Genomic DNA, 274398 nt, shown 5'->3' with positions numbered 1-274398 from the left:
TCTGAAGTCATAAGAACTCGCTGTAACTTCTAAGGGTGCTCTAGCTTCCTCCTTCACATGCAAATCTTCAAGAAGTTGATTATCATACATGGAGTTGCCACAAGATTCATTATTCCCCTGTAGATAACCACTGGTTACTGTCCATCTGTTAATGTATCCATAATTTCTACCACTGTGAGCAATGCCTGCTGCATTTTCTTGGTAAAATATGATGCTATTTGTACCTTATAACATGGAAGCATTTTTATCCCTGAAATGAGCTCCAGTCCTTGCTAGGTATGTAATAAACTGGGAATTATACTGTCCAATATTCCATTTATGACTTATTCCTCATTCAAAACTGAGTTTTCCAATTCATTATTATAACAGTCATGGTTTCATGGACACATATATGTATCAAAACTTATATCTAGATTTTCTTGTATTTCAGTTATTAATAAACCTAAAAAGTTAGCTTGATTCCAACCTTTCTATTTCATGTACTGTAAAACTCAAACTTAATAAAAACAATTGTCGAGCTTTCTAGTTTTTCCACATATAAGAGTTTAGTAATACAATAATTATGTGCCTCTTAGAGGTTAAGTAGAACCCACTTGTAAATCTGAACCTGGGAGGCTATTATATTTCATTACACACAGACTGGGTAGAGGGGAAAGCACACACATAGGCACAAAAACAGTAGAGCCATGCAGTGAGACACAGACAGCCCGACACTCCTGCCTGGACACAAGAACTCCTGCATTAGGACAGATGGAACCTCAGACACACGAATGTGGCTCGGCAGGCATATGCAGAATCATCCAGACTCCATCACTGGGAAATACGGATGGACACACCCAAGCACACACCACCAGCACCATCTCAGAGATAATGGTCCCAGAGGAGTAACCGACTCTCCCAGCGGCACACATAGCTCAGGTCCTCAGCACACCCCTACCCCAGCTTTGAGTTTTCTTCTTAGGAATCACCACTACCCACACAATGCATATTTCGCTTACATCCTTTCCATTTTGTGTGTCCTGGAATGTCAGCTTCAAGGGAATTGTGATATTTTGTTTATTCTGTTCACTACAGAACCTAGAATATGATGTTACACAGAAACGATCAAGAAATACTCATTGAATGTCCAGGCTCAGTGACACGAAACCAGGGTTTGTGCACAACCGTCATCGTAGAGCTGCATCCCCTGGAACTTCAGTAAATGTACTGTTTTCACCCCTGACCCACGCGGCAGAAGCCCCCACACCCAAACGTGGGTCCTGCAGCCGTCCTGGTGCAGCGGGGTGCTCCTGAGCCATCACTGGCCACCTAAGAACTAAAGAATGGGGATTCCGAGCCCCCGAGAGTCAGTGGTCGGACACGACTGCAGCAAGGATGTCAGGCTCCTCACAGACGCTGCGAGTCTTCCAGAAACAGGCCCTTGGCTTCCAGACACAGGCGGCTCCGTCAGGGCATCCCTGGTGTCGTTCCCCTCGTTCAGCCACCATGTTCTCCACTGTTGTCGCCGCCGAAGCCATCACCTCCGCTGCAGGCTCCTCGTGGGACCATCAGGGGCCTTCCCCGGCGGTCAGTGCTGCCTGAGCACTGGAGGGTATGAGAGGATGGAGGCCTCCGGAGCTAGGGCCACCAGGCCAACCGCCACCAACTCCCGACATCCCAGCTCACAGATGGGGTTGGGGAAGAAGGGTCGGGACCCCCACCACCTCGGTCACCGCTCCCGCCTCAAACGCGTTTGGCTGTCTCCACCTCTGAGCGGGTGCACCTGCGCACTTCAGCGAAGACGGACTCCCAGGGGTCTCCAGGCCCGTGCTGCATGCTGGGAAATGTCTGAGTGGCCGGACTCCCTGCATCTGAAGGGGCTTCTTTTCGGAACTACATTTCCCACAGGCCAGTGGGCCGGGTTCTGTGCAGGGAGGGGTACTACACACAGAAAGAAGTGCGCATGCGCCGTGGCTGAGGGGGCCACAAAGTCTGGCCCTGGATGCCGCAGATAAGGAAGGGAGGCACGCAGGTGGGTGGTCGGTGTCTTGGAGGCTCAGAGTGTCAGACGTGAGCTAGCAGACAAGTTGCGTCGGTGACTGGGACAATGGGTGTGAGTGCCCGTAGGCGTCTTTTTGACGTGACAAGAGATTTTGACACCCTGAGAAGTGTGATTATGCTTGTGGGTCATGAGCAGGTATGTATGTGGCAGCAGGAGTTGCGATGGCTGAGAGCCGTGTGTCCTCACTACGTGTGTTCTGTTTCTACTCTCTCACCTCACAGCCACATGGGGCTGCCACATTGTTCCCAAGGGGTGTCGGAATCAGTAATGGCGTTTCCCAGCAAGGAGGGATGGGACTGGCTTGATGGCAAGTTTCGAGCTGGAACGTCACGATGCTGGTGCCCAAGGGTTAGGACTCCCCAAGGCAGGGTCCCCATTGAGGAACAACTGAGAGGTCTATTAGGTTTCACAACCAGAATGTTGCTAAAGTTTTGACCCAAAGAACCTGTTGTAAAATCAAAGATTCCAGAGGAGGTCTTAACTTCCCTCCAGGTATGTGTGTGAGGTGAGGGCCCTAGGGTTTTTTTTTTTCTAACTACTAACTAGCTCCCAATAAGGTCCTGATAAGACACATCTCCTTCCCAAGTTCTGTAATTCTTCCCAAGAGTGATCCCAACGCGATGGAAACAAGTGTTGTTGCATACTTATATATCCAGGTTGTGGAGAGTTTTAAATTTCCTCTTACCATATGAGAGCAGGGGGGTGTTTTGGTGGTCGTTCATTTTTTAGTAATTCAGTTTCAATATATGTACATCAAAATTCATAATTTTAAGTGTAGTTCTATCAATTTTTGAAAATGCACAATTGAACTACAACAGTCAAGATACAGAACACTTAATCACCACCCCAAAAATTCATGGTACCCATTTGTAGTCAGCAACCCCACCCTAATTCCCTAATCTGTTCTAAATCTCTATACTTTTGCCCTTTTCCAAAGAATGTCATATAAATCGAACACTGTTGCCTTTTCAGTCCTATGTGTAAGTTTTGATGTCGCATTTGTAAAATCATACATGCATACTTTACAGAATATTCTGAGTTTTAAATTTTTGGACAATACCCAGAATGGTGGTGGCCTATATTAACATTCAAAGTGACAGACTTTATTATTATTAGGAGCCATGTGAGATCAGAAAAGACTTTGTGCTCCCTTGCTTAACTTTCTTCGTCTGTATGATGACAGAGATGATGTGGGCTGCTGAGGGGTCGAAGGAGATACTAAAGATTATCAAATCACATTAATTTCTGCAGCACTATGAAACCATAAATTAACATGGAGAAATGGACAGATTAGACTTTAATTGTTCTTTAATTAAGCAAAATGCTGTGCACTTTTCCCTCTTCCCTAATGTGCTGGAAGTATATCCATATGGAAGTTACAGCTGTGAAAATTAGAATGGGGCACATCTCCAAAGGCAAGAGAAACAAAAGCAAAAATAAACTATTGGGACTTCACGATAAAAAGTTTTTGCACAGCAAAGGAAACAGTCCATAAAACTAAAAGGCAACCTATGGAATGGGAGAAGATATTTGCAAATGTCTTATCAGATAAAGGGCTAGTATCCAAAATCTATAAAGAATTTATCAATCTCAGGGCGCCTGGGTGGCACAGCGGTTAAGCGTCTGCCTTCGGCTCAGGGCGTGATCCCGGCGTTCTGGGATCGAGCCCCACGTCAGGCTCCTCCGCTATGAGCCTGCTTCTTCCTCTCCCACTCTCCCTGCTTGTGTTCCCTCTCTCACTGGCTGTCTCTATCTCTGTCAAATAAATAAATAAAATCTTAAAAAAAGAATTTATCAATCTCAAAACTAAAAAAAATAAGTAATCCAGTCAAGAAAAGGGCAGAAGATATGAACAGGCATTTCTCCAAAGAAGACATACAAATGGCTAACAGACACATGAAAAAATGCTCCACAGCACTCGGCATCAGGGAAATACAAATCAAAACCACAATAAGATACCACCTCACATCAGTCAGGATGGCTAAAATGAACAACTCAGGAAACAACAGATGTTGGCGAGGATGTGGAGAAAGGGGAACCCTCTTATACTATTGGTGGGAATGCAAACTGGTGCAGCTACTCTGTAAAACAGTATGGCGGTTCCTCAAAAAGTTAAAAATAGAGCTACCCTATGACCCAGCAATTGCACTACTAGATATTTACCCAAAGAATACAAACATAGTGATTCAAAGGGGCACAAGCACCCCAATGTTTACAGCGGCAATGTCCACAATAGCCAAACTATGGAAAGAGCCCATATGTCCATTGATAGATGAATGGATAAAGATGTGGTATATATATACAATGGAATATTACTCAGCCATTAAAAAGAATGAAATCTTGCCATTTGCAATGACCAGTATGTGGATGGAACTAGAGGGTATTATGATAAGCAAAGTAAATCATTCAGAGAATGACAAATACCTTATGATTTCACTCATATGTGGAATTTAAGAAACAAAACATATGAACATAGTGGAAGGGAAGGAAGAATAAAATAAGATGAAAATTGAGAGGGAGGCTGAAGTATATAAAAATAAAATTTATCTGAAAGAAGAGTGCCTAAACATTTATGCGCTGGGTAATATTGACTAAAAATTTATAATGCTTAATTGACAAAATTAGAAAAATCTTCAAAACAAAAATGTTAGTAAACTAAATCCAGCACCGCCTTTAAAAGATGATATACCATTACCAAGTGGGATTTACCCCAGGAATGCAGGATTGGCTTAACATTGAAAATTAATGTAATACACCATATCATCACAAAGGTTAAAAACCACATGATAATCTCAACAGACATGGAAGAACTCCTTTGATGAAATCTAATACCCCTTTATGATAAAAGCACTCAGTAAATTAAGTAAACTCAGTAACATAAGACTAGAAGGGAACTTCCTCAACCTGATTTAAAAAAATCCCAAACTAACATCATATCTAATACTGAAAGACTGAATTATTTCCCCCCAGCATCAGAAACAATACAAATATGTCTGCTCTTGCCTTGTCTTCACTATTGTAATTAAGGTTCTAGCCAGAGAAGAAAGGCAAGAAAAAAAACGGCATCCAGATTAGAGAGGAAGAATTAAAACTATGTCTATTTGCAGATAGCATGATCTTGTGCACAGAAAATATTGTGCACTAAAATAATTAGAACTGATAAACAACTTCAGCAAGATTGCGGGATACAAGATCAAAAGGCAAAAATTAATTGTACTTCTATACCTTCATAAATCAGGTAAATCAATGAAAAAGAATACAGGGTCTGGAAATCAATGCACGTATTTAAAGCTAACTGATTTTTTACAGAAGTGTCAAACTAATTCAATTAAGTGTAGTCTTTTCAACAAATGGTGTTGGATCAGATATCCATACAAAAAAAACAAAACAAAAAACTCTTATTCCCTTGCCTCACACTGTTTACAAAAAAATTAACTCAAAATTTATAATAGATCTAAATGCACGATAGAAACAATAAAACTTCTGGATGAAACAAAAGGAAGAATTTCTTTGTGACCTTGGTCAGGCACAGATTTTTTAACAGATGACACCAAAAGCAAGATTGAACAAAATTAATAAGTCGCAATTTATTCAAATTAAAACTACTTTCCCAAAGACCCCATTAAGAATAGTAAAAAGACAAGCCACGGACACCAAGAAAATATTCTCAAATCATGCAGCTGATAAAACACTTGCGTCCAGAATACATGAAGAATTTTGGCAAAGCAATGAGAAACACCCCCCAAAAAGTGTGAACTTATTTAGAAATGGGGTCTTTACAGATGTAATTGAGTTAAGAAGAAGTCATTAGAGTGGATACTAATTCAACATCGATTGCGTCCTTTTACAGTGAGAGGAAGATCATATGAAGAAAAAGACATCGGGGAGACTGCCACGTGGTGGAGGCAGAGCTCGGAGTGATGCAGGTCAAGGCAGGAAATGCTTAGGACTGAGGTTTCCACCAGAGGTTAGGAAGGGACAAGGAACAATTCTACAGAGAGTCTCAGAAGAACCACGGCCCTGCTGACACGATGATTTCAGGCATCTAACCTCCAAAACTGTGAGAATACATTTAAGGCAGCTAGCTCGATGGTCTGCCCTACATTCTGGAAATACATGCCTTCTTTTTCAAGTAACCCTTCACAAGAGTTTTAAATGATCCAGGTAATGGTCATCAAGGCTGGCTTACATCACAAAAGAATAAATCACTTCCTCTTTGAGATTCTGGGGCTGATCCAGGCAAAGCGCGTGAGCACAGAAAGCAGCAGCACACATGTGCTTTACTCACGCAATACTGTCAGGGTTGCCTCCAGGGAGAGTCCCTCATAGCATGAGGCCATCCAGAGCCAATGGCAACGGAGCCACTACCCGGAAGGGGAGGCGCGCAAGAAAACTCCCAGGGAAGAGAGGAATCAGGAGACTTATGTTTGGGTGACGTTGCTCTGTAGCCCAGATGGAAGTCTTTGGATCAGAGAGATCCAAAGGGCGGCAGCAGCCTGGAACTTTTATAGCTACAGGGATTACCCTATTTATGGCCAGCAGCTGTTGGGCACAGTTTTGTGGGGCATGAAAAGTAAGTAGGTTCTAAATAGCTAAAAACCAGCTTATCTGAGCTATGTTTAAAACAATCGGATGTGTAAACATTTGAGTTTGGCGCAGTGGGCTTTTGAGCCATTGGTTTGCAATGAAGAAATAAACCACATGGGGCCAATATACAGTGATCATCTTTGTCTCATGTATACAACACCTCCGGGTTCTATGTGCCTCCTGTTGGAAATACTCAAATAATATCTAAATTATTCTCAAAATATCAGACCTGAATATGGTCACACCTATCGATCTAACTTGTAATTATCTGCAAATACAAGGAACAGAAGACGTTAAAGATCAGCACGGAGATGCAATTAGGAGATCCATTGTATGAAAATTTGTACATGATTTATTATATTCAAAAATTACATTACAAAGAAAAATATATGCTACGAGAACTGTAGATTAGATATAAAGGAGACAGTAAATTGAAAGGTATGGGTCTTACTGGATCCCAACGCAAGCAATCCAACAGCAAAAGTTTAAAAATTATGTAGACATTAGAGAAATTGACCACCGCCTATTTATTTGAATATATTAATAGATAATTGTTCATGCAAAAATATTTAAGGATGAAATGATACACTGAGAACTGCTTCAAAATTATCCAGAGGAAACTGGGTGTTGTAAAGAAAACTAATGGAAAATTACTGAAGTCAGGTAACAGGTATATCAGATTTTCTTAAACTATTCTCTCTACTTTTACAGTTTGGATTTAACAAAATGAACTATTAAAAATAAATAATGGAGGTGTCTGGTGGCACAGTTGGTTAAGCATCCAACTCTTGGTTTCGGGTCAGATCATGATCTCAGGGTGGTAAGATCAAGCCCTGGGTCGGGCTCCACGCTCAGCACAGAGTCTGCTTGAGAGCCTCTCTCCCTTGCCCCTCCTGCTCATGCTCTCTCTCAATAAAATAATATTTAAAAAAAATAAATGATGAAAAACTACTTACAAAAGGAAGTTTTGGTATAATCTCTGTAATTACACTGTCTAATGCAATCTCTTTCCTAAAAGGATATTCGGATGGTGCGGTAGATTTTTCACTCGCCTGTGAAACAAGCTAGCCGTGTCCTCACGGTAGCAAAACTTAATTTTTCCTCTTTCATTTTGAACCATATCACTTGCTTAAGTCAATAGCATGATCAACAAATGTTATGGGAGAAACCCTGAAATATGTTTGTGCATTGGGCTTTCCTCTAGTCCTCTAGTAACTCATCATGAAGAACCATCCCTGAGCTGGTTGCTATCCACTCAGTTTCAGCCCCGGAATCGACATACATGGATCAGAGCCAGTTCAGCTTCCTGAAAACCCACCATTTGTCACAACCCACCCAAGCCAGACCTATGCACGTGAAAACAAGTGCTTATTGCAGCATGTAATAAGCAAAATCTGACTAGTACTTATTTACACGGTTACAATAAATTACAAAATTTGCACAATTAACAAGACGTTGGACAACATATGCCATTTATTAAATAGAAAGGATGTACTCTGGAAGGTCAGAGAAGGAAAAGAATTTCTACAACTGACGAAGGATCAAGAAAGTCTTCGGGGTCCCTGGGTGGCTCAGTTGGTTAAGCATCTGCCTTGCAAGTAACAAGATGGCATTGTGTCAACCTCATTACCTTATATGTCCTTGGAGATCCATTTCAGTGTCACCTTTTCATTTACTTTGACACAATTATCACCATCTAAAATATTTCATCATATGACAATTATCATTCATTCAAGGGTTTATCTGAACCACTGTTGGTGTTAGAATCTTGGAGTAAAAATCAATAGATTTGGAAGGAAACAGGTGTGAGAAATTCTAGAGAGGTCCAAGTAACTGCCAGCAGTCGCTACACTGTTAATGTAGGATCAAGCACTATACAGAATGTTGGAATTCATGAAAACCTACAAAAAATAATTGTGAAACTTTCTCTTTTTAAATATCTCATTAGAGTTTATTATTACAGTAAATATTTGCCTCTTAAAAGTTAAATACTTGTAAACATCTGTGCTGTGTATTTTGGTTTCCGTAAACATAACTGTGGGAAAACCCAGAGAAACACTACAGCCAAGCAGTAATACACACGGACAATAACAGACACTCCTGCCAGGACACGGGAACAACCGTTCAGACACCTGAACTCTCCCAGATATACGCACATGCTGCAGTGACCTACAAAATCACAAAAACTGTCACTGGGACATAATGTGGACACACCCAGGCAGATACACTCAAGACACCCGGGAAAGATGATGTCTCCAGAGAAACTAATTCACTCCCAGGGATACACAGCCAGGCCTTCAGCAATCCACCCACCCAACAGCTCTCTTTATCTACTTACGACTAATCAACATCATCTACATTATACATTTTACTTATATCTCTTCTCCTGGACCGCGGACTTCACACTTCCTGAACCTGGGAGTAGCAAAAAACCTCCTCCACAAGAACCACAAAACAGGAGGAGTGCCTGCAGGACTAAGTCAGTTAAGCGGCTGCCTCCCGCTCAGGTCATGATCCCAGCTTCCGGAGATCCGTGCCGCATCCGGCTCCCTGCTCAGTGGGGAGCCTACCTCTCCTTTTGCCCCTCCAGGTCCACATGCTCTCAAATAAATAAATCTTAAAATAAAACATCAAAAAAAAAAAAAAAACTATAAGACAGGAGCCTGAGAAAGAAGTGTCAGGAGCCTAATATGGCTGAGATTATGATGTTCCAGCTGCGCCCCCCCCCCCCCCACTTTAGGTTTCTTTGAGAAACACACTCATCACTCCTTTGGCCTTCCGTCACTGCTTTCCAAATGGAAGCTCAGTGAGGGCAGCAATGGTGTGGATCTTGCAGACGGCAGCCACCCTGTCCCGCACTGCGGTCCTCCCAGCAGCCCTCCCCTCTGCTGGTCTCACGTGTCCCCACACCCTGTTCCATCCACACTGGGTGGTCCCAGCAACCTCCCAAAGACTCTGACAGTGGACGCGTTGGGGTCTCGGGAGCTCAGGAGCTCATCCCACACGTCTCGCAGCTATAGAGGCACCCCTGCAGAACCGAGGCGGGTACCACACTCCCACGCCTGAGCGGTGAGGACTCCACTTTCCCCTTCCCACGTGCAGCTTTTTCTGCGTGTCCGCCCCACCCACATGCGCCTGCGTACTTCTGTACTTCCGCGTAGACGGCAATCCCAGGTATCTCTGAGGCGCATTTTTCAACGGGGCACTGCATGCTGGGAGGGGTTTGAAGGGTGGGGCTCTGGGCATCTGTGGAGTCTCTTCCTGAGATCTCCATTTCCCACAGGCAATGGGGACCGAGACCACGCAGAGCGCAGGCGCAGGCATTGGTAGAAATGCGCATGTGCTTTGGGGAGGTAGTGCTGGGGTCCCAGATGGCGGGCGGGGAGGCGGGAGCTGAAAAGTTTTGAGAACACTGGGTGGTGAGGGAGGGACGGCAGGTGTGGGTGAGCAGGCACCTACCTGGGGGCCCTGACAAAACGTCCATTCATGACTTCACTGAAAGTAAACTCAACTGAGTTGGGGAGCGCTGAGCAGATGCTCCCTCAGGAGTGGGGGCTGTTGTGGCCGTGGGACACGTGTCCTTGTGACATGGGTTCTGCTGGTCTCTCAGCCCGGGGGCTGCCATGATGTCCCAACAGTAGTGCAGTGGCCCGATGACATCCACCTGCAAGAAGACACAGGCTGGGGCTTAATGCACCCTTAGGGCTGGATGGCCTGCAGACAGGCCCTCCAGAGACACGATGATGATGGCAAGGACAAAGATGTCCCCAGGCAGGAATTCTTGGGAGACACCCTTATGTTGCAGAAAAGTGTTCTCAAACATCTGACTGGAGGAACCTGGTATAAACAGATTCCAGGAGCACTTGCCCTTCTCTCCAGTTCTGAGTGTGAAATGAGGGCAGCTGGGACCATTGTGGGTGTTTCCTAACTTCAGTTTGAGTTCCAAAAAAGGTATCTTGGCCCAGGTCCTTACCCAGTCCTTCACTTCTTAAGAATGATTCCAAAATAGTATTGGAGAGGGGGGGAGGTGTGCAGATCAAGGCCCAGCAGCTTAAATTTTCCCTTAGCAAATGAAAGTTTTTGCTGTTTTTTGATTATTTTTACTATACATGCAATAAAACTATTTTAAGTGTAGTTCTGAGTTCTCATAAATGCAGTTATACCAACAGTCAAAATAAAGAATATGCCATCACTCTCAAAACATAGGGGTCCACTTATTCTCAAATCCCCCATTCCTAGCCAGTGATCTTAGCTCCCTATAGCTGTCTTTTCCATGTCTCATAAAAGGAATGCCTGGATAGCGTTAGGAGTCTTTTTTGTAAAATTTGATGCCATATTTCTAAAACTCAGCAATTACACCTGCCTTCCAATGTTCTAAATTTGTGACAATTCCCAGCAAAGATGAAGCACAGATAACCTTTAAACCTGGCTTTCCATTTTTAAGACCTAGTTGACTTTGGGCACCTCTGTGCTCCCTGCGTTTAACTCTCTTCATCTGTGTGAGAGGAGGGACTGATGGGGTGAGAGGGTAAAATGAGATACCAACATTTACCAGATCACATTAAACTACTAAATATTTAGAAGTGGAGTGCTATGAAAGATGAGATACTGTTTGCTCTTTAATAAAATAAGGTGTTACTTTTCTTCCTCTTCCCTGGCAAGTGCTGGAAGTCTGCACGATGGAAATAATACTTGTAAAAGTAAACGGAGCTGTCGGAGCTGTGTGGATCATTAAAACAAAAGCTTCCCTCCTCTCTTCCTACAAATGTTAAAAATTTTCCTATTTGAAGATGTGAAATATATCTGCTTTCCTATTACATGTCACTCATATTGATACTTCGTTCTGAAGCTCAACTCCAAACCACAAAAATGATTACACATTCCTCTCTTTTCAAAGTAAGACTTCCACTATTTGCAGATGACATGATACTATATATAGAAAACCCAGAAGACTCCACCAAAAAACTACTGGAACTGATAAATTCAGTATAGTTCCAGGGCCCAAAATCGATGTACAGAAATCGGTTGCATTTCTATACACCATTAATGAAGCAGCAGAAAGAGAAATTAAGAAAACAATGCCATTTACAATTGCACCAAAAATAGCAAGATCCTTAGGAATAAACCTAATCAAAGAGGTGAAAGACCTGTACTCTGAAAACTATAAAACACCAATGAAAGAAATTGAAGATGACAAAGAAATGGAAAGACACTCCATGTTCATGGACTGGAATAATTGTTAAATGTCTATACTACCCAAAGTAATCTGCACATTTAATGCAATCCTTATCAAAATGCCATCAACATTTTACACAGAACTAGAACAATCCTAAAATTTGTATGGAACTGCAAAAGACCCTGAAAAGCCACAGCAATCTTGAAAAAGAGAAGCAAAGCTGGAGGCATCACAATTCCAGATTTTAAGATATATTACAAAGCTGTAGTAATCAAAACAGTATGGTACTGACACAAAAATAGACACATAGATCAATGGAACAAAATAGAAACCCCAGAAATGGATTCTCAGCTATATGGTCAACTAATATTCAGAAAAGCAGGAAAAAATATCCAATGAGAAAAAGATGGTCTCTTCAACAAATGGTATTGGGAAAGCTGGACAGCAACATGTAAAAGAAAGAAACCGGATCATGTTCTTACACTGTATACAAAAATAAATTCAAATTGGATTAAAGACCTAAATGTGAGACTGGAAGCCATAAAAACCCTAGAAGAACACAGGCAGTAACCTCTTTGACATTGGCCCTAGCAACATTTTTCTAGATAGTATTGGAGAGGGGGGCAAGGGAAACAAAAGCAAAAATGAACTACTGGGGCTGCATCAAAATTAAAGCCTTCTGCACAGCAAAGAAAACAATCAACAAAACTAAGAGGCAACCTACGGAATGACAGAAAATATTCGTAAATGACATATCCGATAAAGGATTAATATCTAAAATATATAAAGAACATGTAAAACTCAATAGTCAAAAAACACGTAACCCAATTTAAAAATGGGCAGAACACATGAACAGACATTTCTCCAAAGAAGACATACAGATGGCCAACTGATATGAAAAGATGCTTATCACTTGCAGGGAAATGCAAATCAAAACCACAATGAGATATCACCTCACACCCGTCAGAATGGCTAAAATCAACAACACACAAAGCAAGTATTGGTGAGGTTGTGGAGAAAAGGAACACTCCTGCACAGTTGGTGGGAATGCAAACTGGTGCAGCTGCTGTGGAAAACAGTATGGAGAGTCCTCAAAAAGTGAAAAACAGAACTACTTTGTAAACCAGCAATCGCATTACTGGATATTTACTCAAGGAATAGAAAAATACCAATTCAAAGGGATACAGCACCCTTATGTTTATAGCAGCATTATTTACAAGAGCCAAGATATGGAAGTAGCCCCAGTGTCTACTGATTGATGAATGGAAAAGGAAGATATGAGATAGACACGCACACGCACACACGCACACACACAGACACACACACACAGGTTATTCAGCCATAAAGAAGAATGAAATCTTGCCATTTGCAACAAGGATGGAGCTAGAGAGTATTATGCTAAGTGAAATAAGTCAGTCAAAGACAAATACTGTATGGTTTCACTCATAGGTGGAATTTAGGAAACAAAACCAGCTAAGGGTGGGGGGGAGAGCGAAATCAAGACACAGACTCTTCATTATGGAAAACTGCTGGTTGCCAGAGGGGAGGGGATGGGGGGATGAGTTAAATAGGTGACGGGGATAAAGAAGTGCACTTGTCCTGATGAGCACAGGGTGATGTATGGACGTGCTGAATCACTACACTGTACACCCGAAACTAACAAAACACTGTATGTGGAATTAAAACAAGAACTTTTCAAATAATTCCCCTCTTTGTGGGGGTGGAGGTGGGGTATTGGGTGATGGGCATTAAGGAGGGCACTTGATGTAATGAGTACTGGGTGTTATATTCAACTGATGAATCACTAAATTCTATGCCTGAAACTAACAATACAGTACATGTTAACTAAATTGAATTTAAATGAAAAAATTTTTAAAAATTCCCCTCTTCTCGGGGCACCTGGGTGGCTCAGTCACTTGAATGTCCAACTCTTGGTTTTCGTTTCAGGTCATGATCTCAGGGGTCGTGGAATCAAGCCCTTGCAGCAGGCTCTGCACTCAGCACCCAGTCTGCTTGTCCCTCTCCCCCTACCCCAACTTGTAATCTCTCTCAGATAGATCTATTTAAAAATCCCCTCTTCTCGAGGCACCTGCGTGGCTCAGTCACTGAAGCGTCTGCCTGGGCTCAGGTCATGATCCCAGGGTCCTGGGACCAAGCCCCATGTCAGGCTCCCAGCTCAGTGGGGAGCCTGCTTCTCCCCGTCCCTCTGCTGCTCCCCTTGCTTGTGCTCTCTCAAATAAATAAATAAAATCTTTTTTAAAAAATCCCCTCTTCTCAATAATTACTGCTGCTTTACTGATCTGTTTTAGTTAGCTAAATCCAATTATTTCTGCCTTCCACAATCACCAAACACAAGCCCAAATCTGAGAATATATCTTTTCAAACACCTGACTGATCTATCCCACTGTCCTTCATGGGTTCACTCAAATTGTTTGAATTCAAGGCCCCCAATTTCCATTGACTACAAGTGCATTCCCAGCGGTCTGGGTTAGAAACTTTTGACAAAACAATTATTTAAGGTTTTATTAACAGTGAATTAGAAACCAGTTTAATAACAAATGTTTATGTAACAATAACAATAAAATTTACATGACAAAATACCTTAAGTTGTATGCACCTGGAATACTGACTTGGAATGTATAATGCTTAACAAAATCACAGTCGATTTGGAATCCAGAACTGCAATGGAATAGTTTAATCTATTCTCTCAGTACATGACAAAGGGAGTAATATTTGGTAGTGTTATGCGTTGAACCGTCCACCAAAATCTGTATGTTGAGGTCCCAGCTCCAGTACCTTAGAATGTGACCTTATTTAGAAATAGTGTTGTCACAGATATAATTAGAGGTGGGGATACTGGAATAGGGTGAGCCCTAACTTGCTACGTGTTGTCCTTATAAAAAAAATGCCACACGAAGAGACAAACACGCATGCACGCAGAATGCAGTGGGAAGATTAGTTACATTGCCACTAGCCAATGAACTACCAGAAGCTAGGAGAGGACTGGAACAGACCCTTCTCTAGCACCTGCAGAGGAAGCAGGGTCTGGCCAATACTTTGATTTTGGACTTCTACCGTCAGAATTGTCAGACCAAAATTTCTGTTGCCCTTAGTCACTCAGTCGTGGTCCTTTGTTACCACAGCCCTTAGGAAAATAATACAGTAAATATACAAGTGATGTGAACATGCAGTAAATAGTGTATTTCTAAGAAATATCTACAAAAGATTTTCCTTGAAGATAAAATACATACTGTTTTCATGACACATAATCAAAAGTAATAGTTGAGCCCATATTAAGGAACAACATTCACCTCTCCCAAAATCTAATACATGAAGGTCGATGAGCAACTTCAAAATGCAATAGGTTAACAAAGTCCCACGTGTTGTTCGGCTTTGTAGCAGCCTTGTAGCTTTTGTGGCAGAATCAGGATCACAGAGTCACTAGAAGTATTGGAAATACGGTGTTCGCGAGACAAATTAGACCTTCTACACAAATGTGAACATCTAGAGAAGAGGAGAATCATGGCATCAGAGAAGATCACGAAATGTGAGTCAGAACGAGTGCTCTAGAGAATACACCCGAGTTGGTAGGACTATCCAAACTGTGAGTGCAAGACCACACAAGTGGATCCTTGATACAGAGCTCACGGAGACATTCGTGGAAGCCTAGAACTCGGAAAAATGGGAATTAAGCACGTGGCATTTTTTTTTCCCATGATACTCTTGATTTGCAGGGCCATGATGAGGAAAATGGGCTGGTGTCCAAAAGCCCCTTTGCGTCTCTCACACTTAAACGTGGCTCCAGACACAGAAATGGCTTCTCCACTTCTGCCTTCCAAATCTCATGCCAAGTTAGGCTACTGGTAAATCTGACCACATAATCATAAAGGGAAGGGAAATGTAGGTCCCACCGTTGCCCACACTGACAACACAATCCAGAGGAACCACCAAACTCTGTATCTAACAGCTCATGGTCACAAAGTAGCTCTTCAGTAAAGGCCTACTGTCCAAATTCCAGTCACAAGCAACAAAAAAAAAGAGCAAAGCAAAAGAGTTGAAAATGACAATTCACATGAGACTGTGCTTTTGAAGAACTCTGCATAATCACAAATTTCTGCAAACTATTTGTAAAGAAAATGCAGTAAGGTCCCTCTGGCTAAAATAAACAGATTCTCAGTAAGGTAGTAAATACATAATGGTGATATCCAGGACCCGCCACACTAAGCTAGTAAGAAAATCCCAATAAATACCAAAATGCCATTGTTCCAAAAACCCCTTCAAGAATTTAAAGAACTAATGGGGCGCCTGGGTGGCACAGCAGTTCGTCTGCCTTCGGCTCAGGGCGTGATCCCGGCGTTCCGGGATCGAGCCCCACGTCAGGCTCCTCCGCTGTGAGCCTGCTTCTTCCTCTCCCACTCCCCCTGCTTGTGTTCCCTCTCTCGCTGGCTGTCTCTCTCTCTGTCAAATAAATAAATAAAATCTTAAAAAAAAAAAAAAGAATTTAAAGAACTAAGAAATTAAAACTACTTCCATATTAAAAATACACTTCAAATCACCACGAGTCCGACAAACCGTAAGGATAGAAGGTTTATTTATGGAAATGTAGGGGAAAAAACACCACCTCCAAAATTCCGAATGACAGCTCGAAGAGGACTTGGAGAGCTATTTTTCACCTAACTGTTTATCTGTAAGAGAACTGGCGATACACGCCCCACAGGTCTACTTTGATAAGGTTCTCACAAAGGCAGTACCGTATTTACAGCTTTGATAAGCTTTCTCTCCTGCTGGGGATTTCCTGAAGCATCAGGCATGAATTCATTTGCAGGAGAATTTCCCACGTCCCTGAAGTAAATGTCTCTCTGTGCTGTGTATTCGTACGTGTCTTCTTAAGGACGAGGAACAACTGAAGGCTTTCCCACACTCCTTACATTCGTAAGGTTTCTCTCCTGTGTGCACTCGCATATGTATTGGCAAAGACGATGGCCATTTGAAGACTTTCCCACATTCCTTACACTCATAGGGTTTCTCAGCAGTGTGTGTCCTGACGTGCTGCTGCAGAAGTTCAGGCCAACTGAAAGTTTTGCCACATTGCTTGCATTTGTAGAGCTTCTCTGCGGTGTGCCTTCTCATATGTTTTTGTAAGGCTATGTGGCAATAGAATGCTTTCCCACATAGCTTGCATTGATATGATCTGTTTCCAGAATGCATTCTCACATGTTCCCGAAAGCAAGCGGACAAATTGAAGGCTTTCCCACATTGTTTGCATTCATAGGGTTTCTCTCTCGTGTGTGTCCTCATATGTCTTCTCAAGGATATGGGCCAGTTGAAAGTTTTTCCACACTGACTGCATTCGTAAGGTTTCTCTCCAGTGTGCACTCTCATGTGTCCTCGAAAGGATGAGGGATGGCTGAATGCTTTCCCACACTGGCTACATTCGTAGGGTTTCTCTCCACCATGAGTCCTCTCATGTCTTCGGAAGGACTGGGGATAAATGAAGGTTTTCCCACATTGTTTGCATTCATAGGGTTTCTCTCCAGTGTGAATCCTTTCGTGTCTCCGAAAGGACTGCAGGTAAATAAAGGTTTTCCCACACTGTTTACATTCATAAGGCTTCTCTCCAGTGTGTGTTATCATGTGCCTTCGAAAAGCTGAGGAGTAACTGAATGCTTCTCCACATTCCTTACACTTATGTGGCGTCTCCCCAGTGTGTGAGATCATGTGTCTTCGAAAAGTTGAGGAATAGCTGAAGGCTTCCCCACATTCGTCACATTTATAGGGCTTCTCTCCAGTGTGTGTTATCATGTGCCTTCGAAAAGTTGAGGAATAGCTGAAGGCTTTCCCACACTCCTTACATTTATAGGGCTTCTCTCCAGTGTGAGTTCTCACATGACCAGTAAGACTTGAAAAATCTATGAAGGCTTTCCCACACTGCTGGCATTCGTAAGTCTTCTCGGCAGTATGAATCCTTATATGCCGGTTGAGGGATGAAGTACGAGGAAAGGTTTTTCCACATAATTTACACACATAGGTTCTCTCTCCGTTGTGGGTCCTCACATGCATTCGTAGGTGTGAACGACAACTACAGGCCCGCCCGCACTCCTGACACTGATACGGTTTGTGCCCAGGGTGTGCAGTGATGTGACTCTTGAGGGAGGAATGATGCGCAAAGATTTTTCCATATGAGCTACATTCATACTCTTTTACTCCAGTGTGAGTTTTCTGGTACAGATTATGATTTCGAATCTGACTGGAGCCTTCACCACACGGATCATTACTTTCAGAGAGTTTCTCCACCACATGATTTCTGTGAAGAATGAGAAGCATGTTATCATCAGAAGTCTGATTAGTGATTTCTCACTATTCACTAATAAGTATTAGGATTCCATTCTCATCACTTTCAGTGAATGTGTAGGCTTTCTACCCTGATAAAGCAGAATAAACTGAACATCATGGAAGGGGATTCAACCATAGGAATTATGAAAACATTGCTTCTTCAATGTGGCTTTTCCTCCTAATTGTTTTCAACTGAATTATGTTTTTAACATTCAACATCAACAACATATTTAAAGGAAATCCTTCTGTAAAAATTCTCGATGAATAAACAAATTTGATCTAGGCTTTCAATTTCATCACATGCCGCGATTCTCCCCTGGAACAGTGCTTTCTCTTGTGAGTGCAACTCACCTCAGGTGTCTCCCCTGCTTTGTGCGCTGATCTTCAGTGCTAAGTTCTTCCCAAATTTTCCCTAAAACAGAGGCCCAGGAATCATTTCTGATGAACTTTGCCATTTTATGTTCCTTGGATATTTTTTTCCCATAAATATCCTGTTGAGAAACTGACCCACTGGCTTTAAATTGAATCTCGTCATCTGAAAGCAAAAAGGGAACAAGTTTTAAAGACAGAAGGTACCTGCTGGTCGAAATGAAACTGAGGAGTTTAGCTGCATCAGGGCTTCACCAATAACAAGTACAAGGGGCCAAAGTGGTAAGCAATTTAATAAACACAGAATTCTAACAGGATTACAGAAATGTCACTGGGCTCCTCAATGACCCAGGAAATCTATTTTCACTGATGACACACAGGGAGCCCTACAGACAGAAAAAATAAATTTAATGCAGATTCTCCTTCTCATGCAGATACCACTAGATTCTAGCTCTATGGTGGTTGTGACCCTCTCTGTCTTACTAATTAATGTATTCCCTTTCCACAATCCAAATCTTGAAACACGCTTGATGTGCAAGAAATGCTTGTTCTCTAAATGACTAAGTGAAGGAATGAGGTCATTCTTACCCACGGAGGCCAGGTTTTTCAAGTTTTCCAGCATCACCTCTCTGTAGAGCTTCCTCTGAGCAGAATCCAGCAAAGCCCACTCCTCCAGGGTGAAGTCCACAGCCACATCCTCAAAGACCACCAAGTCCTACAACACCCAACATATGTGCAGAAGGAAAGTTGAGACTCACAGAGCAACTGGATTCGACTCACAGGAAATTCAGACAAGACTCTGTCGTCACCTAACATCTACTCTAGGACTCGATCACCAGATCTCTTACTCTGTCCACGGTAATTTAACAATTTAAATTTAACCACCACACACTGAACCTATCTTTACACTTTTATTGCAACCAAATCAAGCCTCATTCTTCTTTATCCAAAGGGTTCAGACCACACTGGAAAATTCACAGAAATGCTCTACAATGAAGCAAGTATTTGCATTGTAAGACCCACTGATCCCTTGTGAGACAAACTACTTTGGCTCCTTCCCTATTTTACGCCACATCACTAAGCACCACGTCAAACCTGGGTGCGCTTTTATGAAATAAGCACACATTGAAGGACTGGGAACTCTTCCTTCCATTCCCCTCACCAGACCCAAGAGGCTTATCGGAAGCCCCCTGCAGCAGGCGCCAGCTAACCATATCATCTGAAAGAACTCCAGGCCGTAAGCAGACCGTTTCTGCTGGCCAAATGATAACATTCCTTTGGAGAAGTCTTGTTAATGTATCGTGTAATACAGGAATGGGATAGGAAGTTATTGAGAAGTCAGAGCTCAGGAAAAAGGACACAGACGTGAGAACTCGGTGCATCTGCCCCCCCCCCACGGCAAATGTAATATGACGACAAAATAGCTCTTTCCACCAGAACCACGGAGGAGTATTCTTGCTGACCTTGAGGATAAGGTTAAAATCCCCACCCTGCAAAGGAGTTAACTGAAGTCAAAAGTATCTGACAGTGAGTTTGCCCGAGACTATAAAATACATAAAGACCTAGGCAGCGCCTTCCTACAAAGGAAACCCTCCCTCATATCAAGTTCCAGGTAGGGGCGCCTGGGTGGCACAGCGGTTAAGCGCCTGCCTTCGGCTCAGGGCGTGGTCCCGGCGTTATGGGATCGAGCCCCACATCAGGCTCCTCTGCTGGGAGCCTGCTTCTTCCTCTCCCACTCCCCCTGCTTGTGTTCCCTCTCTCGCTGGCTGTCTCTGTCTCTGTCGAATAAATAAATAAAATCTTAAAAAAAAAAAAAAAGTTCCAGGTAGACGCGGTACCTCATACATCATCCTCAGGCCGTACCCTCAGTTTTTCTCCTTTGCGTGTCCCTCCCCTGTTAGGCACATGAGCGTGTCAGCCCCCTCCCCAAGAGCATAGGAACCGCTGAGCTGCAGGCTTCCCTTAAACCCTGGTTTTGTTGTTGTTGTTGTTGTTTATGTTCCTCAACCCACTGCCATCCATGAGCAGGAGACAATACTCTCATTCAACGACTCTGATGCCAGAATTTACCTATTCAACAGAGAAGCAGATGAACAGGAAAACCCCTAGGACTGGCACAGGGACCAACGGGAGGTTCCGGAGTCCGCGGAACTTTCTTCGTTACCTGTAGTGTTTCCTCCAGCGAATCCTCACACCTAGTATGCAGAGAGCCTGACATTTCAGCTTTATCCTTAGACACGATTCCTGGCAAGGCTGGTGTCTGGGAGCCTGGGTTTTAGGCTTCACACCACCCTGACTGATATTTCCCACTGTGACTAAACTGCTGTGCACACGAGATCGTTAACAGCAAACACCTGCCTTCCTTCTGGAAGTCTGGAGCAGAAATCCCAGGCACCGAGTCTCTACTGAGCCCCCCGGTAGACAATATTCCTCGTGTTGCCATGACTCATTGCTGGGTGCATTCTGGGTGACTCCGTCAGGAAAGAACTCTTAAAAACGGGCACTTGGTTTCCCTCGGACTTCTCCCCATACCTGTTCCGTCTGCTAATCTTGCCGTGTGTCCTTCTGTTGTGACAGGTCACAGTCATGAGTAAAATTATACGCTAAGTCGCAGGGGTTCGACTAGCAGGACACAAGGTGGTCTTGGAGACACCAGTCACAGTTGGCATCAGAGGTGGAATTTGCTAAAACACCCCTGACTCGCTGAAATATAGCAAAAGCAGTCTGGGAAGAGGAAGGGGGCCAGGGAGGACATGGCGGGGCTTTGGTGCCCAGGTGGCTAGGAGTCGTCTGTGGTGTGGACGATCAGCTGAGCTGCTGTCTGCTGTGAAGAGCTGACAAGAGGTAAAAATGACGGGTCCAGCCCCAGGACGCCTGGCATGCTGGATATACTGGCTCCTTTCGGCCACGCTCTCTGAGCGAGGGAAGAAAAACAAAGCTGTGCTTTGGTGATGTCTTTGATTTCTGTTCACTCCTCCAGGCAGGAGGAGAAAGCGCCCCCCAAGTTACCAAGGTAAACTATGGACGCGCCAAAAAATATGAAAAGTTTGCACTGCATTGGGAGACAAAATTAGTTAAATCACTTTCTAGAATGGGGGCAAAACTTGAGCTAACCCAAGGGCCTAGCAGGCAGGGATCCCCACCCTTTCTTCTTACCTAGCTGCTGCTGGGCCATGACAGCCACCTGACCTGCCCACGCACCCGAGCCAGGATCTTCCCTGGCAGCTGTAATGCTACCCCTGTAAACGCTGACTGACTACCAGGGCCTCACTGTGGCTTAAACCATGTCTTCCCAAAAAGGTATGTTGAAATCCTAACCCTTGGTACCTATGAGTGTGACCGTACTTGGAAACTGGATCTTTGCAAGTGTAACCAAGTTTAGACGAGGCCGTTAGGATAGGCCCCAATCCAAGCTGACCGGTGGCCTTCTAAGAGGGAAACGTCACATGAAGCCAGATGCATGGGGAAGGCGGCCACATCAAGATGGGGACAAGCAGAGCGCCAGCGCTGCCAGAAGCTGCCAGACGCGAGGCTCAGGCACACAATCCTCCCACCACATTGATTATGGACTTCTCGCCTCCCGAAATCAGAGAGAAGCAGTTCTTAAGCACCCAGTTTATGGCAATTTGTTATGGCAATGCTACAAAACTAATACAGGCTTTGAACAAATCCGTGATGAGGGCGCCTGGGGGGCTCTGTCCGCGAAGCATCTGGCTTCGGCTCAGGTCATGATCCCGGGGTCCTGGGATCGAGCCCCAAGTAGGGCTCCCTGCTCAGCGGGGAGTCCGCTTCTCCCTCTCCCGCTCCCCCTGCTTGTGCGCACTCTCTTTCTCTCAAATAAATATAATCTTTCTTAAAATATCTGTGATTAAAAGAAAAGGGGAAGGGGATTTTGTACTTAAAACAGTCCTGCTTTGTGGCTGTTGCCCCCGCGTGTAAGATAAAAGCCGTGCAGGCAGACGTGCGTGTAACCTCGTAAGTGCCAGAGGGACCCTCCCCACCAGTAGAGAAAATAGTGCCGACGGGACACGACCTCCTTGCTCGTTGCCACTGGTACGGGGAGTGGAATTTAACCTCTAGGCCTTAGGAACAAGTTTAGTTCTCTGTAACATGATTTTTCACTGAGCTTTTACCTAGTGGAGGTCCGAAACAAGAGGGAAACAATGAAGAGACAGGCAATCTCCACCTGGAGATACACTTCGGGAATTTGAAGTACAAGTCTCCAGCTCGTCGAACAGCAATCATGAAACCCTATTTCTGACGAGCGTCAGGAACTGACCCCTGCCCAGCAGCAGCTTGTGTAGACCCAGCCTTGCTCCTGGCAACACAACTTTCTGACCCTGCAGTGTTTCAGCTTCGCTGCTGCTAAGAACGGCCCTAGTGATCTGGGGAACGCTGAATTCTGAACTGCCTGAACGTGACCGTAAGCTCACACCCACGGTGTCCACAACGGGCTGCTTCAGCCTCAGCGCACACCGTACTGATCCGGGGGCAGGTATAAGCTCCGCGAACAGGACTCTGACTCTGGGAACACTGCAGATTGAGGACACTTCCGTGAGGCCCTAAGCTATGAAAACTCGGGGCGGTCCATCTGGTCACTTACACTTGCCAGTGAGGGAGGCCTCGTGCTCCGATGAGACCATCTAAAATCAAGCCTTTCACTTCCGTTTCCTTCCACGCCCCTGATGCTGCCCACACTGGTAAGGTGGACAAACTGGTGATGCAGGCAACACAACCGTCTGAAACTAACCACCACAGGCAGTCCCTCCGAACAAGGACCAGACCGAATTACTCAAGATCAGTCACAGTGGGGGCCTGCTGACCGGGCTGCCTCATGCACGTCCCATCAGGAGACCATCTCACCCCTGGGGACACTCAGGTCAGCTGCAACTTCCTGGCCAGAGTTGTGCCCTACGGGAACCAACACCCGAGCCCAGGTGGAAAAGAATACAGAAAAATAAAATACAGAAATTTTGATGATGAAGCCCCCTAATATTTTAAGACCTTTACCTTTATAGTTACTGGGATCTCCTTGACCTGGGCAAGTCCAGGACCCCCTAAAGGGCATAACCAAAATCAATACTGCAGATTGGTCTCCCTCAGCTGCAAAGGGTACTACTGAGATAATGTGCTGTAGGGAGGTCTTGTCCAAGGACCAAAGGAACAGGGTGTTCAGAAGTGCAACTGAACAGGTCAGAGGGTCCTTATCCTTAGAAAGTCCTGCTTCCAAGGTTGGTCCTTGGCTGGTTCATAGGAACTTGGATTTGGCGGGGGCTTCCCACCACCCTGCTCGGAGAGACTCCTTGTGTCTTTTTATGCAAATAATGTCTTGTGCTGAAGCCCAGCTCTCCTTCTGGGAGTCTGGAATCCTGGTCCGTGCTAGACAGACGGTGTCTCCATGACCAGCCCCCATTAAAAGACCTGCTGAGTCTCTCATTAGCTTTCCCAGTACAACATTCCGCATGTGCCATCACGCCCGGCTGCCGGGAGCACTCGCGCAGCCTGCGTGAAGCCCGTGGAGGGGACCCTTGGAACTGCAGCTGGTCTCCTCGGGACGGTTCCCCTCTGCGGGCCATGCTCTACATTCTTGCGCTGTAATAAATTAGGGCCGTGAACACAACTCCACGCTGGGTCCTGAGAATCCTAACGAATCTCTGAACTGAGGGTGGCCTTGGGGACCACTACAGACTGAATGTTGTGCCCCCCAAAATTCATGTTAAATCCTAACTTCAATGTGACGGTACTGGGAGGTGGGGGCTCTGGGAGGGGATCAGGTCATGAGGGAGCAGCCCTCAGGAATGGGATGAGTGCCCTTATGAGAGTCTCCAGAGAGCACCCTCGCCCCAGGAAGCAGGTCCTCACCAGACACCAAATCTGCCAGGGCCGTGACCTTTGACTTCCCAGCCTCCAGAACCGTGAGAGACAAACGCACATCGTTTCTAAGCGCCCAGTCTACGGCCCTGCTGCTACAGCAGCCTCAAGAGACGGAGGCAGGGACGCCCCACACACCCAGCTTGAAACCATCAAATACTGTAACATGACATTAATTTTTAAAATGTGCATTGAGGAGGCACCTGGGGGGCTCCGTCAGTGAAGCGTCTGCCTTCAGCTCAGGTCGTGATCCCGGGGTCCTGGGATCGAGCCCCACGTCAGGCTCCCTGCTCAGTGAGGAGTCTGCTCTCCCTCTCCCTCTGCCTGCTGCTCTGCCTGCTTGTGCTTGCTCTCTGTCAAATAAATAAATAAAATCTCTATAAAACAATGTGCACTGAGAACCCAAAATATGCAAAAGACTTTGCAAAAAGCTTTCTGCATGTCAGCTCCTGTGTCCCTAGGAGCCCCGCAGGGCAGGTATCGTGCACACCGGTTCACGGCAGAGGGGACGCAGGACAGCGCCCTCCAACACCCACACTTGTTGCACCCACACCTTACGGGGGTTCTGCTATTGTGCCTAGTGTCTCCCGAGGTGGGAAGAAGATACGCCGATGTCTGCAGGGCACCATGGAGAGTCTCGTTCCACTCTCACCCCCTCGGGCTCGAGGTCGCGGCAAAGCCGTGTGTCTCCTGCGGGACTGCTCTGTCTGAGGGTCTGACTTCTCGCTCTTTCGTGGACTAAAATGCATTCAGGTTGCCGTTACACAGGTCCTCGTACTGGCAGGCACCAGGGCGGCAGCACTGAACGAAACAACAATTCTGGACCTTGTGGATTTCAAATTCTCTTGGAGGAAAATAATAAATAAGCCAACGTAAGTACTATGGAAAATGTGGCACAGCAATCAGGAGGGGTATGTACGTACTGACGTGTGTGCTGTACGCACATTTATATCCGCGTTGCTAGACAGACACATGTGGATGACTGGTTGCAGGGCAGAGTAAAGGAAAGCCAAAAAGTAGGCACTTGAGATTATGCTGGATACCTAAACTGCTGAAAATACATATAAATCCACACGTGTGACACGATGCACGCATGCACACAGCTATATATGCAGAACTACAAACATACATGTAAGTCTGTCTATAATTCCACATTAGTTATATCTGGAGAGTGAGGGGACCTGACCCTGGGGTTCACTCCAAGTGGGGTTTCTGGTGTGAAAGTTCTACATTTAGGGATGAATTTCAAAATTTCACAGAGGATTATTTCCTAAGGTATCTGTCAACTGTAACTGGGTCGTGTGCACCTTCCTGCACTGATGCTATACGTTACACAACTCTGAAATCAATTCCTATGACTTACTTGTAATCATCTTAAGAGCTGCCAAAACCATTTTATAATATCCGACGATCATACATAAAATTCTTACCATCGGGAAATGATGGTAACTAACATGCATAACCTGATAAAGGAAAACCAATGAAAGACTGTTCAAAACTAAACAAGGAATATATAAATGGTGTGAAGCTCACTGTTTTCTCAAAAACAATTAGGTAGGAATCAGGTACGCCCGGCACCTCACTTGGTCCACATTATACTAGAGATCTGGTCAGTACCACCAGGAAATAAACAAGGCACCAAACTAGCAAAGAAACACTTGCCTTTGTGTCTCATCTAAGAACTGTATATGCAGGACGCCCGTGGAACAAAAATGATAGTCACAGAGCAACATTTCTAATAAGAATCCAGGGTAAAACTGCAGTATAAACCCAATTTCATTACCTAATTTTTTAAAAATATGTCTTATTTACATATTTGACAGAGAGAGCACAGCATGTAGAGCAGGAAAGGCAGAGGGAGAAGCAGACGATGTGCCAAGAAGGGAGCCCAAGGCAGGACTCAACCCCAGGACCCTGGGATCATAACCTGAGCCAAAGGCAGACGCTTCACCGGCTGAGCCCCCCCTCCCCGCGTCCCTTCACTACCTAATTAATAGCAACAGCAAGTTGGAAAATTCTTTTTAAAAGGTAACACGTACTATGGTAAAAGCCAATTTCATCAGTATTAAATAAGGAAAGTGAAGGCTATGAAAGAACCAAAAGGAAAAATTTGAAAACATTGAGGGGAATACCCGAAACGAGACAAATGAAAGGAGGAACACATTCTTGGGGGGGGGGGGCGCTCATTGTTACTGATACCAACCCTCCCAAGCCAGACCTACGGTCTTCAAAAACTTGCATTACATCCATAACCCGGGCGCGGTTTGGGGATGGGGGAGACGAGACAAGCACCAATTTCGGAACCCTGAGAGGAGAACAAACGTCCAAACGCAGCCCCACGTTGTCGAGAACCAGGCCGGGCCTGCGCATCGCCTGAACGACCGCAAGCAGGTCCGGGTCTGCGGGGCACCTGAAGGGCAGCAGATGCCCCTGAGAGCGGCGATGGCGACCCACTGACGTCTCACTACGAAAGCGCCTCTTTATCGGCGGACACTGCTGCGGCGGAGGGTACTACGAACCCGGGACACCTGGCGGCCGCCGAGGAAAAGCACACACTGTGCGTCTACGTCCTTCACAGCTGGCCTCCGCACGTGGCGCACCGGGTCGTGCCCCGGCAGCCGCCCGCGAGGCCGAGATCCTCCGCTTCTGGGACATTCTTTCCCCCACAAGGGCTCTCACGGGTGGGCCCCGGGATCCCGCCGGTCACCCCTCAGAGGAACTGCCCCGAGAAACTTACTCCACGCTGGAGGCATCTAAAGAGAACGTTTAACAGGTGGAATGCAAGGCATTTCCTTATTTTCCTGAAATTCACTCCGGTGAAAACAGGTCATCTTCGCCTTCACGCTCCGTTAATTAAACGTACTGGACATTTGCTAGAACACCGAGGCTCCGCTAAGGGAATGCAGCTTTTCAAGCGGACGCACCCAGGCGTGGGACTCCAGGGTCTCGTGCGGCCGGCCGACAGCGCGGGGCCCCCGCCCGCAGGGCCCCCGAGGTGCCCCCCCGAACAAAGGGCGCCCGGGCCCCCCGCGCGATGTGTGCGGGAGGCCGCACCAGCCCCCTGGATGGAGAACCCGGCGGCAGGAGCCGTTTCTCCTCTCCCTGCAACACCAGCATCCGCTCGGACTCGGGTTCCGGCAGTGAGAACCGGGTCGGGGTCACCTGGGGCCGAGGACCCGCCAGGGGTCCCCGAGCCCAGGGTGCCCTGCAGGTCCCCACACTCCTCGCCCGCCCCCCACCCCCCGAGGCTGTCCTCGGCGAGGAGCCGGCCCAGGACTGCGAGTCCCCGAGCCCCCGGTCGAGGGCGGAGACTCGGATCGGGTCCCCCCCCCCCCCACCCCGGGCCCGCTGCCGCAGGAAGCCGGTTCCGGGCGGTTGGAACCAGCCCCTCCCGGTCTCAGCCCGGGCCGCGCGCACTCACCATCTCGCAACCCTGCTCCAAACTCCCGGGCGTCCTCCCTGAGGGCCCAGCAGATGACAGCGGCGCGCACCGGACCCCTGGGGCCGCACGGGGCAGGTGCGCTGGAGCGCCCGGGCCGGCCCAGAGCCACGTCCACGCGACCGCGAGCGCGCCCGCCCCCGCGCCTGATTGGACGGTGCTCGGGGACCTCCCTCTCCCAGGGCCTCTGATTGGACAGATTTCCGAGACCCGCCTCTGATACCCCTGATTGGATAGCGCTCAGGGCCCATGTCCTTGACTGGCTAGCTCCCCGGGCACCACCCAGAAGTCCCTGATTGTTCTCCGAGAACCGCCCCTGTCGTTCTGATTGGACGGTTCTCCATGACCACGCCTCTGCACCTGAGTGACAGGCCGTCCGGACACACGTGGCTGACCCGCCCGCGCCGGACGCTCGCTCCGAGCGAAACCCCCTCCCGGCGCATCGGGTCCTGCGTCTCCGCGCCGGTGGGCGCTCCGCTCGCGTCCTTCTCCTGGGCGGGGAAGTCCTGACTCAGCGTCCCCGCGGAGCGCCCCTTGTTGGAGCCGGGACAGGAGCAGAAGGACCGGAAGGCCTGGGGTCGAGGTCGCCGTGGACCTGTGCTCTTTGTTTAAGAACAAAGACCCTCCACAGTGACGTCACCTCGTGGGAGGCCCAGGGAGCTCGGGTTTCACGGGTGACCTTTGACACCGGGGGCCCGCCCGTGCCCTCCCACCCCACTCTCGAGGTCAACAAACCGGGTCCCTGGGTCCCTGTCCCGGAAGGGTTGGGACCTCGCAGCCCTAGCTCGAGCGCGGGCAGCCCTTAAAATCCGCAGGGCGCCTTCTACGCGGCTAGGAAATGTATTTCCAGTCAGGGTTTTGATGTGTCCCCAGGGCATTTTGCAATATAAAATGCCGTGATGTCCCTAAGGCAACTGAATTCCTATGTTAACTGAAAACAACAAACAGTCTGTGTAAGGCTTTGGGATGGACCCGAAAACCCTTAATACCCTTAATAGATGGGGACTAAACAGCCAAGGCATCTCAGACGCCCGCTGGTGTCAGACAACACTCTCTAGGTTGAGACTAACTGGACGTCCAAACTCCGATATCACTTGTTCGATTTACAAACAATTTTTTTAAAAAATTAATTTATTGGGGCATCTGGGTGGCTCGGTATGTTGGGCGTGTGCCTGCGGCTGGGGTCATGATCCCAGGGTCCGCATTAGGCTTCTTGCTCTGCGGGGCGCCTGCTTCTCCCTCTCCCTCTGCCTGCTGCTCCCCCTGCTTGTGCTCTCTCTCTCTGTCAAATAAATAAAATCTTTAAAAAAAAATTATTTATTTGAGGGGGGAGGGACAGAGGGAGTGAATATCCAAGTAGACTCCCACTGAGGGCAGAGCGGGTCACAGGGCTCCATCTCCCAACCTTGAGATCGTGACCTGAGCCAAAATGGAGAGTCTGACACTTAACCCGCTGAGGCACCCAGGCGCCCCTGGATTCATAAACTATTAAAAATAAAGTATGATTATATACATTTTTGCTTAATATGGATTAATAATGAATACCAAGTTTCAATAGGTCAGCCTGAGATTTAGAAGTCTGCCTTAGTGGGGCGCCTGGGTGGCACAGTGGTTGGGCGTCTGCCTTTGGCTCAGGGCGTGATCCCGGCGTTATGGGATCGAGCCCCACATCGGGCTCCTCCGCTATGAGCCTGCTTCTTCCTCTCCCACTCCCCCTGCTTGTGTTCCCTCTCTCGCTGGCTGTCTGTAACACTGTCGGATAAATAAATAAAATCTTTAAAAAAAAAAAAAAAAAGTCTGCCTTAGTACCGACTGGGTCGGGGCTTGGACCTCCAGCACCCGGGTCTGCCTGCCAGGTGTTCAAATAAATATCCCGCAAGCATCACTCATAAAGGAATGCGGGCACCTGGGGGGCTCAGTAGGTGAAGCGCCTGCCTTTGGCTCAGGTCATGGTCCCAAGGGCCTGGGATGGAGCCCGGCGTCCGGCTCCCTGCTTGGCCGGGAGCCTGCTCCCCCTGCCTGTGTGTGCTCTCTCCTTCTCTCTGTCAAATAAATAAATAAATAAATAAATAAATAAATAAATAAAATCTCTTAAGAAATAAAAAAGGACATGTCATTCCATTTATTAAGGTGAAAAATGAGGCTGGTCTCTGAATTCTCCACAAAACATTCACTGCAACCAGAGAAAAAGGTAAAACTATAGTAACCCGGGGGGGAAAGAAGTGTGAGTGAAGGTATTCGGATGTGATTGCCATATGGAGGTTACAAAGACAGTCTCAAAGGTGCAGACAGTGACACAGACAGGAAGGAACAAGACCCCTCCTCCCTCCTGCAGCCTCCATCCTCCCTGCGACCTCTTCAGTTAGCAGGTCCTCGTGCTGGGGGAGTCTACACCGCAGACGTGGTTTGCAGCACTCCCACCCTACTTCAACCCCACATCATAAAGCAAAGTAGGAAACCCTAACGGTGCACACGCCCTAATCACTGGAACTGGAATATGTCACCTCATGTGGCAAAAGGGACTTTGCAGAGGTGGTTAAGGCCTCAGAGGTTCCCAGTGGGACCCTGGGTTCCCGGGGGGCCTGGCGTCCTCACAAGGTCCTCAGGAGAGGGAGACAGAGGGTGGAAGTCCCAAAGACGGGCAGACCCTGCGCTGCAGGCGGTGAGGGTAGTGGGGGGGCGGGGGGGGGGGCTGCGGGAGAAGGAATCTGGGTGGCTTCTAGAAACCAGAAAAGGTGAGGGAACAGATCCTCTCAGGGTCTCCAGAAAGAACACGGCCTCGCCAACACTCTGATCTCAGACCTCTGACCTCAGGACCGCTCTAGGTCACTGAATGTCGGCGATCTCCTACAGCAGTGACAGCAAGCTCCCGCCCTGGGTCGGAAGTGGGGGAACCGGCTCCGGTCGTGGCACAAAGGACGCTCTTCCCAGTCTCATTTCTCCCGAGACAATTCTGACCTTTGCACGCGCTCCTTCCACGTGATTCTGCTCCTACAACCGTCCACCTTGGCGGGTCTGACAGCTTTGCCGAGAACAACGTCTTCGGGTTTGAAATGTAGCACTTTTTAGATAGATGATATTCTGACAAAAATTTTATCCACACCGTAAGCATCCTTTTGTGACCCGTTAGGAGGGCAGGGCTTTGCATCCCTCAAAAGAGCGTGTATGAATGAGAACCACAGCACAGGGAGAAGGGGAGCACTTTAAAACTTGCGCAACATTTCAACCACACAGAACACGCGGTGACTAACTTTCTGGACCCGCGTGTATCTCCCGCTAAGCCCTATTAAATCCTATAGCTTACCGCACTCCGTCAGATTTCTGGAAAGAAAACACTACAGATAGAGTTGAAATCCCTTTGCATCACCCCCAGGATCCCCAAACCCCTTCTACCTCCTCCCAGAGGAAACCACAGTCACGAATGTGGTGTTTATTATTGCCATGACATACATTTGAATCCATACACTAGGTAACATGATTTTCCCTACTTCCAAATTTTTCTAAAGTGCATTATATACTATACACACTCTGCAACTTGGCCTTTTCATCCTACAAAAGCTGCTTAATACTCGTAAGTCACAATATAGGTTTCATTATAATGTTTACTGTGATACAGTAAAATGCTAAAAGACACTGAAGCAGGAAATACACCTTCCGAATTACCAGAAAAGAAATACATCCCACCAATACCACCAATAGAGTAGAAGACAGAAAATAAAAGAAGCTTCAAAAATAAGAAAAATGACATAAAGTACGTTAGAATTAAAGCCAACATTTATCACCGCAAAAAATTGGCATAAATGCATCCATTAAAAACAAATAGGTTTTCTGCTTTGAATCCTAAAACAAAAACCAACTGTGTACTGAAAATGAGAGACATAGGAATTTAAAAAGTTGAACTTCAAAGGAGGTGAAAAATTATACCAAAAATAAAGAGATTCGTTTTGTTGAAAAGGCAGAGGTGGTGTGATTAATTAAAGCAGACAAATGGGGCGCCTGGGTGGCGCAGTCGTTAAGCATCTGCCTTCGGCTCAGGGCGTGATCCCGGCGTTATGGGATCGAGTCCCACATCGGGCTCCTCTGCTGTGAGCCTGCTTCTTCCTCTCCCACTCCCCCTGCTTGTGTTCCCTCTCTCGCTGGCTGTCTCTGTCTGTCAAATAAATAAATAAAATCTTAAAAAAAAAAATAATCAGATAACTCTGACAAATAAACTCTGTTCATTCCCCCACATCTCTGTCTGGACTTTGTCCATTTATGTACATATTTTGACTTCACTGGATAGAATCACACAAACCATTTTGCATTCTTTATTTTCCACTTTGCACCCAAAGCTCTTTCTGTGTTAGCATACATTCTGCATTGCCATAGCAGGGCACAAAACAAGTTAGGACCTAGCTAAGTGACCAATAGGGGCAGAGGGACTATGCAAAATATTGAAACAGATTACTGAAACAAAAATACTAAATTTTCAAACAAAAGGTTGAAACAGAATACCTTTTTTTCAACAACTAAATTAATGTGACAATTCTTAGCAAAATCCCACTGCATGTTAGTGCTCACATTTATCAATCTTTTCCAAAAGTGGGGCGCCTGGGTGGCGCAGTCGTTAAGCGTCTGCCTTCGGCTCAGGGCGTGATCCCGGCGTTCTGGGATCGAGCCCCACATCAGGCTCTTCCACTAGGGGCCTGCTTCTTCCTCTCCCACTCCCCCTGCTTGGGTTCCCTCTCTCGCTGGCTGTCTCTGTCAAATGAATAAATAAAATCTTAAAAAAAAAAATCTTTTCCAAAAGGACAGGCATTGGGCATAGCTCAACAGCAATTTTCCCCGTTAAAAGGTCCCTTCTCAGATCTAGACCTCAGTGGTTTTCTTCAAGAATGTGGCACACGTCTATTTCTTTTCAAATAGTACATCAGAAGAGCAAAACCTACCACACTTACGTAGTAGAGGGCTAAAAGTTACTTTACAGAGCAGCAAGCAATCTCTAAAATCCAATAAGGTGGCTGCTCTGACAGAAAGCTTTCGCACAATCGATTATTTTATAGGTTTTCTGACCAGTGTGAGTTTTCTGATGGGTGACAAGGGATGAGCTCTGGCTGAACGCTTTCCCACACTCATTACAGACATACGGCTTCTCTCCAGTGTGAGTTCTCTCGTGCCTAACGAGGGAAGACCTCTGGCTGAAGGCTCTTCCACACTGATTACATTCATAGGGGTTCTCACCAGTGTGAGTTCGCTCATGTTGGTTAAGTGAGGAGCGATCACTGAAGGCCTTTCCACATTCATTACATTCGTAGGGCTTCTCGCCAGTATGCGTTCTCTTGTGCAAGATCAGGTAAGAACTCTGGCAGAAAGATTTTCCACAGTCTTTGCATTTATAGGGCTTTTCCCCTGTGTGAATCCTCTGATGCTGGGTAAGAGACGAAATCCTGTTGAAGGCTTTCCCACAGTCACTGCATGCATAGGGCTTCTCTCCAGTATGAGTTCTCAAGTGTCGTGTGAGGGTTGAGCTGTGCGTAAAGGCTCTCCCACATTCCTGACATTCATATGGTCTCTCTCCTGTATGTATTCTCTGATGTTCACTCAGGGAATGCCTCCGATTAAACATTTTCCCACAATGGTAACATTCATAGGGTTTCCCCACCGTATTAACCGTGTTGTGTGTTGTAAGAGCCGTACCGTGATTAAATGACTCCCCGCTTGCTGCATACGTACAAGTTCCAGTTCTTCCGTGTTGAATAAGGGGACTGTTTTGGCTGATGTCTTTTCCATATTCATTCCCTCCACAGGGCTTCTGGTCTGAATATCCCATCTGATGATGCTTTAAGAATGGATCAGCTACCAAACTCTCAACACCAAGATCATAGTCATGGAAATGTTTTCCAGTGAAACCTCCTTGTGATAAAGCCAGGTCTGAGCTCATACTACAGGTCTCCCCAAACTCATGCCAGGCAGTGGCCTCCCCTGGAGCAAATGCCTCTACTTGGGTGTGTGCCGCTTGCCTCAAAAGCCCGTGAAAGTCTTTACGGTTCTCCTCAAGTTGACCACAACCCCAGTCTTCTTTGGGGAGCTTTATGATATTCATACCACTGGGTGGTTCTTCCTCTAAAACCACTTTCTTATAAATTGACTCTTGGCTTTTCAGACTAGTCTCCAAATCTGAAATAAATTGAGGGGGGAAGAAAAAAGAAATGTCTAACTTAATAATAGCGGGACAGAAGTACTTCCAACAAGGCACATGTGAATTCATGTTCAAATACAGCACTCAACACAGGGGGAAACAGGAAAAGATCCTAAGGACAAGAAGTGGTCTAAGAGGCTGGATGATGATGAAAAGTGGTGTGGGACGGGAGGCAGGAAGCAAAGGCAGAAGGAGTGGCTCTACAAAGGAGGGAGAAGGAGCATGACAGAGAGAAAGAATCACCAAGAAAGCAGGGAGGGAAGAGAGGTAACAAGAAACAGAGGTAGAATAATTTCAAGAAAGAAATGGGATATCTCTTCTCTGCACCCACAGCGGGTGGTAGAAGCTAGTGTGCAGGGCAAGGCTGCCGGAGATGAACTGACGGTGCCTGAGAAAGGCCAACCAAAGACCTCAACCTTCTCCTTACAGAGCTTGGGCCTCTGTGGAGAGATCTCTACCTGCAGTCCCCGGAATGCCACCCCCACTCAATGGCTCGTATCTGCCTGGCTCTCACCTGAACAGGAGGTTTGGGGAGTTCTTTGTGCCCCCGTCCACATGGCTTCTCCTGGCTCCAAGTGGAAAGGCACCACTGGTAGAAAGAGTGGACACCCAGCCCATGGGGAAGGACTGGTGGCCCGAGAGGCTTGTGTTGGGGAAAGTGTGCCATCATCAATGCCTCTATCAGAACTCTGGTTCTTCAAGGCTCCTGCGAGAGACAAGAGCACACTGGAGTGGTGGCACGCTGACCAAGCTGGAGATTTTATTTTCCTAATTAAAAACCTGCGGATCTTACATTTCCCCGAGAAAGATCTACAAATGGCCAAGAAGCACAGGAAAAGATGTTCAACATCATTAGCCATTAGGGAAATGCAAATCGAAACCACAGTGAGATACCACTTCATACCTGGTAGGATGGGTATGATTTTTTTTTTTTTAAAGATTTTATTTATTTATTCGACAGAGATAGAGACAGCCAGCGAGAGAGGGAACACAAGCAGGGGGAGTAGGAGAGGAAGAGCAGGCTCATAGCGGAGGAGCCCGATGTGGGGCTCGATCCCAGAACTCCAGGATCACGCCCTGAGCCGAAGGCAGACGCTTAACCGCTGTGCCACCCAGGCGCCCCTGATTTTTTTTTTTTTTTTTAAGCAAAAGCAGAAAATAAGTCTTCGAGAGGATGTGGAGAAACCAGAATCCTTGTGCATGGCTGGGAAAATGGCGCTGTGAAAAACAGCTTGGGGGTTCCTTGAAAAGGTAAACACAGAATCACCATCTGACCTAGCAATTCCACTCCTGGGTACGGACCCAAGGGAGCTGAAAGCAGGGAATCGAAGTGCTATTTGCACACCCATGTTCACGGCGCCCAGAGGGTCGAAATAACCCAAGTGTCCATCTATGGATAAATGGATAAATAAAATGTGGTCCATACAAACAATGGAATATTATTTAGCCATAAAACGTAATGAAATTCCAGTACATGCTATGATACATTTGGACCCCGAGGACACCAGGCTCAGCGAGAGCAGCCAGTCCCAGGACATATCCTGCAGGACCCCACCCCCAGGAGGTCCCCAGAGGAGTCCCGTCCCCACAGAGAGGAGCTGGGGGAGCCAGGGCTGGGGCAGGGGCTGGGGAGTCCGTGCTTGGTGAGTATGGGGTTTCTCTCTGAGGCGATGAAAAGGTTTTGGAAAAGCTCTGATGGTTGTACAATATTCTGAATGTAATTACTGTCACTGAATTTTATACCCAAAAATTGATTAAGAAGGCAAATTTTAGGGGCGCCTGGGTGGCACAGTGGTTAAGCGTCTGCCTTCGGCTCAGGGCGTGATCCCGGTGTTATGGGATCGAGCCCCACATCAGGCTCTTCCACTATGAGCCTGCTTCTTCCTCTCCCACTCCCCCTGCTTGTGTTCCTTCTCTCGCTGGCTGTCTCTATCTCTGTCGAATAAATAAATAAAATCTTTAAAAAAAAAAAAAGAAGAAGGCAAATTTTATATTAGATGTATCTTACCACAAAAAGTTTTTAAATTATGGCTCTGGAGCCCAGAGGACTCAGGGGCGTTCTCTCTAAGCGGCGCCCTCACGTCTCAACACCAGCTCGGGTAATCACATACCGGGGAAATCAGGCCATTCTCTGCGTTGAAGACACCAGCGCACCACTAGCCCCACAGGGGCAGGAACCACGGCTGCCGGATCACCCACAACCCCCCCTTGGTAACACGGCTCCTGACGCAGCGAAGACGCTAAGCGCGTGTGAACGCGCGCTGCTGGGCTTACCCAGGGCGGCCAGGTTCGCGCAGGTGTCCCACATCACCTCTCGGTACAGCCGCCTCTGCGCAGAATCGAGCATCTCCCACTCGTCCCGGGAGAAGTCCACCGCCACGTCCTCGAAGGTCACTAAGTCCTAAAATACCACACCGGTTCTGCTCAAGAACGGCCCCTCACCCGCGTTCACAGGCAGGAGCTCAGGGGGCGGTGGTCCACGTGCAGCCGGTGCGCAGCCCAGAGGTCAGACTCCACCAGCGCGCAGCGCACGGGCACATTTGGCCCCTTGTTCTGTTGCTTTTCAGATTATCTATCTAGCTATCTATCTGGGGGGGGGGGGGACGCAGGGGAGGGAGAGAGGGAGCTCGCGCACAAGCAGCGGGAGCAGCAGATGGAGAGGGAGAAGCAGACTATGTGCCAAGTAGGGAGCCCCATGCGGGACTCGATCCCAGAACCCTGGGATCACGACCTGAGCCAAAGGCAGACGCTTCACCCACCCAGCCTCCCAGGCGCCCCAATATTAAAAGTTTCTGTGTTTCTCCCACCCAGAAGAAAGAAGTTAGTACCCAGGGCTGCCACAGAATTGTAGATAAAGCGGGGGCACCTGGGTGGCTCAGTCGGTCAAGTGTCCAGTTCTTGATTCTGGCTCAGGTCCTGATCTCAGGGTCATGGGATCAAGGATCGAGTGCCGATTTGGGCTCCCCGCTCTGCGTAGAGCCTGCTGGAGACTGTCTCCCTCTCCCTCTGCTCCTCCCCCGCTCCTGCTCTCCCTCTCTCTCTAATAAATAAAATCTTTTAAAAAGATTTTTGATGAAGTAGAAAAAACAGGTTTTTTCCAGGCCAGCAGCGGCTGCTGCCACCTCCCCCAGGCCCCTCACATTCCGCCACCTTCCCAGGCGGCTCTAGGGTTAACCCTACAGTTGCTGAACTCACTGCAAGGGTTTGAGGCTTTGAGTAAATCTGCCATTAAATAAAAAGGAAAACAATTTTAATGGCTTCAAACCTTGTGGCTGTTACATATGGATGTACAATTAAAAATAAGTGTGAAATATCACGTCATATTTATTAACTAGAATACATTCATATTTAATTATAGTAAAATAATAAATATTATTTATTTTTAAAAATTATAATAAATATATGACTATATTATCATTCCAAAATGGATCATCTCAATCGGGAAGACTGGGGAAAAGTCTCCATGGGACACAAGTTCTTTGCTTTTTGCTGCCTGGTGAGCAGGTTAAAATGTAAACTCTTTAAATACTAAAAACAAGTCTTCATGACTCATGATTATTATGACCTGTATCTATCGGAGAACAACGTGAAGACAGAGGCAATCCCCAGATGCAGAAAGACCGTTGGGGTTTTAAAGACGCAGGTCTGAGCCGCTAAGGGGCTCGTGATCCCACGTGGCCCGGAGAGACGAGGGCCCTCCAGCTTGACCGCCCGGGTCTGAGTGGCTCCACTGACGTGCACACGAAGACGAGACAGGAAGGACCACGGCCCGGCCCTGTGGCATCTCAGCTTTGCCGCTGCCGAGGGGCAAGCCACTGGCTTTGTTTGGGACCCTGACCTCCCAGGTTCTGGGGCCGGCACGGGCTCCAAGCTGAAACCCCACAGCGTCCCCAGGGGCTGTGTCGGCTTCAGGGGGCACCGGGCAGGCCTCAAAGCAGGTGTGCCTGGGATGACCAGGACTTCAATGCGGGGACCAGAGCAGATCAAAGACCCCTCTCCAGGAGGGCCCAACTAGGACAATGTCAGATACTGACTGGATATGTGGGTCACTCACAAATACCCCCAGGACAGGGCTTGTTATCCTAGGGACCGCCTGAACCCGAGCTGTCGGTCAGCTCTGTATTTCTGATGCAGACACTGATCACATTCCCAAAGCTGCAAGTTAGGGGACAGGCACCCTGCCTACCACTCCCCGCAGATCTGCTGTCCCCGCCGATGGCGGCCTCTGCTCCCCACCTCTCTCCTGACATTCGTGCCCGAGAAAGCGGCTTCCCATCAAATGCAGCTGTCCGCAGCCTTTAAAAGGCTGATCCAGCCTTAGAATGGCAGGACCCTGACACCGACCACGACGTGACCCTGACACCAGCCACGATGTGGAGGGACCCCAAGGACACCGAGCTCAGCGAGAGCAGCCAGACCCAGAAGGACACATCCTGCAGGACCCCACTCCCAGGAGGTCCCCAGAGGAGTCCCGTCCACACAGACAGAGAGTGGATGGTGGGAGCCAGGGCGGGGGCAGGGGGTAGGGAGTCCGTGCTTCCTGGGACAGAGTCTCTGTGTGGGGAGACGGAACGTTCTGGAGACGGAGGGTGGGGGTGGCTGCAGGACGGGGTGAGTGAGCTTCACGCTGCTGAGCTGTGCGCCTGGAGACGGTTACGATGGTGAATTTCATGTTATGTGCATTTTACTACAGTTTTTAAAATTATTTTTAAGTAAGGGGGATGGTGCCGATCTTCCCGCCCCGGGGGGAAGTGCGGGATCTTCAGGCCACAAAGTGGCACTCCCAGCCAAGGAAGGAAGCATAGCTCTCGTGGGGAGAGGTGTGCTGAGTCCGGTGTATGCCTGTCCTTACCCTTCCAGGAAGCAGGGGTACTGGACCCAGTTGCTCATGGGCAGTGCTCCCTCGCTTCCCACATTAGTCTGGGAGGAGGGCTTCCCCTGGACACGCTGCACATCTCCAGGGCAGGAGGAAGTCCTCACTCACCTGGGGCCAGGGGGGCAGGTACCCAGAAGCCATCCTCTTCTCTTGGGAAAACAGCTTCCAGGGCAGGCAGAGCTGCGGGAGGAGAAGGGACCATGAAGCCCAGGCCCAGGCCTGTCCCCAGTCCCCAAATCCTGGACCCAGAGACCTCTGCAACCAATCCAGGTGTCCCCCCAACACCGAGTGTGGTCGACGGAAGCCAGGACAGAGGCCATGGGCCTCCAACGGCTCCATAACCCAGGCATGGATGGAGAGACTGAGGGTCTTGGAAGCGTATGAAATGCACCCATCCCATTGCAAAGCCATCTGGTGCGAGTGTCCTGGGACCACTGAAACAGATGAACATGCTGGGAGGCTTCAGAACACGGAGACTCATTCTCTCACACTGAAGCTGGATCAAGGTCTCAGGGCCGTGCCCCCTCCAGCGGCTCCAGCAGAAGATCCTTCCTGACTCTCCCAGGTTCTGGGCATTCCCGCTGCCCCTGGGCTTGTGGCCACGTCCCTCCAGTCTCTGCCTCCACGGTCACGTGGCTGTCTTCCGATTCTGAGTCTCTCTTCTTAGAAGGACACCCAGTCGTGGGATTAGGCCCACCCACGCCAGTATGACCTCACCTTCACTAACGACATCCGCAAGCGTCTGATTTCCAAACAGGCTCACGTTCTAAGGTTCCGGGTGGACAGGAACTTTGTGGCGAACACCGTTCAACCTAGTAGGACCACCCAGGCTCGAACTCTGGAAGGCTCAGCTCAGATGCCCACAGGTGCCCCCACCCCGGGCCTCAGATTCATGTCTGCCTTCTCACAGCCCGCCCGGCTCCCTGGGCTCACTCCCTGACTCAACTTTAGTTGGGCCACTCTGAGCCCTCCTTGCAACCAGGCCTTGACCTCTGGGCTTCTGAGTTCAGTTCTGCATCACCCAGTTTTAGCAAGAGCCCCTGCCCTATGTCTGACCCCCCAGGAGAGCTGGCCGGTCTCCCCATCCCCCAGCCCAGTGGTGTGGGGAACCCCCCGCCCGCCTGCAGCAGTAATAGCATCAGCTCTGTTTATCAGAGGCCCCCGGGATGTGTCCTCTAGGCAGTGGCCATCCGCGGACCCCCTCCTGCTCCCTTGCCACAAACCCCCGCTTGTCCTTACTGCATCAGGGATGGAGCCCGGCTCCACCCGGGGTCCCTCCCCACTGCCACAGGGCGTGAACAGACTGTTTTCAGCGCGCTAACGAGTGTCCGCCTCTGGCCCTTAGTGCCGGCAGCCTGAAGCCGTCCTGCTTTGTCCCCACTCACCACCAGGGAGCTACCTGCCCGCTCTGGGTGATGTCACAGATGTGAGGTCTCTTGTAAATGGCAAATTCTCACGCAGACTCATGAGGAATGAATGGGGGCCATTTACTGGACACTTGTGATGGGCTCGATCTGGATTCCTGGATGAAAACTTCAAAAAATCACCCCTCCCATTTATAGAAAATCACCACGGGGACGCCCCAGTAACCATCCGCGCAGACAAGACCTGCTGATGGACACGCTTCGTTACCAGGGAGACGTCAAGGAGGGGGGGACACTGGCTCAGCGAAAGGTCCTGCGTCCAAAGTATTTGTTAATTACCATCCTGGTTTCAACAGTCTGGAAATCCTTCAAGCTTCTCCTCCAGGAGGTGGAGCCTCGCCTCCCCCGACCCCGCTTTCCATGTGGGCTGACTCAGTGACGTGCTTCCAGCAAAGGCTGCAGGTCAAGGGACACGTGGTACCCTTACTACCGGAGACACCTGTCAGACCCCACCCGGGCCAGGGGATCAAGGCCGGAGTCACCGGCGATGCAGAGCGGACATCAGGCATCCCCCTGACGTGACGTGACACTGCTGGGGTGCCTTCCCCCCAAACCATAACCGCAGTGTGATCGTGAGAAAGCATCAGACGCACTCAACCCACAGGACCTTCTACAAACACCGGACAGTGCTCTTCAAAAGCGTCAAGGTCATGAAAGGCAAGGAAAGGGCAGGAAACGGGCACAGACTGGAGGAGCCCAAGAAGACAAGGCGAGGTGACAAAAGGTCCTGTGGGACCCGGATGGGGTTCCGGGGCCAGAAGGAAGATGGTAGTGGGAAATCTGGGGAAATCTGAATAAAGTCTGCCGTCTAGTTAACAGAACAGAACCAGCGTTAATCTCTTGGTTGGCTGAACACTGCACATGGGATTTACCCTCGGGACACGCTTTAGGTGTCCACGCTACTGCCGACTCATCTTGCTGAACCGAGACCTGACACCGCCCGCCCCTCCCGTCCGCGCTGCGGGTTGCGACCTGGTTGGGACCAACGCTCCACAGTGAGCTGTCGATGACGAGGGAAGCATTCCCGGGAAGGGGTACGGCGGTGTTAACCCTGGGGTACTGCAAATCGGTTCTTGAGGTGGGGAGGGGAGGTAAGAAAAAGAGTTCTTTTTCTGCACAAAGCACAGACACATCGTCAGCACAGGGGCGGACACACGCGCATCTCCTCTTACGGCGCTTCACACGTTCGCGCTGTTTGGTATCGAAGGTCTGTGACAGCCCCGCGTCCAGCAAGTCTCCGGGCCGTTCACCCCACGGCACGTGCTCTCCTCGTGTCTCTGTGCCACGGGCACGATCTCATGAACTCGTTATTACTGTAGGTGTTTTGGCGATCTGCGATCAGTGACTATGACTTGCAGAAAGCTCAGATGATGGTCAGCATTTACTAGCAATAAGGTATTTTTAAATTAAGACACGTACTAGATTTTTAGATATCACACTATTGCACACCTAATGGACTCCAGGATGGTGTAAATATAACTTTTATACGCACTGGGAAAGCAAACAACGCACGCGACCCCCTTTATTGTGGGCGGTCCGGAACCGAACCTGCAATGTCCCCAACGTAAGTCTGCATACGCACATCTTGTTACGGGCTAAACGGTGTCCCCTCCAAATTCATGCCTTCAAGTCCCAACCCCGGGACCTCAGAAGGTGACTGTTTTTCAAGATAGGGGCTTTAAAGAAGTAATTAAGTCAAAATGAGGTCATTAGGAATGGGCCCTGATCCCATAAAACCGGTGTCTTATAAGAAGAGAGGATTGGGGTGCACCTGGGTGGCTCAGTCGGTGAAGCATCTGCCTTCAGCTCAGGTCATGATCGCAGGGTCCTGGGATGAGTCCCGCATCAGGCTCCCTGCTCAGCAGGGTGTCTGTTTCTCCCTCTCCCTCTGCCCCTCCCCCTGCTTGTGCTCTCTCTCCCTCTCAAAATGAATAAATAAAATCTTAAAAAAAAAAAAGATGAAGAGAGGATTGGGACACAGACAGCCACAGAGAAGACCACACGAGGGTGTGGGGAGAAGACGGCTGTCTAACGCCAAAGAGAGAGGTTTCAGGATGACATCAGCCCTGTCGACACCTTGCTCACAGGCCTCCAGCCCCAGGACTGGGAGAGAACCGAGCTCTGTGGTGTGAGCCGCCCAGCCCACGGACCTTTGCTATGGCAGCCTCCGCACACTAATGCACTTGTGGTATTAAATCTTCACGGGGGGCTGGTCAGTACCAATGTGCTGGCTCTGATCACTGCTGTGAGAGATGTCACTGGAGGAAGCTGGGTGATGGGTACAGGGGGCTGCACCCTGCTTCTGCAACATCTTATGAGACTATAATTAATTCACAACTAAACATTTAAAAAAAATAGTAGCCTCCCCACAGAAAGAATTTCATAGGGAAGGGCGACTGGGAGACAAGAATCCTCACAAGGTTCCTTGGGGCGAGGGCGAACGAAGCAGCCGGGCTGAGAACGTGCACATGGGGGAGCTGGGGGAAGGCAGGGGGGGGCCCTGTGTGCCATCTGCTTGCCTCTGTAGACCACAGATCCCTTCAAAATAAAGAGCTCGCTCACGAACGGACACCTCTCCCAAGGTGATACTCAGAGGACCCAGCAGCACATGGAAAGACGCTCAAGGTCACGAGTCATTGGGGAAATACAGATCAAACCCACAGTGAGGTGGCATCAGAGAGGCAGGAACTGGGATTGGGGAGGACGGGGAGAAATGGAACCCCGTGGGCCCCCCTGGTGGGCACGGACAATGGGGCCGCTGCCGTGGAAGACAGTCTGGCGGTTCCTCGAACGGTTAAACACAGCTAACATGGCACCCAGCGACTCCACTCTTGCTCTCTGCCCAAGAGAAACGAAAACACACGTCCACACAAACACCTGCTCACAAACGTTCACGGCAGCGTGACTCACTCACCCAAGGGCGGAAGCACCCAAAGGTCCGTCAACGGATGAATGGGTAAGCACGATGCATGTGCAACATGGACAGACCCTGAGGCCACGACGCTCAGGGAGGGAACCAGACACAGAAGGCCCCACGACTGTGAGTCCACGTGTGTGACATGTCCAGAACAGGCTCCTCCACGGACGGGAAGTAGATTCGTTCTGGCCAGGGGCCAGAGAGTAGGGCTGGGAGGTAATGGCTCACAGGGACAGGGTTTCTTGGGGGATGATGAAGTGTCCCAGAATCAGACAGACATGGTGACTGCCCAACTCTGTGCATAGACTGTAAATCACTGGACTGCATACCCTAAATGAACGAACTGTATGGTATGTGGATTATATCTAAAGAACATTGTTACCAAAAAAAAAAAAAAATACTAACAAATCTGAAAAAAAAAAACCTGTCAACAGATAAACATATATAACTGTGTGTATATAACACACACACGGAATATATGGCAAGATGGCCAAAAGCTGGCAAGGATATACAGCAAACGGTATCGTGGCTAACTCCAGGAAGGACCAGTAACTGTTTAAATTATCAAGGAAGGGGCTCCTGGGTGGCTCAGTAGTTGAGCGTCTGCCTTCGGTTCAGGGCGTGATCCCGGCGTTCTGGGATCGAGCCCCACGTTAGGCTCCTCTGCCGAGAGCCTGCTTCTTCCTCTCCCATTCCCCCTGCTTGTGTTCCCTCTCTCGCTGGCTGTCTCTCTGTCACATAAATAAATAAAATCTTAAAAAAAAATAAATTATCAAGGAAGACAGGATCTGTGATGCCCACTTCTTTTACAAACCATTCATGAAGTAAACTGAGATAAACTAGAACAAAAGCTTGAAAAGCGAAGCGGGGAGCCAGAGAGGATGTGCTGCAGAATTCGCCGCGAGCTGGCTCCGACCCACTGGGCATGCGTGGTCTCAGCTATGCAGGGCAGAGGGCTAGGGCATCAGCTGTGTCTCTAGAAGGACGCAGGTGCTCCTCCCTGAGCAAGCACCTGCTGGTGAGAACACGGCCCGGGCTACGTCAGGTCCTCCACAAGATACGTTCAAGGCCCCACCCTCTGGTACCCGTGACGTGACCTTCCTTGCAAACAGGAAATGTGCAGACGTGACTAAGTCATCCTGGAGGCGAGTGGGCCCTGATGCACGATGACAGATGGTGTCCTTAAATGAGACACAGACATGCAGAGAGAAGGCCATGTGGCAGTGGACGCAGAGACGAGTGACACAGCTTCGAGCCAAGGAACACCAAGTGTTGAGAGGACCGTCAGAAGCTGGAAGAGGCAGGGAGCATCCTGTCCTGGAGCCTTCAGAGCGAGCTGCTGACCCTTGACTTCGGACTTGCGGCCTCCAGCATGTGAGAGAGGACGTTTCTGTCGTGCTAGCTGCGCCGGCTGTGGTGCTTTGCTCCCGCCGCCCCAGGACACTCACAAACACCAGAGGCAGACAGTGAGGCAGGGCTCCTGGTCCTCGCCTTGGCCTTGTTGCCCCGGAGCTTCATGCGGGGGACAGAACACATCTACCACCCCATCCCCCACACAGCGTGCGGTTCTGTCTTTGCTCTTGGGACTTGAATTACAGCGCATGGCAATGGGCCCAGGTCCCCCAGCCCCTTCCCAGCTCTTCCAGACCAATTCTCTGCCACCCTCTCGCTATTCGGAGACCCTCTTACCTCGTGGTGCATGTCAGTGGTCCTTTTTGCCCCCTCCTTCACCCAGGCTTGTGGCACATGGCTCAGGATTTTCCCTCTCAATGTTCGAACCACAGAAACTCATCCCTTCTCCACAGGAAAGGCCGGATGAGGCCCAATGAGGACTTCCTTGCAAGGACAATGAAATGCACTCCGAGGAAGGGGAGAGACTGGAGGGCTTGGTGCTGGGACACTGGCAGAACGCTCCACTGCTTCCCCCTCCCCTGGTGGGTGTGTCTTGGCTTAAATGGAGTGGACCCTTGATACCACTAGATTCACAATGCTACAGGGTAAGTCAGGGTCTCCCCCCCAGCACTGAGAACGCTCGGGCAGGTCCTCCTCTGGGGGGCTGCTCTGGGCACTCTGAGGAGCTGAACAGCATCCGTGGCCTCGCCTACTGCATGCCACGAACTCTCCCAGTGTGACAAATGTTCCCAGATATCACCCAGGGTCCCCTAGGGACAGTCACGCCCAAATGAGAGCCCCCTGGTTTCAGGGATTCCACCGCCCGAAGAGACTCCGTGTGCCATGATGACCTGCCCTCCTGAAGCCCTAGGATGGTGCACACAATTACATACACAGCCTGAGGGGCATGGGGCTGGGGAGGTGGGGACAAGATGCTGGGGGCGGGTCTCTGGTTCGTACTGTCTGACCCTTCGGGAGTTTATTCTGCTATCTAGTGAGCAGGGATCTGACTCAAGTGTTTTTCCGAATAATTAACAGGGTCTCTCCCCGCTGGGCGCTGTGGATACAAGGGCGGGATCATTCTCTGGGGCGGGGCCGTCCGGGCGCTGTGGGGGTCTGAGCAGCATCCCCGGTCCCACCCCCTGGGTGCCAGGAGCTCCCTTCCCCCGGCACGACAACCACCAATGTCCCCAGACACTGCCCAGGGGGACGGGGACAGGCAGAATCGCCCCGGGGGAGATCGCTGGCTGGCCCAAGGAAGTCCGGGCGTTCCAACCCCCTCTGCCTTCAAGAACAAACAGGTTGGTTCCAGTTCCCTTCCAAGTCTTGCCTAGGGGAGCTGCCGTCCCCTCCGAGCAGCGCGCGCCTCCGGGGGTCTCACACGGGGACTCCGTGCAAGGATGGGTCGGACTCTGCCGTTCCGAGAGCTGGGCTGCCTTTCCGACTGTCCCGTGCCGCCTCCACGGGAACGCCGCAGCCCCGTCCCCGCCGGGACCCCCGCCCGGACCCCGCACACCTGGCGTCGGACGCGGCCCGCCAAGAAGGCGCGACGCACAGTACCGCCTGCGGCTGCACGGCCCCAGGACGGGCGCAGGTGCCACCGGCAGCTCAGCGCTCGGGCGCCACCTACTCCCACCCCGGCCCGCCCAGCGGACGCGGTCCCCGCGCCGGTCCCGGACCCCTCCTCCCTCCGGTCCGCCTCCCGCCCCCGCCCGGTTAACTCACGCTGCGCCGCCGCCTCCGCCGCCCCCGCACGCGCGCCCAGGACGGACTCGCCAGTGCGCGTGCGCACCACGCGGCCGCGAACTACAAGTCCCAGGAGCCGCGGGCGTGGCGCTGGGTTTCCCGTCTCTCTGGGGGCAGAGAGTCGAGTCACTGCGCCCTCTGCGGGCGGGCGGTGTCTCCGCAGGACTGAGAAGCTTCCTGTGCTTGGCCTGTCCCTAATACCTGAGACTTAAAGATTTGCCTATGTATTTTTTTTAATTTTTTTTTTAAGATTTTATTTATTTATTTGACAGAGATAGAGACAGCCAGCGAGAGAGGGAACACAAGCAGGGGGAGTGGGAGAGGAAGAAGCAGGCTCATAGCAGAGGAGCCTGATGTGGGGCTTGATCCCATAACGCCGGGATCACGCCCTGAGCCGAAGGCAGTCACTTAACCGCTGTGCCACCCAGGCGCCCCTAGATTTGCCTATTTATTAACAAGTTATGTAAATAGGTAATCCATTTTTTACTTGGTAAAACTGTTCTAATAATATTTATTAGTAATATTGATAGGTTTGTTTGTGCTATTAATATGTTGAATAAAACTACCATAATTAACATTACTGTATCATAGATTCATAATATATATTGTTATAATTAACTATGATATTCTGCATAATACAGCAAAATGTAACCATCTAATGATAAAATAATATCAATAAATCACATAAATATGTGATAAATTACACATTTTAAAAATTATGATGATTATTGGCTCAAACCATGATATGTATTATATGTCTTTCTGTATACTATTGTTTTTATTTTTCAAATTTTTGTTTAAATTCTGGTTAGTTGATGCATAGTGTAATATTGTTTTCCGGAGTAGAATTCAGTGATTCACCGCTTAGTACACACATCATGCTCATCTCTGCAAGCCCCCTCCTTAATGCCCATCACCCACCTCCCTCCACCAACCCTCAGTTTGTTCTCTATGGTTAAGAGTCTCTTATAGTTTGCTTCCCTCTCTCTCTCTTTTTCTAACTTCCCATATGTTCATCTGTGCTGTTTCTTAAATTCCACATGTGAGTGAAGTCATACGGTACTTGTCTTTCTCTGACTGGCTTATTTCACTTAGCATAATACACTTTAGCTCAATCCATGTCATTGCAAATGGCAAGATTTCATTCTTTTTGGTGGCTAATATTCCACTCTGTGTGTGTGTGTGTGTGTGTGTGTGTGTGTGTGTGTGTGTGTATTCATCAGTTGATGAACATTTGGGCTCTTTCCATAATTTGGCTATTGTTGATAACGCTGCTATAAACATTGGGGTGCATGTACCCCTTTGAATTAGCGTTTTTATATTTTTTGGGTAAATACTAGTAGTGCAATTGCTGGATGGTAGCGTAGTTCTATTTTTAACTTTTTGAGGAACCTCCACAGAGTTTTCCAGAGTGGCTGCACCAGTTTGCATTCCCACCAACAGTGCAAGAAGGTTCCTATTTATTTCTATTTCTCATTCTTTTTCTCTCTATGCAATGGCCAAACCCTGTGCTGCATGTTTTTTCTTCGTAAAAGAAATGGGGTCCCCTGAAGTGGAGAGAAGTTGACAATACTTCCTGATCAACAGGCACTCAAGGCAAAATGGATTAGGGTCTTTTCTCCAGAGCTGCATCTTACTTGTTTCTTCTTCAAGTGGCTTTGGTTTAAGTAGAAGAAACATCAGGTAGAAGGTCCCAATGGTTGAATGAATTTGTGCAACATGTGGCCCAAGCCAACTCAATAATAAACATAATGTGTGTTATGATTGAATGTTTGTGTTTCTCCCCAAATTCACAAGTTAATACCTAATCCCCAATGTGATGACATTAGGAGGTGGGGCCTTTGAGAGGTGATCATTAGGGGGAGCCGTCACTGATGGGATTAGTGCCCTTATAAAAGAGACCCAAAAGGGGCGCCTGGGTGGCACAGCGGTTAAGCGTCTGCGTTCGGCTCAGGGCGTGATCCCAGCGTTATGGGATCGAGCCCTACATCAGGCTCCTCCACTAGGAGCCTGCTTCTTCCTCTCCCACTCCCCCTGCTTGTGTTCCCTCTCTCGCTGGCTGTCTCTATCTCTGTCGAATAAATAAATAAAATCTTTAAAAAAAAAAAAAAGAGACCCAAAAGGGCTCCCTCGCCCCTCCCGCCATGTGAGGACATGGAAGGGAGAAGTCCGTTATCTGCGACCTGGAAGGGCGTTCTCACCTGCCGGTGTGGGCACCCTGGGCTTGAACTTCAGCCTCCAGAACTGTGAGAAACAAATGGTTATGTAAGCTACCCAGTCCATGGCCATTTGTTACCAATGTGGTGAATAATTTTTCAACCCCCTTTTCCAGTCTGGTTTTTCCAGCCTTAGCTGGTGGCATGGAAGGTGTGCTGCCCAGAACGCTTCTTTAGGAGAGGAGGACCTATTCCTCCTTGTAGTCCTCAGTGCTGCTGCTGAATGTCCTAAGCTTTCAGTCATGCTTACTAAAAAATAAGAGCAGTGTGTTGAGTGGTTTATAATAGACGTAAAAGTAAAAGGCATGACAATAGTAGAAAGGCTGGAAAAGGAGAAATTGAAGTGTGTATTGCAAGGCTCTTACACGCGAAGCCCTGTAACATCACGTGAAGGCAAATTGTAACAGATTAGACGTGTACTAGAAACCCTAACGTGGCTAACAAACTAAATACCAAAACAGAGGGATAGCTAATAAATCAACAAGAAAATAGAATAGAATCATAAAAAATACTCAGTTACTCCAAAGGAAGGCAGAAGAAGAGGGTAAAGGGTAAACTAAAGTGACTAGCATATAAACAGCAAGGCGACAGACTCAAAGTTAACCATGCTTTAAACCCCATTAACTGTAACTGGTTTAAATACCTGAATTAAAAAGTCAGAGATTGTCGGGTAAGAAAGTAAGACCCAAAACTATTCTGGCTACAAGAAACACACTTTAAATATAAAGACCAAATAGGTTAAAAAGAACAGGAAATTGAGAGACACAGCATGCTAATACTAGTCAACAGAAGGTAAAAGTAGCTGTATTTCCATCAAAGCTGATGTCAGAGCAAAGAATATTACCATGGATAAAAAAGGTCATTTTGTAATCATAAAGGTGTCAAATAAATCAAAAGGACATAACAATCTAATATATTATGCAACTATTAACAGAGCTTCAAAAAACACAAAGCAAAAATGGGTACAACTGTAAGGAGAAACAGGTAAGTGCGCAATTATAGTTGGAGATTATTTTAGTATTCCTTGTATTAGTCAGCGTTTCCAGAGATACAGAGAGTGATTAATTTTTAGGAATCGTGTTGTGATTTGGGGGCTGGCAGGTCCAAAATCTGCAGGGAAGGCTGGAGACCCAGGGAGAAGTGGATGTTGCAGCTCAAGACCAAAGGCTGTCTAGAGGCAGGACTCCTTCCTCCTTAGAGCTCAGTCTTTCCTCCTTAAGGCTTTCAACTGATTGAATGAGGCCCCCACATTATGGAGGGAAATCTGCTTCAGTCAAAGTGGAATGATTTAAATGTTAATCACACCTAAATATTACCTCCACTGTGGGGCGCCTGCGTGGCTCAGTTGGTTAAGTGTCCGATTCTTGATTTCAGCTCAGGTCATGGTCTCAGGGTTATGAGTTCGAGCCCTGTTTCGGGCTCTGCGCCCAGCAGGGAGTCTGCTGGTCCCTCTCCCTCTTCCTCTGCCCCTCCCCCTGCTCATTTGTGCTCACTTTCTCTCTTTCAAATAAATAATCTTTAAAATAAATAAAATAAAAATTACCTTCACAGCACCATGTAGACTGATGTTTGACCAAACGATGGGTATCATAACTTAGCCAAGAGGACAGAGAGGACGTCTCTCTCTCAGTGATTGGTAGAACAAGTAGGCAGAACATCAGGTTTAAACGACCCTATCGATAAACGACTGGACTGCTATTTATGAGACTCTCTGCCCAACACATTCTTCCCAAATGTGCATAGAACAGGTACGAAGATAGACTATATTCTGGGCCATAAAATTTTTTTTAGAAAGGAAGAGAGTAGGGGGAGGGGCAGAGGGAGAGAGGGAGAGAGAATCCCAACTCGGGGCTCCATCTCACAACCCTGAGATCAAGACCTGAACTGAAATCAAGAGTCAGATGCTTAAATGACTGAGTCACCCAGGAGCCCCTAAAATTTTTTTTGATACATTCAAAAGGATTCAAGTCACAAAATACGTGTGATTGGTTAATGATGTATACTGCACAGTGTTTTCCCTCATGTTGGTTCCGTTGAGTAAAAAAACGGACCCCACTTCTCTCCTCCCCTTCAGATCATTTATGGGTCTTTTGATCTGCCCTTGAGTGACAAAGGTCAGTATCCATCTCGCTATCAGATGGCCTCCAGGGTTGCTGCTCTGGCCCTGGGCACGATGGTGTTGTTGCTGCGTGTTGGCTGGACCTGGGTGGGGCTGTTTGTCTCAGGTGATGTGAAAGGGGAGTGGTTCGTCTGGGATCTGAAAGAGGAAAGCTTGACGCTTTCCAAGGGACCCTTGCCTGTTCACAGCAGAGCTACGAAGTCCCTGGCTTCTCACGTTTTATACAGACAGTTAAATGTTGTAAATACTTAAGATGTTGTCCTTAGTCAACTCCGGGGGTCTTATTTCAAGTGCTCTCCCCCAGGATCCACCTGTGAGGTTTTGAAGAGATGCCCACACCATGCGTCCTTGGAGGATACACACCTGTACTCCTTTGACAGCAGCCTGTCTGGCTCCAGCTACCATGCCTCCCATGAGACGCTCCTCACTCAACCAGAAATGGGGTCTGTGGGGAACTCGAAGAGGCTGATGTTGTCCCAACCACAACAACCACTCCTCTGCCTTTGGAGCCTCAGAACCTGCAGTCCCTCGAGAGTACCTGCGGTGACTATGTCCCCAGAAGGACAAAGGGAGCTTGGTGTTTGCGGACTGGTATCTCTCAGGAGTTGTAGGCGTGTCTGAGGTTGTATTTTCTAGGTGGGGACAACGAGTGCTTGATGCAGACGTGGCCGTGAAGTAGATGGTGCCTCTGGGTGCAGATTTCATAAAGCAGAACTCAGTGTGTATCCTTTGCTGCCCAGAGTCTTTACAACCGGCCAAATCTCCCTCGGCCGGTAGGATGCGTTTCCCAGCCATGGTGTCTCTGCTATGGTCTGAAATGATGCGAGTCCTGCTTTGTGCAACTACTGTAAGAAGAGCTTCTGTGCTTTCTCATTTACATCTGGGAGCACTGTCAGGGCCAGTTATTGCTCTTTTAACGAATGAAGACATTGGTTCTTTTTTCTTTTTTTTTTTAAAGATTTTATTTGACAGAGAGAGAGAGCACAAGCAGGGAGCAGCTGAGAAGCAGGCTTCACCGCTGAGCAGGGAGCTGGACGCGGGGCTGGATCCCAGCACCCGTGATCATGCCCTGAGCCGAAGGCAGATGCTGCACTGACTGAGCCCCCCAGGCGCCCCATGATACGATATTCTTAACCATGGAAACTTCCCACTGGGACTGGGACTTGAGATGCAACGAGGCAGTTGGCCCCCCGGCGCCAGGCGGTCAAAGCTCCACGTCCAGGCAGACGTGACTGAGTGGGCGTGAGGCTTCCCGAGGTTGGACGCCCTGCAGTGCTGGATTTATGCTTCGTGTGCACGTTGGAGGAGAGCGTTCTCATCACAGCAAGCCGACTCCATGTCTCATTTCAAGGTCCATATTTATGAAAAAAAATCTGTTTATATAATTATGGACTTCCTTACTCATTGTCCAGCAGCTACAGAAATATCACACGCAAACATACAGATACATTTTTCTCTGATTTTTATGAAGGTAGCATTGTGCGGGGAAGCTTATGATTTCCTATAGATTAAATAGACTGATTTCTTAAACTAAACCGTGTGAATGTGCAGATACACAGGGCTCAACCATGTACTACATTCAATGAACATCCCCCTATAGTTAAGTTACATATTTTGTTCCAATTTATTTCTTTATTGGTGGGCATTTGTCTTAAATTTCCCATTATTATAAATAATGCTGCAATGAACGTTTTACATACAACATAACCAAATGTGCGTGTACTTCTATCAGATCCCTAGACCTGGAATTTGGGGGTGGAGTGTATTTACATCTTACATTTTGATAGATAATACCAAATTGCTCTCCACTGAGACTTTGTCAGTTCATTCGTTATCCCAATCCTGATATTACACTTTTTTTAAAGGCTTCCAATATGATGGGTGTCTTACCGTGTGATCTAATTACGGATTTTCATGCTACCTGCATCCCCTGTGCTTTGGAAGTGCGATTTTAATTGTCATTTGGCCCATATGGCTTCCACTCAGCCGTGGGATATGGTTTGGTATACATTTTTGGCCCCTAAGTATGGACCCATTTTCACTTCTCCTTTATGAGCCTGATCATAGGTATGGTGACTGTCAGGTCCACCACACAGTAATTTTTGTCCACGTAAAAACACTATCATTATCTTCGTGAGCCCTTGGTACATCACCTGCTGCTGCTAAGACACGTTTATTGGCAGAACTTCTCATCTTCGGGCTCCCCACTCTGTGAGCAGCCAGGGCTGTGTTCCTGGGTTTATGAAAAACCCTCAGGAGGGGACACCTGCCTACTGCTGGGATCACACCCCCATCCACACAGGGAGACTTCCAATCAGACAGGTAGGCACCTGCACAAATATTTTCTCTGAACACGCCAACCCTCCCTTCTCAGTCCAGTGGACCTGCGGTGTCGTGAGCCTTTATCTTATACCGTGAGCTCCTTCATCCTCCTGGGAAATGCGTTGTCAGCCCATCTAATCATTGTTAGGCCCTCCCACTCGTTCGGAATGCCCTCACCACTGCCTAGCTAATTCTGCCTCATGGCTAGTCAGGACTCCCTACTCTTGAAATGTCATAGAACCCAAACGCCATTCAGCAACGTGACTTAAGAAGCCAAAACTCCCGTTTCGGAGAAAGCAGCACGGCAAGCGGAGGAAGGGGAGCTATCTAGGTGCCGAGCAAGACGCGGCGTGAGACGGGCACCGCAAAGAATCGTTTCACACGACGATAAACCACAACTGGGCTTCCAGCGGACGCAGCAGAGCTCAGAAAGTTAGCAGATCTAAGTCACATTGCAGGGTAGACACGAAAAGGAAAGTGCTGCCATCACTGCTACCTCGACAAAATTCTAGAGGGAGTTGCTGCCCTCACCACCTACGCCAGGAAAGGAGCCACGCGATGCCTGACTCCCCCAGCTACGCAGTTCTGAAGAGAAGCTTTCGGGTCAGTACGCTGGTCCAGGGGACCTAGGTCACAGGCCGGCACGCTACAGAGAAGCACTCAAATGGGAGTTCAAGTCCTGCTTTGAAGGTAGAGTATTCGTGAGATGTCACTTCCCCACACATAGGAAGGTTACCCCCGAGGAATGCCCAGCCGCCCAGAGGACGCGTCCAGCATGCTGGCACGCGCTGGGTCTCTTCTATCATGAAGGTCTTCGGAGCAGACTTTTGCTTCCAAGCCCCACAACGCGACGGAGTATTTTCATGACCACGATTTTACTAAAAGAACAGAAGACACATTGAGGAGTAAAGGCTTCGAAAGCCGCAGAGCCGGGATCGAATTCAGACTTGCCTCCTGGTTCGACGATATCACACTGGGGTTTCATGGTCTGACGACTGACGGATGGAAACCGACAGAGTCCTTCGCCACGTTGTGAAGGGCTGTAGGAGACGCTTGCAGGGAGCTAGACGAGGACACAGGAAATGAACAGGACAACCTGGGAGGATCTGGGAAGGATTCCCAGAGGAGACGACGCTTGAGCTGTTCCCGCCCCACCCTCTGCACTGGGAAACTGACTTTCATGGATTTTACCAACAGAGCTCTGCCTTCTGGCTCCTACTTGGGTTTGACCAGGTTGGAGCAGCAGCACAAGATCAGCAGGTGAGGGAGATGATCGGGATGCTGGGTCATGGTTTGTCCGTCGCCCATTGCCGAGAGAGAGCTGCAGCTCCTCTCATGCTGCCCTCGTGCTGGGTTGTGGGGTTGGTTCTTCCTCTGTTCCCTTCAGGTCAAAGGTGCTAACAATTCAGTCTTGCAGAACGCTGCAGGGTCTCTGTTGGCTCTCTTCAAACACACCCACACGTTGAGAGACCGTCCTCTCGTTGACCTTTCTTCCGACCTTTCCATAACACCCTTACCCACAGAGAGTGATACTCAGGTCAGGGAAGGATACGCTCAAGTCCGCGGGGAAGCCAGAGTTTGGAGCATCTGTGGGATCTCACACAGGTGAAAGTGCATTTCCTGCGAGGCTACAGAGTTTGGACGTGATCAAATTTAAACAGTCTCGTGATCAGATTTGCAAGCTTAACCCGTCACTTCGTTAGCGGTGCTCTTGTAGGAGGGGATCCGAAGTGAAGGTGGGACACCACCTGGAACTCCACTGCAAGCAGAGGGGAGAGACACCGTGAATATCCTTGCGTGTACTTGTGCACTCGGGCTAGAGTTTCTGTAGAAGCTGGGAAGTGTGACGCTGGTCCCCTGCATATGCGCATACCTGTCCCCTTAAGGACCTTCGGCACATCTCACCACATGGCTCTTTCAATTTTTTTTTTTTAAGATTTTATTTATTTATTTGACAGTGATAGAGACAGCCAGCGAGAGAGGGAACACAGCAGGGGGAGTGGGAGAGGAAGAAGCAGGCTCCCAGCGGAGGGAGCCTGATGTGGGGCTCGATCCCAGAACGCCGGGATCACGCCCTGAGCCGAAGGCAGACGCTTAATGACTGAGCCACCCAGGCGCCCCATCTCTTTCAAATTCTTGTACCTATTTACTGAGAACCTCATCCCTTTAAAACTAGATTTTATAACCGTAAACAATTTTTGCTAATCTGACTGGTGAAAAACGGCATGCCATCGTTACATTGCATATCCCTGGATTCTTCTCAAGGTTGGCGATCTTTTCACCTCTCCTAGATGGGGTAGCTATTTCTAGTCCCCAAACTGCCTCTTCACAGCCTGTTTTCATTAGAGTGCTGTCACATTCTTACTGATCTTAATAACTCTTGATAAATATTACTCCTCTAACCAGGTTAGTAACTCTCAACACTTTTCCGTACGTACTTTATTTTTCTATCTCTGATGTGTTTTAAAGTAGATGATAGACCAGGCACCTGGGAGGCTCAGTCTGTTAAGCATCTGACTCTTGGCTCAGGTCACGATCTCAGGGTCATGAGATCGAACCCTGCACTGGGCTCTGTGCTGGCTGTAGAGCCTGGTCAAGATTCCCTCTCCCCCTCCCCCTCCCCCACTGCACACACATTCTCTTAAAAAAAAAGATTACAGACCTAACAATATCTCGCCCTTTTATGCTTCAGCATGTAACTCTGAAAAGAGGTTTTAATGATATCATCATCATTACATGGCAATGCTATTAATATCATGATTGCCTTTAAAAATGAACAATTTCCTAATATCTTTTAAATTATTTTTTGTAAAGATTTTATTTGAGAGACAGAGAGAGAGCACGAGAGTGGGGTGAGGGTCAGAGGGAGAAGCAGACTCCCCGCTGAGCAGGGAGCCTGATGTGGGGCTCAATCCCGGGACTCCAGGATCATGACCTGAGCCGAAGGCAGACGCTTAACCGACTGAGCCACTGAGGCACCCTATCTTATAAATTATTATGTGTCCTTTTTTTCCCCAGGCTTACTGAAATATAATTGACACATAACACTGTGTAAATTTAAGGTGTACAACAAGGGCGCCTGGGTGGCTCAGTCAGTTAAGTGTCCAACTTCGGCTCAGGTCATGATCCTAGAGTCCTGGGATCAAGTCCCGGGTCGGGCTCCCCACTCAGCAGGGAGCCTGCTTCCCCCTCTCCCTTTGCCCCTGCCCCCTGCCCATGCTCTCTAATAAATAAAATCTTTTAAAAAACGTAAGGTGTACAATGTAGTAATTTTATAGTGACATGTATACATACATACGTCACCATATATCACTACGCATGTATTATATAATACATATCACTAAGTGTATGATACGTACAGTGGCCTATGTATACCATATATATATACAGTGATATATACGCACGTTTATAAACGAATGATCGCCACAGTGATACCGGTTAACACATTCACCACCCCACATGGTTACAATTTTTTTCTGGTTATAAGAACTTTCTTTTTCCAGTTTTAAAAAACTTTTTAAAAAGATTTTATTTGAGAGAGCGATTTTATTTCTCACCCCTGCGCACCGCCTCCACCCCCCACCCCTGCCAGCCTATGGTAACCACAAATGTGGTCTCTGAATTTAGTTCGTTTTTTTAGGGTGTGTTCTTATGGAAAAAAGATACTCTTTGTCAGGTTAGGCTGTATCTATGGCACGTGACCTAGAGAAGTAATAGCTAAGGTCTAAGAGTATCATAATTTCAAAATTATTTCAAAATGAGAGACAATGAAAGGAGAGGCCACTGTCCACGTGGACGGCGAAAGGAGAGGAAATATTTTGTCCACGACCCAGGTGTGAGTGCACAACGTAGACGTCACACAGCCTCACTGGGCAGACGGGTCTGTTTTCATCCTGGGAATCAGAACAAAATGCCGCGTGGACGGGTGGCTTCTGCTTCTTTCTTCGGACGCAGAGAAACGTGTGCGGCGCCCAGGCCCCCCGGGACCCCAACAGCGAGCAGGGTTGCTGTGTCCACAAGGGGGTGAGCTTCCCAGCCCAGAGACCAATGGGGAGGCTCTGGCTCAGGGCTGTGGTCCTGGGGTCCCCATGAAGCACCGAGGCCCTCTCACGGTCAAGGCCAACAACCGGACCCTCAGCTACGTCCCGCTCACCTCCCTCACCTTCTGTTTTCCCTGCTCCTTACTCCTCATCGCGGTCAAACTGCATTCAGAGTGGTATCGACCACGGCTGGTTCCACTGTTCTGGCCCAAAGCCTCACTGTGGTCTTGGCCTTCAAGGCCGCCGCTCCAGGGAGGACAGCTACAGGGGCGCCGGACTCCGTCATTCCTGTCTGCTCCCTGTGGGTCCTGGCTGGGAACCTCGCCCCCTTCACTGACACGTACCCGAGCCTGGGTACGTCCTCCTCGCGTGTAGCCAGGGTTCGGGCACTGCCTTCTGCCACGTCCTGGGATGCCCAGGCTCCCCAGCCTCGAGTCCCTGAGGTCCTGCGTGGGGGCGTCCTGCGGCATCTGGGCCTCCCTCCTCCCCGCCCCCGCCGCAGCACCGAGAGTGAGGTCGTGGCGGCCAGGGACACCGTCTCCATCCCGCGTCCAGCACAGGTCGTGGTGACCGGGGACACCGTCTCCATCCCGTGTCCAGCATGGGTCGTGGCGGCCGGGGACACCGTCTCCATCCCGTGTCCAGCCCGGGGCTGCGAGGCTGCGTCTTTGCCCCCAGGCTACGTCATCACGCTGAGGCCCTGCTGGAACACCCTGCGAGGGGTATGGAATAAGGTTCTAAGGGCAATAAGCATCTCAGATAAAAGAATGACATTTAACCAACAAATCATACTTTTCCGCAAAGTCTTGCTGAGAAAAAGATGAACCGTATTGAGCCAGGTAAAAAGGGACTGCCTGCACGTTAGGGGAAACCACTGAAGTCAGACTGCAGTTTCCGGGACGTGATTTCCCCTCCCCTTAAACCTACTCGCGAATCCTGGCTCGTCACCCCTGGTCCTGTGCGCCATGGCTCATTTTTCTCATCTTCTCTCCGTGTTTCCAACCACCCCTCTAGCCTGGGAACCAAACGATGCATGCAAACTGCTAAGCCGGGCTTATATATTTTCCTTTTAACAAGAACAAAGAGGGCGGTCTGAGCCCGGAGAGCCTGGGGGAGACAGGCCCCGGCCACCCCTCCTCCCGCCATGCACAGCCTGGGTAGCTCCCACACACGGGCCAGCCTGTGCAGCCAGCAGGGCGGCAGGGAAGGACGGAGCGGGACGTCCGGCCCAGGTCACAGACGCGGAGGCTGTGCCTTGCTCTCTGTGGGGCCACGTGCCCTGCAGAAGCCGGCCACCTTGTCGCACATGGATACTCACACGGCCCTGCGAAGCCTCCCACGGGCAGCCGTGCGAGACAACCGCCAGCAGATCCTTCAACCCGACTGGTGTTCAAACGGCGGTAACCTCATGACAGGTCTCCAGCCAGAAGCTCCCATTACGCGGCTTCTAAGTTCCCGATCCAAAGAAACTGTAAAAGCCTATATACTGTTGTCTCAAGTCTGGGGATAATGTGATGTGTCAACAGCTTAGTAAAACAACAGGCCCGAGGTGTTTCACCAACGACCTGGGAAGCCGGCATTCCAGGCGGCCCTGCAGGGCGACGGTGTGCGCGCGGCACTCACTCGTGTGAATCCCTCAGGCCAGAGTGGACTCCGGCTCAGAAGGCTCTTTGTCCACGGACGCTGCTGCGGTCTTGCCGGTACGGACACGTGGAAGGAATGCATGTTGTTAGACGGGGCGAGGTCTGTCCTTGTCAGCACAATCCTCACTTCTCCTTTTGCCCGTTTCATTGAACCACTGAATTTCTTCACTTGGACAGAATAAACACTGAAATCTTATCATCTCAACACTTCCTGAGCTACTTGGGATATTTTAAGTAAAGACTGGATTTCCCTGGTCTCCATCAATCCTAAATCAGCTTCAAAGGATGAGCCAAAACATCACGCCACGGCCCCCGGGGTGGACCAAGGACGGAGGTCCATGGCCTTCCCGTCCCGTGCCTCCTCTTGCCATTCCTATCGTCACTCCCACCAGCTCGAGATGGGCCCCTCGCGGAGATGGAAGGATGGGGGACAGGGCAGGATACGAGGGGAGAAGTGGTGCTTCTCCAGCCTTCGAGGGAGCACAATCCCATCTGTTGGCCCAGCTCTTGGATCGTTGGTCTTTATCCTACAGAGAATGATCAAGATGGACTAGTACGGTGAGACTCCAGGACACGTAGAGTTATTCTCCTCGGAGACAGTCTACCCCACAGTCCGCATGTGCTTATAGCCAGAGATTTAGTCCTTCCCCCCAGACTTCTGGGGACCATGCGGTTTTTGCCTAATGCCGCCTGAGCCATGATGCTTTCCAAAGCACAAACTCTTCTCTGGGGCCAAAACATTCCAGGGCCATTCCACTCCCAATGACATGGGAGCCCTGCCCTGTAGTCTCGCGGGCTCCAAGGCACTACTCAGCCGGCCGCCTTCTGGTTCCGATCCTAGCCACGATGGATACGGGAACCGTGTCCCACTCCACTTTGACCGGATGAGGGAAGCTGAGGCTGGTACCCACTCATTCTCTCACGTATTTCTCTGGACCACCCAACTCAAGTTTACCTGCCGTTCACGTGGGATGCGCGCCCTATCCCAGGCTTCAAAGTCTTCGCAGAAATGTTTGCTGCCACCACCCGCAGCTGCCCCGCCAGGCTGCGTCCTAGGCTCGGGTGTCCATTGTGCTTGTCATCATTTGTGAGCTCCTGGGTGGACCACCAAGACAGGCAGGCAGACCCCAACTTTGGCTGACGAAGAGGTCTGAGTCCCAGGCGGCTGACATGAGCTAACTTTGCCTTCACTAGGCCAGGTGGTCTTTCTGTTAAGTCCCTGACTCTGCTCTTGCTCACTCAGGTTGATGGGCAGCTGAGACAGGAACCAGCCTCTAGTCCAACAACAGTGTCGCAGAAACTATCCCCAGCCCTGCCACACCCTTGCATGAAATACTCTGGGGTGCACAGTCATGCCCGGTGCCCCACGTTTCTGCCTCCCCTGCTCAGGGAACCTGTCTGGTCCTGGGACTCTAGAATACCACCCCTGGGAGCTGAAACTCTCAAGCAGAGGGACCCTGACCTCCTTCCCCGGTCTGGCTCTCTCAGACATTACAGATAAGGTTGAGATGCATAGTTTGCCTAAGCTTTCACTGTTGGCGAGCGCTTACACACTTACATTTGTTATTTGCGACAAAGCTTACTGCGTTGTTGTTAAAAACCGTAACTAAAGATGCTTTCATGTGGGAAATTTGAGTGACAGACGTTGTAGCCAAACAGAATTTCCTGGAGCTGTTACAAGCTACACGGTTGTCTTCCTTCTTCTCTACTGCCCCCCATAACCCTGGCCCCTCCCCACAATCTGCTGATATGCAAGGTCAAAAGCAGGGCTCCTCAGTCTGTGGCTGGAAGCTGTGCGGGTCTGCAACAGTGCAGCCCTTAGACCACAGCCGGCTGGGGCCTACTTAGGACACTGGTCTCAGAGCGCTGAAATACTGCTGTCAAGAGTGTTTATTCGACCATCGGTTATACTTAGGGACCCCGGTCTCTTCTGACCTTCTGTCTGCATCATTCCGGGGCCATTTCTTTAGGTCATTTCAGTCTGTAGCTACAAGTAACAGAATACCGCACTCAAACTCCCCTTCTATGGAGAGAACGTGTTATCACAGGAGAAGGAAGAAGTCGTAGTCCCGGGGTTAGTCATACCAAGCTCTCATCCACATCACCTGTGACGCAAGCTCACCGTGGGCTCCGTCTCAGTGACCTGCTGAGGCGGGGGTGACCCTACGCGGAAGGGGCCCTGTCCGGCGCCCCGGGTTGGAGGCATAGGCGTCCGGAGCAGACGCACGCTCCCATGGAAGCAGGGGCACGGAGGGGCCTCCACAGGAGCCACAGCCTTCCTGCCCGAGGTGCGGCTTGCTGGCTTCCGGGGCGGTCACAGGCTGTCCCATCCGGCAGGCGTCAGCCCAGTGTGGCCGCCGAGCCTGGAAATGTGGCTAGTCCGTGCTGCGATGCGCTACGGCAGCAAACAGCTACTGGATTCTGAAGGCTTTGTTAAAAAAAAAAAAAAAAAGGATGTACGATGTCTCGTTAATGGCTTTTTCTATTGGTAACACATTGAAATGATATTTTGGATATGCTGGGTTAAGTAAAATACATCATTAACGTTAACTTCCTCTGTTCCTGGGGCGCCTGGGTGGCTGTCGGGGAAGCGTCTGCCTTCGGCTCAGGTCATGATCCAGGGTCCTGGGATCGAGTCCCGCATCGGGCTCTCTGCTCAGTGGGGATCTGCTTTTCCCTCTCCCTCTGCTGCTCCCCCTGCCCATGCTTCCTCTTGCTTGTTCTCTCTCCAATAATTAAACAAAATCTTTAAAAAAAAACCCACGACTTCATCTGCTCCATTTTCTCGGCCAGTTGATCTAAATACTGCATTTCTGTTAGGCTTGTCTAGGCGATCGAGACCCCTGTGCAACATCTCGTGAAGGACTTCCATCCAGGGACCTTCAGGCGCTCCGAGGTGTGAGCGTGGAACGGCCCCTGTGGCGAGGCCCTGCCACCTGCCGCCCTGTGGACGTATCCGGTACTGCAGTCTGCCTGCGGGCTTCATTAACTCCGCAGACACCCGCCAGCTCCCACGGGGACGCAGCATGGGCCTCGGGAAGGCCATCCACGGGCTGGGAGGATATATCGGAGATATTCGCTGGCCTTTCACGTTTAGATTGAGGATCCAGTTTAAGTTCATTTTTGTGTGGCGTGTAAGCTGGAGGATCAAGGCTCAGTCTCACTACACGCGGGCCGGCCTGCCAGAAAGGGACTCCTTCGGCGCCGACCTGCCCGATGCCTCGGGTGCAAATGCGGGCGTCCCCTAGGTGTGGGTCTGCTTCCGGACTGCGGTTTCTTCCGCTCCACCAGTGATTCTGTCCACCCTCGTGCCCAAGCCACACTGGCTTCCCGACAGGCTTTCCAACAGTCTGGGTAACGAACCGTGAGCGTCCTCCAGATTTCTGTTCAGGGCCTCCTCGGCCATTTTGGCTCCTTTGCAACAGATTTTAGAATCATCAGTTAGTTTCCACAAAAAAAGAAAAGGAAAAGAAAAAGTCTGCCGTTATTTTAATTGGGATTGCGCTGCGTCCGTAGACCCACTGTGGGGGAGAACAGGTGTCTCCCGAGCCTCTCCGCTCCGTGAACGAGGTACCGCCCTCCTCTCCTTTGCCTCCCTCGACAGGAGTCTGCGTTCTCAGGGTAGAGCAGCCGTACGTCTCTTGTCCAACTTATCCCCACATGTTTAACGTTTGATGCTATTCCAAATAGCAATCGTTTAAACACGTAAATGTCTCCTGTTCCAAATACTTCTGCCAACAGAGACACGGGTAGGACGTTCGGACCCTTCCCTGAGGACACACGGGTGGCAAGCAAGCATGTCAAGAGCGGCTCAAAATCATTTGCATGAGGGAGAAGCAAAGTCAGTGAGAGGCCGCTTCATGCCCATCAGAGTAGCTGAAATCACTTCTAGAAAGTCGAAAGGCCACGTCCACACAAAGGCTGCTTAGTTTTACTTGTAATAGCCCCACACTGGAACCAGCCTCAAAGCGGGCCAGGTGAAGAAACAAACACCCAAATAATGCAATGAATAGTATGCACCAAGAATAAGGGGCCTGCATGGACGCCTCTGGAAATAATGAGCCTCTGCACAAGGCAGACAAATCTGGCAACAGGACATCCCATATGGCTCAGCTCACATAAACCCTAAGAAAATGGACCATATCTGCAGTGACAGAAGCAGGTGAATGGCAGCGTGGGGAGCAGCCGGGAGGGGTGGGCAGGGCTGCAGAGCCACCAGGAAACTCTGGGCTTCACGAGCGTGTTGTCCTGGGGTGATGCTTTCATGAGGACAAATGAGCGTCAAAACTCGTCAACTCATGGACTTTAAATGTGATTTTCATGGAAATTTTATCTCCACGAAACTGTTAACCATGAACACACACAGCGCCTTGCAGACGGGGCTGCTGTCCTGAGACGCGCGGACAAAAGCCTGCAGGAGGCCTGGAGCCCGACTGGCTGCAGGCTGGGGCGGTGAGGCCCGCTAAGTCCCTCCCAGACCAGAACCAACACAACCCTCCCCAGGCCCCCGGCTGCTCCGATGACCTCAACACCGCCAGTCGGAGGGGGGCCCTGGACAGTCCTCGGAGGCTGAGAGGCCCGTCTGTTCTGGCGAGCCCAGCTCCAGCTGTCACGGATCTCAGTGGGGTCGGCAGGGACAGGGTCAAGACAGAACGCTGCGGGTTGCAGGGGACAAAGGGCTGCTCAAAGTGGCTGAAGCAGAAAAGGGAGCTCACGGTTCGTCGGTGCAAAGCTCGGGGCCAGCACGCGGATGGCGCGGCGGAGAGCCTCCCTCATGGCTCTGGCCCCCCCAGGGTCGTCAAGCCTCACTCTTTGCGCGCTCCATGTATCCCACAGCTTATATTCCCCGTTTCGAGTCTGGGGGGAGAGGTGGGGGACAGAACTTCTATTCCCGGTTTCAACACAAGTCACGGGCCTGACAGCACCAGACCAATGAGGCTACTTGTCATGGTGAACCGCACTCTGGCTGGACAGATGGCCCGCAGTGCCTGTCCTAACCTGGGATCGTTAGCCCCTCTGGGACTGAGCAGCCCCCCACCTCCCGCGCTGCAGGGCTGGCTGGACAGCCCAGGGGAGGTCTGGGGTGTGTGAGCACGAGTACCGCACTGGCCCGTGCCCTGCACGCGGCCAAGATTAGCTCGGTTTCCTGGGTCATGTGGGCTCCCGCCTGGCCTAACCTGGGCTGGAAGTGCCCCCCAGCCTGGGGCCCACTCACCCCACAAGCCAAGCCTGAGACTTGAACCCAGGGTCCACGTGGGGGTTCCCAGAACGAGAAAGCAGAGCTCACCACCGAGGCTGCACCAGGCCAGGTCCTGCCAGGCCGCTGGCTCCGGCTGATACTGCTGGATGAGGATGCCCAGGAAGGAGTGGACCCTGGCCCGGTCCCGAGTTGCCCCGGCTGCAACGGCCCCGACGGGAGGAGTCACACGACGGCCCCTCGGCTCCTTCAGGGAGAAAGGGGCTGAATGAGGCCACCAGCCAGAAAGACCCAGCAGCTCTCCCTGTCGTCCTGAACCAAACTGGAGAGCAGGTGTGCGGCCTACGGCACAGGTCAGACCCATGAGGCCCACAGCCCTCAGGAAGGTGGCTGCAGGGGGCGCTGAACAGGCCATGCACGGCAACCCCCATTCTCCCAAGCCCACCTGCCCGCTCAGGGACACAGGAGGCCCGTGGCTCCCTCCCCATCCCTGGCCCCAGCTGCCCAGCACACAGCTGGGGGTGCCAGCACAAGGACCAGGTTGTGGCCATCAGGGGGCTCTGCACTGGGAAAGGCAAGAAGAGCCCCAGCCCCCCGACAGGACTGCTGCTGGACAGAGGGCCCTGATGGAAGCCGGATGTGGTCTGTCGGTTGTCTTTGCTCCTTCTTGGGCCCCAGACGAGCCTAGAACTGGTGAGAACGGGCAGGCAAGGGGGCAGAGCTTCCCCCGAGGTGCCAGCCTGACGGGCATGGCCGCCTGCCTCAGGAAGAAGGGTCAGGGAGCTGCGGGGCTCTTCACTCCGTGGATCACGGGTTGGTTCCCATTGTGGGGGTGAGAGGGATGACACAGGACTGGTGGGGACAATTCCAGGGCAGGTGGCAGGGCTCCCAAAGAGCTCCAAGTCCAGGGAAGAGAGAACACATGGGATGGCCCAGACCAAAGGAAGGGGAGAGACCTACCCACCCTGCTCAAGAAGCCCTTCCGATTTCCCACCAGAAAGTACTACCTGAGGCATTCCGAAGAGTTACCAGCAGTCCAGGAAGGCCGTCTGTCCCCATGGCCCAGACTTGGCTGCGCTGGTACAGCCAGAGGTAGCTGAGCCAAGAGGACCACGTGTGCCTTAGTCTTCAAAGTCACACGGGCCTTCAAGGTCACAGCCTGCATCCAGCAGCTGCGCCCATTAATCAGAAACCGTCAAGTCACAAATCCCTAGGTCTGGCCAAGGGGCCGGGACACGAGCTGTGCCCAGTGGGCAGGCTCCAGGGCCCCAGGGCGGGCCACTGCTTACTGCCGGCTCCAGCTATCCCAGCTGCCAGGGCCCAGGCAGGCGGCCGCGGCCTCCCAGCTTCTTGGAAGAGCTGAGCCTGGTCCAACACTGGCCGGGGCCGCATAGGGAGGGGAGAGGTCGGCAGGAAACAGACGCCTCCTGGTGAGCGGTACCAGCACGCCTGTTCCACGGTTCTCACCGGCACCCCCATCCCTGCTCGCAGTCTGACGGCTCAGCTGGCTCCCAGACACCCCAACCTGTACAATCCAGCAGCCTTCGCCTGCCCCGCGTCCCCAGCCTGAGGGCTGATCGCCAGGCAATCGGGGTGTAACGAGCGCACCCACGCGTCATCCCCGTGACAACCAACAGTCGGCTGTTCTACGGTAGAAGGGACAAGAGTCAGAGACCAGGCCAACAGTCTCTTTTTTTCTTTTTTTAATGGCTGCATTTCAAAGAACCACCGTCTTTTCACTCAGAAAATTTCCCAAAAAGGGGATGGATTAGTGCAACGAGTTGGCAGGCTTGACTGGACACAGAGTTTTCCAGACATCTCGAGGACAAGACCCCAGCAGCCCAGGCTGGCCACCGAGGGGGGCCTGTGGAGACCCGACAGGAGGAATGAACAGGGAGGATGCACAGCCCCTCTCCTCACCCTGCCCCCACCCCCTCACCCTGAGCGGCAGGCCACCCCATTCCCTGACTGGGCGCTGAGGCAACAGGCAGCAGGGGCTGGGGTGGGGCTGAGCCCGGGGCCGGGTCCACAGGGCCCTGGTGCGTCAGCAGGCCGGTGGCTCGCTGCTGTCCACCTGCAGCCCTTTGCTTAGGAGGAAGGCATCCTGCTTGGGGTCTCGGCCCAGGAAGAGCTTCAGCATGACACTGGCATCCTGGGAGCCGCCGGGCCTCAGGATGCAGCTTCTGTAGTCCATGCCGACCTGCTGGGAATAGGGGTAGGGCTGATCAGTCCTCGAGCACCAGTCCTCGAGCAGCCCCTCTCCCGGCCACACGTGGGCGTCTGGGCGCCTGCATCAGCATCAGAGAGAGCACGCGTGCGCAAGCACACGAGTGTATTCACAAGCATGTGCACGGTATGTGCACGAGCATGTGTGTGCAGGAACCCCGTCCATTTGCAACTCCTCGAGGCCCTTCACGTCACAGAGGCTGAGGCCCCGGCCGAGCCCACCACACGGGTGGCGGAGCTTCTGCGGTGACAGAACACAGGTCTGGAAAGCCGGCTGAGGCCCTGGCCCCAGGAGGGTCTAGGGTGGCCCATCTTCAGCAGCCGGCGAAGACCAGCGGGTGCCTCCGCTCCCCTGCCCTGGTCCCGGGCGGCAGGGAGCAGCGCTGAAAGGTCACGCGCTCCCTCCGCAGGCAGGTGCCCCCCCCCCCCCGAGCGGCCAGCCCACCCTCACCTTGCCGTTGAGGACGCCCTCCTGCTTGAAGCGCGCGTGGAACATGTCCATGGAGTATACCTCGCTCCACAGGTAACCGTAGTACTGGGCGTCATAGCCGCCCGCCAGGTGGCCGAAGGTCGCGGGCATGTTGGTTCCTGGGACAGACGTGGTACGGCTCTCACTGCGCCCCCAGTCTATCCCCCAGCCCCCTCAGGGCCCTTGCCAGGAGAAGGGGGCCTCAAATCAGCCCCATCAGAGATGACCTGCACACACCCAGGAGAGGGCCTGGCCTGACACGCCTAGAAAGCAGGAGCTGGACAACATGGCCAAGGGAAATACACGTGGCCCACTATCTGCTGATACTTACGAGTTCGCACAAAAGGATAAATCAAGGCACGCCCATACAGCGGAGATCGTGCATGGTTAAGCTTTTCGATGGAATTTTTAAAGTTCTTGTAGAACAAAGCAATTCCCCGCCACCTACACCGAAATCCCAATTATTTCCAGGTGTGTTAATCCGAGCACTTGCGATAACGCACAAGGACAAGCATCACAACCTCATCCGCTCTTTCGCAGGGTATGAAATCCCTGGTCCTTGCGGCACCTCCCACCTGTTCCAGAGCACGGCGTGGGAGGGCACCGCTGGGGGAGCTCAGCGGCTGGCGGGGAGGGAAGCAGCACACAACCTGAGCAGTAGGAGGGACGGCAAGGAAGGATGGAGCTGCTCACGCCCACCGGCCGCCAGCCACCTGCTGGAGCCGGGAGGCCCAGGGACACAAAGCAGCAAGAAGCCCAGAGGCCATCTGCTTCCTCCCGGGCCTCAGCTGCCAACTATAAACTGGCCTGACTCCCTTCACACGTCACTAGATCCTTCTGACTCCGGGAACGGCGGAGACCCTGACCCCCCAGGTGGGCCCACCTCGCGAGCAGCTACCTGGCGTGGCAGGGACCCCAAGGATCTCCTGGCACAGGCGGGCGTACTCCTCCGCTGGGTCTGCAGCCGTCTGGGTGTGCAGGGCCTGGTCCACCTTGGCCAGTACGATCTGGCGCAGGTTGAAGAGACCTGACGGGCAGAAGGAGACAGGGAGGCTGGCTCTGTACTCCCACACAAGCAGCAGAGAACCCCGTCAAGGCATGCACCTGGCCTCCCCCTCCCCAGCCTCGGGGCGAAGGCCTCCCAGAGGCCCCTGGGCAGGAGGGCGGCTCCCAGCGGGCACCTGTGTTGGCCTGCCGAGACTTGATGAGCTTCTCGAGCAGCTCCTGGGGGATGGCGCTGCCGGTCTTGTAGTGCTGGGACATCCTGAGGAGCGGCTCCTTCTCCCACACCCAGTTCTCCAGCATCTGAGAAGGCGCCTCCACGAAGTCCCGCTCCACGTGCGTCCCGCTAAACATGGCGAACTCCGCCTGTGGGGTGGGCAGAGCTGCAGGAAGGTCTGGACAAGGCCTGGCCAGCTCCTAGCCGCTGGCCTCACCTGCACACGCGGTATGCTCTGCTCTCCTGACAGGCACAGCAAGGCGAGCGGACAGCAGGCTGTGCGCGGCCCCCACACCTGGGGACGGGGCACAGTTGAGGCTCCCGGGGGGCTGCTAACAGACATCCCGGCCCAGGACACACAGAGGCAGGGAGCATGCCCATCCCTGGCTGGCCGCCAGGCTCCCTTCCTCCACCCACAAAGCCAATGCTCTCAAAAAGCCCTGTACCCCAAAAGGCACGGGCCTGGAAACCACGGGATCTGGAGGCGCTTTGTGTTTTCTCCGCTTTTATGTCAGAAATTTTCCTGAAGAGCAGCACCTGGCTGAGTCGTGCTAGAAGCAGCTCTGGTAGCCACTCGGCCAAAGGAGCGGCATGCCCTTGGGCAAGTCCCTTCCAGGCCCAGAGGGAGGCAGGACCGGGGAACTGGGAGAGGACGTGTGTTGGGCCTCGTTTCGCTTGGATCCTATTTGTGACTTTGCCTACTTGCTAAAATTTCTAACCCCAAAACCAGCACCTGTAGCACTTTGCGGTCATTCAACCCTCTGCCTCTGAACTTTAGCTCTGGGACGAGGGTCCTTTTTGTGCTCTGTTCAGAGCTTTTTTTTTCCACCCTCATTTCTGTGTTCTTTTGTAGGCAGTTGGGCTGTTTACATGGATCCCAACAGGGGCGCCTGGAGGGCTCAGTCGGTGAAGCGTCTGCCTTCAGCTCAGATCATGATCCCGGGGTCCCCCATCGAGTCTCCCATCAGGCTCCCTGCTCCGCAGGGGAGCCGGCTTCTCCCTCTCCCTCTGCTCATGAGCTCTCTCTGCCTCTCAAATAAATAGAACCTTCAAAAATCAATAAATAAAACGGATCCCAACCGCCACGCTGAAGTGCAATGCGGCTTTCCCAAGGGCACGAGGCCGTGACGTGCAGAGAGAGCACAGGTCGGTCAGAGGCGCTCCCTGCAGCATGAGCTACGGCGCCACCGGCTGCGAGTTCGGTGTGAACCGACAGTACGCGTTAGAGGCATCTTTCAACAGGAACACGCACGACACAAGGTTCCATATGGATCGTCACTCACAGGGACGTAACCCTGTGTTCGTGCGGGAGCCCTGATTTGGTATTCACGAACTCTGTGCTCGCGGTGACTTTACAGAACTGTGAGTAGTGAGAATGCCAATCTACAAAGACCTGAAGGAAATGAGGGAGCCACGAGAGTAGCTGACAAAAGAATGTTCCAGATACGGGACATACCCCGTGAGCATGCGGCGCGAAGGCAGGAAGAGGTGAGGGGCATGTGAGCAAGACGGGCGAGGCGTCCAGGGCACACAGGGCCCCAGTGCTGCACAGACGCTGCCCTGCCCTGAGGGGCCGCTGGCCGCTGAGGGCCGTCACCCCACGGACAACACAACGCACAGTGGACGACAGACCAACACAGAGCTGAAGCCAAAACTTCCAGAAGAGCGAAATTAGGAGAAAATGATCTTTTCAACAAGACACAAGAAGTGCAAACCGTGAAAGAAAAAAGGCAGTACACAAAACCCTCTGCTCAAAACACACTTCTCAGTGAATCCCATGCGTGGGCACGTCCCTCGGCCACCAGCAGGAGCGAGGCGCCCACACGCTGCCCCGGGGACAGACCCGAGCCCACGACGCTCAGGGGGAACCAGACACAGAAGGCCCCATGGCGTGTGAGTCCACGTGTGTGACACGTCCAGAACAGGCTTCTCCACAGATAGGAAGGGGGTCGGGGGCTGGGGAGGTAACTAAGAGACACGAAGGCTCTTTCTGGTGATGGAAATGTTGCAAAATGTTTGCACAGCAATGACACCTCCATAACTTGGTAAACTAATGATCACTAAAATATTCAACTTAAAATGAGGTCCCCGGGGTGGCCCTAACCCAACAACTGGCATCCTTATGAGAGACACGCACAGAGGAACGACCACATGAGGACGTGAGGAGACAGCCAGCTGCACGCCGAGGAGAGCTGCCTTAGAAGGAACCGGTGCTCTTGACACACTGACCACAGACCCTCAGCCCCACAGGGACACACTTCCATCCAGCCAGCCGTCTGTAGGGCTCCGCGATGGCAACCGGCATCGCTGTGGCCGTGGTGACCCGGGGAGTGTTCACTGTCCAGGAGGAGGCAGCCTTCGGACGCACCGACCCCCAGCCCCGCCCCGCCCCGCCCCGCCCCGCGGCACCGCACGCACCTGAGAGCAGAGCTGGTGCATCACGTGCCCGAACTCGTGGAAGTAGGTCTCCACCTCGTCGTGCTGCAGCAGGGAGGGGGTGTCTGGGGTAGGCTTGGTGAAGTTGGCCACCATGGCCGCGATGGCGATCTGGCGGCTCCCGTCGTGCCGCAGGCAGCCTGGCTGCAAGCCGAAGCAGGCCGCGTGCCCGTACTTCCCTTCCCTGGGGACGGAGGCAGGGTCAGGGGCAGCCAGGGATCTGCTCCACACACCGACTGGCCCAGAGGGCTCCTGACCCCACAGGAGGCCCTGATTCCGCCACCCTGACTCCGCATCCCCTAATCACCCATCTGCCAGCCCAGGGACCTGGACAGGCTGAGCAGCTCAGACTTGCTTCTCAGGAGCAAGTGCCCAGGAGCCGGGGGCCTGCCCCACACTCATCCCGCGCCGCAGGCAGAACGTGTCGGGCACCCTCCTCCCTGGACAGTGAACACTCCTGTCCCCGCACCTGGCCCTGCACCGTGGCGCCCCCCCCCAACCCGTGTCACGGATGGGAACGCCGAGGCTCAGAGAAGCGTCGCCCGGCTCATAGGCACCTTGGGTGGAGGTCCAGGTAGAACTTCCCGATGACCTTCCCCGAGGCCGAGTCCCTCACGGAGTACAGCTTCACGTCTTCGTGCCACACGGTGGCGCCCTCCTCCAGGTCGAAGGTCAGCCCCAGCAGCTCCTGGTAGATGCTGAGCAAGCCCTTGGTGACCACGTGCATGGGGAAGTACTCCTTGAGCAGGTTCTGGTCCACGCTGTACCGCGTCTCCTCCACCTGGTTCATGTAGTAGCGCATGTCCCAGGCGTGGATGCGCCCGTCGAAGTCCAGGCCTCGCTGCTCGCACTCGGCCTTCTTCAGCTCCAGGATCACGGCCCGCTCCTGCTCCCCGAGGGGCTTTAGCTTCTGGGCCAGCTCATCTGGGGAGGGCAGAGGGGAAGCTAGGCTACCTCCCTGCGGCCACTCCCCCACCAGACCCGGTCCACAGCACGATGGCCCCAGTACCCTCCTGGAAGGCCGGACTGCCGGCACAAGCCAGACGGGCAATGCATCGCCCTGCAGCAGGTGGGGGCGGGGCGGACGACCCCTCAGTCTCCCTCCACAAGCAGGGAAGGATGGCTGGAGTGGGGACACTTGCCCAGAGCTCACGCCGGGAGGCAGCAGAGCCAGGGCAGACGCAGGCTCACTCCAGAGCCCTACGCTCGGCCATCAGGTTAGAGCGCCTTGAGGGTGTTAGGATTCCCACTCTAGGGTGGACAGAATGTGGCTCTCAGAGGCCCAAACCCCACTCCTGGAACCCACGGCGGGAGGCTGGGGGCGGCAAGGGGTTACCTAGGAAAGTAGCCACCACCTGGCTGCTCTTAGCCATGTTCATCTCCAGGACATAGTCAGCATGCGTGCTGAATCCCAGCAGGCTGGACTTCTGTGCCCGGAGGGTCACCAGCTCTCTGAGGATCGCACAATTCTCCTGGAACCAACCAACGACCAGCTCTGTGGGTGCCGGGCCCGCCACCTCCCACTTGGGCCCCGTGGCCAGCACAGTTCCGGAATGCCAGGAACCCAGCTGCGTCTCATTTCCCTCCCTCCTTCCCATTGCCTAGGTTTCTATGTCTGTGCTGTGGTCCTGCCATAACACATGCATCTCTATAAACCCTCAGGTGCCTTTCGGACCCAGAAAGGGTGTAACCATGAGGGGTTCAAAGGTCACGAGTGGAGAGCAATGTGGGGCCAGGACTATGCAGGTGAGCCTCAGGAGGCACTGTGCACGGGGAGCTCAGCCCCGTCTGCTGGAGACACTGAACAGCAGCGAGGCCACACAGCGGCGTGGACGCAAACACAAACACAAGCGTCTGCATGGGAATGGAGGTCTGTGCGTTGAAGACACGCCCCAGGCCGCAGTCAGAGGCCCAGGCCGCCACACAAGACACAGAAAAGGGAGGGCGTGTCTGCAGACCCCAGCTCAAGCCCCAGCACCACTGGCGAGAGAGAAGGGATGACCAAAGCTAAGGCACGGGAGCAGCAGATGGTCACTCAGACACGGGACTGGCTTGGGGGAGGGGTCAGACCCTGAGCTGTGGCCCGGGCCCAGAGCCAGACCCGGCATGGAAGTCTGCTAGGGGCCGGCTGAGCTCTCCCGGGGCTTGCCGACTGCCGAGCCTGGCCCAGCAGGCGCCAGGCAGACAGGACAGGCCCCGCGACTTCCAGGCATCACCCTCCCACCTGCTTGCAGCGACAGTTGAAGGCCTCCTCCACCTTCCTCCTGGTCTCAGGCACGTGACATTTCTTCAGAAGGGGAAAATAATGCGGGTACTTGAGGGTGACTTTCAGCTTGTCATCCCCAGCCTTCTCCAGCGAGTTCAAAAAGTCATCTGGGAGGCCGCCTGCAGGAACAAAACCAGGGCTGCCACATGCCCGAGAAGCTACCAGGCCCGTGCAGCTGAGGTGGGAAGGCGGGCTTCGCTTCCATGAGACAGGCTAGGACCGGGAGCCTGCAGGGAACAGGGTGCCTGCAAGGAGCAGGGCACCAGGCCCAGCCTCCCCACCCTGCCCTGAGCCCCTCTGGGAAGATGGAGAGCTGCTGCCCTTCCCACCAGGGCTCCCCGGGAGGAAAAGCTCCTCTCGGCTCAACCCCTGACAGAGGGGGCTTCCGGGAACTGCAGTCTCTTCCCTTGTCCCTCCCCTAACAGCGGCACCAGGGATGGACAGATGCCGCCCGGCTGCCCTCGCGATGGGCCACACTTTTGCAAGAACCTCCCACCCAGCTCCCCGCCCGGAACCATCTCCTAAGACAGAGATCTGGGCGCATCACCTCCGACTGAAAACCTCCAGGGGTCACCACCTCACAGCCCCAGCTCCATCCTGGCCCACGGCTCCTTCCAAGGCCAGCTCGCCCGGGGCCCTCACCTCAGTACAGGTGAGAAGGGATGCTGTGCGGCAGGGTGGGCAGTGCCGGGAGGGCCCCGCCTCCAGGCTCGGTGCGCGCGTGCGTGCACGTACATGTGCAGACACCCATTTCCTAACTCAGCGACGGGGCCTGGGAACAACAGTCCCACAGCAGCAATGGGCACGCCTGGCACCCACATCTTGGTCTCTAAGTAGCAGCCCAGGCCAGGGCAAGGACAAAGTGAGCCCGGGACACAAGTCCCAAAGACAGTGCTCACAGAGGAACAGGGACGCTTCAAGCCGCAGAGGCTCTTGAGGTGGAACTGGGACAACCTGGGCATCAAAACAGGCGTAGCAGCAAACCACAGTCCCCAGATCAATGGGGCCGCCATCCACACCGACGCTGCACATGAACCCACTACTAAGGGGGACGGGAAGTTCTGACTTGAGAGGCCAGCGCACAAACGCACGAGGAATGATGGGGTCAGAAGACCGACCGTGGGAGCTTCAGCCAGCGGCTCAACGTGAGGAGTGGCAGCCCAGGGCACCCCCGGAGTTGCTGCTGACAGGGAGAGTGGCCCCACCTCCAAGGAGGCACGGGCAGAGAAGCACCTTCCCCGAGTGCCTGAAACGTGGGGGGAGGGGGCGGGGGACAGAGAGACACGCTGTCCGAGACTCTGTAAACAGACACCAACTTTCCCCTTGGCAAGCAGAAGAAAATGAACACGCGCCACACCCTCGCTCAGCAGGACCCGCGGGCCAGGCCTCCTGGCCACGGTCACCGCCCCGCCGTCTGGGGCTGGCTCTGCTCCACGGCCGGGGCGCCCAGCTGCCCCACGGGAGGCCCGGCTGCCAGGGCAAGGCCCCTTGGGCTGGACAAAGGGGCAGAAAAGCCGGCCCACGCGAGGCTGTGGGTGAGCAAACTCACAAACTCGTCTGCCGGATTCCAGCCCCGGGATCCCCCTCTGGCCAGGAAACAGTGGGCGCCTGTCCTCACACGGGCAGCTGTGGGGGGAGGGGGACTTGCCGCCTGAGGCACTACGGCCAGGACTGAACGAGAACAAAGGGCGGCGGAGGGCGGCGCTGATGGACCCGCAAATCCCTGTTCAGGAAGACCTGCCACTGCGGGCCCCTTTGCAAGAGAGCTGCCCTCAGGCGCCTCTGGGTGTGTGTGGGGGGAGCTCTGGCAGCAGGGCGGCACGGCCACCCCCCAGGCAGCCGCTGCAAGGTCACTGCCACGACGCTCCAGCGCCTTAAACGGGACTGGCAGGGCTCGCAGGCAGGAGCGAAACCGCTGGCCTAGGCTTTTCAAAAGCGTCCACGTCAGGAGAGGTGACAACACTTTTGTGAATGGCTGAGGGGCGGTTCATTAGGAAAGGAGCCTAAAGAGACAGGAAAACTCCATGTGACAGGGGCTCCGTGAGCGGACCCGACAGGGGAGAGGACTACCAGGAGTGCCATCAGGGCAGCAGAGCAGGGGGCACGGGCTGTGCTCCCCGCGACGCAGCCATTCCGTGCTCTGCCTCTGCCCAAGGAAGAAGCGGAGACTCACAGGCCCACAGACGACTCTCTCACAGCACGAAGAACATACGTGTGGCAGTGTCCACGGAAAGGACAGAAAGTGCACCGTCAGTTAGGAGCTAGGAGACGCCAAGGACACAGGGCTTCCCGCGGTACAGTCCTTACAACTTTCCCACAGCGTGAAGTTTTTCGAAATGAAACAGTTGGGGAAAGAGAAGCAAAGAAAAGAGTAAAAATTTAGGGGCGCCTGGGTGGCACAGCGGTTAAGCGTCTGCCTTTGGCTCGGGGCGTGATCCCGGCGTTATGGGATCGAGGCCCGCATCAGGCTCCTCCGCTATGAGCCTGCTTCTTCCTCTCCCACTCCCCCTGCTTGTGTTCCCTCTCTTGCTGGCTCTCTCTCTGTCAAATAAATAAATAAATAAATAAATAAATAAATAAAATCTTAAAAAAAAAAAAAAGAAAAGAATAAAAATTTAAAAAGACCCCTTGGCCACAACCCTTCAAAATCCCCACCTACAGCCAGGTTTGGGGACAAGAATCAGCCAAGATGCGTCTACCCGATCCTCTTATAAAACCGAAACAAGAAGAGCAGGGGCGCTGAGGGGGCTCAGTCAGTGAAGCGTCTGCCTTCAGCTCAGGTCATGATCCCGAGGTCCTGGCATCGAGCCCCAAATCGGGCTCCCTGCTCAGCGGGAAGCCTGATTCTCCCTCTGCCTCTGCCTGCTGCTCCCCCTGCCTGTGCTCTGGCAAATAAATAAAATCTTAAAAAAAAGAAAAGAAAAAAGAAACAAGAGCAACAGGCGGGGGCGTGGGTCTCAAAGGGGAAATCCTGGCGAATTCAGCCGCCTGACCCAGAGCTCCTGGCACTGCTAGAGGAAGGATCTAGAAACACAGATTCCAAAGCGCTGACTAGTCCAAGTGAAGAAGCCCCCTCACCCAGGGCAGTGGACACAAATGTCCCCGCACTTTGGAAGCCTGCGGGTGGTGGCCATGGCCTGTGAGGGTCCTGAGACCGCGAGGCAGCCCCACCCCAGCCCACGCCCCCACCAGTACCCAGCTCCTCTCGTGTGAGTGGCAGGAAGGTCGTGTCCTCGTTCAGGTTCTTGTTGAAGTCGATGCACAGAAGACTCAGCTTCTTCTTAATGCTCTTGATTTTCTGGAGGGAGGAGCACAGCTGTGAGTGGAGCTCTGCCACCAGGGCTGGGGGCTCCCTCCCTACAGGGAGAAGAGACAGGCGAGGCGGGAAGAGGGGATGGAAAAGACACAGACATCAGGTTCTAACACCGGTTTACGCGGCGCCAACAGAACACAGACACCGGCTTCCACACTGAGCGGCCTTGGTGACCCTGGGGACCTCGGGCTACCGTCCCCATCTGTTAGGCGACCCCAGTAAAGAGAGTTCTGGACCCTACTATCTTCAGAGTCCGCAGCCTAGGCTTTCGGACATTTTGACAGAGCAGCAGGGCTAAGCCTCAATGTGGAAACTTTTGATGGGGGGTGAGGTGCAGCACGGGAGGGGGTGCTATGGGGCCACTACGTCGGCCCACCGCCACCCCCGGGGGCCCTAGGGCCAAGCCCAGCCCTGGGCATGACGACTGCTGCTCTGTGCCAGCAGAGGACAGGAGGGGGCAGGGCAGGGCAAATGTGCCTGACAGCTTTGCGGGGATCGCGGGGCTCCTTGGGTGAGACCCTGGCTCAGAAGCAGCCGGCACAGGCGCGCTGAGCCTCGCCGGCCACGACCCTGCGCTGGGCACTGACACACACTCCCTTATCTCACTGAAGCCGTGCCAGTTAAGGCTCTGAGACGCAGGAGGAAAACAGAACGTGCCCTAGCAGAACGAGACAACGCTTCGGGGTCCCCACCCAGCCCACCGCCCCGGCTCAACGCCTTCCACGAGGCTCCCTCCTCCACGTGGCGCTCCCCGCGTCCCTTCCGGCAAGGCGGCTCTCAAGTCAACGTCTGTGCAGCCCCCGGTACACAGATGCCTGGCTTTCAACAGCCAACGGAGCTTTAAGAACTGCAGGGCACCTGGCCAGCTCAGTCAGGGGGCACGTGACTCGTGCTCTTGGGGTCGCGGTTTCAAGCCCCACGTTAGGTGCGGAGACTATAAAAACTGAAAATAGCTGTCGCTCGACTGAGCGTAGTGTGCACCCACCAAAGGGGAGACGCCACACCGGATTCTGGATCCCACGGCCCAGGATGGAATCCGACTCCGACCCCACTGGCACTGAGTTTCTTGTTTTTGTTTTTAAGATTCTTATTTTTATCGGGGCACCTGGGTGGCTCAGTCGGTTGAGAGTCCAACTCTGGCTTCAGCTCAGGTCATGATCCCAGGGTCCCGGGATCGAGCCCCGCATCAGGCTCCGTGCTCAGCGGGGAGTCTGCCTGAGATTCTCTCTCTCGCCCCTCCCAGGCTCACGCGCATGCAAAGTCTCTCTCTCAGATACATATATCAATTAAAAAAAAAAACCTATATCAAAAAAGGATTGTTATTTTTATGTAATCTCTGCACCTAACATGGGGCTCGAACTCACGACCCTGAGGATCAAGAGTCGCTCGCTCCACCGACTGAGCCAGCCAGGCACCCCTCACCGGCATTGGTTTTAACGACGGATCGGTTTTAGCCTCATCTCTCGGAGTCCTGGCTTCTTCAGCCATAAGGCAGAGGTGCTGGCCTAACCAGAACAGTGTCCGTTCTAAGTGACCAGAGGGACAGTTGCTGAGCTCTGGGTGTGATCTAATGTCTGCATTAACTGTGTCTTTCATTTCCTGTGTCCTGGTGCTTTCCCGTCTGGGGGTCTCACTGATGCTGAAGAGCTGGCCTCTCCTAGGTGTGACCAGTTCCTGGGGACGGTAAACAGCTCACCCATAAGGGCACCTCTTGTGTGCAAACCAGCCCGGCCACTGCCCACAGCCCGGCCACCTCCATTATGCAGCTGCCTGGCACTCAGAGAAAATGGGGAGTGAATGAGGCGAACAAAGATCCTCAGAGATTAACCACAGGATGGGGGGCAGGGGCAGCCCGGCTCGCTCACTGATCCAGGCCAGAGCACAGGAGATGCCATCTGTGAGGCTGGGACTTACAATAGGTAACGTGTATTTGGTCTTCGTCCCCATTCCCGGCACACAGCTCCTAAAACCCTTGGAATTTCTTCCGTGATAACAAGAAACTGCAACAGCCCAAGTGACACAGGAGTGGGGATCATCGTGTTCCCTTTCAACCACATCTGAGTGCATATTAATGAGCTGACTTTGGAAAGCCCCTGAGGATGGGGGCTGGTGGCCAGGGAACCAACCACCCACAGCGCAGTATGGCACTTCCTTGCTGCTCTGGGAGGGGAGACGGGCTGGAGGTTGCAGGTTCAATCAATCATCAGTGGTAATCAGTCATACCTACGCAATGAGGCCCCCACAGAATTCCTAAGGACAGGGTTCAGAGAGCTACCAGGATGGCGCACACAGGGAGGGCAGAGCTCCGTGCCTCCCCCCAGACCTTGCCATTCCGGGTTATACCCTTTACGACAAGTCAGTAATGACACGTAAGCTTTTCCTGAGCTCTGCAAGCTGCTCTAGAAAATGACCTGAACCTAAGAAAGGGGGACCTCTGAGCCGTACAGCTGGTCACTCAGAAGCAGAGATAACAGCCTGGGTCTGGGATTGCTGTCTCACGTCCGTGCAGTCTCAAGGGGCCAAGCCCTGGAGCTGTGGGACCTGACACTACCTCCGGGTAGGTGGTGCTAGACACCCGGCTGGCGTCACTGAGAACCGCGTGGTGCGGGAACCCCGCACGTCTGTACCAGAGGGAAGCAGTGCTGTTGCAGCCGAGTACAGAGAACAGGAGGCCCCAGCCGGGGGGAGCTCTTCCTTAATGCCATTGCACCAAAGTCACGGAGAGGACCAGTGGGTGCGCCCCCTGCACCGGGCCCTTTCTCCGTAGCTGAGGGAGTGCCATGCTCTTGGGAAAGCCACACCGTAACTCTGGAGAACCCAGGGCAGGGTGGGTGCAAAGGCAGAGCTATTCCAGACAGACCCCCCTTCCCAGAACTGAGGCAGCAGAGGTGGGCACGCAGCCAGAGCCCCCCCCCCCAAGCTGGCACTTACTTGCTGAGTGTCCTCAGGCAGGTGCAGCCCGTTTCTCCGGCCCAGCTTGATCAGTCGCTCCAGGTACCGCATGGCCTCTGGCCTCAGCGAGTCCTTCTGAACTTTCTCCTAGAGTAAGACAACCACAGGTGTATATGCGATGGAAAGCTGAGGCACTGCCAGGTGCTGGGGAGGCAGTGGGAGACCGAGGCACTGGCGCAAACATCACTGCAGGGAACGTGAGATCGTGCAGCCACCAGGGACAGCAGCTACGACCACCCCCCGACTCAGCAAGGGCGCTCCTGGGCGTCCATGCCAGAGACATGGAGACTTACGTTCACATAAAACCCGCTTCCTGGGAACAGCTCAAACTAAAACCGGCCCAGAGCGCCTCCCACAGGTGAATGGTTAAATGGGAATGAGAACGGTGAGTGGCCTCCAGGTCATCATCCTGGCTGTGACAGTGACGGGCTTTACAAAATATTATGCTGGGGGAAACCGGGCGAAGGATAGACTGTCTGAATCCGTTCTCACGACCGCAGGTACACCTAACGAAGGTCTCCAAGCCACGACTACAAAAGCCTGCTCGTGCTTCCACGGGCCGCGTGCCCTGCCTGCCCCACAGCACGCTGGTGCGCTCTCCTGACCCAGGGGACGCAGGCGCTAAGGGAACGGATGGGAGCACCACTGCCCACCTCCACGGCTCACTCTGACACCAGCGGCCAAGGCCGGGAGGCAGGACACCAGCCCTACGGAGCACCCGGCGAGGTCAGGAAAATGAAACCATGTGGTGGGTGCAGGGAAGGCTTATAAAAGTCCTAGGCATCTTAGGCTCTTATTTGTGTCCTCTGCATTTGTCTGTCACCCTTTCGTGTTTCTTTACTGCGGTAAAAGAGAACACGAAACTTACCACCTCAGCCATTCTTAAACGCACGGTTCAGTGGCCGTTAGTGCGCTTGCACTGTCACACTGCCCCCCCCCCCCCCCCCGCCCTCGCCGGCCGCCCCCAGAGCCTCTCAGCTCTCCACCTTCTAAGTCTGAGGAACAGAACGATCACGTCTACAGAGGATCAACCCAGCAGTGCCCATCTGGACGCCGGGCTGACCCCCGGGTGTCTACCTCCAGCATGCCCGGTGCCTCGCGGCGTCCTCACCTGCAGCCAGACGATCCTCTGGTACACGTCCTGCCTCATGCTCATCTCCACATCAAACTCGGACAGCCTTTTGTCCGCCTCTGTGCTGGCTGTCCGAATGTCCTTAGATGGAGAAACATGCTGGGGGAAGTCGAGGATATTCCTCTGAACTGAAACGGGGAGAGAACAGGACAGGTGTGAAAAGAGGCCCCAGGGAGAAACTGGCAAGTGCCGACCTCACCCCCACCAGGCCCGCAGCTCATCCGTGTCTGCCGATCTGTTCCGTGCACGCTCTCCACCCTGGGCCCTGGGCCGGGTGCCGGAAGAAAGAAAGGGCGTGGTCATCTACATCCTTGGGGATCTCACAATCCGATGGAAACAGAGTCAACTTTCAACACTCCAAGGAAAGAAGGACCATAACAGAGAAGTATGACAAGACCTAGAGAGGCTAAAATAACTTGATTCCAGAAAAAGAGCCACGGCTACTGATGGCAGCATTTTAAATTCATAAGTGATTCCCTAACTTACACAGAGCGTTTCGTTAAATAGAGGAAGTGTAAGTGGCTGTGAGAGTGTAAGCTTTTAACAGTCACCGCCTGACCCGGCAACACACCAGGAGGTGCCTACATGCAATCACACAAAAATCACGTAAAAATCACAGGTTCACAGCAGCTGGACCGGGAATAACCCAAGAGGACATAACTCAAATGCCCACTGACAGGTGGGCGGACACACACAGTGTGTCCATCACACGCGGCACGCCACTCAGCCAGGAACAGGAAGGTGCCCACACGCGCTGCCCGGGGACGGACCCTGAGCCCACGACGCTCAGGGAGGGAACCAGACACAGAAGGCCCCACGGCGTGTGAGTCCACGTGTGTGACACGTCCAGAACAGGCTCCTCCACGGATGGGAAGGGGGCTCGCGGGGGCTGGGAAGGGGGTGGAGAGTGACTGCTGATGGGGACAGGATTTCCCTTTGGGGTGATGGAATGTTCTAGAATTAGAACATAGTGATGGTTGGACAACTCTGAATATAAAAACCACTGAAATGTATGCTTTGAGCAAATTCTATGATATATAAATCAGATCTCAACAGAGCATTTAGTTTCAAAAAACAAATATTCTCAGTTGGAAAGACCTGTATTCAAATCATAGCTTGGTCGTTCCTGTGGCCCCAGGGCAGACCTGCCGCCGGCTGCCTGAGAGAGAACAGTGAAAAGGACAGAAACAGCATACGTCCGACTGGGATTTACAGGCTCACAAGCGCCTGTGACTGCATCAAGTGTGACAACAAAGTGGTACAGAGTGTGGGATCGATGCAAACTGCCGCTGTGAGCAGAGGGGGCCCACGAAGGGGCTCCTCAGGGGAGTTAATGCATGATCACAGAGGAGCCCAACATCCAGAAAAGCAGGAGCTGTGTGAAGCCCCGAAACGGGAGAGTGTGAGCGAGTTTAAGCGGCCACACGGCCGGACACACACAAACCCTACTAGGAGCGTCAGAGAGGGGCAAACCGCACCAAAAGCAACATCGAGGACTCTGGCCTTTGTCCAGAGGGCAGTGGAAAGACACTGAGGGGCTGGCTGAGGGGAATGCTGTGATTCAATTTTAGTTTCCTTAAAATTCCTGGGGGGGGGGGGGCTCAGTCAGTTAAGCGTCTGCCTTCAGCTCAGGTCACGATCCCGAGGTCCTGGGACCGAGCCCCGCATTGGGCTCCCTACTCAGTGGGGAGTCAGCTTCTCCCTCCCACATCATGCACGTATGCATACGTGTGCGCACGCTGGTGTGCACACACTCTCTCTCTCCCCCTCAAATAAATAAGTAAAATATTTAAAAATAAAGTAAAATAAAATAAAATTCCTTTGGCTACCGTGGGGAGATGGAAAAAAAGGCTGTAGGAGTGAAGTTGGTGTCTGGCAGGGCTCTGCCCAACAGGCAAGAACTGGCATCATGCAACTGCCAAGAGCCTCTCTGAAAAGAGATGAGGGGGGAGATTGAGGCGCACCCACTTGCAGGCAGCACAGAAACCCGGGACATCTGGCAAACACGGCAGCAGGAGGCTTCGAAAAAACCCCCCAGCAGAGATTCTCCAAGGTTCCCAGAGAAAGGACTTTGGCTAGCGATCCAGGGGCGGGGTTTCCTCAGCTCAGAGTTCTCTGCTGCAAGCCCCGCCTCGGTCTTTTGTCCCCACACCGTCAACCTCTACAGAGGGGCTCGGGGAAGCAGGGCCACATCTGTCTGACTGAGCACCTCATCCCTCACGAAGGGAGCAAACAGACCCCCAGGAGGAGAGAAGGAGCCAGCTGCGTGGTGATGAGGACACCTGATGGCATCAGATTACCCAAAGCGCAGGGGGGAGAAGAAAAGCAAAGGGGGCCGAGTTCAGTGGCTCAGAGAAAAAACAAGTATCTCCTGGGACACAGAAAGGAGCATGAAGTGGCTCCAGTTCCAAGGCTGGCACCTGAGCTGGCTTCTGGAGAGGAGTGCTGTTAGACATGCTGTCCTGCTCTGGACTCTCAGACGTCGTAGCCCATGAGGACTCGGCATGCCAGGCTGTGCAGTAGGGCACGCAGGGGAACAAGCGGCCCTCCAGGCTGCCTCTTGCCGAGCAGATGCCTTTACCCCCAGTCAGCTCCTTTATCCATCACCACCCCCCTGGGGAGTAAGAGGCCTCAGCCATGGCCAGGGTCCAGGAGCTCCAAGGCCATAGTTGCTCTGCCTCCCTGCCTGGATCCTGACCCAGATTTACCTGTGTAGGCCACTTCCACATCAGCCAGCGCCTTGAGGGTACTTTCATACGACACGTCTTCAAACTTCTGGGAGCCCACCTGGTCATACACACGCTTAGTTTGCTCAATGAGCTCCACAGTGAGCTCCCCTATTTGCTGGGCACTCAGGTCCCATCTTAGGTAGTTCACCACAGAGCACGGGGCCGCTGTGTCCAGGGCGTCTCCTGCACAGGCTGGACAGAGAAGACAGAGCCCCACACTGAAATTGTGTGCTTCAAGGACAGAGTTAGGGTTAGACTAACGAGGGGCTGGAGGGCAAGGGCAGGAACACAGTTTCCCCGTGCAGGTAGGCAAGGCCCAAGGGCTTTGCAGGGGTGCACAGGGTGACCAATCCTTTAAACAGAAGAAAATTCTGTACCCGGGAAGACACTGGGTGATCTCTGAGGGTGTTTGTGCTTGTTGCAACTGGAGAGCGATGCTACTGCATCGAGTGTGGGGGGTGGACGGGGATATTGCTGGACACCGCCTAGGGCCCTGGACACCCCAATGACCCAGCCCCCAAATCGGCAGTGCTGGGTGGATATTTGGTCTACACCTCCATCTGAGTTAACCTGTTTGACTACAAGGTGCTACCCCCGACATCCCTTGATGTAATGTGACATTCATACTGTATTACTTTCCAAAAATAGGAGAAATTCCATATTACTGAAACATCCCTAGCCCCAAGAGTTTTTGGATAAGAGACTGTGGTCTATAAAAACAGCAGTCGCTTAAACTGCTGTGCAGTGCTCAGGGTAAAGATGTTTTACTTTCATTCCCTCGTTGATTCACAGTTGTGAACTCTGGGTCCTATGTGGCCCCCATTGTACAGACGGAGGTCCTGAGATTTGGAGAATTCAAGTGTCATGCCATGATCCCATGCCAGCAAGTGGCAGAGGTGGGATTCAAACCCATGAAGTCTGACCTTGGCTCCAACCCTGTGAACCAGTGTATCATATGCACCCCACCCCGCTTCATAAATCTCTGGTTGTCAGATCTTCCTGCCCCCTTTCCAGGGCGCCATCCCACTTCAACCCTTACTGGAAGTCTGTACCGGGGTCAGCAAACAACAATCTGTTTTTGTACAGCCGGCAGGGTCAAAATGATGTTGCACGAGACTGAGTATGCGACTCACCAAGCCTAAACGAGCGAGCCCTTTACCGACCAGTTTGCCAATCCCTGGTCTACACCATCTAGACTCTATTGGGTCTTGCACAGCAGGTCTGGCCAGCTGGCCTGGCCCAGCCACACCTGTTTTCTTCAAGGTATCTCCCAGGCCTTCCCACAGGCTGCTCCCTCTGCCCTGAGCCCAACCCTGCCAATCTTCCATCCCATGTTTCTTTCTTAGATGTCCCAATGGCATCCCTGCAGCACCTGTATGTCTCAAATGGCTATACCTGCCCCGAGTTACTTGAATTAATGAACACAGGCTCATGTGATCCCCCAGCAGGGAATGGAATGCAGAATCAGTAGAAGCTCCTCCAGGAAATACCCACTTGTGCCCCATTTTCCCCTCTGGCATGGCAGGGAGTTGAGCAGGGCCACAGTGGTCCTGGACTACCGCCTTTTTGTGTATGCCGAAGAGGGACGGGATCTTTGCAGGGTACTGCCATCTGGGACCCGTGTTTGGCGTCTCTAGGGCAGGTTTTTTAACAACGTTATCAACATCTGTGGCTGGGTCGCTCTCTGGGGTGGGAATCCACCCTGGGCCCTGTAGGGTATGGAACAGCACCCCTGGTGCCCACCCACTCAATGCCAGGAGCATCCCCAGTCGTGACAATCACAGATGTCCCCAGACACTGCCAGTGTCCCCTGGCATGGCACAATCCCCCCCCCCCCTCAGCTGAGGACCACTGACATACACCAAGTGGGAAAAAGAAAGGCTCTTGAGCCAGGACAAGTTGATATTCTGACCAACTGCAGCGAGCTTGGGGAAAATCCTTCCACTCGCAGAGCGCTGTGGACTTCAGAACTGCAGAAGAAAGATGTGGGTCTGTGTTACATTTGGCGGTAAAAAAGGACTCCAGAAGCTCGGACAAGGTAAGAGATGTGTGTAAGCTGAGAACTGTTAGCAAAATCTCCTGGAGGAGCTAGGACTTGAAAATCTGGAGCAGATGCATTCATTCTGTAGTATTTCAGCTTGCTACCTACCTGCTGGGTCCCAGGCTAACAATTCTGCTGCAAACAAGGCAGACAACATTCTTGCCCTCCTGAGGCCCCAATAACCCTAATTATGATTACCATTAATGCAATTATCATCACAGTCGGCTGGAGAAAGAACTGGGGGGAAGAGAGACCGGCAGGTCAGGAGACACCACAAAGCAGCTTGGGCAATTTTTAAATACAGGACGCACATTCCATCGCTCCCATAACGAAAACCTTTTCACGACGCCCCCCTGCCCTTAAAATAAAAGGGAGTCCCAGCTGTGTTCTCCCCGAAATGACCTGTTGCTACCCAAACGCGCTCCGCGTGCACCTGCCTCCCCGCCTTTGCCCTCGCAGTTCCCGCCACCTGGGGAGGCCTTCCCGCAGGTCCTAGCAGCATAGCTGCTTCTCCCCGCTGGGTCCGGGTTGATAGGCCACCTCCTCGGAGAAGCCACTCAGGGACCGCCCTCTCCAGAGAAGCGCCGTCAGCCCCACCACCGATCACTCTCTAAAGCCCTGCCTTGCTTCTCCGCTGGTTGAACGCCTGTCTCTGGCTCTGAAACTCCGCCTAGAACTCCCGGTCTCCCGCGGGGTCCGCCCCCAGGACCCGACCCGTGCTCAGCTGAAGCCACACACACGGAGTTGGCTGAATGAATGAAGCGCTGGAAAAGCTGGTTCGTTCATTCGGCCGCCCAGGGGGCAGGGTCCCGGGTTCGCCGACCCATTCCCCCCAGGCTCCAGCCCCTAGAGGGTCACTAGGCTCGGCTCCTAGGCCCGAGTCGCGACCCCGAGAGGCGCGAGGGTGGAGGGGACGCCCGGGTCCGGTGAGCGGGGCCGCTCCGAGGGGCAGCCGGTACCTGCAGGTGGCTTCATGGCTGGCGGGTGTGCACCGGCGGCCCCTCCCTCCACCTGGTCCACGTCGCGCTGCCTCAGCTGCCGCGGCAGGCCGCCTCTGTCCACCCAGGGTCCGCAGCAGCCGGGAGTGAGGTGCCAGCCGCCCGCGCGCCCGCTGAATGCTGGGAGGGCGCGTGCGCCGAAGGACAGGGCGCAGGCGCGGCCCAGCTCCGCCCACACCCCCGGGGCGGTGCTTTGGAAGGCTGGCGCACTCCACGCACGCGCTGGAACCCTTCCTGCCCATCATTGGTTCTAGCGGCGAGAGGGCGGAACCTTCGGGGAGGCCCGGGAGGGACGTTTCTACGGAAACCACACACAGCTGGCTCCCGGAAGCCTGTGTGCTTGAGGTTCTTTTCTGCCGGGACTTTTCTGCCTGGGCTTCTAGCTCCCGTTTTCACTTGTGCTTGCCCCCTTTCTACTTTCATAACCGTGTATTCGGCTAGTTTTGCAGGTTTTCTCCCTCACCTGAGGGCGTCACGTTAGTGACCGCTTACCATCCAGATCTGAGGCGCTCTTTGTAGATTATGCCAACGAGCATCCTGCCCAACTTCTAGCATCTAACGAATAGAGGCGGGACACATACATCAGCAGAATCCGGTGAATCAATTAATTAAATTAAAGGCAGTTTTTTAAAAAATCGAGAAAGCTTCAGTAAATGAATCCAGGACTTCAAACAACAGGTGTTTCGAAACGGTGCAGTACCCTAACCTGTAACTATTGTAGCCCATTAAAACAAACAACAAAACCTTGAACTAAGGCCCCCAGGTAGAAAAATTTGCTAGAACTAAAATGGTCAAAAAACCTACTCCCCTAATTTCTGCAAAAGAACTTAAAGAACTCCGGGCTTTAACCATGCATGCGTTTTAAATGGGATAAAAGTGAGTTAGGAGAACACTTCTTGCAACTTCATCACTAACGGTGATCAGTTGTGAGACATCCTAGGGAACTTCCTCATCACACCCTCTATTAAGCACACCAAGCTTTAGCCTACTTAATCTTCATTTTCGCTGTTTTCCGTACCTGGAGTTTTTTCCTCATCCTCCAAGTCCACATCTACAAGGTAGATCTTCCCTAACCGTCCCGGCCCACTTGCCTCCCCAGTCATAACCGCGGCGCGCCCTTTTTTCTTTATAGCGCTTGCCATCAAGGGCAAAGGGTTAACTTACGTCCTCGTTTCCTAGTTTGCGGTTCGTCAACCACAGTACAAGGCAACGCGAGCACACACTTTCCTGGTTTTTACAGTTGGTTTGCGGTAAATATTTGTGGGCTATTAGGCACCTGCTGTAAACAAGTATTTCCTGTATTCCTTTACGTCTTAGGGGTTGAATGAATGAAAGAATGCGTCTGTGGGTGGATGGGTGGGTGAATAAGTGTAAAAGCTTGTGGGTCACAGTCGCTGCCATTCACAGAGCGCCCGTGCCGCTCCAGGCGCCAGATACCCAAACACGGCAACACCACGTGGCCGGCTCGGTGCCACGTGACCGGCTCTGCCGAACGCGCCGGAGTCTGCCACTGTCCCACCATGCACCGCTCCATTCCCGCTCGAGAGGGGAAATCCGTCCTGATTTCCGGCCTCCATTCGGTCGCAGAGGTCAGTTGCCCTAACGACCAGCTCGCCCCCACCTCTAAGTTACGTCACTTCTCCCCGCGCCAGCCTCGATAATTAACGCGCCTGCGCAGAATAAAACCCAACCGGAGCCGCCTCCTTCCGCGCAGGCGTCGCGGCCGGGGGCGGGGCCGGGCAGCGCCGCGGTGCGCAGGCGCAGCCGTCGGTGGGTCGGCGTTCGGCCGCCTGAGAGGTGAGTCGTGGGGTGGCCGGCGCAGAGCCGGGTGGGCCTGGGGTCCGCGGTTCAGAGCTCCCGGGGCTCCAGGGCCCGTAAGGAGAGGTTGGTCTGGGGCTTGGGTCGCCGCGATCTGCTGGCTGCTGTGAGTGGGAGGCGCGAAGGGGAAACTGAGGCAGGGTGGCGTCGGGCAGGCCCTCGCCGGCCCTGCTGTACCTGCCCCGCACCCTAGGCCCGGGAAGTGCTGGTTCGCAGGCCCGTGGGTGGACAGCAGGAGGTGAAAGTGGCTCGCAGGCAGTGAGGGTGTCTTTTGCTGTCCGGAAACACAGTCCCGTTCGTGGGGCACAGGTCGGGGTCCTGTCCCAGCGCCGCCGCTCTCCACCTGGCCGGCCTCTTGGCTTCTCGAAGCCTCAGTTTCCCCCGCTGTAAAACGGGCGTCGTTACGGTTCCTGCCTGACTGGGTGGGGTGGGGGTCTTGGGAAGATTAAAGCCACAGGGCCTAGCGCAAAGTGAGAGCTTAATGGGGTCAGCGGTTGTTAGGTCTTTCACAGCTAGGGTCTGCTGTCGGTTGTGCTAGAGATGGGAAGGAGCTGGGACTGAGGACCAGCTCCACCTCCTCACTGGCTGTGTGAGCTTGGGCAGATCGCTTCCGTTTCTGAGCAGCGCTTTTTTTCTAAAACAGGGACCGTGGAAGACGTACTTCCTTGGCTCACTGTGAAGTTAAATAAGTAGAACGTTCTCTGCTCAGGTTCCTGCTGCTTGTTAAGAGTTTACTAGAGAGTGGCTAGTTTATTAGGTGTCAGAAAACGTGTGCAGTCTGCATCCCTTAGGCTGGAGGATGTCCCCATTTCCTTTGGTTTTCTATCTCTGATTGGTCTGTCTGCTTTTCTATCCCCAGACCAGTGGTTTTGTTGCCGTGGGGGACACAGGGCAATGTCTGGGGGTCATTTGTTGTTGCCACGACTGGGTGTGCTCCTGGCATCAAGTGGGTGGGGGCCAGGGATGCTGCCTGACACCCGACGGTGCCCAGGACTTCCTCACGGAGGACCGTCCACAGTGTCCACAGCGGGGAAGTTAAACCTTCCTCTAGGCCAGTGCTTCTTCACCAGCATGAACTGCGTGTGCACAAGGGCGTGGGTATGAACTCAAGAAATCACGTGCAGGTTTTGTGGGGAGAGGAAAGGGCACTTCGGAGTTTAGGCTCTGGAGTCCGACTGCGGGGCTCGAAATTCCTGGTTTGCATCTTCTAAGCTGGGTGACCTCGGGTAGCACCCCATCTTTCTGAGACTCAGTTTTTCCTTCTGTACAATGGGGATTGGCATAAACAACCCAGGGGCTCAGCTGACTGTGAGTAGGGGGCCAAATCCAGCTGCAGCCTGTTTCTGTAAATGAAGTTTTGTGGGAGCACTCCATCACGAAACCTATGACGGCTTTTGCACAAGAACAAAGTTGAGTGGTTTCCACAGAAGCCCCGTGGCCCTTTTCAGAAAATGATCACTGACCCCCCTCCATAAGCCATTGCATGGAGTGCACTGAGCTCGGGGCCTGGAAAGCACTTCGCACACCAGCAATTTCACCTGAGGTGTATTCTAGTTGAGTCTTTCAGGAAGAGTGAGCCACTGTAAATGGGGTTAAGCTCTGCCCCAGATTGCGACCTGTGGTCTGACTTTGATCCTACGTGTGTTTTGCCAAAGACCCAACACTAGCCCCTGTGGGAAATGCTCAGCAGGGGGGTTGAAGGAATAAAGGAAATTGTTGGTAGGTAGGACCCAAGGTTTGTTGTCTCTTCTGGTCTTCCAGAGAACTTGGTCAGGTGGCTCTGAATTTGACAGGGATCTAACATTTTCCCAAGACCATGTGGATCAGACACAGCTGAGTTGCTAGGGTTGAAAGGGAAGATGTCTGTCCAGTGCTTAGAGTCTGGGTGAGGGCGGGGGATGGATGACAGACAGTTTTAAAGCCTTCTGGGCTGGTGATAAGGCTGGTACTTGGACTTTGCCAGAAAAAAAGGGCATCTAGCTCTGTCTGAGATAACTTTGCAGCTCGGTGTTGAAGGGAATTAAGAGTTTCCAGATGGGTTGGAGGAAAGGCGAGCAGTGTGTTTGAGTGGAGCCAGTGAGGGTTTGGTGAAGGGCATCACATGCGCACTCACGAAGTTCCAAGGAGCTTTTGATGGTTTTGAAGCATGCAGAGCATTCTGGCAGCATTTTAGAAGAAAACAGGCTGCGGTGAGGGTTGTGGACTCAAGCCTTGGGACGGTCCTTGCTCGGACACTGGGGGTGTGCTAGGATGAGAGAGAGGATGAGGGCACTGGCCTGGCACACTGCTGTTTGTGAGCAGAGCTCCGGGCTCGGGATGGAGGCAGGCAGTCCTCAGCAGCGGGCGCTCCACCGCCCGGGTGGCGGGGGTAGTCAGGGGTCATTCGAGGGAGGCATGCCATTTTTTCCCTTTGACCAGTTCTGGGCAGGGAAATAAAAGAAGTAGAGGCTGTTTCTGTTTTTAAGTGAGGAAACGAAAAGGTGGACTGAGAGCCGGGAGAGAGTGTGAAGACCACCAGAGGAGCTGGCCCCAGGACCCCCACTCCACCCTCGCCAGGCTCGCCGGGCACCCTGTGTGGCCGGCACCTCGGTGCTGCTTTCTGAGAGCTCATAAAGCACTCACTGTTCAGAGAGTAGGCCTTCTCTGAGAATTCTGTCCGGCAGCCAAAACCCTACAAGTTGTGATTGTTCTGAAGGGTCCGGGTGCCTGGTAGGAGTCGAGGAAAAGTGCTGTCCTCGTGTTTTGCTGGGCCCAGCTTCGTGGAGAGCAGAAGGTGGTTCATCTCAAAAGCCGTGCGCGGAAGTAAGATTCGCAGACTGTCTCTCAAAGAAACAAGTTTCTGAGGCCCACCTGTGTCAGATGCCTTGCCGGCTCCTTCGGGACAGAGTCCTCTGCTGCAGGCTGAAACCCAGAATGTGCAAACAGGTTTCCAGAAAGCTGGCGGCGAGGTTCTTTGGCCAGAAAAGTCACTCGTGCTCATTTAGAGCCTTTACTTCTCCCACTTAGAGTCCAGGGGTTTTCTGCTGGGTAGTTCGGCCGTGTCTGAGGACATCTGTGGTGGTTACCACTGTGGAGGGTTCCTGGCATTGAAGGGGTGTGGCCAGGGATGCTGCGGAACCCCCACAGTGCTCAGGACGCCCCCATGGACAGTGACCTGCCCCTAATGTTAGGGCCAAGCAGGAGAGACCCTGCGCTGATTATTTGGAAAAATGTTGAGTCCCGTCCCTGCTCATGCTGGACCCCAGAGGAAATCCCCCGGGGTCAGAGGGTGCAAATCAGGGTGACTGCAGCGTCTGTGAGTCACCCCCTCTCTCCTTCCCACTCAGTGTGTATTTCAATGTGTGCAGCAAACCAGGACCTCAGGAGTCAGATGGTTCCAGAACACAGATACTCCTGGGGATCACTGGAACCCCCTGATCCAAGGGCTGTCACCCAGGGGAGATTGTGCCCCTTGCCTCAGGGCATACGGGACAGAGACCAGGGGTGGTGTTAACACTGCTCGGCACAGGACGGCTCCCGCCCCCCCACCAGCAACGAATGATCCAGCCCCTGATGTCAGTGGTGCCAAGGTAGAGAAACTCTGCGTCAAGTCATGAATTCTTGGAACAGCTGATAAGGACACCTCTGTTAACCCATTTTATAGAAGAGGACAGTGAGGGTATTGGCTGGGACTCTCAAATGGGACAGAGAGCATTCCTTAGCTTAGGGTGGGGAAGGTGATATGGAACACGCCTCAGGCAGAAATGGCTGGGCCTAAGACATGAGTCCAGGCCCGTGTCCTCCCAGGCAATCAGGCCTCCATGGCCTGTCACCCATATGCCAGACCCAGGGCAGGCTCCAGAGGCTCTGACTTCTTGACGGTGAATCGCCTTCGAGGGGCCGGCATTTGAGAAGACCAAGCGACAGACCAGGAGAAGCCCAGGAGGCAGGCAGTGAGAGCTGATGCCAGGGAGATCAGGCCAGAGTGCTTCAAGTCCACTGGGGGCAGGGGATCCTTGCATGCAGAAGCCCTGAGGCTCCAAGGGCTGGGGGCATGGGAAGGGCTGAAAGTATGCGAGAAAGGAGCAGGACTTGGTCTTTAGTTTTTTGAACCCTTGCCTCCATGAACCTCAGTAGTCTCATATACTGCTCCCCCACCCATCTTCACCACTCAGACCAGGAGAGCAGGAAACGTCTGCTGAAGACCAGATTTCCCTTCTCAGTCCAGTCTTAAGCGAGCGCCCATCAGCATCAGGACCAGCATTCGTTCCCTGGGAGGGAAGACCGAGCCCTGTCCTCCCGTACACACGTATGTGTGCACAAAGCCCGGTGTGAGTGACCCATGGGAGGGGAGGGGAACCGTGCTCAGAAGTGGTGCCTGGAACACATAGGTGGGGTGCAGGCACTTAAGGGACTTAAGAATGCAAGGTTCGTTCTCCACAGGCCGCTGCCCAAACGTGATCCTCTAGGCCTGACTTGGAACACAACATGCAAAGTGTCCTGGGATCGTACGTCTGAAGGGGAGGACCTCAGACTTTGAAAACAAAACAAAACATTTTCTAATTATAGTAAGAGACACAAAACAAAGTTTACCATCGTAACCATCTCTAAGTGCACAGCTCCGTGGCATGAAGCACACTAAACCCCGTCCTGCAGCCCCCCCCATCTCCAGAACGTTCCATCTCCCCACACAGAGACTCTGTCCCCAGGAAGCACGGACTCCCCAGCCCTGGCTCCCCCAGCTCCTCTCTGTCTGTGTGGATGGGACTTATCCGGGATCTCCTGGGAGTGGGGTCCTGCGGGATGTGTCCTTCTGGGTCTGGCTACTCTCGCTGAGCCCGGTGTCAGAGTCCCTTCCTGTGGCTGGATCATGTTCCAGTGTGTGGATGGACCGCACTGTTCACTCATTCGTCCGCGGACGGACGCTGGGGTCGTGTCTGCCTGTCTGCTGTCGTGAACAGTACTGCTGCCAGAACAAATGCCTAAAATGAGGACAGTTCGACACTCGGTCCGTTCTCCTTAGGTTCGGAGGTCAGCAGGCCGACTGGTTCGCTCTCTAGATCCTTGGGGAGCAGGACTCACCTTTTGGGGCTTTGCTTCCCTCAAAATGAGTGGGTTGTGGTGGTTGATCTCTGTGGGCCCCTCTTTCGCCCCTAAGGTCCTCTGGTCTGGGACTGGCCACTCGCCCCCAGGTGCGGGCCCATCCTGACCTCACACCTTCCAGTTCTAGGGAGGCTCTCCAGCCAGAGGCTCTTGCTGGCTAAGGGGTCGTTGTGTCCAGAGATGGGGAGCTCATTACCATCCTCAAGAGCTTTAGTTCCTTCACCAGCTTTATGGAACACGGGTGTTTTTGGTTTCTCCCTTATTTAAGATCGAGGTATAATTCACATACCTTAGAATTCAGTGCATTTTGGTATATTCACACTGCTGTGTAACTGCCCCTTTCTGTAAGTCCAGAACATTCCATCACCCCAAAAAGAAACTCTATGCCCATCGGCTGTCGTTCCCCACCCCTCCCCCAGCCCCCACGAACCCCCTTCCTGTCCATGGAGGAGCCAGTTCGGGACGTGTCACACACGTGGACTCACGCCGTGTGGCCTTCTGTGTCTCGTTCCCTCCCTTTGAGAAGCAGCTGTTGATGGACATAGATTCCCGTGAACCAGAGACCGCGCTCTCTGCACACGGCCAGCACCGAGTGTCTTGACTGCCCTTGCCCAGCGCCCCCCCCCCCCCGCTACTGGCACCATCTCTGTGGAGAGCCTGGGGCTGCATGATGGATGCTTCCATCGTGGCTGGTAACAGGTTCATGAGAATGTGGTCAAGAGGCCCACTCCTTGTTTTCTGTGGGGCACAGGCTGTTGCCCCACTGGAGGCGTTTTGGGGAGACCAAGGTGTTTTCTGCTGTGGGTTCTGGCTGCGCGGGTGGACTTGAGCAGCCTCGGGCCGGCCGCTCCTCACAGACCCCCATCCCCAGCCTGTTGCCTCTGTCAGCAGGAGCAGCCGTGGAGGTGTGGTGCAGAGGGGGTGCGACGGTGTTGTGCCCTGCCTGACCCATCATAGACCTTCAGGTAGCAGACCCTTCACGCCCAGAGTGTTCCCGACCAGGCCTCTCCCCTGGGCACTGCAGACGCTGGAGCCGGATCGTTCTGTGCTGTGTGGGCATGCTGGGAGCTGGGGGCTGAGCAGCAGGTCCTCACCGCCGATGCCGGGAGCACGATAGATGTGCCCAGACGTGGTCCACAGCCCCCGAGGCGTGATCGCTCCTGGCCTGGGAGTCCAGCACATAGCAGAGGGACCAAGAGAAGGCCCTTGGACAGCCTGGGAAGGGCTCCGTGCCTCTGGGGCCTTTTGGTCTACTCTGGGCCCCTCCCCTCCTGCCCCCACTCCATCTCCTGCTCCCCACCCCCACAATACTTGTCCAACCCCTTCATGTCCCTCGGGGGACTGAGAACCTGGAGAACCATCAGTTTGTTTTCTCAGTCTGAATGGAGAAGCGGATGGGACTGGGGTCTGGCTTGTGCTTAGCTAAAACTCGGGGTTCGTAGACCTGCAGGACTAGCACTTGCGGGGCGGCCCTCCACATCCCTGGGAGCCCCCATGTGCCATTGAGGCTGTGAAAGGGTGGTGACGGCCAAGGCCACGTGGCCTTCTTTAGAATAAGCAGGCAGGATGGCTGGGAGCATTCTTCCATCTGCCCACGGGAGCCTCAGTGTCTCATCTGTGAAACGGGGTCATAACTGTTTCTGCCTCACTTGTGCTTCAGGTAGAATTGGCTAGGGTGCTTAAAGTGGCTTCCCTGGGGCCAGGGCTGGTGCAGGCCTGGTGAGCCGGGGCCTAGTGGTCCGGGGGGGCCTGGAGAAGCAGGTGCCACGGGCACTGTCTCAGCAGCACCCGTGCCCCCCATCTGTGCTCCTCACGCCCTCGACTTGGGTCTGCAGATCCTAAAAACCCCGGGGCGTGGTCTCTTCCTGTCTCAAGATGGATAACAAGAAGCGCCTGGCCTACGCCATCATCCGGTTCCTGCACGACCAGCTCCGGCATGGGGGGCTCTCATCCGACGCCCAGGAGAGCTTGGAAGGTGCGTGTGGGTCCGCTGAGCTCCCTCCTTCCCATCACATGTAGCCAGCCCCCGTCACCGCAGGCCCAGCCTCCTGCGGGTGTTCTGGTACTGTCCCCAGTTTTCGTCGAGGGACATTTCCAGAACATTCTCCTCCACCACGCCATGGGTGCAACTCCACTGATCAGAGAAGAAAGGCTTTCTCTGAAAAGAAGGTGGAGCAGCCATGGCCCCCCTGGAAGCCACATGGGGCCAGGGGGGCAAGGAGCCCAGGCCGGACTGGCACTCAAGCGGCCCTCTGCCCAGACCCCACCACCAGCCCCTTGGTGTCCAGCTGGCTCAGCCTGCGGTGACACGGTGGGACGTGGTGTTTTGGCACCTGCCACGTGCCAGGCCTTTGACCTGGGTTTCTCGGGGGCAGGACTCCCTCTGAGCCCCAGAGTCCTAAAGTCTGGGCTGCGTTCAGAAGAAAATGCCTTTGTCCCCCCCACAGTTGCAATCCAGTGCCTGGAGACTGCTTTTGGGGTGACTGTGGAAGACCGCGACCTCGCTCTCCCTCAGACTCTTCCGGAAATATTTGAAGCGGCTGCTGTGGGCAAGGTGAGCCTCTGGGCTTCCCAGAGCAGAGGTAACAGCAAGAGCAGCCAGGGGCTCTGGGGCACCCGTGCACGACCCGCGTTCTCTCCCAGGCTTCCCACTGCGGAGCCGCGGTGCCCGGCTTGTGGACGGGGAAGTGGGGGGCTCGGCACCAGCCCCCCTGTCTGAGGGGCTCTCCCTCGGAGCTCAGCTGCCCTCGCGGGTGGTCCCTGAGCAGGAGGGAGGCGGCAGGCTTGCCCGCCGCCCCTTAAACAGCTCGTCTTTGCCTTGGGGCCAGGAGGCGCCGCAGGACCTAAGGAGCCCCGAGCAGGCTCCGCCTTCAGAGGAGGACTCGGCTGAGGCGGAGCGCCTCAAAACTGAAGGTGAGACAGGGCCGTCTGCACCCCCACCAGACACCGCCCCCACCTGGACTGCGGGCTGGCGGGCGGGCCCCCAGCGGTGCAGGGCGGTACTGCGAGGCTGCACACGGCACACGGCCTCGGGAGACAGGGCCGCTAAACACAGGTGTGCATGGCCCGTGGGAATGTGGGCAGGCCTGGCCGTGGAAGGCATTCTGACAGCCACACGTGGTCGCGTGGTGGGCACATGGCCCAGCCGCTCCCCTCCCAGGTGTGGGCCCAGGAGAAATGCAGGCGTGTGTCCACAGCAGCCAAAAGATAGAACAGCCCAAATGTCCATAAACTGGTAAATGTGACCTGTCCATGCTCTAGGATGTCCTCGGCTACAAACGGGCAAGGCGCTGACACACGCTGCCCTGGGGACAGACCCTGAGCCCCCAGTGCTCAGGGAGGGAACCAGACACAGAAGGCCCCATGGCATGTGCGTCCACATGTGTGCCACGTCCAGAGTAGGCTCCTCCACGGACACAGAAATGAGTTAGTGTGTGTCAGAGACTGGAGAGGGGATGGGGGATGACTGCTGAGAGGGTCAGCGCGGCTTTTTGGGGAAATATAGAATGTTCTGGAATTAGATCATGGTGGTGTGAATATTTAAAAACTGCTAAGTTGTAGAGTTTAAAAATGTGAGTTTTAGGTTATTTGAATTACATTTCACGAAACTTAGTTACTTCCAAAGGAAGGAGCAAAATTGACAGTGTTAGAGACATATGTCTCTAGATGTCACAACCAAAGCAGTGACAGTCATCACAGAGCACCGGCTCAGGCCAGAACCCACAGGATGCCAGATGCAAACCACATCCTCCACACCCCGCCCCCCCAAGCCCACATCTGAGTGTTGCAGCCTGCCCCCCAAAGTCGTCTCACCTTCAGAGAAAACCCCAGGAAAGCCGGGCCTAACGACTCAGAGCCCTCGGGCCCGACGGGAACAGCAGGGCGTATACTGTTTTTTCTTTCTCTTTAGGAAACGAGCAGATGAAAGTAGAGAACTTTGAAGCTGCCGTGCACTTCTATGGGAAAGCCATCGAGCTGAACCCGGCCAACGCGGTCTATTTCTGTAACAGGTACTGGCCGGGCGCGCACGGGAGAGGTGCTTGTCCTGTCGCTTAGGGGTTCAGCCAGAGCCCCAGATCAGCGGCCAGCGGCCAGCGTGCAGTCGAGCACAGCTGAGCGTGGCATTAAGATTAAAATCAGGGCAGGGGCGCCTGGGTGGCGCAGCGGTTGAGCGTCTGCCTTTGGCTCAGGGCGTGATCCCGGCGTTATGGGATCGAGCCCCACATCGGGCTCTTCTGCTATGAGCCTGCTTCTTCCTCTCCCACTCCCCCTGCTTGTATTCCCTCTCTCGCTGGCTGTCTCTATCTCTGTCAAATAAATAAAATCTTTAAAAAAAAAAAATTAAAATCAGGGCAGCATGCTGCACGGACGCGCAGCAGGGAAATAAGCCAGACCACGGGTGACGCTCTGGGCCCGCGTTCACGGCGGCGCCGCTGCTGGCCGTGAGGATCCCCACCTGCCCCGTCCTTCGGAAGGGGAAGCTGCCTCCGCTCTCCCGTGGCCTCCCAGGACGGACTGTTGTGCTAACGAGAGGGACTGAGCGGGACGTGGGATGCAGGGTTGCGCTTCAGGGCACAAGCCCCCAGAGCCGATGGTGGGTAGCCGAGGCCGGAGGAGGGGCCGCACGTCAGCCGCACTCCCACTGGGGTAGAACCGCTTGTCGTCTTCGTTGCTTTCTTTTGACTCTTCGGGGCAATAACACAAGCAGATTGGCAGCAGAGTTGCACGCGTAGTCCCGGGAATCCCACACGGCCTCCAGCTGCCCAGCCGCTCAGTGTTTCCTATCTGATGCCTTTCTGTGCCTCAAAACCTGGGAGAACTGCCAAGTGCAGTACTACAACCTGAAGCAGCCCGAGAAACCATCTCGCGTGAGAGGAGCCCCCTGAGAGCTTGCACAGGGGGCTCACAGTGGATCAGTTACCATCTAACGTCAGATGCTCCCTAACGTAGAATGGGCGCCGGCTCCCGACGGTGGGCAGAGCCCAGGTGCTGCGCCCGTGCACTCGGGGTTCAGATCCTGGTCCTGTCACAGCCAGGCGCTCTGCAGCATCGTTGCGCCAAGCTGCGCTGCCTCCTGCCTCAGTTTCCCCAGGAGGCTGTCTCCTGTCGCAGCCCCCAGCACAGGTGCTCCGCAGACAGAAGCCCTTGGCAACCCTGTGTCCCATCCCCTTCCCCCGCCTGACCGATGGGGACGCTGAGGCTCCTCCTTGGCAGCGAGCAAGCCCCCCAGCTCTGCCTGCCCTGCTTTGTTTCCCCAGAGCCGCGGCCTACAGCAAACTCGGGAACTACACTGGGGCTGTGCAGGACTGTGAGCGAGCCATCTGCATAGACCCGTCCTACAGCAAAGCCTATGGCAGGATGGGGTGAGTGCCCTGGGGGCCGGGAGGGGCCACGGCAGCTCTGCCTTCCTGGACCGCCCCACCACCTGCCAGACGTCTGGCTGTTTGCTTTCGTCCTGATCCTAGTCTAAACGGGAGTCAGGGCTCGGCCCCACTCACATGTCCTAAATCTGGGCCTCCCCTCCTTCCAACCCAGCTGCTGTAAATCAGGGCTCCCAGCGCTCGCTCTCCTGTGCTCCAGCGGTTTGCTGGAGGTACACTTGTGCGCACCAGTTCACCGCAGAGGACGCAGATGAAGAGCTCCGCAGGGCGGGGTCCAGGAGGGTCCCCGGGCGGGAGCTCTGTCTCCCTAGAGTGGGACGTGATGCCTTCAGCAATGGGGACTTTCTCCACATCTCGTTCAGTTTTGCAGCCTGCTGTCCAGCCTTCTCTCCTCCCAGAGGTTTGGGGTCACGAGGTTCCCCCTCACATGCCAGATTTGTTCTTCCTGGCCACCAGCCCCATCCTGAGTCACCTCATGGGCGTAAACTCGGGTGCGATCAAAGGGGCTCATTAGGAATACCAGGAGATGCCTGTGACTTGGGGAGTTTGGCGTTTTAGGAATTCTGGGTCAAGAACAGGCAGCCACATCTGACCACCCTGCCCTCTGCCTCTGTGGCCCTCCTCTGGGCCTTCAAGCCCGTTGTGTGGATCCCTCTGGGGCGGCAGCCCGTGTGCCTTTGAATTCTTTTCATACACCCACCCTCTCAGCCCCCACGGCCCTGCATGCCGTCCCCACCATCCCCACCAGACGCTAGGCCACGGCGACCACCGGAGTGGTTTTGGAGTGGCGGGCAGCCTCCCAGGCCCTCTCCCCACACGCCGGTGTCTCTCCCCCAGCCTCGCGCTCTCCAGTTTGAACAAGCACACTGAAGCCGTGGCCTACTACAAAAAGGCCTTGGAGCTGGATCCTGATAACGAGACCTATAAGTCGAACCTCAAGATAGCCGAGCTGAAGTTGAGAGAGACGCCGAGTCCCGTGAGTGGCCCCGGGGAAGGGAGCAGGAGGGAACGGGAATGTGGGCCAGTTTCTTTACCAGGGTTTCCATGGGAAGGAACGGGTAAGGCAGGGGGTGCAGGCCTAGGACAGGCTAGGTGAGTGCTCTCAGCAGAGTCTGGGCTGGGGGCCGACTCTAGCTGTCGGAGACCTGGCTCTGGGGCGGTCAGGGCAGGGGGTGGTGGCCCGGAGTGTGAGAGCCTGATGGAGGAGGGCTGGGGGTGTGGGCGGTGGACTGGTGGACATTGGTCACCTCTGAGGGCCCTGCAGGCTCCGCGGGGGCCCAAGATGTCAGAGCGTTACACGGTACTTTCCTAAGTGATCGATACTGTGACGCGTGCCTTTGACAAAGCAGCGTGTGGCCGCGAGGCCTGGATGCTGGCTTGAGAGGGTGTCGGAGCCCTATGCCTGTTAGGGTTTCCGCTGCCTCCCTGTGGGATCTTCTGCGTCTGTGCCAGGGGCCAGTGTCATGGTCCTGCGATCACTCACCAGGGTTCTTCTCACCCCCACAGACAGGAGGTGTCGGCAGCTTTGACATCGCCGGCCTGCTCAACAACCCCAGCTTCATGAGCATGGTAACCTGCGCTCCCATCTCCCACGGGGTCCAGGCCCACCACCCAGGCCTGCGTCCGCCTGCCACGGGCCTGGGCTGCCCGGCCTGGGCCCTGCCGACACTGGGCTGGCCGTTCTCTGAGGGCGGGACCGGGGCGCCGTGTGGGCCGAGGAGCATCCCCAGCCCCACCGCCTCGACGCCAGGAGCTCCTCCTGTGTGACAGCCACAGATGTCCCCAGGCACTGCCCCAAGTGAGACCCCTCCATACTGAGCACAAAGGACCCACGATTCTGCCTCCTGCTTCCCAGAGAGGCGGCACCCCCTCCCCAGCTCACTCTCCTCCTCGCGCTGTGGCAGCACAGCGCACCTGCTGCCCGAGGTTCGGGTGGATGCCCCCGAGGCGGCAGTGCCACCTTCCGATGCCAGAGGCTTAATGCCGGAAGTGCTAGTCTGTGCCGGGCTGGCCCCGCACACGAGTGTCCACTGACCGCAGGCTACACGGCTGGCTCACGGGGCCTCAGGCCAGGGTCTTCACGTGTTGGGAAGAGAGAAATCCCCAACCCTCTGGCAGAAATGCCTTTAGGGCAACAAGGAGCGTCTTGCCTCCTGAGTCGGCACACAGGGGAGTCGGCACACAGGGCGGCTGGCCGGGCTCCGCCCCGGGGCTGGGGGCACAAGCCCTCGGAGGACGGGAGGGTTCAGCCCGGCAGTGGTCACACCTCGACCTCCTGCACGTGGGGGCGGCTGGATTTTGTAATCTTGTTAGCGGACAGCCACGCTGCGTCGATGGCAATGCGGGGTGGTGGTCAGGGCAGAGACTGGCCTGTGGAGCCGAGAACCTGACCTCCGGTGTCTCACAGAGGTTAGCCGGGCCCCCGTGAGCCACGCCGGGTGGGCCCTCTTCAGCGCCCCGCTTGGCCGCTTCCTAAAATGGGTCCTGAGGAGGGACAAGACCCAAACAGGATGATCAAAGTGGTAAACCGTGTCGGGGAAGGGCGTCGACCTGGCCTGGTGCGCGTGCCGGGAGAGCTGAGGGCGCTCACGGTGGAGTGTTGCGGTCTGAAGATGGGTGTGGGCGCTTGCGGTGTCTGATGACGTGTTCTTTTCTTCAGGCATCAAACCTAATGAACAATCCCCAAGTTCAGCAGCTGTAAGTGACACCATCTTTCTTTGGGACTTGGGGTTAGATTTCTTTTTTTATCGTGACAAGATGCATATAATGTAAAATTTGCCCATTTTAACCATTTTAGGGTTTACAGTGCAGTGGCATTAGGTATATTTACCTGCACAGCCATCACCACCATCTAACTCCAGAACATTCCATCACCCCAAAAAGAGTCCCTGTGCCCATTAGAGACACTTTCCAGTCCCCAGCCCCCACAAGCCCCCTCCCCGTCCACGGAAGAGCCTGTTCTGGACATGTCACACACGTGGACTCACACCACATGGCCTTCTGTGTCAGGTTCCCTCCCTGAGCGTCATGGGCTCAGTTCTGGGTCCACACCCAGGAGCGGAATTGCTGGGTCACATGGTGATTCTCTGTAACTTGGTGAAGACTGTGGTCAGATCTTAAAGCAGAGTTTCTCATCGACAGCACTGCTGACCGGGGTGGCGACACTGTGGGGGCCGGCCAGCATCCCCAGGCATGGCCGTGTGTCCCCTGGTTGAGGACTTCTGTCTTTAAGCCAAGAACAGGCTGTTCCCGAGTGAGCTGCTGGAGCTCAGAGCAGTTGCCATCAGAGAGAGGGGTGGGCTGGGCCAGGGCAGCCCTGGGCCCCAGAGGGGCTGCCGGACAGTAACACAGGGCAGCCCGTGTGGGTGAAACAGCAGAGCCTGGTGGGAATGGGCAGGCTGGGCTGGCTGTCACGCCGTGGGCTCTCCTTGCAGCATGTCCGGGATGATTTCGGGCGGCCACAACCCCCTGGGGACTCCCGGCACCAGCCCCTCACAGAACGACCTGGCCAGTCTCATCCAGGCGTGAGTAGACCTGCTCAGTGGGGCTCAGGTGGGGTGGGGGCCCACCCGTGAGCGTAAGAGCGGGGGCACTGTGTCCCTGGGCGCTCCGTCGGACCCCGCGTCCTCCAGGGAGTGGTCGCGCTGCCTGTGGGGGGCGTGCGCCTAGGAAGGGCCAGGAGGGGCCTGGGCCTCCTGGTTGAGCCGGGGCCTGCCTCCCCTGCAGTGGCCAGCAGTTTGCCCAGCAGATGCAGCAGCAGAACCCAGAGTTGATAGAACAGCTCCGAAGTCAGATCCGAAGTCGGACCCCCAGTGCCAGCAATGACGACCAGCAGGAGTGACTGCCCACGTGAGTCCCTGTGGGCCGTGAGCGGGGGAGAGCCCCTATTTGATGGCCCTGCGTCCACAGGGTTGGGAGGGTCTCCGTGGTGGGGGGTGTCTGGGATCATCAGACCCCTTTCCACGTGTTTCCACTCGGGTCTTGTTCCTTCCCGGTGGCCATCTGTGGGTGGACTCGTCACCTGAGTGGGGTTTGTGTGGACGAGGGCTGAGCCCCCACGGCTCCCTGGCGGTGCTGTGGCCTGAGCGCCAGTAGTCCGCGTTTGTGCAGAAAACCCTCGGGCAGCCACAGCGGTGGCCAGTGAGGTCCCCGGGAGGGAGGCCGACAGGCCCGCGCTGCCTCACACTGCAAGCCCGGGGTTCGCCTTGTGTGTGCGTGCGCGTGTGTGTGTTTGCCAGAAGCAGCTGTTAAGGCAGGATTGCTGGAAACAGACTGGGGGCCCGGTGGCCATGTCTGGCTCGGGGGCCACCCCCAGGGCCCCAAGACTCATCCTTTGCCCATAGATGTGCTTCCTGGCATGGGGCTTTCCCACCCGGCAGTCCCGGGCCTCGTTGTCCTCCTTTCTCCTTTGACCGTGATTTTCTGTTAAAAATTTCAAAGGACCGGGGGTGCCTGGGTAGCGCAGTCGTTAAGCGTCTGCCTTCGGCTCAGGGCGTGATCCTGGCGTTCCGGGATCGAGTCCCACATCAGGCTCCTCTGCTGGGAGCCTGCTTCTCCCTCCCACACTCCCCCTGCTTGTGTTCCCTCTCTTGCTGGCTGTTTCTATGTCAAATAAATAAATAAAATCTTAAAAAAAAAAATTTTCAAAGGACGGGACGCCTGGCTGGCTCAGACCCTGGAGGGTGTGACTCTTGATCTTGGGGTCGAGAGTTCGAGCCCCACGTTGGGAATACAGATTACTAAAAAAAAATAGTTTAAAAAGTTTAAAAAATTTTTTAAAAGCCAGAAACACTGAGGAACAGGGAAAACAGCTTTGATCTCTCCACCTGCAGCAATGAATGTCAATTATTTGGGCACATTTTTCTTTTTTCTTTTCTTTTTTTTTTTAAAGCACTCTTAAAGGAAAAAACGAAACCTAGTTGAGACCGGTTTTGCATTTGTTATATGTCTTAACCTTATCTGCAAAACACCTTCGCCAGCATTTCCGTATCTTCAGCCCCAGAGCCTGCAGCGACGTTCTACGTCTGCGCTAACGCCGCCCGGGTGCCGCCCAGCCTGTGAACGGGGCTGCCTGGGCCGTGGCCTGACTTGCCACCCTCGTGTCTTCTCCCCCCAGCCCTCCCAGTGCCACCAGCTCCTTCCCACCGACTGGAAGCCGTCTCGCATTTTGCCGTCTTCTCCCCTTGGACCATCCAAGAGAGAAAAAGAAACAGAAATTGGACCTGCATGTTAAGATGGATTTTTATTACTCCTTCGCCCTCCCCTCCCTGTTTGTAGTTTCCCACGGCCCCCAGACCCTTCTCGAAACAGAGCCAGCAAGCCGTGAACGCAGACCAGCACTGATCTCTCCCAGCCCCCTGAAAACCCAGTCGTGAAAGTGTTTTCTAGACTGTTCCGGGGCGGGGGTCGTCCCCAAGCCACTCTCCAGGAAGCAAACAATTTTGTGTCAAGCCACGTCGGGGACACCCATGGCTCCCAGAGCCCCTTTCTGCAGCCCCCGCGGTCTGTTTTCAGAGGAGATGGGAGAAGCCACTTCTGAGTCGACCTTGGCCTCTCCCGGCCGCGCTCTTCTCGGATGAGCTCACTGCCAGCCGCGGTCTGGGCGCCAGTGGCCACCCTGCCCCTCGGACCGCAGGTTTTCGTGTGAGGAGCTCTTCGGACGCATTTTCCTAAAAGACGATTTCCGTGACCTTGCACCCCAGTTGGGAGCAGGGGGCGGGACCGTCCCGGGGTACACAGGACCAGGTACTGGGACTTTTCTTCCAGTCGAGCATTTTGATGGACATGTGTCTCATCTCTGATACTCCTATCCCAGTACTCATGACCGACAGACCCCAAGGGGCCGATCATGACCTTACAGCCTGCCCCCGGCTGGGTGTCCAGCCTACTGCCCTCTGTCCACAGGCTATCCTACCAGCCATTATGTCTGGGTCCTTGCAGGCTCGTCTGTCCTGTTCAGGGCTGGGGGGCCGGCGGGGTCCCTGGTGCCCCTCACCTTGGCCTGACATTGCCACACAGCCACCAGAGCTGCTTCCCGGGAGGCAGGCATGCCAGTTGTGGCCAGGCAGCCTGCCCAGGACACAAGGCCACTGCGGATATCCCCACGGCCTCTACTGGGGCAGGATGGGGGGGGAGGGCAGGTCTGCGAGCACCAGTGTTGGCATCGGATCATGTGGGGCTCCCTGGTGGTCCGGGCCATCTGCAAGGTAGACCCAGTACCGTGTGTGTTGTAGGTAACTAGTAGGAAGACGGGCCACTGCCGGCCACCCGCAGTCCGACCCACGTCTGGCAAGATGGGTCCTAATTTGAGTGCTAGCCATGGTGACAAGAAAACGTGTGGGGAATAAATAGACATCACGACCTCTGCTCCGCTCTGCCTTGACCTCTCGCGCCACCCCTGCTCCCTTGCCCCAAGCTTCCAGAAACCCCCAGCCTGGAGCTCCCACCTCGGGCACACCCAGGGTGTCAGTCACATTGACAGCTGATATGATGCAACTGGAAGCCGTTCCCACATCGGGGGTCACGGATGATTCCAGAAACTGCAAACCTCCAGGCTGCTCCTGTGTTTTGCCTCTCCCACACCTTGGTTTCCCATCACACTCAGTCCAGGGGCCATGCTGCACTCCAGGCCTTTTGGGCAGAGCTGTGAGGGCACCTCCACTCTCCCTGGGGGAACCCGCAGGGCCTCCCTTTGCACCTGCTGCAGGTGAGGGAGGTGGCCCCAGGCGGCCTGCGTGTGAGGGCCGCCTGCTCCCTTCATTGGTGGGGAAACGAGTCCCAGGGTTGGGGCTGTCCCAGGGACGGTGAGAGCCAGGCCGGCCTTGTCTCTCAGGCACGTGGGGCTCCTTAGCAGGCTCACTGGCAGTCCTGATTCTGGGGGCATCTGTGACTGTCATGACCGGGTGCTCCTGGCGTCGAGTGGGTGGGGGTCGGGGATGTGGCTCAGCCCCTGCAGGCCCAGTCTCTGCTTTCTCTTGAATTTGCGAGTTCGCTCAGTCAGCCCCCTGTCGGTTCTGCACTTGGCACGAGCCTGCGTCATGCTGATGGACCTGTTTGGAGAGCCGCACCCAGAGGTACTGGGGGGCACGGGGGCATGAGCCCTGTGTTCCAGAAACCACTACCTGGGCGGTTTAGGTCTCCCAGATCCTCTCACTCCTTCCATCCTGTGTGTCCATCGCTGAGCAGCCCTGCAGAGCTTCTGCCCCACACCCGACCAAAGTGTTCAGGAAAGAGCCAGAACTTTCCCTTGGAGCCACTGGCAGAGTGGGAAGAAGGGAAGAAAAGATGTAGCTGTCAACGTCTCATCCCAGAAGCTGGCGGCTTCTCCATGTGACTTGACAAGACGTGTGTCATGGGTAATTACTCCGCGATCCCACACAAGGTGGAAATAGGATCTTTCTGAATATTCCTGTCAGAGGTGCGTGGAGGGGAAGGAAAAACAGCAATTACACAGAGTTAGCATAAGTCGTGACTCGGAGAAAGCTTCCACGAGTAGGTTGAGCCTTGAGAGGCAGGGCAGCTGCCGGCACCATAGATGGAATCAAGGGGTCTGTGCTCTGTCCCCACGCCCTCCGTGTGCAGTCGCCGGGCGCTGGACCTCGAGCGTCCCCCACCACCACCGGACTAAGTCCCAGGATGCCGAGGAAGGAACAAAGCAAGGGCTCTCGCCCATGGTCAGTTATGCCCCCAGGGGACTGAGCTGTGTCAGGGGACATGGGATGTCACAGCCAGAGGGGCTCCTGGCATCATGAGGGCCAGCGATGCTGCTGAGCCCCCCACTACGCCCACCCAGCAGTGTTGCCAGCACCCGGTAGGCCCTAGAAAAATGTCAGATCGACAGATGTCCTAACCCGCTCGAGCACCCGCTCCGGAGGGCTCCTGTCTCTGCAGCAGAGACTTTGCCCCAAGCCAGGTAACCTGAAACCCCACCCCGCCTTGGCCTTCCCAGCACGCCCCCTCCACCCCCACCCCTCCATCTTGAAAACGACCATTTGGAAGTGGCCCTCGTAGGAGAGACGCGGGGACCGCCAGGTGGCGCAGCGGCGCCCTGGCCTCCCGGACACCCCGTGTCCGGCGGCATCAGGACCAGAGAGAACAAGGCTCCATCTAACCCTGAAGCCACCGGGCTCGAGCCTAGAAACGGCCATGGTCCTAGGGGTCAGGCTGCTTTTAGAGCTGGCCCTCCTTTCAGAATCGTAAGTCGTAGCTGGGACGTTGGGCTCGGCGCTGCGCTGCCAGAGGGCCACCATCCTGGGGCCAGAGAATGCGAATCCCCTCCGGGGTGAGAGCCACTGATTCTGCGCTGCGTGTGGCTGTTGGAAGCGCATGTAGACTGGGGGAGGGGGTTGCATGCGTCCCTCCCTCGTTACTGTGCTGTGCTGCTTAGACTCTTCATCAAAGCCTAGATACATACGTGTGCGGGCACAGGTTATGAGCAAACGGCTGGATGGATTTCCGCAAGGGCAGCAGGCCCCTGTCGTTGGCACCGGACCAAGAACAGCCCCCCCCCCCCCCGCACCCTCATCATGCCCCCACTCTCGTTACTACCTTAAAAGGGAACACTGCCCCAATGCTTGGTGCCATGGCTTAGTTGTGCCTGGTTTTGATATGGATAAGATGGACTCTAAGGGGAAAAAGGTAAAATTATAAAAATCATAGAAGAAAATTTAGAATATGATTTGGAGTAGACAGATTTTCTTAAAGGGAACACAACACTCTGATAGTTAATTTTACGTATCTGTGTGCACGGTACCCAGATATTTGGTCAAACACTAGTCTAGATGTGTGTGGGAAGGTTTTTTTTTTTTTAAAGATTTTATTTATTTATTTGACAGAGATAGAGACAGCCAGCGAGAGAGGGAACACAAGCAGGGGGAGTGGGAGAGGAAGAAGCAGGCTCATAACGGAGGAGCCTGATGTGGGACTCGATCCCAGAACGCCGGGATCACGCCCTGAGCCGAAGGGAGGCGCTTAACCGCTGTGCCACCCAGGCGGCCCGGGAAGGTATTTTTCTAGATGAGAGTAACATTTAAATTAGTCGGCTTCAAGTGGAATGTTTGTCCCTCCTTAATGCAGGTGGGCCTCGCCTAAACAGTTGAAGGCATTCAGAGAAAAGACAGGTCCCTCGAGGAAATGCTCCTCAAGGGTGTCAGCCCCTGGATGGCCTTGGGACTTGAGCTACATTGTCAGCTCTTGCTTGGGTCTCCAGCCTGCCTGAGTGGATGAGGCCATTTGCAATATATATTTGACAAAAATATAAAGTACTCCTACAAATCCATGAGAAAAATAGAACCCAATTTTTTTTTAAGATTTTATTTATTTATGTGACAGACAGCCAGCGAGAGAGAGAACATAGCAGGGGAGTGGGAGGGGAAGAAGAAGGCTCCCAGCGGAGGAGCCCGATGTGGGACTTGATCCCAGAACGCCTGGATCATGCCCTGAGCCGAAGGCAGACGCTTAACGACTGCACTACCCAGGTGCCCAGAACCCAAGTTTTTAAAGAGTTTTTTAAAAAAAAACATTTTATTTATTCATTTGACAGAGCACAAGCAAGGTAGTGGCAGGCAGAGGGAGAAGAGGAAGCAGGCTCCCCGATGAGCAGGGAGCCCGAGGCAGGACTCGATCCCAGGACCCTTGAGATCATGCCCTGAGTCATGAAGCAGACGCTTCACCGACAGACCCCCAGGTGCCCCAACCCAATTTTTTATTATTTTATTTTATTTTAAAGATTTTATTTATTCGACAGAGAGACAGCCAGCGAGAGAGGGAACACAAGCAAAGGGAGTGGGAGAGGAAGAAGCAGGCTACTAGCCGAGGAGCCTGATGCGGGGCTCGAACCCAGAACACCGGGATCACGCCCTGAGCCAAAGGCAGATGCTTAACGACTGCACCACCCAGGCGCCCCCCAACCCAATTTTTTAAATGGGCAAAACACTCAGGCCTTTGCAAAAAAAACCAGGATATGCAGTTAGCCAGTAAGTATATGCAAAGAGGCTCAATTTCCTTAGGAAATTGTACACAGATTAGAAATCTGAGGAACACTATGCAAATAGGCTCAATTTCCTTAGGAAATTGTACACAGATTAGAAATCTGAGGAACACTATTAAAACCGTGATGTAAGGCAAATATCCCAGAGTGGTTAGGAGGAACAGACAGAGCAAGTGCCGTTCATTACAGAATGCATCCGGGGCTCCAAGAGCACCCCAGGTGTGGGATGTGCCGGAATGACCCCAGGGCTCAGCAGACGGTCGTCCCCATGGCTGTGGTTTATACAGAGAGAGGATAGGAAGCAACATGAGCTCAGGGCAGAGGGGTGGGGGTGGGGGCGGGGATGCCAGGCACGAGCTTCCAGAGTCCTCTCCCGGGGTGCCCCACAGGACTCACTTAGTTCCCCAAATGAGACGGGACTGCGTGTGTGAGGTGTGGTGTCCAGGCGGCTGGCAGAGACCCAGCACCGGGTTCTCTGCGGGGGTCGGTCTCACGGGCTCCTCTGTCTGGCTCGGGCCAGGACCCCCAACTCCTGGAGGGGAGCAAGTGCTCAGCACGAACCCCATGTCTGCACAGACGGTTCAGGGACCCAAGCCCCCTAGTAGTGAGGAGGGCAGAAGCCCCTGGAGTCTGGTTCCCAGATGCCACTGAGGGTCTGCCTTGCAAGCCAGCCTTTCCCAGGACAGCAGTCTCCAGCTGCTGTGTTAACTCTTCTTAAGCACCGAAGGGGAAAAGTCGGCTGTGTTAAGTCCTAAAACCAAGTGTTTGCATCCCCCCCCCCCCCGATGTACGATTACCAGCTGTGGACGTACGCCCAACAGCAACACGTGTGAATGGCCACCCAGAGGCACGTAGAGGCGTGTTCGGAGCAGTGCCCTAAGGAAGACCAACACCAGAAACTACCCACATGAGCCACCGTGCAGAATGCTAGATGCTGGGGAGTGAGGCGGGAAGGGGCAGGAGGGAACGCAGGGGTGCGGGTCGTGGTCGCTGTGGACTGTGAGGGTGGTTTCACAGGTATATTACACATACATCAAAACTCACCAAGTTGCATACTTTAAATGTGTGCCATTCCTTGTATGTCAATTATCCTTCAATAAAGCTGTTAAAATGGCTTTACTTCCTATTTCCGTAATGTTTGTTCCCCTCTTGTATTTGTCCTCCTGCGAATCGCCTGCTCGTCTCCCTTCCCGTTTTTATTCTAGGATTTTGTTCTCCATCAAGCGCTCTGTCTTCTCGTTTCTTAAGCCCATTCATAGTGTCTTCCACGAGAAGAGATTTTTGAAGTAGACAATGCAGTCAGATGCATCAGTTTTTCCCTAGAGTACCCTGAAGATATTTGCTCATACCTAGGTCCTGGGGCCTAGGAAACTTTCAAAAATATGTCCTTCTCCGGCCAGCCTCATCCTCTAAGTAACTATGAACAAATACTGCGCATCATGAATCCTTGTATAGGAAGGTGTCACCCTGCGGGCATTCACCTGGTGTACACTGATTATAAGCAATCTTTTGTTGTCGTTGTGAATTATGGAAACCAGGGAGAGACGATACGATAATAAATTGTGTAATAGTAATGAACAGCCACCCCATATTGTCTGCCTGCAATGAGGAAGAGCAGAAATCGGCAGGAAGTGCGAAGACCTCATAGACATCTGGTACTTCGCCTCTGCAAAGCCCAGCTCAGTCTTCCCGCCCCTCCCACATCTGCACCTCCTCCAATCTTTCCTATTTGAGTGAACAACGCCAGCATCCATCTAACTGCTCAAACCAGAGAACTAGAAGTCACCCAGAGACCTCCTACTCCTGCAACCCACCCAGACAAACCAGTCCCACGTCCTGTCAACTCACCCTCCGTCCTTGCTGCTCCCTCTCCCCTGCCAGCGCCCTTATCTAAACTAGTGCCAGTCCTTGCCCAAATGACTCTTAACCAGTCTCCTGCTTCCCCACAATTCAGTCTCAACTCAGACGTTAGAGTCACCTTCAGAGATAAATTGGATCACAAGCCTCACCTAAGTGCTTAACAGCCTTCACTGAATTGCGCCGCATTCACGGTACAACTCAAAGCCCTTAACGTGGTCTGTGGGACTGTCCCTAATCTCTCCCCTCCCTGTTGCTCACTAACATTCAGCAAGCCCAGGCTTGCAGGTCCTCCAACATGGCGGCTCTTTTCTACTGTTACATCAACTACACTCTGCTGCCCCTACTTCTCACCAGTTTCCTTGGTTAATTTGCACACAAAACTCTCTTGTCTTCATAGAGTTTCACACAGTCTGGGTCCTCGGCTCAGGGTCTCTCAAAGTGTACAATCAAGGTGCCCACTGGGCAGCAGTCATCTGAAGGCAGGCCTGGGACAGGACCCCCTTCCAAGACCACTCATGTTGTCGTTGGCAGGATTCAGCTCCTCGTAGGCTCTTGCACCTAAGGCCTTAGTCTCTTGCTGACTATTGGCTGGAGGTCAACCTCAGTTCCTTGCAGTATGGGCCTCTCCAACATCTCAGCTTCCTTCCTCAAGGCAGGCAGAAGTTGTACTAGGAAGACAGAAGTCAGTATTGTGTAACCTAATCCGGGAAATGACATCCCAATACTTTGCCGTATTCTATTTGTTAGAATCGAGTCATCAGGGGCAGCCCACCCTCAAGGAGAGGGAATCACACAAAGGCATGACTACTAGGATATGGGGACCATGTGGGACCATCTTAGAACTCTACCTACTGCAGTATGCTATTATTTCATTAATACTTGTCTCTCATACTAGAAGAACTGTGAGGACATGGAGTTTGTTTTTTACTCCATTAATTTAAAGAATGTTCAAATTGTGGTGAGATATACACAAATTTAAATTTACCATTTTAACAACTTTTTTAAAAGATTTTATTTATTTATTTGACAGAGACAGAGACAGCTAGTGAGCGAGGGAACACAAGCAGGGGGAGTGGGAGAGGAAGAAGCAGGCTCATAGCGGAGGAGCCTGATGTGGGGCTCGATCCCATAACTCCGGGATCACGCCCTGAGCTGAAGGCAGATGCTTAACTGCTGTGCCACCCAGGCACCCCCCATTTTAACAACTTTAAGTGCACAGCTCAGCGGCATGAAGCACACTCACACTCTTGTGCAAACACCCCCAACCCCCGTCTCCAGAACGTTCTGTCTCCCCACACGGAGACTCTGTCCCCAGGAAGCACAGACACCCCACCCCCTGCCCCAGGCCTGGCTCCCACCAGCTCCTCTCTGTCCGTGTGGACGGGACTCCTCTGGGGACCTCCTGGAAGTGGGGTCCTGCGGGATGTGTCCTTCTGGGTCTGGCTGCTTTCGCTGAGCCCAGTGTCCTCAGTCCATCCACACTGTATCATCCCTACTTTATTCTTAGCAGCTCTCTCCATGCCTGGCCCGTTGTAGGCTGACAGTAAGGTTTTAGTTAACAAATGAATACAGTCTTCTTCATAACTCTGGTTGCTTTTACAGGGCATGGAACAAGATTTTTTTTTTTATGTTACCTTCTCTCTGTCAAAAAAATAAAATCAACAATTTTCATTCTTCATCTTACTTGACCGATTGGCAGCTTTGATACAATAACCCAATGATTGTGTTAAAATACATTGGATCGGTCATATCTCTGATCTAAACTCTGCAATTTCTCCCTATTTCCCTCCAAAGCCTTTTGTGACCTACCTCCTCTTATCTCCAAATACACTTCCCCAGGTCACTGTGCTTTGGCCACATGGACGTTCTTGTACACGCCTGCCTCGGGGCCTCCATACTCTCAGTCCCTTACGTGTGAAATGGTTTGCCTCTATGCATCCACTGGACCGACTTCTCCACGTTCATCTTTGCTCAAACATCTCTTTCTCTAGGAGGCCTATCTGAGCATCTTACTTAAAATAGCAACCCATACCCAGCACTTTTGATAGCCCCTTGTGGGTTCTGTTATCCCAGAGCACTTCTGACATAATTCCATCACTTATTATGTATAGCGATTAATTGTATCTTGTCCTAGAATGTAGGCTGCAAGAGGGCGGGAAGGCTGATCTTTGTTTTGCTCACAGATGTTCTTCTAGAAAAGACCCTGACACATAGTATTCAGAGATGTTGAGCTGATGAATCTGCGTTTTAAGCTGACGGGAAGGGCATCGGCGTCGTGGACTCTCGGGGAGGGACAGTCTCTCGCAGGAAATGGTTTCCCGTCGCTGGCCAAGCCTCCATACGAGTGGCATTCAGCACCAGGCGCCCCTGGACAGCTCTGGAAGCCAAGTCCTACCGGAACCATTCCTCTAAGGTCGGAGTTTCCTGCCGGAGCCACCTGCTGGATGTACATACCGCTCAGCAAGAGGAAACTATTTTCCCGTGCCGGTGGGAGAGGTGGGGTCGCAGGATGAGTGGCAGTCTTCGCAGCCAATGGCACGGCGCGCTCGGTCCGAGGCGTTCAGGGTAGCCAATGGTCAGGGGCGTGGGCGGGGCGTGGGCAGCCGCGCGCGGAGCCGGGGCTGGACAGGACCGCGGCTGTGGGGTCGAGACCGCGCGGCGGTTGAGCGGCGGGCGGCGCCGGCGGGCGGGCGAGGGCCCGGCGGAGGTGCGTGCGGGCCGGGGCCGGGGGCTGGGTGTCGGGGCTCGGGGCTGGGCGCCGGGGCGGGACGGTTCGGGGCCTGGCCGGCTCGGCCGCCCGTTAGCTGAGGCCCGGCGGCGGCGGCGGCCGCCGCTGGTTCTCCCGTAGCGGCGAGATCTGTGCTGATTTGCTGCCGACTCAAGCAGAGCGCGAGTGCTCCCTCTCGGCTGGGGCCCGCTCGGCCTCGCCGTCCTCGGGGCGCCCGGTGCAGCGCGGTGCACACAAGAGTGTGCACACAATAAGTGTCTGGTGGAGGAATGAATGAAAGAGCGCATCGGCTCCCATGTTGAGAGCGTACAGGCCACCCTCTGCCCCCACTGCACAGACCGGGCACCGGGACACCCGGCAGGTGTTTACCGGGTGCCTGCTGTGTACCTGGCCGTGCACCGGCTGGTGCGGGGGGGATCCGGCTTGAGCAAGACAGACTTCCCAGCCCCCGCGGAGCTCGCAGCCCCCGGCAAGTGAGCGCATTCAGGGACTCGAAGTTATGTGGTTTCCCGTAGCACAAGTGATGCCAGAACTTAATGCCAGGGACGGGGGCGGGAGGGGCCTCTCCAGCTGGTGGCATCTGCGGGAAACCTGAAGGCCTCACTGAAGTGGGGCGTGGGCAGTGAGAACTGGGAGGGTAGGGGGGAAGCACAGGACGGAGGAGCAGTCAAGGGCCCTCCTACTAACGGTGGGGTTTCCAGGGTGAAATCTGCTCTGCTTGGGCTCATTGAGGTCTGCATGCTTCAGCTCACCGTTGGTTTGCAGTGGTTACTGAGCCTCTGTTCTGCATGGTGGGTACAAGGCATACAGTTTAGGGCAGAGGTCAGCGGGGGGAGGCCCTTCCAAGGGATCTTGGAGGCAGTGACCCTAAAAGACAAGACCTCATGAGGATGTTGGGGGAAAGATGTATTCCAGGCCAAGAACAACTGGTGCAAAGGCCCTGGGGGCAGGAACGGGCTGGGCATACTCAAGGACCACAAAGGCCTGTGTGGGGTGAGGCGAGGTAGAGGCTGATGGTGCAGAGCCTTCTACACGGGGTGTGGTGCTTGGTTTTATGGAAGGGCAGTGGGAAACTAGTGGAGCAGCACCACCCAGTAGAACATTCTGCAACACTGGAAAGAGTCTTTGTCCATGCCGTCCAGTACAGCCACTACTATGCCTGTATGGCTGCTGAGCACTTGAAATATGGTCAGTGTGACCGAGGAGCTGAATCTGGCATTTTATGTAATTATAATTAATATAAACAGACACACATGGCTCGTGACTGCCGCATCGGATAGCACAGCTGTGGCGAATTTTCTGCAGGAGGCAGTGATATGAGCCAGGCCCGGAATAGAGTGAGGTACGGGGGGTGATGGGCTTGGTCACTAGAGCCGCTCAGATCATCCCAGCAGCTGACGTGGTTGCCCCTGGCGTTCACAGTGGCTGGACGGAGGCATGAGCCCCCGGCTACGTGATTGGGCCCGGTAGCACGCCGTGGGACGGGAGTGTGCGCCCGCACATGGTTTGGCCCCGCAGTGACCAGAACAGCCCGGGCCGCCACCATGATGAAGCTGTTGGTGGCCAAAATCCTCTGTATGGTGGGCGTGTTCTTCTTCATGCTGCTTGGCTCCCTGCTTCCCGTGAAGATCATCGAGACAGATTTTGAGAAGGCCCATCGCTCCAAAAAGATCCTCTCACTGTGCAACGCCTTTGGAGGTGGGGTCTTTCTGGCCACATGCTTCAACGCTCTCCTGCCGGCCGTGAGGGAGAAGGTAAGGGCTCCCTGGTGCTCGCCACAGCCCGTGGCACCTTATGGCCAATGCCACCGAGCTTGGTGGTAGCCATGACCCTATAGGAGTGACAGGAAATGAATTTGCTGTGTGACCATGACTTGGTTGCTTCTCTTCTCTGGGCCTTACCTGGTAGACAAGGGCTTGACTAGACCTGGGGTTCCCAGCTGGTGAGCTGGTCCGTTGTTCCCCGAGCAGACTGCCCAGCTGGGTCGCATACACGGTGTCCTACAGCCGGCGGTTTGGGCCTCTCCTCAGCACCTGTCTCGGGGAGCTGCTGCCACTTAACAGATGCTGACACTTAGCGTCTTTTTTTTTTTTTTTTTTTTTTTTTTAAGATTTTTTATTTATTTATGTGACAGAGAGACAGCCAGCGAGAGAGGGAACACAGCAGGGGGAGTGGGAGAGGAAGAAGCAGGCTCCCAGCGGAGGAGCCCGATGTGGGACTCGATCCCGGTACGCCGGGATCACGCCCTGAGCCGAAGGCAGACGCTTTTAACGACTGCGCTACCCAGGCGCCCCGACACTTAGCGTCTTAACACAGCGCGTGTTTATTGTCACGGCTTCCGTGGGCCAGGAGGCTGGACACCGCTTGGCTGAGTCCTCTGCTCCAGGCGCTCGACAGGCAGCATTCCAGGTCTCCATGGGCTGTGGTCTCATCTCAGGGTTTGACGGGACGGCTCGCTTTCTAAGCTCATGTGGTGGTGAGCAAGTTCAGTTCCTTCCCGGCTGTCAGACGCAGGGCCTTGTTTCTCCCTGGCTGAGGGCTGCCCTCTGTCCCTTCAACGTGGGCCCCCCCAACACAGGCACTTGCTTCATCAGCAAGTCACAGCCAGTGCCTGGATTTCTGACACGTTTCTGTTGTTTCCCGCTGCCCACCTTGTGTTCCTTCATTACACGGCGTGGAAGCTGGGCATCCTTGGGGGTAAAATCTCAGTGTCCTCTCAGGCCGTCTGCACCCCCAGGGCGCTTCCAGCCCTGCCCCCACCCCCCATTTTACACGTTCTCACGCTGTCACCCCTCATCACGCTCCTGCCTCAGGCCGGGGCGGCTGTGAAGGCCTTGCTCCGTCCGCCTTCGGCGCCTGTGGCCCTCTGATGGTCCTCCCCAGACCACCCCGTGCTGCGCCCCCTGCCCACCCCCGAGCCTCGGCAGGTCGTCCCTTCCCCGGCCCCCGGCCAGGCTCAGCCGGCAGCCGCTGGCTTGCTCACCCCGCAGACAGCAGCACCAAAAGCTGTGGCCTTTGAGTGTCTGCCTTGTCTCTCCTGATCTGATGACCTGATCTGAGTTTGTTCCTCTGGGGGAGTTAGTGTTTCTCCGGGCGGAGCACATGCAGGCCTCCTGGATGCTTAGTGAATGAATGAAATGGCCTATCTGCAAAACACAGCCTTCTGCAACGGGTTCCCATGCCGGGCGACTCTGCGCCTTGGGGACACTGAATGAGGGCAGGTCACTGGGTCAGGGGGTCTCACCTGGGCCAGTCCTGCCCCCAGGGACACCGGACGATGTCTGGGAACATCTGTGGTCGTCAGGACTGGGAATGCTCCTGGCATTGGGTGGGTGGGGCCGGGGATGCTGTTGAACCCCTCCCCCCACCTCTCTCTGGTGCCTAGGACGGCCCCCCACTGAGAATGACCCGGCCCCAACGTTGGCACCACCCCCCCCCAAGTCACGCCAACCATGTCTTCAGACGTTGCCAGTGTGCCCTGGAGGGGCGGGCTAGCCCCGGGGTGTGTGTGTGCGTGTGTGTTTGTTTCCAGGCTCTCGTGACGGGGTGCTGTGAGCACAGTATTGGGGCCCCCGGCTTAGGTGGAGCACTGGGGAATTACAGGTACACCGGGACCCAAAGCATGAGCATCGAGCAGCCATGAGGAAAGCTGGAGGAGGAGAGGCGCAGACAGCCCCTGCGCTGGACGAGCTTGGTGTGTGCACACATTCTGGGGAGCCCACCCCCCACCTTGCCGGACAGCGTGCAGCTCTGTACCGAGCGGCAGCCCCTCACCTTCCTGTCTAGTCAAGTTGCAGTGGAATAACTGAAACGCGAGTGTACATGCCAGTCCTTGGCCACACCCGCCGTGTTTAAGGTCCTCATGGGCCACGTGTGGCTGGTGGCTTCCGTATCAGACAGCACAGATAGAAAGCGTTTCCGTCATCGGAAAGCGCTCCTGGACGGCGCTGGCTCGCAGGATCCGCTCGGGTTGGGGGAGATGTGTGAGTCTCACGCGTTTCTAGCATATTCACCTGGGGAGACCTCTGGACGCAGGCCCCGCACAGGCCTCAGGGCTGCAGAGGCTGGTCGGCGGCTCAGTGGTGGAGAGTCTGCCCCTTGCCGTTTCCCTGCTTCTGGAGGGTTCTCGGCAGTCCTTGGTGTTCCTTGACTTGTAGGTGCGTCACCCCGGTCCCTGCCTCCGTGGTCACCTGCCCATCTCCCTGTGTGTCTCTCTGTGTCCCCTCCTTTTGTGTCTCATAAGGAGCCCGTTACTGGATGAAGATCCCACCCTCAGGATGGTCTGCCTGTGTCCACATCCTTACCTCATGCAGGATCTTCCCGGGGCTGCCATAGCAAAATACCTCAGACGCTTGTCGTCTGTCCCTGTGGAGGCCAGAGGTCCAGGAGGAAGGTGCTGGCAGGCCTGGGTCCCTCTGAGGCCTCTCTCCTTGCTGCCTCTTCACGCGGTGGTTCCTGTGATGACTCCGGTCCTGGTGGGGCAGGGCCCACCCTAACAGCCTCATTTTAACCAAATCACCTCTTTAAAGACCCTTTTTCTAAGGAGGGTTAGTTTTGAAATTTCAGAATTTCAGAGACTTGAATATATGAATTTTTGGTGGGGGACACAATTCAGCCCATCGCACCTTAATTATATCTGCAAAGACCCTTCTTCCAAATAAGGTCACGTTCTGAGGTTCCAAGTGGACATCTCTTTAGGGACCACAGTTCTGCCCGCGACAGCATAATTAGTATTATTTGGCTGATTTAGTGGAATTAACGTAAACCCTCACAGTACCCTTTGTAATAGGGTTTTTGCTTTTTTCCCCCCAAAATCCAGCAAGGGTGAGCCCACCTTCCCCCTTTTTTAGCTTTTTGTGTGAAGTGGGTATTTCTCTGCTTTGCTAATTGAACAGTGAAATCTCCCGAACCCTGCCGCGCTGGTGGTGGGAGTCCAGGCCACCCGCCCTGAACCCCTCTCTCCCTCCCCCTCCTCTCTTGCGCATCTTCTGCTCCAGCTCCAGAAAGTTCTGAGTCTCGGGCACATCAGCACCGACTACCCACTGGCCGAGACCATCGTGATGCTGGGCTTTTTCATGACCGTCTTCCTGGAGCAGCTCATCCTGACCTTCCGCAAGGAGAAGCCATCATTCATCGACCTGGAGACCTTCAACGCTGGCTCGGACGCCGGCAGTGACTCGGAGTATGAGAGCCCCTTCATGGGGGGGGCGCGGGGCCACACGCTCTATGCGGAGCCCCACCCCCACGCACACGGGCTGAGCGTCCAGGAGCTGTCGCACTCCCGCCCGCTGCGGCTCGTCGGCCTGGTGTTCGCCCTGTCGGCGCACTCCGTCTTCGAGGGCCTGGCCCTGGGCCTGCAGGAGGACGGAGAGAAGGTGGTGAGCCTGTTCGTGGGGGTAGCCATCCACGAGACGCTGGTGGCCGTGGCCCTGGGCATCAGCATGGCCAGGAGCGCCATGGCCCTGAGGGACGCGGCCAAGCTGGCCGTCACTGTCAGCGCCATGATCCCCCTGGGCATCGGCATCGGCCTGGGCATCGAGAGTGCCCAGGGTGTGCCCAGCAGCGTGGCCTCGGTGCTGTTGCAGGGCCTGGCAGGCGGCACGTTCCTCTTTGTCACCTTCTTCGAGATCCTAGCGAAGGAACTGGAGGAGAAGAGCGACCGTCTGCTCAAAGTCCTCTTTCTGGTGCTGGGTTATGCCGTCCTGGCCGGCATGGTCTTCCTCAAGTGGTGAACTGCCCATCCCCCGCCCACCGGACACTGTCGGTCCCCCACTCCCCCTCCCCGCAAGCGGGGAAGCTCAGGCCCCGGGCTGCCACCTGTGCACAGAGGGGCCGCGCCCCAGATCCGACACCCTGAGCCTGGGGCACAGCGACCACTTTTAAAAATACTTCTCTTAAAATTCTTTACCAAAGCTGTGTGGCCATGTCATCCTCGGGCGTTGGGATCTGATGACTCAGGAGGCGGGGCCACGAAGCCTGATGGGCTTGGGCTGGGACCCTCCCCTCCACCACAAGCTCCCACCTGTGGGCAGGACAGGAACGTGGCTTCTCCGAGCCACTGGGCCCATCCGGAGGCTTGAGACGTCTGTCCTCTGCTCCCAGCTGTTGTCTGGCACGTCCATGCTGCGGTGACACGGGGAAGCTCTAACTCCTGCCACTGCAGCTGTGCCTCCAGGGGGACGGGCAGGGTCCCAGGCACCTCAGGACCTCCCTCTTCTTCCCTGCCTTCTGGTGTGCCCCACACACACTCGGTGGACCCAAGAGTGCACAGGCAGGGTGGGGGCCAGCCTGGCCACTGGTTCTCAGCCCACCGCCCCGGGCAGTGGGGCAGGGGCGCCATGATCCCCCCCCCGCCCGCACAGACACACAGATGAAGCCGGACGCTGCCTCAGGGGTGCGGGAGCGCAGGGCATGTGCGGGGCTGCCAAAGCCCTGGGCACCGGCTCCCTGGCAACCTTCTGTTCAACTCGTCTGTTGTCTCAGCAACCCCGGTGTGGGTCTCCGGGGATGGGAGCCCAGGCCCGAAGCCTTTCCTGGGGGTTTCGCTGTCACAGGTGCTGCGGAGGGAGTGCGGGCGGGTGGCCTGGACTGGGCTCGCAGTCTCAGCCGCTTGAGCTCTGTCGCAGACACTCTCCAGCTCCCTCGGCCACACGGCGGCAGGCACGGGGCCAGGTGTGCGCCTTCCCAGCACCTGATTCCCTTCCTCTGCCTCACTCCTGGCCTGCAGGGCCTCCTGAACACAAGCCCCTTCTGCCCCGGGGCCCTGGGCTTGGTGGGGCTCTGGTCCCCGACTCCAGCCACATGGGCACGCTGGGGGCTGGCCTGCTGTCGCCGCTCAGCTCCCAGCACAAGGCGACAACGTTTGCCACCACCCCAAGAGCCCCAACTTCTGCTCTGCCTGCCCCTACCCTGTCACTGCAGAACAGTCACGACTGCTGCGAGAAACTTCTGTCTGACTTTTCCTGGGGACCCATCTCCAAACCCCACATGGCCTGACCCTGTCCCGGGCTAGGAAAGTGACCCCCATGGGTGTGGGGACATCATCCTTTCCATTGTGTCCTAAAGCCAATGTTGTTAGCCTTGGTCTGCTCCCACTTCACCCAGGAGCTGGAAGTCTCCACCCACTTGGCCTTTTCCCTGAGTGGGCGGGTCACTGTGGAGCCACCAGATTCTGCAGCCTCCCTTCATCTGGGCTGGGGTCGTCTGCTCTGGGACCCCAGCTCCATACTCCCTGTAGCTGCCAAAAGCACGCACACTGCAGGGTCCCTACCCTCCTACCAACCATCAGCTCCCTGGGGTGGCCCTGGGGACACCACAGCCTGACGACCCCTCCCTACCCCCACTGATGTCTCCAAGGCCATGTCGCCCTCGCTCTGAGCCCACCTCCCAACCAGTGGGCTCAGGAAGGGCACCACCACACCAGCAAGGAGCCTTGGGCCATGGAAAGATCCCCCTCAGTCAGACATCACCACCTGAGGCCCCAGCGTCCTCAGATTCGCTCCATCTGCTGGGCCATGGCCACTGCCAGCTGATCTGCTCTCCCTAGGATCCCACCAGCCCCGGCAAGCTGCTTCCAGGCCCCGAGAGGTTTGAGGGGGCTGTATTCTAGAAGACACAGGCTGCCAGAGCAGCCCCCCAAGGCCACTTCTGGCCACCCCTCCTGTCTTTGGTCAGTGGAGCAAGTGTCAGCCCTGGGACCTGCTTCCAGAAGCTGCCATGGTTGGCCAGCTGTGGGGGTTCCAATGTCTTGGTTTTGGTCAGCTTTCCCCATGTCAGGTGACGATCAGACCATCTCCGCACTGAGGTAAGGAGTGGCTGTTTTGCCCTCCAACAGAAGTCTGGAGCAGCAGCACTCACTCGAGGTTTCCTGGGCTCTCGGGGCCAAGGCCGGCCTAGACCAGGGTCTTCTGAGGCCTGCCCAGTGGCTCCATCCCCCACCAGCTTGGACCCAGGAGCACTGCCACGTGGTGACAGCAGCCTTTCTGTGGATACGGCTGTGGATGGATCACCAGCTGGCCCTGGACCAGCCCCTGCATGAAACTGGACATCAGCCACGAAAGGCCATCTGTGTGCAACTTTGTGATATCGACGAAATGTCGTGTGGCCGGCAGCAGTGGAGATCCCTGCCTTTGGGGGGTCTTCTGCTCACTCCGTGGTTCTCAGTGGGGGGATCCCCCAGGGCGGACCAGGCGGTATCTGAGGACGTCTGTGGCGGTCACACCTGGGGGGTTCTGGCATCGGGTGGGTGGGGCCAGGGATGCGGCTCAGCCCCCACGGTACCTGGGACAGCCCGCAGAGAACGACCCGGCGGGCCGACTGTCCTCGGCGCAGCGAGGGAGTCACTGCTCTAATTCACAGGAAGTGACAGTGGGTTCCATGCGGAGGCCAGTTCACTCTGAGATCCCGTGTGCCTGTTGGAAAGAGAGGAGAGGGGGGTGGACGCCTGCTGACAGACAGTCCGGCACACGGCAAGGGCCTTAGCTGGGATGTGAGTGTGTCCGAAGAGCACACACTGCTGTCTGTTTGATCAAACCAAACCCTCCACACAGAACACCGAGCACCAACTCTGTCTGTATGGACGTGGCTGGGTCAAGGCCACCTCCGGCAACCTGCTCGGCCTAGGCTTCTCTCGGCCCCGAGCAGGAGGGGTCTGGGCGGGCAGGATGAGGGCGGTGCCCTGGGCTGGGGGCACCATCGAGAGCTCTGCCAGGAGGAGAGTTACCCTGGGACTGGTCTCCAGTCGTCAGCCAAGGCCACCGGAGCGTTTTCCTCCATCAGGAGGTCCCTGGGCCAGGCCTCAGCCCTCCGAGGTCTGCTCCGTGTGGGGGCTCAGGGCACAGGCGATGGCTTCATGGAGTCAACTACATTCCCCTCCTTGATTTGGAGACAAAGAGGGGGAAATTACAAGGCGGCACCCCGGCCTCGTGGATTGAATCAACCTTAATAACAGTGTGTCGGGGCTTCTGTTGTAGGCTGTTTGCGTCTCCGGTGCAGAAGTTATTAGCGTGGGGCGGGGAGGCGGTGCACCCGTTCCCCGCCTGTCTGCATCTTTCCAGCCCCCAGAAGCAGGCAGTGGATGGGCTGGTATCTCCCAGCCCACGGTGCATCAGACCTGCTCTGGCCACCGGCTCTGGCCCTGCCAGGAAGAGAGGCACGTATCCCACCTGTCCCAGGCTGTGCCCACCCTGACTGCCTGCCTGCTTCGGGGCAAAGCCAGTGGTCGGCGCATCTGACCTTCCCACAGCCTCCTGCAGGTGCGGAGGGGGCCGCTGCAGGGCTATGGGCATTGTTCCCTGAAGAGGCTAGAACTCTTCTCTGGGCTGTCGCGGTGCTAAAGCCAGATTGGGCTGAAGCAGGGAGAACCCCCTCCGTGCCCCTGCCACCCTGAAGGTCTCTGTGGCTCCTAGGGCAGGAACAGCCGGCCTGGCTGGCTGCGGTACTCCAGCAGAGGGCTGAAACGATTGGTGTGTGCCCAGCCTGGCTGGGGAGAACCGGCTGGATGGGTGAGCGGTTCAGAGCCCCCGCTCCCTCGGTGCAGGGGAGGCATGGCCGGGGTACTACATTTAGACCAAAGTAAACAGCCACTGCGATGGCAGGCCTTTCCCTCCAGGGACCAGCTGGGCCTCCCTCTGAGCATGTCCAGGCCCAGCCACTCCGGCTGACAAGCTAGAACAGGGTCTCCATCCCGGCACTGTAGAGCCGCATTCTGGCTGGGGGCGGGGCTGCAGGATCCGCATTGCCACCCGGCCCCCAAGTGGTGCTGATGCTGCTGGTCTGGGGACACATTTGAGATCCATTGCCCAACTCTGGGTCTCTCTCCCAGCACTGCTGAGACCAGACTGTCCTGGGCCCTGTGTGTGTGTGGGGGGGGGTGGTGACCAGCATCCCTGGCCCCCCCATGTGATGCCAGGAGCACCCCAGTCATGGCCGCCATGAATATCTCCCAACAAATACCCCAGAGTCACCCAAGGGGGAGGCCCACTGCCCTGGGATGCATGGAGCTCGCCTGGTGACAGAGACAGATGACGTATCAATGTGAAATGCAGCATCAGCAAGCCAACAAATTCTCTGAAGACAGAAAAAGCAAAGTGAAGGGAGAGAGACAAGGAAAATGCACATGCTTTTAGCAACTTGGTCAGGGAGGACGTCCCTGGGGGCCACACCGGAGTCCCAGGAAGATGGGCAAAGAGCTCTTCCAGTGGGGCTGTGCGGGGGAGGGGGACAGTCTGTGCAAAGGCCGTGAGTCGTGCTCCTTTGTTTTCCTGACTGCCCACAGCTGCCCTGGCGGTCTGTAAAAATACCCAAGCATCGTAGGGCTTTGTCCTGCCTGTGGCGAAGACTTCAGTCCCACCTCTCCTCAAGAGGATTAGAGCAGCAGCTTGTATTTTGGGAGGAACCCCAGGCTGCCTTCTTCGAAGCAGATGGCTTCGAAGAACTGGCGTCTTTCACCCGGGGCTGGGGTCCCACTCCTGGAGAGGCTGACCGGCAGAATTCAGGCTTGGGAGTGCCAGCCTATTCATTTTCCAAGGCAAACCGGATTTTGACAAATGATTTTCTTATTTTCGAATCTTGACGCCAAACTTAAAAACAAACAAAAAACCAAACTGCATCTGCTAGAGACCATGACCCTCGGCCTCTGCTTTGCCCGCATAATTGCATTAATCCTGGGAGCACAGAGAGAGAGCAGAGAATGCAACCCAGCCACCTTCCTCCCCCTGCAGCACTGCCCCCAGTGGGGTGGGGTGGGGATAAGCAAGGCCAATGTGGCCCCCCTGTCCCAGAGCTTTGAGGCAGGGAGAAGTCCCATGGGTGGCCAGGCCAGGTGAGGAGTTGGGACTTTGCGGGTGAACAGTTGTCCTCCAGAATATCTGCACAACAGGGACAACCAGCCAGGGATAGCAAGAAGGCTGGGTTGTGGCTTCAGAGCCCAATGGACCCGAGTTCCAGCCCCAGCCAGCTTCTTCCCAGCCCTGCTCACATAAGCCAGGGCTCTCCCAGGCAGCTAAAGGCAAGGGTCACTGCTATCCTAGTTTGGGGTGCTCCAATGGGGGCTTGGGCCCCCATGCCCTGGGAGAGCACAGAGGGGACTCAGGCCTGTCCTCCCCAGGCTCACAAGGCCAAGAGCCTGGCCTGGGAGCTATAAATAGCAGCCGCAGAGCGGAGCTGCTGCCTGTGCCCACGCTCCTACGCATGAGTCAGCCTGGCCTGGCCTGGGCAGGCGCCCGGAGGAGCCAGAGAGCTGGCCAGAGGCTGGAGGCCTGGCCCAAGTGCAGGCTGGTCACTCAGGAGACCAAGGCAGGCAGGCCATTGGAATGGGAGGGAGAGGGGCTGTCACCTCAGGGCGCCTATGTACCGGGCAGCCCCTCGAAGATGAACGTCATCCTGATTGCTCCCTGCACCCCTGAAAGGTGAGACAGCAGTGATCTTCATTCACAGATGGGGACACAGGCTCAGAGGGGCGCTTGGCTGGGACATGGCAACCCAAACCAGAAGTTATTCTCTGTCTGTCGATCGAGCGGTCTCCATCTCTGGTTGAGGGCACCCCGAGATGAGGGGCTGGGGCCAGATCATCCTCTGAGGTGCCCCCACAGGGCCAACAACAGGACAGGGCAGGAGGGACATGTGCCCAGGGAATAGTTCCAAGCAGCCCACAGGGACCAGCAGGAGACTCAGATGAGAAGCTGGATTTGACCTGGAGGCGAAGGGAGCCATATGCAGCATTAGGGTTTGGGAGGCCGATGTTGGAAGCTGGGCACTGGATGCCCATGCGGGAAGGAGGGCTGGAGAGGTGATTCTGGGAGACTAGGAAGGAGGCAGGTGGGACCGCCTAGGTGGGAGAGGCCTGTGGGTGAAGTGGAGGGGCTGGATCAGGGAGAAATGGGGACCTCCAAGCCCTGAAAGCAGGACTAAGCTCAGGGGCCCAGCCTCCATGGGAGCAGTGCCTGTGTTTCCACGGGAGGAGGAAGCATCGACCTCAGTCAGAGCAGAGAGATGGTGCGTCAATGAGAGTCAAGAAGCTAAGAGCCAGAGGGGCCTGAAGGCTCCATCTGAGCCTCTGCTCACACACTCATGATGCGGAGCTCACCATCCACCAGACTGCTCCCCCTCCGATTGCTCTGACCCCAGAAATCCCTTCTTGTGGGACCTGAGTGTCAGCCTCCCTATCAAGGGGCATCTTATTCCAACAGGTTTTGGGGAGCCTAGGACTGCCTTATGCCCACCCCTCGTCCGGTTGGTGCACCCAAAAGTCCAGTCTCCTCTGAGATGAGCCTCTGCCTCCCTTCTAGTCCTTCAGGAGGGAGAGAGCGATGGTATCTTGTTGCCTTAAATGTGGGCACACAGAGACTTCAAACAACCAGGGACTGCTGAAACGCAAACATCTATTCTCAGAGACAACTCCTATTTGAGGAAGATAGATATTTTCCTACCAAAACCCACAAACACAGCCCCCCAGTCCCCTTTGCACACCCCCACTTCAAATGGTCTCCCAGACTTATCACTGTCCTCTCCCCCTGGGTGGGTTGCCCTTAGGGGCACGAACGCAGACCTAGTGCTGTCCTCACTTCCCTTCTGGCACCCCTCTCCTACCCCTGGCAGGGCAAAGCCCCTAGGATGGGGGAGGGGTCTCCAGGCACACTCCCCTTGCCTGGGAGCCCCCTGGGCCACCGTTGCTCTCTCATACATCCCTTTATCCGTTCATCATGTCTTCATCCCAGCAAAGCCCCAGCACACCCCACCAACGCCGGGGCCCTAAGATGCAGTTCCGCCAACAGCCCCTTCCCTTGGCTCCCGGGTGACGCGACGCTGCCCCGCTCTTGCCCAGCCCCTGGCTCCAGGGTGACCCTGGGGCGCGGGGCTCCCAAAGAGACAGGCAGATCCCACCCCATCGCGCCCCCTCCCCCGCCCCCGGCCTGGCGACTCCCAGGGGCGCTGGCAGGAGTGCGTGTGCGCGGGGCGGGGGTCCGGGCGGCGGTGACCTTGGCCGGGCGCGGGTCCCCGGGGAGGGGCGGAGCGCGGCGCCCGGCGGGCGGGGACGGGCGGGGACCGGCGCGGGCGCGGCGGCGGCGGCGGCGGCTCCGGCGGGCGGGCGGCGGGCGCGCGGGGGGCGGCGGCGCCCGAGCGGACACGAGCCGGCCAGCAAGCAGCCGCGGCGGCGCCGCAGGACGAGCGCCCAGGTAGGCGGCCGGGGCGGGGGCCGGGGCGCCCGGCCCCGCCGCACCCCACCCGCGAGGCCCGCGGGGCCCTCTCCCCGCGCGCCCCTCCTTTGTCCGAGCCCCACCCTTGCGGCCGCGGGGCCGGGCCCTCCTGTTCCCGGTGGCCCCCCGCCCCCGCCCGGACCCCTCCCCAGTCCGTGGAGCCCCGGCCGCGCCGCCCTCGGGGCGCCCACCTTGGACAGCTCCCCCTGGGCTCCCTCCCGCCCCCGCGGTACTTGCCGCGCGCCCCTCCGCCAAGCCAGCCCCTCCCCCAGGCCCGCCGCATCCCCCTCTCTGGGTGGGTCGGTCCTGCTCGGTCAGAGCCCCCTTCGTGAGGGGCCAGGCGGGCCCTGGGCCCGTCTTCCCGCCGAGCACCCGCTCAGCCTCCTGACCCTCGGCTGAGCCAAGCCCCTCACCCAGGAGCCCCTCCCTTGGTCGGGCCCTTCCCCCACCACTGAGAGCCTTCGGTGGCCAAGCGGAGCCGTGGGCTGGACCCCTGAGTGTGCCTCCCCTCCCTCAGGCCCCCGTCATTAGTCAGGCAGTCCCTAGGTCGACCCCTCCCCCATTTGGTTAAGCAGTGTGTGTGTGTGTGTGTGTGTGTGTGTGTGTGTGTGTGTGTCCTGTGCCCTCCCCCAGGTCAAGGCCTGCTCACCTGGCCCCCGGGAGCGTCAGGGAGGGCTCCCTTGCACAGGAGGACCCTGCGCTGTGTAGCCAACCAGGGCCCAATTCAAATCCTACTCTGCTCTGCTGCCTCCCTGCTCTGTGACCTTGAGCCAGGGCCTCCCCCCTCTGAGCCTCAGTGCCTACAACCCCCTACCCCCACCCCACAGGAAGTGAGGGTGGGATTCGAACGGCACCAGGTAGGTGCCTGGCATGGACTTGGGGGTTAGTGAATGGGGGCTCCTACTCCAGGGACTCGGGCCCCAGAAGGTCCCCTCCTGGAGGTCGTCCTGCTGCTGATGGGCCTGGAGTCCTGCCAGGGGGTCTGGACCCAGAGCAGGGCAAGGGTGGTCTGGGTCCCCAGCCAGCTATGGTGGTGCCTGGCTGCGCTCTCATGTGCCCCCTTCTCCGGGTGCCCACCTGGGGAAGGGCAGTGCCTGCAGAGCTGGCTGGCTCCCCTCGCCGGCCCCCCCCCCCCAGCTTCCTCCCAATGCTGAGAACTGCCATGCATGTCCCCAACATGCCTGGTGTCTACGAGGAGTTAGGACTGGTAAGCACGTACAGTGTGCCTCGCACGGAAGCGGGGCATGTGTCTGCTCTTACTTTGATTGTCCTGTTTTTGGCAAACCTGGTACTTTTGATCCTTCGGAACCTGCCTCTACAACGCATGGGCAGCTGAGTGCTTTACACCCTGAGCCCTTGTGATTGGTAATCACGATCGTGCATCTTTACCGAGGACCCCCGGTTCCAGGAGCCTGGCCTGGGCTTTATCCAGCTTCCACATTGCTTGTCTCAGCAGGCACTGTGACAAAACCAAGGCTCGGGGACCCCGGGGCCTCACCGCCAGCTTCACACCACCTAGCCTTACAGCCCACACACAGCTGAGGGAGGTAACTTGGTCCAGGCGCAACCTTGTGTCTCCTTCCTCCCACTGTGGACCTACCTCCGTACGGAGGGGCCCTCAGAGACCGCTGGGAAGGAGAAAGGGAAACGGTGTCCTGCTTTCCCTAAGTAAGGACACAGATGCTGGGGACAACTCTTCTGCTGTCCCACCCCCAGCCCAGGCCTCTTCCCCCACCCACAGCATTTCAGGAATTGCTGTGCTGTGTGACCTCGCAAGGACACTGGACCTCTCTGAGTACAAGTGCAGAGAGAGAGGCTAGGAGGATGCCCTTTTAGGAAGATCTGTTCCTCCAGAAACAGCAGACCTTGAACCAGAGGCCACAGCAGGCCAGACTCGTCTGGAGGCAGAATGCAGGAAGTGGGGACCTTTCTCACTGGGTCCAGTTCTTGTTTTCTCACCTCTGACCTGGGCCGCTGTCAGGAATTGGTGCCATGATTTGCAAATTGTGGCTCTCGGATCTCCAGCCTCAGGATTGCACCTATGGGATGAGAGAGGAGAGGAGCTTTATGGTGCCAGTTCCCTGGGCCACCAGGTTTGTCACCTCCGGGCCCAAGAGGACAGGCAGGCTAAAGATGCCCGACCACGTGGCCTCCACGAGGTTCAAGAGCCTCTGGGCTGAGGGAAGAGCAGGAAGCCTGGGGGTGCTGGAGAGAGGCACCATTTCACAGAGGAGGAAACTGAGGCTCGGGGTAGCAACGCAGCTTGCCTAGGTCACAGAGCCAGGTCCGCTGGCTTCCGAGAGCCCATGGCCACCCTGGGAAGCGAAGGAGAAGCCAGTGCAGCCTGGGAGGGGAGCATGCAGGTGAGGAAAGGAATTAGTGCCCTGCACATGGGCATCTTTGCACGTCTTCCAGCCAGGGTCCTCTGGGAGCGAGCTTGGGCCCCAGAATGTGTCGGGGCAGGGAAGCAAGCAGAGGGGGCTGGCTCCAAGCCTGCATGCAGGGCGGAATTGCGAAGTCAGCCAAACCAACCAGAGGGCCTTCCCGGGACGCAGGAGAGATGCCTTCTCCGAGGAGAAGCTGCCCCTCGTACCATCACCTCACCCCCAGGGGCCCAGAGCCATCCCTCCTGCCTGTGGCCTCTGGTGCCTGACACTCCTCTCTGTGCAGGGTCGGTCTGGGGTTCCAGCAGCTGGCACGAGCCCTCCCGGCCCCGACCCCCAGCCCCTGCGAGGAAGATGCCTGAGCAGAGCAACGACTACCGAGTGGTGGTGTTCGGGGCGGGCGGCGTGGGCAAGAGCTCGCTGGTGCTGCGCTTCGTGAAGGGCACCTTCCGGGACACCTACATCCCCACCATCGAGGACACCTACCGGCAGGTGATCAGCTGCGACAAGAGCGTGTGCACGCTGCAGATCACCGACACGACCGGCAGCCACCAGTTCCCGGCCATGCAGCGGCTGTCCATCTCCAAGGGCCACGCCTTCATCCTGGTCTACTCCATCACCAGCAAGCAGTCGCTGGAGGAGCTGGGGCCCATCTACAAGCTCATCGTGCAGATCAAGGGCAGCGTCGAGGACATCCCCGTCATGCTGGTGGGCAACAAGTGCGACGAGACGCAGCGGGAGGTGGACACCCGCGAGGCCCAGGCCGTGGCCCAGGAGTGGAAGTGCGCCTTCATGGAGACGTCGGCCAAGATGAACTACAACGTCAAGGAGCTTTTCCAGGAGCTGCTCACGCTGGAGACACGCCGGAACATGAGCCTGAACATCGACGGCAAGCGCTCCAGCAAACAGAAGAGGACAGACCGCGTCAAGGGCAAATGCCTCCTCATGTGAGCCCAGAACGCCCGCCACCAGCCGGCCCATGCCTCTCCCAACGCCCCCGCTCCCCCTCCTCCTCCGGTCCTCTGCTCCCGGCCCTCCGGTCCTCCCTGCCCTCCTCCCCACCTTCTTCTCTCTCCTTCTCATCTCTTCCACTTCTCTTCCTTCACCCAACACCTCTGCAGGGGAAACCGAGGCCCCGGTGAGCCCGCGGCAGGTCTGGGGCTCCAACCTGGCTCTGCCGCATGGCTCTGCCTCCCGCCCTCCCCCCCCAGGCCTGTCTGCACCCCCCAAAGCCAAGTGCTGGAGGTGGCCCCCTGGATCCGCACATGAGAAAATGGGGAAGCTGCCTGTCCCCACTGGGACCGAGGACGCCAGGTCTTCCCTGTCTCTGCCTGTCTCTGTCTCTTTCCCTTGGGTGCCCTAGCCAGACCTGTGTCTCCCCCATCAGATCACTGTGACCCTGCTGGGGAGGGGGAGCTGAAACGCACATGGACCTCAGAGTTTGTTTTCCCCTCTTTGGTGTTTACCACACACTGCCCCTGCTCTGTCCTTCATGACCTCTGTCCTGTGCCCCCACCCCAGGTCCCAGATCGATCCTCACCCCTGTCCCCACAGCCTCGGGGTGGGGGGGAGGCTTGCGGGATGGGTCTCAGGCCACCAGGCAATAACCACAGAGCCAGCAGCAGCCCCCTGCCAGCCTGGAATTCCACTCCTCGTCCCGCCTGGGGTGAGGCCCAGGGTGCAGGCAGGGGAGGCCTAGGACTGGCTCATGGCCACAGCACAACTCAAGGGGACCGTCCAGCGTGAATATGGGGTGCATTCCCAGACACGGCCCCCACAGATTGGCACAGCCTGTCACCACCAAGCCTCAGGCAGGGGCACATGGGGTGCTGGGGAGGGGGTACCTGGGGCCCCATCCAGGGACAGGCAGCTGGACCCAGCACCAGCAGGATCTGAGGGGAATCGAGGCAGAGCTCTACCCAGCCCACTGCCTCCCGCCAACTGTGCCCCAGAGAAGGGGGCTCTGCCCAGGAAGGTGTGTTTCCTGGAGTCAGGGTGCTTCTGCCACCATGAGGTTCTGAGCGCTTTCCGAGAGTGTGCGGCTACCTGCACACCCACGGGACCCTGCGGGGCTGTGTCTGACGAGCATGGAGGTGAGCTGTAGGCCTGGGGGGGAGAGCGCGGATGGCGTATTTGTGTAACTTGGTGCGCACAGGCAGACGGCTTGGGTCTGAGCATGGGTCCGTGCGTGCACGTGTGCGTGTGTGCCTGTCATTTGGGTGGTAAGTCTCCGTCACGGTCTCCGTGTAGTAATGGTGTAGGCTGGACGTAGGGTGGGCAGTGTGGTCGTCGACAGGACTGGCGATTTGTGTCGATGGGAACCTTCGTACCAGCGTAAGTGTGACTGTAAGTGTTGTATTTTGGGGAGTGGGTGACGTGATTCATAGGACCGCAGCGTAAACCTGTTGGTTCTGTCTGAGGAACGCCGAGCCTGTGACTTCATAGCGAGGTGGCTCTCGGCTATGTAGCGGTCAGCTGTTGGTGCCTCACAAATGACCACAAAGCCAGCCACCAGAAACTGGACATGTTTGTCATCTGTGTTCCTGGGGGTCAGGAGCCTGGGCACGGCTTGCCTGAGACTTCCACTCGGGACCTCGCAAGGCTGCGAGCAGAGTGCGGGCTGGCTGCCGTCTCATCGAAAGGGGACCCATCTGTTCCCAAGCTCACGCGGCTGTCAGCGGCGTTAAGTTTTCCGCAGTCACAGGCCCGAGGGGCTCTGTTGCTCCCTGGACGTCAGCCCCCTGTGGCTCCTTGGCACGTGGGTCTCTCCTGGGGTTGCTCGCAGAGTCGGGCTTCCCGGGGGTGACGGAGCTGCACGTGTGTGCTGGCGTGTTCCTATGCGCGTTGGGACTGACCTGTGTGCACGTGCATGAGAAAGGCCATGTCGAGGTATGGTCATGTGACCCCACGGGGACTGTTTGTAGGTAAGACGGACTGTTTGTGTCCATCCTGGTAGCCATGTGTTTGGTCTTGTCTGTGTTCATGGGACTCCGCAAATGTTTACTGGGCACGCTGTGTAGAGAGGGAGGGAGTGTGTGTGTGCAAGCGTGTGTGTCACCGCCTGGCACATGGACAGGCCCTTGGAAAAGGTGGTAGCATCCTGCCGGAGCACAGCTGAGCCCCTTTATCCTGCGGCGGGTCCAGGGCCCACCAGCAGCTGGTGTTGCTCCCTTCCCCACCCCGGGAGCGTTTCCCGGCCTTGCTGGGCAGGGGTCTGCAGCCCTTTCTCAGGGACACACCCTGATAGCACAATCTCCCTGGGGCCCTGCCCACCTCCAGGCCTTTCCCTGCCCCAGGCCATGGTCCCCTGGGGAGAAAGGGGTTCTGGAGCAGGAGGGGCCTGACCTGCCCCAGCTGCTGGCCCATCCTGCCTGGGCATCCCTGGTTCTGGGGACCATGCCAGGCCATGCTTGCTGTGATTCCACCCCTGCCCCTCCTCCCCCTGCATGTGGGTGCCCCCCGCCCCCCACATTGTGGGGTCTGTGTAGCATTTGCTCTAGAAATAGTCTTCCTGCAATAAAGAAGTGGATCCTGCATTCCCCATCAGTGCCCTTTCTTTGGCGTCAGGGAGGGCAGTCCACCACCTGCAAAAGATAAACATGAAGGATGGGAGGTGAGGGATGGGGGTGAGGGATGGGGAGGAGGTGAGGGATGGGGGTGAGGGATGGGGAGGAGGTGAGGGATGGAGGTGGGGAATGGGGAGGAGGTGGGGGATGGGGGAGATGGGTTGGGGTGAGGGAAGGAGACAAAGAAAGGTGCTATGGGAAGAGTGAACATTTGTGACAAAGACAGTTCAGCACTTCTCCAGGTGGCTTCCCCACAAGAGACCCCACGGGCCCTGCTGGAGCCCTTACTCCAGATGCAGGGAATGGCAGGTGCTATGAGCCTCTTTTACATGAGGAGGAAACTGTAGGGCCTCAGCTTCCCTATCTGCTGAATGTTGGCTTGGGGCAGAGTTTGAAAGCAGGGGCAGAATAAGGGTGAGGAGAGTGAGGCACTCACCAGGAGCACAAAACTTAAGTGGGGAACACCAAAAACTCAGCCCTCAAGACACATATTTTAAAGCAATACTTAGTGCAAAGGAAACCATGGTGAAAAAAATACCAATATATAAGATACATATATATATAATATAAATTAAATTATTTACATGTGTATTATAAATTTATACTATAAATATAAATTTGTATATATATAAATATATATATTTCAAGATTTTATTTATTTATTTGAGAGAGAGATCGCAGAAGGAGAGGGAGAGAGAGAAGCAGGCTCCGAGCTGAGCAGGGAGCCCGACGTGGGACTAGATCCCAGGACCCTGAGATCATGACCTGAGCCGAAGGCAGATGCTTCACTGACTGAGCCACCCTGGGAACCCCAAAATACCAGTATTTTAAATAAAGATGGGATCTGACAGGGCCTGGAAGGAGCAAGGGAGGTGGTTGGCACGAATGTGCCATCGGATCTTGTTTTACTGTCACATTTTGGTGTTTTGTTCATCCTGGATTCTTTCTGCATTTGTTTTGAATTTTTAAAATATTGCATTAACACAGTATTTATCTTGATAGCAAGGTTTTCTGTGTTTTGTTTTGTTTTGTATTGGTACCCCTTTAGGTCTGGGATTTGAGAAGAGTGCCTTTCTGGCCTCACCGCAGTCCTGGTCCTGCTCTGTCTTTGGGGCCACATGACGGCAATGTCCTTGGGTGAAGCATGCTCAGCCACTTCCCCCAAACAGCCCAGGAATGGCCAGACCTTCTGATTTTTCAAGAGGGCCTGGAAATCTAGATTTCTTTTTTGGTGAAATGTCCTTATTTTTAAATGTTAGCAATGAACTTACATTTTTAAAGGATTTTGGGGCCACATCCCACCTGGGGGCCACCAGTTTTTGACCCTTGTTTAGGTAACAATTCCTTTGTGGAGATGTGGGCTGAGGAGTGAGATGCTGGCCCCCAGGCTCCTGGTTCTCTCTGTGTACTGCAGGGGATGAGTGGGGAGGTTCCTGCAGGGATGACAGGAGCCCTGGGGCGGGGGGGGTGCGCTCAGCTGGGAGGCCAGAGGCTCAGATCACAGAATATCAGTATATTGCACAAAGTTCTAGGAGTCTTGGAATCTGGTGGCTCCATCTTCCCACGTAAGAAATTCTCCCCTCCCTGACTGTCGATGCTTTTGCAGACATACTGTACACTTTCTGACATCCCCAGGGGGAGCTTATTAAAAATACACCTTCCAGGGGTCCAGTGGCCACAGGATTCTCGATCAATCAATCTGGGTGGGGGCCAAGGAAACTGCTGTTTCATTTTTCTAAATTATCTTTTAAAGATTTTATTATTCATTTGAGACAGAGAGAGAGCACAAATGGAAGGGAGAGGCAGACGGAGGGAGAAGCAGACTCCCCACTGAGCAAGGAGCCCCATGTGGGGCTGGATCCCAAGACCCTGAGATCATGACCTGAGCCTAAGGCAGAGGCTTAACCATCTGAGCCACCCAGGCGCCCCTGAACCTGCTTCATTAGATCCAGGCCCAGAAGTTAGGAAATTGAGAAACCCTGGAAATTATGAGAAAGGCTTGGGCAAATGACCTTGGGTTTAACCTCCCTGAGACTCAGTTACCACCTCTGTAAAATGGGAACAATGTAATTTCACCTCTTGGCCTTAGGCAGAGGGTTCAAAATAAGAGGGCAGTTATTATTACCCCGCAGGTCAAATGACCTATGAGTAAGGGATATACCTCTCCCGCAAGTGAGGCCCAGGAGCTAGGCTTTTGGATTCGAATTCCCCGAGCGCCTCGCACCCCACTGACGTCACCGAGTCACCTCTGGAAATCCGCTAGTCGCGGGCGGTGGAGTCCACCACAGCGGGCCTATTTGCAAATCAGCATAGCCCCGCCCCCCACGCGGTCCCCGCTCGCGGGTGGCCAGCGGCGGTGCCACTCAGCGCTCCGCCTCCTGGCCCCGCCCGCGCCGCGAGCCCCGCCCCCTCGCTTGGGTGCAGCCTACCCCGCTGCCTTCCCTATGCCCCGCCCCGGCCGGGGCCTCCCGCCGCCGGGGCTCCCGATTGGCCGCGCTGGCTGCCGGTGCCCGTCCCCCGCCCTCTGGCCCCGCCCCGCGGAGGGAGCGGGCGCTCGCCGGCCAGGCGGCGGGTTCGGCTGCGCGGCGGGGCTGAGGCGGCCGCGGCGGCCGGAGCGCAGGTAAGGGCGCGTGCAACCGTGGACCGGGCCGGGGTCCGCCGTCCCCGCCTCGGGCCCGGGGGGCAGGGGCGAGGCCCGGGCGGAGGGCAGGCCGGGGCGGCCCGGGGAAGGCGCCTTGGGAGGGCTCCAATTTGGCTGCGGACCGAGTTGGGGGTCGGAGTCAGTGAGGAAGGGTCTGGGGCCGGGGGTACGGGCCGGAGTTGGGGGTCGCGGTCAGTGAGGAAGGGGCTGGGGCCGCGGGTCCGGTCCAGAGTTGGGGGTCGCGGTCAGTGAGGAAGGGTCTGGGTCTGGGGGTACGGGCCGGAGTTGGGGGTCGGCGTCAGTGAGGAAGGGGCTGGGGCCGGAGTTCCGGTCCAGAGTTGGGGGTCGGAGTCATTGAGGAAGGGTCTGGGTCCGGGGGTACGGGCCAGAGTTGGGGGTCGGCGTCAGTGAGGAAGGGGCTGGGGCCGGAGTTCCGGTCCAGAGTTGGGGGTCGGAGTCAGTGAGGAAGGGGCTGGGGCCCGGGGTCCGGTCCAGAGTTGGGGGTCGCGGTCAGTGAGGAAGGGCCTGGGGTACGGGCAGGAGTTGGGGGTCGCGGTCGGTGAGGAAGGGGCCGGGGCGCGGGGGGGGGGGATCCGGTTGGGAGTTGGGGGTCAGGGTCAGTGAAGAAGGGGCTGGGGCTGTAGTTGGGGGTCCTGGCTCGGACTGCAGTGGAGGTCGGCAGGGGAAGGGTGGGGGTGGAGTTGGGGGTCGAGGTTAGCAAGGGAGGGGGAATAGTGCTAGGGTTGAAGGTGGAGGTTATTTGAGGAGGGGCTGGGAGTGGAGTTGAAAGTGGAGGTTAGCTGGGGAGGGGGCTGTGGTGGGAGTTGGGGGTCGCAGGCAGGCGGGGAGGAGGCTGAGGAGTGCAGCCAGGGGTGGAGCTGGGGACCGAGGGAGGAGTGATTGAGGAGTCCCCCCTCAAGACGAGCTGAGAAAGGTGGCCCAGTGAGGGGAGGGCCAGGCCACTTTCAGCAGGGGTCTAAGGGCCCTGGGGGCCCAGTGATGGAGGGCTGTGAAACCTGGTGCTGGTGTTTTGGGGAGAACGACTAGTCAGGAGGAAATGGGGGGTCTTGTTAGAAGTCAGTTACAAGGATTGTGGAGGCCACTTGCCCACTACTTTTGGGGGGCTAATCATTCAGTGTAGGAGGGGGGTGGCCGTGAGCTGGAGGAGATGGGAGTCCAACATACTTTGGGAGGTCAGCTTCTAGGATGTAGGGTATAAGCCGAAAGGTTCATCTTGGTGACTGAATTTTTCAGGAATTTTTGGGCTCGGGAACGAGGAGCCAAGGTGGGAGTTTTGGGGACGATGGTATTGAGGGATGTGGGTGGCACTTTGTTTTTCCTGGGGAGCGGGGGTTGCTAGGGGCTGGAAGGTGGGCGGGAGAAGACAGGCGTGATGAACAGCAGCTCAGAGGCTTCGACTGTTGCTAGGTGTCCAGGTGCAGAGAAGCCAAGTTCACAAACTTGTTCAGTTGGGTGCTGAGGTCTTACGGAAATGAAGAGTGTAGTGGGCTCTGGACGGCGGGCCTGTGTTCCCCGCTGGGCTCCAGCTGCTGGCGGGCCGTGGGGCCTCTGGGAGTTTACTTTGCTCCTCCGTGAAACGGGAATGAGAAAGCAGTAGCAGGCACCTCACAGGAGTGCTGGGGGGTCAGATGAGGGAATGCACGCACCTAGCACGCTCCTGGCACATGGCAGGGGACGTGAGGCGTTGATAATAATGTTCTAAATTAAGGTTTTTTTGGGAGGGGGGAAGGTGGGTGGGTAGAATTACTGGGTTGTTACAGAGGGGAGAGGAGGAGAGGGAAGGAATCAGCTGGAGTTTGACTCTAGTCCTTTAGCCTTGGGGTACACATGAGATCACCCCTGGAGCTTTAAAAAAGAATCTCTGGGGGGGGGAGGTCCAATTCATTAAATTGAGGAAAAAAATGAAAAAGGAGGAAGGGTCTGAGACCAGGAGATTCTGAAGATTTGTCCAGAAACAGGCACATCCTCTTAAGAGAGGTTGCATGGGTCATTCTGATTTAGGTGTACCCCCCAGGAGCCAGTCCAATCTGTACCCCAAAGGGGACCACTGGGCTGCAATTATATGCTCTTTAAATATATGAACTTGACAAATGGAGCTCATATGATGGACCCGGGTCTCTCCGCTTGGCACTGCTGTCGGAGTGGGGTCACTGTCTCTGGGGCACCCACTGGCCCCACCCACTTCACGCAGCAGCACCCTAAGTCGTGACAACCACAGACGTCCTCAGACTACTGCCCAGTGCCCCCTCGGTGCGGCATCACCCCAGTGGAGAACCCCCTGCTCTAGGCAAAATGAGGTTATTTTCCCCTTGGATCACCTTTGATCCTTAGGAAGTTCGGCCACTCAGGTTTGGGGTTGCTTTGTAAGTCTTGTAGTGCTCTCATTTGGAGAGGAAAATTGCTTTTAGAGGATTCGAGCGATGCCACTACTTTCTCGGTGGGTCTTCCGTGTGGCTTCTGCACGCGCACTCGAGTGATCTCGCCCACGGGATGAATTGCTACGTCGCAAGCGTTGAAAGATGCCACTGTTTGGATTTGTTTCCCTGTTTTTGACCTTGCACGTGAGACTTGCAGAGATGCCGGAGCTGTACGGGTGATGCTTGGTCTTCCTTAGAAAGTATCCTGTGATGCCATTGTTTTCCGTTCGCATTTTGTGCTGCGTGAAGCGCGGGGCCCAGTGGTTTGAAGGGAAGGACGATGGAATATGAATTACCTCGGACAGACTCAGCTCTGTGTTGACTGAATGGGTGCGTTATTTTTGGGCACCACGTAGTAGAGTAAGAGCTGCTTCTTCCGTTCAAGGTGTTGTTACAGATTTTCTCATTTGCATCTGGAAACCAAGAATAGTCTTTAAAATGGCATTTACTAGGTCATTCCTATTCTTGAAGCCCTTTGTAGTTCCCTTACAAAAGGGTCGTTGTGCGTGGCCTCCATGACTCTGGAAGTTTCTGGAGCTTTCTAGAGAGGACGGTTACCAGGACAGTTGCACGATTGCTGGGTGTCGATACAGAGTTACCCCCTGTCCTCCTTTGTGCCTGGCAGGAGCAGATGACTGCCCAACTGGATCTTTGTTCGGGGAAGGTTTCTCTTGCGTCTGCCGCGTGCCCGGGTCCGTTAACGGCTGGCCTCTGCACTCCGAGGAGCCTCCCCCTGCTTCCTGCTGTTCTTTTCCACAGTTCTGGACCTGGCTTTTCATTGCTTCTCTCTGGGCTGACCTTCGTCGTGGCCTCCCTCTCTTCAGGGTCTAGAGGAAAGTCATGGCGTGTGTCACCCAGAACACCTTGGAGACCAGTTGGGGGAGCTGAAAAGGTGGAGTGACTTGTCCCCGGGGGCGGGGGGGAGTGGCCTCCATCTTCCTCCTCGTCCACCCTGCCAGCTGGCACACAGGGTGGCTTCCTGCAGCTCTGAGACTCTTCCAGAAACGGCTACTAGTATTCCTTGAGAACTTTGCAAGGGGGAAGATCTTACTGCTTTTCATTTTGCAGTTGCGGTACAATTTCCATGTCATAAAACTCAGCCGTTTTACGCATAGACTTCTGTTTTGGGGGGAAGTTTATGGAGCTGTGTAACCATCCCCATAAACCTTTAGAGCTTTCCATCACTCATATAAGATCCCTATAACCATTAACCTTCACTCCCTGTTCCCTGCCCTCCCCAGCCCCCGGCCCTCAGCCCCCACGAGCCCCCTTCCCATCGTGGAGGAGCCTGTTCTGGACGTGTCACACACGTGGACTCACACGCTGTGGGGCCTTGTGTGTCTGGTTCCCTCCTTGAGCATCATGGGCTCGGGGTCCGTCCCCGGGGCAGCGCGGGTGGGCGTCTCACTCCTGTTCATGGGTGAGTAATATTCCACCTGTGACCGGACACGCTTTGTTTCTCCCTTCACCTGGCTGTGGACATCTGCCCCCACATTTTGCAGTGAACAGTCAAGCTACTATTAAGTGGCTTTTTCCCGGCACTTGGTGGCCTGTTGAACCGGAGCTTGGGGGTGGCCTAGGGGTGAGCCCTCCGGGTTCTCCGTCTCTCTTTTCCACTTGAGTTAAGTGCTTCGCAGTCTCCGGTGCCACGCATCCTAGCTGGTGGGTTGGCCTCGTGGCCCGCTCAGGTGGGCAGCCCCTCACGGCCAGAATCTGCTCTGTGAGGCACAGATGTGTCATGATTTCCCTGCCACCGCTACCAACTCATCACCCACTTGACAAAATCGAAATGCCTCATGCAGCCTTGGTGGCAACATGGGAGTTGGTCCCCTTCACCTTCCTACCATGACCTGCACTTTGAGTGCAGAAACCTGCCCCTCCTGCCATCCGCTCGGCACAGGCGCCCTTTCCTGGACGGTGCGGTTTGCTGTCTCCTTTGTCTGAAGCCTGCCTGCCTTCCTCTCCCCAACAGAGGCTGCCTTGTGTGCCTATTTTAAGCGTCAGAGCGGGTGCCAGGCGCCGGGAGTGCCACGTGAATGAGAGGCTTGTGTGCATGCGTGGGGAGGCGTGGAGACGGGGGACCCAGGGCCCTTCTGTCCCTGGACTGGCTCTCTGAGTGGGGGTCCCTGGGAATGGTGGAGACAGGCCCAGGCCTGTGTGTCCCATGAGCGCCACAGGTGCTGCAAGAAAGGAAGCCTTCGGGGGGTGGAGAGGTGGGGATCCTGTGTGTAGCACAGGCCAGAGATGAGCTTCACACGGACGAGTTTGCCCGGGGGCAGGTGGAGGGGCACAGCACCCCTCGTGCAAGCCCCAAGGCAGGGCTGAATCTTCCATATCATTTCACTCAGGGTCTGCCCCTCGGCACTACTGACGTTTGGGTCAGGTTCCTCCTTATGGGGCCATTCTGGGCACTGTTGGGGACTGAGCAGCATTCCTGACCCCACCCACTCAACGCCAGGAGCACCCCCTGTCGTGACAAACACAGGTGTCCCCAGACACTGCCCAGTGTCCCCTGGGGGCAGAATCACCCCTGGTTGGGAAACATTAGGCTGAACTATTTCTAATAAGATTTTATGAATCTAAAGGTATGTTTGGGTTTTTTTTTTTTAATAAACTGTTTTTTAAAGCAGTTTTAGGTTCATAACAAAATTGAGCAGAAGGGATTTCCCATATACTCCCTGTCCCCCTGCCCAGGCTCCCGCATTATCAACGTCCACGTGAGAGCGGGACATTTGTTACAGTCAGTGAACCTACAAGGACATGTCATGGTCACCCCGTGTCCGTGGATGACATTCAGGCTCCCCGTTGGTGTTGTACCATGGGTTTGGGCAAATGGATAAAGTCACGTACCCACCATTATGGTATCACACAGAGTAGGTTCACTGCCCTAAAAAATCCTCGGTGCTCCCCCAATTCATCCCCCCTCACTCCACTATTTTGTTTTTATGGGCAAAGTGATAAGAATAGCTTAGTAACCTCGAGTTCCTTTTGGGGAAGATGTAGCTCTGTAGGCTGTGGAGTTTCCTATGAACTAATCTTCCATGTTCTCCACTCCAAGCAACTGTACCGTTGAGTAGAAACAGGACTCGAACCTCTTGTGTGATTGTCAACGCTCCACTGGCCGCATTCACAAAAGCAAAATATGTGAAACAGATTTTAATGAGACACTTTACATAACACCTTATATCCAAAATACTGACATTTCAACGCGCCATCAATGTGAAGAAGGTATGAATGAGCTGTTTTCCTTTCTTTCGCACGATGTCTTCAAAATCTGGTGTGTATTTTGCACCTGTAGATTCTGACATCTCAGGATGAGCCCCATTTCAGGTGCTCAGTGCTGCATACTGGACATCACAGGTGTAGGAAGTGGCTAGGGGAAATTTTAGGAGAAAATAAGACCCCCAAAGGCATCTGAGTGCAAGCTGAGCATTTGGACATGTTGTGGGTGGTTTTTAGAGCTGTTGATGTATCTGCTGGTTGAGACTGTGGATTGAAGGTCGTAGAAAGTCAGTTCTGGAAGAGCCCCCTGACTCTCCAGTCCAGGTGATGGCAAACCACGGCCCTTGGGCCAAATCTAGCTCATCATCTGTTTTTATGTGGCCCTTGGGCTGAGAATGGTTTTTACATTTGAAGTGGTTTCAAAAAAAATCAAAGAAAGCATAATATATCATGACATATGAAAATCATACAGAATTCAAGTTTCGGTGTCCACCAATAAAGTTTTATTGTCACAGAGCCACACACATTGGTTGACGTGTTGCTTGCCATGGCGTTCAGGCTACAACACAGGAGACTGTGTAGCTCGCAAGTCAAAAATACCAATTCTCTGGCCCTACAGAGAAAAAAAAGTTTGTCAGCCCCGCTAGTCTAACTGGCGGGATTTACAGATGAGGAAACAGGCCCGGTTTCATGGATTCATGGCGGTGCTGGGACTTGAACTTGGGATTTCATAGTTCAGCTTTATCCGTTCATTTTAGCATCGGTCTTGGGAGAGCAAGTGATGGTTCACGCCACAGAGAGCTGCCTCGGATGCCGTCTTGCTCGGAGCTCGTACCCCCATAGCCTCCTGGTTGAGCAGAGGTTAATGATTTGGGGACAGACGCGTAGGATGATTTTTTTCCCCCATAACAGCGTGCCATACTTAGCAAGCCTGATTATTTATTTTCTTTAGTGTCACGAGACGTAACAGCCAATCTTAGAAATAATGGCATCTTAGATTTGATGAACCATGGCATCCGAGAGCTGCAAATAGATCCCGTTTTGAAGTGCCAGTTATGTTTATTATCACGTTACTTAAAGACGCACACACGTAAAACCGCATATAGAATGTCTCATGCTCAGGCCGTTTAGCTATAAACCGAAAAAGCGGATCAAGTAAAGAAAAATAAAACAGCAACACAATGAAGCAGCGGTCTTCCAAACACATATTCAGATAGACAATTTTGACGTCAGGCGATGGGCGGTTTTTTTAGAATGATGTCCAAGAGTGACAGTTTGCCCGGAGCCAGGTTTGAAAACGCAGCCGGGTCACAGTGAATTTCGTCGTCTGGAGCCAAGGACGAGTCTCTGTTCCACACCCGCCGAACTTAGAAACGCCTCTGTCTTTGGGCTGAGCACTGACAAGCGCTCATTCCTCAGGTAGGCAGTTTTAAATATTCGAGGCCAGGGTGAGAAACGGAAGGCTCGTTTCTTTTCTTTCCTTTTGTCTCTTGGCAGACTGGTGCTTTGGGAATGGATGGTTGTTTCAATTGGCAGCAAGAGGCGATGGGAGGAAATGGGGCTGGGGGGCTTTGTGGGTGGGCCGGACTTTGCTGTTTAAGAAAGAGGTTGGCGCCCCATCTGTCTTTCTTCTCTCTCCCTGTCTCTGTGTCTCACTGACGGATTCCAGGGGCCCCTCAGCTCTGTGTAAAGGAAACAAAGCCATGCCCACAGCAATCACAAGCCTCAAGCCGCCGCATGTGGGTTTGGGGCTTAGGAGGACAGGGGACCTTGGTCCCATCCTTGCCTCTGCCTCTCATTCCCAAACTGGCCCAGTCCCCTCGCCTCTCAGCTCCCAGTCCCCTAGCTGAGAAGTGGGGCACAAGGTTAGGTAAGTGTCCAAGGGAGAAAGATCGTGCGCTGAGTTCTGAGATGCGTTTTTTTCTTCTATAACATTTTAACTCTGCTAATTGTAGGTGTGAGAAAAGTCTCGAAGGCAGCGTGGAGAGTTCCCACGTACCCCTCCGAACCGCCGTGCTGGCTAACATCCTGTATTCCCCCTGGCGCCTTTGTTGCCCTCAGAAGTTAACCTGTGCGCATTGCTATTAACCAAAACCCACGCTTTGTCCAGATTTCACTCTTCCTCTAACGTCCTTTTCTGCTCCAGGACCCCACGTGGTACTAGGCCCTCTGGGCTGAGACAGCCTCTCTGACCTTCCTTGTCTTTTACGCCTGGACAGTCTTGAGGACGCCTGGTTAGGAATTTTGCACAACGACCCCCAGTCTGGGTTTGCCTGATGTCTCCTTGTGTTCAGACCAGGGTTACGGGGTTTGGGGCAGAACACACAGTGGTGAGGACCCCTCTCAGCACATTGCAGCAGGGACCAGGGGCCCCTGACACCCACAGGTCACTGATGGTGTTGACCTTGGTCACCAGTCACAAGTCATGTTTGCCCACCCACCAGGTGCTCAGAGGCCTGGATGCGTGTCCTTCCACCCTTCCTTCCTTCTGCCGAGGGAACCCCGGGCCCGGGACAGCTGGCTCTCCCATGCTGGATTCCCCGTTCTCTGTCCTGCCAGCTTTTGTCCACCTTCACTGCCTGATGTGGGTTCTGTCCTGGCTCCGCCGTACCCAGTGCAGGCGGTGCTGGAGATAATTTGGGGGAGTTGGGAAATCATCGTCTCACATGCTGTGGCCATGGACACTGCAGGGTGTTGGGGAGACCGTCTCCCTTCTGATTTGAGACACGTGGGCCCCACCTGTCCCAAACCCATGCATTGGTGAGGGGTGTGAACGGGTCCCACTGCTGGTGGTTGAGACAAGCACACGCCGGCCCTGAGCGCTTGTCACAGCTCTGCGTAGGTGCCACATTTTAATAAAAGGTGGGGGAGCTTTAGATCTGAGAGCAGATCTGGGAGCAGAGTTGGGGCACCTGCGGCCCAAGGCCAGAAACCGCCTCATGGTGCCGGTGTTCCTACCTTCCCGACCGGTCCACCTGCTGCCCAAAGGGACACCGTGGGTCTTTGTTCACATGTCAGTGCAGTGTTTGGGGGAGCCAAGGATTGCTGGAAAGCAGGCTGTTTTGTGGGGAGGTGTTTGGGTGTCCTTTGAAAGTGGAGCTGGGCAGCGGGGGGGCGGATGGGATTCTCTCCAGCCGCCCTGGGCAGGGAGCTGCCTGGCTGCACTGAGGCCTTTCCTTAGCGGCCTCATGATCCTCAGATGCCGGCCACAGGATGGTGCCAGGTGCTGGGGGTACGGCTACCCCCACCGTGCGCCCTGTGTCCTGCGCCTCCAGGGGAGGGGACCTGTCAGCTGTGGCCATCAGCACGGATTGAGCACCTGCCGCACACCAGACATCGTCCCCGTCTACTTCTCCCTCCATCTCTGTCAGTGCAGCTCCAGTGTCCCACGCTGCTCCCCGCATCCATCTCCACCCAAATTACCCATAACATCAAATTCACCGTCTTAACCATTTCTTTCTTTCCTTTCTTTCTTTTAAATATTTATTTATTTATTTTAGAGAGAAAGAAAGCATGCGAGCCGGTGGGGGCGGGGGTTGGAGGGGCAGAGGGAGAGAAACTCAAGCAGACTCCCCCAGGAGCCCGACACAGGGCTCAATCCCACCACCCTGAGATCAGACCTGAGCCGAAACCAAGAGTTGGACTCTTAACCAACTGAGCCAGCCAGGTGCCCCTTAACCATCTCTAAGTGCACAGCCCCGTGGCATGAAGCACACTCACCCCGTCCTGCAGCCACCCCCACCCTCCGTCTCCAGAACTTTCCATCTCCCCACACGGAGACTCTGTCCCCAGGAAGCACAGACTCCCCGCCCCCTCCCCCAGGCCCCCAGCACCCACAAGCCCCCTTCCTATCTGTGGGTCTGCTTGTTCAGACGTGTAGAATCACACAGCATGTGGGCTTCTGTGTCTGGTTCCCTCCCCGAGCGTCGTGGGCTCAGGGTCCGTGCGTGTTCATGTTTTATGTCCAAATGGTCTTCTGGTGTATGACTGCATCGCGTTGTCTTTGTCCCTACATCCATTGCTGGATACTTTGTGGCTGTTGTGACTGTGACGCTGTGAGCATGTATGTTCAGGCTTCTGTGTGGACAGCTGTTCCAGTGCCGCTGGATGCCCAGGAGCGGCATCGTGGGGCCCGTCACCTATTATTAAACTTACTGATTGTGCTTCTGTGCCTGGTGGGACTTTTGTCCATTTGCTGCTGCTTTCACAGCTCAGCCCTGGGGGCTCTGGACGGATTTGAGTCCCTCTGGCTGATTCCGTTCATTTCCTCCCTGCCCCCATCCTCGTTTCTGCCTTGAGCCTCAGCTGGCAGGTCCCCGCGCCAGCCCGTCTGGGGCAGCTTTCTCAGCACGGCTGGATTTTCTCCCTGCCCCCACCCTGGGGTCTCGCCCCTCTTTCCCTGGCCTGGAATGCCCTCTGCGTGGACACACTGGCACACCCCACTTGCTCACGGTCCGCCCGGCCCTCCTGGGGCTGCCTCTCTGCCTCTCCCTGCTCTCACCGACCCCCCGCGTCCAGTGTCCTCTAGCGCCCGATGCTCTGAACCTCTGGACTCCCAGCCACCTCTGTCTGCAGTCGCCAGGGGGCCTGGCCCAGTTTTCTTTAGACTGAGCTCCCATTTTTGTTGGTTGGTGTCTCGCCCTCTCCCTCCCCCCTTCTCCTGCTCCAGGTCAAGGTGACTTGCTGGCCACTCTTGTCTCGTTTCACATTGTGTGTGGGGCTTTCCACCCAGGGCTGCGCTGACCCCAAGAGCAAATCCCTGAGGTGCCCATCTGGGGTCCTGTCTTCAGATGAGTGCGCTGAGGTTCAGAATGGGGGAGCCGCGCCAGGAAGGACCCTAGCCCCGGGGCTCCCCCACGTTGTAGCTCTTCCTGACTGCGCCATCAGCATTGTGTGTAGGATTTTGTGTCTCGGGGACAGGCCGCCACACTTCCTTCTAGCCGAGGAATTGAGCGTGGGGAGCCAGGTCCCAGGTTCCTGGTTCCTCGTATTAAAAATAATTGGTTTCGGGGTATCTGGCCGGCTCAGTTGGGGGAGCACATGACTCTTGATCTCAGGATCTTGAATTCAAGCCCCACGTTGGCCAAGGAGCCTACTTAAAATAAACATTTTAAAAAAATTTAAAAATTATTGGTCTCACGTGAAACGATGCTCAGTGTCGTTTAGCTCTCAGGGAAATGCAAATGAAAACCACCGTGAGACAGCATTTCACCCCGTCAGGACGGCCAGAATCCAGCAGACGGACACGAGCAAGTGTTGTCAAGGACGGGGACAACCCGGAGCCCGCGCAGGGCTGGGGGAGCGCGAGGGGGCAGCCTCTCTGGAAGGCAGTTGGGCGGTTGGGAGGTTCCTCAAAAAAGTTAAAGGTGGGGTGTTCATCCGACCCAGCGATTCCACTCCTGGGCGTCCACCCAAGAGAAACGAGAACACGTGTCCACACGAAAACCTGCCCACGAGTGTTCACAGCTGCAGGATTCACAACAGCCGCCAAGTGGAAACACCCAGGTGTCCATCGATGGATAAGGGGATACGCACAGCGTGTCCACCGCACACGAGAGCATCACTGGGCTGCGAACAGGAGCGCGGTGCCCACACGCGCTGCCCCAGGGATGGACCCCGAGCCCACGACACTCAGGGAGGGAACCAGACACAGAAGGCCCCACGGCGTGTGAGACACGTCCAGAGCAGGCTCCTCCACAGACAGGAAGGGAGCTCGTGGGGGCTAGAGGCTGGGGAAGGGGGGTAACAAATGATGGGGACAGGGTTTCCTTTTGGGGAGATGGAATGTTCTGGAACTAGTTAGAGGTGATGGTTGCACAACTCCGTGAATATACTAGATGCCACTGAAATGTATACTTTGGTTAAAATTGTAAATTTTCTATTTTGTGTACTTTATCAACCCCCGCCCCCCGCCACACCCCCAAACACCTCTTGGTCTAAGCGGTCATATTTCAGAGCTTGAGACCATTGACGGTTAAGAGCCGTGGGGGAGTGGCCCTGTTTTCTTCCCTAGAGCCCCTCCCCTCCCTCTGCCTCAGGTCAAGCCCCGTGGAGCCGTGATCACAGACATGTTCTCATTTTAAGTCCTGTCCTTGTGAGTCTGGCACAAGGGCGTGAATTCCTCTGTGTCCGGAGCGGCTGAGCAGTCACACCCTTGACTTTGGTATTGCCAGCCCTGGGCCTTAAGCGGACGCGTGTGCCGCTTAGGTTGGGAGGGCAGGAAGGTGCTCCTGGGTCTCTGGGAGGAAGCGGTGAGTAAGGTTAAAGTGTGGCACTGCCGAGGAAGAGGGACCCAGGGACTGACATACGGAAGAGGTGAAAGGTTGGGAATTACGGGACTTTCTGGAACCTTCTGGAACGCGGAGGGCATTGTGGCATAGTGAGGCTTCGGGGTTGGAATTGCTGCTCAGCCCTGGGTGACTTTCTCCCTGTGTGATTTGAATCTCTCTGTTTCTGTTTCTCCGTGGACACAAAGGAGTAGGAGCCCCCCACTGCCACCCCCTGGATCGTCCTAAGGGTTGGGAGGGTGTGGTGGTCACTGTTCTGATTGTGCTGTTATTACGTGTGTTTAAAGTAATTGCCACTGCAGGCATCAGGCCCGTTCCTGGTGGCGTGTGGACAGAAGCCACAGTGGCTGCTCTGGCTTAGAAGCTGGACTCATTTGGGAACCAGACGGACTGTCTTGGGAAGCCATTGGTCCCTGGTTGTTGAAGATGGCGTGGCAGAGGCTGGGTGACCCCAGGCCACATGTGGGAGTGGGATTCCCTTGTGGTGGGTGTGGACTTGACACCAGAGGCCACTCCAGGAGCTGAGGCTCCTAGCAGTGAGCTGCCACGAAGCCAGATGGGGTCAGGGGTGAAGTGCGGACGGAGCTGCCTGCTGTTCTTGCCTCGCCAGGCTGGACCTCTATCTGTGTTGTAGAAGGGGAAACTGAGGCACACACATTTTTCATCCCCCTGCCCCGTCCCAGGTCAGGGCCCTCGTGGGAGCAGAGTAAGGAGTTGGTCTCGCTTCCCCATGATGTGGGGTATGCCGAGCATGGCCAGGTTGCCGGGGGACCCCGACGGACGACCCACCGGCTGGTAACCGTTCCATCCCTGGGTGGTTGTGTTCCGTGGTTTCTCCATTCTCACCGTTCTGCCTCCGTACCCGAGCCCAGGAGGGGATGGTGTGCTCCCCGAGACACAAGCGGCCAAAGCACCCCCCACCTCAGGTCCAGGGGCCTCTGGTGCTGCACACCCGTCTCACACGTGCATTTTGCTGCGACCATGTTGGCATCAGCGGCAGCCACCCACCCCCTTTCCGCTCAGAGCCACACACAAGGGACTGGACCCCAGGCACACCATACAGAGGCCCTGGTGGTCAGATGCAGGCGGCCGAGGATTAGGAGTTTCTGGATGTCCCGGTGATGGTTTGTGGGAGAGTGGCAGCACGCAGGCCCCCCTGGGTTCTGTGGAGGGTGGCGTCCTGTCTGCGCCCTTGTCCAGGAGCAGGGCGTAGGGCTGTCTCTCTGCCTGGCCAGTAAGGGGAATGCTGGCACCTCATACAGACGCTTCGGAGGGCTCGGGGCTGACCCCCCGTCGGGAGTGCGCCACGCTGGGCCCGGCCTCCTTACACCCCCAGCCCCCAGAAAGATTAAAAAGAGCTGAACCATTCACTGAGTACCCCCTCTGTGCCCGACGCCCTCACGGCCACCGAAGTTGTTGATCTGACTCTTAAACCGGGACGGCCCCACCCCAGAGAATGACCTGGCTCCGGGTGCCCACAGTACTGGGAACGAGAGACCCTGCCCACGTTTCAGGCGAGGGCCCTTGTTCCCAGTGCTCCGGGTCGGAAAGCCGAGCTGTCGCAGAGCCTGCCCCAGGTCATAGGATGAGCACACTGCGACCGCAGTGTCGAAGAATAACCCAGCCAGCCCCGAAGCCCTTGCCAGCTTCCTGGGGGCTCTCCCTCCAGGTTCCCTCACCTGTAAATGGGGAAGTGAGAACACTCAGCTCCGAGTCACGGTGGCGATGAGATGAGATCGTGGCAAGTGCTGTGGGTGCGCCACCTGCTTTGCGGGGTTTATCTTGCAGGTGCGGCGCCCGCTGTGCACTCCGACCCTCTGCCCGGTCCTCCTCCTCCAGACGCGCTGCCGGGGAGCCAGGGTCTCCCCTCAGCACTGCTGACATTGCCGGGGTCTCAGCCCCCTGCCCCCAGGTGTGACCACCCCAGCCATCTTCGGACACCGCACAGTGTCTCCTGGGGGCAGGACTGCCCCTCATTGTTTGTAAAGGGATCAAAGCCAAAGAAAACATGTTTGAGATTTTGGAGTGCTCTGGGATATCTCGTTGACAGAGGGACACTCGGGGCTCACAGCTGGGCCTAGGCTGCTCGGGAGACGCACAGCGGAGTCCGTCTCCAGGTGACGTTACTGGCCACCTTCCCTAGGGAAACTCTCCGTAGCACATATGGAAATGTAATTAAGCAGCCGTTTTCCCCTCTGTGGTGGTGACATAGATTTGGCTCTGTAATAAAGAGGAAGGAGTCCCTTTAGATCTAAGGGCCAGACAGAGCAGGGTCACCCCCTTCATCCCTGCACTGCTGACATTGGGGCAGGTCACTCTCGGGGGTGCGTGCCAGGCGCTGGGGGACCTGAGCAGCATCCCTGACCCCAGCCCCTCGATGCCGAGAGCACCCCATCGTGACAACCACAGACGTCCCAAGCATGGCCTAATGTCCCCCAGGGGCAGAAGTGTCCCGCTTCTCCTGTTGAGAACTGTGTGCAAGGAATACACGTCTTTCATGTGTTTGTCTTGTGTCCTATAGGACCCTGGGGAAGTGCTTTCCCAGTGGTTCTTTACACATCGAGACCCGCACAGGAACCAGTTGAGGTCATGGCTGTCCTTCGGAGCTGCCCTCAGGAGAGGGGCCATGCCCTCTAATATTTCTGGCCTCTAACCAGCCTCGTCCGGGAAATAATGTTCCATGCTTCTTTACCTCTGAGCAGCCTCTTCTCCTTGCTGACAACATTTCGTGGTCTTTACAGTTACCAGTTTTCATTGGGCAGCACTGACCATGGCCATAGCCCTCACCTCTCCACGTGTTCCCTGAGCCCTGGTGTTTCACGAAAGCCACACTCCTGTTTTCTGTGATGGTTCAGGGGTTCAGTTAGGCCCCCCCTGCAGCAGAGAGACCCTTTAGTTTCCACAGTGCATCTGTCCCCGAGAATGTGATCTGTTTTGGTTCATTTGTGAACACTTCCAACTGTTGGGGTGGTTGGCACGGTTGGAAATATGTTTGAAGAATATACAGCAGTTTGCAAGCCCATAGCATTTCCCATGTGTTAAAACATTACCAATCCCAAGTGTGTAGAAATCTGGATTTTATCTATTCTAGTCTCAGCCAGAGGGGGAGGCGTTATGGCAGTTCTGTTTTAAGAAAAGTAGTACGATATATATAATGTATAGTGTTATATCCTGAATCCATTTTTCTTTGTGGTGGTATACAACAGAACAGCTTTCAAACTCCGTCACGTACAAAAACCGCCTGACGGATGGGGTGTGTGCTATTGAGCACAAGCATCTGAGTTGTGAACATCAGCTGAGGGAATCTGTGTTTTCCTCACCACCCCCAGATTTCACGTCGAAGCAGGTGTCCTCCGCATTATCGGTCACCTTGGGAGAATTTGTGGTTCTCACATGCTGCAGTTGTGAGTGCCTTCGGGAGGGCGCTGCGCTGCTCTTGGGTTTTCAGATATACGAATCTGTAGGTTTCGAATACATTTCAGATTTTTATCCTTTTTTCCCAAAGATTTTATTTGAGAGAGAGAGCGAGAGCATGCGTGCAGGCATGGGAGTGGGGGGAGGGGCAGAGGGAGAGAATCTCACGCCAACTCCCCACTGAGCGTGGAGCCTGACTCGGGGCTCAATCCCATGACACGTGAGATCAGGACCTGAGCCAAAATTACGGGTTGGACACCCAACCGATGGAGCCACCCAGGCGCCCCCACACGTTTATCTTTTGAGGGTAGATTTGAATTTGGGAAACAGGCTGTATTTGTCTGCTAATGCTGTGTAACAAATCAGACAAACTTAGTGGCTAGAAACGTGCTTATCGTCTCCCCGTGTCTGTGGGTCAAGGATGTGGGTGCAGCTCAGCTGCAATCAAAGTGTCAGCCTGAGCCGTAGACTTGTCTCAACTGGGAACGGATCTACCTCCAAGCCCGCTCGCGTGGCTGGTACCTGGAGGCCGCTCTCAGTTTTTTGGCTGCTGGTCGCTGGCAACCTGCTTTGTCGCAGCAGCAAAGGGACAGTCTTTTAGCAAGATGGGAGTTACTCTGTCATGTCAGATAGTCACGGAAGTGACATCCCATCGCCTCTGCCACGTTCTGGAGGTTAGAAGCAAGCCACGGGCCTGCCTACACTCAGGGGCAGGTGCTGACGCAAGACGTGAGTACCAGACTTGGGGATCACTGGGGGACCATCTGAGTGCCCTCCACCCAGCCAGAGGTCACTCTCTGCTGAGTAAGGTGGATGGCCCAACGGGAGCAGGCCGATTGTGGTTGAGTGGGAGAGGTCATTGCTAAGTTGTGGGACCGTATTTCACAGGTATAAGAGTTTTACTCTCTCCAAAGGTGATTCCCGAGGATGCATCCAGAAACGTCATGAGAGGGCATATTGCTCTGAAATAGTTTCCCAGGGTGGCTATTGGAAGGGAAGAACTAACGACTTAATTCTGTCACGTGGGTTAATTACCCAACTTACATCACCTTGCTTGGCTCACCTCGTTTGCTAGTGGGGAATTAGAGGCCAGCCTTTGCACGTTTGAAGGAGGTGAGGATGGAATGAGAGAGAGGGAACCATGCTCACGGTATTCCCGGATCTGGAGTCTTTCGGGTGTGGCCTGCATCCGGGCCGTGCTGCTCACCAGCTGTGTGACTTTGGGAAGTCACTTTACCTCTCTGAACCCTCATCTTATCAGCAAAATGGAGATGTTAAACCTTAGGTTATAAGGTTGTTCTAAGGATTAGGGACAACATCTAGAAAGTGTGATAAATGCGAAGTGGTACCCTAGATGGGATCCTAGAGCAGAAAAGGGCCATTAGTGGAAAAACCAGTGAAATCTGAATAAACCGGGGGTTTTGGTTAATAGTAATGTAGCAACGTTGTTGTCTTGGTTGTAACACTTGATCTTAGCCAAGAGGCCGAGAAGCGATGTTGTCTTAGTTGTAACAAATGCACCCTGGTTACATGAGTTGTTAACATTAAGGGAAGCTGCGTGAGGGATATAGGAATCGTCTGTATTATCTTTACAACTCTTCTGCAAATCTAAACATAATCCAAAGTTAAAAAGTTGTTTGAAAAAAATAAGATTCTCTTTTTCACCTTTATAATGGGTGAGGAGTAATAAAAAATAATACCAGTGGTGATGAGGGTGTAGACAGGGGGATAGAATAAAATGGCGTGATCCTTCTCAACAATAACTGAGTCGTGTGTTTTCAAGAACCTTAAAAATATTTAATGCTCTCGAGCCCATCATTTCATCTCTAAAAATGTAGACTAAGACCGTAATTAGAGATGGGCGTAATGATGTTCACTTCAGCATTACTTGTAAAGCAGAAAGTGGGAACAGTCTAGATACCTGATAGTAAGAAAGAGGGTTCATCAATTATGGTATATTAATTCGATGTAAATTTATGGGCAGCCATAAAAAAAAAACCTGTTTTCAAAGAATACTTAGAAAATGCCAAGGATTGGGGTGTGTGGGTGGCTCAGTCAGTTAGGTATCTGACTTTGGCTCAGGTCATGATCGCAGGATCCTGGGATCGAGCCCCGCATTGGGCTCCCTGCTCAGTGGGGAGCCTGCTTCTCTTCTCCCTCTGCCCCTCCTCCCCGCTTGTGCTCTCTCTCTCTCAAATAAGTAAATAAAGTCTTTTTTTTTTTTTAAAGATTTTATTTATTTATTTGACAGAGAGAGACAGCCAGCGAGAGAGGGACCACAAGCAGGGGGAGTGGGAGAGGAAGAAGCAGGCTCCCAGCGGAAGAGCCCGATGTGGGGCTCGATCCTGGAACTCCGGGATCACGCCCTGAGCCGAAGGCAGACGCTCAACGACTGAGCCACTCAGGCGCCCCAAGTAAATAAAATCTTAAAGAAAGTTTAAAAAAAAAAAGAGAAAGAAAATGCCAATGATAGAATATTAAATAAAAATGGCAGAGAAAATATACCTAGTTTTTTCCCTTGTAATTAAGAAGCTACTTACTGAGGCCAGAAGCTCAGAGCTAAAAGCTTCAAGTTTACTTTTCTAGAAAGTTTGTGGCCAACACGCAGTAAGTTATGTGTGCAGGTGTTCTGTATTGTAGCTGCGTTGTGGGAGCGCCCGACTCCTTCTTTGTGTGGTAGTGGGTGGGACTGCCTGCTCCTTGACTGCGTGTGATTGTACCACTGCCTACTGGGCAGCAGATTCCTGGAGCTGAGCTCCACAAGGGCTCGATCTTCACGTGGACTCAATTTCCGTGGAACAGACTTTTTTTTTTTTTTTTTTAGATTTTATTTTTAAGTAATCTCTACACCCAACATGGGGCTTGAATTCACGTCCCTGAGATCAAGAGTCACATGTCCTACTGACTGAGCCACCCAGAGACCCCCATGGAACAGACTTTATTTTATTTAATTCAAGAGTTTATTTATTTGAGAGAGAGAGAGATTGAGAGCATGCAGAAGCATGGGAAGGGAGAAGGAGAAGCAGACTCCCCGCTGAGCAGGGAACCCCATGTGGGACTCAATCCCAGGACCCCGGGATCATGACCTGAGCCGAGGGCAGAGGTTTAACTGACCGAGCCCCCCAGGTGCCCCTGGAATAGGCTTTAAAGCACGGATTGGGCTGTGCACTTGAATTGAAATCTGCCCTCATGTTTCCTGGGTGGGAGTCCGTAGCTGCCACTTTGTTTGATTTCATAGCTTGGATGCCATCTCCTATCCCCACCTGTAGTTCCTTCTGTCTTACATGTTGGTCTGCATTGATAGTTTCCTTTGTTTTCCCCTGCTAATCATGAAGCTTTCTCAGGTTTCCCATTTCTCTGCTTCCTTTCTCTGGGGAAGTAATCTGTAACATATTACTTCTTCAGTGGTCATGTCTCTCTATTTTCCATGCATCTGGGTTTCTCGACCTAGGCACTATTGACATTTTGGGCTAGATAATTAATCAAATCCCCAGTTAGTAGAAGTAATTTTTGAATTAATCAGTTATGCTCATGGTAAATAAAATTTCAACTTATACGTAAGGGCATAAAACAAAGAATAAACCTCCAACCCCTCAGTCCTAGTCGCTGTTGTAACTGTTAACAGTTCTGCTGTTTTCTTCTAGAATATTTTTCCCTTTGCATATGCAAGTACATGTACAAATGTATCTTTTCAAGAAAACGTAGCTCAGGTGGCTTGTGCTGGCCGATGTACTAGTCTGCAGTTCTTGTACTTACCAATGTCTTGGGTCTCTTAGTGTGAGCACGGATAGGTCTGGGTGTGTGATAAGCTATTACTCCTTCCCTGTCCATCAGGGGCTCACCCCTTCGGCACTGTGGACATTGGGGCTGAGTCGTTGTTTGTGGGCCATCCTGGGCACTGTCGAGGTTGGGTAGCATCCCTGGCCCCACCCCTTCCATACCAGGAGCACTCCTAGTGTCTCCAGGCTTTGAGTGTCTCTGGGGGGATCCACTGGGTTACACCAGATCTCTCTCTTCATGAGCTTTAGAGTTAAACCTGAGTTTGAATTCTTCCTTTGCCTCTTACTGGCTTTGGGCAGTATTTTACGTTTTGCTTAGCTTAGAAGAAAAACCTCAAACAAACAGCTTTTTTCCTTAACAAAATAGAGAGGGAGTGGTTCCTGACCTTGCAGCCATATTGGTGTGAGGGTGACGTGACATCAGGATCCTCAGGGCCCCAGCTCAGACGGCAGCTCGGGAGTGGTGCCCATTGATGTGGTTTCGAGGCCCTCCTTGGCTGGGAGGCTGCTGGTGGCCAGGGACCTCTGTGCCCCTCTGCACCATGAAGGGCTGGGCTCATGTCCCCCAGGGGGCTCCCCACCTTCTAACTATTTATTGCTCTCCTACTTGGGTCTGCCGGTTCATAGAGTAAACCCTTTCCTCACACCTGGCAACTTGACCATCCCAGCGTTTTTTTTAATTTCTAAAAAAATTATTATGGCTATATATTTGTATTTATTTGATGGTCACTTCTGAGGACCAGCCCATTGAGTTTGGAAGACACATTGAGCCTTTAACAGCAAGTTCCAGGGCAGTCGTGGACGTCCTGCAGCGTGTTACAGCAATACACCTAGTTTGCACTTTGCAAACCTTCCTTTTTTCCCTGGTGTAGTTTTGAGTTTACAGAAAAGCTGCAAAGACAGTACAGAGAGTTCCCATGTAGCCCACACCCAGTGTCCCCTGGTAGTGGTGTCTTACATCAGTGTCGTGCATTTGTCACAAATATTGAACCAATATTAATACATTATGATTAACTTAAGTCCATACTTCACTTAGATTTCCTTATTCTTTCCCATCTCCCAGAAAATGTCCCTTTTCTGCCCCAGAACCCCCCCAGGACCCCACATGACATTTAGTTGTCCGTCTCCTTAGGCCCCTCTGGGCTGAGACAGTCTCTCTGACTTTTCTTGTCTTGCATGCCTGGCCGGTCATGCAGAAGACAGGTCAGCAGCTTTGCAGAGCATCCCGGATCTGGGTTTGTCTGGTGTTTTCTCACGGTCAGACTAGGGTTGTGGTTTTGGGGAAGAACACACAGAGGGGCTCATGCCGTCCACAGCTGGTATTGGCCTTGATCCGCTGGCTGAGCCAGAACCGGGGGTTTTAAACTTTGAATTACTGCCAACATTTAAAAATCAGGGGATTTTATAATGAAAGACCTCCCAGCTCCTCAGGCTGCTTGAAGAGCTGACGACATCAGGCCACTTCCCATGTGGTGACAGAGCGAGCCAGGTGTCCTCTCTCCAGGGCCCCACATTGTCACCACCTGCCTGCCCTGGGACCCACCTCACACTTGTGACCCCAGGACGGGCTGCTGGAGCGTGGCACACTCCATCCCCCGACCCCTGCCGTGGCCGTCCACCCTTGTAGGGGAATGTCCCTGTGACAGCTCGTTCCCACACAGCCCCCCAGGAGGTGGCTGGAAGTCAGAAAAGCATGTTGGAATGCTGGGGAGGGAAAGTTACCTGGGAGCACTTTGTGGTTGGTGTGAAGGACACGGCTGGCCGCTGCTGGTTGTGTGAGGCTCAGAGCCACCGGCATCTGGGGCAGACGGACAGGCGGCCTCGGGCCTCCTTCCTCCAGATTGTCATCGTCGACCAGGCCTGGGTCTCGGGCTTCTGGCTCCAGAGGTGGGAGAGAAGTCCCTGTGGTTTTAAGCTGCCCGGTCTGTGGTCGTTTGTTACGGGCACCCCGGGAAACGCATTCCGTTGGTGAGGCTTGGATCAGGAAGGACGCGAGCTTTAGGAAACAGACGGCGCCCCCAGCAGACTGCATGTGTGGGACCTGCTGGGCGTGGACCGTCTCGGGGTCTCAGGGCTGCTGCACCGGAGTTCTGGTTTTGTGGCACCACTGAGCCTCCGTGGTTTGGCCTCCGAGTGTTGGGTGGAGTCAGGTCCAGTGTGTCCCTCCAGGAGTTACTTTTAGAGAGCAGACAGTTTCCCTATTTGCCACTGGCCAAGATTTGGGGACATTTTTCGTGGTCACGGCTGGAATGGTCCTGGCATCGAGTGGGTGGGGCCAGGGATGCCGCTCAGCCCTCCAGAGTGCCCACCCCTCCAGAGAGTGACCTGCCCCCAGTGCCCCCAGTGCTGGGGATAGCGTGGAGCAAGGTGACCTTTGGATTCTAGAACATTCCGTGGGTCTCGGCAGAGAGCTGTGCGGAGGCAGCTGGAACTCTGGGAGGATGAGCTGGTAGCCTGTCCTCACTCAGCATGTTTTACCCTCCGGAGGCTGCAGGGCCGACCTGCAGAGTCAGGCGAGCCCCAGCTTGGAGCAGAAGCCTCCGCTGCGTCCCACGTGAGAGCAGGGTCGAGGTGACAGCACAGCCCACACACTGGGGCCTCGAAGGCAGATGAGCTGGCGTGCTGCCAGCTGCCACTCACCCGGCAGTCCCCGCACACCTACGATGACACGCGCTCCCTGGAAGGCGGATGAGGAGGGGCAGACCGTCTTCTGGCCTCGGAGGGGAGCACGGGGCAGGCCTCCTGGGCCAGAACCAAGCAGAAGCAGGCCAGATTTGCTGCACTTCCAGGGAGGCTGTCTGTGTTGTGTGCATTCCTCCAACAGAGTGTTCCCTGCGCACTTACACTGAGAATCTGAAAAGGAAGCCCTGCAGGGCCTTGAAGCAGTGATGTCCAGCTCTCTGTGAGGAGTCCACAGACTTTCTGTACAGGGCCAGAGGGTAGGTATTTTCAGCTTTGCAGGCCAGCAGTCTTTGTTGCAGTTACCGGGTTCTGCCTTTGTAGGTACAGATGTGCCATAGATGGTGTATAAGTGAATGGGCATGGCTGTGTTTGAATAAAACTTTATTTATAAGCCAAGTGGTGGGCCAGATAGATCAGCATTGCCTTCTTCCCAATTCAGAGGCCTCTCCTTATTAAAAGTGGTATTTGACACATGACTATCCCTTTCTTCTTCTCAGGCTGGTTTCATCTCCTCTCTGAGCCTCAGTTTCCCCATCTGTAGAGCAGGGATAGTTATACTCCTTATGGGTTGTGTGTAGATTGTTAGGTATTGTTGGATGGTAGTTCTCATCTGGGGCGATTCTGCCCACAGCGGACACCGGGTGATGTCTGGGGATGTCTGTGGTTGTCACGACTGGGGGTGCTCCTCGCATGGAGGGGGTGGGGCCAGGGAAGCTGCTCAGCCCCCACAGTGCCTGGGATGCCCCTCAGAGAATGAACCAGCCCTGAATATCTGTGGGCCCCAGCGGGGGAGACCCTGGTGTGGATGAACGTGTTGAATAAGGTAATTGCAAAGACCAGGATGCCACGTTCTATTGTCTTTCTTTCTTTGGCCCACAGCTTCCCTCTTATTTTCCGGAATTCTCCATCCATAAACCTTTGCCCTCCTCCAGGCCCGGGCGCTGGCTGCACACTCAGCAGGCCTCCCGAGCGAATGTGCCACGGTGCCCGGGTCGGCCTGAGCTGCCGGAGAGGCTTGCTCCAGCAGGACCCCATGGTGGGTGCACCGTGGCTGCCCCGGGGACAGCTCAGCCACCTGTCTTCCCCCACCCCTGTTCCTGTCACAAGAGCGAACTTCCCCTGTTGATTAGCATATCCTGTTTTTAGCGTCTTTCTCTTCTAGGTTTTATATAATCATGTCATTATTAGGCGCTGTCACAGGGACTTAATGCTCCCTCAGTCACACTTTGAAGCGTTCCCTGGCATCGGCAGCTAATTGCCCGTCGTCACTCTCTGCTTTTCTCTTTTTCAGTAAACTTTCATTTTAGAATAGTTTGAGATCCCCAGAGAAATGGGGCAGGCAGCACAGAGTTCCCACGGAGCCCACACCCAGGTCCCCTGCACTCGCCATCTTCCCTCGGGGTGCTACGTTTGTCACAGATAATAGACCAATGTCGGTGTGTCGTTATTAACTGAACTCCATACCTTGGATTTCTCTACTTTTCCCCTCATTTCTCTTTTTCTGCCCCAGAACCTCATCCAGGAGCCCACATGACGTTCACTTGTCATATCTCAGGCCCCTGGGCTGTGGCGGGTTCTCAGACCTTCCATGTGCATAAACCATGTCCCACTCTGGGGGGGGTCACGTGGGCTGTTACCAGTGGCGATTTTGCTCACCAGGGCTAGACATTTTGGGTGCCCTTTGCAGCCAAGGCTTGCTAGCCAGTCGATAAAGAAGAGGTATTTACTACCAAGTGGGGGGCTGGATTTTTTTCAAGGTGATGGGAGAGCAACCGCCGTCTTAAGAATTTAAAGGTGGCAGCTCTGTGGCTGTGAGCGTTCCCTGTGCTGGACGGTCTGAGATAGTTTCGCTGGGTGATGGTCTGGGGCAGCGTGGCTGTGAGCGTTCCCTGTGCTGGAGGGTCTGAGATAGGTTCGCTGGGTGATGGTCTGGGGCAGCGTGGAGCTTTTCCATGTGACCCAGGCAGGGTCTGGTTTCGGGATGAGATCAGAACGCTCTCTCCGCAGTGGTGTCTGGCTCTGAGTATCTGTGGCTAAAACAGTGCCATGTTTTAACAGACCGTCTTCCGTTCCGGGGGTCGCAAGCTGCAGCCCGTGTGCTGAATCCAGACCTCCTGCTTCTGTCAAGTTTTATTGGCACATGGCCGCCCCCTTTGTCTACTACAGCCAGGCTGAGTAGTAACGACAGAAAACACCTGCCTCACAAAGCCAGAGGTATTGACCATCTGGCCCTTCGCGGGAACACTTTGCTGGGCCCTGGTCTTGTCCACAAAGCCGGTACCACGAGTTCTGAGCGATGAAGAAGTCGTGGCGTGTGACTTACTCTGTGACGTGTCTTATGTAGCGCAGAGCGCCGATGATAAAGCAGTTGTGCGCTGTTAATGATGTCAGGTGCTGATGGAAGCGTCTTACAGATGGTCTGTTTGTTTTTTTAAAGGATTTTGTTTATTTATTTGAAAGAGAGAGAGAGAGCACAAGCAGGGGGAGTGCCAGGCAGAGGGAGAGGGAGAAGCAGGATCCCCGCTGAGCCAGGAGCCTGATGTGGGGCTTGATCCCAGGACCCTGGGATCATGACCCGAGCCGGAGGCAGACGCTTAACCAACTGAGCCACCCAGGCGTCCCCAGATTTTCAGCTGTTTAATCTGGAAAGCACTCGTGGGGTCAGTGCTCCCATCATCTCTGTGTTACAGATTGAGAAACTGAGGCACGGAGGAGGCCGTGAGCCAGGAAGTCAGGACAGACAGTGCGCCCCAGCACTGCCTCTCAGATGTAAGAATACCCACCCACCCCCTTCCGTGGGACTGTGTCACCATTTTAATTCTCAGTGGAAATAGAAATCTGTTTCTACATATTTTCTTTTCTCGCTCCTTAATCAACTGCCCGTCCCTCCATATATTACAATTCCAGGTGGTGGGGTTTGATGACCTTGCACAAGGGAGCAGTCCTGCCCCCAGGACTGTGTCTGGGGACATCTGGGGTCATCACAGCCAGGGGCTCCTGGCATCAAGGGGCGGGGGTCAGGGATGCCGCTCGGCCCCCACTACACCCAGGACGCCCCTGCAGAGAATGACCTGACTGTGTCAGCAGTGCCAGATCTGGGGGGGAGAAGACCCTGTGTTAATTACTTGGACAAAAATTGAGTCAGATCCCTGTCCACATGTGAGAACAGAATAAACCCCGATGGTCCTGATGGGAACCAGGTGACCCCCACCTGGGCTATGTGGGGGGAGGGCTGGGAGGGCCTCTGAGTCACCATGGACCCGAGATCACAGGGCAGCAGCACTCCCTCCTCCTTCTCTATTCAGCTTCTGGTTCCTGGAGACCTTTAACCCCGGGGTCAAGCAAGCGGTGCCCTCGTGTCAGGTCTGGTCAGGGGTGTGACGGCGCCTGCCCTGGGTCTGTCCTGGCAGAGCCTGCCGTCAGCTGTGTCACCTCCCCCCTGGGCGCCTCCCCACCATCCGGGCCCCCAGGCTTCTCCTCCCCCTTCATTTGCAATCAGAGCCTCGTCAGGGTGACATATTTAGATGGTTGCTGTGGTGACGAGGGAAGGCTGGGCTGATCGCCGCCGCAGTGCGTGAAGGACAGCGCTGCATTGCTATATCGAGCCTCCACGCAGGCAAGCGCTCCTGCCTGCCGCAGGCCGGGGGGCGTCAGTGTGGGAAGTCGAGGGGGGCTCAGACGCCCCCGTCCCACCCACTCATTTCCCAGAGAAGTGAACTGCAGCCTGGGCAGGGGGAGATCTGCCATCTGCCCTCTGCCCTCTGCCGGGTCCGGGCGGCCCATCTCCACTGGGGGCTGAGCTGGCCCCTGGGGCGGTGGGGGCTGCCTGGGGATATCGGGCTCCTCACAACTGGGGTGCTCTTGGCCTCCAGCGAGCGGGGTCACGGGGTGCTGCTCGACCCCCCCCCAGCGCCCGGGAGGCCCCACGGAGAGTCAGCGGTGCTGTTGGGGGGTGGGGGTAGGGAGATACCCTGCTTCAGAGGGAAGGAGGTGAAGGCAGTGGCTTCATTCAGTTTCAGGAACTAGGTGCTGGCATTTACGTTGCGATAATTCATGAAATCCCAAAGATTTCATTTTCTTACCCCTGTTGTTAGGCTGCTCTCCCCTCGTTGAATTTCTCGTGTCCCATTGGGCTCCTGTGTCTCCCCAGATTATCAGGTTGATAGATGTTGGGAAAACAAGAAAATGAAAAATCCAGTGCTGCTCAGTGCTTACCATTAGCAACCTGTGATGGTTGAACACGCAGGTGCAGATGTCAGGTGAGCCAGTGCTGACAGCAGGCACGTCCACCCTCCGCTGATCCGGCGCCCCTGGTATCAGACCCTGTTGGTGGCAGGGCCCCGTGGGTGTCTTGGACAGTGATGTCTGCTTGGTGCCATCTTGCAGAAATCAGCTCGTCACCAGCCACAATATGCTTTCCGTTGGCCAAATGGGATTTGGGAGTAATCCGAGGGAGGTGGTTTGCGCCTGATTCTATTAGGGGTCTGATCCGCTCTGGTTCCTGGGCCGGGGGGTGGGGGCTGTGGTGTAGGTTAGTCCGGGCCTGAGCGTTCAGAGGAGGCTGACCCTCACCGAAGTGTATCATTACGGTACTCACAAGAGCTTTGCGGGGGAAATTAGGGAATGCACTTGGCCAGGACTGCCCGAGCTTCTCTCTGGGTCTGGTTCCTAACAGCTCCTTGAAGGACCGACTGGTGAAGTGTCAGCACTTAGCGATCATCTGGTCTAAGATGGGCTCCCTCTCCCCTCCCGGCTCACTTCCTCCTTTCTAAAATCAGAATTCTAATTTGTCTCTTCAAGACCCTCTCTTAGTAGACTGCTTTTTAGAGTAGCATTAGGTTTATGGAAAAATGGAGCAGAAGATAGAGTTCCCACACAGCCGCCGCCCCTCCACGTTTCCCCGTTCCCGTCTTGCTTTAGCACGGCACGGTTGTGGTCATGGATGAGCCAATATTGATATGTGACCAGTAACCGAAGTCCTAGTTGACATTCGGGTTCAGTCGTTGCCACCCCCTGGCCCGGGAGATCGATAACGGGGTTCTACCCGAAAAGGGCTTTACCCCCAAGAGGGGACAGGGCACTCAGAGGTGGCAGCAGCTCATGAGCTAGTGTGTCCAGTTGGGCACAGAACCTCAAATAGAAGCTTCAGGAAGCCGTTGTGTAGGCTGTCGAGCAGGGCTCCTCCTTCCCTGCAGGGACTCTGGTCGTCATGACTGGGGTTGTCCTGGCATCAAGTGGCTGGGGGATGCTGTTCAGTCCTCCCCAGCGCCCAGGTTGCCCCCTCCCCCCACCCCACACAGAGAATGACCGCAGTGCTGGGGTGCGGGGGGGGGGGGGAGGCCTGAATTCTAGATGGAGGGGCAGTTGTGTTTGCACTTAGCAGGGCTGTGCCAACCCTCTGGAAAAATCCTGGAGGCTCTGATTGAGCAAAGTGGGTTGTGACGTGCCTTCCTCCCAGATGAGACGTCCTGTGTCAGTTCGGGCTGGCTCCTCAGTTCCTTAATCCAGAGTTACTGACGATGGGCTCTAAGGGGCGCAGCCCAACGCGACTCCTTCATCAGGGGTCGACCCGTCATCTCCCCTAATATCCGGTTTCACGGCCCTGCTTTTGGCAGTTTCAGATCTCCAGGGTTGGGAGCTAAGGGTCCCGCTGCCCATGCCCCCCACTCACTATTCAGAGACATTGGGCTTCAAATCTGTCGAACCCTTTCAGAATTACAAGGGAAGTAGAAACCACTGGGAAATTAATGGTGGAAACCCCTGGAGTGCCCTTGGCTTGTGATCCACGTGTTTCGTCTTCCCTTTTCCCATTGACGAATGATGCCGCTGATGGCTGCCGCCGAGAATGGGGACCTGCGTGCCCGGGCTCGCTCCAGGCCAGGCCTGCGCTCGCCGAGCCCCTGTGCCCGTCCCACAGACACACAGCGGGGTTCTGGCCCTTCCTGTGTCACAGGCGAGCTTCTGGGGGGGACCTGGCCCATGTCACCCAGCTCTGTGGGAGCGGCCTGTTCTCCCCAGCTTCCCCCAGCTCCGCAGGCCTCCCCTCCGCACCAGCTGGGGGTCAGGAAACCCCGTGGTAACGGCGCACGTGCTGTGCGGGGTGCGGTGAAGCCCGGCAGCTGGCAGAACAGATGCAGCCCCTGCACAGCGGGGTCTCGCCCCTCCTGGGATGCTGGACTGAACCCCTCGATTCTGGCGGTGCCAGCAGCCCCGGGACTTCTCGAGGGCCAAGGACCACATCCTGGAGTCGGTGCAGTGGCTGGACAACTTTGCAGATATCCTAAAAGCCCCTGAATCGGACACTTGCAAAGGGTGAAGGTTATGGTCTGTGAATTCGATCTCAGTGTAAAGGAAAGGCAAAGACAAGGGAAGCGTGTGGACAAGGTGAGGGTCCCAGGTTGTAAGAAGTGCTGCCCTGGATGAATGTCGGTGGTAGTAGTCCTTCCGATGCGGGCGCCCCGATGGCCACCGTTGGAAACCGTGTCCATTTCCAGGTGTGGTTTAGCTCTCCCTCGGCACCGGGCACTTCCCCCGGAGCTTTCTTAGTCTGTGTCTGAGGTCGGCCTGCCTCCCCGGCAGTGCCTCAGGCCGGGGTCTGCGTGGGGTCAGCAGGCTCTGCTGTCGTTCTCTTCAAGTTTGGCATAATTTTTGAACGAGGGATCCCAGTTTCATTTGGCTTCCGGCTCTGCAAATTCTGAAGCCTGTCCTGCTGCCGGGTCCCAGCTCCTCGTCCCGCTGCTGGCCCTTCGGGAGGGCTTGTGGTTCCCTCTGACGGGGAAAGTGAAAGCCCCGCATCTTTGCCTAGATGAAGGTCACAGGGACAACTGGGCGTCAGCTGGTGCACCTGGCAGCCTGCGGTCTCGTGGGCCCCGGGACAGAGCTGTAGGGTCCGTTGCTCAAGCTGGCCTGGGCTGAGCGCAGCCAAGGTGGGGGCGCCTGTGGTGGTCGCCTAGGTGCGCAAGTTCAAGTGCAGGCTGGTGCTGTGGGCTGGGGGCGGGGAGATCTGCGGTTGGTGCAGGTGAAGGCAGAGTGAGAACCCACCTTTGAAAGGATTCATGACACCATGTTCACAGCAGCACGAGTCACATCACCCAGGAGGTGGAGACACCCAAGTGTCCCATCAGTAGCGAAGGGATACACGCAGTGTGTCCACCAGGCACAGGAGCGTCACCCGGCCACGAACAGGGGCGAGGCACCGACAGGCACTGCTCCCGGGGACGGACCCTGAGCCCACGACGCTCAGGGAGGGAACCAGACACAGAAGGCCCCACGGTGTGTGAGTCCACGTGTGTGACACGTCCAGAACAGGCTCCTCCACGGATGGGAAGGGGGCTCGTGGGGGCTGGGGAGGGGTGGGGAGTGACCGTCAATGGGACGGGGTTTCTTTAGGGATGATGAAAAGCCCTAAGGTTGGTAGTGGTAATAGTTGCACACTCAGAAAATGCTAAAAAGCACTTTATTGTGCACTTGCCGTGTGGCTGAGAACCCATCTCAGTAAGACTTAGATAACGATGCTCGTCATCAGTCACTTTGCGGGTTTTGACAGCCTCCCCCAGTTGCGTAAGGAGCCACCATGGGTGCAGCTGGGCTCATGGTGCCCAGGACCCCCTGCACTGGTTTTGCAATGTCTTGTGAGTCTTTAATTGATTCAGAAATAAAAACTTGAAGGATCATGTACATAGATGACCCCTGCAAGGTTGAGGCAAGTCGCGGCCTCTCGGTCGGGTCATAATTGCTCTGGCCTTCCTCGCTCATTCTCTGGTGTGGCCTCCGGCTGGCAGCAGTGTCTCCCCGCCCCCCCCCCCCCCCCCCCCCGTTGAGGCGTTTCTGAGCCCCCGGCGCCACCTGCAGGTGATGGTGGGAAGTTCAGTTCTCCGTCCCAGCCCCTGGTTGACAACAAAGTGGCCCAAACTCCCAGAAAGGGAACCAGCATTAAATCTTTGAACTGAGTAATTTTTTAAAAGATGTATTTATTTGAGAGAGAGAGCATGGGGAGCAGCAGAGGGAGAGAGAATCCCAAGCCGACTCCTCGCTGAGCGCGGAGCCTGACACGCGGCTCAATCCCACAACCCCAAGATCATGACCTGATCTGAAACCAAGAGTTGGACACTTAACCGACTGCGCCACCCAGGAGTCCCCAGAATTGCGTGTTTTAAAATAATTTTATTGTTTCAAAAGGTTTTAAATGTATTTGTGAGAGCAAGAGAGTGCAAGCAGGGCGAGTGGCAGGTAGAGAGAGAAGCAGGCTCCCTGCAGAGCAGGGTACCCTGTGCAGGGTTTGATCCCAGGAACCCAGGATCATGACCCGAGCCGAAGGCAGACGCTTCACTGACTGAGCCACCCAGGTGTCCCATAACCTTTTAATTTTAAAATAATTTTAGATTTTCGGGAGAGTTTCAAAGAGAGTTCCTGTCTGCCCATCGCCCAGTCTCCCCCACACCTCCTGGACCCACGGTCTGTTTGTGTCAACCATGCACTTCTGTGAACCCAGCCCCACTTTGTTCAGATTTCAGCAGTTTGCCCCTAATGTCTTTTTCCTGCCCCGGGACCCCATTCAAGACACCACTTGGTATTTGGTCCTCACGTCTCCTTAGGGCGACCCCAGTGAGTTGGTGGGTGCCCTGGGGCAGGGGCTTGACTCAGTTTCCACCTCTTCCTCACAGAATGACCGTGAGGGTCAAGTGATGTGGGCAAACATCTTTACAAAGCATGAAAGGTATGATTGTGTGATCCTTTCATCCTTTGAGTTTGGGAGCCTTTGGACAATTTAGCAGCCATGACCTTGCAAACTTCTCACAGACCTTTCTGGCAAATTGCCTTCTTAAGTCCCACCTCTGCACCGGGAGGCCTGTCTCCGAGGCTGGCAGGGCAGCTGACGGGCAGAACCCCTGGATGGTCTTTGCGGCGGTCTGACCATGAGCTCGAGATCCTTCTCGCTGCTGCCACCACCGGATGACGTGTTTCTGGCCCAATGATGCTCCAGTGAGGTGTTCCGTTTTTCTTGCAGGGAGCGGACGTGTGGTTCCTGAACCTCGGCGCTGAAGACAGCTCGGCCTCGTGCACAGGTCAGTGTCGTGACGTTTTCTTCCTCCACTGTCGAAGTGAACGCGGGATGTGCGTGGCCGGGCCGGGGAGAGGGAGGAGCTTGTCTCGGTGTGGAGGGTAGCCCGTGCGGAGCCACTGCCCGAAGCAGAGCCAAGTGTCTGGATGGGACGGATCTCTCAAACCTGGCGCCCGTCCTGGCGACTGCGAGGCACCGCAGGGCCTTGGGAGGACTCTGAGCTCGGGTCCTGCTCTCTGTCCGTCCGTCTCGTTCACAAAGGGTGTTGGGTGGCTTTTGTCCTGTGGGGGAAGGGGCAGTGTGACAGTGAGCGGGGGGAGGCTGCAGCGGCCTGCGGCGGCCCCCAGGCTCCCCTTCCGCCCGCCCATGGAGGGCTCTGCTGCTCTCCTGCGGTGTCCTCTGTCCTGTGGGCTTTAAAATCAACTTCAGTTTCCGGCAAAAATTCTTATGGGACTTTGATTAGGGTTGTGTTTCATTTGTCAGTACGTTTGAGGGACATCGGATGTCTTTATAATGTTGGATATTCCCAAGCTGTGTGTGCGCGTGTGTTTAAATGAAAAAACGTTAGAAAAGGAGGCAGACCCTGAAGACGCACATCCCATGGGTCTGTCTCCATAAAGTTTCTAGAAAAGGCCCGTCCGCAGGGACGGGAAGGTGCTTGGTGGCCGCCAGGGGCTGGGGTGGGAATGGGGACTTGCTGTGGGTGTGCACCAGGAGCTACGTGAGGGGCGGTCTCTTACCAGAGACTCCTCGCCTTGTGTGCTTCCAACCGGCGAGTTCTGGGGACTGCAACGTGCACCTCAGTAAGGCTACAGGGGATGTGTGTGGCTTCACTCAGGAGAGAGGCCATCTCTGAGGACAGAGGCCAGGAGCTGCGATGGGAGCCCCGGGCTGGGTGTGACGTGTGGGTGCCCAGCTGGTCCCATGCAGATGACCTCCCCTGTGGCGCCCGTGTCATAGCGTTGCCAGCCAGGGGGGTGTTTGGAGACCGCAGCCGGCCGGTGGAGGTGGACTGACGTCCTGTGGAAAGGACAGTGCAGGCAAAGGAGAAGCCAGGCGCCCAGAGCCCCCACCTGGTGACAGCGTGCCTGCCCAGTGACAGTGTGATGGCGTCTTGGTGAGCGTTCTCCCCCCATCCCTCCGTGAGTTCCATCCACATGCGTGATTCTGGATAAATAGGGTTTACTCTTGAATGTGCTCCTTCTGCCTGATGGGCCGCTTTCCTTGTCAGTAAACCTGCATTTTCCCTCATCTTTCCTGACGCCGGCTTGGCATTCCACATCACAGGCAAATTGTTAGTCACTCCTTTTGAAATAATTTTACACTTGATTTAATTGCTCTGTGGGGGTGTTTGTTTTCCTGTTTTTCTTCTCTCTCTCTTTTTACATTCTGCGAGGAATGTGTTCGTGCAAACGTGGTGCGTCCTTGGCCGGTTGTCGTTGGGGGCGAACTCCCATTCGTAGGTCTGCCGTGCGTGGCAGGGAGGGAGAGCATCAGGGTGTCGCCCTCCACAAGTGCCGGTCCCCTCTGTTGTCTCCCCGGCCGTCTGAGCAGCCGGGCCAGTTTCAGGGCTGCTGGGTCGGGTTGCTGGGGATTCTGCAGCCCCCAGCTATGCCTTCTGTGAGCGCCCTTACGGACCTTCCTGGAGGGGGTCTCTCCGCCTCGTCAGCAACGTTCTTGAGCTCTTCATACGTGGTGTTTGAACTTTCCGCTTTCTGTGTGTGGACGCTGCCTGGTGTCCGTGACACCTGCTGTGAATATTGCTCTGAGTGGGCCGTCCACTGGACTCACCGTGGGCTTTCTCCTACGGATCGAGCACACTGGCACTCGCCCTTGTGTTTTCTTTGGCATTCCCCCAAATTTCAAGATGCTAGAAAGCAATGCACCTGTCTTTTGTTCAGATTGCATCTTTTATACTTAAATCTTCAACGCAGACTCACTGCTTGGTCTGAGCCCCACCGTGCGGGGTGGGGTGGGGGACACTGGGCAGTGTGGCGAGGGGAGGGGCACTGAGGGAGGGGTGCAGAATGAATCGGTGAGCTGGCCCACTGTGGGCAGACCTGGCAGGGGCTCTCCTGCAGGAACTCCTCGGAGGGGGGATGCCAGGCTTTCCCTGGTCCTGTTTTAACTAAATAGTCACTCGCAGAGCTCAGGCACTGTGTGAGGTGTCTGTGGGCACCTGGCCAGGGTTTACCATCTCTGAGAAGCCGGGTGTCGCCAAGCGAAGGCTGCTGCCACCTCTCCTGTGGCAGGACCAGCCCTCCAGCAGATACCAGAGCTAAAGGACTAGCAGGAGTTTGGGGTGTTTGCTCCTGGAGTGTTGGGTGGGAGGTCTGGGCCACAGTGCTGCAGTTCCCCCTGGCGGCCACGAGGGGGCAGAGAAGGTCTGCAGGCCAGGCCTCCAGCCGGGTGTGAGTGGAGCTGAGGCGGGGCAGGCAGGTGCAGGCCCGCACCTCAGGTGTTTCCAGCCCTCCGCTTGCCCCTCTTGGAGCTCTGTGACCACCCTGTCCCATTCTTCAAGACATTCCAGCCCCGAGGGTTCCCTGGTCAACCTGTCCCAGGCCCTCTCGCCCCCCACCTTGCAGATCCCGAGCCTCCCCTGATTGGGACCAGCATCTGCCAGTGGGCCCCTTCCATTGGGTGGAGAAGGGAGGAGGGAAGCGCTGGCTTTGTGACCTTGGGGCACCTGCACCCCCAAACCCACCCTGGACCCGGGCATGGTCTGGCACAGCAGAAGCTTTGGCACAGAAATGAAAACACAAGATTGGGGGTGGGCAGCCTGGCTGCTGCACCCCCACCTCAAAGACTGAGCCTTGCTTCTGGAACGTTCCCTCCTCCCTCCTCTGGAGCAGCAGCTGGTGGCTCCAGCCCCACACAGCCCTTCCTTTGGGGACAGCACCAACCGTCAGCAGCCCCCCCCAGGCGTCCCAGGCCTGGAATCTGGCTGGTGTCGCCGTGCAGCACCTGTGGCCTAGTGTCTGGCCTGTGTCACACCTGCTAGTGCAGTCGGCTGCATGCTTACTGCCTGGGTAAGGGGTAGCCCTCCCACAGACTTGGTCCCTTCCCTCCGCAGGGGTTTCTGAGTGGGTGCCTGAGCCGGGCTCTGGGGAAATGGCAATGACCAGAACAGGGAAAACCCTTGGCTCCCGCAGAGCTGACGTCCTAGCAGGACCTGGGGACCCACTGCGGCTTTCCCTGCCTCAGCACTGCGGACATCAGGTGGGTCACTCTTTGGGGGTGTCCCCAGTGCTATGGGGGCGGGGCAGCCTCCCTGGCCCCACCCACTCGATGCCAGGAGCTCCACCATGGAAACAACCACAGATGTCCCCAGACATGGCCTGTGGTCCCCTGGGGACAGGACAAGAACCCTGCCCTAATGGTTTCTCTCACACTCTGTCTTTAACGGGGATCCTGGCCACTGGGTGGGTCTTCCTGCTGCCTGGGAAGCTCTGGAGGCTGGAGCTGACGCTCGCCTCCTGGAGTGGCAAGCCAGTGTTGCACCAGCCTGGCAGCTGCCTGGGACAGCTCAGACCCCCTGTCCCCTGAGGGCACTAGACTTTCCCTCGGAAGTCACCTGGGCTCGGGTGTTCCGGGCCCTCATGGTGCTAGCTTTCCTTTGGATGAGACATCGTCTTTGAGCTGAATCCGGTGTCTAGAGCTGCGATTTCCAGCGTGGTAGGCACGAACTACCAGCAGCCCCGAGCACCCAAACTGGGGCCACTGTGGAAATGAGATTTTGCATATATTAGGTTAAATCTATGATTCTTAACTGAGGGCGCTCTTGCCCCCAGGGGACACTGGACAGTGTCCAGGGACATCTGTGGTCGTCATACTGCAGGTATAGTACTGAGTGGGTGGGGCCAGGGACGCCGCTCAACCACCACGCCTCCGCGGAGTGGCCGGCCCCCGGTGTCCATGGTGCCGGGGGAGGGGGAGAACACTCTGGACAAGGACACGGCTGAAAGTACAAAAGAGCTCCGTGACCTTCAAACAGCAGAGTGTGTTTTTCTGATGGCTCCCTATTGTCCTGGGAGCTTTTGAGCATTCCCGCCCACTGCAAGCGCAGCTGGAGCCTTTTGTCTCCAGAGGGGCCCTTGTGTGGAGCAAACCCCCTCCCCCCCCAGCCTGCTCGTCAGAGTGTCCGCGCGCGCTGCTCTCCCCCGCGGGTTACCCACTTCAGGTCTGTCCCAGGCATGTGGAAATGCAGTTGTTATCAGTTCTTTCTGCAGACAAGCTGTTCTCCTGCAAGAACTGCCAAGATAGTCGAAACCTTAAAACGTTCTGCTCGCGAAAGGTCACGGGCTGCCGCCGCCGTCCCAACAGAAAGCACATACAGAACGTGCATAATTCGGGGCCCTGCCGCAGCCCACGGCGCCCGGAACCCTCTCCCTGCAGCCTGCGGGCTCTGAGCTGGCAGACGGGGACGCTGGTGCTTCCCAAGGCAGCAGGGACGGCTCACACAGGAGCGTGACCCTCCCCTGCGGGCGCTCCCCTGGGGCTGTGAGGCCCCAGGGGCCACGGGCCACATCATGGGAGGTCTGTGGCCGTTACGACTGGGTGCTTGGGCCAGGGGTGCTGCTGAGTCCCCATAGCACCCAGGACGCCCCCAGAGAGTGACCCACCCCATTGTCCACCACGGCGAGGAGAGAAATCCCGGCTGCACGGGACTCTCGCCTTCAAGGGGGTGTCAAGATCACACCTTCTTGTCCACGTGCACCACTGCCTGGTTTCCACCCATGTTGTTTCCCAGACCCTGTGGGCCAAGGTGTGCCAGAAGGTTCTATCTCACGGGCTGGCTAGTGCTATGACCACCTGATTTTACCCATTTGACAGGACCCCAGCGCGTTCACATGGGGGATTGTTGGAGTAGGGGCCCCCTCAGCGGGGCCGCTAGAACCGGAACAACCCAGTGGCCACACACGGGCGGAGACCATGCCTCCATGGGCACAGAGATGTTGCTGGGCAACCGCTGGCACAGTCAGCTTCCCTCGGGGCAGGGCATGGCACACACGCGCCCGTCGCTAGTCATCCAGCTGCAGCCTCTTGACTCAAAACAGACACAGGACAACAGTCACATATGACAGGAAGGTGGGGGCGGGGGAGACAGGAGCCATGTGCTGGGCAGTGGGGTCTCTGCATCTTCCCAGGGCCCATTCTCAGCCCGATTCCCTTAGAGCCAGTGGGCTGGTGGCTCATTTCCTTCCTTCCCACTTCATGCTTTCAGTTTGCAAACTGAGTGCTGGGGCCCCTCCGGGCCAAACTGCTCATAGCTGCCTGCAGAAGCCCCCGGTGCAGGACCCAGGACACGGGGTCCACGGGACAGAGGGGGTCCACGAGACATAGGGCTCAGGCACGGCCTGGAGAGGGCCCGCTGGGGCGTGCTCAGCAGTGGGAGGCAGGGAGAGGGACCTGGGGGCCCAAGAGCTGTGCTGACTTCAGCCTGGCAGAGGCCTGAGTGGGGGCTCCAGATGCAGGTCCGTGGGTTGTTGGGGGCTTGCCTCTAATGGCCACAGATGGAATCACCGGTGGTCTCTAATTGTCACTGGTGTCCCCCATGCACTGGTAACCGGAGGTGAGGCCTTTGGAGGGGTGATACTGTGGTTTCTAGTAAGGTTTCTTACTAGGAAAGATGTATCTTGGTCTTCATGCACTATTCCCGGCTCACTGCTCCCCAGACTTTGGAATGTCTGAGTGAAAGGAGCATCCCTGTATGTGACTGACCCTGACAGTGATCGGAAAACCCCAGGGCGCTCTGTCCTTCCGTCTCACAGAGAGTGTGTAACGGGTGACCACACACCCGGCTCCACCCTGTTTATCAGCTCCTGGTTCTGCAGGTCAGCAGTGTGGACGGCGTGGCTGGTGCTGTGCTCTGGGCCTCACCAGGCTCGGCGAGAACGAGTGCTCGTGGAGGCACGGTGGAGAAAGAAGCCGCTCCATGATCACTCCGGTTGTCAGCAGGATTCAGCTTGTCTTGCTGGCAGCCAGCAAGAGGCCACCCTGAGCTCTTAGAGGCCACTCTCAGGTCCTGTCCAAGCCACATGGTCTCCTCCACTGGCCTCCTCACACTCCCAGTCTCTCACGTTAGGAAGGTCCCTGACCCTTTGAAGGCTCACCTGATGAGGCCAGGCCCACCCAGGTGCGTTCCCTTTTTAATTAACTCAGAGTTGACCAATTTGGAGGCTTAATTCCATCATTCAAACCCCTTCTTCCATACAAGTCATCTAAGCAAGGGATGGTATCTTATCACGCTCCCAGGCCCCGTCCACACTCAGGGTTAGTCCACGCAGTGCGCTCACCCGGGAGCAGGGATCTGGGGGCTCTTGGAATCCTGTTGGCCACAAAGGGGAGGAAGGGAGCAGCGTCATTTGAGACACAGCCTGGCCTGAGCCTCAGCTGGGGCTGCTCGGGCGGAGTCTTCACCCTCCTTGTCTGCCTTCCAGCCCCTGCTTACTGGGAGTAATGCCAGGACCCTGGGGGGGGGGGGTGCTCAGGATTAGGGGAGAGAGGAGGTGTTTGGAGAAGGCACAGCATATCTTGTCCCAGTTTACACCTAAATGTATGCATGGCTTCACCTAATTTTTTAAAAACTTGTATTTTGAAATAATTTCAGGTCCCCAGGAAGTTACAAGCTCTTGCCCGGCACGGCCCGTACCCCCTCTGTCCAGCTAGCCCCGGTGGTGGCATCTCCGTCACTAATAGTGCAAAACCAGGCAGTCGGCATGAGGATTGTGTGTGTGCTGTTCCCTGCTGTTTGCCACACACGCAGATTCGGCTTTGCCCCGTCGAGTGTGCGGGACTGTCACACACCCATGAAGTTGACAGAGCTGCTCTCACGCGTGTGCGCGGTGCCTGTGGGGGCAGCCGGCGGGAAACAGACACAGAGGCGTCTGCCTCGATGGCACCGTGGGCCACGCCCGGTGCTCTGGGCCATGCCCTCCCCCGCCACAACTCTGGGGGGGCCTTGCCGGCCCCTCTTCAGGCAGCCAGCCCTTCCGGTGGGTCTGTTTGCAGAAGGGCCAGCGCCGGAGGCTCAGGTTCAAAGCCAGGTGCACCTCCCAGACGCACGCGCCCCCGGGCAGCTCGCCTGACCTTCCTCAGCACGGAGGCTGGGCCCGCTGACCCCACTGCCATCCTGGCATCCACAGGGAGGCCTCAGTGATAGTGAGAGACTCCAGTTCCTTCCGGGGGACAGACCCTGTCCTCAGCTCCCTCGTCTGTCCTGCCCAACCCTGGAGACCTACAACGACATCCCCTTGCTGGAACGAAGCCTGCCTCCCCTTCCCCCGAGGTTCTCGGCTGTTTTCTCCGTGCCTCACAGAGTCTGACTCATAGAAGGTGTTCCCCGTGGCGGGGGGCTGTGTGTTTCCTCCTCTCATGATACTGACAGTGGCAGTGCCGGCTGCGTTTTCCAAGATGGTGCCCCAGGTGGGCGCCCTCTGGTGTCCACACCCTGTCTAATCCCTGCTCTTCGCACGCAGGGAACCTGGGACTAGACGGGGTGCCACTCTTGCGGTTAGGCTAATGTGAAATGGCAAAAGGGATTTTGCACATCTAGGAAGAGCCCTAATCAGTTGACTTGGGGTTCATCAGACGAGATGGTACCTGGGTGGGCCTGACCTAATCAGGCCAGCTCTTGAAAGAGCCCAGAAGCATATCCAGAGTATCTACCCAGGTTCACGGGTGCGGGGAGGGGGGCTGGAGGACGGGGACGGGAGTTAGTGTTGAACAGTGCTTGGGGTTTGTAATGTGAAAACGTCGTACACATCCGTCGCGCATCAACACGAATATTTTAACGCTAATGAGCTGTATGTATAAAAACGGATGAGATGGTTGTGTGTTTTTTACCAAAACAAAGAAGGAGACGGAGACGGAAAGAGCAGGAGCAGCAGCAGAGGACATTCTGCGGCCTTGAAGACAGCGAGCAGCCACGTCGTGAATGCTCGGAGCCGCGCCCGTCCAGGACCTCTGGTCCCGCGGCTGCAGATGAGAGCCCGGCCCCACCAGGCCTTGGAGGTCAGGCCGCCGAGACCCTGAGTGAAGGGCCCCGTTGTGTCCGTGTCACAGATGAGAAGACGGTGGCACAGGGGCTGAGTGACTTGCCTGGGGCCACGTGGTCGGTGTTTTGCGATGTTCAGATCAGCTGCATCTGCCCCCTGGGCCAGACTAGAAGCTCCCCCGGGTCAGGGATTTTGTCCGACCACTCACAGGTGCTTAGCAAGTGAGTGAAAGAAGGAGAGAAGGCTCTGGCCTGGTCCTCACCTGACCTCCTGCACCGAGAGGGAAGTCTGACCTGGCCTGGCGACACGTCAGGGACTGTGGACAGAACCAAGAAGGAGTAATGATCACATGTGGCTTCCTCAGCACAGTCATCACCGGAGCTGAGCTCTGAGCTCATTAGCCTCCTGGAATGCAATGTGCTGTTCCCTGGCTCCCTGACTCATATTCCCGCTCATCCAGACCTCTGCTCCTAGGGGAGGCGAGCTCTCAGAGCTGGGCACCCTCTGGCCCACGTGAAGCTCGCAAAGCCAGGAGCAGCCGGAGGGACGGACAGCAAGGTCTGGCAGTACTCCCGGTGGGTGTTTCCGGCACCAGGCTGCCAGCTGTGGGCGTCCTTGACAGGAGTAAAGGTTGTGGGTGTGAGGACAGGCACACGGAGTACGCGGGCAGCACCCGGGATTCGGGCTGGGGTCACATCTGCTGGTCCCCCTGGCAAACCATTAACCAGGCCTTCTGTGCCCCGGCGCCGTGGGGTAGAGCCAGCTGGCTCCCTGGGCACCGCAGACACTGGGCTGCGTCTCGGGCACTGGGGGTGGGGGTCAAGCAGGATCCCTGGCCCCACACACTCGAGGCCAGAGCTCCCCCCCCCCCAGTCGTGACAGCCACAGACATCCCTTCATCACCCAGAGTCCCCTGGGGCAGGACTGCCCTGGGTGAGACCCCAGTTGAGCAAACTGATGCTGACAGCACTGCTGGAGAGTGAGAGCAGGTGTTCAGGGAGGCCTTCCTGGAGGAAGTGATGTCTGAGTTGAGGTTGATGATGTCCTGGAGCTGCCGGGGCCAGGGAGCCCTTCTAGGTGCACAGCAGTGGAGCTGGTGCCAGGACCAAGGGCACAGGCTGAGGAAAAGGAGGCAAGGAGGCCAAGGGCAGAGGCTGGGCTTCATCCCCCGGGTTCCAGGCCCACCTCTGGCAACGATGCACTGACCTTGTTTTCCAGATTAGGAAACCAGAGAAGGTGAGGATGCTCCGTCCCCCCAGCGGTGGTGGGCAGAGGTCCCTGTGGGCTTCAGGCCAGCTCGGGGGGTGGGTGGCCGTGGGTGCTGGAGCCAGGCCCAGGAAGCTCAGCCCCTCACAGCTCTGAGACTGTGTCAGCAGGCACCTGCCCCCCCCCCAGTTTCCCTTTGGTGAAACTGGGGTAACAACCGCCCTGACGCCCAGGGCCATTGCAGGGAGTCGATGAGGTAAGCAGCTGCCCAGGTCTGGGCACGGCCAGGGCTCTGGATAAACAGGCAGCACGTTCCTTAGCCTGTGGTCATTGGAGGTCACCCTCCCCGGGCCCTTCCTCTTTGGGCTCCGCCTCCCTCCTTCCCAAAGACCCGCGAGTTCATCCGGCTTCTCTGGTATCCATGGAAACGGTGGGACTGACAGAGAAGCCCCAGGCCCTTCGGCAGGTGGGTGGCGAGCCCTGGACCCCTGCTCCTATCCTGGCGCTCTTCTCTCTGATGGATGAGAAAGAAGGGGCAGAACCACGTGGACAGACCATGCCCCCTGGCCTAGAGCTGCACCCCTGGGAAAGTAACAAACAGAGTCCACCCTCTGCGGTCCCAGCCTGCATCCACCAGAAAGGACCCCAGCTGGGCAGTAGTCTGTGTCCCGAGCCAACCTTGTTTTCCTGTTCCCTGGGCAGGAACAGCCCGGCCCACGGAGCGGACCTCTCCACGCCCAGTGAACACCTGGGCCATGGCGGGGCCGGGCCGGAGGGGCCGGGTTTCCTGGCCCCCCACCTGCGTTCCCCTTCCTGGCACTTACAGGAAGTTTGGCCGAGCTGGTCTCTGCATGCTTCCCAGAAGACCAACTTGCTCCACCGCCTCCTGGAGGGAGCCCAGCAGAGATCGAGGCCGCCGGGGCCACTGTGTCTATGCACAGGCTGTGTTGTGCCACACGTGGGGAAACCAGGACAGAGATGGCCTCCTGAGCATCTGGAGGGTCTTCTTTCTTTCTTTCTTTCGTGGTAAAATACACATAAAATTCATGATCTTAACCGTCTTCAAGTGCACAGCTCCACGGCATGAAGCACACTCACCCCGTCCTGCAGCCCCCCCATCTCCAGAACATTCCATCTCCCCACACGGAGACTCTGTCCCCAGGAAGCACGGACTCCCCAGCCCCGGCGCCAGCCCTGGCTCCCACCAGCACCTCTCTGTCTGTGTGGACGGGACGCCTCTGGGGACCTCCCGGGAGTGGGGTCCTGCGGGATGTGTCCTTCTGGGTCTGGCTGCTCTTGCTGAGCCCGGCGTCCTCAGAGTCCGTCCACGTCGTGGCAGGTGTCAGGGTCCCTCCTTTCTAAGGCTGGATTGTGTTCCAGCGTGTGGACAACCATATTACATTCATTCCTCCGTCAGTGGACGCTTGAGCTGTTCCCACCTTTTTTTTTTTGGCTGTTGTGAATTGTGCTGCTGTGAACACGGGGGTGCAAATACCTGTTCGAGTCCCTGCTTTCACTTCTTTGGGGGATAAAATACCTTTTGTCCTGCTTTGACACCTCCCCTCCCCTCAGGACACAGGGGAGCCCAGTCTGAACTGCAGAATCCAAGATATTGCTTCTCCCTCACCCACCCTCGCTTGGACCCACACACCCCTAGGAAGAAAAATGGACTTTTTGCACAAAGAAAGATGCCATGGGATGAAGGTTCCCAAGGTGCAAATGGTGTAGGACGAGAATGACCTCTCCCTCGCCCTGTGCTCTTGGCCTCCCTGCCTGGAAGCAACCAGTACCGGTTTCTGGGTCTTTCCCTGGTCATGCCCCGCCTCCCAGGCACCATTTCTGACCCTTAATTCTTGCAGGGTGGAGTCGGGCACCTGTCAGAAGCACAAACCTGAAGCCACTGAAAGGCGGGGCTGAGAGGGAGGGTGGGAGGGGCTGTCAGGTGGCCAGGCCTGTGTGGGCGGGGCTCCAGGGAAGCTCACTGGCCCAGTGCTGCAGAGCCTCGGAGGGCCCGCCCATCGGCGCCCAGGCCCGGGCCTCTCCAAAGCGGGTGCTTAATAATGGTAATGTGCCCCCTTGTTAGGGGCCTGATGTGTGTGTCCCCCAAATTCCTCTGTAGAAGCCCTTACCAATGGGCTGGTTTGGGAGGGGATCGGTGTTAGGCGAGGTCACGAGGGTGGGACGCCCATGGTGGGATCAGCGTCCTGGTAAGGTAAGAGAGAGATCAGGGCCGCTCTGTCCCAGACACAGCGAGGAGGGGGCCACCTGCGGGGAAACACATCCCCCCCCACCAGGGACCGACCCTGCGGCCCCATGATCTCAGACTTCCCGCCTCCCGAATCCTGAGAAGTAATGTCTGTGGCTTAGGGTGCCCTGTCTGTGCTGTTCTGTGACAGCAGCCAGAATGGACTAATAGAGCCCATCACAATATTTTTTTTAAAAAAGGAAGAAAGGCAGTCTGCAGAACGCACCATGCGGCATTCACCTGAGGGCAGGGGGAGTGCTTCGGAGGACGAGGGTGGGCGGTGGTCCCCTTCAGATCCTCACGGTGGCTTCTGGCGTGCAGGGTGGGTTGAGCTGGCGGCTCTGTAAGCAGTCAGGGTGGGGGCGGGGAGACCAGAGAGGCACGGGCGAGTGTCCTGGGGTCGCTGTAACAAGAGTACAAACCAGGGGGCTGAGAACCACAGGATTTCTTTCTCCCACATTCTGGGGTCAGAAGTATGAGGTCGAGGTGTGATGGGGCCACGCTCCCTCCCCAGGCTTCAGGGGAGGGTCCTTCCTGCCCCCTCCAGCTCCTGGGGCCCAGCACCCAGTGGCTTGTGGCTGCATCTGGGCAGCCTCGGCCTCTCCGTGTGTGTCTCTCCTCTTCTGATAAGGACACCGGTGCCTGGCTCAGGGCCCACCCTAATCCTGCGCAGTCTCGTTTTAACATAACCAGTTACACCCGCAGAGACCCTCCCTCTCTTCTGAGAAGGTCACTGCAGAGCCTGCTCCGGCTGCTTTGACAAAGCGCCGTGGACGGGGCAGTGTAGACAGCGGGTGTGTTCTCAGGGTGCGGAGGTGGGAGGTCTGAGATCCGGGGGTCTGCCGAGGCGGCTGTCCTGGGCGTGCAGACACTGTCCCTCCCCGTCTCCTCACCCAGTTGTCCCTCTGTGCGTGTCTGTGTCCCACCCTGCTCTTCCTGCAAGAACATGGTCATACTGGACTAGGGCCACCTTTGTGACCTCATTTAAATTAATCACCTCTTTAAAGGCCCCGTCTCCAAGTACAGTCCCACTGGGGGTTCGGGCTTCGACATAGGAATCTGGGGGACACGACTCAGTTCCTGTCAGTCACCTTCTGAGGTTCTTGTGGACATGAACTGGGGAGGGGACACTCTCTTCAACCCACCATGGGAGGTGGGGGGTGAACTCAGTCCTCCATCAGGGAGGCTGTGCAGGAGGGAAGGGGGGACGGGTCTCCCCCAGGAGGAGGCCCAGATGGGCATAGATGGGCCTCTGTGTGAGAGTCCCTTAGCCGAGCTGTGGTCTGAGCTTTGGGAAGTCCTGCCAGGAGGGGAGCCTTCACCCCCACCCTTAACCCCTTTTATAAAGGAAGGTGGAAATGGCTGGGAGAGGTTGCCCAGGGTCACAGAACAGCCTGAGTGCGGCCCGCGGTCTCCACCCTGCAGGTGGGTTGTGTGCCCCGTGCCGGCTTCCCAGCCAGGGGTGCCAGTGGCGCGAGGAAGCCCCCAGGGCCCCTGAGGTGGCCCGGCACCAAGGGCCTGGGAGCCTTCCGACACCTGGGACATCCCCTTGAAATCTTGCTTTTGCTTTTATTTATTTTTTTTTAAAGATTTTTATTTTTAAGCAACCTCTGTGCCCAACACGGGGCTCAAACTCACAACCCCAAGATCAAGAGTCGCACGCTCTCCTGACTGAGCCGTCCTGGCGCCCCTTTTCCTTTACTTTTAGTGGCTTGAAAGTGTTGCATTCTTGCCTGAGAGCTCTCTAATTTGCTTGGATGGAAAATGATTTGGACTTTTCCCCTTCTGTGAATTGTGTTGATCTTGCGGCTGAGCGGCCCCTTGGGGTGGGTCCTGCTCTGGGGTGTTGGGGTCGGGGGAGGGGGAGGGCCATAACTGTGTCTGTGGCGGGATCGCAGGGCGGGGCAGCGAGGGCGAGACCTGGCCTGTGCAGTTGAAGCAGGGCGGCGTCCGGAGCCAAAGTCCAGGCCTGTTAGCTCTGTTTTCTTAATTCCACCGGTTGAAAAAGAATGTTTTTGTAACAACTTTGTTGAGATATAATCCGCTCGCCTCTCGGTTCACCGTTTTAAGGTGTACAATTCTGTGGGTTTTAGTACATTTACATGATTGTGCAACCATTTCATTATCTCATTCCAGAACATTCCATCACCCCAAAGGGGAATCCTGCCCCCATCAGCAGTCCTCCCCCTCCCCCAGTCCCCGGCCCCCACGAGCCCCCTTCCCATCCATGGAGGAGCCTGTTCTGGACGTGTCACACACATGGACTCACACGCCGTGTGGCCTTCTGTGTCTCGTTCCCTCCCCGAACGTCATGGGCTCGGTGTCCGTCCCTGGGGCAGCGCGTGGTTCTCTGCCCCAGCCCCTCAGGACTCTCTGGTCCTGACGATTCCAAAAAGCTTTTGTCTTTTGCAGGTTTTATATCAGAAGTCACTAGACTCAAAATTAAAACTGAGAAGTGATTTAAATATTTATTAATTCATTTAGCAATAAGAATAATAAATACTAAGTGACTTTTTTTAAACAAGAAGTAACCGTGTTTTCAAAACAAGCAGATTTGGAGGGAAAGCGGCAAGGGGCACCCCAGAGCCTAGGCCAGACGGGGAGAGACCACGGAGCAGGATGGCCATGTCCGGTGTGGGGTCTTGGGGGAAATCCAGGGGCATCCGCGTCAAGCGCGGCCGCTTCGCCTTACCAGCTATGACAAACACGCCCTGGGAGGGAAGATGCTCCCTGATGGGCACTGGGTGGGGGGTGGACGAAACTCTCTCTACTGTCTTTGCAACTTTTCTGTAAATCCCAAATTATTCCAGATGAAAATGTCATTTAAAAACATGGGACAAAAACAAACACACATGGGACAGAACGAAAGAAGTGTGGTTGAGGGCTGTGGCTGCGGTCAGGGGAGGGTGGGGGGCGTCCACCCTGGAACCCGGTGTCCCTGCAGGAGGAGCTGGGTGGCGGAAGAGGGAACCACAGGCCACGCAAGTTAGCAAGTCCTGACACAACGCCAGTCATGTACCAGAGACAGTCATGGTTGCTAGACCTGGGAAAGGTGTGGGTGACGGGTGGGGGTGCTGGGGATCCAGGAAGGTCTCTGAGGAAGGACATCCAGGTAGACCCGCCAGGGATGGGGAGGAGCGTTGGAGGCAGAAGTGGAGTGAGCCTGGTGTTGCAGGGTGGGGACAGTCATGAGGCTCACGGCCAGGTGCCCTGGGGATGGCCCTCCGTCGGGGCTGGTCCCGTGGTTTTGATTGGGTTGATGGGCCAAGGCTCCCAGCAGAGCAGAGTCGGGGCCGCAGGGGCAAGTGCCACGCAGTATGGTGGGTCAGCTCAGCCTCCCTGGAGGAGCCCAGTTCCTGGGCCAGGCCAGTGGTTCTCAAAGGGGACACTGGAGCTCGGCTTCACCCCGCACTCTGTCACAGAGACCCAGGGTTGGTGTCAGCCAAGCGCTGTCCCCCAGGCAGGCCCGGTCTCCCGGAAGCCTCTGCCTGGCCGCCGTAGGCTTGAACCTTCTCTCCCCTTCCCAGTCAGGATGTTCCTGGTATGCAGGTGGAATACATGACCTGAGTTGGGGGAGAGACGCCGGGCTCACCCTGGTTTGTACCCTCTGACCTCTGGTGTCTACTGTCTTGCTCTGGTGTCAAGTGTAGCAGGGATCAGACTCAATTTTTCATCAATACTTAATGCAGGGAGTCTCCTCTCAGCACTGTGGATGTTCAGGGCCATGCTGGACACTGTGGGGGCTGCGCGGCATCCCCGACCCCCACCCCCTCGATGTCCGGAGCACCCCCAGTGCGACAACCACAGATGTCCCCTGGGAACAGTCAGCCCAGGTGAGAGCCACCCCTCGTCCAGGCTCTTTGACAAGGGGAGGGCAGGGAGCCATGCCCTCAGGGTACAGCACCTGCTGGGAACGGTCCCGGGGACACGTGGAGCCGCCAAGCAGCCATGCCAGGAAGGCTGCGGGACCCAGGGTCCGCTGCTGGTTCTTGGTGGGAAGCACAAGGGCTGGGAACTGTGCCTTCCAGGGATCGGGCAGCCAGAAATAGTGTCTGCGCAGAGAGCTTCGCACACTCCAGCCCAGGAACCGGGACCTGCACAGCCCCTCGCCCTGCTGCTCAAGCACTTCCGGTGCCGACACAGGGCCCTGAAGTCTGACCGGCGGCTTCCAAAGTCGTTTCTATCATTGGACCGAGGCAGGGGGTCTCAGCGGGGCTGGTTCTGCCTGCAAGACACGGGGCCATGTAGGGACATCTGTGGTCGCCACAACTGGGAGTGCTCCTGGTACCGAGGGGTGGGGCCACAGGTGCTGCTCAGCCCCCACAGCACCCAGGATGCCCCCCAGAGAACGCCCCAGCCCAGTGCTGTGTCTGGCCTCCCGCTAGCCCCGAGATTCTGTGAGTCTGGTCCCCGATGTCACGGGATGATGCCAGGATATTGGCGGGGCCCCCTCTGCTCTGTGGTGGGTGGGGAGTCACGGGGACACGGGTTCACTGGCTGTTCACAGGAATGCCTCCTGTTCTGGTATGGGCCAGAGCTCCTGTGCCGCCTGCGTGAGCCGGGAGCCCGCGTGAGCGGGGAGCCCGGGTAAGCGGGGAGCCTGCGTGAGCGGGGAGCCCGGGTGAGCGGGGAGCCTGGTTGAGCCGGGAGAAGCTGTCCTCTGCAGGAGTGGGGTGGGGGGCATGGTGCAGACACCTGTGACACTTCCTCAGGGCCCTCCCATGGCCGCCGAAGGTCCTGCTGGCAGTGGGCTGGCAGGATGTCAGCAGGCTGTGGCGTGGCCATGGCCTCTGTGGCTGTGTGCCTGGGGCTTCCAGGAAGCTCGCCTACACCCGGAGGGAGCCTGGGGGGAGGGCGCCCTTTCCAGCAAGCTCCGGGTGGGGCTGGGACAGGCCGAGAGGTCAGCTCCTGCGAATCTGCCCCAGTGTCCAGAAGGAGCGGTAGGTCCCCCTTCCCGGCCACCATCTAGGCTGGCTGAGTCAGGGCTGTGTCACGTGCAGGAAAGAAAGGCCAGCTCAACAGCAGGCAGAAGCAGCCCCAGAAGCTTCGTCAGGTCACGTGACTTCCCTGGCAGTGTGCCCCCTCCCAATCTCTTGAAGACTAGAGCCAGACGCCTCAAAGTGGCCACTTGGCCTGTCAGCCTCTTTGGCCTCGCTCGCCACCCCCTCCCCTCCCACACATTTGCAGGAGCTGCCCCGTGGGCCACCTTCCCTCCAAATATCCCACTCCTGCCTCTCCCCTTTAGGGTCTTTGCTCCGAGGTGCATTTTCAGCCAGACCTCTTTTCTCCGGCTCATCTTGGAACCCCACCTCCCTCTCCCCACTGCACCCGTCCTTCAGAACTGCCCCAGTGCCACCAAGTGAGACGATCTCTGTTTTCCGTGAGGATTTGTGTGCGTGTGTCCCTGCCCTGTGTAGACGTGCAACCTATTTAGCGTTGCCTAGACCAGGGGTCGCGAACCTTCCCCATAAAGGGCCAGACTTGGTGAATGTTTTCGGCTTTGTGGGCCAGACTCTCTCAAGACTACTCAGTTGTACCCTTGTCAATGAATGGGCTGTGCGCCAATAAAACTTTACGAGGACACCCCCCCCCGCCTCCCTGAGCCATGGTTTGTCCGCCTCTGAGTCAGAGGGGTTCCTACAGAGACCCATCGTGATCCCACCACATGGAGACATTGAGTCGTGTTGGAGGCAAACTTTCAAACTTTAGAATTTGTGTCAGATGACTAGGGAACGAAAAGTCCTTTGGGGGTCGATGGGATCCCTTAATGCAGAGGGGCTCCCTGGGGGACGCGGGGCCACGTTCGGTGATGTGTGTGGTTGTCGCAACTGGGGACACTGAAGGAGTGGGGGCTGGGGTGCTGCTCAGGGAATAGCTCACCTCCACGGCCGCCGCGCTGGGGACGGAACCCTGCCTCCCTGCATATCGGGTTGTAGCGTGTGGTCGGTTCGCAGTGCTCCATGTTGGGTGGCCCACCTGTGAGAGGATCTCACCTGCCAGCACCTTGCATGGTCTCTGACAGCGCCCCTCACGGCCAGCAGGGCAGGCTGGGCTTATCCTGTGACAACAGTGGGGGAACTGAGGCTCAGAGCCAGGCCCGCAGCCCCCAGCCCTGTGCTCTCTCCAGCTCCCTTTCTTCAGTGTGGGGGTCTGCTCACGGTTCTTTGCCCCAAGAACACTCCTGTCACGTTCTGTCAACTCAGGTCAGCCCCTGAGCCCGCGCTGGCAGCCTCGCAGCGAAGAACGTCAGCAGGGCCTTGCCGGTGCCGGGGGACGGGGACCCACAGGGAGCGGACATGGTGGCCCTGCCGCGTCTGCCCGGGATGCGTGGTGGGCCTTGCTGCTACCAGGCCGGGCGTAACCACATTCAGGAGTAAGGGTGTGGGGGGGCAGGAGGCACCCATTTCTCGAGAGTCTCCACGAGGCCACGCCCGTGGCAGGCGCGGATGCTTGTGCTGCTGGAAAACGAGCGGCGTACCTTGGCAGCGCACTAATGCGCCACGCAAGAGGGGTGGCCGCCGTGGAGGACGGTTTGCAGGTAAACACGGGTTACCAGGTGACCCAGAATTTCCAGTCCTGGGTCCACACCCAAAGGAATGGAAAACAGGTGTGCAAACAGCAGCACACTTCACAATAGCCCTGAGGTGGGAATGACCCCAGTGTCCCCCACACGCGGGCACATCCTTCAGCTGCAAGCAGGAGTGAGGCCCCCATACACACTGCCCCGGGGACAGATCCCGAGCCCACGACACTCAGGGAGGGAACCAGACACAGAAGGCCCCACAGCGTGTGCGTCCACATGTGTGACACGTCCAGAACAGGCTCCTGCACGGACGGGAAGGGGGCTCGTGGGGGCCGGGGGCTGGGGAGGGGGTGGGGAGTGACAGCTGATGGGGTGAGTTTCCTTTTGAGGGGATGGAATGTTCTAGAACTAGATAGAGGTGTGGGTTGCACAGATGCCACTGAATTGAACAGTTAGAATGGTAGCTTTCATATTATGTGCATTTTAACAAACAGAACCTTGTGCAGGGTCCCCAGGATTCCACCTGGTGCCCTGTGACCAGGCTTGTGTGCAGTGCAGACCTCCTCCCCATCTCCCTGGATCTCCCCAGCTCTGGGCTGGCTCCCAGGTGTGGTTCCCTGCCCCTGAAGCCCTGGGCCTGTGCCCGGGGGGGGGGGGGGGGGACGGGGCTCCGCAGGTGGTCTCTTGTGCTGCTGCTTTAGAAGTCAGCGTGGCTGCAGCCTTCTGTCTGCATCTGTCATCTTGGTGGGAGTCTTCTTAGCTCAGCAGCAGAGCACACCCCCCAGCTCTGCAGTCAGAGTTAACTGGCATAGCCCAGGGTCTCAGCACTACAGGGCAGCTCGTTCACTCTCTGGGAGGCGTCCTGGGCACTGGTAGGGGGTTCAGCAGCATCACTGGCCCCGCCCCCTCGACACCAGGAACAGCCACGGATGTCCACAGATGTCACCCACGTCCTCTGGGGGCAGGAGCGCCCCAGGCTGGGCCCAGGCTTCAAAGCAGACACCCGGGAGCTGGGCACGTCCAGACCCAGCCTGGGCGGGAGGGGAGGCCCCACACCCAGGGCCCACAGATGTGGTCCATGGCCCACCAAAATGTGTTGATTTTAACTTCTTTTAAAATAAGTGAACAAGGGGCACCTGTGTGGCTTGTCCGGTTAAGCGTCTGCCTTCGGCTCAGGTCATGATCTCCGGGACCTGGGATGGAGCCCCACATCGGGCTCCCTGCTCAGTGGGGAGTCTTCTTCTCCCTCTGCACCTCCCCCACTCTCTCTCTTGCTCTTAAGTAAATAAAATCTTTAAAAAAATAATAAAATCAGTGAACAAAAAGTGACTAACATACTAGTGAATGTTTAATAACTAACCCAGCCTGGTTTATATTCACCTTTACACAGATGCAGTTCTCGAATATAATCTTCCATATTGTTGTGTGGACGGAGGGGCCACAAAGCCAAACGTGCTACCTGCCAGCCAAAGTTCCCACGTGCTCCTGCTCCAGGAGAAGCCGGGGAGGGGGAGGGTCCTACTTAAGGACCTTTAAAACAAAATCCAGAAGCAGAATTTTGGGGCAACAGGTGAGCCCTCCTGGTGGGATGTCCCTCCTGGGACAGAACCGCCTCCACACCCTGGGCCCATGGACCTATCGAGTGCCTATGTTCCCGTCCCAGGCACAGTGGCCTCTGCCCCGGCCGTGCCTTGCCCCGTGGCCAAGCAGGTGGGGTTTCCTCCAGCCCTCATTCCCGTGCTCTGCCAACACCACCCAGCCCTGAAAGGGGGCTCCTCCCAGGTGGGAGGACAGGGGCTGCCTGGATAGTTTCTGCTTCCAAGAAGGGACATTTGGTTCCAATAAAAAAACAAAAACAAAACCAAAAAAACCTGTGCAGAGTTTCTGATCCAGGATGACTGTGCCCAGGGACCACAGGGCCACGTGTGGAGGCATCTGTGGTTGTCACGACTGGGCTGCTCCTGGCATCCAGGGGTGCCGGCCAGGGATGCTCAGCCCCCCACAGTGCCCAGGACACCCCAAAAAGAGTAACCCACCCCCATGTCAACAGTGCCAGGATGGGGAGACCCTGCATTCCTTATTTTGGGAAAAGAAATCAAGTCAGTCCCTGCTCATCCTAGACACAGAATAAACCCCAAGGAGTCACACCATATAAACGAGCATCTGTGAGTCACCCCCACTGAGTGTGTGTAGTTAAATGTGTGCAGCATCCTGGGACCTCAGGAGACTGGTGGTCACAGAGTGCAGTGTCCTGGGGGTCAGGGGTCTCACCCTGCCACAAATAAATGCAGGCTTTGCACGGCCTCCCTCTTCATACACTGGCCCCATGGGGGCCTGGATCTCCACGCCCGCGTCACCTGACGCGCTGTGGGGCTGTGCAGCCGTGGCCGCCAGGTGGCAGCACAGCCCACTCCACGGGCTAGTGCTTCTGGCTCCGGGTTCCTGCATCCCAGAAACACCGCAGTCTAGACACCCTCCGGCGGAATTCCTGTCCCCTTGAGTCAGTCTGTGCAGAGACGTGCGTGATCCCGATTCCCAGTCATCATCTCCCACTGCATTGTCGAGGCTCTCGCCAGGGGCCAGATCACTGGACAGAGTGGCTCCCTAAGGGTCTGGGCGGGGGTGGCCGGGGCTCAGCAGCAGGGGGGCCAGCGGGGAAAGGGAACCCGCCCTGCATTGCTTTCACACCAGCATGAAATGCCACCAGGGCCAGGGATATCTTGGGCCAGCTGCTGCCTGGCTCTGGTTTTGAGTGTCTGCCCTCTGCTGCCTTTTGGGAATGAGAGTCTCACTGAGCGCACAGGAAACAGGTGTGCGCACCCCGGGCGCCCCAGAAACCCAGCTGTCCTGGGAGAAATGTGCCCCCAATGTGCTTTCGTCCCTCCTGAAATGGGCCAGCATCTTGCAAAAGTTAAGGCTGGTCTTTGCCGCGTTTCTTAGGCCACCTGAGCCACTCCTGGGGCCGGGCCCCTTGCCAGGTACACTTCCTGAGGTGTCGTCCTCTTGATCCAACCAGGGGAGTGTCCGAGGGTTTGGGGTGGAGACCCAAACACTGCTGGCTCCCGTCAGACCTTCTAGGGTATTAGCCCCGTGTCTCGGTCTCCCAGGGTGGCTGTACCAAACTGCCATAACCTAGATGCTGAAATGAGGGAAATGTATCTTCTACCGGCTCCGGAGCCAGAAGTCCGAGAACAAGGGGTCCTAGTGTGGGTTCCTGCTGAAAACCTGTCCCAGGCCCCCCAGCTTCACGGGGAGCGGTGTGTGTCACTGGTAATCTCGGTGTGCCTTGGCCCATAGAAGCGTCATCCCCATCTCTGCCCCATCATCGCGGGGCTTCTCCCTCTCTGTCTGGGTGCACATGTCCCCTTTTTATAAGGACACCCGTCATTGCTTTAGGGTCCACCCTACTCCAGTGTGACCTCACCTGAACTAAGTACTCCTGCGACCACCCCATTTCCAAATAATTTCCTGTTCTGACCTGCTGGGCACTAGGATGTCAACACGTGAATTTGGGGTGGGGACACAGTTTAACCCGTAACACCCCTCTGGGCCCCACACTGGAGAGGAGCACTGGTGGCGCCTCCTGCTTGCTGTCTGGGGGCAGGAATCCCACCCAGGCCAAGGATGGGGAGAGGGCAGGGTATGGGAGCGGACACAGACCTGGTTGGCGCGCTGACTGGGCTCGGCCCTGGGCCAGGCGGGACTGAGGGACGTGCCCACTGGTGCCTTCGGCAGAGCAGATCATTTTCTGAGAAAGGGCTGACCTGCTTCCTTGAAGCCTCCTCTGTGGCAGGTGGCGGGAAGCTCCCCGAGGGGACTCTGCCGAGTTGTAGACGGGCCGGTGGCCTCCTCCCCTCCCCTCCACACGTGTCCAGAGGGACAGCACGTGCATCCTGCTGCACGTGTTTGGGGGGCCACCTGCCCTAAGCCCACTTCTTTGGCAAGTTGGTCCTAAGGGCCCTAAGGCTGAGACAGAGACTGGTATTCCCTGAAAACCGACCCCACCAGCAGCGGAGGCTTTGTCATGACCCCTGTGTTGTCGACAGGGAAACGGGGGCTGAGAAAAATAACGCGCCTGCCCCCACCCACTCCCCTCTGCCTCGGGACCAACAGACACCGCCTCATTTCCTGTAGGGCCTTCCGGGTTGTGCCGGCCCCTTCCTGGTCCTGGGCTGGGGCCGGGTGCGGCCAGTGGGCACTCACCCTACGGGCACAGCCTGAGGCCACACCGAGAACCTCAGGGATCAAGAGAAACAGCAATTTAACATAAAAGAAAAAACTTGTGATAACGTTAACTGACTCATTCCAGCTTGTTTGAATTTGATTTTATGTGAAAGTAGAACATTTTAACAGAACACTATTTGTTATTTCCATTAATAATTCAAAGTCAGTGCGAAAGCCCGCGATGAACCAAATTTCAAATCGTGAATGAAGCGCAGACAGGGTCGGGCACGCAGGTTTTCCTCATGGTCCGGGCTCCAGCCTGGTTCTCACGGCCTGGTCACCGGTCCTGTTTTGCTTTTAAATGTCAGCATCTCACTCATCGTGGATTTTCTGCATTCGTTTCGATGTTTTGCAACCCAGTTCCCTCAATGGCTGGGTTTCGGGCGTCCCTCTGGTCTCGCGCCTGAGTCTCATGGCCGTCGTGCAGGATCCGCAGTGCCTGTCACCTGAGGGCGTGCAGATGTCCGTCAGACGCAGACGCGTGCACGCCTGCACACCGCGTGATTGTGCTGCTGGGACGCCAGGTGCGCGTGGGGCCAGTCACGAGGCCTGCTCTGGGCCGTGGAGGGACAGCAGAGCTGCAGAGGGAGCCCGCTGGCCCTGCAGGTCCAGTCCTAGGAAGGTCCCCAGAAGAGCTGCAGAGATGGTCAAATAAGGATGCACACACACGTGTTCCCAGCAGCACGATTCACAGGAGCCAGAAGGTGGAGACGGTGAAGGTGTTGCCACACACGGGCAGGTCTCTCAGCCAGGAACAGGAAGGCGCCCACACGCGCTGCCCCGGGGGCGGACCCCGAGCCCACGACGCTCAGGGAGGGAACCAGACACAGAAGGCCCCACGGGGTGTGAGTCCACGTGTGTGACACGTCCAGAACAGGCCTGTCCACAGACGGGAAGGGGGCTCGTGGGGGCCGGGGCGGGCTGACAGCCGATGGGGACGGGGTTTCCTTTTGGGGCGATGGAATGTTCTGGAATGGTAGAGGTGGTGGGTGCACAGCTGCGAATACACTCGGTGCTACTGAAATGTTCCCTTTAAAACGATTCATTTTATTTCATGCGACTCTTACCTGAATTTTTTAACAACGTAGGCAGGGGCACCTGGGTGGCTGTTAGCATCTAACTCTTGATCTCGGCTCAGGTCTTGATCTCCACCCAGCATGGAGCCTTCTTAAAATACAAATAAAAATTTTTTAAAATTCTAAGTAGGCAGAAAGAGGTGTGGCTTTAGGTCGGGCATGTGGATTTCACCGCGTTCACAGGCCTGCGGGCATCTGACGGCGGCCTTGGTGCTGGCCGAGAGGATGCCGGCACACCGCAGACCTGGGCGGCCAGGGCCACCAAGTGCTGCATTTTCGCTCACCCCAGGAGAGACTGTGGGGCTCGCCCCCATGGCTCTCTGCAGGAGCAGCAGATGCTGGAGGAGGCCTGGAGCACCTGGGCCGGGATAGCAGGTGGAAGCGAGGGGAGCCCTGCCAGGGTCTCCGCCTCGGGACAGCACGGGTGTGCCTGCATCCGGGGACACCTGAGCCACTGCCTGTCTCGGACAAACCTGCGTCACTGGGGAGCTTCTCGTGCTGTACGCTCAGTGCTGGCCCATCCGCGCGCCTCTGCCGGGATCTCCATGCTCCGTGTGTGCGTGTGCGTGCATGTGTGTGTGCAGAAAGCCTGCCCGGCCCCGTCTGCCGTTCCAGCCTTCGAGCCTTGCCTTGCACAGTGTCCGGGTTTCTGTTTCTCACGGGGCAGCTCGTGTGTGTGGGCGGGGCCTGTGCTGAATCATATTACTCTCTTGTTTCGGTTTTCCTCCACCTTTCTCAGCCCCACCTCCTCGCCACCTGCGGCCGACTCCGTGTGGTTTGCTCTGTCATAGAGGCAGCCAGCAGGCTCTGCCTGACCTTTTTTCTCAAATGCCATCTGAGCTGTGAGCCTCCTCCAGGAGGCGTCGCAGACCCCCTCGGGCTTTCTGGGTGCTCTCTGGCTGCCGGCCAGGAAGGAGCTGGTTGCGCTGCTGTCGGCTGCGGCTCTGCGTTTCGCTGACCCCGGGGCTGCTCCCCAGAAAGCCCATCGCGTGTGTTTGGTGGTTGCACACCACTCCAGGTCAGCTCCCCTGCAGCCAGCGATGGCACTGCCGTGTCAGTGTGACAGGAAGGGGGCACTGCCGGTGGGGTCCCCAGGGCCAGGCCGAGCCCCCATGGGAACCTGATTCCATGGGGACTTTATTTCCCAACTTCATTTTAAAAAATATTGCTACTGTTTGACTGTTTTTAACACGGAGGACACGTGGGCCCTCAGGACATTGAGAGCGTGGGGCAGCGATCACTGTCGCAGTGCCGTTGAGCGGTGGGCTTCCTCACCGGCCAGACGGGGCCTTCCCTTCTTTGCCCCCGGACATCCCCAGCTGCCCTCCCCACTCCTGACACAGGTGCACCTGGCTGCCGGGCAGGGGAGCTCTTCCTGTGCACACACACGTGGGCCCTAGGAAGACTTTGTGCTCAGAGAAGAAAGGCCCCCAGAGATAGCAGGTCCTAAATCCCTGGAACCTGGGAATGTGGCCCCTGATAGGACCACGGTTTTGCAGGTGTGACTAAATTAAGTCTTTTGAAATGGAGGGATTTTCCGGGTGCAATCATAAAGTGTCCTTGTAAGACAAAGGCAGAAGGAGATTTGACACATGGGGAGATCATGTGACCACAGGCAGAGACCAGGGACGCGGCCACAAGCCACGGGGCGCCTGGCGCCAGGAGCTGGAGGACGCAGGAAGAGCCCTCCCTGGAGCCTGCGGGGGAGCTCGGCCCGCCACACCTGGACCTCAGCCCAGCGACACTGGTTGACCTCTGGCCTTCAGAGCTGTAGGAATCAGTGTGCGCTGTTCTAAGTCACGGGATCAGTGCGATTTGTTCCAGCAGCTGCAGGAACCATCAGGCTGCGCGGAGGGTTTGCATTTCCGTAGCTGTACCAGACTTCGGCTGCTCTCCTGGGACCCTGGGGCCTGCTGTTTCTGGGGGGCAGGGACCCACCGCGGCTGTTCTCTTCCCCCTGTTGTCCTGTGCCCCTCTGGGGAAAGCATCCTGACAGACCACACTTTGTCCCTGAATGTGGGGTACCCCTCGGGTGCAATATGGGGGGCGTGGGGAAAGGTGTCCGCACCACGGCTCGGAGGCACGGGGCCGTAAACTTGCAGCCGCTTAAAACAGAGGGGCCCCCGACTGCTGGGTTCAGTTCGCGCACCTGTGAACTAGATCAGGCAAGACAAACTGGACTCCCTCCCGGCCCGGCGCCCTGCGAAGAGCTCAGAACTCTGCCCAGTGAAGACGAGCACGCTTACATCATCCTCCCGAACTCTGCTGCTGCTCCTGACCGCCTCGCCCGCTCCCGCTCCCCAGGTAGCTGGGCTCCGGATTCCACCATCGCCGGCGAGCCTGAACCCTGCCCGGTTTTGTTCTGTCTCCGCTCCAGGCTCCGGGAACATGGCCCTGAGTTTGCATTTCTGAGCCCGGGACTGTCCGGCATTTGCAGCCCAGAGAGCCACCACCAGCCCCCTCCAGCCCCGCGGAATGGGGAGAACACAGGTGCGCCTGAGAACCTCAGCTCTGCCCTTGGTGCACCGCATCTCCCTCTTGGGAAGTGAGGAAGGTGGGTAGCGCACCGACCTTCCCGGAGCTCATGGCAGGACGCTCCCTCAGGCCTTGTGCCTTCACCCCTGCAGACGCCCTGGACCCTCAGCCTCTCGGCTCCGCTGTACCCGGTCTGGGCTCCAGCCTTGATTTAGTCACTCCCTGCGTGCCCTGCACTTCTGGCTCCGGCTTCTCTTGCCCTTAAGCCCTCCCAGTTGTTCAGCATCGGGCTGGCTATAAAAGGCAGTTTTGATCGAGGAAAAAGGAGGACACGGGTGGCCTGCTGCCCGGACCGAGATCATCTTCTGCTTCTGCCTCGCAGCCCGGTGTCTGGGATTAATTTGGATTCCCAGAATACCGCTGGAGGCAGCACATGCTGTTACGATTGCTAGTGGCTCCCGCTCAGCTGTCCCAGGCCCCAGCCCAGGGTGTCCCCACGTCTGCCCGCTCACCCGCTCTGCTGGCTCGGGGGGGGGGGGCTGGCGGAGCCTGGAGCCCTTACAGACAGCTTCCCCCCCTGCAGAAGGGAGGCAGCGTCTGCTTCAGAGAGTATGGGGCGCCGGTGGAGCAAAGCCAGGGCGTGGGACGTGTAAGCCCGGGTCAGAAGCCTGGCGTATCTCAGGGCTCAGCAGGCTTCCTCCCTCTGCAGCTCCAGGAGGGAGCGCTAGGGCCATGGGGCTTCCCAGCACCCTTTCTCTTCCTGGACAGAATCTTGTACCAGGTTGGTACGGTCGGCTGCCCGGCTGCAGGGGCCTCTGCTGCTGTCCAGCGGTGGGGACGCGGCGAGGAAGAGGCCTCCAGTCCCTGCCCCAGAGAGCGGGTGGAGGAGCAGGGGCGGCAGACGGGCGGGCGCACATGCTCGTGTGTCTGCGGCTGGCGTGGTGGTATCACACACGGAGCCTCGATCGTCTTGAATGGTAGAAATGGGTCCTGGGACCAGAACCTTTACGAGTCACTGGAATAACGGATCCAGGAGCTCTTGCCACTGCTCACCTTGTCTTATAGGTGAGAAGCCAGGAAATCCGTTTGGATTCTGTTGGCCCAGATCCCACGCCCATGAGCAGCCGGGACTCAGGGTCCCGACCCGCTGGCCCCAGAGCGCGTGCTCTCAGCTGCTGGAAGAGTGCTCCTCTGATTAAGGCTTTTAAAAGATTAACATTGAGGTAAGGCAGAACCTGTGGGCTATGGTGAGCCGGCCCTGCTCCGTGAGTCCGACTTCCGGGGGCTTTCCCTCCCGGGATGGGACAGTCTGCTCTTCCTTCACCTGCACATGGAAGCAGATGGCTGGCATAGAGGGCCATGTTATCGCAAGTAGTGAGAGCAGGGACACTGGTCACACCCTGCAAGGCTCTTCCCCGCGAGGGTTCCTGCAATGGGGCTGGATGGGGGAGCTGCGGTCCACGCCGCCTGTCTGACTCTGGGCACAGACCCCGCCCCTGCAGTCGCAAATGGTGGATGGGAGTCAGACCCCGCTCTGTGTACAAAATTTGTCTCATGTTTGGTTTTGGGGGGGTATTTTTTTATTTTTTATTTTTATTTTATTTTTATTTTTTTTTAAAGATTTATTTATTTGACAGAGAGACAGCGAAAGAGAGCACAAGCAGGGGGAGCGGCAGAGGGAGAGGGAGAAGTAGGCTCTCCGCTGAGCAGGGAGCCTGATGCGGGGCTCCATCCCAGGACCCCGGGATCATGACCTGAGCCGAAGGCAGACGCTTAACCCACTGAGCCCCCCGGGCGCCCCTCATGTTTTATTTTTAACCCAGCTCGCAACCCCGGATTCCGTGCCACTGCACGTGCCAACGATGACAGTCATCTTCACTCCCCCAGGACGCGATGGTCCACCCCTGGTGGCAGCCCCCCGAGTTTCTGTGAATCAGATCCCCTGCCAAATACATCAGGAACATTCCTTGAGGGGTGAGCCCCACCCGCAGGCTCTGGAGCGCAGAAGACGGCTTTGGAAGCCCTGGAACCCCCAAGAGCAGGTGCTGTGTTCAGCTCAGTCCCCGCCTTGCTCCCGTCTCTCTGGTTCTTGCCGACGTGTTTCCAGTCAGGGCTTTTCTCGAGGGGACACGGACTGAGAAGGGCAGTTTGTTGCTCATGTCCCTGCAAAACCGTGCCTCATCTTCGCCACCGTCTGCTCGTTTGTCCCTCGCCCAGCGTGGCTGTGGCGTGGGCCTCTCCAGGAGCAGTCGCAGCGTAGGGCTCTGACCTGCCCAGGACTGCGAAGCTGGGGAGCGGAAGCACCTGATCAATCTTGCGGGAGATGCAGCATGTGCTCCTCAGATTGAAAAAGGACAGTTGCTTGCTCAGGTATCATGAGCTCCAGACCAGGGCTCTCACCCTGGGCACGCAGGTGGCATCTGGGACGTCTGTGGTCGTCACAACTGGGGGGCTTCTGGCATCGAGAAGGGGGCCAGGAATGCTGCCAACCCCCACATTGCCTGGTGTGTCCCACCCCAAAGAATGACCCAGCACCAAATGTCCACAGTGCCCCAGGGAGAAGCCCATTCTAGCAAGTTCCTAGCCCTTGGGGTCTGAGATCTGCAGGTGAGGCCTGGTGCTCCCACTTCCACTCAGCGCTGGGGGTCCTTGTGTCCCGGGTCTTTCAGGCAGGGAGTTTCTTGTTGTTCGGGGCTCCCAGGAGCCCCCTTCATTGGTGGCAGACCCTTCATACCAGGATTTCCATGTTGCCTTCTAACTGTGACGTGTTATGGACCTCACCTGAGTTCAGAGAGGTGCCCAAGCTTCCCTGACTTTGGGACCCCTGGGAGATGGAACAGCTACATGCGGGGCTGCCTCAGGGGCTGTCCACTCAGCTCCCACCGTCTGCATCCTGGAGGCCGGCAGGGACACACTTTCTCCGCCGGAAACCCTTGAGATGCTCCCAGAAATCAGCCTGCTTTATTTGGATTCATCGAGGAAAGGGTGGGCCCACTGCTGTATTTATTTTGGTGTAATCGAAACCTCAGATCTCAGCGTGAATGTTCACGAGGACAGACATTCCCCAGGTCAGCGAGGGAAAGTGCAGTGCTCTCTGAGGTCAGCCTGGGACAGCAGGCGGGCTGGCGGCCGTCCAGCAAGGTGCCACGTGGTGTTCTGCACCACAGGTACGCCTGGAGGGCACGCTCCACCACACACCCGGCCAGCCGCAGAGCCCCGCGGCCTGGGTCTTCCCGGCCCAGCAAGGCACCCCACTTCCTGCAGTGTCCCCTCCCTCCCTACAGCCCCTTCCTCACCCACACCCAGTGGAAACTACGCTGGAAACCCAGCTTCCCATTTTTGGAGATGTTTCTAGAAACTAGATATCTTTCCAGCTGGAGGTGATGTGACCTTTTAGTTCAGCTTCGAGTTTTTTCCCCTTCACTGCAAGGAAAGAATACAGAAGCGATACTGGCTCGGTGTAAGGCCGTGCTTTCTCAGCCTTGTTTCTCTTTCTCGTGACCACCCCCTTCGGGGACTTTCTTCTCCTGAGCGTTCATCAGAAAACACACAGCCGGCCGCGGGTGGGAGTGCATCGTGCCTCTAGATGCCCCGTGTTCGTGTGGCCCTTCTAAACTCAGCTGTCGACCGTTGGAGGCTGCTCACGACTGGTGAGAAGTGAGGTCCTGGAAAGCAAAAAGCTGAGAAAAAGATTCTGTGCACGGGAGACCCGCGGGAGGTGAAGGGCTCAGGGATGCCATGTGTCTGTTCACGTACCTGTACCCCCGGCGCCGGACGCGCTCGAAGAGTAACACCGTTGTCGCCTCCCTGAGAGTCGAATCTCGCCCCCGCTGTGGATGTGTCTATGAATACATGTAACAATATGGGTGCGAGGAAACGGAAATCTCCCACGGCAAACCCCGTTCCCCAGATTTAACCCGCACCGACGGTGTGGGCGGGGTGGACAACCGTCCAGTCCAGCGCTGGCCACAAATTGTCATGATGATTCTTAGGCTAGTTTCTTGGTTTTCCTGCATCTCAGCTTCCCCGTTCATACAAAGGGATGATGGGCGTGTTTGGGGGGTAGACTAAGAGCCATCTATGGCACGGAGCAGTTGTGAGCATTAAATTGGAGAACTTACGGAAAAGCTAAGTCGAAGGCCTGGCGAGAGTCTGTGCTACGTACAGGCCGGTGCTCCTGTTGTCCTCACCGCTCCCGTTTCCCGCCTGCGACTTTCTCACAGGCTTTGCCCAGGCACAGGCCCCACGCAGAGGTGGGTGTATAGCAGCACCCGGTGCGCCCAGACCTGCCATCCTGAGCCTTAGCTAGGTGGCCCTGCGTGACCCGGCTTGAGAGCATAGCCCTTCACAGTGGCTTGGCTTCTGGTAGGCTCCCCAGATCGTTTTATGTTGACTCCTTAGCTCCGGGTTCTAAGCCACTTAGGGTGAGAATGGGGCCATGGCTACCATGCTCGGAGAAGCCCCCAAGACCCAGACAGAGGCAGACCCGAGGTGTTCTACGCCTCTGTACAGCTGGGTGGTACCTGAGTCTTTCCCTGACGATGAAGCCCAAAGAGAGCCTGGCCTTTTAAACAACATATGTAAAATGTAAAATACATGCAGCGTAACATTTGTCATCGTAACCGTCTCTAAGTGCACAGCTCAGCTGAGCACATTCATACCGTCCCGCAGCCACCCCCACCCTCCGTCTCCAGAACGTTCCATCTCCCCACACGGAGACTCTGTCCCCAGGAAGCACGGACTCCCCAGCCCCTGCCCCAGCCCTGGCTCCCACCAGCTCCTCTCTGTCTGTGTGGACGGGACTCCTCTGGGGACCTCCTGGGAGTGGGGTCCTGCGGGATGTGTCCTTCTGGGTCTGGCTGCTCTCGCTGAGCCCGGTGTCCTCGGGGTCCCTCCACATCGTGGCCGCTGTCAGGCTCCCTTCCAGGGCTGGCTCGTGTTCCAACATGTGGACGGACCACACGGTGTGTCCTTTATCTGTGGACAGACACCTGGGCTGCCTCCCCTTTAGGCTGCTGTGGAGGATGCTGCTGTGAACACGGGTGTGCAAGGATATGTTCAAGTCCCTGCTTTCCATTCTTTTAGGTATATACCCACCCAGAAGTGGAATTTCTGGACCCTATGGTAATTTTATATTTAGTTTTTTGAGGAAGCTTCATAATATTTTCATAATATTTTCCACCAATCTTGTTATTTCTGTTACTGCTTTTTTGTTTTTATAATAGACATCCTAATGGCTGTGAAGTGGTAACTCACTGTGGTTTTGACTTGCATTCTCTAATGATTAATGGTGTTGCGTGTCTCTTCATGTGCTTCCTGGCTATTTGTAGGTCTTCTCTGGAGAAACGTCTATTTGGGTGCTCGTTTTTAATCAAACTGTTGCTCGTGTAATAGTAGGAGTTCTTTATGTATTCTATATACTAATTCCTTATTAGATATATGATTTGCAAACATTTTCTCCCATTCTTTGGGTTGCCTTTTGCCGTATTGGAAATGTCCTCTGATGCACAAAACTTTTAAATTTGGGGCGCCTGGATGGCACAGTCCATTAAGTGTCTGACTCTTGACTTCAGCTCAGGTCATGATCTCAGGGTTGTGAGATCAAGCCCTGCATCAGGCTCTGCACTGGGCATGGAGCCTGCTTAGGGTTCTCTCTCTCCTCCCTCTGCCCCTCCCCTCCACTCACTCTTTCTCTCTCTAAAAAAAAAGTTTCTAATTTTAATGAAGTTCAATTTATTTTTTCTTTTGTTTCCTGTGCTTCTGATGTCATGTCCATGAAGTATGTACTCTTCATACAGTGGGATGAAAAGAGCACTCTGTGGTTTTCCTCCCCAGAGTCCATCACCCAAGTCTAATCATGTGAGAAAAGCATCAGACAAACCCTAATTGAGGGACTTCCTACAAAATTCCTAGCCAGTCCTCCTCAAAACTGCCCAGGTCGTGAAAAACCAGGAAAATGTGAGAAACTCTCTCAGACTTGAGGGACCTAAGGAGGCATGATAGCTGTATGATCTGGGTTCTCCAGAGAAACAGAACCAACAGGATATACAGATCAATAGAGCTTTTATAAGGAATTGGCCCAGGCAGTTAGGGAGGCTTAGAAAGTCCGAGAATAGCAGTTGGCCAGCTGGAAACCCCGCAGGGCTGATGGAGCGAGTCCCGGTCTGAGTCCAAGTCCAAAATGCAGGACAAGGCCGGTGTAAGCTGGACAGTCGGACAGAGAGCACGTTCTCACAGACTCCACCTCTTGTGTTCAGGCCCTCAGTGGGTTGGAGAGGCCCACGCTCACGGGGGCGGGCGGCCTGCGTGCCCCGGGCCGCGGAGTCAGGTGGGTCCCTCAGACACGCACTCCGGTGGACACATACAGCTAACCATCGCCACACGTGTGTGCAAAGTGGAGTCCTGTGTGGGCTCCTACGGGAGAAAAGGACATTGGGGAAATACTAAGGAAATCCGAAGGAAGTATGGGTTTTAGTTAATAATGTGTCAGTGTTGGCTCAGTAATCGGGACAAACGTACCACGGTAATGCCGGGAGTTTGTAATAGGAGCGGTGAGGGGTGGGTCTGTGGAAACTGCACTATCCTCACCATTTTTCTGTAAGCCTAAAAGGATTCTGAAAACCAGAACTATTTTTTTTTTAACTAATAATTGACAGAAAGTGGGAGCGAAGAAACATGCCAAGCAAATGCAACACACAGGCCTCGCTGGCTCCGGATTTGAACAAACGAGCTGGGAAAAGACGTTCTTGACCATCAGGGCCCTTTGCTCACAGACTGGGGAGTAGACGAGAATACTCTTGTGAACTTCGGGTGCAAGAGTGGCGTTGTGGTTACACGACGGGGATTCAGAGACTTCAGTGCCTGGAGCAACACCGAAGCACGTACGGGTGAAGTCACACGCTGTTTGGATTTGCTTTAAATGCTCAGGCACAAACGGACGAGAGATGAAGCGAGAATGGCAGGGTCCAGGGGAGCTGGGCTGGCTCAGTCGGGGGGCTTGGCGTGCGACTCCCAGTCTTGGGGTGGTGAGTTCTAGGAAAAGCCCAAGAGTCATAAAGAAGCATAAAGGCTGGCTTAAATGCCAGCCTGGGCTTCAGTAGAGCGAGGTCTGCCCTGAAGCCGTCCAGATGGGGTGGTGTGGGAGTGCCGGGCGGCAGCCCGCCTCCTGAACGTGCCCCGGGGTGCGCAGAGTGCCCCCTCCACACCCCGTGTGTGTTGCCGGCAGCTCCCAGGAAAGAAAGCAGGGCAGTGTGGAGGTGGGGAGGCTTGCTGGCAAATAGTGGAGGCACGTAGGAGTATTCCTCACAAATCCAGAAAGGCATGGCGGGGAGCCTTGATTATTTCTAACCTGTGCGTCATCCATTCCCACAAGCTCTATGAGTGTGGAATGCTTGTGTGTGAGGCAGGCATGCTGTGCGGGATGCTCCCGTGTCCTCAGACAGACGAGGGTTGCTAGGTTACCGGGAGCATCAGGAAGCCAAGGAGCGATGTACTTATCGTTGCAGTCAACTTTGCAAACATAAATAGGTATTGACATTTACAAAGGATAAGAATAGTGTTGGGCCGTGGTTTGCAGGCCCTGGATTCTACTTGCTGTTCTGCTGATTCTCTTCCGTGTGTGTCTGTGGATGGTGTGGGGGGGAGGTGGAAGGGTGGATGGACAGATACAGACAGACAGGACTGGTGGATGGATGGACAGATAGGACAGGTGGGTGGACGGATGGATACAGACGGACAGGACAGGTGGATGGACGGACGGATAGGACAGGTGGATGGATGGATGCAGACAGACAGGACAAGTAGATGGATGGACGGGTAGGACAGGTGGATGGATGGATGCAGACAGACAGGACGGCTCTACTGGCATGTAATTCGCATAGCCAACATTGCTAAGCCTGTTTCCTCTTCTATAAAATACGTGAACGTGGGGCGCCTGGGTGGCACAGCGGTTAAGCGTCTGCCTTCGGCTCAGGGCGTGATCCCAGCGTTATGGGATCGAGCCCCACATCAGGTTCCTATGCTATGGGCCTGCTTCTTCCTCTCCCACTCTCCCTGCTTGTGTTCCCTCTCTCGCTGGCTGTCTCTATCTCTGTCAAATAAATAAATAAATAAAATCTTTAAAAAAAAAAAAATAAAAATAAAAAAAAATAAAATACGTGAACGTGATTATGTGCTTGACAGAGTGAAACTGAACGCTGACCTCCTCTTCGTCCCCTGGTTTGTTTGTTCCATAGCGCTTCTAATCTTTCTATTTTACTGATGCATTTAAAAAACCAATGCACTCGAGGGGCGCCTGGGTGGCACAGTGGTTGGGCGTCTGCCTTCGGCTCAGGGCGTGATCCCGGCGTTATGGGATCGAGCCCCACATCAGGCTCCTCCGCTATGAGCCTGCTGCTTCCTCTCCCACTCCCCCTGCCTGTGTTCCCTCTCTCGCTGGCTGTCTCTCTCTCTGTCAAATAAATAAATAAAATCTTTTAAAAAAATAAATAATAAATAAAAAAATAAAAAACCAATGCACTCGAAAAATCCATTTAGATAAAGGGCCCAACCTCTTGATAATGTTGTTGCCTGTCATTTATTTTCTAACACCTTAGTGAGATAAGATTTACACTTATAAACTTCACCCATTTTAAGTGTAGAATTCAACAGTTTTTAGTATATTTGCAGAATTCACAACCATGACCCCCATCTCATTCCAGAACATTCCATCACCCCAAAGGGCACCCTGCCCCCATCAGTGGTCACCACACCACCCCTCCCCAGCCCCCGGCCCCCACGAGCCCCCTTCCCGCCTGTGGAGGAGCCTGTTCTGGACTTGTCACATGCGTGGACTCACACATCATGTGACCTTCTGTGTCTGGTTCCCTCCCTGAGCGTCATGGGCTCAAGGTTGGTCCCCAGGGCAGTGCGTGTGCAGTGATGTTTTAAATGACACAAACATTGTACAGCCACGGCACAGGGCCCAGGGGTGCCAGATCCACGGCCTAGTCCCGGGAGGAAGGAGCAGTTCGAGAAGTAGAGGTGGGAACGGTGCGGGAAGGTCAAGAACAGGCCCAAGACTGAGGAGCCGCAAGGAAGAGGACCCGGGAGTCGGCCGGCCCAGGGAACAGCATGGGCCTCAGGATCACAGAGAAGCAACCAGGCAGAAGAATGGTACCATGAAGCCAAGGGCGCCTGGAGGGAAAGACGCCTGCTGGGGAGTCTGGGGGGTGACCGGCTGCCCCAGTCTGCGGGGGCTGCCGGCTTCCCAGAGCACTAGACCCCAAGTTTGGGGTTCCCACGACACGACCAATACGTCAGCAGGCAGTTTGGAGCGAAGGTCAGAGGAGGATGGAGAAGAAATACAGCCCCAGATGGGACGACGTTCCCACAGGGCTGGCGTCCGGCTCTAGCCGTCCTCTGTCCCCACCCTGTTCCCAGCGGAGGAACAGGCCCTTTGACCGCCCTGGGCAGCTGCTGACTTAAAAAAAAAAGGCAAAAAACAACAACTCTTGACGTGCTTTGTGAGGTCTACTACCTGTCCCCGTGCAGAGAGCCCACATGGCATGATCTCCGCGCAACTGTTCAATCTGATGCCCTTCTAGCTGATGGGGACACAAAGGCCAGGCGTGGCTCAGCAGGACTCCCGTCACCCGGCAGCTCCTCCCACACCCCCGCCACACTGGGGAAAGGCAGCGCCCTGCATGCCCGCGAGGTTCCCAGGCAGCCTGTTGCATGCCGTGTGGCCGCTGTGAGTTTTTGCCCCTGCCGCACCAGATAGCGTCGTGTGCAGTGCAGACGTGGTTCTCTGGCTTCCTCTCCCATCTGGACGCCTCTTATGTCACCTCCTGGCCCAGCCACCCTGGCTGGGACGCCCAGCATGACACTGAGCAACGGGCACCCCTGCCCTCCCCGGGTCTGCAGGCTTTCGTCATGGGTACAAGCGTGGCTGTGGCTTCCGTGGAGGCCCTCCATCAGGTTGCAGAAGTTCCCTTCTGTCCTGTTTGAGGAGTGTTTTTGTGACGGGGGGTGTAGAGATTTGTCCAGTCTTTGCTGCATCCGGGGGCTTTGTCCATTGTCCTGTTGGCACAATGTGCCCCGTTGACCCACCGCGCGTGTTAAACCAACTGAGCGCTCCCGGGACACACCCCAGGTGGCCGTGGAACCCGGCTTGCTGTGTCCTGCTGAGGACTGTGGACGCGGGGTCAGTGCGGTGGGGAAGAGCTAGCGTTGAGGAGGAGGGGGGCTGCTGGGACAGCAGGAGGGCGTCGTGACGGTGGGGGGACGTGAACCTACGCGTGTGCGCAAGTTGCCCAGAGAGACGCACACAGATCGTCGCATAAACTCTGTGCACTGTACCAACGTCATCTTTCTGAACGTTTGTTCGGTTAGGGTATTAACTATGCGCAAGTCATCAGCTTTGGGGGAGGCTGGGCCAGAGCTCCACTATACGTTTTTTTGCAACCTCTGAATCTATGATGATTTCAAAATGTAAAGAAAAAAAATTTAAAATAGAAATTAAAAGCAAAAAGGATGTCGGGGAGCTGAGGGGAAGAGTCTGGCCAACCGCAGGCAGTCTGAGCAGGCCGGTGGGTGGCCCTGGCGCGGCAGAAGGCAGGCCTCCCCGTGGCGGGCCCTGGGCCTGGTGTGGGATGCTGTGGACACTGCTGCCCAGAGACAGTGCAGGGCTCAGCCCCAGCGCCTCCTTTCTCTGGGCCCCTGCAAAATTGGAGAGATGATGATCGCGCTGATGATCCCGTGTCATGTCTGGTCACTTATGAGCGGGGGGCGGGGGGGGCAGCCACTTCATAATGTCCAGAGCCCTGGAGAACCGCCCCCCACCCCCAGCTGGGCCACAGACACCCCCCCTTCTCAGTGCAAGTCCAAAAAGTGAGAATGCATCGGCGGGTTTGTGGATTAATATGTCCCCCCTTCCCCGCCCCCTGCAGCTCCTAAGCAGCCTTCTCTTTTTAAAAGCCACCTCCTGACCCTCCCTGAGGGAAATCAGGACCCCTGTACATGCATTCGTGACTTTCTGCACTTTTCCTTCAAACCTGGCGTCCTGGTTTCTGATTCTGTGTTTGCGGGATCACACACTTCCTTATGGGACTGTGAACTTTACAAGGAGGGGTCGGGTCTGTTCCCTGTGCCCCACGCATGCCACAGCACTGTGAACATGTCTGTGGGATGAGGCCTTGCCGGCGTCCCCTTCACCAGGTGTCTGGCAGTCCCTGGCTCCTGTGGTTTCTTGCTTCAGAGTGCAGGAAGCAGAGGCTGGTGAGGACATGAACCCTGATCCCCAAAGCAGGGTGTGGCCAGGCCTCCCCCCGCCGGGTGGACACCTTAGCTCAGCTCTGAGCCTTGCTGCCCAGACATCTTGGATGTTGCTACTTGAAGCTTAAGGCAGGGTCGCTCCCCCCCTGCTCCACCCCTGCACTGCGGACACGGGGCCAGGTCATTCTCTGGTGGGATCCTGGGTACTGGGGGGAGGTCTGAGCAGCATCCCAGACCACCACTCCTCGGTGCCAGTAGCGCCCCAGTTGTGGCGACCACAGACATCCGCAGACATCACCTGGTGTCCCCTGGGGAAGGAAAGAATTGCGCCCAGTTGAGAATCACTGACTCACAGCAAGGAGATCCTCCCTGTGGACGATGTCTTGTTTAAAGGAAAATGGGCTGGAGTGGGATAGGGTGAGGGGGACTCTCAGGTCAGAAGGGTGAAGGCACTGCTTTACGAGAGGAGGGAGACGCAGAGGACATGGCCGCTCAAAGGCTGGAGGCAGCAGGGAGCATGGTGGTGCCTGCTGAAAGTGTGCCTGAGAAGTGCCAGAAGTCTTTATACAAAGAGGAAGTGACATGTCTCATGTCATCTAGAGCTGCCAGCCCACCCTGAAGTCCGCTTCATCGAGAGGCGGGCGGACTTCCTGCGAAGGGCCAGGCAGACAGCAAATATTTCCGGCTTTGGGGATGAGGTCTCTGTTGCCAGCGATTCAGCTCAGCCTCATGGCCACTGTAGTTATTTGTAAATGGATGTGCGTGGCTGTGTTCCAATAAATAAAACTTTATTTATAAAAGCAAAGAGTGGGCCGAATTGGGCCCACGCACTTTGCCGACCTCAGTTGAGTGTATAGTAGCTGCCTTGTCTGGTCCTGGGAATGAGCACTTTGGTGAGAATCATCTGAGTCTCTCCTGCCAAGTGTGGGTGAGCGAGTAGCAGGATTGGCTGCTTCCAGAAGCTCAAGGTGGCGGGCGGGTGCGTGTCCGGGAACCATTCGTCTGTTAGAGAATTGCAGATGTGCTGTTCACCAGCTGCAGACATGGCGTTCGGGGCCTGTGGTGTGAAATGAAATCAATCTCACAGCGGCCATTGACTCCCCCGTCGGGGCTCATCACTGTGGGGATGTCACGGCTTCCAGGTGCCCTCCGTGGGCAGAGCTAGGGAGTCCCTACATGGACGGGCACGTGTGCGTGCCCGTGACCACTTCTCACTGGTCTGTCTGTCTCACGTCTCAGCTCTGTGTCTTCCATGTATGTGCGTACGTGTCACCCGGGCACGTGTCTGTCCCCCTCTGAGAAAGCTGCCTGGCGTGCGCGTGGAGCTCCCACTAACAGTCCAGCCCCTCCCAGTTCATGCCTGCCTTCCCTCCGTGTGTGTGCAAATGCCATCCCGGCCACACAGACAAGCCTCTGCGTCTCCCCGGCTACTTACTCTCTTTGCCCCATGACACCCACCCCCAGATCATGTCAGCTGCCCCCCCACTGCCCGCCACCTCTGCCCCCTTTGCTGCTGGGTGGGGGGACCCTGCCCTGGCCCTGTGCCAGGGTTCAAGAATGGGGGGCTGTTGCCTGGACGTGTCTTCCCTCCTGAAAGTACACTCAGTGAGCAGAGTTGCTGAAGAGGCGAGGGAGCCATTGGTTAAGTGCATGCTGGCCCGGGGTCAGCTGCATGGTTCGACACTGTGGAGGGGGGGGGTCACTGGGAGGAGGGACAAGGGGTAACCAGCTTCCCTTCCACGTACTCTGTAGCGAGGGTCCCCATCCTTATCTGAGGGGTGGGATCTGCACTCTGAGCTCTCTGGGAGGGAAAACGCAGCAGACAGCTCCCCAGAGACCAGCCAGCCGGAGCCCATCAGCAGCCTGCCCCTCCCTGACTCCAAGTCTCCATGACCTCGGTTCCCTCCAAGCCCAGAGCCTGGGCGGAGAGCCCGGCATCAGCCCCCCACTCCTGACGTGGTTCATCCCGACAGCGACCCTGTTCACGGGGGCGAGGACTGGCCGTCACCTAGCCCTCCAGGGCTCCGGGCCACACCTGGGGACCCCATGGTTGTCAGGACTAGGGGAGCTCCTGGCATCAAGGGTGGGGGCCAGGGATGCTGCTCCACCCCCAGAGAATGACCCAGCTCTGTGTCCACAGCACTGGGGGAGCCCAGACTACAGCAGGGACTGTGGGCCGGACTAAGGTCTCGGGGAGGTGGCGGCGTGGGGAGAGGCCTGAGGCGGGACCCCTCCGAGAACAGAGAATGAGTGGAGGGGACAGTGCCTGGCGAGCAGGGTGAGGGGACATGGGAGGGAGGCCAGCAGGATGGGTGAGGGGGATGCGGGAAGGAGGCTTGGGGGAACGTGTCGGAGAACTTGGACTCGGGAGTGTTCCAGGCACTATCCGGAGGGGACGTGTGCGTGCGTGCGTGTGCGTGCACACACGTGCGTGTGGCTGCAGCTGCTCTGTCACCCACGCATCCCTGTCGCTCGGTCTGTCGCCTGTCCGTCATCTGTGTCACCTGTGGACACATCCTCTCCCCGTCACCCTGCCTGCCCCCTGCCCACTCACCTCTGCACACGCACCTGATGTTTGCAAGGGATTTACAGGCGTCGCGCCCCAGCCCCTAAATATCTCCTGTGAGAACAGGGTCACTGCCGCACGTCCGCACAGCACGGGGGCCCTCGTGTTGTCTCATGCCCAGCACGAATCCACAGCCGCAGCACTGTCCCTCGGCTGTGCTTCCAGAGCTGGCCGCGGCGGCGTGCTTCTGACCCAGAGCCCGGCAGGTGTGGAGCTGCACGTGCTCGTCTCCTCGGCCGTGTTCTCGCCCTGTGGCACGTCCCCCTCTCTGGACGCGTTCCTCTCCCTGTGGCACAGAGAGGTGGGGACGCTCATGTGTAGAGGACAGCTGACAACCACAGAAAGGACCGCGTGAGGCGAAGCTCACCACCGCCGGCTGTGTCGGCATCCCTGGGCCACCGTGGCAGAGTCACCACGCACGGGGCGGCTGAAAACCACACAGATCTGCCCTCCCTTGGCTCCAGAGGCCAGCCGTCCGACCCCCAGGGCTGTGCTCCCTCCTGAGGCTCCGGCGGAGAGCACCACTCCAGTGTGTCTCCATGCTCCCGTGGCCTTCTCTTCTGTGTGTCTCCGTGTCCAAGTTCTCCTCTTCTTCTTTTTTTTTTTTTTAAAGATTTTATTTATTTATTTGACAGAGAAACAGCCAGCCAGATAGGGAACACAAGCAGGGGGAGTGGGAGAGGGAGAAGCAGGCTCCCAGCAGAGGAGCCTGATGTGGAGCTCGATCCCATAACGCCGGGATCACGCCCTGAGCCGAAGGCAGACGCTTAACGACTGCGCTACCCAGGCGCCCCCTCCTCCTCTTATAAGGACACCATCGTATTGGATTAGGCGTCCCTACTCCAGAACAGCCTCTTACTAACTCGATTACATCCACAACAACCCTCTTTCCAAGTAAGGTCGTGTCACGGGTTCAGGGGGCACAATTCAACCCACGCAGATGCTGACACCATCAGGGGAACATTTTGGGGGCACAGGACGTTTACCCTAAAGATAAGGACCTATCAGTGCCAGGAGGGGATGGGCCGGTAGGAAGGTGCAGCGTCCTCCCCCGCAGGGGCGTCCCACAGCAGAGGGGACGTGGCAGGAGCCGGGCCCTGCCTGCCCCGGACGGCCCGCTGGTCCCCACGGGAAGCGGGCGGTGCTGGGGGTGCGCCGTACGGAGCCCTCGGGAAGCACTTGGCCAACTCTGTTTGTCTTTAGGGTGAACCCTTTCCTTTTAGATGGTTTTAGGTTTACGGAGCAGTCGCAAAGCCAGCTCAGAGAGTGCCCGTCCACTGCCAGACAGCCTCCCCTCATGTTGGCCTGGACGTGACTGCGGTGTGGCACGGCAGCCACGAACCCCGCGATGGTGCGTCAGCCTCCACAGTTTATTCCCATGTCGCCAGCCCCGCCATCACGTCTGCTTCTTACACCCGGGTCCCACCCGACATTCGCTTCTCCGCCACGTCTCTGTAGGGCCCTCTTGGGTATCACACGTTCTCAGACTTTCCTTGCTTTTGTGACCTGGACAATTTGGGGGAGGACCGGCCAGGAATTTTGTAGAAAGTCTCCCCACTGGGGTTTGTCTTGTGTTTTTCTCATGGTCAGACTGGGGTGATGGGTTTTGGGGAGGAAGACCCCCCAGAGTGAAGTGCCCTTCTCCTAATGTCATGTCAGGGGTCGTGCCATCACCGTGACTGTCACCGTGGTTGACCTTAGTGCCTAGGCCGAGACGACTTCGAGGTCGTGTTCCGTTGGATCCAAATACAGTATTTAGTCTGAGTTCCCACTGAGGGTGTGTGTGCAACCCTTCTGTGTCCTGTTCCCATTTGAGGAAATTGAGTCTCAGAGACCAGGGCCCTTGGCTGGCAGATGTCCGGACTGGGATGCGTGCCTGGGCTGGCCTGTCTGCCCACCATGCCGTGTCCCTCGGCCTGCGCTGGGCTCACGGGCCCGCGTGCACTGGCAGCACGTCGCGCACCCTGGCTCAGGCTTCCCAGGCCAGACACGCCGCCCCAGGCGGCTCCCGTGTCCAGCCCTTGCTTTGAATTTATGGGCCTGCAGAGCAGATGGGAAAGTCATCAGAGAGCAGGGAAGGCGCTCTGGAAGGTGGGAAATGCCAGCCGCCCCGGCACCTGCACCAACAAGGGGCCCGGCCGCCACCGCATGGGCCGAGCTCTGCTCAGGCTCCTGCCATCCCCCAGCCCTCTGGACCCCAGCCAGCCCCCCACCCCTGTCCGCAGTCTGTAAAGGGGGCAAAAGGTCAGGGCTTCTCAAATATAGTTCTTGTTTCCTATTTATAAAAGTGACACATACTCGTCTTCAAATTGTTTTTCAGGAAACACATAGGGTTTATTTATTTTTTTTTAAAGATTTTATTTATTTATTTGACAGAGATAGAGACAGCCAGCGAGAGAGGGAACACAAGCAGGGGGAGTGGGAGAGGAAGAAGCAGGCCCCCAGGGGAGGAGCCCGATGTGGGGCTCGATCCCAGAACGCCGGGATCATGCCCTGAGCCGAAGGCAGACGCTTAACAACTGTGCCACCCAGGCGCCCCACACATAGGGTTTAGAGAAAGAGCGTGCTGAATTGTGTGCTTTAAAAGGATGCATTTTGTGGCATGTGACCGCTAGTCCCAATTTTAAAAGCGATGAAAGTTCACCTGGAGCTAGCCACTGGAATACCTCCCAGACTGACTCTTGTGTTTGCTCTGGTTTCAAACTTACCGGGAAGTTGCAAGAACAGTGTGAGGAACTCCACGGGCCCCGTTTACTCATTCTCTCCCCCCGTGTGTGTGCACATGTGTGTACGTGTGAATGCGGGTGCCTGTTTCTGTTGTGTGTGCACGTGTGTGTACGTGTGAATGCGGGTGCCTGTTTCTGTTGTGTGTGCACGTGTGTGTACGTGTGAATGCGGGTGCCTGTTTCTGTTGTGTGTGCACGTGTGTGTACGTGTGAATGCGGGTGCCTGTTTCTGTTGTGTGTGCACGTGTGTGTACGTGTGAGTGCGTGTGCATGTTTCTGTTGTGTGTGCACGGGGTGTACGTGTGAATGCGGGTGCCTGTTTCTGTTGTGTGTGCACGTGTGTGTACGTGTGAATGCGGGTGCCTGTTTCTGTTGTGTGTGCACGTGTGTGTACGTGTGAATGCGGGTGCCTGTTTCTGTTGTGTGTGCACGTGTGTGTACGTGTGAGTGCGTGTGCATGTTTCTGTTGTGTGTGCACGGGGTGTGTACATACACATGCAGAGAGTGATGTTTGTAGCGGATGGAGGAAAATAGTCACGTGTGCACACGTGGTTATACATATGTGTAGTTGAATGTGCATATATGTTAATTTTTTCTGAGCCGTTGGAGATTAACTTGGAGACGTCGGCGCCCTCGCCCCTAAATCTTCCACTGGGAATTTACTGAGACAAGTGCACTCTCTCACATTACCTTAGTACAGTTAGCGGAATCGGGAAACTCCACGTCAACCCCGTCTCCGAGGTATGTGTCCGAATTCTGTCACTGCCCCGCAACCTTCCCAGTCATGCCCCCTCCAGGGCCCCTCATCACATCCGGGGGCCTGGCTTGTTGCTGTCCTTGGATCAGAGGCTAAAATCTCCTTGAGTCATCGGTAATGTTTGCATTACTGCCGAGTGGTGTAGTTTTCATTCATGGTCGTTTGTCATGCTTTTTGTGGGTTGCTGACGTCTGTTGCGAACCATTCATTTTTAAAATCTTGAGATGCTTTGCTACTTACAGAAGTGGTGCAGAGACAGTGCAGAGAATTCCTATATACCTTTCACCCAGCTTCCTCCTGGTCAACATCTTCCATAACCACCAAACATTTATCAGAACTCAGAAATCAACCTTCCTGCAGTACGAGTGACCAAAGCCTAGAACTGATGCGAATGTCACCAGTTACACCACTAGTGAGCTTTTTCTGTCGTCCCCGTTATTCAGGACCTCACATTCAATAAGTGGTGTGTGGACCTCTTACTGATTTATTGGAGATCTTTATATATTTAAGGACCTCAGCATTTTGTCACTTGTTCCTGTGGCAAAGCATATCTTATTTTGCCTTTTTGCTTCATTATGGTAAATTAGGAATCACGTAGACCAAATTTCTAATCCCCACAGGAGACCGTAGACAGGTCTCTTGAGACAGTACTGCTGTCCTGTGTTAAGCAGAGTCACAGAACCAACATCAGGCACCCAGCAGGCCACAGGCCACCTACAGGGCCCTCCCCAAACTGCTCCCACACATCCACTGTCCCCAGCACAGGCTGTGTAACCGGCCACATGGCGCCTTGGGAAAACCTCAGGATTTCACCCCCAGAGTCGTGCCAGCCGTGGGCAGAGCTGCGTCCTGTACCAAATCGTGCTTCTCTCTGGCCCAACATCTGTTGAGTGGCGAGGAGTGAGTGGGACTCTGCCAGGCACGTGGGGGTGGGGGACATGTCTCATGGTCTCCAGCCTCAAAGGCAGGTGCCCCCAGGAATGCGGAGCAGGAAACCTTGTCTGCACAGGATGGGGCACGAAGCCATGCATGTGGCCGTCGTGTTTGGGGAACTCGGGGGCGAGTGAGGCAGCCCCCGCCCCCACCCCACAGCAGCGGGTGCTCTCACCTCCTGTGCTTAGAGACCTCAAAGACCAGCCCCCAGCTGTCCTGAGTGATTTGCAAGGGAGGACATTGACACCTGGCCCCCAGGCCTGCTCTGCCACAGAGACTGTGCTTCTGTTGTTTTTCCTCTTGTCTCCTTAGTGGGGACTTAATGTTCTTAAGAAAACCTCTGTTGGGGGCAGGTTGGGGCCAAACCGCAGATTAACGACTTGTCAGGCTGGGATTGCCCAAGACAGCACCGGCTGTGGGGGCCGCAGAGACTGTCCTACACGGCCCATGTCGGGTCTTCCTTGTGGCCAGATAGGGGCCAAAAGGGCGAGAAGACAGGTGAGCCCCAAGAGGGATGTGTCCCACCGTATCCCTCCATCCAGTGTGGGGCGTGAGGGGTCATGGGTGCAGGACTGAGGTCTGGGGGGTGGGAGAGGGACCTTTGGCCCTGATTTCCTGCACACATACCCCCAACCATGATCCCTTCGTGGCTCCTGATTTATTGAGTGTCTGCTTGGGATGGGCACTGGGCTGCAAAGATTGCTTAAAGCCCTGATAGAGCCTAGTGGAGTGGCCGAGAAGGAAATGGCACTGAGACAGCCTGTCCAGGGAAAAGCAAGGCCAGGAAGGCTTCCTGGAGGATGCAGTGGCTGAACTGAGTTTGAAAGAAAGGCAGCCTAGAAGCTGTCAGGCTGGTGGATGGGCTTGGGGCAGGGTGGGGGATCCAAGAATACAAGGAGTTACCAAAACCTGGAGCAGGGGTCGCATGTGTTGTTATAACATTTTGATTTTAAACACAGGCAGTCATTTTGAAAGATCCTTCTTAGAATAGTGTGTGTGTCCACTCTGGTCCCCAAAGACATCCCCGTCCTGGTCCCGGGACCTGGGACGTGTCGCCTCACGTGGCAGAGCGGACCTTGTCAAGGCCCCGGAGGTGGGGGTGACCCTGGGCTCCCGGGGGCCCGGTGTCCTCACGAGGTTCTCACAAGAGGGAGGCAGAGGGTGGGAGTCCCAGAGATGGGCAGACCCTGTGCTGCTGGTGCAGGGGGGGCTGCAGTGCAGGAAAGGGCAGGAGCAGGTCTCCCTGGGGCCCCGGAGGGACCAGCCCTGCCCAGGAGAGGCCTAGCCCCGGGAGGTCCATTTTGGATTCCTGACCTCGAAAATGGTAAAGAACAACTTGGTGTGGATTTAAGCTGCTGAACAGGTGTTTTATTATGACAGTTACTGAAGGTAGGGATTTACACCGCTTGTTGTTTGCCTGTTTGATGCCTAGAAAAGTATCCTTTGCCCTCCCACCTCGTTGTGCAAAGCTTCTCCGATGGGTGGCCTGTTCTCCAGCGTCCCTGACGAGGTGACCAGAGGCAGAACTGCCTGTCTCCGCACCTTGTTGCCCTGAACACTTCCAGACTTGGGGCAGACGCTCCCAGCGCTTCCCAGCGAAAGTGTTGGCAGGAGGCCCTAGCTCCTGCCAGAGACTTGGCTGATCCCCCCGCCTGCCTTCCCCACATCCACTCTCTAACTGTCCCACTGTCCCTTCTCTCCCTGCCCACCCGGCTCCCATAACCAGGCTGATGGCTAGCATGGGGGCTGGGGCCTTGTGGGGTCCCGGGTAAGCCACAGGCCAGAGTTCTGGGGTTCCGCCCAGCCAGCGCTGTGCAGGACAAGGTGACCCGTGGCCGGGGATGGTGACCAGCAGTGCTGGGAGGGGCCCCCTTTACTCTCATTAACACCCTGAAATTTCAGAACGACCTGGAGTCACATGACACATGTCAGGTGTGTCTGGGCGGCCACCACCCAGGCCTCTGCCCCAGGACCTGTGCGGGCAGCAGCAGGAACCCAATGTCGGCAGTGGTGGGCGGGTGAGGGCCAGGACTGGGGAGGGGCGGTTTGCGTTCTCAGGATGTTTTCCGTTTTAGCCTCTCCGGCCAGTTTCCTGGCCCCTTGCAGACCAGTGACGCTGGCACCTGGCCAGGACTGGTTGTTTTCCATGCGGGGGGGGGGGGGGTGGGGGTCAGTCTGGGATCCGTACCCCACAACCCGGGAAGCAGGAGACACGGGTTCCAGCCCCACTCCACCCCTTCCCAGCCATGTGACTTGGAAATCCTTTCCAGCGGTGTTTCTGCACCTGACACTGTTGACATTGGGGCCGCAGATTCTGGGGCCCGGGATACTGCTCCACACCCCACTGTGCCCGGGACACCCCAGACAACAAGCCAGCCTGATATCAGCCGTGCTGAGGTGGTGTGTAGGGACAGCAAGCAGGTGCTTCTTTACCAGGTCGTCTGGGTTCCGCAGTAACGGGGCCTAGGGCCACCAGCAGTGGGCCGAGCCCTGGGGCAGCTCGCCACCCCCTCAGCCCTGCAAGATGATGGGCTTGGTGCACACGCCCCTGAGCAGCTGCTTGTCAGCTTCTGCCTCCTTTCTCGGAGACTTGAAGTAAGAGTCAGGAAGAGATTCAGTCCAATAGGAAAAACACAAGTAACTTTATAAAGCCGAGTCTGGGGCGAGGCGGGGGGCTGCCTCTCCGCGGGCCCAGCTCAGCCTCCAGCGTGTCCTGCCAAATCTCTGAGCCTCACGTCGAAAACTCACCTCTTGCTGCAGCGTCAGGGTGCTGCGTGCAGACCCCACGACACTTTCTATAGGAAAGCTCGGCTTTTCTTTCCAGATTTATTCATAACTACGCGTGCAGTGTACGTAAGATCTGTGTATTGAGTTCTGTGTGTTGACGACGCGCGTAGCGGCCCATAATGCCACTAGAAGGGCCTCCCCACTTTAGGGACCAGCGGGCAGGCGTCTCCCTGCTGAGAGCCCCAGCGCCTCGGCAAACCCTCCGTCCTCTGGGCCCAGGGCAATGGTCTCAGGCACTTTGCAGACTTGATTCTGTGATCTGCACCTTCCCCTCTGGTAATCTCCTCTCGCTGCATGTGGGCAAGATTGCTTCCGCCCTGGGGAGCGTGGTCAAGGTCACGGATGCGCCCTGAGCGCATTATGTCACATAAGACCCATTCAGCAGCCCCTTAGTCACGGTCTCCCCTGCGGGCCGTGAAGAAGCAAGCTGCCGCATTAGGAGGGGGGCCTGGAGAGGGCCACGTAGCTAGGACCCCAGGGTGGCCTCTGGCCACTGAGCCCACGTAAGGCAGGGACCCCACTCCTGCAGGCACAGGAACGGAGATTCCACCAGCAACCCAGCAAAGCAGAGACAGGCTGTCCTCCATTGGGCTTCTGGTGAGACAGCAGCCCCGGCCGGCCCCTGGGGGCCTTGGAGCAGGGACTCCGGAACGGAGACATTAAATGAGTGGTGTCTGAAGCCAGCGTGTGTGCAGTGATTCTGTGCAAGGCGTGGAAAACACTCCCGCTGACCAGGGGCCCAGCCTGCGTGCCCGTCCACAGGGTCCTCCGGGCCTCCAGAGCCTCGCAGCCTGCAGGGCCCCAGTGACTGGAGTCCACAAGCTCACAGCAAACGCAACGCCAGGCATTTGTGGGGATTGCCAGCAGCTGCTTTAGCCTGTCTCCTCTGGGGCTCTGCATGTGTCCAGCAGCCACATGGCTGCCCTGCCGGCAGGAGCAGCCCCCACCCCGCGCGACTCCCAGAGCCCCACGTGCAGGCCGGACGGAGCGCGCTGCTGGAGCTGACCCAGTGTGTTTGTTTTTGCTGTCGGCCTCCTGGCCCACCCGCGCTGCATGCCTGCACGTCACACAGCGCAGCCGGCCTCAGGGTGGGAGACTCAGTCCCGGGGGCCACCAGTCCCACGACCCCTGTTCTGGGAACATGTGTGCATGCAGCGTGCATCTGTGTGCCTGCGCGTGCGTGCGTGCATGCGTGCGCGAGGGTGGTTCCCTCCTCCTGGTTTGTTCACCTCCTAGCGGCTTTCCAGAGCAGTCCTCAAGGGTGGCCCAAGTACGCGCACGCACGCGCACACATGACAAAATCCAGCTAGGATCTCTTTCCTGGTTCTCAGCTACCCAGGTGCATCCTTTCCCCCATGAGCGAAACAAAGCCCGACGCAGACACGGTCTTTCCCGGGGCCTCCTGGCAGGCCAGTAGGAAAACCATGAGTCCACGTGCGTTCAGGTTAGAATGGGGCTTAGAGCAGGTATCGGTACGGAGGAGTTGGAACCCTTGTGCATGGCTGCGGGGATCGGGAAATGGGTAGCTGCTGGGGAAAACCGTCCGGTGGGCGTATGGATCTTCTTTAAACAATTACAAATAGACTTACTGTGCGATCCGGCAACGCCCGCAGAACGGAACGCAGGGACTCGAAGAGATGTTTGCACCCCCCCCCCCCGCCCCCGTTCACAGCAGCAGGATTCACAGTAGCTGAAAAGTGTGTCCATCGACAGGGGAATGGATACACACAGTGCGGTCCATCCACACGCTGGAACATGATCCAGCCCTAGAAAGGATGGGACCCCGACACCTGCCACGACGTGGAGGGACCCTGAGGACACTGGGCTCAGCGAGAGCAGCCAGACCCAGAAGGACACATCCCACAGGACCCCACTCCCAGGAGGTCCCCAGAGGAGTCCCGTCCATACAGACAGAGAGGAGCTGGTGGGAGCCAGGGCTGGGGCAGGGGGTGGGGAGTCCGTGCTTCCTGGGGACAGAGTCTCCATGTGGGGAGATGGAAAGTTCTGGAGACGGAGGGTGGGGGCGGCTGCAGGACGGGGTGAGTGTGCTTCATGCCACGGAGCTGTGCACTGAAAGTGGTTAAAGTGGTACATTTTATGTTATGTGCATTTTATCACAATTTAAATTTTTTAACTTCTGTTTAAAACGTGGGCTTTCCGGGAGAGAAAGTCTTGCTCAGGCTGCAGCTCAGCATCCACCACCAATGTACGTGGCCGGCGTGTTGTCTGGCGTCAGGCGGGGCAGCGGGATGGGTGCAGATACAGCCGGGACTCTCAGAGAGGCGGTGGGAGAAGCCAATGGGTTTTACCTGGACTCTGCCCAGCACAGGGGCGGCTCCTGGATGGGCTCCAGGCTCCTGGGTGCCAAGGAAGCCCCCCATCTTGGGGTGCTCCTGGCTCCCTGGGGCTTCTGAGCTCAAGCCGTGGTCCCTTGAGCAGCAGGCGTCTGCCACGGCAGCCTGTCACATTCACGCCCTGCTGTCCAGCGTCTCCAGACACAGAACCACACGAGGTGAGTATCAATCACGCAGCCAGGCAAGGACACACAGACGTGAGGGATGGAGCCGTGTCTTCCGGTTGCTTCCCTCTGATCAGCCCTGCCTCCCCCATCAGTGCAGACATCTGGAGGGAGCCAGGTGCTGGGGGCCCTGACCCCAAAGGTGTCCGTGAAATTCAGGGAGCCCGTCCTTTGTGACCCACCTGCGCCCTTCCTGGAACCTTCCCACCATTCCGCAGGGGTCCCGCTCATTCTGCACAGCGGCGAGATACCCCACTGCTCAGAGCAGAGCCGGCGCTGTCGTCTTTGAGGGGTTGTGTCAGAGAGAGTGGAGCGTCTGTGTCCGGTGGCCATTGCCGAGCTAATTGGTAGCTAATTGGCTTAAAGCCCCACCAGCAGAAATCCCCAGAGAGGGGATCAGTGGTCGCCAGGGGCTGGGGGAGGAAGGGAGCTGAGGGTGACAGCCAAGGGTAGGGGTTTCTCTGTGGGGTGACGGAAGTGTTCTGAAATTAAGCGTGGGGATGGTTGGGAGGACATGTCGACAGGCCAAGTGTGAGGTGTGTGAACTGCGTCTCAGTGAAGCTGTTTCAAAACCTCCGCCCGCAGCGGAAGTAAGTGCCTGGTCGTCGTCCTTGCCAGTGCCTTGTGAGGGGGTGTGTGGAGGAGGGAGTGAGTTCCCCAGCGCCGGAGATATGCAAGAGGTCATTCTGAGCGGCTGCTGCACTCGCCTGAGGAGGGTGGGCAGGAAGGAAACAAGGGTCACGTGGGGGGAGGCGAGCCGGCTTCCCGCCCGTTCAGTGAGCTGCGAGCACCCACCCCAGGGGCCCCCTCTCACCAGAAACTTGCAGGGAGCAGGCCGCAAGGCTGCTGCGTGTCGGCCCGTGAGGAGTACCCCACATCTGCCCTCTGACCCCGGAGCTCAGAGGGGGCTCACCCTCCCCACAAACGACAGGCCCGGAGTGGGTCAAATAGTGTCCCCACAGAATCCAGTCCACCAGGAACCCCGAGTGTGACCTTGTTTGAAAATAGGGTCTTTGCAGATGTGATTAAGGGAAGCGTGGAGATGAGGTCATCCTGGGGCCGGGCATTCTTGTAAGAAGCAGTCACCTTGCACAGACAGACACACAGGGGAGAGAAGACCAGCGGGCACCTGGAGGAGCAGGAAGGACCCTCCCTGGAGCCTCGGGACGGACGGAGGGTCTGTGGTGGGTGGAAGACGTGGGCTAGCCACGGAGTATGGCGGGAGGGAGCCCAGGCGGAGGGCTGACGCTGCCCAACTTGAGGCCTTGCGTGCACCTGCTGCCGTGGTTTGGCAAAGGATGGACATTGTCCAGAAACAGCCCATATGTCGTGTCCACTGACCTCTGACAAAGGAGCAGAGACAGTGCAGACGGTGCTGGCACAGCCCAGCCTCCATGTGCCAGAAGATGAGTCGAGAGGACTCGGTCCGGAGTCCGCCCTCCAGAACCGTGAGAGTGAGTTTCTGCTCCCCGAAGCCCCGGCCTGTTGTCCTGGGTGAGGGCCGCCCCGAGAGTGCACAGAAGGGGAGCCCCTGCGTGTGAGGTGCGGAGATCCCCCCTGCACTGGCCCAGCAGCTGAGCAGAACTGAGGGGTGTCACCTGGAGCAGGGAAGCCCCCCGCGGGGGTCAGGGGCCTTGCCCTGGGAGCGGGAAGTCGGCTGCACACCTCCAGCCCACCCTTCGGCTAGGCGGACCCCGGGCCGTGGTGGCGGTATCCTGTGCTGCGGACAAGACCGGGTCTAAGCGAGCGTCTGTCAGAGGTTCAGGAGGGCTCTGCCGCCTCCAGGTTTCCCTCCAGTAGGTGGGCCGGATGGTACTGGGCTCCCAGCACGGGAGACGTCCCCATGCGGCCGGGCCCCCGCAGGTGCGGACGCTCATGGTCTTAGACACTTGGCAGTGAGGGCCAGACATGGCCTCAGTCGTGTACCATTGCCCTGTTGTTTGTTAAAGCTGAACATCGCTTTAGATGTTTGGGGTTTTGTGTGTGAATTGCTTGTTCGCTGCCTTGGCCGTTTTCCTTCTGGGGTCGGGGGGTCATTTATTCCTGGAAAACCTTCCAGGACATTCCACATGCTGCTGAGACTTGTTTCAGGGGCCATCTCTGTCCATGGCTCCCGGCAAGGCCCATATGTCTTCGAGGCCTTATGGTGTGAGCCTCTCCCTTGCCGCTCCTAAGTTCTGACAGGTGCCGAGAAACCCATGGTGCAGATAGAAAGCCCAAGGCTCCAAGGCGTGGCTTTCTCAGATGCACACCAGCCTGCCCAAGGGTGGCTCCGGAGGCAAACTTCTGTCCGGACTGTCCTAACCAACCCGACCGTCCCGTCAGGCTCTGCATGGCCCCCCGTGGACACTGCTCCAAGTGCCTGGGGTTGTCGTTCCAGTATGGGTTCTCAACAGGGGTGGTCTGCCCTCAGGGACACTGGATGGCGTCTGAGGCTTTGGTCATCATATGGGGGGTGGGGCCAGGGATGCTGTGCTCCCACAGTGCCCAGGATGCTCCAAATGTCAGCGGTGGTCTGTATCAACAGATTATGCGTCATTTTACATATGTTTCATTCAAGAATTAGGACAATTATGAGCCATTATTACCCCACCTTAGTTAGACTCAATTCTGTTTACTGGATTCCACTAGGCTTTTCATACCATGGTTCCCCTGTTGATGAGTTGTGTCTGTGTGTGTGATTTAGCTGTGTGTGTGTGTAAATGGGTTAGTATACATGTAAATATGCACGTGTGCACACGCTGTGCCTATGTATCTGTGTGTGTCCATGCGTATTTGCACGTGCGTCTGTGTGTCAGTACACACGTACATACACACGTGTGTGCACACTGTGCCTGCGTGTCCGTGTGTGTCCGTGTGTGTATTTGCACGTGCGTCTGTGTGTCAGTACACACGTACATACACACGTGTGTGCACACTGTGTGCCTGCGTATGTGTGTGTGTCCGTGTGTATTTGCACATGCGTCTGTGTGTCTGTTTACACGTACATACACACGTGTGTGCACACTGTGTGCCTGTGTATCTGTGTCCGTGTGTCCGTGTGTGTATTTGCACGTGCGTCTGTGTGTTTACACGTACATACATGCGTGTGCACACACTGTGTGCCTGCATATCTGTGTGTCCATGTGTATTTGCACGTGTGTCTGTGTGTCAGTATACACGTACATATGCACATGTGTGCACAATGTGTGCCTGCGTGTGTGTGTCCGTGTGTGTATTTGCACGTGTCTGTGTGTCAGTATGCACGTACATACACACGTGTGTGCACACTGTGTGCCTGTGTATCTGTGTGTGTCTGTGTGTGTATTTGCACGTGTCTGTGTGTCAGTTTACACGTACATACGCACGTGTGCGCGCACTGTGTGCCTGCGTGTCCGTGTGTGTATTTGCACGTGCGTCTGTGTGTCAGTATACACGTACATACACACGTGTGTGCACACTGTGTGCCTGTGTATCTGTGTGTGTCTGTGTGTGTATTTGCATGTGCGTCTGTGTGTCAGTATACACGTACACACACACGTGTGCACACTGTGTGCCTGTGTGTCTTTGTGTGTCTGTGTGTGTATTTGCACGTGCGTCTGTGTGTCAGTACACACGTACATACACACGTGTGTGCACACTGTGTGCCTGTGTATCTGTGTCCGTGTGTCCGTGTGTGTATTTGCACGTGCGTCTGTGTGTTTACACGTACATACATGCGTGTGCACACACTGTGTGCCTGCATATCTGTGTGTCCATGTGTATTTGCACGTGTGTCTGTGTGTCAGTATACGCGTACATATGCACATGTGTGCACAATGTGTGCCTGCGTGTGTGTGTCCGTGTGTGTATTTGCACGTGTCTGTGTGTCAGTATGCACGTACATACACACGTGTGTGCACACTGTGTGCCTGTGTATCTGTGTGTGTCTGTGTGTGTATTTGCACGTGTCTGTGTGTCAGTTTACACGTACATACGCACGTGTGCGCGCACTGTGTGCCTGCGTGTCCGTGTGTGTATTTGCACGTGTGTCTGTGTGTCAGTATACACGTACATACACACGTGTGTGCACACTGTGTGCCTGTGTATCTGTGTGTGTCCGTGTGTGTATTTGCACGTGCGTCTGTGTGTCAGTATACACGTACATATGCACATGTGCGCACACTGTGTGTGCCTGCATTTTTGTGTGTGTCCGTGTGTGTAAATTCATCTTTGGATGCCTGGATTGCATTGTGAGGGACATTTTCCAGAAAGACTTTGTAAACGCTCGCTTCCCGAGTCCTCGTAAGCTGCGAATGCCCTTCCTTCACGCCTGCACATCTGACAGCATCCCGTTGCTGCGTTCAGGGAGCTCCGTCACGCGGCACACACCGTTGCACTCCGTCGCATCCAGTACTGCCGAGGAGTGCTCGTTTTTCCTCCTTCTGGGCCACCTGCTCCTTCTGCTGGAGCTCAGAGCACTCCATCCTAGACAGGGGGAAGCAGACCTTTCCCGGAAAGGGCCAGAGAGTGAATATGTTCAACTGTGTGTGCCAGACATCGTCTGTCACAACTACCGCCCTGGCTGATGCCGCCCAAAAGCTGCCACAGATGACATGTAAATGGGATAAAAGAGAAGAAACCAAAGGAAAGATAAATCTGCAGATGGAAAAGGCAAATTGTGTTTGAGGGAAAAGTGCCCCAGAAATTATTAGTCAACACATAACTGGGTCAGGGAAACTCCAGACGAGGGTTGCAAACTGTGGCGCGCACAGTGTGTTTTGTTAATAAAGTTTTATTGGCACGCGGCCACACCCACTCATCTTCACATGGCCCACGGCCATTTTCCTGCTACAGGGGCTGAGTGAGTGGCTGTGACGCAACTCGACTACCAACCACTTTGCAGGAAAAAATGTGCCAACCCTGCTTTGTAGCTTGTATTCAGGCCTCAGCCATGGGGGCGGGGAGCAAGCAGCTGGGGCAGGGGTCACTGTGGCCCAGATTCTGGCCCCCTTGTCACTGACCCTTCCCCACAAAATCAGACCAAGCCAGCACCCAGGGGTGTCTGTGAATGTCCTCAGGTGGCCGTGACAAAGCACCACACACGGGGTTCCCTGCACTCAAGGCTGGAAGTTCAAGATCAGGATGTGGGCTGGTTCCCGCTGAGGCTCCAGTGCGCTCTCGGGAGCTGGACTCCAAGCACCAGAGGCTGGAGGGGAGAAGGCACCTCTATGCTTCCAGGCCAGGCTTTCCTTCTCCAGCTGCAGTGACTGCTTAGAGAGAAGGATGTGTCTGGCCTTGGCCTTGCTGCTGCTTGAGAGAGCAGACTCCCCGCCATTTACCTGGTTTCGGGTCCCGCTCTTCCCTTCCCCCACAACCCTGCTCTTTGGTTTGGGTGCAGAGGGGCTCCCCTGAACCTCCATCATCCTCCATCCCTCCCCCATGCTCCCAGCCGCTCAAATTCATCTCCCTCCCATCACAGCCAAGGTCCAAGCCCCTTGGGGCATCTTTTTGGGGCATTGAACCCCCTTGTCCCAGCTGGTCTGCAGCTCCGCCTGTCCATGAAGCCCACAGGGTACTTTAATTTCCTTTTAAATCAGAAGGAAGTGTGAATGGAATGCTCTGGAGGGGGTCATATTTATCTTTACACAAGTGTGGCCATAAAGTATGTTTAGTATTTTTTCATGGGGAGGGACCTCCGAAGTCAAAATGAGGTCGTGCTCTAGATTCTTCCACCCTGGACACATCACTGCCGGCATGGAAACTTCCTTCTGTGCCCCAGTAAGAGGCCCAGACTCTTGGCACAGCAGACACGCCCGTTTTTCACCACCCTGACTGGTTTCACCAATAGGCCCCCCACCTACTCCACTCTGACCACCCACATCCCAGCCCAAGCTCCAGGCACCAGCCTCTCATGGGCCTCCCATGGGTCTCCAACTCCACCCTTGCGCTCTGTGCACGGACTCTGTCTATTCTAGGAGGCCTCCCTACTTAATTCCTTCCATTCAGAAAATTGAGATATTCACATGCCAGCAATTCACCCATTTAAAGTATCCACTTCAGTGTTTTTGGTCCATTCACAAGGTTGTGTAATTATATCACCATTATTTGATTCCAGAATGCTTACATCATCCCCAAAATAACCCCATACCCCATTCCTCCCTCCCCCAGCTCCCACGAGCCCCTTTCCTGTCCGTGGAGGAGTCTGTTCTGGACGTGTCACACACGTGGACTCACACACCGTGGGGCCTTCTGTGTCTGGTTCCCTCCCTGAGTGTTGTGGGCTCAGGGTCTGACCATGATGTGTGTGTGTGTATATGTGTGTGTGTGTGTGTGTGTGTGTGTCATTTCTGCATTCACTGGTTGATGGACATTTAGGTTGTTTCTCTGCCTGTTATGAGTAATACACGTTACTGTTCTCTGTATGTGCATGCCTGTTTTCATTTCTTTGGGGTAGATGCCTGGGAATGGAATTTCTGGGGGAGACAAACTCCATTTCAACCTTATGAGGAGCTGCCGTTCCTTAACTTCAGAGTCTGTTCATCCCTCTAGGTCAGGGTTCTGCAAACTGCGGCCAGGAAACCGAATCTGGCCCTCTGCCTGTCGTTGCAAATAAAGTTTTATTGGCACACAGCACGTCTATTACGTGTTGTTTATGGCAGCAACTGGGTTGAGTCATTGCCACAGAGACCATGTGTCACACAAAACCAAAACTATTTACTATCTGGCCTTTTACAGAAAAAAAATAAGTTTGTAACTTAGCGCTTTATTCGCACACTGTAGTCAGCTTTTGTATCTTTAAACTCCCTCCCCCACACACACAGTTCCCTTAGGGCAAGAATTTGATTTTTTGTTCCTTTATTTCTGTTTCTTACAATCATTGAACATTTGCTCGTATTCCCCACCCTCACCATCCGGGAGCACTGAACACATCGGACTTGCAGTCCTCACTTTCCTGCAGGACATAGCACTGGCCTCACTCGGGGCCCTCGGCCGCGCTGGGCAGTCAGCCGGGACCTCCAGCGCGATACATCCAGACCAACCGCATCACATTCTCTGGGGCAGGATGCGCGTCCCTGTGTCTTGAAGCCCCAGGTGATGCCAAGGTTTGGGAGCCCTGCATTCCTGGTTCCTAATCCTGCATGTTTGCACTTTTCATGGATTTCGTCCTTATGGAAGGAACCGGTAGACCCTTCCGGTAGACCCCGTGCAAACCGCCCAGAGGTGGGGGCCTTGTGTTTGGGCGGGGGGGGGCGGTAAAGGTGTACATTTTCTGCATTTCCCCACATGCCCTGAGTCTGACAGTCTGACAGGGAGAGGGGGACCCTTCTCACTTGGGGTCCTGGCATGTCACAGCTGCAGAGAGACAAAACACCTACAGCCAATTCTTTTTTTTTTTTTTTAAGATCAAGGTATTCTTTCCCTAGGGCAACTGTAACAAATGACCCAAACTTGGTGGCTTAGAACAGAAATGTATGCTCTCATGTTCTGAAGACTGGAAGTTCCCTTTAGAGGGTCCTTCCTGCCTCCTCCAGCTCCTCGGGGCTCCAGGCGCCCCCCCCCAGGGTGTGCCTCCATGGCCCCATGGCCTCTCCCTGCGTGTCTGAGAATCAGACCCCCCTCCACTCTCTGAGAAAGACACCAGTTGTCGGATTTGAGGCCCACCCTCAATCCAGGATGACCTTTCACATCGGCGAAGACTCTTTTACCAAATAAGGCCAAGTGGTGAGCTTCCAGGAGAACATGAATTTGGGGGACAATCTCCACCTCATTACAACCAACAGACATTATTTTCCTCTTGCTGAGAACTACCCGTCCTTAAGATGAGCACAGAACCGCCCTCCCCATTTTGTGACCTGCCCTTTGGTTTTGTCCTGCTGTCCCCCTACCCCGGCACCGCCTGCCCGCGTTCCTCCGTAACCAGTGCTGCACCACGCATGTGTGTGTGCATATGTGTGCGCGTGTGTGCACGCACGTGTGCATGTGTGTGCGGGCATGTGCGTGCGTTCAGGGGCATGTGTGTGCACGCACGTGTGCATGTGTATGAGCATGTGTGTGCATGGGTGCACACACGTGTGTGTGCATGTGTGTTGCTCGCACTTGCGTAAACGCTTCTCATCCCTCTCAGACCAGGGAAGGGTGGGAGGGTAGGTAGAAATGTTCAGATCAGCTGACGGTTACCATGGTGGTTGTGTCCCGAATACAGGGAGCTGTATGTCCATTATCTCAATGCAAATAAATATTTAAAAAGTAAGTCGACAGTGACATTAAATTTCCTACTTAAAATGAAGGCAGTGAAGTGATTCAGAGACATTCACTCAATAATCCTAGAGTGGTGGTTCTCAGTGGAAAGGGGGAGGGGCGACCCTGCCCCCTGGGGACATGGAGCCATGTCTGGGGACATCTGTGGTTGTCATGACTTGGTGCGCTGGCATGGAGGGGGTGGGGCCAGGGATGCTGCTGAGCACCCCCAGTGCCCGGGACGCCCCCCAGGGAGGGACTCCGCTGATGTCAGCAGTGCGGGGGTGGGGAGGACCCCATCGTAGATACTGAAAGTAAGGCCAGCTCTCAACTGAACATCAATAATGCTTATTTACTGGTCACGTTTAAAAAAGAGAGAAAGAAAAGAATGAGTAGTAGGTGTGTCTCCGTGCTGCGGTGACAGGTTGGGACCCTACTTTCGGACCGAGGACAGACCAAGAGCCCAGGGCACGAGAGCAGCTGCTCTGGGGTGTTCGGTGCCTGACGGTCAGGCTTTGATTTGAACCCTCCAAATCTGCTGGGTTTTATTGTCAGACCCCGAGCGGGCGGAGGCCATGAATGGTAGCCAGGAGCCCAGCTTCATTCTGAGAAATTGAATACAGAGAAACTTCTGAGAGGTGCCCAGGCAGGGGATTGCCCGCCAGCTCCCCAGAAGAGCGGGTCACAATCAGGAAGAAGCACTTCCCGTTTGTTCTTCTGCCCCGGGCAGCTTCCTGTGCTGGGCGGTTCGCTCGGCATTTCCGAGACCTACCAAGGAAAAGGGTAGACGGACGACCTGTTTGTGGTCCTTCTAAGAGAGGTCCCAGCGTCGGGAGCTGGAAGGACAAGGGCTGAGGCAGTGGCACCCAGGGGCGAAGCCGTAGACCAGGGGCCGGGGTCCGTGTGGGCACGGAGGGCAGCAGTGCCCGCTTGCATCCTCGGCTGCAAAGTGACCTAGACTGGTGTCCCACACACAGGCCAGGTCGTTCTCTGGGAGGGCTGTCCCGGGCACTGTGGGGGCTGATCAGCACCCCAGAGCTCCACGTGCTCTGTGCCAGGACTTCCTGCTCATGACAGACACAGACGTCCCCCAGCATGGCCTGGTGTGCCTGAGGGCAGGATCGCCCCAGGTGAGACCCCACCCCCGAGCCAGCAACCCCCTCCAAACATGCACACGGGTGTGCACACGCACACACACTGGCGTGTGAAAGCCTCCACCCACTCCTGCATATAAAGAAGGGCCTTGCTCATGGAAAAGCACAGAGTCAATTAGCCAGGCATTCTGGAATGTTCCTCCCTCCAAACAAGCAAGCCACAGGCAACGTGTGTCTCCAGGGGCATCAGGGGCCCTGCCCCACCCGCTCTGCAAAAGCAGTCCTAACACCTTTCTTGGGAGTGTAGAAGAAAGAAGAGAAAATCATCTTATGACTCATTGTAAGCACTGGGGAGGCGTGACAAGCCCACCCCAGCCCCGCACGGCCCCTCAGTGGCAGCCGGCTACAGCCCCGTAACCTTTCAACTTGACCCAGGCGAGTCGGCTCCTGACCTGGGAGCCCCCGCTCCCACTTCTAGCAATTTGGATTTACTTCCACGAGGCTCTCTGTAATATAGGATTCTTTTCACTGTTGCCGTGGGTAAGTGCCCCGGGCTTGCCTGGTGTTGTCTTCACAGCGTCCTGAGAGCGATGCCACGGGACCCTCGTGTCTCAGGCCATCAAGGCTCACAGAGCAAGCGGGCAGGTGTCCAAACAAACACCTGGAGCGAGAGCATGCTCAAACCTCCGTCACTGCCCCTTGGGCCAGATACAGTGACCTCGCAAAGCCTCTGAGCAGATGCTGGCTGGCTATCTTCTATTCTTCCAGAATCTTCTAGGCAATTCTTCCTTCTCACTTAAACATCTCATCCTGCAATCAGAATCTACCCACTTTTCTGTCTTCAGGAGCGAGGGTCAGGCTAGTGATAATGAAAATTGTCATAATAATGGAGAAAAGGATAGTGGTGGCCTCTGGAAGGAGGTGCTGGGATGCCTCCTGGGTGACACAGCTGTCACACTTCACCTGCACGGAGCTGTGAGGAATGCTCTGTACGCTGTTCTGCGTGCACTCAAGGAGAGAGTGGGGAAACGCAAGGTGGCCGAACCTGCCACTTATGGCTTCCTGGCAATGCTGGTGGGGTGATGGTGAATTGTAAGAGTGCCCGTGGCTCTGATGGGACCTTCTCGCAGCCTTTAGGAAGGGGGACTTGGGTGAAGCCCCCTGTACCTATGCACTCAGGAGTCACACCAGGAATTTGTTTTCGGGGGAAAAGGAGAGGCGTACGCAGACGTCATGTGTGCGGGTGTCCGTTTTACGTGCGTAGAGTTTCATGGTAAATTCGTTGAAGAAGAGAACACAATCCGTGTGTGACCTTGACCTTGTGCCACCTTCTTTAAGGTAACATAGGGTGGGTGGTAAGTGCTGCTGAACGCGGCGTGTCTAACACGTGCCCTTTCTCTGCGAGGCGCGTTGTAGCCTTGCATGCTGGGAACACCCGCCAGGCCTGCGGTCTGCACTTGGACCGAGACAGACGGCCACCAGCAGCACAAAATGCAAACACCGGGGCACTTGGGATTGAGAGGGACCCTTGGGTCATGGCCAGAGCTGAGTGCCTCGTCCCACCCCACTGGGAACGGGGTCAGCGACAGATTTGTCGCTGCTTTGCACGTGTCCAAGGATGACCGAGAAATCCCCCCGAGAATCGGCTGGGGTTACACACAAACTTTAGCAATGAGGCAAAATCGAGGAGGAGGCGTCTGTGGACAGTGCACTTCGAGTGCTGTGGTGGAGCCGGCGGTGCTGGGAGCTCGGCGCAGACTGGCCCCCAGCCGACCCACAGGGAGGGGCCCACCTGGCGCGGCCTCCCACCCCCACCTTGCTCCAGCCCGGCTGGCAGAGGCTCTGTCTCTCCACCGTGGCTCTCACTCAGCCCTCCCTTAAGACAGGGGTCTCACCAGGGCTGGTTCTGCTCCTGAGGGGCACGGGGCCATATCTGGGGACATCTGTGGTCGTCACAAATGGGGATGTTCTTGGCATGGAGTGGGTGGGACCAGGGATGCTGGCCGGTACCCCACAGTGCTCGGAACTCCCGGCAGAGAATGGTCTGCCCCGGGGTCCCCAGTGCCCTAGAAGAGACCTGCTTTAGAGAAAACCACCCAGCCACCTCCTTCCTGCGTCTGAGACGCTGGAGCCTCCGAAAGCCTTGACTGGACCTCCCCCACAGGGCCATAGGATAGGAGGTTTCCACCCGATGTCAGCCCCCCCCACCCCACCCCCGGCCTGTGATGCTAGCTCCCGGGGCCCAGGGCAGCCAAGAAAGGCTCGTGTGGCCCAGGAGTGGCCGCAGCGGCACGACCCTTTGTATAAGTGGAAAAAACCCTGTTGGTTTGTGGAAAGAGCTAATAATGTTTGCAAAGGAAGGGGGGCGGCTCTCAAGAGCATGGGAGATCTTGGGAGCTGGAGGGAAACAGCCTAGCCTGCGTGGAGCTTCTGTTGACCCCCCGGGGCAAGCCCACGGCAGAATCAGCCCCAAGGACCAGCACCACTCCCCCCACCCCAAACTTAAGGGTCTAGCTGCTAGCTTTTCAAACTGTGGTGGGCCCTCAGCAGCTGCAGGGGTCCCATTGGAGGCACAGACCAGGGCGTCTGCCTCAGACCCACAGAGGAGGCTGGTGCTGGCCACGGCGACGCAGCTGGACGGGACACTCGCCTCTCCCTCATGGCCGTGCTGGGAAGCAGGAAAAGGGTGCCCTCCTCCCAGTGGTGCATTCTCAGGGCAGCTGGTGCACATGGGTGTAGGCTGGAACTCGGTCTCGGGGTCACCCCGACAGCTGGACACGGTGGCCCCCAGGGACCGTGCTGCCGTGGGTATCCAGTATCAGAGAGAGATTCAGCCCCATCCAGGGTTCTCCCTGGAGCAGGGGTCCTGTTCCCTGGAAAACAACAGCTCCAGAGTGCCCGGGGCCCACCCCAGTGTGATCTCGGGACTTCCTGGCCTTCCGGTTGACCCCCTGGCCCTCGGCGGCCAGCCTCAGATCCCGCGCCTTCCTGCGCCCATATACCTGTCACGTCCTCCACCCGAGGTTAATTGCTTTGCCCGGAGTCTGCATTTTCCACCTCTCCCTCTTTGGTCCCGGCACGTGGCTTCCAGCAAAGTAGAAAACCAGACGTGGAAAATCACCGAGCGTTACATTTCAAGGCTTCGTTCCTGAGTGTTTTGTTTTTCTGATACTAGTGTGTCTGATGGACTGGCCTGTCGTGCTCTGGAATGGGATAGTGCAAATTCCAGAGAAACGCTTGACCACCCCCCCGCCCCCGGGAAAACACAGGTGTCTCTCCCCCGGGGTTGGTTGTAAGGAGTAAAGCAGATCCTCCAGAAAGCCCCCGATTTCTCTGGAGGACACGGCCAGTTCCAGTCCACGTGCCACATTTTTGGTGACAGCAGGTGAAGTCAGAACTATTGAACCGCGCTCCTCTGTCTCTGTCTCTCCCTTCTCATTGGGGGAAGGTGGTGCCCTTTGGAAAAACTGCAAAAGGTATGTAGCATTCTCTCTGACTTCATGAGTGTGGAATCTGTTGTTTTTTAGAAAAAGGAACAAGCAAACCACAGTGCTTGGTGCGCACATGACACATGGGCGTCGTGTCGCCGTGGAAAGAGCTCTGGGCTCGCGGCCAGGAAACCCGCGTGTGGACCCCAGGCCCGCCTCTCCCCGGCTCTGTCCCGGTCGGCAGATTCCTTTCATCTCTGCCACGGGAATTACATCCCCCAGCTTCCTGAGACTTGCAGAGATGCAGTGAGGCCTAGATCTAAGCCCACACAACCCCAGCGCTGGAGCAGGTCCCTGGCAGAGGCGGGGGCACTGAAGCCGGGGCGGGGCATGCCGTGTGTGTGTGTGTGTGTGTGTGTGTGTGTGTGTGTGTGTGTGTGTGTGTGTGTGTGAAGCGCGTCCAGCCGGCTCGGCTGCTGCCTGTGCTGGCGTTGGTCGTTCTCAGTGAAACCCCTCCGCCGCCACCCTGAGCCCCTTCCAGCTCCAGACAGCAGGTGGTGACGTCGCCTTCGTGCCCCCTCCAGCAATGTGTGTCTCCTCTCTGCTGTTCCAGATCAGTCCGGCGGATGGGCCGCCAGCGCGGTCCATCTCTTCAGAGAACCAACTTTGGATCTCGTGGATGCTTGCGCGGTGTTTCTAGTCTCTGTTTCGTTTATCTCCACTCTGTATTTGTCACTTCCTTCCTCCTGCCAGCTCCGGTTTCTCTTGTGTTTCCCGTTCTCGTTCCTCCAAGTGTGAAGTCAGGTCACGGACCCGAGATCTTCCTCCTGTCTTCACAAAGCCCCCTGGTTTAGACGTCAGCCTCTTCCAGAAACAGCTACACGGAAACATCCAGAATAACGCTTGACCACACACCGGGGCATCCAGTGTCCCAGCCAAGCAGACGTGGAAAGTTCACCAGCCCTTGGTCACCCAGGCTCATGGCCCCTGGAGCCATCGCCGTGGCCCCTGGGAGGGGCAGGATGGGACTGGCGCTGGGGACTTGGTGAGGAGAGTCGAGGGGGCAGCTGGACGCTCGTGCCACGTGGTCACGGCATCCGGAAGGTGCAGACAACCCAAGTGCCATCAGCCGATGAACAGATGAACAAAAGACGGCACGTCCCTCAGCCGTGAGCAGGAGCGAGGCGCCCACACACGCTGCCACGGGGACGGACCCCGAGCCCACGATGCTCAGGGAGGGAACCAGACACAGACGGCCCCACGGCGTATGAGTCCACGTGTGTGACACGTCCGGAACAGGCTCCTCCACGGACGGGAAGGGGGCTCGTGGGGCTGGGGGCTGGGGGAGGGGACCACTGATGGGTGTGAGTTTCATTTTGGGGAGACGGAATGTTCTGGAACTAGAGTGTGGTGGTTGCACAACAGCGTGAATCTATTTAATGCCACTGAACTGCACACTCAAAAATGGTTAAAACAAGGGCACCTGGCCGGCTCAGTCAGTAGATCCTGCAACTTTTGATCTGATCTCAGGGTCATGAGGTTGAGCCCCGTATTGGGCTTGGAGCCTCCTTAATTAAAAAATTGGTTAAAACAACAAGTCTTCTATTATGTATACATTTAACCGTACGTATGCACTTCAAAAATTGACAATGTAATATACCAAAAAATGTTGAATTGTATATTTTAAATGGCGAATGGTGTGGTTTCTGGGTTGACATCTCTAAAGCTGCTAAAAAGAAGGGGTGTAGGGAAGAGAGGAGGAAGACCCAGCATGCCGCGGAGGGCGTCGCGGTGCTAGAATCGCGGTCAGGGCTTTCTTGCGCTCCGACATCTCGTGCCTCTGCCGAGGGCACGGGGGACAGGCCTTCCCAGATGCCTGAAACAGCAGGCGTGAGCTCCCAGCCACAGAGCGGGATCCGGCTCCCACCTGGTCTCTGCCTCGGCGTGGTGGGCCTGAGAGACACCGTGTCCCTCCCGGTGCGGGCGTGGGACCCGTGTGGGTGCAGGTGGGACCCCCGGCACGTGTGCAGCAGGGCCGGCGAGCTGTCTGGTGAGGCAGGGAGTCCTGGACCGTTGGGCGCCTCCAGTAGTCGCAGAAGGTCTGCTGGCGTTCCGGGCACTTTGTTCTAAAACGCGGCAAAGAGCCAGGCTGGTGACGAGTGATTCGTTTTAGATGGCTCTTCGGCCTGGAATTGATTGATCAGTGAATCTCCATATTCGCTGGTGCGGTTCCTTCTCGAACACACCAGGGCCCCCTCCTGTCTCTGTCCCTCGCCAGCTGCGTGGCCGTGGGCTTGCTCCCCCGGACAGGACACACAGCTGTTTCTTCCTAGAGTGGTGATTTTCATCAGGGATTTTGGGATCGCCAGGGCGACGTTCTTGTTATTTTGTATCATTTTTGTATTCTGTATAGATTATTTTTACAGTCAGACAGATTCATTTTAGGAGCAGAAGGCCCAGTTGGCGTGACATCGTAGGGTGAAGTGGGGGGCCATGCTGGTGGCCACATCAGGCTGCCCCCCCACCTCCTCCAGGCCGGGTTTTATCTCTAGTATCTCTGGTCACGTTCCTCTGCTGTATTAGTTCGTGATGCTGTGTAACAAATGTCCCCAAACTCCACCGTGTGTTCTCCCACAGTCTCTGGGAGTCAAGAATCTGGGCGCAGCCTGACTGGGTCCTCTGCTCAGGGTCCCACAGGGCCACCGTCCAGGTGTCAGCCAGCCCGCAGCCTCACTGGAGACGGGGCGACACCCTGCGCCTAAGCTCCCTCGGGGTGCTGGCAGAGCTCCTCTCCCCCCAGCTGCGGGCCTGTGCACCGGGCTGCTGGCGGCTCCTGGGGCTCACCCACCGCTCCTCGGCACATGGGCATCCTAAACACAGCCATGCTTGGCCACGCCAGCAAGGAAGATCGCACGGGTGGGGACAGAAGTGCAGGGGCCCCGCTGGAGAACACACTGCCTGCTCTGCGGAAGTCCCGTGCCGACCCCGCAGGATCACGCTCGTGCGTTCTGCGCGTTCTCCCCTTCCTGTGCACCATCCGTCCTGGGTCCTGTGGAGACTCTGAGAGCCCCCAGCAGCCAGGGATCCCCTTCCAGCCAGAGTCACAGGAGACTCGGCACTCCCCGGGCAGCCCCGGGCTTGGCTGTCTTCCTGCAGTAACAAGAAAAGGCGTAATGGAATTTGGACGGTTGAGAAAGGGGATGTCAGCGTGAGCAGAACCAGACACTCGATCTCATTGTTAGAAATTCCGCGCGGGTCATCGAAACCTCATCTTGGGGCAGAGGCCACTGGGAGTGGAGATTAACTCACTCCCAGAAGAGGTTTCCCACAAACCCAGCACTGGCACTTGCACCGCACGGCCAGCCGTGGCCACCCGTGGTCACCCAGGCACTGAGATCCCTCCTCCAGCCGCTGGGGCCCAAGGCTGCTGTGGTTGTCCCTCCCTGGAAGGTTTCGTAAGAGACAGCAAAGCCCCAGTCTTAGCACCACGTGGCTGATACGACTCCTTTGCTCCCTGTCCACGCCCCCCGATGAGCGTGTGGCCCAGCAGCCTGGCAGCTGAGGCCTGGCAAACCCCCCTGCCCCCCCGCACTGGCTGGAACTGGCATCCCGGGCTGGACCTCTTGCTTCTCTGTCCCTTTACTCTGTTTGGGGTCACACGTGCACCCAGAGCCACGTGGGTTGGCACTCGAGTGGGGGTTCCATGCAGACATCCTGACGCTTTGCTGCAGAGCAGACGGGCACCCCAGACCCTCCTGTCTGCATCATGTGGGCATCCGGGGCCCCTCAGGAGTGCTGACCCGCCTGGACACTGAGGATTCATGGTGTGTGCCTGGAGCGCATGCTGGGAGCTGGGCATGTCCTTTGACCCCAGTGGGACCAACACAGCACACAGATTTCATGGGAGTGCTGCCTCGTGGGATTGGATATCCCTCGACCAGGGTCTCCTCGCCGGCACCATGGACCCTGGGCTGGGGCCCTCCCTGCGGGGCATCCCGGGCACTGTGGGGGCTGAGCAGTATCCTGGGCCCCACCCCTCCATGCCAGGATCCCCCAACTTGTGGGGACCATAGACAGAGTCCCCCAGCTAGACCCCCTTGCAGACTCTGCGTCCCCCACACCAGGAAAGTCTGAAACTGTTCAGTGAGTCCCGCTCTTGGCTGTTCGTGTTGTTCTCCATTGTTAACGTGGAAAATACCCCTCGTGACAGTTAGCCCTTAGGAAGAGTCCTCTGGGTCTGCTTTATCCCCGGACTTTCCAGCCACACCAGAGGTGGTGGGACATCCCTGGGGACTTCACAGGTGCTCTGTGACACAGTGTGGAGCCTTCAGGAGCTGGCTGTTGGCCAACGGCCCAGCGGCCAAGAGCAAGGAGCTGCCCCTGATGGCCCAGGTCTGAGGCCCAGCCTCACCCGCCTGTGCCTGGACAGGCCGCCCCTTCTGCAGAGCAGAGAGGAGCTGAGGTACCCAGGAACCCCCATCTTGGTCCCTGGAACCTGTGAATATGATACCTACCATGGCAGAGGGCACCTTGCCGGTGGGAGCAAGTCACAACCCCTGATGTGGGGGTGACCCTGGGCTCCCGGGGCCCAGCGTCCTCATGAGGTCCTCATGAGAGGGAGGCAGAGGGTGGGAGCCCCAGAGATGGGCAGACCCCACGCTGCTGGCGGTGAGGATGGAGGAGGTGTCGTGGGCTGGGAAGAGGCAGGAGCCAGGTCTCCCTGGGGCCCCGGGGGGACCAGCCCTGCCCGCACCTGGGTTTAGCCCCGGGAGGCCCATGTCAGATTTCCTGACCCCAGAAGTGTTCGAGAATATATGTGTGTGGTTTTAAGCCACCAAGCTGGTGGTCGTTTGTGACAGTGGCCACAGGGAATGCGTAAGGGCCCGGGGATGCCCACGGAGCTGTGGACACCCCAAGAAGGGGTCTCGTGCAGACTGGCCGTGCACCTTCTCAGAGGTGATGACGTTCCCAGGGCTTTGTTGGGGACATAGGAGTTTGTCCGGGCGCAGGACGGAAGGACCTGCCTGACCAAGGTGGGAAGGCTGGGTCTCCCCTCCCCCCTCTCCCCGGCCTTCCTGCCCCTCACGGGGCCAGGATGACGGCATTTCCTCAGTGCTCGGAAGCCAAGAGCAGGAGCGCTCAGCGTCCAGGCCCAGCCATTCCGGGCTTGCAAACCCTCACATGACTGCAGTCATACCCCTGGTGACAGAGGGAGCCTTCTCTTCTGCTCCCGCATCAGCCACATCGTCACCCTTGGTCACCACCCGTGCCCACAAGCCGGCTCATTCTCGGGCTCCGCGCTCCCAGCCCCCGCAGCACCCGAGCGCCCTGCAGCGCTGTTTTTCCCTCGCTTGTGGGCACCTCATTCATTCCCGAGTCCCCAGCGCTTTCTAAATATAGCTGCCCGGGGGACCGATTTAGCCTGTGCACAAAAGGACCGGGCTGACAGGGAGAGTCACGAGACGCTGTTTTCCAAGGCGTCCGTGGCTTCTCTTGGGAAACGTCTACCTGGCAAAATCCCAAGGAGCTCCCCTCCCCCAAACCCACCGAAAGGTCACGGATGCACAAAGGCTCAGAGGAGGCCCTCATGTGGCCGGCCCGCCCCACACCAGGCCAGGGTGACCGTGACCCTGAAGAAGCCGCAGGCAGGGGGTGGGGGGACCCGTGCTTGGAGCCTCGGAGGGGCTTCAGAGGTGGGTGGCAGAGGCCAGGGTGGGGGGTCAAAGAGGTTTTGCGTCTGCCTGGTATTGAAGTTCAAATGCCAGCAAGGCTCCCAGGGCTCTCTGGAGAGACCAGAGGTGACCCCACCCCCGCTTCTGGGGACCCATGGAGGCACCTGCCCCTCCCTCTGATTTTCCCGGCTGATGTCCAGACTGTGCTGTCCTCGCCGTGTGTCCGCTTCTCTAGAGTCTGCGACAGGGTCTCTCCCGCCTGCCCCCGACCCTGCTGACAATCTGGGCAGGTCACTCTCTGTGGGCGCGTCCTAGGCACTGTGGGGCGGGGGGGGGGGTCAGCAGCATCCCTGGCCCCACCCCCTCGGTGCCATGAGCACCCCCTGTTGTGAGGACCACAGACGTCCCCGGACATCGCCCCACGTCATCCCTGGGTGAGGGTCCCTGTTCTAGGGGGGCTCATGACAGGCACTACCGTGCAAAGGCTCCCCCAGAGGAGTTCAGGGCCAAGGCCTCGTGCACACCATGGGTGTTGATCAAGGTAAACGTGTCGCTGTCGTCTGCAGACCTTGCGGGGGTGTCTTGTTCCGTGGCACCTCAGAATCTCCTCTCCGCCTCTTCTGTCTCCCTCTGTTTTGGTATAGGATTTCTTGTCAGCATCCTGTCTCTCTGCACTTCGGGTGCCAGGAAATAGTCGCCCCCTGGCGGGGTGGGGGGCTGTGTACCCCTCCGAGCATCCCCCCCACCCCCCTAGAATCTGCCTGCACGTTAGTGTTCTTGGGTTTGGGTTTTTTCCTTCCCCTTTAAAGGTTGGCACAGGCAGGGATCTCCCTGTCTGTCCCCAGGAGAGAGAGATTCAGAAGCTCTGTGAACTGTAAAACTGCTGGTTCTGGAAGTTTTAAAGCAAACTGAAGGCTGTTTCTGTTCTCCCTGAAGACAAGGGGTCGCTGTGCCGCCTGCCACCTGCCCTCCCAGCCTGTGCAGCCCCCTTCCAGCCCACCTTCCAGGGGCTCTGACTTCCCCGCCCCGGCCCCACAAGCCCGGCAGCCCCATGAGGGGACTGGAGAGAAGCCGCCGGGCTGTCCCAACTGGACGTCACAAGGCCTTGCCGTCCGGAGATGAAATGCAGGCACACTCATGGCCTGTGGACCAGAGCCGCAGGGCTGGCTGTGGCCACTAGCGGAGCGCTGCTGGACGCCTCTGGCTCGAGCCCTGGGCCTGCATCTCTGGGCGGTGCAGGAGGAGGGAGGCAGGCGTCACGAACTCAGCACACCAACTGTAGGGCCCATGCTCAGCCATGAGGAGCGAATGCCAGCTGGGACCCTCCCGGGCTGCGGGACCCACATCCTGCACAGAGGGTGCTAGGACGAAGCCAGCCCGACAGTCCGGGGACCCTGCTCCGGCCTCGACCTGGCCTCTTGGCGAGCTTTGTGACAAACTGTCCCAAACCTAGTGGCTTACCACAGCACCCATGAGCTGGCTCCCAGGTCTGGAGGTGGGGCATGGTGTGGCTGGTTTCCCTCCTCGGGGTCTCACCAGGCCAAAGTCAGAGCTTGATTTCTTCTGTGCCTGTTCAGATTGCTCCAGAATTCAGTCCCTTGCAACTACAGGACCAGGGTCCCCACTCCCTTGCTGGCCGCCAGCTCCTAGTGGCCGCCCCCATTCCTTGCCCCAGCCCCCTCCATCTTCAGAGCCGGCAACAGGGATCTCTCTGCACCAAATCCCTTTTGAGCTTCAAACAGTTTCGCCTCCTTGGGACACCTGGGTGGCTCAGTCGGGGAAGTGTCTGCCTTCGGCTCAGGTCATGATCCCAGGGTCCTGTGATCGAGCCCCACGTCGGGCCCCCTGCTTCTCCCTCTGCCTGCCGCTCCCCCTGATGTGCTCTCTCTCTCTCTCACAAATACATAAAATCTTTTTTATTTTTTTTTTAAGATTTTATTTATTTATTTGACAGAGAGACAGCCAGCGAGAGAGGGAACACAGCAGGGGAGTGGGAGAGGAAGAAGCAGGCTCCCAGCGGAGGAGCCCGATGTGGGACTCGATCCCGGAACGCCAGAATCGCGCCCTGAGCTGAAGGCAGACGCTTAACGACTGTGCTACCCAGGCGCCCCATAAAATCTTTTTTAAAAAAAAGTTTCGGGGCACCTGGGTGGCACAGTGGTTGGGCGTCTGCCTTCGGCTCAGGGCGTGATCCCGGCGTTGTGGGATCGAGCCCCACATCAGGCTCCTCCGCTATGAGCCTGCTTCTTCCTCTCCCACTCCCCCTGCTTGTGTTCCCTCTCTCGCTGGCTGACTCTCTCTCTCTGTCAAATAAATAAAGAAAATCTTTAAAAAAAAATAAAATAAAATAAAAAAATTAAAAAAAGTTTCTCCTCCCTTTCAAGGGCCCACCTGATTAAATCAGGCCCACCAAGGGCCATCTCCCCTTCTTAAAGCCACTGCTGCCACATGGCAGGGCCTTTGCCTGGAGCAAGATTGGGTCGTATGCTCCAATCCCACCCATACTCAAGGCCAAGGGATCATAGCAGTCGCTGGGGGTCATCGCAGAGGGATGCCCCCCACACCTGTTTCATCTCTCCAGCAAGCACACACCCCCTGGCTCTGAGGAGGGCTGCCCTAGAGCTGCCGGGACCGGAGCTGCCGGGGTGGAGCACGCGCCGTCTGAGGTCGGGGCTTGTTGACCCCCCTTCTCCCAGGCCTGACAGCTCCTGCTGCTTCCAGAAGACGTGTCTGTGTGGGAGACACGGGGTGGTTGAGCGGTGGGCTCTTAGGAGGACTGACTCCTGAACCCCGCTCACTCGTCTCCGGTGCCGTCAGCGCCCGGCCTTGTTTCCCCAGCGTGGGAGTTCGCCTGGGCCGTCCTCTGCAACCCTGGGTCCGGCGAATTTGCGCCTTGCAGAAGAGATGCAAGCGGGCCTCCCTGAGGGGCCCCAGGGCTATCAGGAAAACTTCAGCACCTGGAATTGCCCACACGAGACCCCCCAGCTGCTTCCCACTGGCCGGCCAGCTCCATGTGCCCCATGTGGGCCTGCAGGCGGCTCTCAGAAGCCCGAGCCCCCTGGGTGCAGAAACACAGTTCCCTGCAGCCCAGACCTCATCCGTGACCAAGGTGGGGGGGGGTGCTGCCGGGGGTGGTCCTCAGCTGCTCTGGGCCACACCGCCTTCAGACCACCAGAACGGAGAGCCCCGAGAGCTCCGAGAGCAGCTCCTCGAAGGCCCTTCCCTCCTGGCCGCTGCCCCACCAGGCACATTTTTCACATTCTTTTCCTGCTACGCATCCCAGCCCGCCAACTTTCGGAAGCCTGCACTGGCATCCATTCTGGTAAGGAGCCGGCCCAGGCCGCTGGGGTGCGGGCTCCGGGAGCAGGGCGGGAGTGGCGCTCCCCCCAGCTATGAGAGCTATGTGTGGAATTCCGAGGGATCTCGGGCATTTTTGTCTGGCTGTCACTGCTTCCTGTGCAGCTGGGAACCACCTCGGAGGGTGGAGTCGGCGCCCGGGGCTGAACAGAGGGCCGCATCAGCTCCAAGGGGAGGATCGGAGCCCGGGACCCCCGCAGGGCCCCGTCTGCACCTGGCCTTGCGCGCCACCACACGGAGGTTCGGCCTGCACACCCCCAGGGGGCTCTCGGGTCCCTGCTTGGCGCGCGTCCCCTGTGGGCGGTCCCGACGCAGTCACGCTGAGCACTGTGGCGCGATGCAGGGTCTGAATGACCTCTCAGAGCGGCTACGTCTGGGCCCAAGCTGCAGCCTGAGCGCCCGTTACTCCGTCTAACTCACCGAGACGGAAGCTGCAGCACACCCAGCCCGCGGCCGGAGGGCCGAGGACACAGAAATACGATCCTGGGAAGCCCTCCCAGGGGTCCTCCACGGGTGTCGAGGCCACACGCCTTCCGGGGAACACAGCGTTTCTCAAACTCACACGGGCAGCGCTGTGGGAAGCTGGCAGGGAAGTGTGCTGCTGCCCGTGGGAAGACGTTCCCGGGACTTGTCCCGGATTCGCCCACACACTGCTGGACAGGAAGCACAAAGCTAAGACATTCTGTCATTAACGCTCCCTCGGGGTTCCCTCGGAGCCCCCACGCCCAGGCCCCCGACGTCTGCAGTGTTCTGCAGCACACCCAGCGGCCAGTTCTTCCCCAAAGGAAGAAGTGGCCCTGAGGCTCCTGGGACCGGTGTGGGTGTCGAGAACCCTGGAACCCCAGCCCCTCAGACCCAGGAGCGCCGTAGCTCCTACTCCCTACGCCCTCTGCCGAGTACACGGGCTGTGGAGGATACAAAGTCCACGCGAGCCCTGACCGCCAAGCTGCCTCTGGGTCCACGGGGAACAGGCACGAAGGGGGACAGGGCAGTGCGGTGGGACGTGGCCAGGCGGCTCCTGGGTCTCGTCTCCCCACTGGTCCTGGTTTGGCAATGACATTCAAACCCTGGTCCAACCTCCACCAGCCACGTGATCTCAGGAAGGTTATTAACATACAAACATCTTTGAGCCTCAGCTTCCGAACGGGTGAAAGTGGGCACAGTGGTCCCTCCATGGTCCCGACATCATGGTCTCACGAATGACAGGGACTGTTCGTACTCGTTACTGGCATTTCTGCAAGTTGCCGGCGGGGTGAGTTTGGACAAACCTCCACCTGTCTCCAGGCCTCCGAGGAGGCCTCCTCCCCAAGGTGAGGTCAGAACGAACAGAAGGCGCTCAGCCTCTGAGCAGCAGGAGAAGCTGGGAACTCCAGGCCTTTGGAGATGAGGGATACGTCCCTGCTCTTGGGAAGGCGATGGTTTCACAGGCGTGCGTGAAGCCATCAGACTGAGCTTCCCGTGTGCGTGGCTTATACAGGACGAAGCCACTGCACCATCTTTTTTTTTTTTTTTTAAGATTTATTTACTTATTTTAACAAGGTGTAGGGGTGGAGGGAGAGCGAGACTCCCAAGCAGACTCCCCTCTGAGCACGGAGCCCATGGGGCTCCATCTCATGGCCCTGAAATCATGACCTGAGCTGAAACTGAGAGGCAGGTGCTTAACTGATTGCCCCCAGGGCCCCCCATCTTTACGTTACCTATATAACAAATCAGATCCCTCCCCAGCCCGTGTTTTACAGATGAGAAAGCTGGGGCTCGGAGAGCCGGGGGACATGCAGCCCTCCGTCTGCACGCCGTCACCCAGCACCACACGCAGACTAGCGCTCCGTGTTCCTGTCCGCACGCCAGAAACACAAATAGTCCGTGTCAGGCTCTAAAGCTGGCAAGCTGTTGATTGGTTTTAGTTCTGATTAGGAAGACAGCACTGGCTTGGGTTTCAACAGCAGCAAGGTGAGGTCTTGCCTTTTTCTTCCTTTTTTTATAAAACGCGTTTGCTTAAAAACCTTACTCCGCACACATGATGGACTGTCAGTCGGCCGCGAGCAGGAGCGAGGCGCCCACACGCACTGCCCGGGGGATGGACCCGAGCCCACGACGCTCAGGGAGGGAGCCAGACACAGAAGGCCCTGCGGCGTGTGAGTCCACGTGTGACACTTCCTGTTTCTCTAAAATTTCACTTGGGGATGGTTTTAAGCAGAGAAGTCACATGGTGAGATTTCTCCTCGAAAGGTGATTCAGGGGGCCACGGCACAAGATGTTTTGGAGAGAGACACGGACTCCATGCCCAAGGAACTGGCAGCCCTTGGGAGAGGCAGGCAGACAGGAGTACTGATCCCCTGGGCACACATGGTGGGAACCCGTACGGGGAGGCCCAGATGGCCCACTGCATCCCCTGGGGAGCACCCACACCCAGAGTGCGGCCAGATGGCGGAAGAAGAGAACTCAGGTCTCTTTAGCCCCTTCTAGGGCCCCACCTCCTGAGGCTGTCACCTTGGGACTAAGGATCTCTCCATGAATTTGGGGAGACACCTTCAGGCCACAACAGCAGGGGAGATGCTGGGGGAAGAATTCCTGGCAGAGGACAGTGAGTGACAGGCTTGGACTTTGCACCTGATTCTGTGAGGGAGCAGGGCCCCCCTTGCGGTTTCTGCGTAGGGGAGGGTCAGGCACCAGCTGTCGGAAGGAGGGATGGAGGGGGAGACGGGAGTTGCATCCCTGCTGGGGTGGCACAGGGAGCTGCCTGAGGTGGCAGGCAGTGTGGGGAGGCCCCAGCGGGCCAAGAAGTCTCTGCAGACGGCCTGCCTCGGTCTCTCGCTCTGGCCCCGGACCAGGTGCAGGTGCATGTGTAGCTTTCGGGGGCTGACTTGGTTTCCCCTGTGTGTGAAGTCACACGATCCAGAGAGGATGTCTCTAGCACCCAAGGCTGCAGTCGCTGGAATGCTGTAACCAAAATGGCATAATAAAAAGGAGCAGCCTAAAATGTTTAAGGCCGACACATAGAACAGCGGTTGAAAAACTGGTTGCAGGTGAACAGGGAGTTGCCGGCTGGTGACTGGGGTGCTCCAAGCCTTTTCTGGGGACTTCCACTCCCTGTTGAGTTTTCCATGAGAACTCTCGGGTTATTTTGTCAAGTTCTGTCCCGGGTTTTTCAACTCCTTCACGCATTTCCTCCCTTCCAGCGGGACTCATGTTTCGCCAATATCCTCTTGCTCTGCCTTAACAAGCCGGGTCTGCTGGAGAGGCTGGCTGTTCCCTGTGTGTCTGGAAATGTCTGTATTTCACCTAAAATCTTGAAGTCCGTTTTCCCCAGGTCTAGAGTTTTCACCGAGTCCGCCTGGTTGTTGGTCCTTTTCCCTCCAGCAGCTAATGTTTGCCTGCTTGCTTCGTAATTAACCGATTTTATTAAGGTGTGATTCATAGTGAAAGGAACAGGTCTTAAATACACAGCTGGATGAGTTTGGACACACATGCACCTGTGAACACCAACACCTCCAGCAAGATGTGAGACGTTTCTGGTGTCTGAGCTCTGTTGCCGGACAAAATATTTTTGAGATTCACACGTGTGGCTCCTGTCCTCTGTAGGCTGGGTTTTGTCACTGTGCCGTCATATTTCCCGGCATGAACTAGCATGGTGTGGTTATACGTTCTCCTGTGGGCGGGCATTTGGGTTGTTTCCAGTTTTCGCTGTTATAAGTAAAGACGTGTGAACATCTCGTACAAGTCCTTTCACGGAGGTCTGTCTTTGTTTATCTTGGGTAGGTCCCTCAGAGCAGAATTGCTGGGTCATAGGTTAGGCGCGTGTTTAGCCTTTTAAGAAACCGCCAACCCATTTTCCAGAGCGGTTGTACTGTTTTACACTCCCATCAGAAATGTGTGAAACTTCCAGCATTTCCGCTTCCCAGTCTTTACCATTTTCGCCCCTATAGTGCTCATGAAGCAGCCTCCCATTAGTTTCCATTCGTATTTCCCTGGCGAGTCGTCGGGGAGCACCTTTTCATGGGCTTACTGGCTAGTTCTCTGTCAGTGTCTACATTGTGTATCTTGCCCGAGGTTCTAGGACCTCTGGAATCTGTGGCTGAACGTAGTATTTTGTTTAATACTCAGTTTGGGGAAACTGTCTGTTGTTATCACTTCAGAGATCGCTTCTGCTTCATCCTCCCCCTTCTCCTTCCAGGGCTCCGGTCACGTGTGTGTTACGCCTTACCGCTTCCTCTCTTTCACCTTCTCCTCCGTCTTTCCTTCCTCTCTGCGTCTCCATAGCTTCGTTCTGGATATTTTCCCCTGAACTGTCCTCCAGCTCGCCAACTTTCCCCTTCGTTGTCTTCAATGATACTATTCCCTCCACTGAGTTCCTATGCTTCGGACGTTAGCGTTATGCACGTGCCCACTCTCTTCTGTAGTGTCTAGTGCTGCTGAAATTCCAATCTCACCTGTTTACCTCCTTGAATGTAATTAACACAATTATTTTAAAATGTCTGTCAACTCCGGTGTCGGGAACCCCTGTGAGTCTGCTCCTCTTGCCCGTTATTCCTGCTGGGTCTTGTCTGTGGGGTCTTATCTCCTTGTGTGCCTGGTTATTGCTAGTTGTGTGCTAGACATTGTGCTTGCAGACTTGTTTGTGGAAATAATTTGAATCCTAAGATGATGTTGTTTTCCACCAGAGAGGGTGTCTGTTTACTTGTGCCCAGCATTTAGGGCTGCCCACAATCTAGGTTCGCCTCGGTCCGGTACTAGGGACTGAGTCTATTCGGCACTCTGCTGCGGTGGCGTTAAGGGTTTAGCCGTATCCTGTTTACCCGTATCCTCTTGTGTGTGTAAAAAATTCAGGGACCATATAATTTTGCATGTTTATTTGGGATAAGTTCTTTCAGGTAATGTCACCTATGGTGAAAGTGACAGTAAAATTAAAGTCCATCTAAAATACAGTCTAGGGGCGCCTGGGTGGCTCCGATGGTTAAGTGTCTGCCTTCAGCTCAGGTCATGATCTCAGGGTCCTGGGATCAAGTCCCACATCGGGCTCCCTGCTCAGCGGGGAGTCTGCTTCTCCCTCTCCCTCTGTGATCTCTCTTGCTCTCACTGTCCCTCGAATAAAGAAATAAAAATCTTTTAAAATAAAATAAAATGCAGCCTAGTCAGAAAATGCCATTCATTCAAATGCTCAAGAAAAGACACATAGAGTGTCTGCCTGTGGTGTTCCCACACCACCACATCTGAGTTTTTCTTATGCTCGGACTGCACTGTCTTGTTCTCCCAGTTTGTACCAAGGGGGAGTCCGCCCAGCTCTCTCCCTTCGGAGGGCCCTGGATCTCAATCTCTGTTTCACCAGCCTTGCAAGGCTGATGGAAACACCACTCAGCCTCTTAGCAAACCTTCCATCCTGGGAAAAAGTTACCCCAAAAGCCAGACTCCTGGGCTTCTGTCCTCCCTCAGATCCTAGCTGTAAATTCTTCACTAATAACCCTCCGGTGCCCTCAAGCAGTTGCGCCCGTGTTCTGTCTAACTTTTCTGGTTCCCCTCATCAGGAGAGCCTGTCCACGTTAGCTGGCCCACTGTGGTGTAAGCCAGAATCTGCAGATAGGCCATTAACGTGGATCGTCTGGCTCTTAGAACCACCTGATAACAAACCGGGATCCCTTCTCAGCTTTTAGAACAGCCCTCTTATTTTCCAGGGGAGGAAGCTAAGACCCAGGCCAGGGCAGAGCTGGGCCGTGAACCGGCTTGCAGACATGCCTCTTGTGCCTTCAGAAGCTGGTGGCTACCTTTGTCCCTTGGAATGAGGTGCCCAGAAGTCACTCCACTCCTCCCAGAGACCTGAAAGCTCTGGGGGCTCAGCAGGAGGGCCTTGTGGCTCAGGATCCCCGAGGCCAGAGCCCCTCTGATCATGCTCAGAACGGCTTGGACACAGCCTGGCCATGGCCTGCCTCGTGGACTTGGGGCTCACAGCAGAGCCTGAAAGGGTCCAGCCTCACCTTTGCTGCGTGGCCCAGAAGCGACGGGGAAGTACAACAGAAAAGATATCATTTCAGGGCTCTCAATTTCTGGCTCTCCCACTAATGCCATCCACTCCTATTTTTAATCTGATCAATTTCACCCTGCCCAGCTCCCCCCACCTCCCCCCGAGCCAGGTGGGCTTGTGACACCTGTCCCACGGGCCCCTGGGCAGCTGAGGGAGTGGCCACAGCGGTGCAGCAGCTCCGTGGGGGGCGAGATTTCTCAATAGCTCCCAGCAAACCGGCCCTTCCACCTTCGCGGGGCACAGGATGTGCAGGGCACCCTGTCTGGTTCCATCTCGCCAGCAGCTGTGTTTCTAGTGAGCAGTTGCCACAGGTGCCTCAAAGAGGGCCTCTTCCGTGGCTGCTGGCCTCTCGGCACCCCTGTTCCATGGCACTGGAACTTGGGGACCTGGAGGCTTGCCCAGGGAGGGAGCGTCACTCTGAGCACTGCAGAGTTGGCTGGAGCTCAGAGAGGGGAGGTAACTTCCCCCAAGCCACACAGCTTTGATGTGTGCAGAATTTAGGTCTGGCCGCCTTCTACTCTGCTCCCCTTCCACTTCTCTCCTCTCCAGCACCTGCAGCCTTGCCCACTTCCAAAGTGTGGTTGGTTGAGTTCAAAGGGCAGCTTGCCCTGTGTGACTTCTAGTCACAGAGGGTCATTGGATGCTAAGAAAACTAAACCCCCTTCTGAAACAAGCTTCTATTTTTGTTCGGCACCATTTCAGTTCCAAAAAAGCTTTACATTTTGCCCAAATGAGCCTCTCTTAGCTGCAGTTTCTTCTGATGAAGGACTTCCCTAAAGGACTTAGATTCTGCCCCCATGGAACATGGGGCAACATGTCTGGGGATGTCTGCGGTTGTCACGACGGGGGTGCTCCTGGCACTGAGGGGGTGGGGTGGGGGAAAGACCACAGAGAACCATCTGGCCCCAGTGTCCATGGCGTGGAGCGGGAAGAGACCCTGGATTCCCCACTGTTGACCGAGCACGTTTAGAACTTGACAAACAGAGGGTTCAGCCGCCTCGTAGCTCTGCAGACCGGAGCCCAGACTTCTCGGCCGATGCTGCCGCCAATTTGGGTCACACTTTTTCACCTGCATCTGCCCATCCGTCCATTCGGCACCCCTTTATTCCAAACCTCGTCTGCCCTGTGGGGCTCGCGGCAGTGTGGGGACGCCTGCAGGCAGGTGGGTGGTGACAAGAATCTATTCTGCACAGAAACGAGTCTCGAGAGGGCTGGTGACACGCGAGCACGGCGCTGGCCACCATCAGTGTCTTGGCTTGATGTCCCACAGTCACATAGGACGTCAGCGTTGGGAGGGGAAGGGCACACAGGACTCCCTGTGCTGTTTTTGCAACTCCCTGTCTGTGATTATTTCAAAGGACAAACCAGTGCAGTGGCTTTGAAAACTGCTTGGAAAATGTTTAACTTGTAAAGTTAAACATACACCTGTCTGAGCGGCTAGAAATCCAACACCTGGGGTTCACCCAGGAGCACGGGGCATGTGGGCTCCCACAGACCCTGTGGGTGAGCACATGTCTAGGCACTCTTCACAATCCCCAGCGACCCCAATGTCGCCCAGTGGGTGATGGGCCCACAAACCCCACTGTGTCTCCGGTGGAACACTACACAGCCCTGAAAAGGAGCTGCATGCGTGGGCCCCACACACAGCGACCCGCCAGGACACGTGCCGAGGGCACAGAGCCAGACCCCGCACGGCGTGACTCTGCGTGCAGACTTCCCACATCGGAGCTGCAGGGGCTGGCGACAAAACCAACACCACGGGGCGCGTCTCAGGGTGGCAGAGTCTAGACTTGGATGGTGGCATCGGCTGCGTGACGGGATGTGTTTGCAAAACCTCATCGACTGTGAGCCCAAAGGGACAGATTTCACTGTCTGCAAATTATGGGAAACGTGTCACTGAAGGAAGTAATAGAAACAATCCCTAACAAAATTGTCACTTCGAGGGGCACCTGGCTGGCTCGGTGGGTGGAGCGTGTGACTCTTTTTTTTTTTTTTTTTTTTTTTTTAAGATTTTATTTATTTATGTGACAGAGAGACAGCCAGCGAGAGAGGGAACACAGCAGGGGGAGTGGGAGAGGAAGAAGCAGGCTCCTAGCAGAGGAGCCCGATGTGGGACTCGATCCTGGTACGCCGGGATCACGCCCTGAGCCGAAGGCAGACGCTTTAACGACTGCGCTACCCAGGCGCCTGGAGCGTGTGACTCTTTATCTCAGGGTCAGGAGTTCGAGCCCCACGTTGGGCGTAGACCTACTTCAAATTGTCACTTTGAGGTTCCCTGTCTGCCTTTATCCAGGTACATTGTGACGCGGTGGCAGATGACCGAACGTTCGAATGTTGGCGTTTGCCGTTCCCTCTTCTCACACGCACCCCCTTGCAGCTCCGCCTTTTTATGCACCATTCGTAACGGCCACGCAATGTTCCACCTGGGAAATGTCCCGTTGAATTTGCCGTTCCCCCATTGCAGAGCGAGACCTGTGGTTTCGTCCCGGGCTTCCGCTAGTATAAATGACGCAGCTGTAAACACCTCTCTGTATACAGTTTTTATTTCTTTAATTTAATTTTAATACATTAAAATTTATTAAATTTCCCCCCAATTTGAGGGGCCATCCTTGGAGTCCTTGGTGTCGGTTTGTGAGGCTGAGATGAGGTTACAGGACCAGGGAGTGTGGAATGAGTGTGTCAGGTGGCGCTCTTCCCCGGCCTTCCTGGCATGGCGGGTAAGTAAGGGGGCAGCTCGCGGTGCTGTCTTTCCACTTACTGCCCTCCGATGCTCGCCAGGCCGTTCTGTCCACTTTGGTCTTTACCAGTTAAGTTACTTGTTACTTGAATTTTTTCAGTGAGTCCTGTGAGGCATCTCAGTGGGGCCCGGCCGGAGTGTTACTAACGTGGTAAAGGGGTCGTCCGTCAGCTTCTGTGCTGCCGTGGCCTTTCCCGGGTCAGTGGTCTTGGTTTCTAGTTTAATTAGCGTTTGTCGTGAAGTTCTACGCGATTCCAGAAGATCAGAGCTGCTCGTCTTCTCCGTTCGTTCTGTTGCTTCGGTTGCTGGAACGTAATTTCTCCATGATTGAGAATAAGTGTCCTGTACAGTTTTACTGATTTGTGTATCTTTCCTTCCTTATTCTATGGCTCTTTATATGGAATCTCTTTGGGTGTGAAAAAAAGGTCTGATCTAATCCAGTGACTCTCACCCAGGGGCAGCTCTGCCCCCCGGGGACATCTGCAGCCGTCACGACTGGGGGTGCTCCTGGCATCGAGTGGGTGGGGGCCGGGGATGCTGCTGACCCGCCCCCCCAGTGCCCAGGATGCCCCCCCAGAGAGTGACCTGCCCTGAATGTCAGCAGGACCCAGGGGAACAAACCCGGCATTAATTATTTGGAAAAAATATTGAGTCTGCCCCTGCGCACGCTGGACGCCAGAGTAAACCCCCAGCGGTAGAGGGTACAAACCAGGGCAACCCCAGTGTCTGTGAGTCACCCCAACTCCGTGTGTGTGGTGAAGTGTGTGCGGCATCCTGGGACCTAGGGAGTCCGATGGTTACTGAACTCAGTCTCCTGGGGGTCAGTGGAACCCCCTGATCCAGGGGGTCTCACCTGGGGGTGATCCTGCCCTTCCAGAGACACTGCGCGGTGTCTGGGGACATCTGTGTCACACTGGGGGAGCTCCTGGCATGGAGGGGTGGGGTCAGGGGCGCCGCCCAGTCCCCACAGCATCCCCCAGAGAATGAGCCGGCCCCGTTGTCGGCAGTGCCGAGCCGGAGAGACCCCATTCTGTTTCCCCGTGTTGCCGTGTCCACAGCCCACCAGGGAAGAAACGCTGCCCCTCCCCATGGTTTGCTTGACCCTCTGTGCTCCGGAGCCTCGTGGGTAAGGGCAGACCCGTTCCATCTGGGGGTGACTGCCTCCCGTTTATGATTACCGCAGCCTCACAATGCACCCCCGGGCGGGGACCTCTGCTGTCCTTGCCTTTCACATGTTCCCATGCGAGATTTGTGTGCAGGGACAGACAGCCCCACCCCGCTCCCTCCTGTCCCCCGGCTTGCCAAGGCTGTGCCGGGCTCCTGGGGCCGGTGAGGCTCTGCTGGGCCCAGGCAGGTCCGGCCAGGCCGGGCACCGGCGCCATCACGTGCTCCTCCTGAGCAGCCATCGGTGAGGAATGTTCCCTGGGCTGAGTCAGGGCCACTGCCGTGGTGCTGCAGTTGGCCTCACCCCGGGGCCGCGGCTGGGCCGTGAGTCAGTGACCGGCTAGGACACCAGCCGGGATGAGGCCTGAGTCTGCCGCGTGCACTGTGGTGACGCAACCGCTGTCTGGTCCCCGCAGCGCACACTCACACACACGCATGTACGTTCACAAGCCCGTGCACGCATATACAGGTGCAGTGCACATGCACAGCCACATACATGTGTGCTTGCGTGCACACGTATGTCTACGCGCAGACAGGCACTGCACACACGTGTTCACACACGTACGTACACACTCACACATCTTCATGCACATGCAGTAAGCACACACACACTCACGGGCATGCACACCCCCCAGAGCAGCCATCCCTGGCCGTCCCCTGCGGCCGGGGAGATAACCCAGCCCAGAGGGAGCCTTTCGGGCCATTGTGCCTGGAACGGGAAGCCAGCCACATTTCGGGGCTTCGTGCTTGGGAGGGAGGCCACAGTTGGGGGCGGCCACAGGGGCATGGGGGTCCTAGGATCCCGGCAGACATTTCTGAGTGTGGGTGCCCAACAGCAGTCCCTGGCCTTCCAAGGAAAACACACCATGGGGCCGGCCCGTTTGTTCTCCATTCGCGTCTATATTTAGCACTGAGTAATTTAGGTATTTGTAAGCCCAGCCAGGGGCAGCTTTCCCTGGGTTGGACGTTTTGTGGCTGCTTTGAAGCTCTCTGCTGAATCAGAGCCCTTGGAAACCCACACGTGGGCTCTGTGCTCCCAGAACAGACACACTCAGGCCTTTCTGACCCAAAAGGGGGCTGGACGTCTGCCGGAAGGGACGAGGAGCCAGGCGGTGTGGAAGGATCTTGTTTCTGGGACTTTTATGGAGGTCATTTTAGACACACATGCAGTTATAACAAATCAGAGAAAGTCCACGTATCCTTCACTCTGTTTTACCCAACGGTAGCATTTCGTGGAAGTATGGTCAGTATCACAAGCGGAATGTGGACATGGATACCGTCCACCGACCTTATTCTGTTGCTGTGGTCCTGTGTGTGTGTGTGTGTGTGTGTGTGTGTGTAATTCTGTGCAAGGTTATCACACGTGCAGGGGCGTGAACCCACTGCCCCCCTCAAGGTAGTCCACGTTTCCAGTGCCACGAGGAGCCCCCTCCTGCCCAGCACCGTGAATCTCTCCTCCATCCGACAATTCTCTCATCTCAGAGATGTGCTATAAATGGAAGCACACATCACGTGACCTTTGGGGATTGGCTTTTTCCACTCAACGTAAGTGCCTGGAGACCACCCGAGGTGTTGTGTGTATCCACGGTCCTTTTTTTTTTTTTTAATTGATAAGTAGAGAATGTTTTGAAAATCTGAAATCTGGGGCACCTGCCTGGCTCGGTCGGAAGAGCATGTGACTCTTGATCTCATGGTCATGAGTTCGAGCCCCCGTGCTGGGTATAGAGATGACTTAAATAATTAAAACTGAAAGGAAGGGAGGCAAGGAGGGAGGGAAGGAAGGGGTGCAGCTGTGTGCCGCTCGCTGGCTGTACGTCGTGACAGAGCACGGGGTGCCGCTCGTTACCGGGCTAGGCGTCTTCCCAGACTCCTGACCCTGGGTTCTGTGCCGGCTCGGACGCCCATTCGGGTCCTCCTGGGAGCTTCCTCAGCCTGGACGCTGAAGGCACCTGGGTGGGCTGTCCTCTGGGGGGCGTCCCAGGCCCAGTGGGGGCTGAGCAGTACCTCTCGGTACTGGGAGCTCCCCTGGTCGTGGAGACCACAGACGTCCCAGACACGGCCCGGCGTCCTTGGGGTTCGCGATCAGCCCTTAGAACCGCTATACTAAAGCCCTTCAATAAGACTGCAGGGAAACTAGACTTTTCACCGCCTCAGGGACCAGGAGAAAAGTGCGCAGCAGAATTGTAAAGCTAGGGTAGCGCCCTCTCACCCTGCTGCTGAGATGCAAACGTGCAGCCACTCTGGGAAACAGCTCGGCGTGTTCTCCAAAACCTGAACACGCGGTTACATCCCTCAGCGCTTATCGCAGAGAAGTAAAGCCTGGTGTTTGTACAAAAGCTCGCACGTGACTTGTGGCGGCCGTGTCCGTGATGGCCAAAAATGGGACTCGGGCCAGGCTCACCTTCAGCCTGCAAACCGCTGAGCGGAGGCCGGCCCGGCGGGGAACGCTGCTCGGCAGAGATCTAGCGACGCGCGTGACAGCCTGGATGCGTCCCCGGCAGATCGGCCCGTGGCGGGAAAGCCGGTCCATAGAGGTTAAGATCCTCCGGGTCCACTCACACGCCGTTCCCGAAATGATGGACGTGTGGGGAAGGAAACCACATCGGTGGCCGCCGGGGCTGGGGGCGGGTTGGGGCAGGAGAGACGCGCCATGCGCTCTGTCCTGTGGGGAGCCCCCCGGCTGCGATGCTGACCGCAGTTTTGCAAGACGCCTTCGTGGGGGAGAGCGAGCAAAGGGCATACGGGCTCTGTCAAGTCCTACAGCTGCGTGTGAACCAACAGGCATCTCAACATTTTAACGTTATTAAAGGTAAATTAATAAAAATATTTGGGAAAGAAAATAGGTCGCCCTCAAACACAAGCAAAGCCGGAATCACTGGTGCAGGAAAGGATTGGTCTTCTCGCTGGGCGAGCAGGTGGGGAGGCCTTTTGACTCGCCCTGAGCTGCTAAGGCGTGACACCCACTTCCTGAAGGTGTGGGGGGCGTGAGAAGACCGCTGGGTGCTATCTGGTCACTAAAGCAGCAAGCACACCTACCCCCCCACACGGAGCAGCAGTCCCCGGAGAATTCGCGGAAGGGCTACTCGGGGTTCAAGAAGAGGGTTTACCACCCATCACTTACCCGCGCTGAGTGCGATACTCCGAGCACACCACCCACACTCAAGGAAAGTGTAGCGGGGTGAATAGTGTCCCCCCAAATTCATGTCCATCAGAACCTCAGAACGGGACCTTAACGGGAAATAGGGTCTTTACAGACGCAAGGATTGAGGAAGAGGTGGTCCTGGATGAGGTGTCCTTATAAGAAGGCCATGGGAGGACCAGGCAGAAGTTGAATGACGTGGCCACACCAGCCTCTGGAAGAGGCAAGAAGGACCCTCCCTGGAGCCTCACGGGGGAGCCCGACCCTGCTCCCACCTGGATTTCAGACCTCTGACCTCCAGGATGTGGGAGAACAGATTCCTGCTGTGTTCAGCACCCTAGTCTGTGGACATATGTCCCAGCCGCCTCGGCATGTCAGAAGGTGCTGGAAAACCTCGCAAAACCAAGTGGGCTCCCTTTTCTGACTGGCGACGTGAATCCCCCCTCCAGCTGCCAGAAGCCTCCCCCGCGCCAGCAACAGGAGCCAGCCCTCCCGCGCAGGCAGCCTCCTGTGGGGGACCAGGTCACAGCCGGGCCTGGGCTGGGAAGTCGGAGGCAGGCACCTGCACAGACAGGAACCACGGGCCTCCCCCTGCACTCAGCCGTACTTAGTGGGGTTCCCAGAGCAGTGCCTGGTACGCGGTGGGCCATCGTCCGGGGCCCACAGCACACGGATGAAGGAGGGGATATCAGACCCAGGACCACAGCACACAGGTGCCTCCCAGGTGACCTGCTGTGCCTCAGAGCCAGGGTCTCACCCAGACGACTCTGCCCCAGGGGACTTGGGCCATGTCTGGGCACATCTGTGTCCATCACAACTGGGACATCCTGGCCTTGAAGCGTGGGGGCCAGGGATGTGCCCAGGACGCCCCCAGACAGTGACCCTGCCCACGGTCAGTGGTACTGGGGGCACGGAGCAGGGCAGGGATCAGACAAAGTGCCCCACGAGTCCCTCATTCTGAGTCATCCCTGCGACAATGCTGTGGTTTGCTGAACTGTCCTGAAAGGCATGGTGGTCACGTCTGGGGAGCACTTACCCCCACCAGCACAGGGGGGACCGTGGGAGACAGCTCGGCTGGGCCTCCCACCACCCCACCTCGACCCGGGGGCATGGGCAGCGCGGCTCAGGTGGGGACTTCTGGGAGACAGGCAAGCCTGGGCCTTCACGAGCCAGCTCACGTCCATCTGCTTCCTCCCAACAGCTCTCTGGACGACAGGGGCCCAGAGCTGATGGCAGACAATGTCAGCCACTAACAACATAGCCCAGGCCCGGAAGCTAGTGGAGCAGCTCCGCATCGAAGCCGGCATCGAGCGCATCAAGGTGAGCGGGACGGGCGAGCGGAGAAGGGTAGAGACCCCTTGTACGGGGGCCCCGCCCCAGACCAGGGGTTACATTCCGGCTGTGCCCTCGCTGTGCAACCTTGGGCCCCTCCCTAACCTCTCTGAGCCTCCATTTCTTCAATGGAGAGACCCAGCTGATACAAAACCTGTGTCGTGGGCTTTGTCACTGCAGGGGGACCAGAGGCAGGGCCGAGCCCACCCCAGCCCTGGGGGTCCTGCCCTCGAGAGCCGCGGGGAAGGCTCTCTCTTCTCCTGCCCACTGCTCAGCCAGCTCGGTCTGGCCCCTGTCGCAGCAGGTGCAGACAGAAGTTAGAGACGTGGTCCGGAGAAGGGAGGACCCAGGGCTCCCTGCTGGCTACTTTCTTCACTTCTGCGTTGTTTGGATTTTTTGAAATAAGTGTGTTTGCTTTTTATGCTAAAAAAAGAAAAAGGACAAGCAGTTCCTGCTCACAGACATTTAACCCATCAGGGAGCAGGGACCCAAAGCCAAGCTGGTGCCTAGCTGGGCCATCAACTCTGCAGACTTGGTTTTCCCAAAAAGGGCCAGCAGCCCAGCTGTGGCCTCTCACGTGAGGAAGGTGCCATCTTCTGATCACACCCGTGTCCACTTGGCAAAGGACGTCACGGCGCCTCCAGCCAGTGGTCTCCTGCCCCGGGCCCCAGCAAGCCGGTAGCCGGGAGTCTCCCTAGAGAAGGCCCAGGTGGTTTCCACGTCTGCCCTGGCCCCGCTCCAGCTGATCTCAGGATCAGTCAGGGCTCCCCGGAGAAGCAGAGCCAGGAGGACGTGTGTAGAGAGAGCCAGAGGTATTTTAAGGAACTGGCTCACAGACCATGGGGGCTGGCAAGTCCGAAATCCGCAGGGCAGACTGGAGACCCGGGCCAGGGCTGACACTGCAGCACGAGTCCCCAAGGCCACCTGCAGGCAGCCTTCCTCTCCTGTGAAGGCCTTCAACTGATTGCACATGGCCCACCCACATTTAGAGGGTTGTCTCTCTACTCCACGTCAACCCATTTAAATGTTAATCTCATGAAAGAATGACCTTCCCAGTGACATTCAGACTAGTGTTTGGCCAAATATTTGGGCACTGTGACCTGGCCAAGTGGACACATGAAAATCACACATCAGACTGATTTTCTGAGCACCTGCCATTCTGCGGTCCCTGCTGGGCACGGGAATTCACCAGCAGGGGCGGCCCAGTCCCCAGACAGACTGAAACCTGACGGACAGCCCCGCTTTGGACAGGGTGGGAAGCAGCAGGCCTCCAGCCCGGCAGCCGGGTAGGAGGGCTCCTGCAGCCCCCCGGGTGGGAGGGGGGCTCCCGCGAGGTGTCTGAATGTTCCAGATCCCCGCGCATTCAAAGCATTCCTTCGGGCTGAAGAAAGAGAAAGGCTTGAAAGCCTCAGTTGACGTGGTTTGACTTTAGTGAGCCGGTTTGGCCGCAGCCCCGGCGGAGAGCGAGCGTGATTCATCCTGGCCCGTTTGATGTGCTGGAGGAGTCCCGCCACCCCTTTGAACGTCGTGGGGAGGAGGGAGCAGGACGGGACCCACCCTCCCCACTCCAGTCCCGCCTGAGGCTTTTCGTCCCCACACCGGCGACCAGAACCGCAAACATCGGCACGTCTGAAAAGCCAGTGGGGCCGTGGCCTGGCAAGTGGCAGCGAGGCGGGCATGGGGGGCCCGGCCCTCGGGGCAGAGCCTCCCTGCGGACGCTGGGGCGTGAGCGGGGGCCACCCGCCTGAGCCACCGCACCAGTTATTTCCAGGGTCCGGAGGCTATTTTTGTCCTTGTGGAGGGTTGCTTTCCAAATACGGCTCCAGAAACCAAGCTCCGCGGGCTCCTCCAAGGCAGCGGCCCTGGGAGCGGCCCGCGTGCTCAGGACAGTGGCAATTGTCAGTGTCTGTGGTTGGGAGTGTCCCCAGGATGAACCCAGAGGCCAGCCTGCAGACTGGGCAGCACTGGGGACGAGGTCGGGCGGCCTTGGCTTTCAGGGGCGCAGGGCCCCAGACCACAGAGCCCGAGGAGAGCCCTCACTCCCGCCTGTCTTACCCTCTCACGCCCCTTCGGCTGCTCCTCCTGTCACCTCGGAGGTGGGGAAGCAGGGGGCCAAGCTCCTCTGACAGTTCCCGCCGCAGGGAGGAGACCCGGGGGCGCCTTCACCCAGGCCCAGGACCCCTGAACCCCAGCGCCCAGCCCCCAGTCCAACCGCGTGGGAGCAGAGCGGGACGGTGCCCACCACAGCCCCAGACACACACTCTGGAGGGGTAGGGTGCACGGCTGGGCCCTGCCCTCTGCTGTGATGAAGCACCCCCTTGCCCCACATCAGCTTTCCCAGGGGCTGAGTGGCCCCTCCCCGCATCTCCCCCCTCGTCTTCTGGGGACCCTGATGCATGTGGCCCCAGGTCACTGGGCCCCGGCCGGCCCAGCGAAGAAACGCACAGGAGCTTGTGTTGGGGTCCCTCCAATGTTCAGACAGTTCTTCCTGTGCCCTCCTGTTTTGGGTGGGAATGGAGTCCTGATCTGAATCCTAAAGAGGGCTCCATCTCTCCCTTTTGTCCAAAATCTGGGCAACTCCTACTGAAGGAGACTCAGTCCTTTCTTCAATCTTTTTAAAATTGTGGTAAAACACACCTAAAAACTTACCAGCAGCGATAGCGCATCCACGTTGTGCACCCACCACCTCTATCACGTTCCAGAACATTCCATCAGCCCAAAAGGAACCTGTCCCCATCAGCAGTCCCCTCCCCAGCCCCCGGCCCTCACGAGCCCCCTTCCCATCATGGAGGAACCTGTTCTGGACGTGTCACACACGTGGGCTCACGCCACGTGGCCTTCCATGTCTGGTTCCCTCCGTGAGCGTCATGGGCTCAGGGTCCGTCCCCAGGCAGTGCGTGTGGGCGCCACGCTCCTGTTGGCAGTCGAGGGATGTGCCTGTGGGCAGTGGACACACTGTGTATCTGCTGGTCCATTGGTGGCACGTGGTGGGTGCACCGGGTGTCTCCGTCCCGGTGGGTGGACACTGCGTTGTCCCCGCCTTGGCTGCAGTGGACGTGCGCGTGGCAGCCCGTCTGACCTCTCCTCTCTCGCCCTTGTGCCCACACGCAGGTGTCCAAAGCCTCGTCGGAACTCATGAGCTACTGCGAGCAGCACGCCCGGAACGACCCCCTGCTGGTGGGAGTTCCTGCCTCCGAGAACCCCTTTAAGGACAAGAAGCCCTGTATTATTCTGTAGCCGCGTTTCCGGTGTCCCTGCCCCTGTCCCTCAGCTAGGGTATCACTCACTGCGCAGTCAGGCAACACATTTCAAGTCCCAAAACCTTCAGTTCTCAAGAAAGGCGAGCAGCTGCCACCATGGATGGGGTGAAATGTGTCCTCCGGGTGTAGGCGGACTGGTGAGCCCAACAGCGCCGTCCGCTCCAGGCCCGGCCGGGAGACGCTGGGGGGCCACGGCCGCTTCCCATAGGGAACAGCAGAAATGCCCAAGTGAGGCACTAGTGGGTTCCGGAAACTCGGCTGCCATTGGGGTAGCCGTCCAGAGCCGGGCCGGGCCGGGCCAAGGGAGGGAGGCAGGGGACCTGGCCAGTGACCTGGCCGCTGCCCCGGGCACCGGGGCGGGTGGCGATCCTCGCACAACTGGCCGTTTGTGGAAACACTGGTGCCGGGCCGACGCTGCTGTGTGTTTAACCGTTTCTTCTCTTCTGAGCCGACTCAAATTGGGGGTTGTGGGGGGGGCCGTGGACTGTTTCGGAAACATGTCTCCTCTTCGCTTAAACCTTTCTTTCTCCACACCACGGAGCACAGAGCTCGGCGGCTGAGCCCGAAGCCACACATTGTGCGGAATGCGCCCGCGGATGTTAGGGGGTGGGAGGGGGGCTTTGTCTGTGCAGCGCACCCCGCGTGGCCACGTGTCACCCTGCTGCGTGGCATCTGTGTGGCATCTGTGTGGCACACGTCCCCCGACAGCCCCGCCGCGGCCCCCTGCCCTTCCCTGGGACCCCACCCCTCACGGAGGTGGATTTCCAGCGGCCTGCTCTGGTCCCGGGAACGGTCAGCTGGGGCCCGTCCTGTTTTGAGCACGAGCGGCGATGTGGGCAGTTCGAGGCCGTGGTTGTACTTGGTTCTTCCAGGCGGTTGTGGTTTGTTTTGTTTTGTTTTCCACTTTTGCCCATCACCGTGGCCATTTTGCGAACAGGAGTGCGGCCTGGGGAGGCCCTGGCTGGCGGGTCCGGAGGCGTCAAGTTCCCGGGAGCAGCGGCGGCCCTCGGGGGTGAGATGCTAATCCGCAGCTCGCACTTCCCTCCGTGGCTTCTCTTTCATCACGTGGGCCCTGTGGCGACCTGGACAGTTAAAGGAGCAGGAGGCAGAGGGAGGGCCCCGCGCACACCCATCCCCTACACCTGTCCCCCACCTGCCCTGCCCCTGTACCCCCCCCCACCAGGAGGGGCCTCGCCTTACAGACTGGGGGCCAGGGCCTCGTGCCAACCTCACGGCTCCTGCTCCCCCCAAGCCCCTGCAAGTGCCAAGGCCCAGATCCCAGCAGCACTAAGGTTTGGGGATGGAGGGCATGTGTCCCCGTGCGGACAGGTGACGTCCCCGTGCGAGCTGGCTCCGCCAGGGTGCAGGCTGTAGGGTCTGGTCTTGCCGCCCGGCTCCCAGCTCAGCTCTCTCCGGCCGGTCCGGGAGCACCAGGGGCTGTGGGGAGCCCAGCTTCTCCAAACCTGCCATTGGGCCGGGAAGCCGCGAGGGCCCGATGCCCTGGCCACCTTTCACTGCGCGGGGAGCCAGCCTCTCACTGTCCTCAGCAAAGTAGCGAGACAGAACAAAAGCTGTTCGCAGCGGGGATGCCAGGGCTCGGCAGGATCCACCCAACTCGAGATCGGGGGGGTGCTTGGCAGAGCAAAGCCTGTCCAGGCCACTTCTATGAAAGAGGCCTTAATCCCTGGAGCCCGTCCTTCCCCTCGCGTCCCCACCCCCCCGGGCTGGTCCTCGGGCCGCGGGTCCCCAGCGAGGACGGGAGGCCCTGGTCTCGGTGCACCCCCTGCCTTGCCAGCTGTGTCACGCCCACACCCGCCCTGTGTCCCCACCCCGGTGGCCCAGGAGCCCGGCTCAGAGTGGTGCAGTGGAACAGAGTCCGGCAGCCCCAGGGCCTGCTCTGGGCTCAGCCGGCAGTGCCCCCAGCCCTGAAGAGAATTCAAACTCAAGTCAGAGCCCCCGGGGCCAAGAGGTGTGGGTAAACTGGACCCAGAGAGGCTGAGGATGGGCACGCTCCCACCTCCGTCGCCACACCTGCCCAGCCGCCTCCCCCAGGGGCCGCCGGGGGCCTTGACCCCAGGAGGCTGCCGTCAGCAGAAGCCCCACCGCGGGGGTCTTTCTAGCTGAGAAAGAAAACGCTCCCTTTTTCCTTCTAGAGTAAGTCTCCGTGTCCGTAGTGTAGACCCCGTGCGTCCTGCATGAAAACATTGTGTGCACGGCGTCTGCGGGAGCTGGCGGAGGTGGCAGCGCGGGCCTGGGCGGGGCACAGCGATGGGAGACACGGGGTCCGGTGTCCCCAGGGGGCTGGCAGCTGGGGCGCCTCCCCTCCCCCACTCCAGGAAGGAGCTAGAATGTGCACTCCCCCCACAGGTGACCCCCCAGGCCAAGAATTAAGTGACTGGGGGTGACCTCTGGCCTGGGGGGTGTGAACCGCGGGTGGTGGAAGGTGCTGCCCTTCCTCCTGTGGCTGCGGCTGGCCCACCAAGCTCTGCGGGCAGGACCAGCCATCGGCCCGCCCCGAGGGCAAGGGGTAGGGGGGCAGTTTCCGGGCCAAGGTGAGGCCACCAAAGGTTGCTCTTGTCCTTCGAGAACACTTAACAAAAGCCAGCCTGCCACGGAGTCTCCGGAAAAGAAGCCATCTGTCGGACACTCCGCCCTCTTCCTTCTCTGTCCGCGGAAACCATTGCCAAACGTTGCAAAGACCCGTCCGGTTCACAGAAGCCATCCGTGGTTCTAGCAGGTTCTACCCCATCTTGGTTCGGATGTTCAGTGGCTTTTATTTCTGATTTAAAAAAAAATTTTTTTTCAGGTGTGCCACACCCACTTTCTTGCAGTGTTTTAATATCGTGTGAATTGTTAATACAGAGTGACTAACCCCCGCACCAAGGCTCCCTGGTCCTCTCTGTGCCCACCGCCTGCGGGGGGTGGGGTCGGGCAGGAGGGTGGGCTGGGCTGCCTCCCCCCACCATGCACACGCATGCACCCCTTGCTGCTGGGAGGGCGCTCCACAGACGGAATGTGGCTTCCGGCAGCCCCACGAAGTGGCCCTCAGCCTCCGTGGACTTTCCAGTTTGCAGTTAGAAAACCTCGGGGAGGGGCACCTGGGGGGCTCAGTTGGTGAAGCGTCTGCCTTCAGCTCTGGTCATGATCTCAGGGTCCTGGGATCGAGCCCCACGTCAGGCTCCCTGCTCAGCAGGGAGCCTGCTTCTCCCTCTGCCTCTGCCACTCCCCCTGCTCATTCTCTCCCTCTCTCTCTCCCAAATAAATTTAAAAAGAAAACTTCGGGCCGCACTGTGTGCGGATCAGCACGCGTGAGCCCTGTGCCCCACAGTTTGGGATCGCCTCCGTCTGGCATGTCCCGCGGGAAAGTGCCTGGCTCCCCTGAGGGCTCAGAGCGCCCGGGGCCTGGTGCCCCCTGCCGTCCAGTTGCCCAGGGGCCATGCTCGGCCCCCACAGACCCCAGGGGAGAAGTCAAGTGAGTCGTGGTCCCGACTCAGACCGTGGAGAGAGTTCAAGGTTAACAACAAATCTGTCCATGAGAGATTCTGACCCCAGCCGAGAACTTTGTGTAAAAATGTGTAGATTCAGCTACATAAAAATTATCCTCTTTGTGTCAAAAAGTATAAGATCAGAAGTCAGTCCAAAAACCCAAACATAGAATTACCACCTGATGTAGCAGCAACCCCATTTCTGGCCGAAAGCAGGGGCTGGAGCCGGTGTTTGCACACCCGAATGTGTTCACAGCAGCACGATTCACAACACCCAGAAAGGCCCATGAGCAGATGAAGGACACACACAGCACAGTCCGTCCACACGCTGAACACAAGCCAGTCCTAGAACGGAAGGGACCCTGACACCTGCCACGACGTGGAGGGACCCCGAGGACACTGGGCTCAGCGAGAGCAGCCAGACCCAGAAGGACACATCCCGCAGGACACCACTCCCAGGAGGTCCCCAGAGGAGTCCCGTCCACACAGACAGAGAGGAGCTGGTGGGAGCCAGGGCTGGGGCAGGGGCTGGGGAGTCCGTGCTTCCTGGGACAGAGTCTCCGTGTGGGGAGATGGAACGTTCTGGAGACGGAGGGTGGGGGTGGCTGCAGGACGGGGTGAGTGTGCTGCGTGCCACGGAGCTGTGCACTGAAAGTGGTTAAAGTGATAGATTTCATGTTATGTGTATTTTGCCACAAACAGAAAACACACAGCCTTGCCCAGCATCCACCCGAGCCATGGGAAGGCAAGGCCGGCGCGGCCGCGGCTGTGGAGCGGCCCGGCCCCTCAGAGCAGCCGTGGGCGGCGACAGGCTCGGGCCACGCCGGGAGGAGGCCTGGCAGCTCTGCTCCTGGGCCTTCACCCAAGAGCCATCAAACGTGTCCATGGAAGGTCTTGGGAGGAATGTTCAGAGCAGCTTTTCTCATGACACCCCCAAGCTGGGAACATCCCAGGTGCTCACCAACACACGGGGATCCATTCGCGCCCGCAGTCCCACGCAGCGGTAAGGGATCCAGCGACCTGGCGACGCTCCGTGAGCCCCAAGGACACCAGGCGCCACGACGCCGTCCTGCGGGCAGGCCTGGGCACCGGCCACGCGGTCAGGGGCGTGACCCCCAAGGATGTCCACACCCTCCTCCCCGAAGCCTGTGGCTGCGTCGCCTCACGTAGAGTCAGGAATCTCGCAGGTGACATGGAGTTAAATACCTGCAGCTGGCGGGGGGGGGGGGGGGGGGGGGGGGGGAGCTGAACTCCCCGGGGGCGCAGCGGCCTCACAAGCCCTCATGAGCGGCGCCTCCGGACGTGCCACGAGCGGCAGGAATTAGGTGGCAGAGGCCAGAGTGAGAAGGCTGTGCGCTGGGATCCCAGCCCTGGGACGTTCTGGAACAGGCACTGCCACGGAGACCACGAACAGATCGGGGCGGGGGAAGGGCGGGAAGGACGAGGGGGTGAGCACAGGAGACTTGAGGGCAGTGGCGCGATCCTGCAGGATGCGGTCATGGTGGATACGCGACAGGATACATTTGGCAAAACCCATACAGTGTTCGCCCTCAGGGCAAACCGGGACAGGAAGCAGGGCTGCGCCGGGCGCGGTGCCAACACCCTGTCCCCCGATGCAGGGCTGGCATTGCTGGGAGGCAGGGGTGCCCCCAAGTCAGGCACAGTTTGGAAGCATTGTGCCTCCAAACAGGTGGGAGGAGGGCCAGACGCTACACCTGACCCCACCCAGAGCGCAGGCCCCGCTCTGCTGGCTTATTTCCCGCCCTCAGACTCACAAACACCCCAGGTCTCGGTGAGGCGGGGCGGGGCGGGCAGGGGAGAGTAAGGCAGCTCTTTAGGAAGGAAGCCGCATGCTCTGACCCACACAGGCTGGGAGGCTGGGCGGCTCCCTGCACGCACTCGGGATGGGTCTCCTGCACCTGCCACCACCAGCACGGGCACCTCAGGGCCCTCCCCATTTCCCGTGCCTCAGGCTCGCACACTCCCACCCAGGGGCCCCTCATTCCCAGAGAGAGTGGGTGCCGGAGCTTTGGGGGCTGCTGTGGAGAAGGACCAGGAGCCGCGTGGCTCGAAGCAGCAGGGTTTATGCTCTAGCCCTGGGGGCGCTCCAGGGGAGGACCCTCCCTGCCTCCTGCAGCTCCAGGGGCTCCCGGCCGTCCTCAGTGCCCCTTGGCTGGGAGCGTCATCTCCCGTCTCTGCCTCATTACCACCAGGCCCCCTCTGTGTCTCCTGGTGTCCCTCCTCTTCTTGTAGGGACCCCAGCCCCCAGAGGCAGGGCCCACCCCACTCCAGCATGACCTCATCCCAACAAACATCATCCGCAAAGACCCCATGTGCAAGGACGGTCCCATTGCAAGGTTCCGGGTGGACAGGAATTTGGGGGGGACGCGGGTCAACCCAGTGCAAAAGATACTTCCAGATGATTGCACGTGGCTGTGCAAACATCGTCGTGTGTTCCCACCAAACACGCTTTGCTGATTCACTTACTACAGGCCCATCAAACCTCTGACAGTCCCAGGGCATAGAGTGAGGTCAACAGACCCAACAGTCATCACCGCACAAAGGGGGTGGGGACAGCCCCGTGGGGGCGGGGCGGTGGGTCAGGAAAGGCTTCAGAGAGGGGCTCCAGCTAGGAGAGTGTAGAGGGTTGAATTGTGTCCCCCCAAATCTATGTTCAAGTCCTGCCCCCCACCTGTGATTGCGCCCTTATTTGGAAATAGGGAATTTGCTGGTGAGCTGGTGCTCGGTTGGAGTGGGCCCTACATCCAGTGACCAGGGACTGCGCAGCAGAGAGGAGGCAGGTTCGGGTCCGAGCCACAGGGAGACCGGCGGGAGAGGCTGGAGCGGTGGGACCACGAGCCGGGGCTGCCGGCAGCTCTGGAAGCCGGGAGGGAGGAGGGTTTTCCCTGGGACCCTCCAGAAGGGATCAGCCCTGCTGGCACCTCGATCTCAGATTTTCGGCCTCCAGAACCGAGTAAGTGGTTGTAAGCCACCGAGTTTGTGGTGCTTTGTTCCGGGGGACCCAGGACACCGACACAGCAGGGGGGCGGCTAGGCACCGCCAGGAAGGAGTGGCCTTGCGGTGGAAGGAGCTGCCAGAGCCAAGGCCAGGGGGCAGGATGCAGGGATTGCAAGGAGCAGGGTGTGCAGGGGCAGCCGGTCGAGGGCCGGGTGCGGCAGGGGCAGCTCCCAGGGCAGGAGAAGCCAACAGAGGACCTCAGGGGGCGTGCCGAGAAGTCTGGAGTGTTTCCGATCAGCTCTGGAGGCATCCAGGATGACAGCCAGCCAGCAGGGGCTGCCGCGGGGACCAGGCCGACCCCTGAGTCAGAGCCAGAAATCCAGCACCGTCCACAGAGGCAGCAAATTCATAGCAATGGTCAGCGCGGCCGCCGCACAAACAGCAGTACCATCTCCAGCCTTCGAGGGAAGAGAGGGCAAATTCTGACTCCCGAAGCCTCTCGGCGGGACCAGCTGCGCAATTCTCAAGCATTGGTCCTGGTTCAAGATGGCGAGAGTGGAGCAGCCCACCGCACACCAGGGCTCCAAGCTCGGCCCCGGCACGGCCAGCCCCCTCCCAGCCCTGCAGCTCCGAAGAGCGTTTGTCCAGAACAAGGGAGCCTGGGACCCTCCTTGCATCCGCAGCCAACTTCCCGAAAAATGCAGTGCAGAAAACAGTCAGTGGCCTTGAGTTCTACTTCACAAAACCTCTACTCAAGAGAAAAAAAAGTCAAATCCAACGGACTGCATTTTATTTATGAAATTAAGAGGCTAATCTTGAGCTCGGGATCCTATCTTCAGGATGTCTGTGTGCATCTCTGAAACTGACCTTCGTGCCTCGTCTGGCCTTTGACGCTCTCCCCAAAAGCAGGTGTACAGGGGGAGGCACAGACAGACAGGATTGAAAGACCGCCGTCGCTTTGCAAAGAGCGGCTGTGTGTTTTCTCCTACGGTTCCTTTATCCTGCGTCGGTATTTCCTCCTCTTCTTCTTTTACATTTTATTTATTGATTTTAAGTCATCTCTACGCCCAGCGTGGGGCTTGAACTCACGACCCTAAGATCAAGAGTCACACCCTCCACCAACTGAGCTGGGCGGACGCCCGCCCCTTTTCTTCTTTTAAATACATTTTTTAAAAAAACCCTCCATAGGGACGCCTGGGTGGCTCAGTCGGTGAAGAGTCTGCCCAGGGCCCTGGGATCGGGTCCCGCATCTGGTTCCCCACAAAGTGGAGAGCCTGCTTCTCCCTCTGCCTGCTGCTCCCCCTGCTTGTGCCCTCTCTCTGACAAATATAAATAAGATCTTTAAAAAAATAAAATAAAATAAAAATAATAAAAAAATTAAAAAACCTCCATAAGTGGAAACGGCCCAGCCTCCCGGTGACCTTGAGGAAGTCACTCTAACAACCGAGCTTCATTTCAGAGTTGAAGGCAAGGTCAAAAGCATCATACGAGGCCTTCGGGGAGGTTCCTTGTAATCACCAAAGGCTCCACGCCCCGCGAACACGGAGCTCTCCCACCAGTGACGCTGTGTCAACGTCTCAGAAGTGAGAACTGCAGCAGTGGTGAGGGCCCTGCAGAGGTTCTGGAACATTCTTTCATTTCCATGACTTCCAGTTCCTTGCTCTGCAAACGGCAGAGCAAGACACAAATGCACACGTGCAGTCGCCCCTGCCGGGCCCCAGGCTGGGGTCTCTGGGAGGCGGACTGTGCTGTGTTCGGGAGCTTTGCTGGACTCCTGGGGTCAGAGTGTCAGGGAGGGGGGCCAGGAGGGCCCTCGTCCTGCCCCAGCGGGGCTCTGGAGCCCAACCAACCCCTCAGAACGGTCTCTGGCCAGGCCCATCTCCATCAGGACCTGCCATGGCCCTGGCAGCCTGCAGATTGCCGTGACCTTGGCCAGGACAGCTGTGATCCCCGGCAGGGCTGGCGGCCCAACAACGGCGGGCCTGCCAACATCCCGGGAGCCAGTCCGTGCCCCCCGGGGCTGGGGTGTGGCCAGGCAGCTCCACACCCAACAGCCTTGTCCATCTTTCCATGTCCTATTTAACGGTCCTCCCCACAGACACCTTTGCTTTGCCACCAACAGAGAAACCTCCAGAAACTCCTTGATGCAAATGAGAGGAGGACGAGCACCACGCAGCCTTCCCGCTGCACACATCTTATTCCTAACCATCATCAGAATGTCCGTTTCCACCCCGAAGGCAGGGTGAAGGAGAATCTCACAAGCTGGGGTCGAGTGAGACTCTAACCCTGACCCACCAGCCTGCCCACCCTCCCGCCCCCAAGGGTTCCAATCAGGGGGACTCAGGATGCAGTCTCCCCCTCCCCTGGAGATCCAAAGAGATGGGGGGAAACCCCAGAGGAGGGGTGGGCCTGGGAGGCAGCCACAAGGGCGCCGGGATGGGGCTCCCCCTGGGTGGCCACATCAGGCCCAGCGCCCTCAGCAGCGCACGTGTGGCTACTGTGCAGAAGCAGCTCGGGGCTCGCAGTGGAAAGAGTGACGCGCCAGGCCTCGCTGGCGGGCCGGCCCCAGGAATGCGGCACTCTTTCTGGCCGGAATATATCCCTCTGGGAAGAACTCCAAGCCCACGGTCGAGAAAGAAATTTTTCCTCTGGTCAGAACACAGTCCGTCGGCCCACATGGGAGCAGGACAGGGCGGGCCAGCAGGAGCCGGGGCTAGCCAACAGTGTCGGGGTCTCGGTCCCAGCTAGCCCCCCATCCCTCCTGCACCGACGGTTCCCACAGCGGGTCTCGACGACGTGTCCTTACTCCACTCTTCTGTGAGCGAAGTCCCAGGTGAAGCAGCATGCGGGTTCTGGAGCAAGTAGCGGGGACACACCCCCCGCAGCGTCCAGTAAGAGATGGGCTTAGGCAGGAGGAGGTGGGTTCCTACTCCAGAGAACACGCAGGAAAGGCCCTACCTCTCCTGCCCGCTGTTTAGCTTGCCTCCAACCTGCTCCCTAAGTATCGGGACACTCCAGCAAGGTTCCCAGTTTGGCAAGCGCTCATGTCCCCATCCTCTAGGTCAGGTGAGGCTGTGTCTGCAAAGGAGGGATTCTCAGACCAAGACAATCTGGGCTGGAGCATGGGGTCAGAGCTTACAGTCATGCATCTGCTGGAATGGGGGGAACATGCTGGCTTAGGGGTAAACTAAAGCCAAACCGGACCCTTAGGTCATGGAACTGTTCCGCCAGCGACAACCCCCGCCCCCAGGGGCGGAAGCACCCCCCACACTCCCGCTGTCCTGTCTGTTGGCCAGCCTCGCCCTGGCCACCTTTGGAGCAGAGGGAGGGAGGAAATGCCCTTCATGTCTGGTCTCTTTCCTGGCCAACACACTTGGAAGCACGTTCTCCGTGGGTTCTCGGAGGCTCTGTTTTCAGAAGACACCTCCCCACGTCAGGAGGGCTGCGGTGAACTCGGGCCTGGGGCTGTGGAACCCACTATCTTCCCTTGACTGTTTCGGGAGGGGCTCCGAAAGCATTCTGACAAGAGGCAACAAGGTGGATTGAAAAAGGAGCAAGGAGAGCGGGTTCTGCAGGCAACGTAGCGGAGAGACATCCAGCAACCCAAGGCTCTGCATCTAGTCTCCTCCTTGGCAAAATGAGCATAGCTAATAGCACCAAGGTTGTTGGGAAGGTACGTCATGGGCGTCAAGGACATAATCAGCATTCAACAAGTAAAACTGGTTGACGGTCGAGATGCCGTAATGCTCTCAACTTCCAGCTGGCATTGGTACGAGTAAGTGACAACGGTCCCGTCTGACTCCTGCGAGCATTTCCTGCTAAATGCTGACGCCACATTTACTATCTGTTCCTGGGCCTTATCTCCCCAGGCAGACCATCCTGTCTCCGAGAGCCGTGATAGGCTCGCAGAAATAAACTGGCATGATGGAAAAAATAAAAAATAAATGTAAAGACAGCATTGTCCACTGTCATGGCTGCCTTGATTCAAGGCGATGCAAACGTAATATGGGCTTCCTGAAGGGGGTCCTTGCACAGTGGGGCTGGGGAGACCGAGGGGTGCGCCTCCACCGTGGACCCCAGAGAGAGCAGATGGGGGTAGGGGGTCCAGTGTGTGTGTGAGCTGGTGTCCAGGGGGACCCATGTCCCTGGGGGGTGGTGTTGGGGATGGGGGGATGGTGTCCCAAGAGGGTCAGTATCTGGGGTGAAGGAGGGGCAGTGTCCCAGGGGGAACCTGGGGGGATGGTCTGGGGAGGCCTGGTGTCCTGGGGGATCTGTATCCTGGGGTATGGTGTCGGGGGAAGGGGGGCGGTATGTGGGTGTGATATGGGGTGTTCTGAGGGACCCCGTGCCCCAGGGTGGAAGGGGGCGGTGTCCCAGGGGCGCCGGCCGGGCCTCAGGAGCCAGTTACCGAGCGGAGCTGCCTTGCCCTGGGTCGGCGTGGCCAGTCCTGCCTCAGGTCTGCAAACGCGCCCCGCTGCCGAGCCCACCCTCGGGGCCGCTCCTGTGAAGGGCCCTGGCAGGAGCGGACGGCCACCCTCCGGGCGTCGAACTCCTCGAGGCTCCTCTCCCGTGAGGCTGCTCAGAAGGCGCCAGGAGGGGTGCGCCCGCTAAGGCGCGGCCTCACGGCCTCCGATTGGCCGAACTTCCCGCGATGAGGGCAGGATGCGCATGTGCAGGCCCGAGGGGCGGAGCTTCCTCTGTGGGGCCCCGCCCACCCCCAAGGCTATAAAACACCGGATGATGCCCCCTCACTGCGCAGCCGCAGTCGGTGCTCACCTGGGCCGGTGAGCTCTCTGTATCACCGTTCTCCGCACGGTGGCCTGAGTGATCTCAGCACACGCTGCACCTTATCACCTCAGGTTAATCCTCCCATGATAAACTATAACTGGTGGCCAAGTCACATACACAAATCCTATACAGCTTTTTAATTTATTTTTTTAGTGTCAGTATGACTCAACGATTAAATGAGACATGTCGTTACATGGGACATATTTATACCGAAAAGTTAGTTGTTGTTTATCTAAAATTCCAGATTTGAGGTGCCTGGGGGGCTCAGTCCGTGAAGCGTTTGCCTTCAGCTCAGGTCATGATCCAGGGTCCTGGGATTGAGTCCCGCTCTGGGCTCCCTGCTCCGTGGGGAGTCTGCTGCTCCCTCTGCCTGTGCTCCCCCTGCTTGTGCTCTCGCTCTGTCAAATAAATAAACAAAATCTTTTAAAGAATAAAATAAAATTCAAATATAACTGGGCATCTTGTATTTTATCTAGCAACCCTCTTTATAATTATTTGTTCATCACTGTGACCATCTGATCTCTATGGCCATGGGCCCCAGACTGTGAGCTCCAGGAGGACAGGCCTGGGTCAGCGTCTGTTCCTGGCTGTCCGTTCCAAGCAAGGTCTGACCAAAGGTGCTGCCTGCATGGTTCCCCCAAAGATACCCCATCCTAATGCCCAGAACCTGTGCATGTTTTCCAGACTTCGTGGATGGGATTAAATTAAAGATCTTTGGATGGGGAGAATATTCTGGATGGGAGGGTGGATGCTGGCAATGCCATCACAGGGTTCCTTGTCAGAGGGAGGCAGGAGGGTCAGAGTCGGAGAGAGAAGATGATGTGAAGCTGGGAGCGCCGAGAAAGTCCACGTGATGCAGGACCATGAACCAAGGGATGACAGGGCACCTCTAGAAACTGGAAAAGGCAGGGATGTGGGTTCTCCCCTGGAGCCTCCAGAAGGATCTCAGCCTTGCGGCAACCTGGAGCCCAACGAAGACCAGTTTCTGACTTCTGGCCTCTAGAACTGGGAGAAGAAATCTGTGTTGCTGTAAGCCGCTGCATTTGTGGTGACTTGTTAACAGCAGCCATAGGACGTTCACTCAATGCCCAACAAATATTTGCTGAATGAGCAAAAGAACGTCTGAAAGTATGCAGAAGGCAGCTGTGGCATATGCTGTGGGTCAGAGCCGGGAGAGTCAGGAGACCACACTGGCCTCCGGTGTGTCACCAGGCATGACACCCTTGGCCATGAAATCATGCCAGAGCCCTGGTTTCCCTGTCTGTGGCATGGGGTCCCTCCTGCCAGCCTCCAGGACCGTGAGGAGTCAGGAGATGGCTGGAGAGTGGTCTCAAGGTGTGGCGCCAGCTAGAACCCAAAACTCCCCTCTCATCTCCAGCAAGACTCCTCAGTGTCCTTTCTGGGGCACCTGTCCCATCTCCTGCCAGGATCTTGCACTAACAGCTTTCATGTATTCATCACGTGTTTACAACAACTCCATTTCCATGATCACCCCATTTTCCTGACGGTGGCATCTGAGGCACAGAGAGGGAACATCACGATCCCAAGGTTACCCAGCTGTCTCAACAATGGAGATGAAAACATCAGGGAATAGCCTAAGTTGTGGCCCACTCCTGTGTCCTCGCTGTGCCTCAGTTTACCCTCACCAAACAGATCTTCCTCCAGGGGACATGGGATACCCCCAGCCAAGGGGTATGGGGGTCAAGATCTATTCTCAACAGGGCAGACCTGTCACACACTGAAAGGAGGTGAAAGGTCAGAGCCTGGGGAGCCCCGCCCTGCCCTGGAGATGGAATTCAGCTGTGGGATGTCATGGATTCCTGGAGGCCAGAAAGTCTGGCTCACCTGGAACGTGGGAACACCCTTGAGAGCTCCCCCTCCCTCCCCAGCCAGGAGGTATGGGGGTCTCCCCGCTCCAGGTCTGCCCCCAAGGAGATGCCCGTCTCTGGGGGGCTGTGTGTCCTTGTGTGCCCTTTATGGTTGAGGCCGGCCTTGGGTCAGCAGGGAAGAGGAGGAGGAGGACCAGAAGAAGGAAGAGAGGCGGGTGGCCAGCCTGGGTGGAGGAATCCCCAAACCGGCTAAAAATAGCCAGGGAAATTATTCCAACACCTTCCCAAAATAGAAAGCAGCCTCCCCGACCGCCCAACAAAAGGCCGGGGCAGCTGGGGGTGGGGGCTGTGTCGAGGAAAGGTGGCCTAGGGCAACGCCTCCCCCACCCCCAAGGCTATCTATCCCCCTCAGGCTCTTTCTCCCTCAACTGTCCTCCCCAGGGCTGGCTGTGCGCTGACCCTGGGGTCTGGAAGTGGGGACGCCCAGGAGGGGTGGGGACCCTGCAAAGTGGATCCTCCCACCCCCAACCCCCCACTCCGGTCCTGGCCCAATGGCCGCTGACCCGGGAACTGGGAGGGCCCGCCACTCGGGCTAAAAATAGCCCTCCTCTCCGCCCAAGCTATTTTTAGACCATTCGCCCAGGCCTCAGCACAAAGGCAGCCACCGGTGGGCACACCCCGCCGGGCAGCCCGGGCGCCCTGGCTCGGACGCGGGCACCGCCTCTGGCCACCGCAGCGGCCAGAGCTGAGGAGACACCAACAGTGTGGACAGATCTGGCTCGAGCGCCTGCCTGGCCGGGTGGCGCCAGGGCACCCTCAGGCCCTCCGTGAGCCCTCTCGCTGCAGAAGAGCAGGCAGACCCGCCAGTAGGGGGTCCGGAGCCCTGAAGGCGCTGGGCCTTCTCTCTGGATGGGGTGGGGGGGGACTCTCGGATCCCCGAGAGGGCAACCCCACAGCGGGCATGCGCCGAGCGCTAGACGGAAGCGTCACAGACGACAGCCCGCCGGCCTCAGTGTCCGCATCTGTGAAATGGGGGCCGGCGCAGCTCGCGTAAGGGGCCGGACTCCCTTTCCCCCAGTCCCTCTCCCGCCTGCGCGGCTCCAGAAACAGAGGCTGATGTCATCGCCGGCCCAGTCCGGCCTCCCGGCGCCGCCGTCACGGGCGTTCCTGCGCCAGGGAATCCCGGCCCCCAGCGCGGGGGCCCCCGTGGAAACCCGTGACGCCAGCTCCACCGCCGCCGCAGCTTTTCCGGCGGCGCCCGGGCAGGGGCGCGGCGGGGCGTGCTCCCGCGCGGGATCCACCCCCACGCGGCCCGGGGCGCGCGCGCACGCTCCAGCGGCGCCAGGGTCGGCGACTCCCCGCGGGGCACGGACGCGTTCGCGTGCCTGGACTGTGAAGGCACGCACGGGCTGGGGGCAAGCGCGCGTGTGCTCTGAAAGCCCCGGGGCACGATCCCGCGTGGAAGGCACGGTGGGCGTGCGTGCACGGCGCTGGCTGGCTCTAGGGAGGGGTGGGAGGGAGCCCAGGCCAGACTCTCCAGGGCCGGGCTGTGACGCCTGGGGTGGAGAGGAGCGGGGCACCCAGCCTGGACACACACACACACACACACACAAACACACACACACACAAACACACACACACACACACTCTGCCGGGTTCCCTGGCCTGTGGGCGTGGGGCCGCAGCGATGACTCCGAGCCTGTTCACTGTCTCCCCGCCAGTCTGGGAGCTAATTACTGTCAGGACCAGACGGGTTGGCTGGAAAGATGAACAAATCGCAGAGTGTCTGCAGCACGTCTGGGTCTGCAGGCCCCACCAGCGTCTGTTCCCGGGGTGTGGGGCATGACAAGCATGCTGCTGTCCGTGCACTGGGGAGCCCCGGGTATTTGCTTGGGTCCTGCAGGGCCCGGGCTGGGTGATGGACGCGGCATCCGTCCTGTCTGCTGGGTGTGTGTGAGAGAGACAGAGAGCCATCTGTGGGAGCGTCTAGTCTCCTTATACATAAAATGCATCTAATCATAGTACTTACCTCCTGGATGATGAGGAGTAAATGAGTTAATGAACTAAGGGTGTTACTCATCATGGGGCCCAGGAATCCCACCCCTCGCTGCTCTCTGAGAGGAATGAAAACTTGGGTCCGCACCACAACCCGGAGGTGAATGTCCATAGCAGCTTCATTCCTAATTACCTAAACCTGCGAATTGCCCAGCTACCCGTCCCTGGTGAAGGGGTATGAGCGCCACCGTCCCTACAACGGAGCCGGAGTCAGCAACTCACAGGGACGAACTCACCTTGACAAGCTTAGGCGCAGGGAGGGGACCAGACACAGAAGGCCGGGAGTGTGTGAGTCCACCGGCGGAACCGTCCAGAGCAGACACAGCGCGGGGGGCAATAGGGCTCGCGGGTCAGGGTTAGAGAGGACTGGGGTGACAGTTTCTTTTCGAGGTGATACAAATCTTACGTAATCGGATAGAGGTGATGGCTGCACAACTCTGTGAAAACACTAAAAAACCCGGAATTGTACACTTCAAAGGGGTGAATTTTGTGCTATGTAAATTGCATCTTTTCTTTTTCTTTTTTAAAGATTTTATTTATTTATTTGACAGAGAGACAGCCAGCGAGAGAGGGAACACAGCAGGGGGAGTGGGAGAGGAAGAAGCAGGCTCCTAGCGGAGGAGCCCGATGTGGGACTCGATCCCAGAACGCAGGGATCACGCCCTGAGCCGAAGGCAGACGCTTAACTGCTGTGCCACCCAGGCGCCCTTTTTTCTTTTTTTTTTAAGGAACAAACTACTTAGATACACGACCCCAAGGAGGCCTGTCCAAGGCAGCACGCCGAGTTTAGGGAGCAGGCTGGGAAGGCTGCAGGTTGGGTGATCCTATTTCTATGACTTCCTGGAAAAGGCGGAACTAGGAGCACAGAGCAGCCCCTCGGTTGCAGGGGCTGATAACGGGGAGAGCGGGCTGACCGGGGGCGGCAGGGGGCTTCCGGGAGGATGGACCCACTTTAAATCGTGATTGTGTAAGGACTCACAGTGGTGTCGGTTTGTCAGGACTTGCAGGATGGTACACCTAAAAAGTATGAATTTACTATTTGTGAATTATGCCTCAATGAACCTGGCTTTAAAAACTCTGAGGTGTTTAGAAGAAACGCCTGCTGTAGAGCAGAGATAATAGACCGCACCTTGTTATTACCGTTGTTGTGGCTGCGTGCGTAGGAGTGGCCCCGGAGCCCACGGAACTGCAGATGCCTGGATTGGAGCTCGGACGCCGGGACACCCAGAGCACCCAGCGGCACCTCTCCAACACACGCACACACACTCCAAAAACATGCACGGGCACACCCACCAACATGCGTGAGCACACCCACAGACGCAGACACACAAGGCACCCAAGCACGCATGTGTGCATACATACAGAACACACATACATGGAAACACACGTGTGCCCATGCACATGCAACGTTCACACAAGCACACGCACATGTACATATACACGTGCAGACACACAGTGACACAAATACCCACATACAGTCATGCACACCGAACACACACATAGACCTCAATACATCCAGAAATACATGTGCGTGCACACAGGCGTGTCTCCTCCGCATACGTGCATCCCCTCCAAACACACATGGGCGCACACCTACACACATTCCCTCACACTCTCGCAGGCAGGGCAGGGGCCCCAGGAGCCCCATCTGAGGGCTGGGAAGAGGGCATCTGCGGCGGGAAAGGGCCAGCTCGTGTCTGCGCGTCCCACACTGGGTCTCTGTGAGCTGCGTGTGGGTGTTTCAGGGCCTCCTGCCTCTCTGTCTGTCTCCAGGACCCAGACAGGCCCCCCCCACCCCTCGCAGGCCTCCTCCTCCCGGTGCAGTCCCCCACCTTCCTGTCCCCACCCCAGCAGGCAGCCGTGGGAATCTGCTGGTTTTGGCTGCAAGGAGATGAGAAGGAAAGGGCTCCCGCGCCCCCTCCCCCCGCAGAGCATCTGCTTCTCATAGTCTGCCCTCCCGCTCCAACTGCACAGAAACGCCCTCCCCTCTCAGGGCCTCAGTTTCCCTGGCTGTAAAATGGAAGGATGGTTTCTGGGAATATCCAGGAGCCGCTCTGCAAGTCCCCCTGCCTGCACAGCTCTGCCCCTGCCAACCCTGGCTGCATATTTTCTGGAGCTTTCTGCAGACAACAGCCTAAGCCTTTAGGAGAAGCTCAGACGGTAGAAACTCCAGGCCTCAGGGCCACCTGACAACAGAGATGTCTGGGGAGTGGGGTGTGAGGCTCCCTGTGCCCTGGGGAATCCCTCCAAGGTGGGGACACCCAGTGGCCTTGGCGGGGGGAGGTCAGGAACCCGGGCGGCTGGGCTGGATAGCACAGGCGGGTTGTAGGGAGAGAAGAGGAAAAATCATGTGCTCAGGAGCGCGTGCATATCCGTGGGGGCTGTGTGCGCGCCCGGCTCTGGTGTCTGCGGTGAATGGATGAGAGTGGACTCGAGTGTTTCCTGATCAATGCGCATGGTGTCCACAGGTGCGGGCAAGTGTGAGCTTATTCTCATCCCCGACTATGGGTCTGGAAATCCGAGGATCTCCTGGTGCTCCTGGATGTACGAGCGCCCAGTGCACCTAGACACTCAGTACATAGTTGCAAAGTGATGTGTCCCTTTATTCATTTGCTCACTCCACAAATATCTACAGAGCGCCAACCAACCGTCAGGTGCTGGAGCGGCGCAGTGAGCAAATCAGACAAATATCTCTGTCTGCTGGAGCCTGCAGGTCAGCATGGATCCTCGAAGCCTTCTGTGGCTCCCGTACAGCCCACGTTTGTACACGGGGCACAGAATTAGCACCGGGCATGGCCCACGCACGCAGGTGTGTGCGCACAGGTCCGCCGGTGGCTCCTGTGCGGGCATGTGCGGTCTGGGGCCTGGCTCCTCCCTGGCAGTGCCTGCCTGCCCCGCCCATCTGCCGAGAGTGCCCGGGGCCAGGTGGGGCCGGGCGGGCCGGAAACCTCTCCCAGCTGCTGTGCCCAGTTTCAGGGAAGCCACCCTCTGGCATCCCGCCACAGAGCCCGCCTGCCCTTGCACCTGCCCCCTGGGCTTCCAGGAAGGTCCCAGGAGGCCCTGCCTCCAACCCTGCCTGCATGACTGAGTCCTCTGCCCATACCGCACAATGCAGGGGGGCTGTCCAACCCACTTCCTCCCACATGGGTCAGAGCCCCTTGCAGTCAGAGCCAGAAGAGACTCAAAGAGCAAAGTCTCTCCGGATGGGGTAAACTGAAGCACACACAAAGGACCACAGGAGACGGTCTCAGCTCTCCGTGGGCACCTTGAGTTTTGCTCCCCCTAAGTCGGCTGGTGTAGCCAGTCTGCAGAGGGAGCATTTGAACCTGGAACACGCTGCACTCTCGCGATGACCACACAGGGTGCATCCGAACGCAGGTGTGCGTGCACTAGGGTTTTTACTCACACGTAGATGCCAGCACAGAGCACAGTATTTGAAAACAGGGGACTTCTTTGCAAGGGGTGTTTGTGAGTGTGTCTGTGCCTGCGAACGGCGGGTTCATGCACACACTCCCGGGCCACACACAGTAGGACATCTGCTCACTGTAGGGGCTTGCATGCAGACCGGGGTCTGCACACATGGGAATTTTCACATAGGGGAGGGGACTGTACGCAGCGGGTCTTGCGCAAGGTAGGTCTTGCACGTGGCGGAAGTCTGCACATGCGCGTTTGCACGTAGGTGCGGGTCCACACAGCGTAGGCTTTGCATTCAGACAGTGTTCTGCACACAGTAGGCCGCACACACAGTCAGGGGGCTGCACACAGTAGGCCTTGCTGCACCACGGTCGGTGGCGGTGCAGCCCGTGCCGCTGAGCACGCACCCGGTCCCAGCGCCGCCACGGCCGGGCCTGCCCACCCCCGCGCCCGGCCGGGCAGGTCAGGCGGCTCCGGCGGGGCGTGGGGCGGCCAGCGGGGCAGGGAGGCTATTCCGGGCGCTGGCGCGGTGCCCGGGCCCTGCGCGCCAGGCCGCCCGGGGAAGGCGCCGCTCACAAAAGGAGGGTCTGTGCAGACGCCCCGCCCTCGGCCCGGCCGCCCGCCGCCAGGGGCTGGGGGAGGGAGACGCCGCCGGGACGGCCGCCGGCGCAGACCCCCCCACCCCCGGGGCGGCCGCAGACACCGCGCCTGGCGGGCACCATCGGGAGGCTGGCACCGCCGGGCGCGGGAGGGGGTCGGCGGCAAGCGCGGGGGCTTCCGTGCGCACCGGCAGCGCGCCCAGGGCGCACAGGAGGGGGCTCTGGAGAGGGTCGGGGCCCCTGACGTGGGGAGACTAGAGGGACAGACCCCTGCGCTTCGCCCACTCGGGGATTTCTCTGGCTCTCGCACACCCGCCTCTGTCTCCAATTATCCAATTTTAAGTACCGAGGAAGCCGGGACTCCTGCCTGCTGGGTCGGGAGGGGCGTCTGGGGCCAGGGTCAGCGCCCCTCTCCACCCCCAGTGTCTGGCGGGAGGGTGGGGTGGAGGGAAGGCGTGGTCAGCGTTCTCAAGGCCGAGCGTTTTGCAAAGCGCTTCCGTGCATTAAATGGTTTCATCTCGCCACGTGGGAGGGCGATTAGACTTTCCCTTTTATGGATGGGGAAACTGAGTCACGCTCGCTGCACGCCGCGCAGGTAAATGTAAGCCGCCGAGAGCAGAATCGAATCCAAAGCTGTGCGGCTGCCCCTTCCCCCTCGCAGCCACCCAAGAGGAATTTATGGCGCGCCTGCTGTGTACGCCGCCCGACGCGGCACAAATGTCGCCCCACGCGTGCACGCATGTGATCGCAGCCTACCGCTCCAACACGTGTATGCTCACGCATGGGGCGAGAGCAGCCCCGTGTGCACGAGGGTCTTCGGCTGGGCCTCCGCCGCCCCGAGATGCCCCTCATCCCATCCCACCCCAGCCCCAGAGCCTGGGAACCTCCGGCGCCCGCGGCCGGGAGGAGGGGGTAGGGTGGGAAAGAGGAGGCACGAACAATGCAGGGAAAGGGCCGGGAGGGGCTTCTCCAGATGGAGCTTCTGTGTGTTTGTAAGCGTGTCTGCCGTGTGTCCTTGGGGGAGGGGGTGGCATTCCGCCTGTGTGTCAAGCTGGGTGGTTCCGGGTCTCTGGTGGCGGTCGCCGGGCACCGTGGGTCCCTGGCACACATGACCTTCACCAGCCTGGCTGGCGGCATGCAGGTCTCTCCCACCTCGCACAGCTCCAGGGCTGTCATTCCCAGACCTTCCCCTTCCAACAGATGAAGCCATGCTCTTGGATGGCCTCCCCACCCTCGCGTGTGCCCAGCCACGGGTTTGGCGCCACCGGGGCCTTGAAAGTGTAGCACAAAGGCCACGCCCCCTGCCTGGGGATGGGGTCAGGAGAGAAGGGAAGGGAAGGATGAGGCACCAGGCAGGACACCCGAGGCTGCTGGGGACTGTGGGGCTGGGAA

At 56.0% G+C, this 274398-nt stretch overlaps 6 protein-coding genes across 15 annotated transcripts; 4 read left to right on the top strand and 2 right to left on the bottom strand.

Annotated features, from left to right (window-relative positions):
* Positions 1–14313: 14313 nt before the first annotated feature.
* On the bottom strand, positions 14314–46128 carry LOC113242773 (zinc finger protein 555-like). 3 transcript variants are annotated; one of them, XM_048227006.2, is made up of 7 exons: positions 44901–46128; positions 38979–39050; positions 36269–36395; positions 34509–34700; positions 32864–33972; positions 17879–17921; positions 14314–17722 (listed from the first exon to the last, which is right to left on the bottom strand). In XM_048227006.2, exons 1-7 carry the CDS (start codon positions 44910–44912, stop codon positions 16620–16622), a joined length of 2658 nt encoding a protein of 885 aa, XP_048082963.2. In that variant the 5' UTR covers positions 44913–46128; the 3' UTR covers positions 14314–16619. The 3 variants fall into 3 exon arrangements, with proteins under 3 accessions (XP_048082963.2, XP_057168000.1, XP_026336796.3); XM_057312017.1 differs by lacking the exons at positions 32864–33972; positions 34509–34700; positions 36269–36395; positions 38979–39050; positions 44901–46128 and adding exons at positions 18489–18672; positions 19095–19221; positions 24581–24730; positions 27799–27939 and having other exon boundaries at positions 14314–18108; XM_026481011.4 differs by lacking the exons at positions 32864–33972; positions 34509–34700; positions 36269–36395; positions 38979–39050; positions 44901–46128 and adding exons at positions 18489–18672; positions 19095–19221; positions 27799–27939 and having other exon boundaries at positions 14314–18108.
* Positions 46129–65572: 19444 nt separating this feature from the next.
* Positions 65573–85805, bottom strand: THOP1 (thimet oligopeptidase 1). 2 transcript variants are annotated; one of them, XM_026481000.4, is made up of 13 exons: positions 85629–85805; positions 82608–82820; positions 79879–80027; positions 78747–78854; positions 75698–75800; positions 72461–72621; positions 71573–71708; positions 70794–71160; positions 70219–70420; positions 67763–67949; positions 67480–67608; positions 66564–66700; positions 65573–66089 (listed from the first exon to the last, which is right to left on the bottom strand). In XM_026481000.4, the coding sequence occupies exons 1-13, from the start codon at positions 85642–85644 to the stop codon at positions 65931–65933; spliced, it is 2067 nt and encodes a 688-aa protein (XP_026336785.1). In that variant the 5' UTR covers positions 85645–85805; the 3' UTR covers positions 65573–65930. The 2 variants fall into 2 exon arrangements, with proteins under 2 accessions (XP_026336785.1, XP_026336786.1); XM_026481001.4 differs by having other exon boundaries at positions 65573–66086.
* A 1567-nt stretch (positions 85806–87372) lies between these two features.
* Positions 87373–104308, top strand: SGTA (small glutamine rich tetratricopeptide repeat co-chaperone alpha). Of its 4 annotated transcripts, XM_026481026.4 has the most exons (13): positions 90835–91054; positions 91640–91773; positions 94403–94542; positions 95015–95121; positions 95396–95480; positions 96478–96577; positions 97826–97930; positions 98786–98924; positions 99455–99517; positions 100608–100645; positions 101383–101472; positions 101675–101797; positions 103065–104308. In XM_026481026.4, the coding sequence occupies exons 3-12, from the start codon at positions 94443–94445 to the stop codon at positions 101787–101789; spliced, it is 942 nt and encodes a 313-aa protein (XP_026336811.1). In that variant the 5' UTR covers positions 90835–91054; positions 91640–91773; positions 94403–94442; the 3' UTR covers positions 101790–101797; positions 103065–104308. The 4 variants fall into 4 exon arrangements, with proteins under 4 accessions (XP_026336810.1, XP_048082968.1, XP_026336812.1 ...); XM_026481025.4 differs by lacking the exons at positions 90835–91054; positions 91640–91773 and adding an exon at positions 87373–87464; XM_048227011.2 differs by lacking the exons at positions 90835–91054; positions 91640–91773 and adding an exon at positions 87373–87464 and having other exon boundaries at positions 102840–104308.
* An 8098-nt stretch (positions 104309–112406) lies between these two features.
* Positions 112407–121474, top strand: SLC39A3 (solute carrier family 39 member 3). The gene is made up of 3 exons (XM_026481024.4): positions 112407–112503; positions 113947–114278; positions 117522–121474. The coding sequence occupies exons 2-3, from the start codon at positions 114069–114071 to the stop codon at positions 118254–118256; spliced, it is 945 nt and encodes a 314-aa protein (XP_026336809.1). The 5' UTR covers positions 112407–112503; positions 113947–114068; the 3' UTR covers positions 118257–121474.
* Positions 121475–123769: 2295 nt separating this feature from the next.
* On the top strand, positions 123770–131645 carry DIRAS1 (DIRAS family GTPase 1). 2 transcript variants are annotated; one of them, XM_044377964.3, is made up of 2 exons: positions 123770–123932; positions 128391–131645. In XM_044377964.3, exon 2 carries the CDS (start codon positions 128459–128461, stop codon positions 129053–129055), a length of 597 nt encoding a protein of 198 aa, XP_044233899.1. In that variant the 5' UTR covers positions 123770–123932; positions 128391–128458; the 3' UTR covers positions 129056–131645. The 2 variants fall into 2 exon arrangements, with proteins under 2 accessions (XP_044233899.1, XP_026336817.1); XM_026481032.3 differs by lacking the exon at positions 123770–123932 and adding an exon at positions 125618–125699.
* Positions 131646–134201: 2556 nt separating this feature from the next.
* Positions 134202–256757, top strand: GNG7 (G protein subunit gamma 7). Of its 3 annotated transcripts, XM_026481035.4 has the most exons (5): positions 134202–134290; positions 165141–165198; positions 190843–191019; positions 250488–250606; positions 253730–256757. In XM_026481035.4, exons 4-5 carry the CDS (start codon positions 250526–250528, stop codon positions 253853–253855), a joined length of 207 nt encoding a protein of 68 aa, XP_026336820.1. In that variant the 5' UTR covers positions 134202–134290; positions 165141–165198; positions 190843–191019; positions 250488–250525; the 3' UTR covers positions 253856–256757. The 3 variants fall into 3 exon arrangements, with proteins under 3 accessions (XP_026336820.1, XP_026336819.1, XP_057168011.1); XM_026481034.4 differs by lacking the exon at positions 190843–191019; XM_057312028.1 differs by lacking the exons at positions 134202–134290; positions 165141–165198; positions 190843–191019 and adding an exon at positions 238039–238180.
* Positions 256758–274398: the final 17641 nt, after the last annotated feature.

This window comes from Ursus arctos, unplaced genomic scaffold (assembly GCF_023065955.2).
Source record: "Ursus arctos isolate Adak ecotype North America unplaced genomic scaffold, UrsArc2.0 scaffold_14, whole genome shotgun sequence".
Lineage (NCBI taxonomy): Eukaryota > Metazoa > Chordata > Mammalia > Carnivora > Ursidae > Ursus > Ursus arctos.
The sequence above is the reverse complement of the archived record's forward strand: the minus strand, read 5'-3'. Positions and strand labels throughout refer to the sequence as shown.

What these genes read in the sequence shown, in the direction of transcription:
- THOP1 (XM_026481000.4), bottom strand. An exon ending in GGTGGTGGCTACTTTCCTAG is followed by an intron (nt 71,161 to 71,572) that starts GTAACCCCTTGC and finishes TGCCCTCCCCAG; the next exon opens with ATGAGCTGGCCCAGAAGCTA. An exon ending in AGGGCGTCCTCAACGGCAAG is followed by an intron (nt 66,090 to 66,563) that starts GTGAGGGTGGGC and finishes CCCTATTCCCAG; the next exon opens with CAGGTCGGCATGGACTACAG.
- GNG7 (XM_026481034.4), top strand. Translation starts at nt 250,526, where the DNA reads ATGTCAGCCACTAACAACATAGCCCAGGCCCGGAAGCTAGTGGAGCAG. An exon ending in CCGGCATCGAGCGCATCAAG is followed by an intron (nt 250,607 to 253,729) that starts GTGAGCGGGACG and finishes GCCCACACGCAG; the next exon opens with GTGTCCAAAGCCTCGTCGGA.
- LOC113242773 (XM_048227006.2), bottom strand. An exon ending in TCCCCAAACCTCCTGTTCAG is followed by an intron (nt 33,973 to 34,508) that starts GTGAGAGCCAGG and finishes AATTTATTTCAG; the next exon opens with ATTTGGAGACTAGTCTGAAA. An exon ending in AGAAAACTCACACTGGTCAG is followed by an intron (nt 17,922 to 32,863) that starts AAAACCTATAAA and finishes CACCCTGGGCAC; the next exon opens with AAACCGTATCAGTGTCAGGA.
- SLC39A3 (XM_026481024.4), top strand. Translation starts at nt 114,069, where the DNA reads ATGATGAAGCTGTTGGTGGCCAAAATCCTCTGTATGGTGGGCGTGTTC. An exon ending in TGCCGGCCGTGAGGGAGAAG is followed by an intron (nt 114,279 to 117,521) that starts GTAAGGGCTCCC and finishes CTTCTGCTCCAG; the next exon opens with CTCCAGAAAGTTCTGAGTCT.
- DIRAS1 (XM_044377964.3), top strand. Translation starts at nt 128,459, where the DNA reads ATGCCTGAGCAGAGCAACGACTACCGAGTGGTGGTGTTCGGGGCGGGC.
- SGTA (XM_026481025.4), top strand. Translation starts at nt 94,443, where the DNA reads ATGGATAACAAGAAGCGCCTGGCCTACGCCATCATCCGGTTCCTGCAC. An exon ending in CGCCCAGGAGAGCTTGGAAG is followed by an intron (nt 94,543 to 95,014) that starts GTGCGTGTGGGT and finishes TCCCCCCCACAG; the next exon opens with TTGCAATCCAGTGCCTGGAG. An exon ending in TGAGAGAGACGCCGAGTCCC is followed by an intron (nt 98,925 to 99,454) that starts GTGAGTGGCCCC and finishes TCACCCCCACAG; the next exon opens with ACAGGAGGTGTCGGCAGCTT.